The sequence below is a fragment of the Arvicola amphibius genome, chromosome 1 (assembly GCF_903992535.2).
Source record: "Arvicola amphibius chromosome 1, mArvAmp1.2, whole genome shotgun sequence".
Taxonomy (NCBI): domain Eukaryota; kingdom Metazoa; phylum Chordata; class Mammalia; order Rodentia; family Cricetidae; genus Arvicola; species Arvicola amphibius.
In genome coordinates, this window is record NC_052047.1 from 162,210,805 (window position 1) to 162,499,162 (window position 288,358).

Sequence of the window (288,358 nt, forward strand, 5' to 3'; positions counted from 1 at the left end):
AAGAGACCCTGCTGAGGTGACCACTGTGTCTGCAACTTTCTGCAGTTAGAATCCTGTTTGTTTTGAAGTGAAGACACAGACTGAACATTTGACTGTTTTAGTCTCTGGGACACAGAACACATTTCAGTTAAAATATTGCACCTGAAAACTAAGACCTAAGCTTTCCCCTCAGGAAAAGACTCAAAATAAGAAATGATTAAAATCTGTGATTCCCCTGGGGTAAGGCAGGCGCAGAAGCAAGGACTACGTCTCCCAGAAGGCCTCTGTGCGCAGAAGGCCCCTGCGCGCAAGCGCAGATCACAGTTTCACCCCGCCGGACCGGAAAACTACATTTCCTAGGAACACCGCAACATGCAACAGCGCCTGTGCAAACCCCCTTTAAAAGTTAAAGCCCTGCCACCCTCGCTCTCTTTTGCCTCCCTTCTGCCCCTTATAAACAACCTTTCCATGCACGTGGTCGAGTCCCGGGTTCCTCCCTCCGACTCCGCGGTAAACACAAGCCTCAAAGAAACACAACAAACGCCCTCTTCAGTTAAGAAAGGAGGCAACCTAAGGATTTAACGGATGCTCAGAGACTGGAACTGGTATTTGATAACACCAACGTCATTGTACTCTTAGCAATATTGACCTAATATTTGTAACTACATATATGATGTTCAAAAAAGTTGGATTGACCAGTAATGCTGAAAATTACGGTACTGACCTGATGATATTTGTAACTGCAGATAAAACGTTGAAAAGGTTGATGTTAACCAAAAGTGCTAAAAATTATGCTACTGACCTGATGATATTTGTAAGTGCTTAAAATATGTTGAGCATTTGGAACCTGTAGGCTGGTAGAGAGAACCTTTGACCCATATATCATTTCTAGGAGGAAGGACCTGATTTTCAGCGAACCTGGACACCCGGACCAGATTCCTTACATAATTGCTTGGGAGGACCTTGTAACACACCCCCTCACTCCCGCCTTGGTTAAAACCCTTTATCTCTGAAGGGCTGATACACAAGACTATCTTCACCTTATGAGAGGACAAAAGACGAGGGGATCATAAGCCTTTGGCCCCTGTGCTGCAAGGAGGAACAGGATGAACTCCTTTTCTCACCTCACCTTACCGACTGCCTTCCCCAACAGAGCCTGTGGACAGGGATGGGGCCCAGGGAGGCTCAGGGAATCTGAGTAGTCCACCCATCACCAGAGGACGGGCACAACAGGAATTGCCCAGGGTTCCTCTTCCCCTGAGGGCAGTCTGCCCACAGGATGATGAGGGCAATGAACAGATGCAGTATTGGCCATTTTCCACTATTGATCTTTAGAACTGGAAAAACCAAAACACTAGTTCCTCAGACAATCCAAAGGCCCTTATTAACCTTCTAGATTCTGTTATATTTACCCATCAGCCCACCTGGGAAGATTGCAATCAGTTGTTACAGGTAATGTTTACTACGGAAGAAAGAGAATTCTGAGAGAGGCCTGAAAGTTGGTCCCAGGACCTGATGGAAACCCGACTGCCAACCCTGCCCTAATTGACCAAGCCTTCACCCCTGACCCGTCCTAACTGGAATTTCAACTTGGCAGAAGGTAAGGAAAGGCTCTGGGTCTACTGCCAGGTTCAGATGAAAGGTCTCTGTGGCCGCTTGTCGGCCCACCAATTTGGCTAAAATCGGTAGTGTACCACCATCAGCCTTTTTAGAACAGGTTATAGAGGTCTTTAGGTCATATTCCCCTATAGATCCTGAGGCTGAAGAGAATAGATCAGCCGCGGTTATGTCTTATTAATCAGACAGCGCCTGACATCAGGCGCAAGTTACAGAAAATAGATGGGCTTGCAGATACGAGATCCAGGAGCTGTTAACAGTAGCTCAGAAAGTTTGCAACAATCAAGAAACTCCAGAGGATAAACACAGGAGGGCCATTGCTGAAGAGAATGCAAAACAGACTCGAAATATGGCAAGAATTCTCCTAGCATCCACTGCTGGAGATCCAGATGAAAAAAAGCGCCACCTGAGTCTCCTAGCCAGAAGTCAAGGTCAGGACTCCCACACAAGGGAGCACTCCAGGGTGCAGAATGATTAATGTGCTTACTGCAAGGAAATGGGACACTGGGCTAAAACTTGCCCCCCAAAGTATAGACATAAGGATTATGACTCAGGACGCAACTCCCACCATTTTCTGGTTGCAGAATCGGGTGACCACAGTGACTAGGGGAGATGGGGTTCATACCCCCTCCCCGAGCCCTGGGTAACTCTCAGAGTAGAGGGGAAACTTACAGATTTTGTGGTGGATACTGGAGCTCAACATTCGGTACTAACTAAAGCCCAAGGAAACCTCTCTCAAAGAAAATCTTGGGTACAGGGAGCCACAGGTATGAGCCAATATTCAAGGACTACCTGAAGAACAGTAGACTTTGGTATGGGCTAGGTATCCCACTCATTCTTGGTAATACCTAACCACCCCTACCCTTTATTAGGAAGAGCCTCACTAAGGTTGGAGCTCAGATCACATAATAAAGATGCCTAAACTTCTGACAACAGGCAATTTTAGGTAAAGGGAGAGAAGGGAGAGGTCTTTCTCTAATGCAGGCATGATCTTCTGTCCTGTTGCAGAAGCACAGGTTTTTATTTTAAATATTACTAAGAGATAGCGAATTGTGGGGCAATATTATAGAGGCCACATATTTCTGCATTGTATCAGCAGCCAGCCTCTCAAGTCACAGTAGCTACGGAGATGCTAAAAGCCTCTTTGGCCACACTGTCTCCAGAGCTCAGGATATGCTGCTCCTTTCTTTGTAATTATATAGATCATCTGAGAAGAGCTGTCAATTTCAAGCTTGTAACAGAGCTGTGGATGTGAATTTAGTCCTGCTACCCCAGAAACAGAATGCTAATGAACTTTCCCCTCAGTTTACCTTGGGGAATAAAAGGTGTTTGAATAATAAATGTGAGTGATCCTAAAGATTTGAATGGACCCTGAGACTCCCTTCCAATATTACTGTGCAAACTGTGTCTCAATTATTCCCACAACTCCACACCAATCCAGAGAGAGAAATAGTTTAAGTTGGGGCATCAGAAACTGACATCTACTCCATGAAAGCTCAGCATGCACAGAGACTATTGAACTCCTCAGTAACCACTAGGCTAACACCCCTGCTACAAGCTTCTTAGATAATGTGACCAGTGTACCAATATAGGAAAAGACCACAAAACCTCACCATCAATAACAGCGGTGGACAAGAAGTTATTTCAAGATTCTCATTGTATTTTTGTAGAAATATTAGCAATGAGAAAGCAATTGATGAGAAAACTGTCTCTGAAGTTAGCTAATATACTGGGCATTTGTAAAGGAAAAGTCTACTCAGGCATGACTAGTGAAGACTTACAGCTGAGCATCTGAAGTTCAATAGCCACTGAAATACAAAAGATATGTTAAACCGTACATAGTATTTGCAAAAAAAATCAGAAGCAACAATGAAGTGCTTTAAATCACCCCCAAGAAGGTTGGTTTGGGTGGTATGGAGTTGGAATAATAGAAAGGAATTTTTTGAGAGACATATTTACTGAGAGAGTTTGAAGGAAGTCCTGGAAGAATCCACTAATAAAACTTGACTAGTGTTTCCTGCAATAGGTTTCACCTGCGGTTGTCTAGCACCTGTCTCTGCCCTGACATCAGGTTACGGTTAAGGTTAGGGTTAGAATAGGGGAAATGCTGGGCAGAGTCCCTGAAAGTAAAAATACAGAGTCCTGGTGCTATGAGAGGGTCACACTCTAAAGGCTATGAGTAAGCAAGGGCACCCTGACATGGCATGCTATTGCCTTGGCTGTGCTAGAAAATCCTTCACACTGCTATACACTAAAGATGAATATTTATTTTCTCTACATTCTAGAGGTTAGAGGTAAATGGACAATTATTTGTTGTAATGTTTGTAAAACTCTTTTATCAAGTTGTAGACCAAGAATATTAATTTTTAGATCTTGCCTTATCTCCACCGGGTCTTTTTCCCATGTGTATGAATTTTCCTTTTGTTTAATATATTCTTTGAAAGGCATCTACTGCACTATATTAAAATCTACTTACATGACTTTGTTTTAAATGATTATTTTATTTTAATTGGGAATTGAACACGGGGTCTAACACATATTAAGCAAGTCATTTATCTCTCATCATATTTGTACTTTCTTTCCCTCTTTAAATTTGAGTGTTTGGGAAAACAGTTTAATTCATTATCATGCTGGATGTGGAAAATGCATGTAACAGTGCTCATTAGCATAGTTATGCTAGATCCATTCAATCAAAGAAGAGTGACATGTATTATAGTTGTTATAAGACAAAAGTTTTGGCATAAAGAATTATTCATGTTACATAGAGAATTGATGGTATAAAAACCTCAGCACTAGAAGTATCTGAAGAACCAAGAAAAGTATCATCAAGAGAACGCAAAGTGCTCAAGGTAAGGCCACAATAATACAAACCCTCTGAGAACTTTCACAATCACAAACTACTTCTTGCCCTTCCACCCCAGACTAAAGAATGAAAAATATGCTCAAGCAACTGGTAGATGATGAAGGCGTGGGTTATCCAAGAAAGGTGAAAAAAGATAACGTCATTGTTGATTATACCGCTTAATCATTTTTGTATCATAGAAGCTCCCATCAGATCATGACAAATAGTGGCCAGGAAGTAAATTCTGAAACATTTCAAAGTTTTAATCATTATTGTTGGTGTGTCTTTGATATGATTAATAAAATACAAAATCCTGTCCAGTGACTCAGGACCAGACAATATAAAGCAGAAAGTTCTTGTTTAATCTGTAATGAGTTATTTATACAAGGAAGATTTAATTTTCAAATATTCAAACTCCTTCTGGATTTTATCTTATTCCATGCTCAGCCTTCTCTGTGATATGTGAAACGATCTTATGGGGTGCATTGCCACAATATTCATGTGTCTATTGGCTGGCATGTTTATACATGGTTCAAACACATCTTGTAAAAGTATAGGTACTCCTTGGGTTTAAGAAAATACAATTCACTTCAATATATGAATATTTTTCATCCACAGTTAGAAAACATCTTTCAGGTTTTTGACAAACTTCCATTTCTTCAGCTTTCAAAATGGCAGTAATTTTGCTCTTAGTCTTAAAAGGCAGTCAAATTGCAAATCTTCTAAGTTTATGCAAGCTTAACGAAACTTGAAGTGGGAGTTGCAATGACTTCAGGAGCTGCTGACTTCATTCAGTCTCACGTTGCTCTGTGTGATGGCGGCATCTGTTAGAATGCCGCAATATCACTGTCACACGGCGTCTATTATTTAGAAATGATAAGCTCTTTTATTACAAAATCTGAGTTTGTAAACTGTTTTTCTAAAGATTCAAAACCATAAGTTTTAATTCATCAAACTTTGCCTCAATTGCCCTGACTGACAGACAAGTAGCTCTGCTAGGAATCTCATGGAGAAAAGGAGCATGAGTGACAAGAAAAGAACAGCACTTGCAGAAACCAGCACACAGCCTATCCTGTGCTGGGCCTGGGAGATGCTGTAGCAGATCTGTCATGGACACAGAAGCGACATCCAAGTCCGGTGTTTCAATTTCTAATATTTTCACTCAACTCTGTTCCCCCTACAACATCAGCTGTACCAAGATAACACTGTTCCCTCTGGTTCACACCTTTCTCTGATTGGTGCTGTCTCTCTACCATCTCTTCTTTCTTTTCTCTTACCCCATATCCTTTCCTCTTAGTATTACATCTTCTAAAATCCAGAAATGAACCTTGTTTATGATTCCTAGATAGATCTTAACCCTCCTTTCAGTCTACTCTTAGCTAAGATGTCAATATTTTAACTCTTTCTTTTCCTTAGCCTCTCTTATTTCAACTCCTACATGTCTCTGTCTCCTATCCTTTCCGTCTAACAAACTAATACTGCTCACGAGTCTTACCTAGATTGCTTACCTCCTTTTCTTTTCCCTTCCACTCATTCCCACAATATCTAACATTGTCAAGACTGTCATCTATTCACAGTGCCATGAAGATCCCTTTACTCACTTGTAAACTCAGTACTTCACAGGAAGCTGGTTATTGTCACAACCTGGCTCTCTGTTAATCACAGTGGGTAAACAGCTGGATAGTGACTTTTGCTGAAGACAATATTCAGCTCACAGAACTTAGCTATAAACAAAACCTGCTGCCTGGAGCAACATGGTAATAGGGGAAAACATAAGTAGAGCTCTCTCACAACCTAATCTCTTCTAAACACTACAAACTCCTGCACTGAAAGAAGAGAAACCATCCAAATAAAAATAATAATAACAAAAAAAACTGAAACAGTGATCTAACTCTAGATGGGCAGATCCCAATGCAAAATACAGGATTGGTGAGAGCTTAGGGGATTGGGATGGTTGAGATGGAGGAAGGGTGGATATGGGAGCAGGGAAGAAGATAACTAAGGAAGCCATTTTAGGGTTGACAAGAGCCTTAACTCTAGTGGGGTTCCCAGGTGTCCAAGGGAATTTCCCCAGCTAGGTCTGTGGGCAGCAGAGGAGAGGGAGCCTGAACTGGCCTTCTCCCATAGCCACACTGATGAATATCTTGCATATCACCATAGAACCTTCATCTGGTGATGGATGGAGATACAGAGAACCACATTGGAGCACTGGACTGAGCTCCCAAGACCCAGATGAAGAGCAGGAGGGAGAACATGAGCAAGAAAGTCAGGACCACGAGGGGTGCATCCACCCATGGAGATGGTGGGACTGCTCTAATGGGAGCTCACCAAGGCCAGCTGGACTGGGTCTGAACGAGCATGTGATCAAACCAGACTCTCTGAATGTGACTGACAATGAGGGCAGACTGAGAGACCAATGATAATGACACCAGATTGGATTCTACTGCATGTACTGGCTTTTTGGGAGCCTAATCTCTGGATGCATACCTTCCTAGACCTGGATGGAGGGGGGAGGGCCTTGGACATTCCACAGGGCAGGGCACCCTGACTTCTCTTAGGACTGGAGATCGAGGAGGTGGGGGAGTGGGGGGAGTGGAAGGGAAATGGGAGGATGGAGGATATGGAAAATTTTAATAAATAAATAAATAAATAAATAAATAAATAAAATACTAAGATAGTTTCTTTCCCTCAGAAAAATTATCAATCATGCAGTAATGCCCCTAACAACTTAGATGAAATACTAAATAATGAATTCCAAAGTATGATTATAAATATGGTCAAAAAATTCTCTCATAGGTTAGCGCTTTGCCAAGCCATGATCAGAGAAGCTTCTTCCTTTAACAGATGGGATCAAATACAGAGACCCACAGCCAGAAGTAGGCAAAGAGAGATAGACCTTGGAGCACTCAGCCCTAAATGGGATGTCTCCACCAAATCTTCCCCCAAATCTTCTTCATCATCACTGATTAAGGAATCAAGCTGGTACTGCCTTAGAAACCTTCTTCCTACTCTCTTTCTTTTGAAGTAGTAGAAGGTGCTATGTACATGGTGTGAATCATGTGAGCTACAACAACAAACTAAAGGGACTGAATATCAGACTTCCCCCCAAAGACTTGTATCTTTGCACATATATTACTGTGCGTCTCTCTAGACAAGTTGCTTTTTCAGGGAAGGATGAATAACATAGAGATTCACACCGGGCTAAAATGCAGAGAATAAATATTTGTGGAATGCTCAGCAATCAATGGGACTTAAATATTACCAGCCCTCCCCCCAAGGCCCAGGGAACATCATGAAAGAGGGGTAAAAATGTTATAAAGTCCAGAGATCAGGAAAGATTGCTAAAAAAAGTAGTGCCTCCAGGCATGACAGGTCATTGTACTCATTGATTCATGACAGTTGTGGTTAACTACATGAGACCTACATAAGAAAAAGCCAGTCAACATTACAGAATGAATGCAGGAGCACAAATGTCACCTTTGTAAGAGGAGCTATTAGCAGTTGATGCCTGCTGGTGGAAAGGAAGTCAGTTTTCTCCAGAGATAGATTGGCTCCTGATAGATTGACTGTGTCCCCAATGAATGGCTCCACATCCGTGTACATGTGGGCAGCATTAACTGGATTCAGTGAGGCACAATAAATTTAAAAGTACATGGAATTGAGAGGAGGATGTACATGGATGCAGATCTGGGGCGCCATAGGGGAGAGACGTTTTGAATATGATCCTAACACACTGTACATATATATGAAATTTTCAAAGGATAAACATTTATTTTAAAAACAAGTTAAACAAAAATCATGTGAGATTGCCTTTATTAAGCTGCACATTCTAATTCCAACTAGGCATTCTAGAAAACATTTCACAACACTCAGAGGGGATAACCAAAGGAAACAGAACAACTTACTCTGTAGCAATTAGGCATAATTCAAGGGGTCACTGAGGGACAGAACTTAAATCACTACTGGTCCCCCTTACCAAGTAAATATTCTAAACAAGTATCTAACTGGAAAGCACCTGATCATAACAGAGCCACAAGGAGCCTGTACCAAAATCAACCCTTTTCATATGGAGTAGGAATTGGGGTGACATATTAGAAGGCTAGTGATTCTTTCAGATCAAGCTACATGTTTTCTATGTGTGACATTAATACTGATGAATCACTTATATTTAAAAAGTCAGTAGAAGAACGAGTTAAAGGAGAACACCACTGTATTGGTGACTATAGGAGATGTGTCCAATTGCTGAAGGGTTTCTCCTCATCCTGCTGGCTTCTCTATGAGTTCTTCTGAGATATTTTCATTGCGACTGTCTTGAGTTCAGTGTATTCATAAATTCCATGCTCACCCCTACAGAGGAAAGAAAATAGCATAAAAACATAATTGCGCACTGAAAATAATTTGGTACAAGATTTTTTTTTTTGCTTATCTGAGTAGGGACAATGAAAATATTTACTGAATACAGGGTAGTTTATATAGTTTCTAGCTGACCATAAGCTTTATGACCAAACAAATTCTCCAATGGAGAAAAAATTCATAAACATGTCTTTTATTTGAAATAATTATGTGCTCAACTTATTTTCAGAGAAGAAATCCACTGTTTAAATTAGGGTACTTTGCCATATGACTGACTAATTTATAATTCAATGTGATTATATTTTATTGGACTGATGAATAAGGAGAAGAAGTTCACATTGCTTCACTTGAGCCTGCATTCACAATCTGCATTGTCACAGAAGAGGTGAGCAGGTAGAAGATGACCCAGATCCTCCTCCATCTAGGGTTCTGTTCCTCTGAAGCTGTAGTTTTAACAGGAACTTTTTAATCTGGGCCAAAAAACCCCTCATCTTCATAGGTTGGATTTTTGTTTCTTTGTTTCTTTTTGTTTTCTTTAATTTTGTTTTTAGAATATTTGCATTTAATTTTAAGGAGGAAAGAAACTAAATATGGTTTGATGCAGGCTTTTCAGATTTTAGTAGATGTTGGTTTTCTCTGTTATTCAATGTTAACAATACACTTCAAAATTTTCAAGTCAATCTCAAGTGATCAGAAGCTGAGTTGAGTCCATGTGTAGATACCACAGTAACTTATTAGAGTTCTGCCTGAGGACAACTTTGGAAATCATGATTTCTTTCCACCTGATGGATGACTTAATTTATAAGGACCACACTCAGTTGTGATCTCCATTGTTTGGATGAGATCACATTGCATGTATATAGGACTATTCCCAGGATCATGAAACCTATACACACACAGGTTTGCTGGTTTCTGATACTTCTCTACCTACTCTGCTCCAGATTCAGTTTTGTATATAGACAATGTCTTATTCTCCTAAACAATCAATAATGCCGTATATTGGTAGCTTGTGTGGATAATTCAAACTTTTGGAACTAGCTCTTAAAAAACTCAAAATCATGTTTTTCAACATAATTAAATGGCTTGACCTAGCTGTCTAAAGTCCACTAAAATGTAGTGTTTTAATAAGTAGTTCATATCAAAGAGGCAGATAACTTAGTCCATAATTTTGACCAAGTTACTTTCCATTGTATTTAGGGTTACTAGGACACTGGACACTCACAGAATTCTATGTGTATTGTCACACCCAGGCTGACCTGAGCCATCTTCCTCAGAAACACGATATAAATAATTTTAATGCAGACCACAAGAGCATCTACCTCCTTAAATTTCTTCTTAGCTAAGAAAAGCCTACACATTCCTGTCTCTGACTTCTAAGTCTTCTGCATACTAGTCATCCCCTTGGCTCGTCATCAAGTGTTGATTCTGACTAAGCAGATCTGAGTGATCTCTAGTAAGCCTGCACATAGCAGCCTTGCCTCTCATGACAGACCACTCAGTACATAAAACAGTATGAGACTAAGCTATGTCTGCTTCATCCCCGGTGTCAAGAGATGAGCCTTAATGAAGGTTCAGGGAAACCTTTGCTAAGCTGATTTGACAAATACAATCAAAAAAATAAAAATTCATCTGAGTTCACTATTTGGGATTCTTTGGAAACCATGTTTTCAAATTTATTAATTCGGTTTTTATGCCTTTGAAAATAACTCATAACTCTTGAAAGGAGTCATTCTAGGTAATTGTCTCAGTAATTCTCTAGGGACATTTTGCAGCAAATGCTTTATTTAACAGATGTATTATAGTTATTAGGTAGACACAACCAGAAGCAAATCAACTTGTGATAAGGCAACTTCAAGTTATTTAAGAAAGATATTCAAATATCTTGAGTGTTTCAATATTTATTTTCATTCATCTAAGTGTTACCAGTTTACCATGTTTTCCTGCTTTCTGAAAATAGTTTCTATTTGCATATCCCATAGGAAATCCTAAAAACAGGCAACAATTTATTTACCAAGGTGGTGTACTTACCATGCCCTGAATGGGTAGTAGGAGCTAAATTAAGTATAATCCATCTTCTATTGCTTTTTCTGCACTTAGGAAGTACTTCCAACATTTAAAATACTATCTGATGCTAAATATAGGTATAGTTTACCCCCAAAGTAGTGAAAACAGAACAGTTTCCGGGGAGCGGCAATTCTTATCACAAAATATGTATGTATTGTGATATAAAGTTTAGCTTACAGTTCTCTCCCATTTCCAGACATCTTGAATCCACCAAAAGGACACTGGACAGCCATAGCCAAATAGCAGTTCACCCTAAAACAAAGAAGATGTGGCTACTGTAGATAATACTGAACACATCCCATAATTTCTAATCAGGAAATTTAAAAATTCAGAAGTCTCCTTAAGAACTCCTTTGTTTTGGTCAAGTATGATCACTGAAATTAAAAGTGACACTATACTCTAAAATGCAGAAAGCATCTATATATGTTACCTAGAAATAAAAGATACAACTATGAGTATGAATTCGCGTGCATGCATGTGTGCACGTGTGGCGCACATGCACACACTCTTAGTTTGAAACATGGCAGAGGAAAGAACAAATATGCCATAAAAGGAAGTGTCTGAGGCTGGGATTTAATTGTTTTTTAATGGCTTATCTGCATGAAGCTTTGGGGTAATCTTGAAGTTTATACATTTAGCAGCCTAAAAATCAACTGTCTTCAGCAATTATATGTGTCAATCCTTATTTCATTTGTTTTATTCATTGATAAATAGTTTAAACTGAAGTGGTGGCAGGAATTGGGCCCATTTATCAGTCTGGTAATCTGGTAACCAGTTTTTATCAATATTTTGAAGATGTTTCTAACAAACACAGTAGAAAGTGTGTCTATAACTAGAGAGGAGGTCATCGTAGATCAAGGCGATGGGAGAGGGCGATTGGAGCGCAGTTCTGCAGGCTGTGAATAATTATTTTAATACGAGTGCAGAAAGAATAATGTTCTGTATTTTATAGAGCTGCTATTGACCTCTGACAGATGATTGATAAAAATACATGGGACACAGTAAGTCTTTAGCAAATGTTGACTATGAATATATATGAGTTAGTAGCGCTGAATTTGCCAGTACTTTTATCATAGGAACATCTATATTGATCATTGGTTATACTAACTGGATGGGACTTTGATTAATTTCCTTTAAGAGACTTTGGTGGAAATTCCATGATAAGAAAAAAAACAGGCTTTTAATGATGATGGTATATTACAATTTTACAGCAGTTTTAACATGTTTCATTGAGTATAAAAACCTTTGCTCAGAGTAAACCCCAGGGACAGGGTGATTTAGATTTCTGATTTTCAACCACATCCCTCATTTGGTTGTTCAGATATATTTTTCATTCATCTAATTTATGTGCATGAGTGTGTATATATGAATGTGTGTGTGTGTGTGTGTGTGTGTGTGTATACGTGTATGTATGTGTGCGTTTGTTTTTATACATTCATGGGGAAGATACAAGGAGGTCAGAGAAGCGATGAAGGTAAAGTGTTCTTTTTTTCTTCTTTTCACTTCCGCTCCTATCTTTCTAGCCCACCAATTTTGCTAAATTGCCTAGCCAGTGAAGTCCAGGGCACTGTCTCAGAGCACAGTGATAAACTTCCAAGCACAGGCCACCATATCTTGCTTTTCCTTGGAAGCTAGAATGAAACTCGGTTTCTTACTCTTGCACCTCAAGTACATTTCTTGTTGAGCCATCTCTCTAGTCCTATGTTACATGTACTTAAGCTCTCGGTGATACAGGCTTCGCATTTCTTCTCTGAATTTCAGGGGATCAGAAATGTTTCCGTTTGAGGTTTTTTTCAGTTTATGGATTATTCACATTGATTTACTGGTTGAAAACCCATATTTGGAAATACAAAATTTAAAATACCCCAGGATACAAACTGTCTTAATATTATGTTGGAATATTTCACAGCATTTTGAATTTGTCATTTTAGTGTGAAGCTGGCTAAACTCACACTAATACAGACACATGTGGAGAAGGATGTTTTAGAGCGTATAGCGCTCACTCTGCTATTTGTTGTATGCTCTTGATATGTTCCTAAATCTCAGCAAGCTCCCGGTTTTTATCACAGACAAGGTTTGAGATAACAAAGAGTAGATGTTGAGTGAGATAAAATGAGGAGTGGAAGGAATACATTACAATTTCGAGTCAATAATTAGATGATGACTCTTACTTTGATAGGAGGAAAAGGTATTTCAGGTGAATAAGAGGGTCAAGAACTGCCTCCTTGTGTCCCTTAGGATGCTTCTCAGTGTCTAGTTTTCTTTAACTGGACTAAGGGAGAGAACGAAAAAACAGCTTGTGCTGTTTTCAGGATTGAGGGAAGGGAGGCTTGATGAGGAAAAGGTTGCTGAGGAAACAGTTCATTGAAAGGAGATGATGGGCAAAGATTCAGGGTGAGAGGCACAGCCTGAGAATTTATATTAAATTACAAATTTAAATATAAATTACAAAAATCAAAGAACAAACTAAGTCAAAAGCTAGAGAAAGGGCTGGAGAGATGGTTCAGTGTCAACTGTCTTTGCTGCTCTAACAGAGGACTTGAGCTGGGCCCCAGTACCCATATCCTGTGGATTCCACCTAACCGTCTACGACTCCAGTTTCAACAGATCAGATACCCTCTTCTGGTTTCTGCATGCACCAAGCACTCACATGATGCACAGACGTACATGCAAGCAAAATACACATGCACATATATTAATTTAAAAAATAATTAAATAGCACCAAGTCTATGGATGTAGACCTGTGATCCCAGCCTCTCAGAAGCATTTTGCAGAAGGATGAGAATTCCAAGACCAGTGTGGGCCACAGAGTGAGTTCAGGGCTAGATCGAGAAACTGAGCTCTTATCTTGTATTAAAAAGTATAAAACAGACTAGAATAGAGCTCACAAGTAGAGCATATGCTCAGCTAATGTAACACCATCGGTCAACTTCAAATATGGTAAACAATAATAACAGCAATAATGTCTAATGTATATAAGGTACCAATATACATTATCTAATATATTGTTGATTATAATAGAATTTTATTTTCATCTTCCTGTTTATATGGCAGAGTACCAAGTACCCTGGCATTATCTAATAATACATATATTGTATAAATCAAACAGTCAAAAAATGGACAATATTATACATAAGTAACTTGCAAAGTGAAAGACGATAATTTGTTTTTATTTTTATGTATAGGATCTATCTTTCTAGCAGGTCAGATAATTTCTAGGAAAGTTCAAGTCTAGAGGAGGTCAACTCAGCCTGCCCATTTGGCTAATACAGGTAGGGCACAGCTTACTTCAGATGCACTTACCACACTAGCCCGGCCTGCAGAGCAGAAGACACAGTGATGGCCTTATCCAGGTCTTTTGTGAAGACTCCAGCTGCCAGGCCATAGGAAGTATTGTTCGCTCTCTTGATTACATCATCTATAGATTTAAACTTCATTATTTGTTGCACTGGTCCAAATATCTACACAAGAGAGACACAAACACAAACACAGGTTAACACTATACACACTGCATATGCTTTAAATACAGTTCCTATGCCTTCTTAGAAGCCATTCTCCATGAGCTAAGATGTTGCCTCTCTCTTTTATCCTGTGTGCAAGGATAACAACAGATAGTCATTCATGTGAACCGGGAAACATGTTCTGATCGTGTGGGATTTTTGTCTATGGAGCAGACACCAGTCTTTCATGGCAGTGTTTATTTGGTGACATGAGAATATAAGAAGGTTTCATACAAACTGCTGGTTATTCACTATGGAAGAAAAGCATGTCAATGATTGAACACATTTGTCTGGGAAGCATAGCAAAGCTAATACTGTCAATGGGAGGCAGGTGGAGCAGGAAGACAGGGGTTTGTTCAGAGTTGCAGTAACTCAGCTGGCATTGTAAGGGCTCCAGGCTCATATTGTAAAGCAGCCAATGAGATATTCCAGTGAGGACACTATAGGAGCACAATAAGTGTTTCCTTGAATGAAGATTATTTTCTGCTTTATTGTCCTTTGTAGAAATGTTAACCAAAATCCATAAGAGCAATAGGTCTGATCGAGAAGCATTGACCAATAAGTGCAGAAATGCAAATGCAGTTGAGTACTGAATTGATGCAGATGTCCTAAGTGTGTTGCATGGTCCACATACATTTGATTTTTATTTCTTCTTTTTATTTCATTTTCTTGCAAAGCTAAATATTCCCCCTTTCTCTTTATTTGTTCACATTATGGAGGTAAAGAACATAACCTCTCAGATCCTCTGCCATATCAGGGACATGTGTATCGATACATTGAATGTTGAAATTATGAATGAATGCCTTTGGGTCACTGTATCTTCCTATTTTAGTGTAGTACATAACACTTTTATTGTCCAGGGAAGTGCTCTTATCTCTGCATATATTAAAAGCCCTCATACTTGTGAAGTATACTAGCTACCATTTTAATCACAAACTAGTTCCTCTTAATTATATGTTGAATATCTGGGTTCTGTCTTTATTGATGCTACCTAGATTGTGCTCCCCAGAACTCATCCTTACTCATCCTCATAGCCAGTTCACTCTGTCTCTCTTGGTTGACTTTTTTATGTAGATAATATAGATAATTCAGTGGATGCTGTTCTGTGCCTGGAAAATGTAACACAATATGTCCACATTTGTTCCTATTTTTAAAAAGGACAGAGTCATTTTCCATTCCTTTAAGACTGTAAATTAAAAGCTGTTGTGGACTTTGTTCTGGGTTTAATATTAACTTTTTGTAGCCCATTGCACTCCTCACTAATTAGTCTTGATCACAAATTACTTTAAACTTTATCATCAAGCATTTCAGGGGAAAGCTACTCAAGAAGCTGAGATTTTAGGAGAACATACAGATTATGCACAGAAGAACATGACATGCCCAGAAATAGAAACAGGTAGGACCATTACCTCCTCTTTGGCGATACGCATCTCATCGGTAACATTGGAGAACACTGTGGGCTGAACAAAGAAGCCTTTGTTCCCCCAGCGTCCACCACCACACTCCAGTTTGGCTCCTTCTTTCTTGCCACTCTCAATGAGATCAAGTATTTTATCAAGTTGCTCTTTATCAATCTAATTGAAAGAAATCACAAGAAAAAGTGACACTAAAGATAACATATCTCAAATGAAGACTTTCAAGTGCCCAGATATTCATAAGAAATCCAGTGTTTCAGAATAGGTGACAGATACTCATCTAATTCTTTGCTATGCTTTTTTTCTCATGAATTAAGAGGGAAACCTTTATAAATAAAATGTCCATATATAAACTCTAACATGTATTATAAAATAAGTAACACACCTATTATAACTGCTGAAAAACTCAAATACAGTAAGTTGGTAATTATAAAAAAGAAGAAACTCCAAAACTGTAGAAGTTGTTTTTCCTATACAAATATATATGGCTTTTGCCTTCCTCATACATATTTGGTTGTGATACAGTATTAATTCCCAAACTCTGTTTTAAAAGAATTGATGATTAAACCAGCAATGGATGAACTGCTAGGCAAGTACCTTCTCGATGACTCTTCCATAAGCTCTTTCTTGTTACAGATAGAGAAAGATAAGAGAGACAGAGAGAAGCATTGAGATGCCTGGAGTTTCCCCCTAACGCTGGCTGAATTCCCAGCATGCCTATCTGTTCTACTTGCACAGCACTACCTGCCACAAGCAGCTGTGAACTCACAAAGCCCTGTGCTAATAACCTAGAAGATGGGATGGTGTGCTTTCAACTTCTATGAGTTAATGTTTTAAGTCTGTTCTAATGCATTCCCATTGTAAGTTATGAAATATCAAAAAATAGTTTTTGAGTCTATTGATTTCTTTCCTGGTGAAGGAAAACATAGGCCCTCATCAGTATTATATATACAGATACCCATGGCTCCTCTTTTTCTTAGGTCCTCTAAGCACGCACCACTGTGCCGTCAGTATAGCACTTACCTGTCTTCCATTCATCCACTCTCACCGTCTTCTATGTTTTTATTCATATATCTAATGATAAACATATTTCATGCTATGTATACAGACCAATTGATACTTAGAATGAGGAACAGTCATAACAAAAACACTCAAACCATATATTTTTCAGGTCTATGAGAAACACAAATAGAAATCTGAAAAATTACCAATGTGATGAACATCATAACTACTTCTACATAATCTGTGAACAATAACAATGATATTGAACACAATAATTCCTTCACTTGACAGTTACCTTATTTATGTCTTTGAGGTTTCACTACTCCACATTATTTTTGTACTAAAGCTTTTCTATTTGTATACTTGAGCTAAGTAGAAAATAATAAGACATTTTGCAAGCCAATTCTGTCTAGAGAAAGCAGTGACCATGTCCTCTTTGGGTTTTATGACTTTCCCAGGCTCCTTTCTTAGGGTACAACTGGCAGTAACATACTCTAAGTTTTTTTAATTGAATTAAAGTTTTATTAATTAAATAATTCAAGAATGAAGTTTGGTTACAACCCAATGGTAAGGCACTTGGGGAGAGTAAACTCTTTGTTGTGAGGTTTCACTGTTCACTGTTAGCTGCTCAGTAGCATCCGTTCATCTGCTCACTAGTTTGAGTAGATCCCTTTCATTTTAATCTGTCTCCAGATAAGACCAATGACCCCTATTGTGATATCCAGAAGAAGGGGTGAGCTCAGAAGGTCCGAGAGCTTAAACAATCGCCAATGAGCAATAGTTGTGCAAGAGCAAAAGTTTACGTCGGGATGAGAGAGACAAAGACATTCATATTTACAGTTGATGTGATTACAAAGAAGAAACTCAGAGACCCCATAGAATTTTGATAAATAGAAGGAGAAGCTTTTCTGGTCCAGAAACCAGGAACTTCAAAAACATGTACATTATTGTTACATCAAATAAACTGAGGACCCTGAGAGGGCTTAGGAGTGCTTCACTGCTTATAGAATGGCAACTGAATGAAGGATTATGAGGTAAAATTTGCAGATATGTATACATTTCCAGACTAAAAAAATGATATGTAGGAATTAAGAATTTTTTCAATTAAAGAATTCAAGAAATAATATACCATTTTAAAATTTTCCTCCCTTTTTGTGTGTTATATGAGTGTAGTGTGCAGGTGTGTGTGTTTGCATGCATGTATATATAGGTAGGAGCAAATGCATGTACATGTGTGTGCACCTGCATGTTGAAGAAATGTATACAGGTGCATATACATGTATGTACAAGTTTGTGGATGCCAAACTTGTGCCTTCCTCAATGGTTTTCATTTTTTTCTACCGAGGGAAGCTCTCTCACTGAACTCAAAGCTCCAATATAACTGTATAACTGGGCAGCTTTTATATGGGTGTTAGAATCAGAACTCTGGTCTTCTGGGCTGTGTGACAAATTTTTTATGTGTTGATCCATCTCATCAGCCCTTCTTTCTATGCTTAAATCCAGCTATGGCTCCTAGATGTTTCTAGATAGAAAGTAAAAAAATGGCCAAGACAAAACAAATTTATCTTTGATGTTTGAAGTTAGTTTCATTAAATCACCAGATCAAAATAATATCGGCTACCAATGATCATAAAAAAGAAGTTACTCTCACTTAACCAAAATTATACCTAAAGAGATTAGTTTTACATCCAAAACACTTGCCTTTCTAATGTTTACTTACCTGAGGACCTTGATTTATTCCTGCATTCAGAGGATTTCCAAGAACGTACTTCTTAGCCCGCTCAACACTTCTTTTCACAAACTCATCATAAATTGACTCCTCAACAAAAAGCCTGGATGCTGCTACACAAATCTGACCCTGGTGGCAGAACACTCCTTGGTGTGCAAACTCAACAGCACTGTCCACTGCAAAGGCAACATTCACAGGAAAGAAAGAACGTTTTCTAAAGGACACACACACACACATTTTTTCAAATGCAATACGGTGATAGGAAAAATGATGAATCATCTAATGAGACATAGATTCAACACATTACATTGCATGGAAGCCAGGAAACAATAAACCTCTTGATCCTTTATTTACAATGGAAATAATAACAAGGGAACTCTGACAAGATGGTGCATGTTATGACTTCTGAAGAACATACATTTGATTAGAAGATAAAATATCATTGTAAATAATTTTACAACTACTTCCATTTTATAATTCTTTAGTCAATTATATTTCTTTTAGGTGTTAGTTTTTAATTAACTAATATAAGAAAAATTAATTATCTATAACCTTTAGTAATTTCAAACATTACTGAACATTTTTCTCAATAAAAAAAGTCTTTCTGAAAGTGACATTCAAACAACTAAAACTCAATATATCAGAACATTCACACTCTCAGCCTTACTCCAGCAAAAATACTTCTAAATATTTAACTAAAGCCTTAATCACACAACTAAACTTGTAGTTTAGATGCTCCAATGTGCCTAGAGTTTTATATTAGAATATCTTTAATTTAATATTAAATGGAAAGAGAGAGAGAAATGACTTCACAGGTTGAATTTTCTTCAGGCCCTCTCAAGATGATGGTCCAGAGTGAAAGCAGAGGAAAAAGAGGAATTTGCTGGCAACCAGGACAGGATATTTTTGGTTCCAAATGTCTCAAGTATCTTGTGTCCTTGATACAATTACAGGTATGGAATTATCAAAAGCACATCATATATTCTAGATGTAGCCCATTTATATTACCACAGATTGACACTGGGAAGTAGCAATCTGTGTCAACCCAGGACAAAATCTTCTCTGTGTTTATCAGCTGTGTGCTATAGGAACAGTTTGAAAGCTTTGCAGAATCACCACAGACTCTAGTTAATTCCTTTGTACTTTGAATTTTTAACTCCAGGTGAGTTGATATCGTTGGACATCAGGAGGAAGAAGGTGAGATGCTATCAAGAGACTTGTACTCACAGTCAGCATCTGCAAACACAATGCAAGGACTCTTTCCCCCCAGCTCCAGGGTGACCCTCTTCAGATTGCTTTTCCCTGCAGCTTCTTTGATTAATTTGCCAACCTGAAATCAAGCATCGCAGAGGAGGAGACTTAGTTTGTTTTCGTGTGGATAGGATGTTTTAATACTTTTCATTTGTAGGACATTTACACAACCATTTAATTTTATTTGGATGAGATAAAAATATTCATGGGCAGATGTGAGAGCTGACTTCATGTGTCAACAGATAAAAGATTATTTTCATTTTTGTCAGAAAGTCCTCTCTAGATTTGATCAGAAATACCCCCAAGCACCTCATGTATTGATTTTTCATCATTTTAGTGACATTCAGAGAATTCTGTCCAGTCAAAATACTATTCTGTCCATCATCTAAATCTCAACCCTCTTCCTCTTTTTTTTATACCCTCCCAGCCTGGACTGCCTCCAGGTTGGTCCCTTACTTGGGATCAGCTCTTGGCACAGATCCTCTTTGAGCCTTGTTCTAATGAGAAGAAAAAATGATTCTTTTCTCCTGGTCTCACAATGTTCATAAAGATGTTTCTGAGTCAACCTCAAATGATGTCATGTCTATCTGTGTAACTCTCATAAATACCCAGTCACCACCTAATTCCCCACTTGTTGATCACAGCGTCCTCACTCATTATTACCCTCGCTTCCTCCTCGTCCTCCTCCTCCTCGTCATCCTCCTCCTCCTCCTCCTCACCCTCCTCCTCCTCCTCCTCCTCCTCGTCCTCCTCTTTGTCCTCCTCCTCCTCCTCCTATTCTCCCCCCTCTCTCTCTCCCTCTCTCTCTCCCTCTCTCTCTCTCTCTCTCTTTCTCTCTCTCCCTTCCTCTATCTCCCCAACCACTCTTTCCCTTATCCAAAACATGTTGCTTTTCACAAAAAAGAAACTGGCTCTAAGCTCTCTGTTCCTACCACCCTTAGCTAGAACCCCGCCATTCTCATTTGTTCTTTAATTCTAGTGGCTTCTTTAAAGAAAAATATATTTGTTTTGTTTTATTTTATTTTGCCTGTGGATTTTGTCCTGTAAAGTATATTATCTATGATTATTTTTGTTTTGACTTTTGCATCCTGTTTTGATTATTATTTATTCTCCATGATATATATTTAGAACACAATAAGCTAAGATGGTCTATTTTCTCTCTTCGAGGCAACCATTCTATTTTGTTTCTTTTATTGACTGGCTTTCTATTTCACCAGAAAAATAAGGTAATTGTTTAAATCTCGGTGTGTATATCCAGATGGCTAACAAGAAGTAGGCTTGGATTTTAGCCTAAAATTTCACTTTTTTTCCACAGAACAAGTAGCAAAGTGCTACCAATTTCCTAAAGAGATCTTCAATAAGACAAAACAGAACTCTTAAGGTCGTGGTGGAAAAATGTGTTCATGATATAGTTGCATTGCCATGTAGAGAAAATGTAGCCAGTGTCTGACACCTCTACACAATGACTGTGTGTTACTTTGTGGTTGAAGATATATTTTAAATGAATGTAATAAAAGTTTCAGTAGAATGGGTCTCGTTGTTGTTATCACCATGAAAGACACTGTCTCTGCCGCTTACATATTTTCCAGTAGCTTTAAAGAAACAAGCACAATGAGTTTGAGTAAGACCAATGCTGTTTTTGTTCACTCTGGTGTCCTAAAGCATGTTGTTAACATGTCATTATTCAGTATTAATTCACAAGCAGTTGTACATCTTTTTGTGGCTTTCTGTGAAAACACAGAATAAGTGTTTTCAAGACTAACCAGGTAAGTGTGAGAGACTAGCAGCTATGAGGCAAGGACATACATGCCCATGATTACATCTTTGATAAAAAGAACACAGATAGGAAGGCCTTTAGTTCATGATTCCCTCAGACTTAAAGATGTTAGAATCCAGGCATTACAGAATCAATGGGAGTCATGATAGAGGAGATTATGCCCATATTCATGCCAAAGTCTGGGCAAATGTAAAAGACTAATCAGAAGATGAGAGGGCACATTGACACATCTCCTAAATTAATCTGAGAAAGTTAGTGGGAGGAGGAAGGAGAAGCTGAAGATGCTTCACAATCATTTTCCTGAGTGCTCAGCCGGGTGCTAAATACCTTTTTCTACCAGCTCAGACATTTTACTGTGTGGAACTGAATAAACTAGGAATTACAGTCCCTGTGCTTCTCAAATAAAGAATCTCAAATTGGGAAAGGATTCTTCTGTTTTTCTGAAGCCCTCTTATTTGAAGCCAGATGTTCCCTAGTAGCCTAATTTCACTGTTTCCTTTTCAGAAGGTAAATGGGCATTGGGATAGCATTACAGGAGTAGCAAAATGGCACCAAGTTGAGGATTAGTTAAGACAATCACACAACAAAGCTGCTCCCGGGTTGAAGGAACATCAGGCTCTGGCAGAGGCAAACTGGAGAAGTGAGCCTAGGATCTGGGCTCAGATGTGCTCATCGCATCCCTAGTGCAGAGGATGTGGAATTCTAGGCTTCCTTTCGTCTGCCTGTTCTACCTTGCTATGAACCTACTACCTACTGGCATCACCATCGCTAAAGCTATCAGTATGTCTTAAGTATCCTCGCATATTTTTTCCAAAGGAAATCATGACTGTGTGGTTGATTTAACCTATCTCAATCAGAGATTTGCACTATACACTATTTTTCTATTGTCTATGACAAACAAATATACACACATATGAAAGATGAAGAAAATCAAAATTCAAAGTCTTATTTCAATTCTCTGTGCAGTTTAGCTATGTCGCTAACTGCAATTATAAGAACATTGACTTATTCTCAATCCCTACATAAAATGAGCTTTCTCAAAACCTGGAACACGTTCCATGTTCACATAAGTTTCCTTCCCTTGATCCTTTAATAGAACTTTGCAAGTGTCCAGTCGTCTTCTCTATTCTACCAGTTTCTTGTGTTGCCAGTAAGGTCTTGTTGGGAGCCATGCAGCCTAGTCTCAGATCAGCATATGGCTATCTGTCTATCAGGTTGCCTCAGGGCAAAACACGTGTGGGAACAAACTTGTACTTACTTGTCAAGGACCAGGAGTCCATGGGACAGCATAGGAATTTGCAAAATTCCTGCGGCTTGCATGCTTTTTTCCCTCTCGTTATATTGCTGCTTCTCTAGATGGTTTTTAGTTTGACTTTTCCAGTCACGCATGCAATAGCTGTAATTTCCCCCTGGAAATTCCCTTCTTTCTAGAATATTTTCCCCTAAAGCTTGCCTAAGAGGGGGCTGCTTCTCAAACCCCATATCTGATTACCAACTACAACTCCTGATCCTGAGAGCTTTTCTGACCCAATGGATACATAGGAGAAAACAACACTTGGAACATTAGCAATGGCTCAAAGTTCTGGAAAGGAGAGCAGGGCACACATGGTGCACAGAATAGGAAAAGAGCCTCGGGAATACACATAGTGTCACTGTTGAGAGTATCTTCCCTGGACACCAAGCATAGAATCGTTGGTAGGATCTGGCATGCTCTGAGAGTAAAAACTACTATGCAAACTATGTGATGGGCAGATCCATCTTTACCATACACTGGAGCTTATATTGGTGGAAGAAGCATGGTATAATGAGATGGGAAAGGAGTGTTTTATCAATGTCTGCCTTTTACACTGATATTGAGACATGGAACCCGCTTGTAGAAAAGGGAACAGTATGAAAACATAGCTTGCAGGCGTGAGAGAACTGTCTGAGTTTGATTATTGTTGTCCTTAATGCATTGTACCCACGTGTATACTTTTTAACTTTGTAACCACAATTAGCTGCCAGCAGGCATGAGTGCTGCTAGAACCAGATGTGTCTGACTTGATATTTAGCTAAGCCTGCAAAAAGGCTGAACTCTATGTCTAGAAGAAGGGTATTTAGGGAGTACGAGGGTGTATTTGAGGAAGCATAAAGAGGAACATTGGGGACGTCCATAACGATCATAATGTATTTCTTAAATTGTGGTGTATTTCTTAAGGTCAAAAATAGAAGCGGATAATAAAGCTGTTCATGTAACTCCTATGAAAAATGCTGTTTAAGTATAAATAAAGATGTCCTGAGCTATTCGGGCCACTTGAGTGCAGTCCACTTGGTGGTCAGAAGTTTTTGTTTTTGTTGTTGTTGTTGTTTCTGACACCCCTTCCCTGCCTCAGGACCTGAACTCAAGCACCTAGCAAGGTCTATTCAAGTTCACCTTTCCCACCCATGCCAAGACATCATGCAGTATCTTTTTTGTCAATAGATAATAACATTCTAACCTGGCAGGGTGATGCCAGCATGGCTTTGCTAGAAACAGCTCAATATCCATATCTTCTTTTGTTTGTAATAGAAACTCCCTCGACCACCAGAATTCTGTTTCACAATTCTTTTTCCACTGCCCACTCTCCCCTTACTGAGTCTTGTTATGGTTGTGGCTGGTTCTCATTCTTCAACCTTTATCTACCCAGGGCATAGTGAGGCACACAGAAAACCAAGGCTCTCCAGGCAGGAACATGGAAGAATGTGTCACCCTCTTAGGGTGTGCTAGGTCAACAGTGTTCCACATAGGAGCAAGAGGTGAGATTCTACTGTTTATTTTTCTTAATCTAGAAGCAGTAGTTACATTGACTCATACAAATCACTGTGGCCTAACTTGTATTTCCTACCATACACTTAACTAATCATCTGACTGCCTCAAAGGCTATATTTCTCCTAAGAGACAGTAATAGTTACACTACAAATATTTTACTGTAATCTTTCAGATTCATAACAGCATTTTCTTACTTTTCAAAATTTATCCACTTGTGCTTGATAAACATATCTGGAGTCTAGAATAAAGAGCAAATCATCAAAGCAACTTTTCTAAAGAGAGTGTAGACTGCAAGACAGCTAAAGAGAATGTGCTTCTGCTTCTGAACGTGGAGATATTCAGAAAATGGCTCTACCTCTGTTGATCCGGTGAAGGATATTTTGTCGATGTCCATGTGTGAGGAGATGGCTGCCCCTGCAGTTGGTCCATAACCAGGAACAATGTTCACCACGCCAGGAGGAAATCCTGCCTGCAAGTTAAGAAGCAAGCAGTTAATAAACAGGAACTCATAAAAGACCTGAGTGGGAAACTGGTGCTATTTCTTTATGCTCACCATGGGGGTGCTTCTCTCAAGAAAATGTACCGAAGTGTATCTGTCCTTTATTCATTACTGTTTTTATTTTTTTATCCATATGAAAATATCTTTAAAAATGGTAATCCCTTAGGACACTATTTTTTATGGGCAAATCTGTTGCCATTGGTGTTTTAATTGCTTCTCATTGGCTATGATAAAACATTGACCAAAACAGTCTTGGGAAGAAAGGAATTCATCTGGTTTATAGTTTATGTCTATTGTTGAGAGAAGCCAAGGTAGGAACCTGGATCCAGGAACTAAAGCACAGACCATGGAGAAATTATATACATGGCTTTATTTTCTCTCACTGGCTCAGCTATCTCTCTTAAGCAGCTACGCCAACCTGCCTAGGGATAGCACTGTCCACAGTGGGCTGGGTCGCCGGGCGGTGGTGGCGCACGCCTTTAATCCCAGCACTCGGGAGGCAGAGGCAGGCGGATCTCTGAGTTCGAGGCCAGCCTGGTCTACAAGAGCTAGTTCCAGGACAGGCTCTAGAAACTGCAGGGAAACCCTGTCTCAAAAAAACAAAAACAAAAACAAAAAAAAAAAAACCACAGTGGGCTGGGTCTTACTACATCAATCAGTCATCAAGGGAAAACCCCAAAGACAAATCGGAGGAAGACTATTTCTCAGATGAGGTAACCCCTTCCTAGGTTTGTCAAGTTGACAACAAAATTGTGACAACTGATCACTCCAATGTTTGACTGCATCGAATTTTATAAAAAAAAAAAAACCTGAAATAAGATATCAGAGTGTATGTTAAATTACCTACAGGAAGACAGATTTTATAGTTACCACCATCAAAAGTAGAAACATATTGAAACAGTAAGCATATTGGCAGAGAAGCCTCCAACATTTAAAGATATTAAAACTAAAATAACTTCAAAGAAGTTTACAGAAGCAACCAGGCAAGTTATATGTTAGATAATAAAAATAAAGCTCAGTATTTCACCATTTGAAAAAAAGGCTACATTTCCTGATTAACTTACATTTATGAGATTTGAACAATGTAAGTGACCCGTTACAGGGTGACTGGCTACGAGCCTCTGTCATTATTTAGATAGACACACATCTTTGCTGACTGACAAATGCTGCAGCCTGTAGTTCTGCTGCTTTCATCTGCACAACTGGACAGCATCAGCGTGTGATCAGCGAAGCTCATGGTGATGAGAATGAGGTTGTAGGTGAACGGGGGACCCTGAATTCGCCTGCACGTTTAGACTCTGGAGACTTACCTCTTTTACTAAAGATGCCATATGAAGAGCAGTGAGAGGGGTTTGCTCTGCTGGTTTCACGATCACTGTGTTCCCACAGGCAAGGGCAGGGGCTAACTTCCCAGTGAATACGAACAAGGGACCATTCCACTAGAAAGCAAAATTGAACAATGGACTCTTTGTATCACTTGAAACTACATTTGTTATTGATACTTGCCACCTTGATATTAGTTGACTAATATTCTGGAAGTCGTGTATAATTTTAGTATATTTTATCTAAGTTTGCAAAAGAAACTACGAAATGATTAAAGATGCTTATAAAAAACTATGTAGGAGAAGGGAACAGAAAAGAGCAACCAAATGCAATCATGTCCCGTTATTCTGAACTCTTATTTTACAGGAAAAATGCTACTTCATGGCTTCACATATAGTTAAGCATGTTGTAATTTACTTCTGTTTTAAAAGTGTGAAATCCTCTTCTTCTTTCTTCCTGAGAAGCACTAATGGTATTTTATCCAATATAATAATTCAGAAAAATCCACATCCAGGAGATTTTGTGTGTATGTGTGCTTAAGGAGTGATCCCAATGACGGAAACATTTTGAATGTGTTCTCCATACCAGTGAGCTAGGCTCAGTCCAGGACAAACAAAATTGTTAAAGGCAAAGAGGTGTCAAATTCCCATCCCAGTGGTGAGTGTTTGAGTTCAGATCATCCCAGCAAACTTGCTGGCCAGCAGAAGAAATAAGATATGTGACAGCTTCTTATCTATTTAAGGCATTCGCCACCTGGGAGTCCTGAAAACAGTCCATGTTACTTTAGATAGATGTCTTATGGATTAATCAAGAAATTCGGGGTTATGGCATAGCACACATCTCTGTATCATGTGTGAAGTCCAGTGTTAAATCCCCAGAAAAAAAAAAACAGGACAAAAGAGGAAGTTAAAGTTTATACTTTTCTCATAGTCCTAGCTGGTAGAGTGATGTAGACGTGTTTGAGTATTTTTTAAGCCTTTGAAGTACTGAACAGTTCCATGACTACATTGGTGTGTTCAGTCTTACTAAAAGAGAGTGACTGTTCTTCCATAGCCTTTGGGATACTTCATTGTGTTTTAATTTAGCCATTTAAACTATTTCAGCTGTATGTGGACAGAGTCCTGTGTTAGAAATCTGGTTACATCCAGAACAGAATTTTTGAAAGAAGAATTCGGACTACCCAACCTGCTACCTAAAGGTAAATACAGGCCACATACTTTCCCAATTGTTATGGAGATTATTTCTTCAACTGTAATAAAAAAAAAACATTTTTCAGGATTTAAACAATGTTGCTTCAGTTACTACCCACAGTGGGAAATCTCATGGAGGGGACAGAAGTGCTGGGAGCTGTGTCCAATAGAAATGTTCAAACACCGATGAGCTGTGATAAAGCTTTGTCATACAGTTACAAAGCACAGCTCATGAAACCAGAGCAAAGCACAATTTCCTGAAAAAAAAATGCAATAAATTCTTAAGGCTTATTTGTCAATATTGAAACATCCTCAAAGGGTAAACTATTATATTCTGGACAAGACAGCTCATATCCGAGAAGCAGTTATAGGAATGAGTGCTTCAGGCAGTCATGCTTGTTGAATTTACTTCACACATAACCATCACATAAGCTTCACTTGTGTGGGAATGGGCTTCAGATCAAATGGAATTACAGCTTTCTTCCCCTATCAGAGTCATGAAGTAAGACTTACAGGGATAATTTGGCCACACACCCCAATAGGCTCACGTCTTGTATAAGTGAAAATATCTCCATCTGAAAAACAGAGCAAACACACCATCCAATAAAGGCAAATGTGTAATCCACTCAGGGCAGGGTCATGTACAAAGTAACACTATAGTACATTGTATTTGTCCATAGACTCTGCTTCAGTTACTGCCTCCAGGTTTCTTTCCTGTATTTAGTGTGGAAATACAAATGAAAGAGATCATTTGTTCACAAGTTGCTTTTGTTCATAGTGTTTTATCAGAGCAAATATACACTATGATGTGGTCTCATTTGGAGTTTTGCTGTTGTATGTTTTGTCCTGGCTTCCACAGGATCCTACTGCTAGCACACAACCACTTTCCCTGTCCAGATCTACAGGTATTTTGAACAGCTTCCTCTATGTTTCCCAAGATAAGAGTAAGAACTACAAAATAGCCTGGTTCATACATAGTGCCCCTGTTGTCTCATTATCTTCTTATATCTTATAAGAGGTATGAGAAGCCAATATACCTTATACTGTATCTTCCAGTTAGAGTGGAAGTGCACATCAGAGGAAAAATGTGAAGTGGATTATTTGTGTTCCTGAAGGCATTGTAGATAGAGATGTGACACTGCCTCCAGCCATTCCCAAACTGATTCTTTTCTCACATAAAATATTTGCCGGTTGTCTGTTCTGCTTCTTGCATACCTCACTAAGCAATACACCACACTTCCATGCAAAGATTCTTAATCCTGCTGGTAATCAAGGTTTCATCTTGCTTTGATGCTTTTGGAACACATTAGTATAAATTGGGTTGTTGATCAGCACAGCTTACTCATTCTGGACATGCAAAGACTTAGGTAATAGTATTACAGAAGAAGTACAAAGGTCATTATGGGAATGACACTCATTAAATAATTTCTGTGACCATTTTGAAAACTTGGGACCCTAAGACACCTCACTCAAATTAGTAGGCGAGCCTATGAGAATGTTCTTACTTGAATTCTGTCTATACTGTCCACAACCTTTACTCTTAACAGAACATCCAGCCACCAGAAATTTTTTGGGTCAACGTGAAAAGTAAAGTAATTATTTACCTAGTTGATGGGCACATTTGTTAGGGAGAATTTGGAGGTATTCAGTTCTGCAGTAACTGCCTCCACTTCTGCCATTATGCAGGTAGTTTCCCAAATGTACTTACCACTTGGAATTGTTTGGCCATGGATTTTGTCAGCCCAGCCTGCACAGTACTTTAATATTTTTATGCTGACTTCCAAATCCATCGTGTATGCATGAGGAAATACTTTCCCAGCATTCATTGATTCCATTGTCTGAAAAATAGGTAGTAATATCAAAGTCTAAACATTCAACAATAGAAATTACATCAAGAATATGCAGTCAATGATTGTAGTAATTATATACTAGAATTTTAGAAATATAAGGATTCTTAAATCTAATGTTCCTTTGAAAACAACTTAAGAAAGAATTAAATGTCTTCTTTGTGGTCACATAACAAGATCCTGATGCGAGAGGTAGTGACATTCTGATTGCCTGATCCCACTAATCTTTCTGTCCGATTCTAAATACCCCTGGCTAAGTGTGTCTAAGAGCTGGTTATATAAGTACTCAGCTGCGAAAATGATTCTTAGTCTCCACATCCTATCAGAGTTCCAACAAGCTTGCACTTGTCGTCTGACTGTAGCAACAATTCAGGGTCTGAACTATGCACAATGTCAGCGTCGCCATCCTATTCCTGTCATGTATAAACGGTCTGCTCGCACAATTGTCATACCCACACCTGTGTGTTCACACAATTGCAACACCTCCACAGCAGAGAATTTAACAACAAACCCCTTGTTTGGGAAATATTGTCATAAGTATTTCATTAATCCCTCCTCTCACAGCTCAATGACCACCATGGAAGAGAAGGCAGAGAAAGTATAAGAGCCAGAGAAGATGGAGGATATCAGGAGGACGAGGCCCTATAAACAGCTAAAATCTCTAAACGGGGTGCACATGATCTCAGAGATTGAAGTATCAAGCATGGGGCCTGCATAGATCTGTATCACATCCTCTGCAGATATATTAAAGCTTTTAGCTTCTCATTTTATGGGATCCCCTGACTGTGAGAAGAAGTGTGTCTCTGATTCTTTATGCCTGTTCTTGGGGCTCCTTTCCTTCTGTCTGTCTGCTGTGTTCAACTTCAATGTGATGGGTTTTACTTTACCTAACTATCCTTTATTTTGTCATGTTTGGTTGTTATCTCCTAGAAGCCTGTTCTTTTCTAATGAGAGACTGCAAGCAGTTGATCTACATGGTGGGGGACAAGAAACTGGGAGCAACAGAGGGAGGGGAAATAAAATCAGGATATATTGTATGAGGAAAGAATCTATGTTTATAAAAGGAAAAAAAAAGATTATGATGTTCCACATTTTCTTATCTTAGCGGTATCTTCTTCTAACCCTTTTATGCAGACTTTAAAGGATGCTTTGATATCATAGAATCTACTGGGTGTCACCTGGCAAGATGCACAGGTTTGATATTGTCCACTATCTTAAATTTGTCACATTATTCCTATTCTTCCATCCCTATGGCTCTCAAGCTGACAGAGGAAGTTAAGACATTTCACTCACAATTAAGACAAATGAAAAGAACTAAACTTTGGGAAATGCCAATTACTTTCAATAGAATATTTCATCTACTACAGAGCTTTGAAATCTACTTTGGCATGTTTTGAACAATGCAGAATCCTAAAAGAATACGTGATTTTTAATAATTGATGAATTGCTAATATTTTAATAAAATTAAAGCTTGAATTTTGGTGTTACCTAAGATTCTAAAACTAATAATATTTAATCTGAATTGTACCCTGTGTAATACTTTGTTTTCAGTTGACTTTACTAAAATTCAAAGCTGGAAGGACTAGAAACTATACCCTCCACCCTTATTCTATACTGACTTACCTAACTATTGACATTAAAAAATATAGGCCCTGAGTGCATAAAAAGATTTAATGAGCATAGCAAAGCTGGGTTCTGGGTTCTGAGAAGCTCTAGAAAAAAAGGCAGGAGCAAGTTTGTCAGTCTGGCTCTAAACCAAACTGACCATCCAGTTGGAACATTGAACGCTCCCAGGAGCTTCCCCACTGTCTCCCTTTGGTGTTGGTTAATACTCACAGTCAGCAGTAGACGGTCTCTTTCCATTAAGTCAGCCAGCTTGTTCAGCAGACGCCCCCTCTCTGAAGCATCCATGGTGCGCCATGTGGAGCCAATCTGAAAAGCCTGTCGCGCAGCCTTCACAGCTTTGTCCACATCTGCCTGGAAGTCACAGAGCATTCAGTACAACTCCCTTGCTTGGATCACAAAAATTGATGGACAGCTTAGATTGCAAAGCATGGCCTCTGATCAAACTATGGTCCGATACCCAGTGTGTGTGTTCCAAGGGCTCCTTGGCTCAGCTGGGCCCCTGCTGTTGTCCAGGCTACTGGGTGCTGGCCCACATACATACTCACCTCTCTGAACAGCTCTTTTCTGTTCTAGACCCATTCTGGCCTTTGATCTTGCAGTTGAGCTTTGCAGCTTCTCTATTCCACCTGACACCTGATCTTTCTATGAGAGAGGCAGTTGTCACTAAGCACAGAACAGATCAGTGCTCACTGGCAAGGCTGCTGGGATAGTCACCAGTTTTCCCATCTGTGCCTTCAGAAGAAGGTAAACCTCACTGATTTCCCTAATCAAAGTCCTCAGCCTGCCTGACAAAGTTTCTACTGAACTCAGATAGAGAGTTCTTTTCCTGATGGAAATAACACAAGTATCAGAGCAAAATGTCCCATAGAAGCTAAATGTTCAAGGCCTCAATGTTAAAGCATTGATAATATGACTTTTTGTTACCTTATATGTACAGAATCATAGTCTTCTTCTTTAGTGTCATTTTATTGTCAAGGAGAAGGCATAATTAGCTGACAGATGTTGTATAATATTAGTTAAAGATGTGTTCCAATTGTTTATGCTGTATAATATTTGTTTAATTATACAAAGATGTGCTGCATTCTTCTATGTTGCATTTGTTTAACTCTGTGAAGCTGTGTTACTTTGCCTGTCTAAAAACACCTGCAGAAGAAAGGATAGGCAGGGCTTGCAGGCAGACAATAAATAGGAGGAGAAATCTCAGGGGAAAGATCAAGGAATGAGAAAAGGAGCAGAGGAGGATGCAAGGGTCCAGCCACCCAGCTACACAGAAAGCCAAGGAGTAAGAAGTTAAGAAAGGCCTATGGGATAAAGATAGAAGCTCAGAGGCAAAACTAGAACTGAGATAATTTAAGTTAAGGAAAACTGGCTAGAAACAAGCTGAGTTAAGGCCAGAAAGAATAAGTCTCTGTATATTTATTTGGGAACTGTGTGGTGGGCCCCCCAAAGAACCAAAGAGCCAAGAGCCATAGAAGTATTAAATTTTTTGGTAATTTTTTTTATTAATTAAAAATTTCCACCTCCCCCCATCCTCCCATTTCCCTCCTACTCCCCTCAATCCCCCTCCCCCTTGCTCTCCAGTCCTAAGAGAAGTCAGGGTGTCCTGCCCTGTGGAAAGTCCAAGGCCCTCCCCACTCCATCCAGGTCTAGGAAGGTATGCATCCAAAGAGATTAGGCTCCCAAAAAGCCAGTACATGCAGTAGAATCCAAATCTGGTGTCACTATCATTGGCTTCTCAGTCCGCCCTCATTGTCAGCCACATTCAGAGAGTCTGATTTGATCACATGCTCGTTCAGTCCCATTCCAGCTGGCCTTGGTGAGCTCCCATTAGATTAGTCCCACTGTCTCCGTGGATGGACGCACCCCTCGCGGTCCTGATTTCCTTGCTCATGTTCTCCCTCCTTCTGCTCTTCATCTGGGCCTTGGGAGTTCAGTCCAGTGCTCCAATGTGGGTCTCTTTCTCTATCTCTGTACATCACCAGATGAAGGTTCTTTATCAATGGTTTCTCAATCACTCCCCCCCATTTCAGCCACATTCAGAGAGAAGGGAAAGACTGGAGAGAGCTTGGGTGAGTGGGAGGGTGGAGATGGGGGAAGAGCAGATATAGAAGCAGGGAAGAATTTATCTACATTAAGGGAGTTATTTTAGGGTTGCCAAGACACTTGGCTCTAGAGGGGATCCCAGGTGTCCACGGGGATGTCCCCAGCTAGGTCCTTGGGCAGCAGAGTAGAGGGTGCCTGAATTGGCCTTGTCCCACTAACGCACTGATGATTATATTGAATATCACCATAGAATCTTTGTCCGGTGATGAATGGAGATAGAGACAAAGTCCCTCATCAGAGCAACATACTGAGCTCCCAATGTCCAATTGAAGAGCAGAAGGAGGGAGAAGATGAGCAAGGAAGTCTGGACTGCGAGGGGTTGGTCTACCCACTGAGACAGTGTGCCTGTTCTAATGGGAGCTCACCAAATCCAGCTGGACCGGGACTGAATGAGCATGCGACCAAACAGGTATTAAAAAATTAAAAACTACAGACAGGCACCTTCAATATATCATTATTATTAAATATTATTAAAACTCCATGCCCCATACTAAATGCTAATGCTAACCCTTAAGAAAAGAGACAAATTTTAAAAATTAATACTTCATTATGCTACAGTAGCCTCAGAACATCAACATTTTGAACCCCACCTCCCTAGTCTAGATTCCCAGGTAACATTAGAAATGCTAACATCAGATCTATAGCCTGTGGGTTTTTTATTGTTTCTTAGTCTCTTGATATTTTTTTTTAAGTTCTAGTATATTACGGATATTTATTCTCTACCAGATTATATGAGGCAATTTCTTATGCCAAGGACAACAGAACTTTACCCAACTGCCTGAGCAGTCACATTTTCATGTCTTTCACTGAACTTGCAGTGGGCTGTGAGCTCAGAACGGAGAGAAACAAAGATTTCTGGTGTGAATTGACCCTGCGGGTGTTGGAAAACTTACCTTGTCCCCTTCTTCCACATGACAGATGATCTCCTCAGTTGCAGGGTTAAAGACAGGAAATTTCTTGCCACTCACTGAGTTATGCCATTCATTGTTGATGAAGATCTGAGGAGATGCAGCAAAGGCAGACAAAAAGCTTCTAAATACATGGTAGGTTGAAGGGTTTCATAAACTAGAGTTGAGGTATTAAGTGTTGCCCAGATATTATAGGGCTTTCCCTGTCTAAGAAATGTTTGCATGTGTGTCATTTAACACCTAAAAAACATAGAGGTTAGACAACTGGGAATTTAGGTGTGTTTTTACTAGGACATAGTATCTAGGAGAGCCACCCCTAGATCCATGAAAGAGGTTGGAAATTTCAGTGTTTGCGCCCTGAACTCGGGTTTTATTAAGAAACTTTTAATGTGCATTTGACTCCATTACTTCCTCTGTATAAAAGAAATCTTAGCCTTGTAATAGGGCCATAGTGAGAAAGCTAACAGAAGCATTGTGGCTTATTCCATGTGCACAAAAATATTATTAGCTAATGACATGTTTTTGAGTTTGGAAGGTATTATCCCTTGTTAACTTAAATTCTCTAAATATTGTGCATTTTTATTTACACATATGTGTTTCCTAGTGTGAGTTTCATATGCATGCAGGTGCAGGAGGACAGAGGGCCTTGACTGCTTTGGAATTGGAAAGTGGTTAAGGTGTGTAAAATAAGAAAGTAGAAATAAGACCTCAAATCCCAGGAAACAAAATCCTTCAGCCCTGAGATCCTTGGTGAACCCTCAGAACTTCTCTCTGGTGAAGTCTCTGTCGGGAAGGACATGACTGTGCAAGACAGACTGACAGAAAATTAGGAGAAAATGACAGGAGAATGACATGGTGGGAAACATCTGGGAAAAGTCAGGCAAAACTATTCTAGAAGTTAAAAACTATTGTGAAAAAAACACACCGGGGCTAAGATAGCTAATGTAGACCATTCCCCATGAGCCAGTTCTTGCCTCAAGTGCTTCTTTACCAATCAAACTCAGGAAACGGGGCTCCTCATCATCCTATATCAATGGTAAGAAGGCAGGGGCAGGTGGAGGTGACAGAGTGTGACCAGTGGCCCTGTACCTTTCAAATGAGCTCCTCATGCTGAAGCTCTGTAGCAGGAATGGAGGCACATGGAGCGTTTCCTCACTACATGTCCTAAGGAATTATGGACAGAAAGTTGATGGGTGCACTTGGATTTATAGAGCTATAAAGACTTCCAATACACATAGCCTGTATTTTCCTTTAAAAAGAAAAATAGTTCTCAAACACTGAACTCCGTTTTCCCTACTCCAGTCAAGGAGGAACTGAACTAGGGGATGAGACCTGGATAGGAGAGGCGATGATGCTGTGATGGTTTGTTTTGTGTGCAGAAAACAAAAACAAAAAACACTCTGAAAGTTAAGATTATGTGACTCTCAAACTATACCTGTTTTTCTTTCTCTTTTTGTTATTAATCTGCTTTCGTGTTCCTTTCCTTATGCATGAAACACTGTTAGAGTAAGGAAAAAAATCTCCTGGTTGAGAATAGATTCTCAGACCTGGGTGGAGACTTCACATTAGAGTTGGACTGGTTCAATCACTTTGGACAGGGGACCACTCCTAGGAAGCTGGGCTCCCCTTAACCCAAAATAAAGAGATAAGGAGAATAATTAGTCTTTTAATGAAATACTGCACTTTTTCTCCCCAGAAAACCCACTCCTAATGCATAAGTTTGGACCAAAGCAATGTAGGATGATAAATCTGATCGTTCTTCTTAATTATTTAGAAAAGAATAAATTTCCCTTTTCCTCTTTCTATATCTTTTCTGAGAATGCTTTTCTTAACAGTTTGATCCTTTTTTTCTAACATTCTGAGCTTCCTTATTCCTTCCCCAAAAACGTCCCTGCCCTCCACGTGGCTCTTTGTTGGCCGTGTGTTCCACTTCAGTGTCTGTCTGAATGATGAGAATGTTCCCCTCCTCCTCCAGTCTTCTACTCTGAGCTGCTGCTGAGGTTGCACATCTGGTTTACCCTGGGGTTTTCCTTCTAAGTTCCAATAATAGTCCTCCAGATTCCATTTGATTCTATTCATAAATTATTCCATCAATGATACTGAGAACCCCAAGAAATGACCCTGAATTTCCCTGACATCAATGCCATATACCTCTTGCAATAATAAAGAAGAAAACTAAAACAGTGAGAAATATAATACAAAAATTGAGACGCTGGTCAGACAAAGCAAATCGACAAATACTTCTCACCTTTGCCTTTCTGGTTTGCAACTAGGAACTTAGTTAACAATCATTATTTCAACCCCTCTAAGAGTGAAAATAAAATATAATTCTCCAGGGGATGCAGTAAAGGAACATGCAGAGGGATAGAGAAAGCTCCCCAATGAGACTTAATTGCATGCATAGCTGGTATCTTCCCAAATATGACAATGCCATAACCAGCACATCAAATAATATAATGCTTGATAAGTAGACTAAACTTAGATAGAAAATCAAAATTCATTCAATGGTGTTGCTTATTATTAAGTAGAGAAGTGTTTAAACATCTAATAAATGTTTTCTTGACTCTTAAATACGTAGTTTCTCCATTCTCCCTAGGATGTCTTTATGTAATGTTTAGAGCAAAGAAGTGTCAGTCTGGAAACGTCCGTCTATGTTAAGGGATTACTGGTCCTGCCTGCATTTGTACATGGTGCTTTAAGGAATAGCTTATTTTTCTAGTACTTTCACCTCATTTTCAATTAGTAAGTGCTAAATGAAACAACCCAGAGAAAAGACAGCTCACTTTAAAACTTGAGCCGGGCGGTGGTGGCGCACGCCTTTAATCCCAGCGCTCGGGAGGCAGAGGCAGGCGGATCTCTGTGAGTTCGAGGCCAGCCTGGTCTACAAGAGCTAGTTCCAGGACAGGCTCTAAAAAAGCTGCAGAGAAACCCTGTCTCGAAAAACAAAACAAAACAAAAAAAAAACTTCCTTGAGATACACTAAAACACACACACACACATAAACATAGTGTTAGGAAAATTCATAAATGACAAATGAAGGAAAGGGGAGGGGCTTTCAAAATACTTTTCCATTTGAAATTATGAAAAAAAAAAACTCTTCTTAGTGATTAAACTGTAACTATATAAACAGTGTGGATAGTTCCCATCTTCTTGGAATTCCTGACTTGTAGATTTTGACAGGTATTTCTTCCAAATGAGAAGAGTGTCAGAGTCTATGGAGTGCACACAATTTGACACTTGTGAGCTGTTGGGAGTGTGGACACATCCTAGTTTGTATACTCTCCTTTGTCAAAACCTAAACTGAAAGCATTTTCTGTCCAAGAAAACCTGGTGACATCATGCCTCAGGGCAGGTCTAGCTGCTCATGGACCATGGCCAAGGTCCACTCCTCTCTACAGACCAGAGCCTAAGCAAAGAGCTCTTAAGCCAGGCAGCTCCCTCACTTCCGGTACTTGGGAAAATGCAAAAGGCTTCGGGGATCGTGTGTGTATGTGTGTGTGTGTGTGTGTGTGTGTGTGTGTGTGTGTGTGTGTGAGAGAGAGACAGAGAGAGGGGGGGAGGGAGAGAGAGATAGAGAGAGAGAGAAGAGAGAGAGAGAGAGAGAGAGAGAGAGAGAGAGAGAGAGAGAGAGAGAGAGAGAGAGAGAGAGAGTTTTCTTAAGTTTGGAATCCTAAGATATGTAACAGAAGTAGGCATGAAACTGTTCAGGAGGCAAAATAACCAGAGTCCGACGAGCCTAATCATCAGCTCTCCCTGGCTGCAGATTTCCAAGCCTGGGTCAGATTCCTGCTGTTGTGTCTCTAAATATTTAGCAGTTAACAATGGCAAGTTTTTTTCCAACAACAGCAAGCCTGCCTGGAGAAATAAACAACTAGTATTTCTATCTCAAAATAAGAAAAATAATTCAAGTCCATTCGGGGGATTTGGCAGCAGCTTCCATTCAAGGTCCAGGGTTACGTCCTCCACCCTAGCACTGTCTACAAATATAAAGCTGTGTTCTCCTGTCCACTGCGCTATTTTGAGAGAGACAGTGAGAGAGACCTTCCCATGTGCCTGGCTCCTTCCAGTAAGTTCCTGTGTTTGTCTCACCGTAAGTGCTCACTGCACAGGCTTAATAGACCTGCTGCTCACTCTGGTTCACTGCCTCTGCCACAAGAACCATTCACACAGAGTGAAAGCCTTTTTCCTTGGATGTGTGTCTTATGAGAAGTTGTCTGAAATGGCTTAGAATTCACCACTGAATCAGGCCACTCGATTTGCAAGCTTTTTGTCTTTGTGTCTGCAAAGAAGCCACAATAGGCCATGCTTTAACCAGGACCCCAGGGAAAGCCCCACCTGCAAGTGTCTTTCTTACCTTGGTATACTGAATTTTCAAGTTGCCCAGCGGGGCAGGGATTTCAGGTTGTGCAGGGGAACACATTGCTGCTTTGGCTCCTGGAACACTGGTGACAGGCTCAGCAATTTGGTTCTGTTAGCGCACTTGCTCCTTTTTATCTACATGCACTAAGGGACATTTGCATATTCAGATATGATTGGATGGGCAGACCCAGTGCAGGGCAGAAAGGTCACTACTCTCTTGTAACATCTAAGGCTGGCAGGGAGCTTCTGCCTTTAAATGTGAATCCTTAAGGAACCTGCACCTCAGCTCTGAAGTTCCATCTGGAGACTGCTCACTATTTACAGATGAATTAGTTTACAAAGCCAAACCTGTGCTTAGAGAGTCCTCGAGACCAGCTGCTCTGGACACTCGAAGCCAGTTATCATTTTCTGGGGTTTTCATGACTTTTTAGGTTACCATGTAACTTTCCCTTCTCTGATAGACTGGGAAAAAGGGAATTTGTGAATTAAAGAGAAAAGGTTCTGTTCTCAATAGGAGCTATGGGTTGAGGTTAATTATAGAATATTATTTTAAGATGCATTACTTTTGTTTATGATGTGAAACATTTTTTTTAATTTATTAGATTTTTTTAAAGTACAATCCAAGTTCCCAGTCCCTCCCTTCCTCCCATTCCCTCCACACACCCACTCACCCCACCCCCATCTAATCCTCAGAGAGGGTAAGGCACATTGCTTTAAGGAAGGTCCAAAGCCCTCCCTACTATATTTAGGCTGAACAGGTATACATCCAAAGAGAATGGTATTCCAAAAAGCCAGGACATGCAGTAGGGAGAAATCCCAGTGGTGCTGGTAGTGGCCCCTCAGTCTGTCCCAGCCATGCAACTCTCAGCCACATTCAGAGGGACTAGTTTGGTCCTATGCTTGTTTCTTCCCACTCCGGCTAGAGTTGGTGAGCTCCGATTAGCTCATGTAGACTGTTCCAGAGGGTGATCATGGTCTTGACCTCTTTGCTCATATTCTCATTCCTTTCACTCTTCATCTGAATTTTGGGAGCTCAATGTAGTGCTCTAACTCTCTATCTCAATTCTAATTCCAATTCCCTGTTACAAACTCTGTTCCAGTTCATTCTTGTTCTAATTACTTTGCATTCTTTTTCTTCTTCATTTCCTACATTTTTATCCTTCTACATTCATTTCTCTTCAATCTTACTTCTTCTCCATTACAATCTCCCATATATATATATATATATATATATATAGATAGATAGATAGATAGATAGATAGATAGATAGAGAGAGAGAGAGAGAGAGATATCTCCATTCATTAACAACTTGTTAGTAATGAAAAAAATACAAGGAAAATTCTCAGGGACATGGGCATTTTGTGAAGATATGTAGCAAAAATTATCAACTAGTTTGTAGCTAGTTATCCCAGCAGCTGTGGGGAGGTTCCTGCCATCTCTTAAAGGGGACTCTACAAAAGTTACAAAGGGAGAAAACTAAACCATTGAAGGAACTAAGGAAGAGACAAAGAATATGTGCATTATTCTACATTTCTTAAATGTGATTGATGATATCTGGACATGGTTAGTCAATTAAAAACCTTTTTTATCACATGAATCCCAGGACCTAATCAAAAACAATTACTCTACTGCATCAAAAGCTGGTACAAACTGTTAATTGCTATTTTGAATCAGAGCACGAAGGTGTCAGTGAAAGACGCTTAAAGGGACAACACAGGTGCTATTGATCTCTTGAAGAACTGTGATATAATAAGGACAGACACCTACAATATCAACCTAATTTGTCATAAATTTTTGAGGGGCTTCGATCTAGCAAGGTCAGATACCTGCTATTCTGCTCTGTGAAAGTTCCCCCTGTGACCACCCCACAAGGACTTCTGATTGACCAAATCATACTGTCAGTGTCTTAATTATAGAGAACAGGCTTCCACGTCTTTGTTTTTCGTCTGTTTGTTTTTTTATTGCAGTATGGGACTAAAGGTTTGACTGTCTTATTTTATTTGCCAGAATTATATACTTTGGGAAAAAAGCCATCCTACTAACAAAACACAGGAAGATTGTGCCCAACATACGAGGCATACATTGCTTAAGAGTCCCAAAGCTGGGTTAGAAGGGGACTATCTTATCTTATCACACAAGAGAATTTACAGTTCGGGGCAGCAAGCTACTTAAAAGGCAGCATTTTTCACAGGCCACACCTGTGTGAATTTATCATCCATCAGATGCGTAAATCTCTGGTGGGTTGGCGTTCTAAATGTCAGCTGATTCACTGTGTAACCTTGTGAAGCTCATGATTTTATGTTGTTTGTTTAACTCTGTAAAGCTATGTTACTTTGCCTGTCTAAAACACCTGATTGGTCTAATAGAGAGCTGAACAGCCAATTGCAAGGCAGGAGAAAGGATAGATGGGGCTGACAGTCAGAGAGAGTAAATAGGAGAAATCTGGGAGATTGAGAAGCAAGAGAGGGAGGAGGAGGGCATCAGGGTCCAGCCATTCAGCTGCACAGTAAGCCACGGAGTAAGAAGTAAAGAAAGGCATATAAAACAGAGAAAAATAAAAGCCCAGAGGCCAAACGTAGATGGGATCATTTAAGTTAAGAAAAACTGACTAGAAATAAACCAAGCTAAGACTGTGCAATCATAAAAAAGAATAAGTTGCCATGTGATTTATTTGGGAGCTGGGTAGCAGTGCCCCAAAAGACAAAAGGGTAAAAAAACAACTAACTACAGAAGACCATGAATCTTCAGGCCAAAGCTGGCAGAATATACTATGTCCCAGGTTAGAATTCTGCTGGGGAGAAAGGTCCTCTCTCTAGACTGTCTTTGGCCACCTTTAAAAATTCAGACAATCACATCTATTTCCAGTCTGAGTAAAATCAGATCCTCAGAATATCTTTGCTTTTTCAGTGCGAACAGAAAATTATGGAGGCCTTTTAGTCAGAAGACAGTCACTCATAGACCCTCAAAGAGCATTACACTATTTGAAAAGGGAAAAAAATCTTTGAAAGTGAAAGGAATATCAGATTTTGGAAGGATTATGTGCTTGTGAATAATTACTCTAAGACAGCAGTTCTCAACCTGTGGGTAGCCACATCTGAGGTGAAGGGTCATATATCAGATATCTTGCATGTCAGATATTTAAATTACAATTCATAAAAGTAGCAAAATTACAGTAATGAAGTTAGCAGTAAAATAATTTTATGACTGGGGGGTGTCCACAACATGAGGAACTGTATTAAAGGTCACAGCATTTAAGAAGGTTGAGAACCACTGAGTTCCACTAAGTTTAGGTGGTGTACAAAGGAAGACTGTAATTTTCACTCCCTAAGAGTTTGAATCCGGAATGTTTTAAGCTTCGAAATTTGAAAATGACCATTTTGACCTTCAGTGTTTTCATTTTGAACACAATGCTACTCTGTGTAGACGCCGTAGCACAAGATATGGAAGGAACTAGATAACATTCTTTGGATGCTCTGGTTATTAAGAATAAACAATAATAACCTCTTTGTAGTAAAGTTGCCATCTCCCATGCATGGGGACGTAGCTAGGGCAGGAACAGGAGCTTGGGAACCTGATTCTCTTTCCATCCTGACCTGAGCTTCTCATTTGCTAAACACAGAAAGGAATACAGCTTATGATCATAGACCACAGGATAGGCTGAAATCTCATTCCAGGCAAAGCATCCCAGTCTGTTATTCCTCCTTTTCATTTCTACCTTGATAACCATAAGATGATCCCCACATAGGCTTGTAGTAAGAAGGCTGCTTGTTTGTTCCTGGCTGCTCAGCCCCGAAATAACCACACAGAAACTGTATTAACTAAATCACTGCTTGGCCTATTAGCGTTTGTATATATTTAGCTCACTCTTATCTCTTAAATTAATCCATTTTAATATTTTATATTTTACCATGAGGCTCCTGGCCTATTGGCAGGGTTCCAGCTGGTGGCTTGCATCTTTCTCCTCTGGAGGTTCCGTGAAGTCTCTCTGACTCCGACTTCTTTCTCTCAGCATTCAGTTTAGTTTTTCCCACCTACCTCTAATCTGCCCTGTGAGGCCCAAGACAGATTCTTTATTCATTAACCAATAAAAGCAACACATACATAGGTCTTCCCACATCATAGGAAAGATCAGCTCAGCATCTCCACATGAGTAGTTATACTCAAGGAAATTATGTTGAACCTTTTATTCATCTGAGCAGAGAATGGCAAGCCTTTCTTATGGAACAAGTAGTAATATTTTCATCTTTCTGGGACATGTCAATTCTGTTGCAACTTAGTTTATGCTCGTAAAAAGAAAGAATAGACAACACATGAATAAATGAGTGATTATGTTTTTATATAGAATTTTATTTATTTTTTAAAAAAGAAAACAATCTTGTTTCATTATACATACCAATCCAAGTTCCCCCACTCCTCCGATTCCCTCCACACACCCTCCCACCCCACCCCCATCCAATCCTCAGAGAGGCTAAGGCACATTGGGGAAGGACCAAGGCTCTCCCTATTATATCTAGGCTGAGCAACATATCCATCCAAAGAAAATAGATTACCAAAAAGCCAATACATGGAGTACGGATAAATCCTAGTGCCACTGCCAGTGGCCCCTCAGTCTGCCCCAGCCATACAACTGTCAACCATATTCAAAGGGCTGGTTTTGTCCTATGCTTGTTCCTTCCCAGTCTGACTGGAGTTGGTGAGCTTCCATTAGCTCAGGTAAACTGTTTCAGTGGGTGTACCCATCATGGTCTTGACTTCTTTGTTCATATTCTCATTCTTCCCACCCTTCAACTAGACATTGGAGCTCAATCCAGTGTCCCGAACAGGTCTCTGCCTCTGTTTCCATCAGTTGCTGGATTAAGTTTCTATGGTGATATTGAAGATATTCATCAGCTTATGCTGGAGAGAATGGTGAGTAAGGGGAACACTCATCCATTGCTGGTGGGAATGCAAACTTGTAAAACCACTTTGGAAATCAGTATGGTGGTTTCTCAGAAAATTGGGAATCAACCTACCTCAGGATCCAGCAATACCATTCTTGGGTATATACCCAAAAGATGCTCATTCAATCATATTACAAAGACATTTGTTCATAGCAGCATTATTTGTAATAGACAAAACCTGAAAACAACATAGATGCCCCTCAACAGAAAAATGGATAAAGAAAATGTGTTGCATATAATGTTGGAGGTTAAAAAATGGTAAAAAAAAAAATGACATCTTGAATTTTGCATGCAAATTGATGGAATTAGAAAACACAATCCTGAGTGAGGTAACCCAGTCCCAAAAAGATAAATATGGTATGTACTCACTCATAAGTGGATACTAGCTATAAACAAAAATATAGTTCAGGATCCTAGAGAAGCTAAGCAATAAGGTGAGTCCTAAGAAAAAACATAAATAGACCCACCTGGAAAGTCAGAATAGACAAGATCACCTGGCAAAATTGGGAGCATGGGGGTGGGGGGAAAAGGCAGAGTAGAAAGGAAATGGGAGGGCAGAAGAGGAGGGGTGAGGAGAACTTGAAAGAATGGGATAGTCGAGATGGAAAAAAGACAGAGATGAGAGCAAGGAAGAGATACTTAATTGAGGGAATCATTATGGGGTTATCAGGAAACCTGGCTTTAGGGAAATTCCCAGGAATCCACAAGGATGACCTCAGCTAAACAGTAGAGCAGAGGTGGACCTAACTTGACTTGCCCTGTAGTCAGAGTGAATATGTTTTTAAGATACTTGTATTTGGTGAAAATAGGAGACAAGTCAGGTCTGGAGAACAGAACAATCTTCTAGCTTCTCAGTCAGGACGTTTTGGATGTCCTTGAGTACCCTGCGCCTCTCATTTGAATTAAGATAGAAACTTCTGCTCCTCTAATCTCTTGCTCCCTTTTCATTTTGGAAACATGTTGTTCCCTTTTACAAATGCCCTTTGAGTTAAATGCACAATTGCACAACAGCTATTACATAACATGCAGACTGGGGCTCTGGACGATGTCCAAACAGCTGCATTTTGCAAGGGTCACAGTTGGTTGTGGATCCAAAACTTGTTTATTTGATGTCGAGAAGGTAAAACCACAGGTGTGTAAACATTCTTGGCATTCCCACTTTACTCTCTGAGTAGGTACATCATTCACTGTCGTTCACTAGATAATTACATAGTAATGTACTCCTTAATCCAAGAATCACAGCTTGAAGTCAAAAAAGACTTTGGAGGCAGCTACCATGACAGTCTATTAATTTTCAACTAGTTCTTACTAACCATTATGTGTGCTTTCCAAAACTTTGGCTTCCTTTGCCAGGATGTTTTTGTTTTTTGTTTTTTGTTTTTTTTTTCTGTTCAGTACTGGGCTATGACAGGTATTTCCAATGTAACTGTTGCCAAGCCCAGGATTTACTTCATACAAAAGTTTTATTTCTAGGGATGATTACAAAAGTCAAAAACTTTTTCTTTCACTTTCCCCTTAAAAAGGAAAAATAAAATTTCAGTAAGATGATGGGAACTGGGTAGGCCCTCCTAATGACTAGACCCCAAGCTTTCATTTGATGAAAGAATGGGTACCTTTTTTATTTTTTTATTTATTTAAATTTTTTGGCATTTTAAAACAAGGTATCTCTGTAGCTTTGGAGCCTGTCCTGGTACTAGCTCTTGTAGACCAGGCTGGCCTCAAACTCAGAGATCAGCCTGCCCTCTGCCTCCTAAGTGCTGGAATTAAAGGCGTGCACCACCACTGCCCTGCGCAAGCTGGTACTTTTGAAACATGGGGTCCTTGGAAATAATATTTAATCACTTTCTTCTCAGTGATAAGGGTAGTGGAAGCCAATTGATGTGGACTTGAGAGTTTATCCTAATTCGTGAAGAAAGGGGGAGTGAGGGAAGATAGGGTCCATTTTGACCCTGTACTCAATATTCAAGTCTCTTGCCCCTGTATTACATATCAAGTGTTCATATGGAGTATCTGGGAGAACTAACCACTTAAATTACTTCTTTTCTTATAGCTTAGGATAAATATGCAAAGGCAACACTATTTTAGAAAATATCCATTCCCTTAGTTTTCTCTTATGGCTAAATTTTTACCTTAGGAAAGAAACTTCTTATCAATAATAGTCTATCATCAGGTATTCAGATGAAGCAGAGAAAAGTATGTTAAAGTAACAAGCACATTTATTTTACCTAAGGACTTCAGTAACAAACTAGCGTGACCCCAATCATTGCATGTTGACAAAGCAATGTCAGTGTGGCATTGCTCAAGGCTGGAACAAGGTCTTCCCACTAAGCAATTGTCCCTGCTATCAGACATTGTAAAGGTCATGCAAACAGGTTCCCATCCCTTCCTTTCATAAAGTGCTATGTCATTGGGATACCTGGTCACGGAAGGACTCACCCTCAGCTTCAATGCTCACAATGCCAGCAAGTGAAAGTCATCAGCTACCTACTTCTTGTCCTAAAGCAAAGATTATTCAAGGAAAGCTGAAAGCTGCTTAGTCTTAAATGTTTTTAACAAGGCAAATGAAAATTTTATGTACACACAGTTACGGCTGTGGGCATAAACTGTCCACATTACATTAAGCAGAGAGTACCCTCTGCAGTTTTGTTACTGAACCATTCACACAAGTATTACTTACTGTTCTCGTGCTGTTCCAGAACCCCTGACAAAAGCACCTAGAGATAAAGGGCTTCTCTTGACTCCAGCTTCCTTCTCTTTCAGGAAGTAGAATGATGAATGCTGCCTTTCTGCCCCTACCTCCTTTATTCCCTCTTCCAAATAGCACCTTCATTGCCTTCCTACAGAGCCTGGACACAGAATTAAAGAAACCAGCATTTTTTTCTATGTTCTGTAAGATCTGGACTAACTTTCCTGATTTTTAGAGTCCAGGTAATTAACATACATAGTTCAGTATTTCATCTTACTCTATCCCCTTATCATTTTTGAAGGAAAAAAAATTCCTAAATTTTCAGGAATTAAAATAATCCAGCTGAATTATATGTGTTTTCTACATTTCAGGGTTGTACATTTCCAATTATTTCTTGGAAATTTGAGAAAATTAAAAACTATTTTTTTTCTTGAAGTTTATTTTTCATTCTAAATGATATTCCCATCGCCAGATTCATCACAGTTACATACCTTTCAAATGAGAATGGGAAGTACATAAGTACTCAGTTAATACTAGAATTAAAAATAAGGACTCTTACTATGTTGAGTGATGCTTGCTGCTTATAGTAAACATGTGGCTCATGTTTTGTTACATAAAGAAGCAATTTAACTAAGGAAAAATTTTAGTAGAAATAAAATATGAAAACAACATAATGAAAATAAAAATATCTTAGCATGGAGAATATTTTGATACAAATAGAAGATGTCCAAACTTCTCTAGCATATTCACAACCAGATCTCTAGCCACAGATTTCATGGCTATGGATTCTAGCTCCCTCAGATATAAAGTATGTTTGAAAATAATTACATTTGGGTTTGGGGAGATAACTTAATCAGAAAATAACTTTTGAACAAGCATGAGATCCCGATTCCCTATCCTGAGCACACAGCAGAAAGACCAGGCACATCCCTGTAAGCATCCCTGCATGGGAGGTAAGAAGGGGACAAAAGGTGACTGCTGAACTGTGTGGTTTATTGCTGTCCATTCACAATCTCGCAGGAGCCGAGACGTTCGCAGTTGTGAGCAGACCCTGTTCACTGGAGAGGCCTGTGCAGTAGAGTGTAGACCCTTTCATGTACTGTACTGCACACCTGATACTGTAAACAAACTGTAATAATAATGTCTCACATGGGAATGAGAGAAGACGCTGGGTCAGCAGCAAGCTGTAGTTTTTAAAAAATGTTTTTAGTTAAATGTTGAGGAGAAAAAAAAAAAAAAAGGCTTTTCCCCCAAAGTATCATGTGTGAACCTACAACACCGTGACCTCTTTCTTTCCTCCTTGATTGTATGAATAACCCTGAGATCACCTCTTAGAACTGGTTTTAACCTTTAGCTGCAGCGGCTGCGCTGCCACGTGTGTATATATATGATGTTGTACATTGCACATACCCTTGGATCGCCACAGTTTGGTCCCCTTCCCAGACACCCCTTTATAGTATGATGAGTTAACAAGTTGGTGACCTGCACAAAGCGAGACACAGCTATTTAATCTCTTGCCAGACATCGCCCCCCTTGGTGCGATGCTGTACAGGTCTCTAAAAAGTCCTTGCTGTCTCGGCAGCCAATCAACTTATAGTTTATTTTTTCTGGGTTTGTGTTTTGTTTTGTTTCCTTTCTAATCGAGGTGTGAAAATGTTCTAGGTTCAGTTGAAGTTCCTGATGAAGAAACACATTGAGATTTTTTCAGTGATAAAATCTGCATATTTGTATTTCAACAATGTAGCTAAAAACTTGATGTAAATTCCTCCTTTTTTCCTTTTTTGGCTTAATGAATATCATTTATTCAGTATGAAATCTTTATACTATATGTTCCACATGTTAAGAATAAATGTACATTAAATCTTGGTTAAAAAAAAAAAAGAAGAGGAACAGTCCCAATATTTGCAAGCAGCCAATATAACCAATTAATGTGCTTCAGATTTAATGTGAGGCTCTGCCTCAATAACAAGTTAGACAGTGATTGAGAAAGAAACTCAACATTGACTTCTGGCATGTGTACACATGAACATACACACACACACACACACACACACACACACACACGAATAGCCCTAACATAACCACATCCATATCAAACATAAATAAACTTATTCCTGCTTTTCTATTTCTTTATCAATGCAGGACAACAATAAGTTTATATAGGAAATGGCAAACCATTGGTGTAAAAAATTCAAGAAGACATTACTAAATGGACAGATAGTCTGGTCTCTAAAACAACCAAAGGTTTTATAGAAATTTCTCAAAAATAAAAACAGTCTAAGTATCATTTATCAAAATTCTGAAGACACTTTCCTTATAAAAATATAAAAGCCAGCCTCAAATTCTTGTGGAACCATGAGTGGTACTTCTTTCACTTGGTATGTATAGGTCTTCACTTGGTATGTATAGGTCTTCACTTGGTATGTATAGGTCCTTCACAAGGTATGTATAGGGAGCTATTGCAGAGCCATGTAGACTCCGTGAATGCTTCTGTCTCTGTGAGTGGAAAGAGTCCTGGGCTTAGCTGATACAGAGAGCTGTGTTCTCCTGGTGTCCTCCATGCCCTCTGACTCTTCACCTTGTTTCCACCTCTCTTTGCAGGATTCCCTGAGTTTGGGAGGAGGGATTTAATAGAGCTTCCCATTTAGACTCTTTCTCAGCATAATGTCTGAGTGTAGGTCTCCGCATCTGTTCCCATCTGCTGCCAGAGGAAGCCTCTCTGATAATGACAGGATAAGGCACAGATCTATGAGTATAGCACAGAAATCATTGGGAATTATTTTATTGTTTTATTTAAATAAGTTATGTTTGGGTTACCCTAAGTCTCTGGGTTATCTAGCCTTTGGTATGTGGCTATACAAACAGTGTTCTTGGATACAATAAACGGTGTTGAGCCAACGGATTCTTTCTTGTGGAGTAGGCTTTAAGAAGTCAAAATCAAACATTCATTGGCTAGTCCCATAAATTCTGTGCCATCATTTCTCTAAGCATATTTTCTAGGCAGACAGATAGTAGGTCAAAAGGTTTTGCGACTATGTTGCTGTTTAACGTTTCTTTTTGTACCCCATAGAGTTTCCTTTTCATCACACCAAAGAGACTAGAATATAGTGATGAAACTTCATGTAGGCACCAAGCTTGACTTCATTCCATTTCAGTGAGTTGTGTGTGGATGTCCGTGCTCATCATGGGTTCTTCTGTCAGTTTCAGAGAGTTAATCTTTTGTCTTAGCATACCCCTAGTTGTTTGGGGATTTCCATGGATCCCTTGGAAGACAGTTCAATTTAATGCAACCCAGTTTCCTCCCCCGGAAGTTTTTACCCAAGCTATAAGAGATGGTCACTTGGGATTCTATATTCTCTCCGTATTAGAAGTCATCAATAAGATCACCTTCACAGATTTCATGACATTTCCACTGCACTATGTATTCACATCAACTTCCAAGTTTCCTCCAAGTCCACACATCTCTCCCCATCCTCTTCTCCTCCATCTCTTCTCTCCACTCTCGACCTGACCCCATCTCGCTAACACCCCTACTAGTCAACAACAAGTTAAATGGAAGTAAACTCAAAGCATTTCCACTAAATTCAGGAAAAAGAAAAGGCTGTCCACTTTCCTCTCTACCCAAAATAGTGCCTGAAGTTTAGCTAGAGTAATAAGATTACTGAAAGTGATAAGGAGACACAAATTGTAAAGAAAGAAGTCAAAGCATCATTATTTGCAAATGATATGACAGTATATACAAGTGATCCTAAAAAGTCCACCAGGCAACTTCCATTGAGTAAACACTTTCAGTTAAGTGGCTAGATACAATATCAACTTAAAAGCAAGCAAACAAACAAAAGTAGTAGCCCTCCTATATACAAATGACAAATGGACTGAGAATGAAATCAGGGAAACAATATTTTTCACGATAGCCACAAATAATAAAAATATCACGCGGTAACTGTCACCAAGCAAGTGGAAGACTTGCATGATTAAAACTTCAAGTTTTTGAAGAAGATAATAGAAGATGAATAAAGTCCTATGCTCATGGATCAGAAGGATTAACATAGTAAAAAATGACCATCCTACTAAAAGCAATCCACAGATTCAAAGCAATCCTCATTAAAATACCAACAGAATGCTTTACATATATTGAAAAAAACAAAAAAAAAAACATAGTATAGCTAAAACAATCCCGGGTAATAAAAGATTTGCTGAAAGTTTCACCATACATGATTTCAAGCTGTACTACAGAACTATAGCAATAAAAACCACACAATCTTGGCATGGAAAACAAATTAAAGAGCCATTCATAAGTCCACACAACTCTGGACACATGATTCTGGTAAGGAAGCCATAAATACTGGAAAAAGGACAACATCTACAAACGGTGCTGCTGAAACTGTATGTGTGCTTGTAGAAGAATGCAAGTAGAAACCCAATACAAATCACCACTGCATCAAACTCAAATCTAAGAGGATCAGAGACCTCATCATAACCAGATACACTGAAGATGATAAAAGTGAAAGTGGGTAATAACTTGAATATTTGGCACAGGAGATGACTTTCTGAAAAAATACTGGTAGTGCAGGTTTTATGATCAATGATTAATAAATGGTGACCCTCATGAAACTGAAAAGCTTCTGTAAGGGAAAGGACATTATCAAAAGGACAAAACAGCAGCCCATAGAATGGGAAAGATTTTTACTAACTCTGGTATCTGATGAATTAATATTCAAAATACATAAGGAACTCAAATATTAGATATCAAAAAACCAAATAATCTAATTTAAAATGGGACATATTTCTAAATAAAGAGTTCTCAATAGGGAATCTCAATGGCTGAAAAACATGTGAAGAAATGTTCAGCATCCTTAGTCACCAGACAAATGCAAATCAAAACCTCCCCCCCCCTTTTTTTTTTTTTTTTGCTTTCTTAAGATAGGATTTTTCTGTGAAACAGCCTGGATGCCCTGTAATTCACTTTGTAGACCAGGATGGCCTCAAACTCACAGACATAGGTCTACCTCTGCCTCCTAAGTGCTGGGAATAAGGGAGTATAACACCACCACTGGGCTACAAATCAAACTCTTTGAGTTTCCATCTTACAACTGTTAGAATGACTATGATCATTAACACAAGTGACAACACATGTTTGGTGAGGATGTGAAGCCAAGTGAAACAGTCCTCCATTGATGGTGGTAGCAAAATTCTTACAATGTTTTATTTATTTATTTATTTTAAGCTTTTTTGGGCTTATGTGAAAATTCTTGCCAAATGTTTGGGAACCATTTAACATCTTAGATATACCTATTGATTAGAAAATTGATGAATGGACTACTTTGTTTAATATTCCCCAGGGATTACATACTAATAAAACAATAGTGCTAGAAAGGTTATTTCAAAATAGATTATTTGAAAACTTACCCTTATGGTAAAGATGTGTAGAGTTTATGTACTGATCAGGAAGCAAAAAAAAAGTCCATCTGATAAATGTTCACACACACACTGTTGAACATTTACCTAGTTACTGACGCTACTCAACACAGAGGGATGTTCAAGCACAGGACCGTCTATAGAGGTCAATGGCTACAATAAGTGACTAGAATACAGATGACTTCCAAAATGTTTGATATCAGCTAATTCTTAAAAACGTGATTTCTTTCTCAGAATGTCCATTATTATATAAAGGTGTTACTGTTAGTGAAGCAGCATTCTGGTACTTCCTGAACATGAAAAAAGCTGGAGTCAAGAGAAGCCCTTTATCTCCAGGTGCTTTTGTCAGGGGTTCTGGCACAGCACGAGAACAGTAAGTAATACTTGTGTGAATGGTTCAGTAACAACTGCAGAGGGTACTCTCTGCTTAATGTAATGTGGACAGTTTATGCCCACAGCCGTAACTGTGTGTACATAAAATTTTCATTGCCTTGTTAAAAAAAACTTTAAGACTAAGCAGCTTTCACTTTCCTTGAATAATCTTTGCTTTAGGACAAGAAGTAGGTAGCTGATGACTTTCACTTGCTGGCGTTGTGAGCATTGAAGCTGAGGGTGAGTCCTTCCGTGACCAGGTATCCCAATGACATAGCACTTTATGAAAGGAAGGGATGGGAACCTGTTTGCATGACCTTTACAATGTCTGATAGCAGGGACAGTTGCTTAGTGGGAAGACCTTGCTCCAGCCTTGAGCAATGCTAGACTGACATTGCTTTGTCAACATGCAATGATTGGGGTTCACGCTAGTTTGTTACTGAAGTCCTTAGGTAAAATAATGTGCTTGTTACTTTAACATACTTTTCTCTGCTTCATCTGAATACCTGATGATAGACTATTATTGATAAGAAGTTTCTTTCCTAAGGTAAAAATTTAGCCATAAGAGAAAACTAAGGGAATGGATATTTTCTAAAATAGTGTTGCCTTTGTATATTTATCTTAAGCTATAAGAAAGGAAGTTATTTAAGGGGTTAGTTCTCCCAGATACTCCATATGAACACTTGATATGTAATACAGGGGCAAGAGACTTGAATATTGAGTACAGGGTCAGAATGGACCCTACCAGTCTTCCCTCACTCCCCCTTTCTTCATAAATTAGGATAAACTCTGTGAAGTCCAGCTTCATTGACTGTCCAATGGCTCCCATTACCCCTTTAAAGATAAAATATAAGCTTCTTGGCATGTGTTAAATATGCTTCATGGTAGGCCTGGCTCAACTTAGGCTCCTTTCTCAACTTTTTCCCCATAAATGAGCTTCAGATTGCTCCCAAGAACAGAAGTCTCTGTCTTGAGTGTGTGAGCTAGAATTTGGTGTCTTCCTATATGAAGGCTGCCCATTTGTCTTCTCATTCCCTCCTTCCATATTTGTTCTCTCTCTCAATCCCTCCCTTCTTTCTGAGATTACAGGAGTGATCCATCATTCTCAAAAAGTGCCTCTTTTCCTCCTAATTTTCTTTCTTCTTTGCATTTTTGGTTAAATCCTTATTGTGTTAATTACTACTTTAGGAATCAGTCTTGATTCTCGGAAATATTTCCAAACCCCTAAATCCACAGTTCATTTGCATCCTTCAAGATCTTACAGAGTTAACTGATGGAAATTCCCCCTTTTGGTGACTATTACCTATCGCGCTTCCCTTGAGTCCTTGCAAAAGAAGGCAAGATTATGCAGGTAAATTATTAAGGCCTGGGGAAATGCAACTCAGTTTCTTTTTTAACCTTTCCTCAGTTTACAGCATCCTAATACTAGGGTCTGAAAGTGTGCTTAGACTACTTACAGAAATACATGCATTGACAGTGGTTGCTAAACTGAGACTTAAGATTAGGAAGTAATAATCTATTAACCACATATATTTAAACTGTAAGGTGTACGGATCCTACAGGGATCCTTGACCTGATGTGGAAAGGTCCATTTTTCCTTGGTGCTGCTCTCACCACTGGCTGAAAATAACTATGTGAATTTGCGAGCATCTTTTTTATTGATACCACCGGGTTTGGAGCACACACATGGAGCCAAGATGGGGACGATCACATGAGCCAAGATGTCAGCACCCATAATATTGCCTAAGATTTCTGATATATCCAAGCCCTCAAGGCATCTCTTGGCAACTCTGGGAATTCCTATGTAATTTGTATTTAATCCTCCTTTCCATTCTCCCAATATCTTCTCTACTTTCATCTTCCTAAATGGTCCTGCGTAGAAGTGGCTCTAATGCTCCAGGTGCTGGCACTTTCTTTGGAAAAAACTCACTGCTGTACAGTAGGATGCCTGATTCCAAAGGCCTGAAAGAGTTGTTTTTTATTAGGGTGGCAATGCTGAGACTTTCAATCAAGGTTTACTCCTCTTTAATACTATGTTTGAGCACACTGTTTGTGTATTCCTGATAATTGTGCTAATGTCTACTTTAACCTTAGAAGATCTAAAGATTTAGACTTAGGCCTTGCCAAACATACTACCTCATAGGTAAACTTATGTTTGATGTCCTTCTGTATGTGTTGCTTTTATTGACTGATGAATAAAGCTGTTTGGGCCAATGGTTTAGCAGAGCAAAGCCAGGTAAGAAATCCAAACAGAGATATATATAGAGAGTAGGTAGAGTCAAGAGGATGCCATGTAGCTGCAGAAGGAGAAAGATGCTGCCACTGGAACTTTCTGGCAATCCATAGCCTTGTGGTAATATTCAGATAAATAGATTAATTTAAGATGTAAGAGTTAGTTAATAGAATCTTGAGCTAATAACCAAAACCCGTGCTGTAATTAATATAATTTCTGTGTTGTTAGTTGGGGTCTGGACAGCCAGAAAAAAGAGCAGTCTCCATTTACTAAATGGCCCCCCAACATGAGGCATGGATCCACCTAAGACATAAAAAAGCTTAAGAAAAAAGTGGGAGCTTCTAGAACCACAAAAACAGGAGCAATGTGCAGTTTCTTGGCAGCCACATTTTTTTTTCAGATAGGCTCTATTTGTTTATTTTGAGCAGACACATGACTTCATTAAGATTAAGTCTTCCTGACCTCAGCATTAGCAAGCAAAAACTGTGCAACTTCTTTAAAAGAACCGCTCCCTGGATCATGCTGGCAGCACAAACTCTGGCTCTTTTCAGAAGTCCTGCCCTTAAATGGGATTTGACGGCAGTCTGCTACTAGTTACTTAATGGTGACATAGAACCCCAGTGTCCCTGGAGCTGGGGTGGTGAACATGGCTGGCAGTAAATGTACCTCCTCTATATTAAAAGACCAAGAGAGGCAGAGTAAGCATCCAGGGCCACTGTGAACAAACTGGTTATTATTTTAAAAGCATTTCTCATCAGAAAATGATTACAGATATGTAATAAAGACAGGTTCAGACAGAAATAAACCTCTGAATGGATCATAGTGTGTTTGAAAAATGTGTATAAACTTTCTCCATGGGGTAAATTCCTCCCCAGAAGAATTAAATGACCTAATACATATTATTTAAAAAAAAAACATACTGCTCTGAATAGAACAGCTTTATTAAATAAAACATAAACTTTAGGAGAAGCATAAAGCATAAATATTATAAAGATTAGATATGAACAAGAGAGATCTCTTGATTACAAGAAGAGATAGTTTAGCAAACAGCATGACCATTCAATCTAAACTAATTTTTAAAACTAACAAATGATTTTTATTTGATCAGATATAACGTGGCATAATGGAACATCCCCCAAATCAGAGTTGGGACCAGGTTTTGTTTTTGTCTTTTCAGGAAAATGAAGACAACCAGCTAAAGAATCTGAAGATGACTGTACAAACGAGACATCTGAAGGATAAGGAATATATGGTTGCTTTTTCTTGTAATGACAAGGAGAATTATCTGCTCCTGGCAGTGCCAATCTACTACAGAGATGTTGGGTATTAAAGAAAGTCCATATGGAGTTTACTTTGTGGCAAAAGTTAGACAGTGGGCAGGAAACCGTGTTTGCTTCAATGGCTGACAGTATGCTGCCCAAATTAGACAAGCAGGACCATAGAGGTTTGAAGGACTGCAGACAAACAGGAGACAGGAAGTGGTAATGTGGGCTGAGAGAGGATCATGCCGTTTTGGACAGAGGAAAAATAGAGGTAGTGCTGGAGGACTCTCATTGGCTAATAAAGAAACTGCCTTGGCTTTTGATAGGGCAGGATTTAGATGGGTGGAGTAGACAGAACAGAATGCTGGGAGAAGGGAAGTTAGTAAATTGCCCCGCCTCTCCTCCCTGAGCCAGAGGCGATGAAGCCAGCCACCAGGTCAGACATGCTGAATCTTTCCCGGTAAGACACCACTCGTGGTATTACATAGATTATTAGATATGGGTTAAAGCAAGAGATGTGAGAGTTAGCCAGTAAGAGGCTGTAGCTAATGGGCCAAGCAGTGTTTAAATGAATACAATTTGTGTGTTGTTATTTCAGGGCATAAGCTAGCCAGGTGGCCGGGAGCAAGGCGGCAGGAACACAGCCCGCTGCTTCTCACTACAGAATGGCGCCCACGTGGATAACTGAATCCACAGAAAGCTTGAGAAAGCTTGGGAAAGATTAAAGTAAAGCATGTTTTCTTGGTAGCAGCAATTTCTCGGGTGTGTTCTGTATGATAGAGGCAAAAAATCGCTCTCATCTAAGAGAGGCTTCCTGACTCAGCTTTAGCTGCAAAACCCTGCAGCTCTTTTAAGAGGTCCTGCTATGAAACGCTTAAACGGTGTTGATGAAAAGCTGAACGCATGCTTTTCGGTTTTCAGCCTTAGCAGGAAAAAAGTTGTGCTGTTTTAAAATGCTGGCTTTCTGGGCCGTCCTACCAGGGCAAACTCTGACTCTTTCAAGCAGGCGGTCCTGACTATGGAGCTTTTGATTGTTGTTTAACACTGTTGCAGCTTGCTTGCTGGCAGGGACCTTGAACCGCCACAGAGTTGTGATAAACATGGCTACAGCTGGTACCTCTGCCATGAGGCTGGAAAGCTAAGGAATGGGCTAGATCTAGCTGTCAAAGTCACGGCTTTAGTCCTACCGATATTGCTTGGTAAATTAAAGACTCGTGATTAGAGAAAGAGAGAGAGATACAGTAAAGATAGATTCAAAGATGAAGAAAACCTCTAAATGGTTTACTATGTGTTAAAAATATATGCAGGCTAAAGGTTAAAGTTCTTAAAAGTAAAAAGAAAAAAAAGAAGTAGTTGGGTGTGGTAGTACACACCTTTAATCCCAACACTTAGGAGGTAGAGGTAGATTGACCTCTGTGACTTGAAGGTGTGGTAGCACACACCTTTAATCCCAGTGCCTGGGAGGCAGAGACAGGAGGATCTCTGAGTTCAAGGACAGTCTGGTCTACAGAGTTATTCCAGGACAAAGATATACAGAGAACCTGTCTCAAAAAGTAAAAGTAAAAATGAAAGAAATAGAGGTTAAAATAAAGCCGCACAAAGATGGAAAATACACAGAGAACCTTGATACTGTATGCTATTATGCTCTCTTTGAATTATTTGAATGCTGAGGAAGGAGAAACAGCTGCTAAAAGATATTTGTTTACAAATGCTGCTGATCTAATCCAACATAGATATTTTGAAAATACCTTGACTTCAGAATTTGAATCTAAGGATATGAAAATTTTAAATATTATGAAAAAACATTGCAAAATATAAAATAAATAAAAAAAGGAAAGGAAACTTTGAACCTTATGTACCGAGCAAATGCCAGGTCTAGCAAACAGTGCTAGTCCTAGATTACTTGATTTAAACAATAAAAAATACAAAAAAATAGTAAAATATAAAAACAAATTAATGTTTTATAGACCCTGGGAAAAGAATTTTCAGCAAAGTACAAAAATTTAAAGCATTCCTTTCTTTAATTTTGTAATTCTTTACCGTGGATAGCTTGGGATGTCAGTTCTGTTTTAAGTAGCAGAACTGATAACTAAGCAAGGAAGCGTAATTTGGATTATAAAATTCTTGCTTTAATAAAAATTCCTTAAACAGTGAAAAAAAAATAAGGATATGATACTTTGGAAAAGAGATTCTTTCGTTTTCACAGAGGATGAAACCCTGTGGATTGCTTCTATCCCAATATGGTATGATAGACCATGCCCTCCTGAAAGGTTGCTGGTTATTTTTTGGTAGTAGTATTTGTGTGTTTCCCTTCTTTGGGTTTTGCTGGGGGGGGGGAGGGTTTATCAGATGTTTGTATTATTGTCGGTGTAGTTAGCTTCCTTGGGTTGAGGTTTTCCTCTTAGTACTTTCTATAAGGCTGAGTTTGTGGATACATATTGTTTAAATCTGTTTTTGTCATTGAATATCTTTGCTGCGGGAGTGCCTTCTGCTCCTTTAGCCAATAGCCGCTGAAATACCAGCCCACTGGGGCATGGTCTATTTTTCTTTAAAAAAAGAGGCAAGCCGCGGCTTGCTCTCTTGGTTCCGGCTCCTGCTCCAGAGACTAGGCTCCTTTCCTGACAGTTGGTGTTTTGTAAGTTTTACCCCCCAAAATAAATACCCCTTTAAGTCCTAACTGGTGTGGGATTGTTTCACACATTATATCTTGTTTTCTCCATCAATGGTGAATAAAAATTTTCCCTATATCTGAAAATACTTTCCAGTAAAGTTTATTTATTGCATTTTAGGTAGAGTTTTCTGTTGATGGATTATATTTATTTTTTCATGTAAATATGTACTTATTTTGCCTTTCTTCTTACAGTATACAGTTGATATACTAGTAAAAGCAATGTGCACACAACTCAGTTTTATATTTTTATTATAATGCAATAGAGCTTTCTGGGTGCGAAATTCTGGGATGGAAGCCATGTTACCACATTATCCCATGCTAGATTCTTCTTTTGCTGTTGCTGTGTTGTCAAAGAACCTAAAGATGGTTCTTTGAGCCTTTCTATTGATACTCCTCGTGTTTTCTTCTCATTGGCTTCATTAGTATTGCTGCTTTTACTTTACCATGATGTCCTTGTAATTCAGTTTTTTTCTGCTTTAAGGTTAAAAAGTTTCTTAAGTCTGAATCTATTCCTCTAATTGCAGTACTGTTTTTTGTCTCTGGTCCTTCTGGGATCCCAGCATGCCTAGCAATATCACATCACTGGATGCTGCCTTTATCTATCCTGTCTTATCTGCTTTTGATTGTTCTTTTTAAGCTTCACTTTGGAAAGTCTCTTGTACCCTAATCAATTCATCAATTCTACCCTCAACTGTGTACTATTTGTTAGGAAGATTGATTCACTGAGTTCTTGACACAGATCACTTTGTTCAAAAACAGCTCCTTGCTAGTTTTTTTTAATTCCCGTGTATCTTCTGAAAAATCCACCTTGATATTTTATTCCTGAATATTTGATGATAATATCTGATACTTCCAACCACATCTGTTTATATTATTTGCCAATTTCTAGAGTTTGTGGATGTTTTCCTCTTCCTCTACTAGAAAAAAAATATGTGCTAGACACTAATTTAAAAATTTATTTGTAGAAATAAGCAGAGAACTAGGACCATGTGATTTTTAGAAACATATGTGTATATGACTCTATAATGCTCCTGATGTCTTCAGTTATTTCATACAGCTACAGGCACTGGTGTTCTAGGGTCAAAGTAGAAAGCATCCATCAGGACTGTTCTATACTTTGCATGCTATAGGCTAAGTGCCAGAAGGTTGTAAGATGTGGGACATGGCCTTACAAATGTGCAGTTTGATTCTCTGTAATTAATCAGAAATGTCCTGAGAACACTATCTCTAATCTTCATACTCCTCTTCAAAAGCTCCATGCATCTATAGAATTCCCAATAATGCTATGTCTCTATCTAATTAGCACATTTCATATACTTAAGAGATTTGTTTCATTATTTTTCTGATTATATATTTTTTAGAAAAAAGAGTTTATTTTGGCTCACAGTTTGATAGTCCATATTGGTGAGAACAGCAGGGTAGCAAATAGCACATCCAGATGGAAGAATATCCAGGTGGCAGTGCATCCAGGTGGTAGAGTATCCAGGTGACAGAACATGCAGTTGATAGACCATCCAGGTGATAGAGCATCTGGGTAGATAAGACAGCAGGCAGGCAGCCGATGAGCCCTGGCAGTTCGGTGACTAAGAAGGGAGACAGTGTCCTATGCTCCAGAATCAACTGAATGATGTTGGCCATGGAAGCAGTGTGTGTTGTCAGATGAGGTCACAGGCACCAGAAGCACTTGTCATGACTCTCACATTTAAAGGAGTGGGTCAAGAAAGGGGAAGCAGGTGAGACATTGGCTGTTGGCGGAGGGGACCAAGCGGAACATTCAGAGATAAAATCTACCTTGAGGGGTAAGAAATGCTTTCCATTAGATAAGGGTGGTGACTGCACAACATTGTGAGTGTAGGAAAGGCTAGTGAGCAGATGACATCACAACATTGTGAGTGTATTCAATTCCTGCAAAGTATAAACACCTAAGAAGCACTTTGCTGATGCCCAGGCTTGTTTGTGTATTCAGTGTTCTGTCAGACTCATTTATGCACCACAAAAGTGTGAATTCTTCATTCCTTGCTGCTTGAATAGAGTACCCCGGTAGAGGAACTGGAATAGACAGCATGGGCCTACTGTCTCTCAATTACTATTTGAATCAGTCCAAAACTGATCCTAATTGAAGTGTTTATTAATGTGTCTCCATATCTGGACAGTCTTTGATCATATGAGTGGAAAATTTATCTTGGTTAGCATGTAGAAAAAGGATACTGAAGGCCACCCCGATAAAGGACAAAACAGAATTTTCATAAAAATGTTTAAAGCAATAAGGATAATTTCATGTCTGGTGTTTGGGTTTTAATTAAATATTTAGAAGAGGAAAGTTAAATAAATTTATGACAATTTAAATATTTGGGATAGGTTAACTTAAATACATATTTTATTTAAGTCTTGTAATACAATAAACATATTTAGGGCAATTATGATTTTCAATATTTATATTAATATTAAATAACAAAAAGCTTGAGAAAAATAATAAGTTTAAGAAATAAAGTGTAAATTAAAGAATGCCTCATGGAACTGAAGATTTTATCCATGCCTATGTATCTGTAAAAAGCCACACACAGACATGATGTCATATTATTCTTTGGGGTGAGTGGGTGAACCTGCAGACTCCTTTGTGTCTTTTTTAACCAATGCTAAAGATAATTATCTACCTGAGACCAGCACTCTAGCTGGTCTGAGACTTCAGCTACATTAAGATTATTATTAGTAGAGCCACGCCATTTCAGTTTTGTGGGTTTTTATTTCTCCCAAGATTCTTATGTAAAAAGAAGAGGGAACATAGCAGACGTGATCACCCAGGACCGTTTTGAATCTCTTGTCTTGGAGTTTTAAACCTGAGTTTAAAACAGCACTTATTTCCTCTAAAATTTCTGCTAATTTTTGTGCCTGTGCCCTAACACCTACTAAACAGTCAGTGAACGTTTTCAAGGAGATCAGAGGAGACAACTTTTTAAATCCTGGAAGCACTGACAAAGCATAAAGAAGCAATGCAAAAGTGGAGGCTGGAACTTTCTGTATTTTGTGGATATTTTTCACATCCGTTCCCATTTCAAATAGTGATGCAAGTAATCTGGCGTGAGATTTGTTTGCTTCAAAACGATGTGTTAATCCTTCTTGGGTTTGTACTCTACCATGGTCAAGAAAACCTTCCTGATGCTGAGGTTTTTCCATGCTTACCCAGCTCCTCTAGTGACTGTTAGTCTGAACTCATTTCCTCTGACGTCCTCACCTGCAGTCACTCCCTATCAGGTGAGCAGCCTGATGGCTTCATTATCAAAATTTGGTCAACTTAACCAGAACAGTGTTGTTGGCTTTCTGATAATTTTTAGATTCTGGTTTTAAGGCACATATGACAGTTACTTAAAAAAAAAAAAAAAAAAAAAAAAAAAAAAAAAAAAAAAAAAAAAAACACCTCTGACATATTCACCAAGTTCATGCAAGTAAAATAATTAGTCATAAGTCAAGACAACTCCATCTCAACACTAGGAGCTGATTCGGGCTCTCTCTGCAAGCTGACATCCCGTTTCCAGAGAAGAAAGGATGACAGCCTTTCATTGTGTCATCTATCACCTTCTTATGCTTCAAGCTGCCTTTGGGTTTCCTGGGTTGCAAAACAAATGGGCAGCCATGTGAATTAACCCCACACACTCTAACCAGCACTGGTGTGCATAAGAAAAATCACTTCGGTTTCTCAGATGCTCTTTTCTTCCCCAGTACCTATTTTTCTGGCTCTTAGGAACCCTGAAATTTAATATCACAACAGTGAAGATCAGAATGCCCCACAAATTTCATAATGTTAAAATATGTACTCTCCAGTGCAACTGTATGGAGAGGTATGGATCTCAAGAAATGACTTGAGCCCCCATTAGTAAGTTTTGTTTTTTACAGCAGTGGGTCACAGAAGTTGCACCTATTTTAAAACTGAGTTCATATCCCTGTGCATTCTCCTGTCCCTGTGTTCCAATACCACCTTACAAATCAGCAAGAAGGATTTGGGTCCTCAGTCTTGGACTTCCGAGCCTCCAGAATTGTGAACTTCTCTCTGTTATTTCTAGTTGCACTCAGGATGAAAAGGCTTATTCTGGCTTAGAGTTTGAGAAGAGTGTTCTATCATGGTGGAGAAGGTATGATTCACACAGAGAAGGAATCCTATGATAAGGAGGAGGCCAGCTTGGTCACAGTGATTGGCAGCAATGAAGTAGAAAAAAAAAAAAAACAGAAGAGGGCCAGGACTATTGAACATTAAGACCTGCCCCTACAGATGTGCTTCTTCTAGCAAGGCTCTACCAAGTGGTGCCAGAATTTTCCCAAACATTGTCATAACCTGGGGACCAAGTATTCAAACACTTGAGACCATGGAGAACATACCACATTCAAACCACAATTAAATTATCTAATCTCTAATATTCTCTTCATAAAATTAATTAAAACAAACATTATTAGGAATATCATCCCACGTTTACATGATCATCATCTTTGTCAGCACAACAAAAGCTGACACATACTAAGGCACAGATCTTTTCCACGTTATTAGTTCCTTGATAATTCTTTTTTTTTTTTTTTTTTTTTTTTTTTTTTTTTTTTTTTTTTTTTTTTTTTTTTTTGGTTTTTCGAGACAGGGTTTCTCTGTGGCTTTGGAGCCTTTCCTGGAACTAGCTCTTGTAGACCAGGCTGGTCTCGAACTCACAGAGATCCGCCTGCCTCTCCTTGATAATTCTGTATGATGTATTTTTACCATATCCACTCCCTTCCCTAATTTCTTAGGTCCACCTCCTGCTTGACACCCTAAGCAACTTGGTGTGTCTTCTCCCTCCCTCCCGCCTTTCCCTTTATTCTTTCTTTTTTTATACTCGTAATGTCCAATTTGTGATGCCCTTACCTTCTTGAGTGTGTAGCCTTCCACTGGAGTACGGTCAACTTAGGAAGGGTCCATTCTTAAAAAAATGTAACTCTTCCTTCACAAGCAGCTATCAGTCGCCTACTTTCCTTAGAGGTTTCTCTGCTGAGTGCTGATATGTATAACAAGACATTAGTTTCATAGCCTGTCTCTTAAGCAGGAGAGTCATAGTAGGTTCTTCCCTTTGGGCCTATGACATACCTAGTCTCATACCGTTGGCCCAACAATGGAGCCAAGTAAAGGTTTCATTGTGTGGACCATGACTTAAATCAAATCACAGTCACTTTGCCATTGGATCGCCTATCAGGGCCTCATCTTTGGAGAGGACTGACCTCCCTCAGTAGATGATGATTGCCTACAGCTCTTCGTCTAAGATGAGGCCCTGTGAGATTTCCCTCATCCATGTTGGCATGTCATCTAGTGTTATCATTGCACAGTACAGCTCTTGTTTAGGCAACAACATTATTGAGATTTCATAAATGCAGCTTCCCTGGTTTATATAGACGAGATGTTCTGAATGCACAAAAAAGCTAACAAGCTAATGGACTGGGCTCTTTGGTAAGCATGAGAGAGTTCCAGCAGAAGAGGAGAGAAGGAAGGCTCTATCAGGAAAGGTGAGAAAGACATCCAAAGTTAAATTACTCTGAATTTCAATATGGAGGCAAGCTGGGAGTCCATGAACAATGAACAAAAAAACCTTTGATTTATATTCACCATGGAAAAATTTAGCTATAAAGAATAGTGTCACATTGTTAAATATCATATATACTCTTATTTATAGATAACAAATTTTACATAGACTCTTAAAATCAAATGTGTCTATATGACAGGAAAACAGTTGAACCTGTCTAGAGGAGCAAAGAGGAAGAACGGGAAGACAGAAGAGGAGGGAGGGAAAGGAGGGTTTGGCTTATGAGTAGATTATATGCAATGCATACTATGTGCCTGTATGGAAATATTCTTCAGTAATTCAGAACCACGCACAATGAATACAAGCCAATAAAAATATTACAAAACAAATTTAAAAGAAACAAGTGTCTCTGAAGGTACTGTAAGAATTATCTCAGCAGAGGTTAATAGACTCACATGTATGAAAACCCAACTGAGAGTCCCGGCACCATTCTCTCATATTCATCATAGATAAAACTTCAAAGTTCATGTTTATGTTGCTCATAAAAATACTAATGAGGATTAGAAGTATGTATCTTACATTGCAGCCTGAGATGGTCAGGATACAGTTAAAGTAATTCTCTAGCTTTCTGTATTTTGGGGGGGGGGGGGCGCCATTTAAGACTTTAAGAAAAGTTTGAGCGCCACCTTGTGGTAACATATTTGAGACTCAGGCTAAAGTCCCAATCCTAGACTGAGAAGAAAGCTTGTAGAGGATAGGAATTATATTAAATCAAAACAACAATGAACAAACAAAAAATGCAAATAAAACATCTTTGACAAATACACAAAAACAGATTGTTTACTGAGAGAATTTCTATTATTAGAAATATTAGAATCTGATTTGTATAGCATCTTCCCAGTAGACTAAATGCTTTCATATGTAATAATTAATATTAAAGTATTATAGTTTTACTTCCTCCCTCCTCTCCTCCCTCCCTTCTTTTCTTCCTTCCTCCCTCCGTCCCTCCCTCCCTCCGTTCCTCCCTCCCTCCCTCCCTCCCCCCTCTCTCTCCCTCTCTCACTCTGAGTGTGTGTTTATGTATGTGCTTGCACACGCGCACACCAGTGTTTCTTCTTGCCTTATCTCTTTTTTGAAGCAGTGTCTCTCGTCAGTCCCTCTCTTGTCAATCTCAGCGGCATAGTCAGGCTACCTGGCCCATGAACTTTGGGGATCCTCCTGTCTCTACAGTTCATCTTGCTATAGGAACACTGGGCTCACAGACACACGCTACAGGGTTAGTTTTACATCGATTCTGATGATCCAAACTCAGGTCCTTATGCCTGTATGGAAAGCACTTTGTTTTCCATCTCCCCAGCCCCCCGTATTTAATATTTAATATGTGATATAATAATAAAGGTTTTCAGATTCTCTTTAAACTCAGATCTGGAAGTTCTTCATGCATAATAGCTACCAGGAACTATCACTTAATGCACTATAAATGGTGTGCAAGGAGGTAAACTGTAGTGGTATATTATTTCTATTTTGATAAATAAATCTTGCCTGGAGATGAGAGGCAAAGCTAAATCCACTAGAGGTCAGGCATTGGTTTCACACACCTTCAATCCCAGGATTTGAGACACAGAGTCAGATGGATCTCTGAATTCAAGGCCACCCTGGGCTATACATGATCAATGCAGAAACAAATTCAGGTGGGTGGTGGTTCACATTTTTAATCCCAGTACTAGGGAGTCACACACCTTTAATCCAAGCACTAGAGGGAAAATTAAATGAGAGAAGATATAGGCTTAGGTTGCTTAGTTTTCTATCACCCAGCCTTGGTAGAGAAAAGCTTCTCTAGTGGCTTGGCTTCTTTGCTTTTCTGGTTTTGGGGTTGAACCTAAATTTCTGTCTTTGGGTTTTTAATATTCGTGCTACACTAGACTGTGTCATTTGGAGAACAATGATACGGAGCACTCTTGCATATGACCTACAGTTTCAATCTGTGATGCAGAATTACAGCAAAGGGGTAGTGGAAGAACATAAAAATCAAACCTGCTGTCTTTATTACTTTATAGCCCACAGCAGAGAACTTCAAGTTTTGTGTAATTCTATTGGCTGTTACTGAGGTCTTAGTCCACGATATAGCTCACAGGAGGAAATGTAACAAGAAAAAAAAAATCTCCTGTGTAGTTGGAAGCATGAAAATTTAAAATAAAAATTTCTCTATTGATACCTGCTCATCCATGTTCATTACTGCTCTATTCATAATAGAAAGAAATTAGAAACAGCCCAGATGTCCATCAAATGATGAATGGATAATAAAAATTTGGTACATTTACACAATAGAATATTATTCAGTCATTAAGAAAAATGGAATTATGAAATTTATAGATAAATGATTGAAGCAAAAAAAAAAAAAGAAGAAGAAGAAATCATACTGAGATGGGTAACTGAGACCTGAGAGAAAAATATTGCATATGGATGTTCGTTTTTAAGTTTTAGACATGTGTGTTTCAATCCAAAAGATACAGGAGATCTCCCAAGGAAGGGAAAATAAATAGAGTAACCGGTTATAAAGAGAGAAAGGGGAAAGTAGACTAAGGAGTAAATGGGGAGACGGGTGGGAAAGAAGGGTGAAAGAGGGAATATGAGGAGAGACAACTGACACTAAAGACCATTTGAAAAGCTTATGGTAGTCAACCACTGTGAAAATGTCCCTAAATATATACATACATAAAAGGAATTTAAATGGAGTCACCATGCAATGGAAACAACAATGCCCCACCTAGAGCAACAAGCAAATCCTCCATTATGGATTGTTGAGTTGTTGGCCAAAGGGTTCCCTAGATGCCCCAAACACCATAGACTCTCAGGAATGCTATTGCTGACCCTGCACAACCTGACAGTAAGGCCCTATTGCTAAAGACACCATTTACTTATGTCATCAAACAGAGAGAAGTTGAGCTGGTGGGTAACTAGGAGTTTCACCCTACTGATTAGTGTTCACAGTGTTGTACTACCAAATGATCATCATTCTCACACAGATATGAATCCTGGGATCTACAACAGAGACCTCTTTGCAAGATACACAGGTGCAATTGTTACATAATGCAAATATTATGGGAGTGATCAGTCTTTTATTGGATTAAAGGCCCACTCCATGAGATTGAACCGATACTTGACATTGATAAATTGGCCAACAACCTGACATGGGAAAATCTACTACTATTGTTTTGCTAAACGAATATAGCTGTTGGAGTAGAATTTGGTCTGCTGACAGTGCCCTATCTGGAATGAATGGGCATTTGTTCGCATCTCCCCAGGGAAAGTTCATACAACCATCTCCATAGTGATTTCCATAATTTACATTCCAACAATATAGAGCAACAATTGTTTCCTGCCCACTCACCTTATCCTCACCTGTATTTGCTTCTACAACATTTATACAGTAGTGTTTACTTCTCTAAAGCAAGCAAAACTAGTCTGTAGTAATTAAAGCCCTTTTAGGGGGAGTACATTTTACTCTCCATGGGGTCTTAAGCAATCAAAATCACTGAAAGCAGTGAACTCCAACCATTCATTTCACAGCAGCTGTGTCTTAAGTGGAATGTGGCCCCCTCAAATGCACTTCTCCAAGTACTCTAAAATATTGAACTTATTGTATCCTACTTATTATCAGTTGTGAATTTTTAAAGTTGTACAGGTATTTGTTTAATCTACTTCTTTCTGTGATGGTTTGTGGCTTATGTCCTCCCTATAGAAAGAGATCTGCTGCTTGATTCTGGGTCCCAAAGACTAATCCAGGGTCAGGCATTCATCGCCCATGCACCTTTCTGACCCTATGAGTAATGTTCTTCACCTCTCCTAGGGACCAGATGATGACATGTGGATATCCACACATGCTCTCTCCATTGAGATTAGAAACAGTAAATTACATGAGTCTATCTCTGCCATTGTTGAGGAAAAGGGTTCAGCAGGAAAGATGCTTGCTTCCATGCCACAGAATACACCATGGAAAGAGACAATGGACTCCTCTGAAGATTGTCAACATCAACATGTGCACTTGAATGTGTGTATAACACACACACACACATACACTAAAGAAATAAGTATATAAATAATGTGGAAAAGTGGGGAGTAATAATTAGGTCTGTTGCACTGTGGAATCGTAGTTGGGAAACTGGGAATCATATCAACCTGGCCATGAATGTGACTCCAAGATACTTACTGGTTTAGTCAAGCCTGGGACAAGCACATTTAGAAAAAAAAATTGTACATGTCAAAAAGTGTTTTGTTTTGTTTTGTTTCAGGAGCATGGGCCTGAGAAACAGTACACGTCAGAACTGAATCTTGATATTGCCTCAGGAATATGATTTCTGCATCCCAGAGAAAGATGGCATGCTTATAATGCCTCAATCAGATTTTGAAACAGAGCAGTAAATGCTAAGGTAGCCATGCAGGACTGTAGCACTTCTCCCATACTCCACACTCTCAGCCAGACAATTAAGTCATCATGACACACTATCTTTTGCTGCAGCCTGCAAGAATCATGCAGTGGTATTTCAAATGATAGAGCAAAAGACTGACCCACCAGAATGAATGTGTTCTGATGGAGATGAACCCAGATTTGCAAGGAGCTGGACCTACCACCTTTTGTACATTGGCTGTTCTTACATTAGATCTCTTGTGAAGCCATAAGCACTTTCCGTTGAAGCAAGATTCAGCAGCGTATGGATTATTGGGCACAATTTTTCCCCAAATACTGGTATAGTGAGTCATCCCCCTCCCTACTCTATGGAACATCCAGTGGGAAGTTTAGTAATGCAGTCAATAACCTTGGTTCCCACAACCATATCTCCACTCTGTTCCCTGAGATACATCAGAAGCCACCTCCCTGAGACTATCTTCCATGTGGCAGGACATGCTGTCAGGAAAGGAGTCTTTCATATAGATCACATTTGGGACCTTCAAAAATAAAGCAGCATCCAAGCTTAGAGAACTGCCTTTGTTTTGTGTGTGTCTATAATCTGAAAACTTTACAGAATAGAAGAAAATAGCAGGAGAGGAATAAAGACACTGATAGAGAAAAGTACATAGCAGAGAGTTCATTTCTACCCTCAGATCCTTCTAAGTCCTGCTCTTGCTGTGAGTCTTCTTCTGAACCCTGAGGGGACACTGGAACTGGCACTCATCAGTCCCCCAATCTTTCTTATTGACAGTTCAGGAAACCTACTGGGCCATGGCCTCTCTAGACAAGGCATTTTTTAAAGGTCATTATTGTTTGTTTTCCTAAAATTAAAAATTAAAAACCACTTTCCTGCATCTTTCATCCTTTGTTGAGATCCAGGACAAATGCTCTGAGTCATAGACATTGGCAGTATGCAAGCTTTCTTCTTATACCTGGAGCCCACAGTCTCTGATTTGCAGGCTAGGTTTCCTATCTGACTTTCCCTGTACTTAGTTCCAGTACCTGGGAAGTACCTGCCATTGGTTGGTGTCATGAGAAAGCCAGGATCATGTCAAGTAGACCACTGCCTGTACTTTCAAACAGCCAGCCGATGGTGGTCACAGGGTATGTATGCTCTCTTCCCAGGAGGCTGTGCCAGCCTCTGCTTCACAAGCACCACAACAACTGCTTCCCATGTGCTCTGCTACCTCAGAATCACCTCCCCAAACAGCTCCTTCAGTTTCATCCGGAAGCCCTATCTCCTATGCACTCTATCCTAGCCCACTGCTACATGAGCTCAGCAGCTTTCCATTGCTCTAGCAAAATACCCAAGACAATCAAGCCACTTAGCCCATGTCTGAAAATAAAAAGAAACAGAGGGATGTTGTAAACACATCTTTAATATTCTCGAACAGAGGAGAGGAGACCTGAGTCCCTCAATGCACTCTGTGTGTTCACCTTTACTCACCTACACATTCCTACAGAAGCCCAGCCTCCCTGAAGTATCAACATGGGCCCTTGGGAGACAATTAAAATCCAGTCTTGTTCTGACTTTCCACACATCCTTGCTGTTAGGGAAGCAACTTCTAAACAAGCAGGATACAAGAAAAAAAGACTGAAAAACCTTGCCAAGACAAGGTAAAACAGTTTTGAAAATTTTCCTGCCTCTGAAAATGGTCTGTCAGTTACTCTAGGCTTTAGCCAAAGTTGGTTGACCCAACATTGCAAATGGGACTTTGGGTGATTGCCCAGGTAGCCAGTTGTCTCTGTCATTTCTTGCACCCTTTAGAAGTTGCTTGATTGCACTTCCTGTTTACTCAAGTAATATTATTTCCCTTTTCAGGTCTTTGATGAGGTTGAAGACTAGATAGTCATAGTTACTTTCCTCTAATGACTTAGCCAAGCCATTTTAAATATAAGACTTAGACTTTTAGGATAGGATAACTATTGAAACACTTAGCATATATTTCTTGTTGATGGTGTTCATGCTGGTTGCAATTCTAATTTTTATGTATGCTTTTGCCTCTTCTTTTCCCTGGACAATACTTGATATTTGTTCTTATTGTATTTGTATTAGGTTTAGAACTCTATTATTTAGACAAAAGAGGGTGGTGCTATGGGAACTCCTTCAGCCAATAGCCTTTACAATACCAGCCTACTTTGGACATTGTCTCATATACTCTAAATGCAGATAAAAAGCATGTAGGGTCTCTTGGCTGCTGGATTCAGTTGCAGTTCCCAGTGCACACAGAGGATTGTGATTACTCTTTCTGTGAGTTTATTCCCAGATAAATAAACCTTCGTTTTATTCCATTCTGGGTTATCATGGAGCTTTTTTGTATGCCAACAAGCAACCAGATTCATCAGAGTACCAGAAGATTTCCAAAGGCCTAAGTCCTAGTTTTTAGAATGGTGAGTTAGATCTCTCACCAGAACTTCTCCTATAAGTTCAGAGCATTGTGTAATGTAACCAAATAGAAATGTGTAGAATTATAAGCCACAAATACAAGTGATGGCTCTCTGTAAATTTCTTAGCAGTCACTTTATCAAAAAAGGTGAAATTAGCTTCACCAGTGTGTTTGAATTAGCCAAATAAACCCAAAAGTGTCTCTTTGTAATGAAACCTAGCTTAAAAGATTACTAAATATATTAAAGTAGATGTGACCTGATCTTCAAGATAGTGTGTTTAGTTTTCATGGCACCTGAACTTCTAGCCATATTGAAAGTAGTTAATGGTAACAAGGTGCTAAGGAAGACCATACTGGATGATTCAAGCTAAATGCAGGTGAATGAAGTCGTGCTATATAACCTTACTGGCATATGGAAAATTCAGATCCAGAGACAATACCTGATCTCCAAATGTCAGACAACTGACCCAGAGCAGAGCCCAGCCTAGACCCTAAGACACTAATGCTCAGTCATCTTGTCTGCATTCTACTAATGCTATTCATCCTAAATATAATGTGACTCTGCCACTAATAAATCCCACGTAAAAATAAAACTACATCTAAAATAAAACATCAAACATATGGGAAATTATTTTTTATTGATTTTTATTGAGCTCTACATTTTTCTCTGCTCCCCTCCCTGCCTCTCCTCTCCCCTTCAACTCTCTCCCAAGGTCCCTATGTTCCCAATTTGCTCAGGAGATCTTGTCTTTTTCTACTTCACATGTAGATTAGATCTATGTATGTCTCTCTTAGGGTACTCATTGTTGTCTTTGTTCTCTGGGATTGTGATTTGTAGGCTGGCTTTCTTTGCTTATGTTTAAAAACCACTTATGAGTGAGTACATATGATAGTTGCTTTTCTGAGTCTGTGTTACCTCACTCAATATGATGTTTTCTAGATCCATTAATTTGGCTGCAAAATTCATGGTATTTTTTTCTGCTGTGTAGTGCTCCATTGTGTAAATGTACCACATTTTCCTTATGCATTCTTTGGTCGAGGGGCATTTAGGTTGCTTCCAGGTTCTGGCTATGACAAACAATGCTGTTATGAACATAGTTGAGCACATGTCCTTGTGGCATGATTGAGCATCCTTTGGATACATACCCAAAAGTGGTATTACTGGGTCTTCAGGAAGGTTGTTTCCTAATTTTCTAAGAAATTGCCACACTGACATCCAAAGGGGCTGTACCAGCTTGCATTCCCACCAACAATGTAGGAATGTTCTTTTTACCTCACAACCTTTCCAGCATAAGTTGTCATCAGTGGTTTTGAATTGGCCATGTGAGAAGTACACTTGAATGCACTGGCACAGGAGAATACTTCCTAAATATAATCCCAGTAGCACAGACACTGAGAAAAACAATTAATAAATGGGACCTCCTGAAACTGAAAAGCTTCTGTAAAGCAAGGCACATGGTCAACAAGACAAAACGACAGCCTACAGAATGGGAAAAGATCTTCACTAACCCCACATCAGACAGAAGTCTGATCTCCAAAATATACAAAGAACTCAAAACAATTGGTCATCAAAAGAACAAATAATCTAATAAAAATGGGGTACAGACCTAAACAGAGAACTCTCAACAGAGGAATCTAAAATGGCTGAAGTACACTTAAAGAAATGCTCAACATCCTTAGTCATCAGAGAAATACAAATCAAAACAACTCTGAGATTCCATCTTACACCTGTAAGAATGGCCAAGATCAAAAACACTGATGACAAATTATGCTGGGAAATTAATTTTAAGAAACACCTAAGAAGGAAAAAAAAAGAGAGAAAAAAAAAGAAACACCTAAGAAGTTAGACTTTTGCAATTGAGCAAATTTGTCCTTAAAATTAATTCTGATTTAAAATTCTTTAAATTAATTCTCTAAAACAATTCTAAATTTTCTTATACTCTAATATATCTCCAATTTTACCACTTTGACCCTGTCCCTCTAGAGAACAGACAAAAGCAAACTGGACTCTTGCTGTTTCATCAAGGATGACAGGCCAGCAAGCTCTTGAGATCCATTCTTCTCTGTCTCCCAGCACACACCAACAACCATGCTGGGCTTTTAACCTTGGTACTGGAGATTCGAACTCAGGTACTCATGATTGCACAGCAGGCACTTTCAACCATAGAACCATTTCCCTAGACCTAAATTTTAACCAATTATTCACTAAATCTCTAAGGTTAAAAAAAAATCTGATTCAGAAAATAGGAGCTTGTGGGTGATGTCACCTCACTGTTACTACATGTAAAGCTTAGTGCTCAGTGATCTGGAACATCATCTATGCAATTCCATCAGAAGCCACACTGGGCATGATTTTGCTAAATTTGTCTTAAAGAAGATGTAATTGACATTTACTTAATAAGGTCAATGAGTCCAGGTCAAAAGACTAATTATAGTATAAAAATCAGTGGCCAATGAGAGACAACAGTCATCAACAAAGTTGCGAGGCAAATCTTAGCAGCGACTTCAGAACAATGCTTCCAGCCACAAAGTTACCTGAGTCTACAGAGAGGACGCAGTCTCATGGAGGAATATTTCCAGTGGTGCATCTATTGCTGCACCTGAAATGGATATGTCTCATAGATTCATCTTGTACTGTGTTCCACTGAGATTGGTTGTTGAGTCTCCAGGTTTCTTTTGCAGGAGACTCATTTTCCTCTGCTGGTGGCTCTATTACTATTTGGTAGCCATTTAAACAGATTGAATTCCATTACCAACAAACTTTGTATGCCTGAGGTCGGTGACTCAAGCACCTTATTTTTCTGCTCTGTTTTTCAATTATCCTCACCATGTTTGGCAAAATGAAACCATGGAAAAATCTGTTTACTCTGATGCAGTTTGAGCTGCCTTAACACGCAAATGATTTCTAAAAGCTTGTACTGAATCTATTTCCATGATCGACTTCTATTATCAAATTTAAGAAATATCCAAGTGGAAAAATAACCCTGACAGCCAGAGGCAAAGAATATAGCTTGTAGAATTTTAGCATTCCTGAACCCTACCCTGTTAACTGTGAGGATTGGTGTGGGCATGCCCAGCTCACTGTGGGTGGTGCCACCTTCAGCTGGTGGTGCTGGGTGCTATAAGAAAGCAGGTAGAGCAAGCCACGAAAAGCAAGCCAGTAAGCCGAACACATCCACAGTCACTGTGTCAGCTCCTGTATCCAAGGTTCCTGCCCTAACTTCCTTTAATGATGAACAGTGTTGCTTAAGTGTAAAGTGAAATAAACCCTTTCCTCCCCAAGTTGGTCTCTTCACATCAATGAAACCTTAACTAAGAGACTGAAATAATTTCCTTAAAATCACACATTGTGTTACCCTTGCTTGCTTTAGTATTTAACATGAACAATCCGATATTGGTGAATATTTGATAATTTTAACATACAATTTAAAAATTGTGCCAGAGAAATAGTTCAGTTGATAGAGGTATTTGCTGCTAAATCTAACAACCTGAACTCCATCCCTGGGTTCCACATGGTGGAAGGGAAGCATCAACTTCTGATAATTGTCCTCTGACCCTCACATGTAAGCTATGGCTTGCACATGCCCAAACATACAAACATGCAAACAAAATAAGAATGTAATGAAAACAAAAGAAACAAGGCATGAATGATGAATGAAGAAAGAAGCAATAGGGAACAAATTGATTAACTGCCCTGAACTGGCCTGTAGCACTGAACAGCACAACATAGAGTTCCCACTCCTGCTCATGGGTGCTTTTCTGCAAACACAGCAGCTCATCCCTTACCCCAAGCCCATAGGGAGCAGTCAGATATGGAAGAGTGAGTCTACACCAAATGTAAACATGGCAGCTAAGTTTGCATGGCATCTAGGTCTGGAACACTTGAATTCAGAGACTAGATCTGTGAGCCATCTAGAAAATTGTAAGAGCAATATGCCACCATGATGCCACACATTGCTGTCTCTACGCCACCACAATGCCACACATTGCTGTCTATATAATACCATGATGCCACACATTGCTGTCTATATAACACCATGATGCTACACATTGCTGTCTATATAACACCATGATGCCACACATTGCTGTCTATATAACACCATGATGCTACACATTGCTGTCTCTATGCCACCATGATGCCACACATTGTTTTCTATATAATACCATGATGCCACACATTGCTGTCTATATAACACCATGATGCTACACATTGCTGTCTCTATGCCACCATGATGCCACACATTGCTGTCTATATGCAAGCAACACCTTCTACCCAATGCCAATGAAAATCATACCCTTGGAACTTCACTTTTGAAGATTAAATTTCCAAAATAACTGCTAATACTATTATGACAAACTAGTGTGTTTTTTCTACTGAAGTAATTAATAGTTTCTAATTTTCTTTTCAGCACATCCTCCTTACTCTCTTAAATGTTATGTTGTCTGTGTGAACACTTTAGTTTATGGAGGAAAATTTTCTCAGAAAATCGACTGTGATAATGAAGTTCTCCAGATATGCTCAGCTGGGGCCATGGGCTACTGTAACACAAGATAGCTATGAATGTGACCAACAAAACATAATAAACTTACTTAAAATGTTTTTGCATTTTTTAGTAACTTGTGTTCTTGACACAAGTTTTGAGTTTTGCAGATGACAAGGACATGTCCTGTTATGCTGTCAAAATCAGACACAGGTGTGGGAGATGATGAGTCAATGGGTAGAGTGCTTGTTGCAACACCAGACGACATCAGCTAGAACCTCGATCTGAGTTCAACTGCTCTGCAGGCACATTCCTGGGTGGGTATAAAGACAATACTCCCAGCACTAAGAGAACAGAGACAGGAGAATCACAGAAACTGGCCAATCAGCAAATTTGTGAACTCCAGGTTAAGTGAGAGACACATATGAATGAGTGTATGTACCTGCACAGACACACACGCACACCCACACACACACACACACACACACATACATGTACCTGCACAGACACACACATACACACACACACACACATGCACGCACACACGCTGACAGATACACACATACTCACACACATACTTACAGAATAAACTTAATATTTTAAAAACAATGAGACAAACCTGGTTCTGATCCAATGCTATTCTTCTCTCTGAATGGTCCCGGCCATTAGAAACTAACTGATAAATCTGGTCAATTTTTCTCAAAGACTCTATGTATAATTACAGCTTCAGAGTTTTACCTAGAATATAACTATTCAAACAGATTTTAAAATGCCATCTTCCCGTTTTCCTTATTGGCAAAATTTCCTGATGGCCTATGGGGACCTCCAGAGCCTGAACAGCCTGTGAATTCAACTAAAAACATTGGACACACTGCGATTCACTTGAAATGACCAGAGAGTAATTTGTTATGCTATAAATTACTTTATGACTTCATTTGAATTTAGATAATTTCTGTTGTTTTACACATGTTGCCAACAGAATGTTGTTCTGGAAGAAAATTACCTGATACCTGCCAACATAGAGAGAGGTCACACTCATGACACCTGAGGTTTTCTTTTGAATGGGAATATTCATTAGAGAAAAGTGGCCTTTGTAAGTTATGGCAATACAAAAACATTGGCAAAGGAAAAATTAGAAAACCTGATTTATTGGGGGAAATGATTTTGAACCAGTTATGTTTAACAATAAAGATATTGTTATACTCAAAACAGAAACATAACTATGACCAAATGCTTTAAATAACAGAGTATGAGAAGAAGTACAGAGAGCACATTGGCAGGCTTGCAAATGTAGAAAATACTTGATTTCCAACAGGGTTTAAGAGTGGGTGGATAGCCGGGCGGTGGTGGCGCACGCCTTTAATCCCAGAACTCGGGAGGCAGAGGCAGGCGGATCTCTGAGTTCAAGGCCAGCCTGGTCTACAAGAGCTAGTTCCAGGACAGGCTCTAGAAACTACAGGGAAACCCTGTCTCGAAAAAACCAAAAAAAAAAAAAAAAAAAAAGAGTGGGTGGATGGCCATGATGATGCCATGTTCTCCTAAGACTCTCAGAAACTTAAGATAGTTTTTGAAAGGGGTTTTTCACATAGCCACAAATAAACCAGCATCATGAGAGAGGTTTAGTGACTGCAAAACAAATGCTATGAAATAGGAAACGTATTTTAAGTAATAAGAAGTAATCTAAGTAAAGCAATAAGCTTAAACTGTCTTGAAATATGAATATCTCGACATAAAAGTCTATACTCAGTGTTTCTGCCCAGAACTGTTCTAAAAGTATGCAAACTTAAAATTTGCTTATAATACTAAAATCTAAACCTACAACTCTGAAATAGTAGGACTGATTAAATTACAATATTACTGAGTAGTTTATAGCCATCGAAATATTCAGAAACTGCCGGGCGGTGGTGGCGCACGCCTTTAATCCCAGCACTCGGGAGGCAGAGGCAGGCGGATCTCTGTGAGTTCGAGGCCAGCCTGGTCTACAAGAGCTAGTTCCAGGACAGGCTCTAAAAAAGCTGCAGAGAAACCCTGTCTCGAAAAACAAAAACAAACAAAAAAAATATTCAGAAATGCTTTCAATGGTATCGGATATGTTAAGAGAAGAAGCAAAATAAAGCTAGATATGCCTTGTGATCTATTACTTTTTAAGTTATGGTTAAGTCTCAAAGTCTTCCAAAAACTTAAATTCAGACACGCATTGAGAACTAAGAATGCCTGCCAAACCCATTCTTAAGCCTCTCATATTTGATTCCTGATGAACTACCATTTTGGTATATGTATCTGGCCATAGATCTATTAGAATAAGAAAACAGCTCAGCTGAACATTTTGTTAATATAAATTCACAGATATAACTTAAATTATAATCCCCTGCGAGCCGAGGAAATCATTCAAGGGGTGGGTTGAAGTGCAGCTTATTTTCTCAAGCATGGTAAATCTCTCCAGATAAGTAAAGTTATTTTGTATATATTTATCAGAGATTTTTTATTCCTCTCAGAAAGAAGAAAATTTGTTGCTGGAGTTTCTGTCCTACCTGATTTCTGTCCTCCCACCAGATCCCACAGCCATTTAGCCCCAAAGAAATCACACAGAGGTCTACATTAACTATAAACTGATTGGCCCATTAGCTCAGACTTCTTACTAGCTAATTCTTATAACTTATATTAGGCCATTATTCTTATCTATGTTAGCCACATGGCTCAGTACCTTTTTCAGTGAGGCGGTCACATCTTCCTTGTTCTGTGTCTGGGCAGGACTGCCGAGGAATGGGCTTCCTTCTTCCCAGAATTCTCCTGTTCTCATTGACCTGCCTCTAATTCCTGTCTGGTTGTCCCACCTATACTTCCTGTCTGGCTACTGGCTAATCAGCATTTATTTAAAATATAATTGACAGAGTACAGACCATAGTCTCACACCAAAACTAGATATTTGCTTCCTTGCCTTTGACATAGGAAGAATACAGAAGTAAACTCTGTTTAAGCACCTGAGTGTAAAGGTATTCAAAACATCTTTGAACTGAGCATTCTCTGCTCCAGACCCTTGTCTATGTAGTCAGCCATTCCGACATGCTTTTGGTAGCTCTCTGAATACAGAAAGATTACAGTTTCTAAAAACTGCTTAACTTAAAACAGGAGAGTGTGTGTAAGTGCTTTTAAAACCCAAAGTTGATTTTTAATATGTGGAAAGACTAAAACTTGGCAAATAAAGTCTGAATGTTTAGAAAATTAAAATAGTTTCCAAAAGTATGCTGGCTTTAGGAGAAGGACAACCTTACAAATACACTGTCTTCTCTTCTTCCTAAAGAAGTAGATCTAAAGCAAGGGTGACATTCACTTCTGAATTTGATGATTCTCTGTATCGCCACACAGTACTCAAACAATTCTTGTAGAAATCAACACTGTTTTTTATTTACTCATCTGCATTACAGTCTAATCATAACAAAAGCCTGGCAGGAGTTCTTCCATTTCATACATTTTAGGAACATTTTTCATGTGCCTAACACAAGTCTTTTCTTTCGTAATTCAACTGCTACAAGTCAAATTGATTCAATTTAATTAACAAGCATTTATGCAGTGCCCAACTGTGCACAGCACTGTATGAGACATATAAAAGAGTGAGAAGATATGATCCCTGCTCCTAAAGAGCTACAGTCTAGACAGAAAAGATCAGTCATGCATGCAAGAAGCAGTAACCACCATGAAAAATCCCAGAAAATCAGTACAGATGCTACACTGAAGATACAGATGTGACATTCTAAGGAACCCCATTAGGAGAGTGTCATGAAATAGGAAAAGATTGGGAATAGATGCTATCTGTACAAGGAAATTTGGGGAAGTGAGTCAAAAACTGGCAAGAGAGCAGATCTGACCTTTCATGGCCGGTAGGAGGTCAAAGAGAAGGAGTCAAGTCAAAGGGCAACAAAAGCCTGAAAGTCGACTGCAGGGAAGGGAGAGTAGCTCAGCTCTGGAAAGGGATGCTGTGAGTTACGGGAGGAGACACTACCGAGGCTACAGCACAAGGCAAGAAGGGCTCTGCGTGCTGCCATTCAGTGAACTCAAACTTTAGATAAACATAATGTTTAAACGACACTATAAACTAAAGCCCTGACCGAAGGCATGATTTCCTAATCTCAACAACAACAACAACAAAAGCAAAGAACAAACGCAAACTACAACAATCAAAATTCAGGAATGACCATTGGAGGTTAAATGGGGAGACTCTGACTGGACACCAGTCATTAATGCTATCTTCTTTTGTTGAACTCATAAAGGGCCAGCTTGTCTAAGAACCACACACCTCTTTATGGTGATAAACTATTGTTAAGTCGGCACTGCAGGGAATATCAAATTATGTGTGATAAATATCTCCTGAAAAACATCTTTCCTTTCATACTGAATCCAGTTGTAAATACAAAGGTGCTGGGCATATCTGAGGGCTGATGGGTAGAAATAAAAAAAAAAGGAGGAAGGATGTCGTATTTTTAAAGTGAGCCAAGTCTCTTTAAATTAGAACCTCCACCTGACGATAGATGAAGAAAATGACAGAGCCCCACATTGGAGCACCGGACTGAGCTCCCAAGGTCCTGATGAGGAGCAGAAGGAGAGAGAACATGAGAAAGAAAGTCAGGACCGTGAGGGAACCTCCAGCTGGCGACAGATGGGGAAGGTGACTGAGCCCCACATTGGAGCACTGGACTGAGCTCCCAAGGTCCCGATGAGGAGCAGAAGGAGCGAGAACATGAGGGAGAAAGTCAGGAACGAGAGGGGTGCGTTCACTCATGGAAACGGTGGGACAGAACTAATGGGAGATCACCAACTCCAGTTGGAATGGGACTGATGCGACCAAACCGTCTCTCTGAGTGTGGCCAACAGCGGGGGCTGACTGAGAAGCAAAGGACAATGGCTCTGGGCTCTGATTGTTCTTCATGGACGGGCTCTGTGGGAGCCTTCTCAGCTTGGTCGATCACCTTCCTGGACCTGGGGGGAGTTGGGAGGACCTTGGTCTTAGCATAGAGTGGGGAACCCTGATGGCTCCTTGGCCTTGAGAGGGAGGGAGGGGAGGTATGGGTGGAGGGGAGGGGAGGGAAGGGGGAGAAGGAGGGGAGAGAAGGGGGAGAAGGAGGGGAGGGAGGGGGGAGGAGGAGGGAAGGAGATGGAAATTTTTAAATATAAAAAAAATAAACCATGAGAAAAAAAAATTAAAAAAAAATTAGTATTATATAAATATGACATTTATATGAGTGAGAAAGACATCAACTTTATCATCTCAACAAATTAATAAAAAGAGTATACATAAAACAGTAAGCCAACCAATGGTCACAGTGAATATTTCATTCAGATAGCTCCAGATTTGGAGGGGAAAATGGTGCTATTATATTCCCACTCCCAGTGGAAGAAACTGAAAAAGAGTCCATATAAGGAAATGCTGACTTTTTTAAAAGTATCCTTTAAAATTGATACGTTTAAAAATATTAATTATAACCAGTAATTTGTATCACTAGATCACACACCCACTTAAACTCAGTTTGAGAACACGTGGGGGAAGTAAGAGAGAAAGTATCATAACCCGCAGAAATACAGAATACGATGAGATTCTTCTTGCTCAAGGAGAGCTGATGAGCCCTTCATAGATGCTCGAGGCTAAGGCCTCGATGACCCAGCAGTGGTAGCATACAGGGCAGTGGTGCCCCAATGCTAGGTCACTGGCTCTTCCTATCGTCATTCACTATATTGATAAAGAGAAGTGAAAAGTACTTCGGAGCCTCCCAGGTTGTTTGATGAAGTTACTGGCCACCACCAGCTGCAGCTGTTTAAAACAAGAGAGAGAAAGAGAGATAAAAAATAGGCAAATGAAAACTCAGCTATCAGTGCACATAATGATTCTAAATGAGGTAGTTTGAAATCTATTATCTTTCCAGTTTGTTCCACTTTAAAACAATATTTGGAATTTTGTAGTCAAAATATCTCTATGCCATTTTACAAAATTCTCACAAATTCTAGGGAAAGAAGAATACAAATGATTCTTATTTGGTCCATAATTACTTTATGCAATAAATATAGAAACCCATTTCATTTCATTTTTTCAGATAAAAGTTTCTTTTGCCATTAGACACTTAGTGCACATTTATCAATAACTATCAACATTATGGAAAACCAGATAACTATCATGCTATACATTATAGCATCATTTTAAGCAATAAAGCTAATAAAGATAATAGTAAACCTTAACTAGAATTTATGTCACAGAAATCAAGACTTTCCACTCACAATTTTTAAAACTAATCTAGTAACATTCATTCCATAGACACACTATATCAGGATGCTTCTAATCCTTCATCTTTCAATAAAAATAGGCAGTGCTCACCAATCCCCTAAGGCAAACTGCATCCCAGTAGGTAAACACTCTCTGAGTAATTGTGTGGATTAAGCAGAATCATTACGGAGAAAAAAATGAACTCACTTCCCTCTTAGCATAGGATAATATTTGCCTAGACTGCAAAGGAGAATGTACTGGGCTGAACATGCAGAACTTTTGGAAGGCAATGTGAATGCCAGCCATGGAGGAGCGATCAGAAGCACCTGAGAGCTGGGGAACAGGAAAACTAATGGGTAAACAAGAAACTTGTCAGTCAGAACAAACAGAAATACTAAACCAGCGGGGAAAAAAGAAGATGAGAAAGAATAGAATTTATACAGAAAAATTCCCCCATAATCCCCAGTGATCAGGAACAGCATCTTCTAGAAATGAAAATGCAAGATAAGGATGGGGTTTCAGGTATCTAAGAGGAAGTCAGAGGATGGATGGGGAGAGTGTGGGAGGATACATTAGAGTAATCCCAGGACTTTAGAAGCTGAAGCTGGCAAATGGCGAGTTCAAGACTGGAGACCAGTCTTGAGATACCTAGGAAGTTTGAGACTAGTCTGAGCTACAAAATGAGATCCTGTTTCAGAAAACCAACAACTAAAACAAAAGACAGTCAGAGCCTCAGATTAATTTCCCTTCTTAGCACCAATGTAAAACTTATCATACGTGCAGAAGATTGATGGACTTCCTTCTTCGTCCTGGAAAATGTAAAACACAAGTGTTCAATATCTAGAAAACTACAAGGAGTTCCACAGTGAAGACAAGAAGCTCACATGAATGATTTATAAGCTTGAAGTTGAGACCCACCCACACCCCCATTTGCTAGGCTGACATTTGGTGCTGATTTTTCTGGGACAGAAAACCTTAAATATACTGACAGGGTTTCGTGGAGTTCTTTGCCCATACCCTATTCATATACTCAGACCATACAAATTTGATTTGTACCTTGTATGTCAGGAGCCACAAACAAACAGAGGGAAGGTTTTAATGGTGACCAATGTCAGAGGAAGACAAAGCAGCTTAGAGAAAAGAGACTATGAAAAGCTCAGAAACTTCAAAAAGAGGAATTAGTATTTTCATGAAGAGAAGATATTACTATTTTTAAAAAGAATGGGATGCCATTTAGAAACTAAAATAATTTGGCAAAAGTCAAGTTATGATGGCTAAAGTAAAAAGACCAAAACAAAATTTCAAAAATTAAAGCTAAGAGAAGCAGTAATTGTTAAAGTAAAAGGACATAGAATAAGAAATAAATAGGAATTTTACAAACTTGTCCAAGATGCCAAATATTAGGAATTCCACAAGTAGAAAATGAATAGAAAGAAATCACTAACAAGTAAATTGAGAAAATTGCATGCAGTTAAAGTGCCTGAATTTCCAGAGTGCTGGGGCCTTCTACAACAGAGACAGAATGTAGAAGAGTGTAATTGGATGCGTAGCAGAAATTTAGATATTGGATTGGTGAAATATAGAAAAATATTTATCTTGAGAAAATTAGTATAGGAAATAATACCATCCTAATCCAAACGAGTAACGTGAGCAGAATGCTTAGAGAGTGGATGTGAAAAGAGCCAAATCCTTATTTGCATTGGAATCAATAATTAATTGACAATAAAAAGAAGAGGCAATGAAACAGCAAAAATGTGTAATTTGGAGATGAGTACCTCAAGAAACAAGTAAGAGAGCTGAAAAAGTTTGTCTTGGTGTAGTTGGGTTGGGAAGCTGAGAGCGGGAGACAACTGTCTAGAGTAGGGGAAAGGGGCTGAGTTCATAATCGTGTGCATCTCCGCAGTGCTCCTCCGTAGCACTGGTTGGGACAAGACTAGTCTGCAACCTGTACAACACCGTCTTCACTCATGTCAGCTTCTCGTGATTCCTCTTACATTTCTGCATGCTGGGAGAAAATAAATAGCTTTAAAACTTTAAGCTTAAAGGAGACAAGAAAGCAATGTCTTGAGCCATGCTCTTTGGGACTATCCAGCATTTTTTCCCTTTTCTGTTGGGCCCTCCTCAGTGCGTTTTATGTACATCAGGAAGCTGAACAGGCCTATCTTCTGCAACAAGTCCTCACTGGCTGCAACCACCTATTAAATTCTTGCTCAGATCCAGTTACTGACTGAGGGGTCAGGGATTATGACCCAAGTGGGCTTGATCTAAAATGACAAAATACCACAGAATTTCAAGGAAAGAAATTCTCTCATCATTCCCAGGAAGCCACTCAAATTCAAGGCTCAGTTCTCTTTGGGAGTTAATATGTGGTCAAGGACGTGGATGTGGATCCAATAGCACCCTGGTAGACCTCAGCTGCAGTGAAAGCAGCCTGCTCTCGACTGAATCACATGGAAGTGGACTCAGTGTTGAGCACATTCTCAGTGTGGATTTTAAGTGAAGATCCAGACATGTGATCCCAACTACTTGAGAGGATGAAGCAGGAGAGTAGCAATTTCAAGGCCACCTGGGCTGTATTGTGAGTTTAAGACCAGCCTGATCAACTATTGTGAGTTTAAGACCAGCCTGATCAACTTAGACCTTATCTCAAAAATCTCGAAAAAGACAAGAACGAAAAAAAGACAGAAACACCAACCAGTTGGTGAGGAAGGAAGCATGGGATTTCAGCTCAATGACAGATCTTGCTCAAAACTTAAAAGGCTTTGGAGTTTCAACCTCCAGTTTCAGCAAAACAAAAAACAAGTGCTCCGCAGATTTACAGGGCCATGTTCGAGTGCTTTAATAAGTGTCTCTTTTCAAAATTAAAAATCGATTTGAGTTGAATATTTTTCAAAATTTCTAACAGGAGATTAATGTTCTACTACTAGAAAGAATTTATTGAGAAGTTTTGAGTTAGGAAAGATTTTTGTTCAAGTTGTTCAGCGTCCTTTTATTATCATTGTGTTGGTGGTGGAGGTCATGGTGTTGGATCAAGACTCATCCTTAGTTTTGACCAATAGTAGTACCCTTTATTTGAACAATGATGCATTGCCTTATTTTCAGGGGATTAGGTCTAACTTCACCACCATAGACACACAAATCCTAGATGTAATGTTGTGGACTAGTGATGGTAAATAAAAACTCTTTATGCCCAGTACGTTTGTAATTTATTTTTCTGAGTTATTTACAGCACGTAGCTGGTTACATCTGTAGATGCAGTTAGAAGTATATTTTAAACATTGAGGGGGTTTAAAAGGCAGTATAGTTAAACTGCTAACATACAACTGCTATCCAAGTTGTTTGGTAGGCCAAGTCCAGAAGGTTGCAAATTCAAGGAAAGCCTTGGCTGCAGAATGAATACAAGGGCAGCCTTGGAAACCCAGTGATAGCCCATACCCAAATAAGCAAATAAAAAGAAACTCGTGGACACAGTTTGGTGTAGGTTGATCCTTGGATTAAGCCTCAGTGTTAAGAAAATAATAAAAATGAAATGTGATAGGATAGAAAAAACTTCTGATGGTGACTATGGCGAGTTCAGAAGGGGATTCTTTGGTAGCTCCCATTTTCCCCATGTATAAAACTAGTCAAAGGAAGCCCCAATGCATGTGCTACTTGCACATGACCAAAGGGAAGTATTTATCATTCTCTGTCAGGTGTTAAGATCACTTTTTCATCTGTGCCCCTAAGTTTACACTGTTGAATTTTTCCATCCTGTTTTCTAACCACCTCCCATGGAAGAGAAACCAACACCTTGGATAGAAACTTAGGACGATCTGAGACGATGGATGGTGGGAACCATGGAAAGAGCTATTGGCGGCAACGATGCACTGGCCATCAAACGCCTCATGTGCAGGAAGGAAGAATGTACTCTTAGGAACACTAAGCATCCAAACGAAGCATCTCACCGACCTGCTCGCGCAGCTGCCATTTTCTTGTTTCTCATTTTGTTCTCCAAAGCTTGCTACACAATAAAAAGGGAGAAGAGAGTGCATTCAGATTTCTTCTAATTGACATTGGTAAAGACGTTATAAAACACACATATATATAATACATATATAATATATAATACGTATATAATTGTATTGTACCATTTTCATCTTCTTTTTTAGATCCAGATTTGCTGCTTTCTGGCCCTTGGCGGTAGCATTGAGATAATAGATGGTCAAACTAAATTAAAATATAAAATAGAATAAAACAAAATTGATGGCATTTCTCAGTTTCCCATTATTCTCCTTAAGACTATATTAACCAATGATAGCATGAAATGGGACACAAAGTACTTTCTACTCAAAGGGTGATATTCTGAATGTAAGAACTGATGTCCAGAGAAGCAAAGTGGTATACTTAGAACCCGTGTTTGGAGATGCCCATTTACTTAGCAGAGAGGATGAAGCGAGAAGATTTCATGTTCACTGGCTAGGCTACATTGGAAGTTCAAGGTCAGGTAAGGAAAGCAAGTGAGACCTTGGGGGTAGAGTAGCAGGTCACTCGTCTAACATGAATAAAGCTATAGGTTCAATCCCCAATATCACTGAAATAAAGCACAGTTAAAATTAGACAATGACTAGGGCAAAATCAGAAAGCTGACCCAAAAGTTTTGGATATGCCACCTAGTATGCTATCAATTGTTCCACAAGGCCCAGTGTTAGCTTCTTGGAAGTGTATTATCATCAGTTTAAATTACAATTACAGTCACCTTCTGAACAATGGCAAAAGCATCAATGAAAAGAGCAGGTCTGCCAAAGTTTAGGGAATGGGCTGAATGTTTGAACTCGCTATTTGGCCTTTAGCCTTTACAACCAAGAATAAAATCCTCAAGGGAATAACTTCATTAACATAGATTCCCTCCCCACTAGAATACAACATTTGCCTTTCTTCCTCCCTCAAAAAGAAACTGTTTCGCTGAGGAATAATTTTGGATTTTAAATGGCATTTACATTTCTGACAAAATAAATATCCTCATTTTCTCTTTGGGCAAAATGAACCAGCAAAGGGGAACTGTAGTAAAAAGGAAAGATAGCTGGTGCTGGCCCCACTACAAATAACTGGAGATTGAACACATTTTCTCTGCCCACCCACATGCCAGAGAATATCCTTTATGAGCCATCTGGTGCTGGCAGCATAATTATTGACATGGTTTAGTGGGTTTATCTCCTCTGTGGTTAGCTAGAGCTTGCCTGAAATTACATATAGGAAAACATCTGGGGCAGCATCTGGCATGAACTTGTGTGTGTGTGTGTGTGTGTGTGTGTGTGTGTGTGTGTGTGTGTAGAATAAGAATTTTCTTAGAAAAGTTTCTGGGTGTAGGTTAATATAAAGTTCTCAGTTCTGGGATTCCTTAAGCCTCTTAACTGGGTGTGTATCACATTTTCACTGACAGCACCTACAGAAAACTAACCCCAACGCTATGTGAATACTGAAAACCATGCAAGTGCATTTAATATAGTCTACTGGGAAATTCAAAACACTTGCAACATTCTCTAATGGAAATAAAAATCCAAGCCAATTGTTGGGGCCTCTTAAAGAAGAATGTGGGACAATGGAGTTTGAGGAAAAACATCAGTAGTAAACTGCAATTTGGATTTAAAGTCTTAAAGCAAAATTCAACCCCTTCAAGGAAATCTTTTTAACCCTGGTGCTGCCACGTTCCCTCTCTGTCAAGAACTGTGAAACTATGGCTCAAACATCAGAGTCGGCAACCCAGAGTGTTTTCTTTACTTCTTATACCAAGGATGTTCTTTGTATCTTTAGATGTTTAACTATATGTCATAACCAATTCTTTCTATCCTCCTAAGTATCGCTAAGAGTATGCCATAAGCCTGTCAGATGTGCCAATTTTTTACCATTGGGTCATAAATGTCCTAGGACAACTACAGATGAGACTCAACACCTGTGTAGTCTACAGTGTCATATTGCTGTGTCTGCTGTTTTCAGACACCCTTGAACCATTCCCAACAAGGAACTTTTAGATCTTCTGGCAGTCCCACTTGGTGCTGGAGAATTGTCTGTATTCTGTCAATCATGTTTTAAATAAACACTGATTGGCCAGGCAGGAAGTATAGGCGGGTAAACCAGACAGGAAGTAGAACAGGAGAATGCTGGGAAGGAGGGATCCCAGTCCTCACCAGTCCTCCCCAGTCCTCCCCAGACCACTGAAGAATCAGGATGTGACATACACCACCAAAAAAGGTACCAAGCCATGTGGCTAACATAGATAAGAATAATGGGTTAATATAAGTGATAAGAGCTAATAAGAAGCCTGAGCTAATGGGCCAATCAGTTTTATAACTTATGGAGATCTCTGTGTGATTTTCTCTGGGACTAAATGGCTGGGGAACTGTGCAGGACAGAAACCCCAATGAGCAGGCCCTCGTGTTACACCCACTGATTCCAAACTTTTGTTGGTGCAAATGAACAGAAGAAACCAAAGCAAGAGGGACAGGTGAGTCTTTGTCCCACTGATTGACCACTTCATTCGGGAGCAGATCATCCATGTGCTAATAACAATGTGATTAGTGTAGCTACTCCTTATGATTATTGTGGGGAAAATGAGTTACTCTGGGGTTTGGCAGATCTTTAGAGACAGGTATTGTAATACTGTTGTCCCTTTGCTTAAAAGCAAATCTCACAATAAATTATGAATGTAGTAGCAAAAGCTGCCCTTTGGGGTCTGTATGCCTGTCTGTCTGTCTGTCTGTCTGTCTGTCTGTCTGTATCAGACAAGATCTCATTTGTACTATTAAAGAAACTGAATCAAAGGCCACAGGATCCTTATTAACATGCTCTCAGAAACCGCACTCTCAAGAAATTGTGGAGAAAGAAAATCAATTCAAGGGCCACCTGGCAAATGATGTTTCTAAGAAGCATAATCTAGAGACCAGTGCTGCTTCCTAATCAGGTTCTGTGACATACACATTTGTTACTGTTGCAGGAGCTCTGCGTTGCTATGGCTCCCACCTGGAAGCTGCTGCCAAAGAAACGATGTGGACACTGAATGTACTGGGGTCTGCCTGGGTCCTACTTTACCATGTTAGTATGAAGCTCACTTAGAAACGAGCATGTCAGTCATGTTTGCTCATTTATAGAAGTGAAGATGGGCCTTGTTCTCATCCCTTTCTGTGACTTTGGCCATGAACACAGCCATGAGGAACAGTCACGATAACTGAGTCAGCATTCAGCTTGTTTATTCCAAGCTCGTTGGAGTTTCAGCTCTAAATTTTGCTCATTTCACCTTTAGATTCAGTCCTCCATATTAACCTTGTGGAGACAGCATCCCTAGAAGTGACTTCGTGCTTGTTGCCACTGACCCAAGGCAGCAGTGATTCCAGACTTTCTCATTAGGAGGGGCTGACAGGTAAAGAGGAGAATATCTCTCTTAGTTCTTCCAGAAGACGAATATTTTATACTGCTCAAGCCCAAAGTGAAAGGAAAACAGGGACAAAAATCCTTCAGCTAAATGTTCTTTTATAAATCACTCTGACTTTTCAGGGATAGCCTGGGGTAACTGGGGAAGGCTCTGCTCCTCTGATTCTGTTACTGCAGACGCATAGTTATTGACAGCCCACTAAGAAAAAAAAGAATGTTTTTTTTTTAATTTTCCTTTGGTCTTTAGCCCTAAAATATGGCCTAGAGGGTTCCCAAGGGGAATATTAACACAGAGGCTCATAATTTCTGTATTCACAGCCATCTGCTTTATGGAACAAGTGGTGGGGGCCATGCTGCGAAGGGGAATTCAACATGCTGATTAGATTTAGCGCTTAGCACTTCTGTTTCCCTTGCTTTAGCTGTTTACTGATAATTATTTTGGTTACTTGGGAACAAATCTTATAATCCTAGGGAGGCAGAGACAGATGCAGATGGCTGTGAATCGCATCCAGCAGGAGCAGAAGATGACTTGCGTGGTTCAGCGCCTACCATCATGCAGTCAGCAAAGAATTTGGAGGAGAAAGGGCTCAAATGGAGACTGAGAAGAAGCACATACGCCATCACCAGAACGACAGCAATGACCAGCCCGGGGTTAGAAAGCTGCCGCAGGATCTTCGCCATCCAGCTTGGGAAATCATGTTCCAGGGTCTCGCCAATGACTTCAAACATCCTGTTTTTCCCACTGGTGGTGGTAGAGGGGGGTTGAATTTAAAACAAAGGTAAAGCATGGTTACAGGGAGATAAGAAACTATTTCTCCAACACTGCAAAGCTTCTCTTGTGGGCTAAGGATCTGATAGTAAGCTGTCCATCTCATACTCTGACCACATCTTGTTAACTAAAGGGTACAATATGGACAGAACAGTCTCATCTTAGTACACACAGAGAAGCGAAGTATTTAGGAAAATTACTCACAGCTTCAGAAGAATTTTTAATAATGTACTTCTACAATTTTGATTGAGTGTTTTTTTTTTTTTTTTTTTTTTTTTTTGTTTGTTTGTATAGCAGTTCAAACCCTCCCAAGACAGCTGCTCTGGGAGGACGCTCTCTCTGAACTCGGTATTCAGTACACTCGGTTTTTAATTGGCTTTGGGAATGAACACAAGAAATAAACTGGAGGGATAAAATCGGCAAATAACCCAACATATCATTCCCCTCCACGGCTTCTTCTCATCGCCCAGCTGACGTCATTTATCAGAGATCTAAGTGGCAGCTGCACTCCTGAAGGAGGAGCCTTGGGCGCACAGATCCCTCATGCTGGACAGCGCCCAGTGAGAACACCCTAAGGGCTTAGGGTCTAGGAAAATCAGCTACTCTGAACTACAACAGTGAGAGCAGAAAGCTTTCGCTTAGCGTGGAATGTCTAGAATCGGTGAACTACTCATGGTGCCAAGTTGCTTCCTTTCAATACATATATTGATCCTACTATAAAATGTTGTAATTCACAGAAAAGTGAAATAGGCATATGTTCAGTTATGTTAGTATAGCATTACATATGCTTACTTTTGGTTTTTAATCTTTTAATATTTAAGCAAAATGGATATGCCCCACAATCCCCAGATCCGATGGAGTCCCCCCCCCCACTTTAGATTGGATAAATACTGTCTTTCAAGAGACATGGTGTAACCCCAAGTAGTTATCAGACTATGGATTAGAGTGTTTTCCTTTACAACAGACAGATAAGAGCTGACACAGAAAATCTAACTGAAAGGGACTAATGGCGACAAAAATGTCAAGCATTGTGCTCACTGTTAAAGCTCCACATGCTTGGATCTAGTGTATGACCGCAGATTGAGACCTCTGAACATGAACAAATGAACACGAACAAGCATGAACAAATGCCAACATGCTTGGTGTTATTGTTTTAGGTCTGTGGGAGAATGAGCAGCATTTAATGGATAAATATGTCTAAAATTTTTATGCCATATAGGTTGATTGCTTTATAGAAAAAATATAAAATTTGTATGTATTTTTACAGTGTAAAAAGAAGGTCAGGGGAGCTTAAGAACTATAAACTGTTCAGAATTATTGATGAAAATGGGAAGAGGCTATCAGATTGGAGGAAACATGATTGAACAATTAGAAATGTTTTCTTCATATTGTTATCAAAGAAATAGTTTTTAAATTACCAACAATTTCAATTAAATCCCCTAAATAATGATTTTAACAATTTTCTAGAAAACTTAGCAGAATGTGTTGGAAAAGTCCAGCAAATTGTTTTGCTGGGTAGGTAAGTGGGCTATATACATCTTAGCTGAAGATACAGCAATAACCTGAGAACAACCAGACAGCATTACTGTCCTCAAATTCAAATCCGAGGTCAAAATTCAAGTTTCATATTAACCTCTTTCAAATGCATTGTTGCTGGTTTGCTGCCCGGCCCAGGCACCAGATGTGGTCTAGGAACCCCGACAGGAGGGTAACACAGCAACACCCAGTCCCTAAGGGTAGCAAACCACAGGAATTGTGATGGTCTCATTCTAGAACAAAGTAGCCTTTCTGACCCTTGGAGTGAGGGGAGAGGAGTTGAGCATTGGCTTGCTCCACAGGAAGGAAGTTGCAGGAAAACTACCAGGAAACAGCAAACCCTTTTCTGATGCCCACTGCCAACATGCGGTGCTTTCAGAGCTCAAAAATAACAATATTGATAGTCATTGCACCTAAATGTGTCAGTCAGAAATTTATGGTAAAAGTCACGTACTATGCCATTTTTGCCATCCCTTGTTTCCTAGTAAAAATCGGTGTAAGTTGTTTTTTTGCTGAGGAACCCAAGACACCAGAAAGCCAGGGGCAAAGCAACTTAAGAAGCTAAAATTGTATAATCGTTTTAAGTTTCTGCCTGGTAATTCAAGTCTGGATCCAGCTGTGTCACCACCCAGCGTGGCATTTAGGTTTCCCTCACTTTGCATAAAAGAGCAAAGGTTCATTCTAGTGTTTTGCTGGGGAGGATGAAGATCAACTTCGTAGTAAAAGGTAAAAACATCGTTATAATGTACCTTAGATACAAACTCACATGGGTAAGGTTCACTAATGGTAGACTTTTCAAGGGTTTGTTATTCGAATTTTGCTTTTGGATTAATATGTCAGCTTCAAGACTGCAATTTCCTATTTAGTCTCCAGATGTCACTGTCTGCATTCTTTATTTCAGCCTACTTACCAACAGATATGTGATCATATGTATGCTTGCACATGTATGCACAAGTGTACAAGCAAACACATAGAGAAACAGAGAGAGATGTACAAGGTTTATCAGTCAGTTTCCCAAGTCTGATGGATACCAGATAATTCTGAACTATTTTAGGAACAATAACTGAGGGAAATATTGGTGTGAAAACATAGTAAATAAAAACTTAGTCTTAGTCAACAAACATTCTGACTTGAGAAATCCCTTGTGCGTGACAACACAAAGGGAAATTGTATTTGACCATTGGAGCATTGGGTCTAGCATTTACAAGACTTCCTGCCTTTACACCCTCTTCACATCAAATGCATGCCTACGAGAAACAACATGTAGAGATAACTGGGGGACTTGTGGGTTCACGAGTAGCTTTGAGGGAATGAAATCCTGTCCTCAGGATCCCAAAGACACTGCTTCTTGATGTGTATTTCAGAAAAACTATAGAAAAGCTAGCTTTAATGAGTCAAAGTGCTGTCTGAATCTTGATTGTTGATTGGAGTGACACGTGGGTAGAAAAGTTGTGAAAGGAGCATGCCAATTCTCAACTTATGAAGTCCCTTTGGATCACAATATATACAACTCTCTTTCAATGTGCATCATTACTTAATAGTGATTCCACCTCTTATTTAATCAATGGGAAATTATTGTTTTTCAAGGTCCATATGAAATCTAACCAAAGCTGATTTCTGTGTGGCTCTAATGATGCTATAGCATCAGGAAAGCATTCCTGTCTTCACTAGCATAGTCAGATGTTGCTCTTGGCTCTCCCAAGTATGGAAACAGCAAGACTTAGCATCTATATTGCATCCTTACAAAACATTTCCCCTTTATGACTCTCAAGAGAGACAGTAGATGGGAATTGTCTGAGATGTTCCATGTCACAGGATGACATGACTACCAAAGAATCTCATGTCATCTACCAATGACAAATGTCGTATTTCTAAAAAGCCTGTACAATGAATGACCAATCCCATTTCAACCCACAATAAATACTATGTTAAGGTCAAATCTGAACCATGAGAGACCTGAAGGGCCCACAATCAAAGGATGGTGGGAGGGAGACGATCATGTAGAGCACGGGCATGGTGGACAGGAAGAGGATGAGCAGCAGCATGCCAAGGTAGAAATTGTTGGATCTGGAAGCTTTAAAGACTCTGGCCTCGGGAACATTGCAGCACATCACAGCCCAGCACTGGAAATACATGGATGTGTGGAGCCTGAGGATGTTGATACCTGGAAGGCTCGGGGCAAAGAAGGAGCCCATCCTAGAAAGGAATGAGAACACTGCTCAATTCCAAATCCAGCGCCAAGTGCACACGACCTGTTCATTTTACATTGCTCCTCTTACCAAAATCAAAAACCATGTTGCTAGACACAACCATAAATACGACATCTATCAATAGTCCCATTTAGAAAAAAAAAATAACTTGCTTAGTTTGATGAGAAAGTTCATTTGCACAGTAATCTGAGTTTCAATATATCAATAAAAACCAAAGAGAGCCGGGCGGTGGTGGCGCACGCCTTTAATCCCAGCACTCGGGAGGCAGAGGCAGGCGGATCTCTGTGAGTTCGAGGCCAGCCTGGTCTACAAGAGCTAGTTCCAGGACAGGCTCTAAAAAAGCTGCAGAGAAACCCTGTCTCGAAAAACCAAAAAAGAAAAAAAGAAAAAAGAAAAAAAAAAAAAAAACCAAAGAGAACACTATACTTACTTCACAAAAAGAGTAGAGCCCTATTTTTTAAACTGTTCCAAGTATAATAAAATCTCTATTTTATAATAAAATCTTTATATTTTTAGAACTTTAGTTTTAATAGTTTGTACTTCCTAAGTGTACATAGTAACTGTTGAACTAACTGTGGTTACTTTTAATTGTCACCCCGACACAAGCTAGTATCAGCTGGGGAAAAGAATATCAGTCAGGGATGATTTAGATCAGGCTGATTTGTGGGTATGTCTGTGGAGAATTATCTTGATTACATTACATTAATTTAGAAAGACCTGCACAATGTGGATGGCACCATTCCCTAGGCAAGAAATCTGAACTAAAATAATATGAGCATGTATATTTATATATTCATTCATTGTTTTCTGCTTTGTATTATAGACAGAATAAGACTAGCTTTTTCAAGTTCCTGCTACCTTGACATCCCTGATATGATCGACTGTCATCCAGAATTGTGAGCTATAATAAGTCATTGGTCCTGAAAATTGCTTTTGTAAGTGTATTTTAATCACAACAGGGAGAAAAACAGAGGAACTAAGGTGGTGAAAATTTTGTATACTTACACATTTTTCAAATAGGAAGAAGAAATTATCTTATTGCACTTGAACCATCCTAAAGTTAATCCTTTCCTTTGCAAAGTGAAATCTTGTGACAATTGCAATTATCTCGCTTGTAGGGTTGCCAAGCAACAACTCTGAATGATGTCATAATGAACTGACTGCAAACTTTGTAAGAGGTTATTTTTTAATGGGAAGATAGATTTTAAAACATCACTGTGTACCTTTGCTACACTGTGTAACTAGCAAGAGAGAAGTTGGCATTGAAAAAAAGAATAAGTTACCAATTGTTCCAGTTCATTAGAATTACAAAACTTAGCACCCAGGCTGATCAGGTCGGCCTTGGTCTAAAACTCAGGGTTGTATGTGTGACTTGTTTGGACCAATAAAAGATGATTACATATAAAATTCCTCAGTGCTTGGAGAAAACTTGACCAGTCTTATGTGGTTTTGTGTTCTCTTCCAACTGCCTTGAGAGTAATGTTCCAGGTAGAGGCTATTCCATCAGCAAACACTTCTAAAGTAAGGATAAGGCATGGTATCAGAGCTCTCCCTCAGCCTATACCAGATATTTTATATCTCTATGTTGTGAAGATGTGAGGGGTTGTGTTTCATTTATGTACGACTTGAGCCCAAGATGAAATTAGCACACAATTCAAAATCTAGATTTTCTTAAATCTACCTACCTCTGTGTGTGCATGTGTGTGTACATGTATACATATGTTATATGTAAGTTATTTATAAAACTAGAAGAATGTCCATCAAAGCCTATAGCCACCCACTCTATGATGCATTTGTGATTGATTGTGGGATAGTTGTGTTATGCATAATTATATTTTTATATTTAATTTTATATTTTATATATGATTTTATTATTGTTTTCATTTGGAAGTTAAGCATAATATAAGGAGATACAATTGTGTATTAAGTTAATAACAAATAGACTTTTGATGACTAATCTTGGTTGCCAACTTAGCTACATTTGAAAGTTCCCCAAGCAGCTTAGCATACCTCCTAAGGATTTTTCTTGGTTGGATTATTTGAGCTGGGAGACCCAGCCTAAATCTTCAACATTTGAAATTAGAAGATCCATCTTACCTCTAAGCCACACCTTCTGGTGACATGAAAAGACATGGAACAACGAAGCTCGTGCTTTCTGTCTGCTTGCCCTCGATCTCACTGGTTCTCGATCTCATCTATACTGAGTTAGAACCTGAGTTCTAACCCTGGTGTTAGAACCTACTTCTTTGGAATTCCAACATTAATTAAAAGCTTGTCATTGTAGCGAACCTTTCTGAGACTCCATCATCATCAGATTGGGACTGCTAAGATTTCCAGTCTCATAGACAGAACTATCAGCTGATCTTCGGTCTTTCTGTCAGGATATAGCTATAGCTGGACTACTCAGACCACAGCCTGAACATTTAGGGGGTACAGGTGACAGGTCTGGACGGACGATGCCTGATGGATCTGAAACACTCCACTTTTCCCATCACTGTTTAGGGTCTACTGCCCCTTCTAGATTCTGATCTTTTAAAAATATTATGTGATTTTCCCATTTCAGCATATTACAGAAACATATGGTATTTAGTTTCAAACTAAGTGTATCAATGAATTACATCACAACAAATGTTTTCACTTTGGCAATAGCTGTGCAAGTGATCTACAGTCTTCAGCAACTCTCAAAGCAACAACTGAAGGTCTTGAGCCACAAACTGATGGGATGGAACATAAAAATCCCTATCCTGTTTTGATTATTTCAATAGAAAATGGCTAACAGGCACTAGCTCCTCTTGTTTATAAACCGGCAGGATCATAGTGTGTACGGACCCTGTGCAGAAAGAATATATTATTCTTACATGTTACCCTCCCCACACCTTCCTACCATACCACATCCCCATCCCCTCATCAACTTCCTGGGAGTTAGGAAAGAATATCCATGCAAAGTCCTGACCTCAGGTAAGAGGAAGAATAAGAGTTATTTTGCCTCTGAAACTCAGGAGTGTGTGTTTCTCTGTTACATTCACAAACACAGATCACTTCCTGATGTTTCATTTATGTTTGGCCTACTTGACTCAAAGACAAAAATTGGTATGTAATTTAAAACCTAGACTTTCTTAAAATTATATACCCTTGTACCTAAAGTTTTAATTGAATTCATCAGAGGCGAGCCTGACCAGAGTGAAGAATGAACACTAAGTGGCAATACAGAGATTTCAAGCATGCAGTTTTCTGTCCATTAACAAACTGTAAAAAAATAAAAAACAATTATATCTTCTCAGTATTGTAGTATGAACAATAGCAGACTCGTGACAAGCAAAATCAACCAGGGTAGTAATTACAATGACATTTTAGACAATAACAGTGATTTCTGCGGTGTTAGCTCGAGAAGAACACAATAGACATTCATGTAAGTTCACACGGGTGGCATCAGCAGTCCAGCAGCATCGGTGGCACTGTATGGAGGCCGCAGGTAGGGGGAATGGGTTTTACAACACTCCAGTAGCTGTGCTGTCTACTTCCGGCCCTGGAAGAAGCTTCTCCTGCGTGGAGGCTGCTCCCTCCCTCTTTTAGATCTGTGAGTGCTTAGGTTAGACCCCCTTGTCATTCTTCCCTATGTAGAAAATAAAACAACTCTCTGGACACAGGATCCATATTTAAAAAACATAGAAAACAGGGGAGGGGACAGGAATTACACCATGGAAATATTTGATTTTTTTTTATTTGTACTGGTTCGCCTATGGAGGCATAAATTAAACAGATCCCATTGATGGAATGATGGAGGCTTGGGAGTGGCCCTATGTTACTGAAGCAAAATTGTTTTTGTGTTTGCAGAGGGCTCCAGGCTCTGTCAGCATACACTGGGTCTAGTGATTCTGATTGGAAGGTGTGCATGATATAGAAGCTAATTTTTAAAAGAAGAAAAGAAACACCAGCTAAAGCTATCCTGGTGCCTGTGACAGGACAGTGGTGTAGTTAGCCTTGCAGTCCCTGTCCCCAGGAAGAAAGAGCAGCTTCCCTGTAACTGTGTGTGGGTTGGGATGCTCAGCAGAGAGCGACAGATTCTAAGACACAGCATCTCCAGATGAATTGCATGCTGCGATTCAATTTTTAAAACTCAAAACTGGCTTTCACTCTATCAACTTATCATAACCTGTCAGAACTGATAGTGAAAATGCCTCCACTTAATAGAAGATATGACAGTCTTTTCACATCAAAATAAAAACTCCCTTGTGCAAATGGCCCTGTTCAACACATTACAAAATGAAGATTTTATTTTTAACTTGAACTTCCTAAAATATGTGTTGTATCTAAATCCATAAGGTGCTGGGTTTGATAATATTTTTTTAAAAAAATAGTTGTCAAGTATGCTTTTAGTACGTTTAAAGATGACAAGAAAATGTTACCAGTTTTTTTCAAAAGCCATGTACAACAACATAGTTCATTCCTTACAGGAGCTAATGTGATTGACTATTGTTGAGTGATGGTTTCCTGTTCGATCCTGGTGTGACAGGATCTAAGAAGAGAATCTTTAAATCAATCCAGCAGAAAGAGCATAGACTCTCAATATTTGTTGAGGGAGAACTGATGAAACAGGCTGATGATTCATTATCTGGAATAATTAAGCTATCCACACCACCCATTTCTACCAAGGAAAATAAAGAGCTGGAATTCCCAGAATGGAGTCTTCTCTATACCCAGCTGCAATTCCTTCTACAACAATGACCTGGGAGACGTTTCCCTATGAGCTTAAATGTCCAACAGCTGACATACCAGATCATGCCTTGGTTGAAGATCAGAGCGAGGACATTGCCACTGATGTCAAATTCTGTGTATGAGGGCTAAAGAAAACACACACACACGTGTGTTAGCATTTCAAATGGAAAACAACTAGCAAGTAGCTACGCATCAATATACCTAAGCCCACTACTTCCCTTTAACAACAGTAACAGAGTAACAACTGGAATACATAAAACTAGAAGGATGTAACACTTTTCAATACACAAAGACTCATTTTAAAAACCAGTCATAGGGTTGGCAAAATGGCTTCATGGGTAAAGGTGCTTGCTGCCAATCATGACAACCTGCATACAATCGTAAGGCCCACGTGATGGAAAGAGAAAAACAACACCAACAAATCTTCGAAGCTGTTCTTTGACCTTCACACGTGTGCCCCCATGGTATGTGTGTGACATCCCCCAGTGAAAGAATGATGGGGCACTGTCATCTACCTGATGACAAAAGTAAAAGCCACCTCTAATCATTAGAAACAGGATGACAGTACATTGTAAAGGCTTTCAAAACCTCGCTTTCTTCGATCTGGTAAGTTCACAGGTAGGAGTTTGTCTTAACAATGTCATCAGAAAGGCTGATAAATTTTAATGAGGAATGATGAAACCATTTATGTGGCCAACATTAGATACACACATATACTTGTACCATGATATATTGTTGCTGATAACTCTAACCAGTTTGGAAGACTATTAAATCAGTGAAAACTGTGTTCTAATGATAAATAAAAATATATAATAGCCTACTACATTAGTATAAATTTTTTTAAGAAATCTCATGTGGAACTGTCAGTAGAGAAAAGACCAGTAAGTCATCAGCAAACGGGAGTGGCACAGAATTTTGTATATTTAAATTTTTTTCAAAAAAATGTGAATTAACTTTACAATAAAGTAAATATAGAAAAAGAAATAAAACAAAATGTAGAAAATACTAAATGAAATGTCTAGCTATCATGTCATAAACAATCCTGTCCAGCTCAGTGCAGCAGCTCCTACTTGCTCTTGCATAGAGACCCCCAATACTATTGCAGTAGGTGCCTGTCCAAGGGTGGCTTATCCAAAGGCTTCCTCATAAGACATTCTAAATCAATGGATTTTATGTTAATTAGCATGATCAATACAATTGACTAACAAATTGAGCATAGGAATTAAGAGGGTCAAGAAGATTGCATGAGAGAAACATGGGAGTGGCAGGTTCCTAAGAACACTGCAGATCCTACTCTCTCCAGCCATAACAACTCCATCCCTCAACACACTCATCCATATACACATACATACACATAAATATGCACACATATCAGCATGCACACATACATACACAAATACATGCACACTCATACACATATACATATATCCACACGTGCACATACATGATACATACACACACATGCGTACATATATAAATGCATACACATGAGCACATACACATAAACATACCATAGCGACAAGAGAGTATCTCAGTTTTTATGCCCGAGAACCAAGGGGCAGTATGGAAATAAAAGGGTGGAAGGAAAGGATAACCAGAATGCATTGTATACATTTCTGAAATGGTCAAAGATCTAACTTAAATCATGTTGGAAGGCACATGTAAAAACATGGAATAGGTCTCTGATTTGAATGCCCAACAAAGCTATCCCTATCATGGCCTCTTCTCAAAACCCTTATGAATTTAAGCCTCATATCACTTTCCCCCAAAAACAAAACTATTTTTCCTTCACAACTTATAAATATGGACAGTCTACCTTGAAACAAATCCAGGGCATAAATAGCAAACATGACAGAATAATAATGCTTAAACAAGATGAAAGGGCAAGATTAGACAAAAGGAAGAAAAGCCCTGTGTGTTCAAAGATGACCTGGATAATTTCAATATAAACTTATTCGAGACAGTGCTAGAGGATACATGTAAATTATTTACTTAGTCTGAAGTTTTACTGGAAGCATAATGTTCACAGGATACAAAGGGTTTAGCCTAAAGCTTGTGTTCTAAAATTAACAACAAAAAGTGTCCTTCACCTCAGAAGTCTATGGGCGTGGAGACTTAACATAGCTCATAGAGCACTTACCTGACACGCACAAAAGCCCAGCTGTACACCCTAGCTCCAGAATAAAATGGGTTCAATGGTGCATGCCTATAATCTGCACATTTGGGAGGTGGAGAAAAGAGGATCAGAAAGTTCAAGATCATTCTTAGCTACGTAGCAAGTAAGAAGCCAGCTTTTTATATGGAAAACCCTGTATAGATAGAAAAGAAAAGGAAGGAAAAAAGAAAGAATGAAGAGGAAGGAGGAGAGAGAGGGATGGAAAGATCGATAGAAGAAAAGATAAATAGAAGGAAGTCAAGAAAGAAAGGGAGGGGAAAAGGGAGTTAGGAAAGGAGGATGGAAATGTGGGGGAGGGGAGAAAGAGAAAAGAGAGCAGGGGAAGAAACAAGAATTCTTCTGATTGGACAATATGCTCTCTAGATCTCTCTGTTCACTGGAGGGCTCTGTCCCATGCTGCCGAAACCTTTTGCCTGGAGTATGATTTTTGTGCAGAGCCTGTGTGATTCCCCAAACATATTGGAAAGCTGTTTACTTAGGTGATCTGCATCATCTGCGGCCTGGAACAGCTTCTTGCTGCCTTTTTAAGAATCAAACCTTCAATTGTGGTCGCTTTTGGCGCCAGGATTTAGCCAAGTATGGGGCATGTAACGAATTCAACCCTTTTTAAGATCCTACTCTTTTATTTTCCCACAATGTCATTTTGAATGAGATATTTGAAACCTAACTTGCTGACTACAGTGGTTGAGAGCACTTGTGACAAAGGCCCTCAGTTCAGTTCCCAGCACCCACATGGGAAACCTCACAAGTACCTGTAACTGCAGTCCTAAGAGCTCCAACACCTTTTCTGGCTTCTGAGAGTACTAATACACATGCATCACACATTCGAACATCTAGATACTCGCACATCACAAAAAACAAAAAGAAAGAAATCTTTATAAGGAAAGCATAAGGGACATACTGGGAATCTGCCTGCCTCCCCAACACAGCAGACACAACTGAAGGAATAAGCTGTCGGTTTTCTAAACTGACAGGAAACAGCGAGGCTGTAAGGGTGTCCTCTGTGCTCTGTAGTCTTCTGTATGGACATTTAACTTGGATTTACATTTGAGCAGTATGCTCTGCCCCAATGTTTCCCGAGTGCTTGAGCAGGGCCAGTCACTCATCTCTTGGGGACCCGGTTTCAGCAGAGATAAATCAATGAAATGAAATAGGCCTGGAGTCAGCACGTTACAGCCCATAAACTGAAGATGATGGCCATCTGCTTTTGTCAGACACTTTTTTATTAGTAAAGCTGTACCTACTCTGTCATGCGCTGTCATTCATGGATTTAGATTAAAGCAAAGCTTGTTGACTGGAGCAGAGAGAGCATCATTTGCAAAGTCTACATGGCCCATCCCTTTTCAGAAAAGTCACCAGTTCCTGACTAGAAATTTTCTAACACCTTTTTGGAACCTAAAATCTGATATTTATTGAAAACTAAGCCCCACTTTTTTAAAAAATTGCTTCTCTGTAAACACTTCAAAATGAAATTTAATATGTCGTATAGTAAACACGTATGTCCCCACTCTAAAAATGGCACATTTATGAGAAGGCAATGTTACATAGATATGTATGATTCAGTGTTCATTCTTTGAGAGGGAAACTTTTTAAAATGATGAGATTGTATTATATTTAAAGTATTAAAACAATACTTTACCAAGCAAAAATTAAATATATTTGTTTCATTGCCTCTGAAATAGGAAAAATAATTCATTAAAGTGAACTAGTGCAGGAGAAAGGGGGAATAAGCATGTTTCCTTGAAACCTGAGATCATGTGATGAGAGCAATGCAAGATGCTCACCCATGGCCACTCACCCGGCATGCACTGCCAGCAACAGAAGGCCTCACTTGTTTTTGCTCAGAGGATAATAGCCCAAGAATGGAAGCCATAAGTATATTTAATTTTGAACTTTACACTGGGCTAGAATCAGGCATCTACCCAGGGTTCAGTGAACAAACACCCTGGGGAAATCCATTGAGCCCCTGAAAAACTGGGTTATCTGGAGCAGAATGCCCCCATACGGCTGTTAGGAAATGCAATCAGGCCTCAGAGTTCATGTATTCTGCCTTTGTAATGACCTGCCTGACCATTTTCACACAATTCCCCATTCCCACAGCTCTACCACTTCATTCAGTGCCTAGTTAGCCTGGGCTGGGACTCCAGAGCGGTGCTGCTCCTGCGTGGTCTCCAGACTGCAGCCACAGGGTCACCAAGGAGCTGGGAAGAAGCGTTAATTCCAGGGCCCTGCCCCACAGCTACCGATAAGAACTGCTAAAGCCTCTAGGCCCTCTTTGGACTCTGATGACTGACTAAATTTGAGAACCACAGATCTAGGATAAGCTTTAGCTTCATCTACCAGGCTGATTCAGTCCTTGAGGCTTTGCTTTTCAGCCTAACTGAGAAGTAGGATCCTGCTAGCTGCAGATTGGCTCTGTCCAGAGACTGGAGTACAGTATCATATGAACCCTGTTCTGTAGGTTCTCCACATTCATTCCTGCTCCATCACAGTATGCCCAAGTCTTCTTACTGTCTCTGTACCATGCTGTCTTCCTGACGGCAGTCTCATAAATCCTCACATCGACCCAGGGAGCATCTTCCATCTTCTTCCCTCTACTCATTCAAGTTTACTCCATTCTACTGAAGGTAATGTCTTGAATCCAGGGAGCATCAGCAATTTAAGAAGCCATATGTTGCATTCATTCTTTGGCAGAGTCTTTAGATACTCCGGGTTACAGTGAATGTCTGATGTAGGGTAAATGTAAATGGCTTTGAAGTAAATTAGACAGGGGTTCTAGTTGTAAGTCTTCTACTAATTGGCTATATGTCATTGATTTAACATACTCTAAGCCTTAGTTTATTACTGAGTGGGAATAACTACTTCACAGCATTCTGGTTTGTTTACATGGAATGAAAAAATAATTTACGAATTTGTAAATTGTTTGTAACACTTCTGATATGTAGCATGTACTAAATAAAAACAGAGTGTTACAAAATGCCAAATGGTTAGGAGTGCACTCAGATGGGATGGTCTGACTATTATACACGTTTATGGATAAACCTTGAGCCTCTTCATCAGATCTCAAGGAAATATCTCATGGTTTTAGTTTGTATTAATGCAACAAAGATTCTCTTAAAAATACAAATATAAAGAAGATGAATAACTTGTTCACACATACTGACATATAATTCTACATCTTCTCAGATACTGTTGACTTTTTGTTGATAAACACTAGGCTTGTCGTCAGTGTAAATTAAACGTTAGTTTAAGTCATTCATTGTAACTAGGGAGCAATGACAAAAATAAAATAAAAGAGAACAAAAGACAGAAAAGGCACATTTTCTCTAACCAAGCAAACCACCTTAGAGAAATATGTTGTAAGGAACAAATGTGTGGACAGCACTATGATGTATATATGATGATATTTGCCTACATTAATATAATTAAATGTCATCATGACAGTTATTTTAACAAAAATATAGTTCAACTGATGAAACTAAACTACTGTAAATCTTTCTAAATCTAGCTGTAGACTATTATAAAATCGTTAAAAATCATATTACATTTGTGGAAATATTGATGAAAGTACAGATCTTCATGATAAAAATAAACTAAATTCATAAAAATAGGAACTGAATGCTTTTCATCATTATGCAATGTAGGGGGGGGCCTAAAATGGACATGAAATTGAAATTTAGACAATCTGGGGTGTTGATGGGGAAGATGAGGGGAGACTAAACAAAGGGTGACTATGATAAAATATGTTATATGCTATGTTTAAATATCATTGCAAATCTGATTTTTTTATACAATTAATCTATGTGAATAAAAATAAATTTACATTATAGAGGGCTAAGGTTTTGGCTTAGTAGTAGAGCACAAGTTAGTATGACCAAGACCTTGGACTCAGTCCCCAACTCACAAATAAATATTGTGCTATAATTTAGCAGTAACATGAAGATGTGCTGGCACAGCCAGTGAGGTGCCCCAAAATAGGCATGTAGATTCCCTGTCTCTCTAGACACACAGGTATATATACATACACAAACACACATGCTAAATCTATAATGGGACATATAAAAACATAATATTTATGCACATATATGCAATATTAAGATTATTTGATTCAGATAATTTAAATGTTCTCACTAATGCTAGGATTATCAGTAGTTTTTATTTTTATATTTATCTTTATTGTATTTTTCAATTTTTCGACAAAAATCTCATGATATTTTTGAAATTCTGAAAAACAAAGAAATAATATTTTTGTGACAGAAACACCCACTTTTTTCAATTTCTGAAGATACTCCTTTCTCTATCCTTTCTCACTCTCCTCTCCTCTCTCTCTTCCTCCCTCTCTTTCCTCTCTCTCTCCTCTTATTTACTGTCTTCTTACACATATACTCCAAAGTCTGAGAACAGTTGATCTGTCCTTTGCTATTTACCTTGTGCCTTTTGTGACTCTTACAGCTCACAAGATGTAGGTAGTGGTGCTCGTAGAATTGAAGAATGACGGTCTTACCTGAAGGTGGGGGTTTTCTGCCTGTTTTCCCAATTGGGAATGTGAGTCTAATATGGCCAGGTTTTCTAACATGTCAACAAATGAAATGTATTATGTAGAAATTCCCAGTTTTAAAAGGATGAGCTCATTAAAAATATCCAAGCACTAGGCAGGCAAACTAAAATCAAGACTTCAGGTCCAAGCTGCATCTTCTCTGTGGACTCCAGCTTCCTCATCTCCTCTATGCCCCTCAGCACCTTGCACAGGTTTGCTCATAGTGACCAGCACCTGAAGGCTTCCAAGGAAGTCAGTCAATATGTAGCATGATATAATTCACAACAAAGATACTTGACCCAACATTAACATTTAATAACTTGTTTTGATTCTGAGCTTTCCTTCAAAGAACCTTCCAAAGCTAGAATGAGAGAGAAGTGTTCCTTTATGACTTAAAAACAGAACTCGTTTCCTGTACTTTGTACTAACCCAAAAGCTCTGTCAGCACTCAATAAATAATAAATTACAGTCATTTAATTACCACTTTTATGCATCCAGGTCATGTTATATTGACTTTGTATTCATAGTCAACTTTTCTACCACTTAAGAAGAAAGTAGCAAGGGATAAAAGGCAAACAAAAAACAAACCATGATCTAAGAAAGAGATGGCAACTTTTATGTCTGCCTCAAAGGAGCTGAATCAGACATGGATAATAGAAATGAATCCAGACAAGATGAATACTTCATAGCAAGGAATAGGAGAACTGTAGAGGGGCATCCGGGATCTGCTGCATTACCTCACAGCTATGAACCAGAGAACATTACCTAACTGCTTTTGCCTCATCCTAGGGGGCACCTTAAGTGAAGGCGACAGAGATGATCTAATAAAAGATACTGTCTCAAAGTCAGGCAGCCAAAAGATGGGGCTCAGCACCTCGAATGTAGGTTCTGTCTAGATACAAGAAAGCCTCAGATAGAAGTGAAACCACCTGTGCAGAAGATTTCTTCTCGAGGTTGGGGGAGAGAAACTTTGCTGGATTAGAACATACGACCAGACCAATGTTGTGGGCCCAGCCTATAAAAAGGAAGAGTTCTTCCAGCTGCCACCACTGCCCTGATGGCATCAGGGTGTGGAGGTACATGTTTATCAACAGTGAACAGAGAGGATTTGCTATGTGACTAGCCTGGTTCAAACAACAGACATTAGTTTTTGCATGCATGCCTCATTGTCAGAGGAGACAGGTAGTAAGCAATTTAAAAGGATATGTCGAGTAACTGTACATCTTGTTCATAAAACAAAAAGGTAAGTTGCCATAGCATTAGATGGGCTGAGTTAGAATGGTGGTCAGAGGAGGAGTCTGAGGGGGTGACCTACTAAAGGGATGCTTAATGACAAGAAGGAAATGGACAACAGCATCCCTTTAAGGAAGAAATAATAAGTGCAAATGAAAAGACCTTTTTGTGTTGGAAAATTTTTAAAGTTTATATTTGTGTAAATTAAAACCCAACAACTATGCTGAAACAGAAAGAAAAGAAGGAAACTTGGTGAGCCTGAGAGCCCTAGAAAGGTATCTGGGGTGCATTCGGGTGCTCACAAAGCCATGGAGGGCTTAAACATAGGGACACTATCATTTCTGCAACTCCTGTTTTTATGGACTAACTGAAACCAATTTTATTTGTACAAAAGGGCAATGGAGACCTGTTGACATGTTAGATCAAGAACCAAGTATATATGCTGTTCCTCTTTCCTGAAGTATGAGGGTGACTTTAACTTGGGCATAAAAGAAAAGCTGGTGATAAAGATAATACCACAGAGGTTCAGAGGAACCTGTGCTATTGTTTCAGAAAACTAGGCTGCCTCTGAGCTCCATTTAAATAAAGCCCTGACAGCAAACTGAGTCTTCCTTGAAATCTCCACAGTCCCCCACTGCTGTCTCTTGTTAGGCTAGTGTTAGTCTGTGAACCACATAAAGCAAACCCCACATTCACTGTACCCTCTCATTACCTCATGCACCACATAGTAACTGATGTGTGAGAATTACCCAGTCCCACAACAAAATTCACAGGGATATAAAGAGTATACAGTTTATAGCAATCTTGTAGTGACACCAACTAGTTTCATGGAAAAGGAACTGACCATGGGACCAAGGTTTCCTTCAACATTTTAACTGAGAGTTCAAGGTCCATAACTTTAAAGATCCAGAGCTGACTTTATTTTGGTATCAGAAACCATGACACTCAAATCTGGGTTTTTCTGAATTATGACTATTATGAAAAATTTATTTTCACTTATAAAGATGTGTCAATGTGATTGGTTTAATATAAAAAGTCAAATGGCAGTAGCTAAGCAGGGAGAATAGGTGGGACTTCCAGGTAGAGAGAGAGAAAGAAAAGGAATCCAGGCCCCAAGATAGACACCAGAAGACATGGAGAAAAAACAAGAGGTGCAAGATGAAAGAGGAGTTATGACATGTAGTAGAACATAGACTAAAATAAATGGTTTAATTTAAGTTATAAGAGCTAGTTAGGAACAAGCCTAAGCTATAGGCTAAAACTTTCATAATTAATAAGTCTCTATGGTGTATGAAGTCCTTCTGTTATATGTGTTGCTTTTATTGGTTAATAAAGAAGCTTCTTTCAGCCAATGGCTTAACAGAATATAGCCATGTCAAAAGAGATAGAGAGATTAGGTAGAGTCAGAGGAAAGCCATGTAGCTGCCACAAGAGACAGATGCCTCCGCAGGAGCTTGCTGAAACTTTGCTGGTAAGCCACAATCTCATGGTGATGCACAGATTAATGGAGATGGGTTATTTAAGATATAAGAGCTGGCTAAAAAATATGCTTAATTTATTGGCCAAACAGTATTGCAAATAATATGGTTTCTGTGTGATTATTTTGGGTCTGAGTAGCAGGGAACAAATGAGTGGCCTCTGACACCAAATTGATTTGTGCCAAGGTGGCCAACTAAATCCACTTAAAACTTAACAGTTTTGGGAAGGACTTCTAGACACACACACACATACACACACACACACATACACACACACACATGCACACACACACACAGAGAGAGAGAGAGAAAGAGAGAGAGAGAGAGAGAGAGAGAGAGAGAGAGAGAGAGATTAATGCAACTTCTTGCTCTACTTGCTGGTGGCAAGCAGAGATGTGGCTTCTTTAGGAGGCTTCCTGATTCAGCTTTAGCAGCAAAAATTGCATGACTACTTTAAAAACAGCAGCTTCCTGGTTTGCCAGCACAAATGGATTTGTCTCTTTCAGGAGGTACAGGTACGGAGCATTTAAATGAGGTTTGTAAGCAGAGTGCTACACTTGCTTAATGGCAACATAAGACCCACTGTGCCTGAAAATGGTTCAATGTGCATGGCTCTCAAAGACTGGGAACATGCCTCAACCATGCTGAGCTGGACAGAGATGATTGTGATTTCAAGGCCAGCCTGGGCTACAGAGTGAGTTCCAGGACAGGCTCCAAAGCTACACAGAGAAACTCTCTCTCAGAAAAAAAAATGGAAAAAAAGTCTCTATCATTATTAGGAGGTTGGCTGGCAAGACAGAGAAAGACTAGTTAACAGATAACTGCACTGATGAATATTTGTTTATTGACATCTCACAAGGTGACTTCACTCATGTAACTCTGAGGCACTCATGCAGTGTGTGTAAATGAATCACAGAGCAGAAATCTGATAAAGGGGAAGTCAACACCATACTTACATATCCGTATTCCAAATCCCAGCACCAGCAGTAGTTGCAAAACCTCACAAAGCATGCTCTGAGGAAGTCACCAATGAGGATCGTGACGTAAGTGGTCAGAACATCAGAAACGGTGAGTCGCACAAACTCCTGGTACAATACAGTCTTTATTAATGAACACATTTTTGTCCTCAGATGACCCTAATATTGATATCAAAACTGTGATGTTTCTAAGTCACTGCCTTGAAGACTAAAGCTAATGATAAAAGAGAAAAAAGATAAGTAGGCACATCAAGTAAATGAAAAATAGCTCCTGTGTATTTTGTTACTCCTAAACTAAGCAGCTCCATCCTTAAATCTTCCTAGCAGCTTCCTGTTTTAGTGAGAAACTTTGTGACACCGAAGTTTAAAAACAAGTGGAAAAATACTCAATATGCATGCATTTTAGATTTGTATCTGGCATTGAATTGTATGTTTTGAAAATGTAATGTGTATATGGTATGTGGCTGTAACTTCAATGAGGTTGCTTTAAAAAGTGTTTATATTAGTTTCTTTCCTTGGTGTTGGCCAAATACATGACTAGAGCTACATAAAAGATGAGAGTTTCCTCTGGCTTACACTTGAAGGAGAAATGGTCCATTATGCGGGAAGCATAGTAGCATGAGTGTGAGGCAGCTGGTCACAGTAATAACACAGTAAGGAAGCAAGGAATGAACATCAGTAGTGTTCAGGCAAACCCCATCCCACACCTCCCCGCAGTGTTCTGCTTTATCCAGCTTGGCTCTATTTCCTAAAGATTCTACCATCTTTCAAAACAGTGCCACCAGCATGCAATCACAGTTTCAAACACAAGACCCTGTGAAGTATATTTCACATTCAAACTACAACAGTGTTATTTTTAAAAATCAAAAAAACCTTGTTTTCAACATCTACAGGATATGTGGAATGAACTTATTTTTAACAGAGCACTCATGTAGGTATATATATATATGTATATATATGTATATGTATATATATATATATGACTTCCATCTGTCTAGATGGTCTCCTTTCTAAAATAACAAGTGCATTGTCTCATAGGGCAAGTAAGCATTTGACAGAGTAATCAGTGAATTTTCCAGTTTCATACTTCAGAGCTGGGCCTCCTAAACTCATGGCATCATAAGCCACCATCACCTTCCTTGCCATGCTTGCATACCATATGAAATATTAATACTAATATTTATAATATAATATTATCTATATATTATATATATCTATAATAACTATGTATATATAGATAGATAGATAGATAGATCGATATAGATATATAGATATATATATGTCTATGGATATATATATATATATATATATTGTGTGTGTGTGTTCTGGAAAAGGCAAGTCACTTCTGTGGTGTGGGTTTGAAATTAAATTAAATGCAAATTATATGCATTGTGAGTTGGACAGGAAGGTTAATATTACCTCATGGAAATATATGACAACAACCATTAATAAAAATGCCAAATAATTATAAATACTCTTCATCATAGTTTATTTTTGATGTTCCTTTTCTGTTTCTCACCAATAAATTATACTCTGAAGATTAATGACATTGAATATATAAAGTCATAATTTCAGAGAGGTACTACTTACTGGTCAAAGATGGGAATGTGACTCAGTTGACAAAGTGCTCACCTAGCATGTACAAAACATTGGGTTCAATCCCCAGCACCATGTTAACAAGCAGTGGTGGAACCAGTGACCCCAGCACTAAAGAGACAGAGGCAGAAAGATCTGAAGATCAAGGCCATCCTCAGCTACACAGTAAATTCACATCTAGGCTAGGGTCCATGAGACCCTGTCTTCAAAAAAATAAGAAAAAGAAATACTACTATTCTATTATAAGTTTTTTGAATTTTGACTTCCATCTGTCTAGATGGTCTCCTTTCTAAAATAACAAGTGCATTGTCTCATAGGGCAAGTAAGCATTTGACAGAGTAATCAGTGAATTTTCCAGTTTCATACTTCAGAGCTGGGCCTCCTAAACTCATGGCATCATAAGCCACCATCACCTTCCTTGCCATGCTTGCATACCATATGAAATATTAATAACTAATATTTATTTTATAATATATTAAAGTAAAATACATACATCAACTACCTTAGGTATAAGTTCACTACAATGTAAATATAATGAAAACAAAAGATTATTGAAGTTTTAAATATGTATTTTAGAATTATTTTAACATTAATTTTCCTGCAAAGTAACCCATGACAAAGGCCTGGAAGCAGTAGAACATTTTGACCTCAAAGTAGAGATAAAAAACAGAAAAAAAAAATGACAGAAAGGAAAGAAAGCATTTGCTCATAGGTGTTTTAAAACCTCTCATCACTGAGGCAAGCAGTTCCACATCCTTATAGGGGGCCCTGCACACAGCTCTCTCTGTTGTTCCTGTACTACTCTTCCATTATTTTCTCTTTTGAGTCTCATTAGCTTTCTTTTGGACCATCAGACTAATGCTTTTCCAGGGTACTTAGCCTTGCACATGGTCTTCCTCAACCAACCTTGCCTAACTCCCCTCCTGTCTCAGTTTGACCAACTGAAAAACCTTGCCAGAGCATGACTAAGGCAAGTGTCCTTTGATCACTGATACAGAGATGTGCTATAAAAGAATGACACTCAGATTCCATGCATTCTATCCTTCTTTCACTGCCAATGTGTATTTGAAATCTTTTTATAATTATGTTGTTAATGGCCTTGCCTCTCTCTGTGTGTAATAAATAGGCTATAATTTTCACAATATGGGTCCATCTTTCAATCCCTTTATATCTCTAGTATCCAACAATTTTGGGTATGTATCAGCCATTAAGTAAATATGAAACAAAAGATTATATGCACTAGTCATTCCTGGTTATTCTGGAATGTTCTCTTCTATGTTCTCATTCGCCTTTTTATTCCCTTGTCAATGCTAAGACCCTGACAACAAGCATGATCTAGAGGTAGGTTGAGGAGGTTATTTTTTTAGTTTCCTCAGGAAGATTTCCTGAGAAGGGAAAACTTCAGAGTGGTGAGACAGTCCCTTATGCCTCCTTAGGGAAGGGTCATCACCCAGGGACTTAAATATTATTCTCCTCTAAGGTATGACATTTTACATCAATTCTACAAGGAGGATCTGAACACACTTGTATAAATTTTAAGTATCAATCATCAGATGGTGATGTGCGATTCCCCACTGTATGCTGTGAATATTATTGGTTAATAAAGAAAATGGCTTGGCCTGATAGGGTATAGTAGAGCTAGGTGAGGAAAACTAAACTAAATGCTGGGAGAAATGAGGCAGAGTCAAGAGAGAAGCCATGGAGCTCTGCCTAAGACAGACACTGGAACTTTATCTGGTAAGCCACAACTACATGGTAATACACAGATTAATAAAAGTGAGTTATATTAAGATGTAAGAGTTAGTCAATAAGAAGCTAGAACTAATGGGCCAAGTAGTGATTTAACTAATACAGTTTCTGTGTGGTTATTTTGGGGCTGAGTAGCCAGGAACAAACAAGCGCCCCCCCATAACAAATTTGTGCCCAATATGGGCAACTAAAATTTACTTAAAACCTGAGTGAGTTTGGGAAGGAATTCTCAGCATAAAACAACAAAAACAAAAGCAAAACAACAGAATTAAGCATGGCTTAATGCTGTGGCTCCTTTAAGAGAGGTTTTCCTGATTCAGAGGTAGCAGAAAAAAGCCACACAATTTTGAAGGTGGCTTCCTGGGTTGTGCTGCTAGTACAAACACTGATGAGGTCTGGCTATGGAGCATTTAAAAGGGATTTGTAAGCAGTACTGCCCCTGATTCAGTCTGAGGATTTGTAGAGGATTGAAGTCTAGTGATTGCTCCTCCGATTCTCTGATCTTTCATCTTTCACCCTAACATCTGACTCCAGGTTTTGATTGTTCAGACTAATTAGGATGGTGCTCACTTGAGCATATCTATTTCTCAGTATTCTCACCTACAAAGTGATGACACTTGGGGGGATCTCACATGAATGGCTTAAAATTTTAAGGAGTTCATGCTTGGCACATTTCATGGGAATCAGTGTTAGCCTTTCTTACTGTGGTCCTCAGCACTTGGCTTCTTATTTGTCTTCAAAACACAGTGTCAGCCATAGAACATGCCTACTTGGTTCACAGCGAAGGTTCTGTTGTCTGTCTTATTACCTTCCACTGTAGATAATAAATTACTATTTGAAAAGCACTTCAGAGTTGAAAGGAAAACAAATTTAGTGGGTTTAGAACCAAGAGAGCCCTGAGTGCCACAGCATCATGGAAAGAACAAAGTAGAAGACATTCAAAGAAAAGAAAGAGAAAACACCTAGAATGTTTCACAGAAGCATGCGCTTTTAGGGTACATTTTCATAATTATATAAATTCAACTGCCTTTACTATTTCTTCATTTTTAATTGACTAAAGGGTAGAAATGTTTCCAGAAACAATGATGGAAATACTGATATAATGAGGGCCAGTGCTTACTAACACTCAAAGTTGATACATACACCAAGTTACTGTCACTCTCCCAGATTCCACTGACCTAGCCAGCCTTCTATATTTCCCTTCTGTTCTACTTTTCTTCTTCCAATGGGGTGTCAAGCACTTAAGGGAAAGTCAGCAGAGCCAGTCATGGAAAGGGTGTGTCTCTTACCGGTATACAGAAGGAAGAAGAGGGAGAATGGCAGTAAGAAACAATAATGAAATGGGAAACTCACTACAGATATGATTCAGAAAACTGCACACAGCATGCTCTGAAATACACAGCATGTTCTGGAGCTCATGGTTTTTGTGTTATTAAGGGTTGACACATGGAGGACTTCCACAGAAGCTTCTACATCAGGAATATAAAGTTCTTTTAGAATAATACTTCTTGTTGAATTAATCTCTCCTTACCTTAGAAATGGCCATCCCATATCTTATTCCTTACAGTTAGTTTTACTGTTCATCAGGTGCCTTTCAAAGGACAGGCTTTAGTACATTCCAGAAGAAAGCCTATCAAGCTGCAAGTTTGCAAACTGCGCATTGTAAGGGTCTCTGTTCTCAAACGCAGGGTTGCAGATGTAGGGGATAGGTTAGGTGTGAAGAAACAGCCCATGAAAACACTCTTCCCAAAGAGCACTGCAACATGCACCCAAAAGTGACTGCCTGCTCCTGACAGAACTAACTGTCATGGGCATTGTAGATTAAAATAATACAACTGCTTTTTCATGGTTCTGGAAATAGGAAGTCTAAAATCAATGTGTAGACATAGGAGATCTGCTTCCCTTGCCTTCTAACTCCAAGAGGCTGTCCACACTCATTCAGCCTTTGCCCCTTCCTCCACCTCTAAGCACATCACTCCAATCTCTGCTTTCTTGGTCACATCTTAATTCTCCAACGTTGTCTCTGTGTCTCTCTTAGAGAGATACCCCTTGTAACCTTATTAGACTCACTCAACATAGCTCAGGGTATTCACTTTGCTAAGCTGCTCCATGTCTAAATCCATAAAGTGCACAACTTGAAGGGCTCTTGATCTGCCTGCCACACCACAGCCCATGGAATATCTCTTTTAAAAGCATACAGATATTAATTTATTCTTCATGTATGTCTCTAGAAGCGTGTGAGGCCTGAAAATTAATCAGTATGCATGAAGAAAGAAACTTATCTAATCATCAAATGCTTAAAAAAGTAAATATAGCAAAATATTTTATTATACTATGTATTCTCTATTCCAGATTCAATCATATAATTCTAGTGTTGTGTAACACACACACACACACAAATATATATATTTCTTCTATAATTGAAATCTTGATTGGCTTAATCTCCTGAATGTCAGACATGGACTGAAGATGTCTTTTGTGGCCACATTTGTTTACATTTCATTACTTCAGTAAGACCTGCGCTAATACATTGATATTCTCATCCTACAGAAAATATAATTTAAAAATTTGTTTACATAGCCAGGCAGTGGGGGTGCACGTCTTTAACCCCAGCACTTGGGAGGCAGAGGCAGTTAGATCTCTGTGAATTTGAGGCAAGGATGGTGTACAAGAGCTAGTTTCAGAATAGGTTCCAAAGCTGCAGAGAAGCCCTATCTCGTAAAACCAAAATCATTTTAAAAATTAAAAAAAAATATCCGTTTAAGTAATTTACAGACTCCATGACTGATACAGCTGAACTGCTATGTTCTAGAAACACTAAAATATAGTTCAATTTGTCTATACTTGATAAACTATGGTTGAATGAACATTGAGAGTGTTTTTTCCAATGTGATAAAATTACAAGCTTCAGAAAACACAAATAGAATCTGTACATAAGTGGGAGACTCTGAAACAGCATCTCTGGTTGTTTTTGTTTGATTTTTATTTCCCTTTATTGGATGTAAGCAATAAAACCTTATTTCTTTTATCTGGTAAATATCACTAGTCTTAGTTAGACTAGAGTCATTTACATAACCATTATAAAAACAAACAACTTAAAATAGCATTTCTTTTAAGGCTTAAGGGAAAATTATTAGATAAAAATTGATATTATGAAACCATTAGAGCCTTTTTATAAAAAAACAAATAACATTAAGCAGAGCTCCACATAAACACTATTGAGTCTGTATCTAAATTAGGGTGTGTTGTTAGCACATAATAGGTGGCATGAATCTCTTCACATGATTGTAAGCTATCCTTTTGTGTACAGCTATAAAAGTCCTATAAAAAGAAAATGTGTCTATCTCAGAGGATAGATGTAAAGTCTCCCTCTGTTAATAAATATGAAATTCAGAGCCAGCAAACACTAAATATTCAATAAACCATCTCTATTTTTATTATTAAACCGTAAACAAAAACACCTTAATTTGGAGGAAATATTCAGCCGGCTTTGCCCCCTAACAACATAAACTTTTCTTCATAACGTTACCTGTCCCACCATTGTTTCCCAGCAGGGTCCCCGAGGTACATCTGCAGGATGAACAAAAAACGGTGGTCCTGTGGTGTTCCCAGAGAGAGAGTCATTATAAGCCTTAATCATGTTGGCTTCCCACAGGGTAATATTGGCCTTCACAAGCTTCTCCTCTTCAATCTAGGAATCAGAAAGGTGGAAAGGAAAATAACACAGCACAGTTTCAAAGGCTAGACTGGGAAATTAGCATGCTGATGACAAGGACAATCCAGACACAAGGCTCACCTTGTTGTTAATCTCATCCATCAAGGCAAGAATAAATACATACAGGTTGCCTAGAAGAAGAGCAAAAATGCGCCCCAGGAGCCACTTCAGAGCAATGAGAGGATGGTAATCTTCCAATTCAGCAAATAAGTCAAACAGTGTGGGACAGAACATCCCCAGGAGGGACATAACCATGTTCATCTACAAGGAGACACAGGGACCGGGGCATTTCAGTTATTACGGCTTCCCTCTGGAAGTTGAGAAAATTTTCAGCTAGGTTACTTTGATACTTTAAAAAGCTAAGAATATGCCACGCCTCTTTTTAGCATTTGGTCTCAATAAAACAACAAAGACAATATTGAACTCATTTTTAAAAGTTATGCATAAATTTGCAATGTGCCCATGATCGTGTTTCCTCGGCATAGTGAGTGCACAATTGATCTCTCTGGCCAGAGAACACACTGATCTATGTGGTTACTGACTGTGATATGCTAATGCATGGCATTTTGAAAATGAGGTAAAGACGAAGAAAAGACTAGAAGTAACTCCTGCAACTTGTTCTCTAAACACATGACTCAAACTGTCGGCACTACACATTTTCTTACTTCCCCTTGAATACTCCATATTTTGAATGATTAGAACTACCAGAATATATTTAGAATATAATAGCTATTTTTAGGATTTTTTTTTTACTAAAAACACCCTATTAGAATTATCAAGAGGATGTACAACTCAGCATGATACAAAATCAGATAAAATATCTCAACTGACACTAAAATTTGGCAGATTCTGTACACCTCCATATAAAGACAGTCTAGCTTTTCTGCCAGTAGATGCATGGGGTCATTTATGAGTCTCCATTTTTATCTTCATTTGTATCTAGAGCTCAGAGTTCCTCTTAAACAGATATTAAATGCGTTCTTACAAAGAGTTATTCTTTTCAGGATACTGAGACAGACTGACCTAGTCCAGGTGGCTTCAAGGTCACTAGCTTTCTGCCCCCCCCCCCCCAGTGATGGGAAGAAGTTAATGATCAGCAACCATTCATCATTTGATATGATTCATTTACACGAGAATAGATCCATTGTGCCATGGGCCAAAGCTGAATGGCTTTTCTTACATTTACTATCCGCATTATGAGAATATTTTGAAAATCCTTTAAAAGAAAAAAGTTCCCCTGGTTAATGACTGCTACTTTACAGGCTCTTTCATGGAACAACTGTGATACTGTGATCTCTAAATGTGTGGTTCAGTTTTGCTGTTATTACTTCTGAAGATTTTACACTGTTTTTATGTAAAGGTATTTTTTTGAAGTATTATCTCAAAACTCTTCCATCTACACTGATTTGCAGAAGTTTTCTTCTAAGCATCTCATAGCATAAATCTGCACGTACTTTGAAAATGCCCAAGTTCAAGCTGATGTAGTGCAGCACACAAAAATACCTCAGGCACCACAGATTCTAGCAATAACTCAGGACTAATGATTTCCTGGTGTAAAATTTGTGTTCTAATCACCGCTCTCTTACACACTGATTACCAGATTCTCTGCAGGTAAATCTGGCCAAGAGCTGGCCTTCCTCACTTGAATAGCTGAGGAACACAGGCTTTGGCGAAAAAGAGATGGAGATGTGTCACTGGGATTCTCATGAAAAGCCTGGAAACACAAAATTAACCAGGCAATCTGATTGCTTCTTATAAGATAGGTATGGGAACTATGAACAAACTAATCAGGAAACTGGCCTTTCGTAACATCTTCTGAAAAAGCAATATTGGGTTATAAAAAGAGTCTTAGAATTGAAATAAAATGTCAAGGTATCAGTTTGGTTTTTTTAACTTTGCCTGTTATACCATCTCCTAAGATCTGCCCTTCCCTTTATAAAATATATTCTCTCTTTTTAAATATTTTATAAAATATTCTCTTTTCTTTTTTCTTTTTTCTTCTCATTCTAACTTTCCATCGTGAAAACCCAACAGCATGGATTTGGAGAGAGGACAGGAAGACAGTGGGGAATGTGCAGTGTGATGGATAAGCAGAAAAGTAGAACGGAGCATCAGGCAGGGAGCAGCCTTGTCTCATGCTCAATTGCAGAAACATAACCCACAAAATAGCAAGTATGAGTTTCCAAGCATGCAGAGACGAACTTCATTTTTTTCCCACCACCCAAGGGTGTCAGGATCTTGCTGTGCAAATTCCTGGGATCGCTTCACAGCCCAAAAGATGAGGTATCCACTTGCACCAAGTGTTAGGAACACGAAGAAGTTAGCAAGAAACCTCAGGAATCTGATGAGGTGGACGTTCTCCTCCACCTGGGCCGCTCTTTCTTCTATGATGGCTTCCTGTAACCAGGCAAAACAGAACGCAAGAGAAACACAGCTGAGGAAAGGATTGTGAATTGAGAAAAACAAGAAACAAAATTTAAACTAAATCTGAAATTCCATAAAGTAGTTGAATAATGACAGAACAGTACAGTAAGTGAATTGGTAGAGGCAGGAGGATGGGTAAGTTTGGGGTTAGCATCTGCTACATAGCAAGCTTGAGGCTGGTCTGGGCTACATGAGACCCTTTTCAATCATAACACCAGGAGAATATTCATTCTACAAAATACCCTCTTTCAGTACTTATTTTTTACAGTGGGAGGTGGGGTGGGTCAGCAAGTAGGGCTTTGCTTTTATGAAACAATTTCATGTAGCCTATGATGGCTTCAAACTCACTTTGTAGCTGATGCTGTACTTAAATTCCTGATCCTTGGGCCTCTCATCTCCCAAACGCTGTGGTTACAGGTCTGTTCAGCCATGCCCTGCTCTCCTAGTATTGTTTTAAAGCTATGTTGTAATGCTTTAGAATCAAGTTATATACTGAGCCTACATTTCTGCAAATAGCTGACAAGCATTGTCAAGGTATTTGAACTGTCTGATTCTGCCAACTCCTATTTGAGTCAAATAGCAGTATCTTATTACTAAATTTGGAGAAGAAAAGTTCTGACGAGAAAATACAGCTGTTACGGGTCACGGGATATTTCCGTCATAATCAGACTTGTGTCCACATCATAGCAGGCAGCAATGAGGAGAGTGTCCTTCTCACAACTGTCAAGAGATTTGACAGTTCTCATGGTATGCTTCCCAGTGATACTCTTAGAATACAAAGAATATAAGCTTTGGGGGTCTGTGCCTTTACCTTAAAGTTCATTGTGATAGAATTAAATTTGTTGTCAGCTGTTTCAGGGTTACCAATCAGATAGTCCCAGCTGCAGAATACCTTCCAGCTGAAATTGAAAGTATTGTCATCGCCACCTCCATCATCACCAATATTTTTGGTCATCCTGTAAAAAGCAGCAGTTTAATACAGCAGCCAGGAAAAAGTAAGAAAGGCAGGCAAGGGGAGGGACAAAATGGCAGTCATGGGTACACTGAAAATATGATGTCTGGAAAACATTTTTAAACAGGGTACTCATGTAAATAGGCAATGGGTATTTTGATTTTTAAATTTTATGCATTTTTCATTTAATTCTCTCATTTTATGGTAACCAAAAACTGATGCATGCTGCTGATGATTTTAATACCTATAAAGACTGACAGAATAAATGCCCTGCAGAGAAAAGGTGGGATTATTTTAAGGCTGATACAAAGCTCTGAACTTTATTCTTCAAAAGAAACCAAGACAAAGACTGGATTGGAAAACGGTGCAATGTGAAATCACAAGGGTGAAGCCAGAAGCACGGGCCACGCCTTTGCTTACAGTCCATTTCCCTTACTGAGAACTATGACAATGAAAGACTCATTTTATTCAGCATGAGTCTCCAGGCATTAGATAGTTCTCTAGACAGCCCATAGAAAAGACAGCACACATTGCTTTTACATGAATAGAAGAAAATAGCACCAGGAGCAGCTTTGCCAATAAGCAGATATACCACGAGTAGCCTTTTGCATACATGCTTGCCATGGGATTGCTTTCCAGTTCTGTCCTTGACATTATAAAAGGTTTTGACGATGTCGTCTTCACTTTGTAAATATTTGCCATTCATCCTGGGAAGTGTTTGTAAGAAGAGAATTTTGCATTTTGAATCTCATAATTCTAGATCCAGGTCATAAAGCAGGGACATGAAATGGAAGGCGGTGACTTTAGACCTTTCGTCCATCACTGTCCTTTTGTTCCAAGAACTCTTGAAAGAAGGCCAACTGCAGTTTTAGAGAGGAGGAGGAGACAGTCATGTGCTATGTTGGATCTGCCGCGAGGTCATGTTCCCATAAGTCGGCCTCATAGAACCTTCCAAGGCATCCTTTAGGGTCTGAATTTCATCATTAGAAACAGTGGATATTATCATATCTGGTGGAAATACTGCTGACAAATAAAATAGCAACATGGAGTCCATGAGGGGCTCTGTTTTTTTTTTCTCTATGTATGTGAGAGAATCTCTCAACAAAAGGGAATGTAACTAGTGGTGGGGAAAGAAGGAGGGAGACACAATTTTGATACTAAAATTCCACGTCAGGAAATATGAAAGACATTTAGGTAGGGTTTGAGGTGGGTCATAGATACATACAAAAGAAATAAAAAGAAAAAAGTTCGGACAATGGCAATTTAACTAGAATATAGAAATGTTTTTACTCATTTGGATATAGTGTGTAAGGTGGCCCCAATCCTAATGTTGTCTGGAATATAAATGGGTCTTGTCATATACTTATGTTTGATCGATTCAGTTTTTTAAGAAAAAAATTAGTACAAGAGTCATATCAAGGCAATTTAACTTCAAAGGGATTTTACAACAAAGCAATCATTTTTTAAAATGGATTTTAAAACTGTACAAGGCCACCCAGAACAAGCTAGAGATGTAATTTTGTCATCATGGGATGAATGAATCCTCCTCAGAGACTAGGGAACAAAGAATGCAGTTAGGGCTGGGCAGAGGTGGCACATGCGTTTAATCCCAACGCTTGAAAAATAGAGGTTGGAGGATCTCTGTGAGTTCGTGGACAGCCTGGTCTACAGAGTGAGTTCCAGGACAGCCAGGACTATTTCACAGAGAAACCCTGTCTCAAAACAAAACAAAACAAAACAAAACAAAACAAAAACAAACAGAAGAATGCAGTGAAGGCAGGAGTGCTGTGACCCTTCGATACATTTTGTGGTGACCCCCACCAAGAAAATTATTTTTATAACTATAATTTGTTACTGTTACAAGTCATAATGTAAATATCTGTGTTTTCCAATGGTTTTGAACAACCCTTGTGAAAGGGTCATTCGACAACCTCCCCCCAAAGAGGTTGCAACTCACATGTTGAGAAATACAAAGTTAGAGAACAGTGTCCAAAATTCTGTTCTGATTGTGTGAGCATGGCCTGATAACCAAGCTACTGAACCTTAAATCCATCATCCCTCCCATGACAGTAACTGGCACATCCTCACTCACTATACAAGACACACTGGAGGAACAACTTGGTCCTACAAAAGCTGAGGAGGAACACAGAGGGAGGGAAGGTGCAGCAGGAAACTTTTCATCGACAAATCTGGGTTCCAAAGGCCCTAAGGGGAGATGGTCTTCAACACTCTTCCTTTCATAGCCCTTCAAATAGTATTAGAGCTGTTTTGCAATAGTTAAGAGGTAAAGGTTTTCACTGGAGATGTGGCTCAATAAAGTGCTTGCCTAGCATGCTTGAGACTGTGTGTTGAATCCTTAGCACCCCATAAACTTGGCATGGTGGAACACATCTCCTATCCCATCACTCTGGAAGAAGTAAATTTGAGGTCAGCCTGGGGTACATGAAACCCATCTCACAAAAAAGAAACCCAAACCAAAAATCAAACAAAAAATGAAGGAACAGTTAATGGTTTTCATGATGCATGGTACATTTTAGATAAATATTAATTAATATTTGAAGTATAAATTATAGTTTGTGTTAGAAATTCTGAAATATAAATATTGCCAACTTTCCAAATTTAAAGAAGTATTTGTATATTTATGTTTATACCAGTTTATGATATGTTAATTTATGATACATGTAGGACAGTATATGGAGGCAAATCTCCACATCATTTACAGCTTACACATGACAAGATAGAGTACTGAAGGATTTCTTTTAGTCTATTCTAAGCATAGCATTATTGCCAGGCTTGTAAATGGTAAATGTGTGCTGTCGGGGAACCTTGCAATAAGAAAGTCTTGGGAAAGCCACCTGGGATAGACTGGCATTAATAAGCTCCTCACTAGACATACATTCAATGAATTATTCAGCTCCTTTGGCAGTTTGATAGATATGAAATACACTGGAAAAGTCCAGATGTTTTAGCTTATGGAATTGCTTTGGATGAGAACAGCTACATTTGGGAAGCAAATCACTTTGAATTTGAGATTATTAACTACAAACACTATGAAGAAAAGGATGGTTTCCCAGCCACTAACATTAAAGCGTTCAACTGTTCAAGCTTGCCTTCAAAGCTTAGGTATTGCATTTAGTGTCTGGATTCCAGAGCTTTGAAAAAGAAGAAGGAAGGCAAAGACTTAAAGTTAAGGCAACCAGTCATCCATTTGCCAGGAATTCCCCTGACTTTCAGACAGTCTTGGCTAACAAAACAAAGACCTACTTGAAATGCGCAAAGTAGTTTCTTTTTATTTTACTTTCTAATTTTTCAACTAGATAATTTAAAATAGAGATTTGCGGCCATTTTCAGATAAGGATGCTGAAGTACAGGCAAGGTGACATGACGCCAGGAACCCAGGGCCTTGCACATGATATGCAAGTTTCTACCCCTGACTGTATTCCCAGCCCTCTGTGTTGCCACCTTCTGACCCTGAGGGGTGCCCCCAAAGGCACCTGTGTTTATGTGAAACCCTTTTGTTTTCAGGGTGGAAGTGTTTAACATCAATGCTCATTCCTCTCTTACACGTTTGCTATTCTCTAGACAAGAAATAACAATATTATAGCCAGCTCTCAAAATGATTCTGACTGATTGGAGAAATCATATTAAAAAACTTACGCTTTGAGGACAACCAGAAAGCTGTATCCAATGCACATAATTCCCACCAGGAAGTAGGAGAGAGGTAGCCGGAAATTCAGCCATCCAATTGTGCGTTTATTATCGTAGTAGCCATAAAAGAGGACAGAGTACTGTGCCAGGCCCTAAAATCCAACAACAAAGCCACTTACTTAGCAGATGTTTTTAAGAGCAACACAAAGGAAAAGAGGGACTTTAAAAAGAATAGCGAATTGACATTGGTTTCCACCGAGGGCACAGTCTGACGTGAGCCCTACTGTTTCGTCCTATAGAGTTAATGTTACAGTTGTCATATTGATTGACAGCTATCTGAAATTCAGTGACTTCTAAATAGACAAAATGTTAAGCAAGTATTGGTTTGCTCCAATGTGCAGCTATTACTGCAAAGGGTCCATTGAGTTAAACATCAAAACAAACTTCATGGTGCCATTTAAAGAATTTACATAATATGCATGTAGAAGATCTCTGGAACGTGCCTCCTTAAAATATTGCAGATGGTCTATTTCCTGTCATTTCAGCCATGATTAGATCTGTTCTCCTTAGCCATAGAACTGTGTCTCGGATACTTGTGAGCAAAACTAAGCAGATGAGATGATATTGGAAGCAATGAGATTCCTTCGGGCAGACTGGCAGCATTTCCTCCTAACAGCCATGTTCACCTGTGCACTACAGCTTACCCAAAAATTACCTGCCTGGGTAAGAGCCACCATTCTTCCAAAGCCACCAAATAGCCCCCCTCTTTGTACCCAGAACACTGATGTTGTCTGCTGCTACTTTCTCTCTCACGGTGTCATTCTCAATCTTGAAGCATTGTTTCAATAACATCATATGATATATCCACTCCCCAGCTCCTGTCTGCCTTCTCATCAGGAATCACCTAAATAAACATCTTACTTTGTTAAATAATTGGACAGTTTGGGGCATCTTCTTGAAATCAGTTGAGTTACTTTCATAACTCTGACAAAAGCCAGTTAACTATCCCTATTATCATTTACATCAACCCAGTGGGAGGACTATAAGACCCATCAAGAAAGAAAGAGGAAAGGGGGGTAGGGCAACAGAGAGAGACAGAGAGAGAGAGAGAGAGAGAGAGAGAGAGAGAGAGAGAGAGAGAGAGATAAAGTCCTAGAAGGAGAACAACATTGCCCCTCAATTAACACATATGAATATTCAGTAGCTGCTACCTTGATGTGTATTTTTTAGGTAAACAAACTCAATTGGCCAAGTACACAGCAAATCTATGACTGAATCTGAACATGAGCCCACTTTGGTACAAATCCCATGCTTTTGAATACTGAGCTATCCATTTCTCCTTGTACTTCCTTTGTCTTCCAAGATGTGGATCATGTGAGTACCATATCTTCCCAAGGGAATAAAGAAGCAAGGCATGCTACCCATCGAACAGGAGATGATGCTTGGTGTTGCCTGGGACTCTCTGAAAAGACCCTGAACAATTTTTTAAAGGTTTCAGAGAACTTCATCCCTACATCTGTGAATATTATAGTCTAACATCTTCTATAATTCATGATCACTACTATGAGAGCTAAGAAGATACCCTGAAAATAGCATAAGAAGCAAACACAGACCATGAAGAGCATCTGGCTAGGTTAGCGCAAGAGTTACTAGAGACAGCTGGCTCATCTAGTGCCGGTCCCATTCAACATATGTTCAAATCTGGCACTTCATAAATAGTAGATAATCCCAAAGTAGGAGAAACTCTTTTCTGATGCTCATGTGTGTGTGTGTGTGGGGGGGGGGGATCTCATTTTCACAAGCTTTCTTCAATTCACCTAATGCTATATGTGCAAGGAAGTGGATAAATGCATGACTAAATTCAATTCTAATTTCAAAAGCTTTATCAAATTTATCTAAGAAATGTAGTGATGGTTAAATATGAGTTGAGAGCCCTCGAAGAGAAATAACCTCCCCTACCATGCAGTGGGCATGCCACATGCCTTTCCCCTTCTACAGCAGCAGACATCTGGAAGAGACCAAAATAGCAGTGACTCCTACCCCAGTCAAGGATGTATTCAGTTGCCATGTTAGTGGGCCCTGATCTCCCTGTGGGAGGATTGTCCTCTCCTCCCCAAATCTATGACAGATAAACTACAGTCAGAGCCAAGCTCCAAATCAACACAGAAGATGCCTTTCCAAATCTGGGGTACAATGCTTCTATGTCTTGTTTAAAGGCTGCAATTGCCATGGTCCACAGCCACCCACACATCACCAGAAAAAGCAAGGCTAGAAGTTTTGATTATCTTGTCACTAGGAATTAACTTGTACGTTTATGTAATATTTACTGATAACTCGGCCTTTGGCAAATATAACACACAGATAGAGGAGAAAACTGGATTCCTGAGCTCCTCAAGAGCTCTGCATGCAAAATACCCATATCAGAAGTATTTGTTACCTAAAATTGTATCTCTGTCTCTTACATATTTCAAATAACACCAAATAAATACTGCCTTTGAAAGACAAAAGTCTATCCCCCTGCCTGGTAAATTAATTTTATTATTTTTAGCAACTCTGGTTAATATGTAGTATCTGTCTGACGACTATTTTATGGGGAAAAAAGCTCATAAAGTTAAAATTGGTTTAAATAAAGGTAGGATTTACGAAGCATGGCACAGAAGCTAGATGAGGTGGTCCTGCAGGAACTGAGGCCACCCACATTTCTACTTTGAATAGCTGTTGATCATTTACATCTTCCAATTAAGGAGGTTGCAAGCGTGAGTGGAAAAGAGGGACAGGACCACTTTCTAAGAAAAGCAAAGGCTGTAGATGCTGATAACACCCAAAAGGAGCCTTAGTTAAAGTCACGGGAGCAGACTGGCCCTGACACACTGCATACTGTGAGTCACCAAGCTACCCCCACATTCCTAAGGAGATCCACTGTCTCCAGCCCAGTGTTTTACTCACATCTACACTTCCTTTCTTCCTCTAGAAATGCAGATCCAGAAACCTAGACCTGGCTTGTGTGTTTGTTTCATTATTAGTATTTTAATTAGTATACAAAGTAAAAGACTTCAAAATGATGTCTTCATTCATTATTTTTGTCCTTCTCTTTCCCAGCACTTCCTTGTGTGGTTTTATGGTCTATACCTCCCCTCTCTCCCTCCCCCTTTCTCTCTTCTCTCTCCCTTCTTCTCTTTCTCCTCTCTCTCTCTCTCTCTCTCTCTCTCTCTCTCTCTCTCTCTCTCTCTCTCTCACACACACACACACAGAGATATTTTTCTTTCTGAGTCAAAACTTTGCTTACAGAATAATTTCAAGCTCCTTTCATTTTCCTCTGAGTATGGTGATGCCATCTTTCTTTACAGGGGAATAAAACCCCATTGGGTATATACCACATCTTCCTCATTCATTCATCTGTGGCTGACAGTAACAATGAATGCTGCCAAGGATGTGAGGAAAGGCCCCCTTATTTGCTGCAATGGAACTATAAGCCCATGTAGCCACTTTGGAAATCAGTACAGGGGTTTCTCTGAAAACTGAAAATAATATTCCCGTATGACATAGTGTTTACCACTCCTGGCACTATTCTATGTCTTACCACAGGTGACTTATTACATGGTTCTTGATATAATGTATGCCTTAGAGAGACAAGGCAGGGTTTAGACTCCACAGACCTTCTCTTCAGCAGGTTCGTGTCAAAGACTCCGTCCCTCAGAGTTGTGACAAAATTCCCGTGTTTTGATGTCTACCTGTGGATCGATGCTTTTGTCTCTGCTCCTGCACAGACCAGAGATACTGACACAGCTTTCATTGGTTTCTGGCTTGCAGATATCAGGTTTTTGTCTTTGATGCATTTTCTACCTCCAACAAAAGAGTATTTTCAGAGCTAGATACTCGAAGCAGGTGTTTATAAAACACCTACTGTCTTAGAATTTCTATTGCGGTGAATAGATACCATGACCCCAGCAACTCTTATAAGGAAAACCTTTTAATTGCAGTGGCTTATAGTTTCAGAGGTTAATTCCATTATCATGCTGATGGGAAGCATGGTGGCATGCAGGCAGACATGGTCCTGGAGGGGCAGCTAAGAGTTCTATATCCAGATCAGCTGGCAGGAGGAAGTGATTGTCACACTACACCTGGCTTGAGCATTTGAGACCTCAAAGTTCACCCCTTAGTGATAGATACACTTTCTCTAACAAGGTCAAACCTACTCCAACAAGGCCATACCTCCTAATAGTGCCACTCCCTATGGGCCAAGCATTCAAACAAATGAGTTTATTAGGGACCATTCCTATTCAAACCACCACATATACCAAGTGCCAGACATTGCACTAATACTTAACAGACATAATCTCATTTAGTTTTTCTACCAGCCTGGCTTATATTACAAGTAACATATTTTACATGTGGTAATCAGATCAGGGTTGTTGTCTGGCATCTCAAAGGCAGTGTGCAGTAAGATTCCAACTTTTCTTTTACTAACTGTACTGTATTATACCTCTTCTGCCTTTTATAAGAAGTACTTGCATTTACCAGCCCCTGCCCCTGCCCTGTCTCTGCCTTTCAAGTGCTTAGATTAAAGGCTTGCACCACCATGCCCAGATACTTTTGTGTCCACAACTATCATTTGGATATGAATCTGAGCCCATAGCCCAGTGTCTATTGATGTAGGTGTGTCTTCTATCTATCTGATGATTTCATTGGATAATTAATAAAGAAACTGCCTGGCCCATCTGATAGACCGGCCCTTAGGTGGGTGGAGTAGACAGAACAGGAAGAAGGAAGTGAGGTAGATGGCTCAGTCAGATTTCACGCCTCTCCTAAGTTAGACAGACTGCCATGCCTCTCCAGAGAGAGATGCCAGACGCGATGAAGCTCCAGCCCAAGATGGACGTACGCTAGAATCTACCTGGTAAGGCACCACTTTGTGGTGCTACACAGATTATTAGATATGTGTTAATCAAGATGTGAGTAAGAGGCTGAAAATAATGGGCCAGGCAGTATTTAAAAGAATACAATTTGTGTGTTGTTATTTCGGGGTATAAGCTAGCTGGTGACCGGGAGCAGGGCGGCAGGAACGCAGCCCGCAGCTCCTCACTACAGTCTATGGCATATCTTATTCCACCATGATGACACACAGGTGTGAATTAGCACATTCCAAACAATTTCTCAAACAGGCTTCTCGCTCCTTTCTCAGAGAGTGGCACCAAGTTACCTCTGCTAGAAACCTGGTCGTTTGCATTGCTATCCCACTTTCACCTGTAGCCCATATCCAGTCAGTAGCTAAATCCTATAGTTTCTGCCTCATTTTTATATTGCACAGGGATACCCTCTCCACCCTGCTGCCTCTGGAAGGCTCCTCAGTTGACTTTAAAAAGCCATCATCTTATGGGTACTGAGAAATGGTTCAGTTGTCAAGCGTCTGCCACAAAAGCATGAAAGCTTTCAACATCCACACAAGAGCTGAGTCTCAGGTTGAAGGAATGATTCGGTGGTTAAGAGTACCTGCTGCTCTTGCAGAAGCCTTTGTTTGGTTCCCCAAACCCACATCTGTCAGTTTACAGCCACCTGCAACTCCAGTTCCCAGAAACCTGATGCCTATTCTGGCTTCCATGGGCATCAGTACACACAAGGGGCATATACAGAGAAGTGGGCAAACATATACAGAAATAAATACGTGTTTCTAATGCCATACAAGTTATACAGAGAGAGAGACTATCATGATCATAAGGGTCTTCACTAGGTAAATCTCTGAATGTGTTTACATCCTGCTTCAAGGCCCTTCTAGCCATCTACTTCCTTTTGGATATAGTCAGTCTCTTAGCATAATGAAATTGTCTTCCTGGGCTATGGCTTCTGCTGACTTCTCAAGAGCCAGGTGTTAGAGAAACATTCACTAAGAATCTTCAGGTACCTTGGGCTCCACCAATTAATGCCCCTCCTCTATTCCTCTTCTCACTCCAGTTTAGGGAGGGGCAATGACATCTCTGCTTGGTAAACTGAAATTTACTGAACTGGTTCAGCCCAAAGGTAACTCCCTCCTGTTGCAAAGAAGCAAACCTCATGGTAAAGATGGTCTAATTCATGGTTTGATATTAGTGAGACCATCTGGTAATGGCTCTGAAATTGGTGACTTATAAGCAATGAATATGGAATTTTTATGTCTATCTGCCTCTCCTTTCCACCATTTCCATCATTTAGAACTCAGAAATAGTTACAGTTTGACAGATTTCTCTCAAAACGCTAGATAACAAAATTTCAGTAAACCTGAATATTGGACCCATACCAAAACAGCACTGTGCTTTACTATGCCCAAAAGGTATATATAATCATTTGAGAATGTAGCATTGCATAACAGCTGATGGTTTGCACAACACATTAGACCATAGCATCCCCGTGGGCAGGGACAGGTTTGTTTTCTCGGCACTCCCAGTTTCTCCCATTCAGCGTGTTTGGCAATGGCTGAGTGAAGAAAGAAATCGCTTCCGGGGATGGTTAGCAGCCCTCAGTCAGATTCAGCACCGGAAGATTGTCATCTAAATCACCCTCTCTAGACACCTGCTCTCGGCTTATTCCTTTCAATAAATCACAGGTATAATTCAACACAGTAACATGACAAGCATAATTTTATGTCCCAATTTCATGAATTAAAACATCAAAAGGTATCCAAGAGACACTAAAGTTGCAAAAAGAAAAAGCTAATTTGTCTGTACCATCTAAAACTCAAATTTTAAAAACTTGAGTGGATCTCAAGTGTTGCAAAGATACAGATGAGTATTATTTCTTTCCACCAGCTGGGAAAATAACTCAAAGACAGAGCACTTGCTTGTGTAAGCACGTGATGTACAAGGCTTTGATCTATAGCTGTACACACACACACACACACACAAACACACACACGTGTACACATGTGCACACACAGAGGTTTTTGTTTGTTTGTTCTGAAAAATTGGAGGCTGAAAAGATCACATGTAGGAGTTCCATTGGTTGGTTGACTTTTGCACTTGTGAATGTAAGTTAGTAGGTTCTGGGGTTATAATCTAATTTACTGGTTTTTAAATACCAGCCAACCCTGCCAGGCGAGTCCAGCTTTTGACACAGTCCCAGTAACTCATCAGAACATACTGATAGATCCCCCCACTCTTCTCCTAGTCACCTGTCCACTCTCAATCCAGTAGGTCCCTTGACCTCTTGAAATGAAGCCTTAAGTCACTATCCACCAATGGCCTGCTTAAATTACTTTCGATTACTCTAAGGAAAAAAATATATATTTTAGACTTGTGAGACTATAACACTGTTCAACCCTTTCACATCTCTCCAGTGCCCTGGGTCCCTGCTTCCCCTCTTTCTGAACTCCACTTTCACTGGCGCTGACTCAGGCCCATAGTGAAGCAACCCATCCCCACCACAAGATCTTTGCACTTGTTGCTGCACGTACTAGCATGCTTGGCCTTTCTCAAGTCAGGACAGCATGTGACTCTCCAGCATGCAAAGGGTTATTGTCTCAAAAATAACTTTTCCTCTCACTGATGTCTCTCCCTTGGCGCTGTCAGGTTCCTCAACACAGGTCTCCTAAAATTCTATGTTTCTTCCATAGCAGCTGCTGTTACTGGTTTTGTTTGGTTTGGTTTTTTAGTGTTGTTTGGCTATTCTGCTAATTTTTCATATTCCTGAAGACATAAGTTTGGTTGGGCTTGGGTCACCTTTGCCTCTCACCTGGCAAAGGCTTATCAAATGTTTGCAGAATGACTCAAAAGATGATTCATTTCTGTTATAACACCCAAAGAAAGAATGTTGTTTTCACGAGGTCAGCACAGCAAGCCCCAACCCCCAATGGCATTGCAGAAATTTTCAGCAGGAAACCTCATCTTTGTCTGGCCAGGTGCGGCTTGAACTGCAGCAATGGAATCTGGAATTTGTTGCCAAAGCAAAGGAAGGCACAATAGGACATGAGATCCCAACTCCACAATCTAGGAAAACAAGAAATCTAAAAGCAGACCAAAGAAGCTCTCTCATTAGTTAAATGGGTTTTAATGAAGTCTTGGAGTAACAGGATGACCAACTAAAGAACCAAGAAAAAGATCTAGGTTGCAAAATAAAGAGTAAGTTGTTTCTTCCTTTAAAGACCCTGGGAGAGCCTATTGAGCAAATGGTGCTGGATATTGAGGAAGTGAGGCAAATATGGCCATCTCTGGAGACCCAAAGCTGTATCAACCTTTTTAGTCTGCCTGAAAGTCAGCCTTCGATACTGCCAGGCCCTGGCCATGTGTCCCTACAATATCCTACCCTGTTCCGTGAAGGCTACACAAATGTCACTAGACCCACAGAGGAGACGCTCCTCACCCTTTCCGGTCAAAGGCTATCAAAGGGAAGACCCGGATTTCTGTGTGGAAATGGAAATGTGCAAGCTTGTCTTTCTCCCCAGGAAGCTGAGCCTGCTGTTAGGGGTCATGTCACCAAGGATGGATTATGTAAGAGGTGGATGCCTGACCCAGCCCTGGACGTAGGCTTAAACAATGACTGTGTCAAAGCGACCATGCTGCCAGGGTTTTATTTCTGTTGAACTTCAAAGGAGGTTAAGTCAGTTCCAGGCCAGCAGACCTCTTGGGAGCAGGTGTGCTGCTCGGCTCCTTCCAGAGACAGTCTCCAGCTTTCATACTTAGGATCCATCATGAGGCTTCCCATTCACACTGAGGCCACATACAATGCACATACAATGCACATACAATGCACATACAATGCGCAGCCAGTCGCTGAACATATGGGGCATATTTGATAGAACCAAATTATGGTAGACCAGTATAGACTCCCCTCAAGCTTCAGACTTCCGAAACAGTCTTTCCTCTTCAGTTTCCTTTGCATGGCTCAGACTTGCCATGATTTGTGGTTGCTTGCCTCCTTTTCCTTCCTTTTCTATAAAAATTTTTCCCCCAAATACCTTCTCATGTAACCTGGCTTTGTTGCCTATTTCTTAAGAAAACTAAAGCCATTTGTATCTAACTTTACTCCCTGAAAATAAAGATGCATTTGAGCTACTGAAATAGAGACTATATTGTCCTATGTAGAAGTCACAAAAATCTCTTCGAGCGTGGTCAACACAGTAAGAGAAGAAGAAGCTGACCTGAGCTGAGTCCAGAGTAAACAGTGTTCCTCTGGAAAGAGCTGTTGACACTGGGTAAACAAGAAACCAAACCCCTATCTCTCAACATTCCTACGACTGCAAACCAAGGTCCTTTGAGGACAAGCTTCAGGGAGGGGATATGAAGGAACCAGGCTTGAGATGAGATGTCAAAATAAAACAAACAACTCGACATGGAAGTCAACCAGATTTTAGTTAGAATTTCAGTGCATCCGTTAATTATCTGTGTTGTCTTTGGCAACTGTAAATATATTAATAGCCTCTATCCTGAAGGCTTGTAATGAAGATAAAATGCAATGTTAAATGTAAAATTTAATGCTCATGGTTTTGTTATCTCGTCTCTCCTGGCCCTTTAAAGGCTTCTAAACTCCCTAACACCCTTATGATCAGTAGAATGTAAGGCAAAGTCAGCTCACTGTTTACGCGTCCACACTGTGCAAGACACCTTCAAGCTAAAAAACCGAGTGCATTCCTTTTTATTCTAACTATGTTCTTTCAAGGCTGTGATTTCAGTGTCCACTGCCAGCTTAAAAACCTTACAAATTTCAACCTTGTTCCACCTTCCTTCTCCTTACTAGGATACTGAAACTATGGTTTTCTCCCTCTTTTCCCACATCATCCCTGTGTCTCCAAGTACTCTGCCAACAGAGGCATCCTCTGTCTTCCCAACTGCTGCAGTCTGCATCTGGACTGCCCACCCCCAAAGCCCATGTGTTAAAGGTTTTCAGGCCAAGACCAGTAGGGGACAGTCTCTAAGGAGAGCTCATTGCGAAGAGTCAGGAAGTAAACTCTTCAAGGGATGGCCTCTTCCCCTGCTTTTGCTTGGAGGCTCGAGATGAGCGGTGTGCTCCACAACCCACTCCCTGCCTTTGTCACCTGCACCAGATAAGCAAAACCACAAGTCTCTCTGACCTTGGGACAGACTCTCCAGAGCAACAAGCAAAGTAAGCCTTTTCTCTATATAAATCAATTATCCCAGCTATTTCCTTGTAGTGATAGAATGATGATTAACATAGACTCCTTTTTCTAATTCAACTAATTCCAATTATAACATTTCTGCCTATTTGGTTTCTAGCATACATATTAGTCTCTCTATTTCTTGCTATTTTCATAAAATAGATTTCCCTCCTGAACAGTATGACCTATCATTAGGCACTCAATAAACAGATCAAAACTACTTTGCTCTGTGAGCGATCATTTTTGATTCTGAGGAACCATAAAACGGGTTACTTTCACATTGCCACATGATACTTGTCTATACTAATGAGAGGCCGTGATGAGCTGAAGGCCGTGCTTTCAAGAGACACCTGAGCTAGAGTGCAGGCTCCGAGATTCCCAACTGGAGCTCATTGTATTAGAAGTTCCTTAGAACTTTCCTACTTCTTCCCCAGTTTTTCTGACCCTTTCTATTTAGTAGATTCTTCTACCACAAGAGGTCATGCTTGCATCTACTTTTAGTGTTCTGTAATTGCAGACTGAAGGGCTTGCTTTCCTTCCTTTGCCTGGAAGAAACTATCTAACCCATGGCCTAAGTGCCCATGCACCGGTCATCTCAGCCCTGAATTCGAACACACTTTTCCTTCCTGGTACTTCTATGGAAGCCAGAATGAAGAGTTTCCTATCTTCCCCTCTGAGGAAGCATGATGGAATTCTGAACTCCCCTTATGATATAGAGAAAATCCCCTCGTAAAGTCACTGTACAGATGAACAAGTCAAAACTCAGGCAAGATGTTAGAAGTCTGCCTTTTCATTTGAGGTGCTGATTGGTAAAGGACGAGTTTACTATTGATGTAGGAAAGGGGATCAAACTGCTTCGGTCCCTTCCCTCTGGGGTGGACACAGCATTGACAAAGCCAGCCAATTTTCTAGAAACAGCCATGAGAATTCTACTGAAAACTAGGACAGGAAAGTTGCTGCTGGCACACAGAACACAAGTAGAAAATTAGATTAGGACTGCTCAGCCAACCTGAGCTCACTTTTCTCCATGTCTAATCTTGGGCATGGAGTGGATGATTTCCACAGTAATTCCATGTATAAAATTCTACATTCCTAATAAAAATTCTAGTTCCTTCAGGGCCTCTGGCAGTACACACAGAGACAACTGCAGGGTTGTGCTAAGACTCCAGCCCTGTCGTTTACTACCAGAGGAACTGAGGGAAAATAGCAAGGTCCTGGAGCCCCTAGTCTCCCCATTTGTAAAGCAGGAGTGATCACGTTCACCTTTCCTAGGATAAAGATTAGTTATAAATAAAATTAGGTTTTGGCTGTTAAGCTACTAGTTTTGATCTACTCTGTGATCTGCCGATCTATAGTTATCATTATCTGCATAGTCATCTATGCAGCTGTTACCACCCCAGTCATTTCTGTTTCTGCTAGGGTGGGTGAATTCTTTCTCCTGACACGAATGGAAAGAACGAATCCTCCTGACATTAGTCAAAGTCTTTCCCTGCCAAAGGTAGAATAAAATCTTTGACTAAAGCAATGCAGAAAATGGTTCCCAAACTTCAAGACCCATAAAACTTAAACATCTCATAAAATAACAATACTAATGTTTCTGTAGAAATAATCATATTTGATGAGCAATTTGCTAATCTTGTTTCCCATGGATCCTTCAGCGACTCCTCATTAGATTCTAACTGCATTTATTTATTTGGTTATTATAATATAAAAGACCTCTCATTACCTTGCCCTAACCACAAATCCAGCCTTGTCTGATACAATAAGCCTTGTGCAGCCATTCTGTTTCCTAACTGCTGTTTGCTTTCTAAGCCAAACAGAAAGACAAATACCACATGTTCTTACTTATGTGCAGCCCTAATCAACCAAACACAAAGAAACAAGAAGTGCAATGGAGTTTCCAGAGCCTAGGAAATGGAGGATCTGGGTACGATAATTAAAGAACACAAAAACCTCACTCAGGCAAAAAGATTATGTATGAGACTTTTATATCTGTTGCAAAACACAACAGACATAACAAATAACCAAGTCCTGGGCACTTAAATCATATTAAGATAGTTAATTTCAAATGTTCTCATCACAAAAATCATTAGATATTTGACATCCACGATAGGTTAATTAGCTTGACTTAATCATTTTATGTTGTATTAAAACATTGTAGCATCACTTTGTATCCCATAAAATATGCAACTATGTTGTCAATATATAATAAGAAAATGTGAATTAAATTTACAAAGAAATACTGTTACAATTTCAATAGAGAACACTAGAATCAAAAGGAATAAGAATGTCAGCTGGTAAAGATAAGGAGGAGTATGTTCCTTAAGCTCTGTTGTGGAAACAATGTTCAGCAGCTACACTGGACACCAGTAATTTCCTAAAACGTTAGGCACATATATATCCAGTAACTCTACTCAGACTTCTCCAAACAAAAGAAGTGAAAGTATAGGTCCACAAGCAGCATTTAAAGCAAATACTCACAGCAGAATTAATTACTCAAAATAACCAAAACATCAGGAAAACGCAATAAATGGACAAACAAAGGAAATTAAAGCCATGGGATGCAGTGTTCTTGGCAATAAATTGCAATGAATGTATAATTTAAGGAAACCTAAAATATAATAAATGAAAGATATCAGATTACAAATATGAAGGGTCACATGGTTGCATTTATTTTTTAAACAATTCTAGAAAAGGCAGAACCATAAAAAAAGAAATAGATGCAATAGTTGTGAGAGATTGGGAGGTGAGGGCTAGGACTAGACTACAGACAGGCTCAAAACAGCTCCGTGGGAGGTGAGGGAAGTGTTTTAATGCTGAATTGTGATTCCTGTTGCATAAACTCACTTCAAATTATTAAATCATACACTTACATTGGTGAGTGAATTTAATGTTATGTAAATTATACCACCATGAAACTCAAAAGTTTAAAGTCTCAAACCTAAAAGTGCCATTCAAAGACTATCTCGAATTAAAACTCAGCTCTCTCAAGTCGAATTAATCACATGTGGTGACTTGAAAGAAAATGGTCCCCACAGGCTCTTACATTTGAATACTTGGTTCCCAGTTGGTGGAACTGTTCAGGAAGGACAAGGAGGTGTGAGCTTGCTGGAGGAGGTTCATCACTAGGAGCAGTTTGTGAGGTTTCAAAGGACTCACATTATTCCCAGTGTATGCTCTGACTCCTACTTGTGGATTAAGATGTACAGTCTCAGCTGCTGTTCCTGCTGCCTATTTTCACGTTTTCATTCCACCATCATAGACCACAGCCCTTGGGAATCAGAAGCCTTAGGCATAGTATCTTACCACAGCTAGAGAGAAGTAACTAAGACACCAGCCCTGACCAGGACTCCCTAGGACCCTCTGATTGTTATTCTTGTTCCCATTGTGCAAACATGGTAGATGGCACATCATATACTAGTCACCTATCTTCCTCCTATTACCATGAGTACAATCAGTCAAGATCCACATCACTCTATTTCTATAAGGTCGATGCATGCTTATATTCAGTGAATAAGTGCTGAATTGAAATGTCCAATTAGGGTGATTAAAGATTCAAAATGACACCTTTATTTCTTATTCTATGCTTTATGCTTCTTTAGTAGCTCACCATGTCCTCCTAGAGACTGGATTTCCATCTGAAAATCTGTGTCCTCTGGTACTGATCACATAAATTCATTTCTGTGGTTTTTATCATATACATCTAAAAAATCTTTGCCTCACTCAGGATTGCTGGTCATGAGAGTCACAATGCTAAATGTCATCTGTTTCATTTGAGAAGAAAGGTCTAGAAATAGTCAAACCATAGAGAAAGTAGGGTTCATGAGAGCCATCCACCAATTTAGTGAGGACCATATTAAGAGCTGGAATATGGAGCAGCCATCTTCCTGCCTTAAGAAGCCCAAAATTTAAAAACCAAACTTTCTGTGAATTCACATGTTAACAATGAAGTGGAAATCAGGTTTTTATATCCTTAGCACGTCAAATATGCAAAATTTGATTCTCAGTCGAAATTTTCTTAAAAAAAAAAGATCTAATTATCAATTTTCTAAACTTTGCCTGAGAACTTTCCTACTGACATGCTTCCAAGCATCTCTGATGTGGTTAGTATTCTGAAAACAATTCATAGAATTGCATCATCACAGACTTGAGTCATACCTCAAAATAATCTTTTAATCGACAGGAATGAGTCTGTGCTACAGTATTGAAAAGTTCTAACTTGCTTTTTGTTGCTGTGCTAAAACAATGACCCAAATCAGCTTGGGGAGAAAGGATTTATCTCATCTGACATATTGTAGTTCATCATCCTGGGAAGCCAAGGCAGAATTCAAGGCAGGAACATGGAGGAAGGAACTTAACAAAGCAGAAATTTATGGAGGAACAATGCCTGTGGACATTCTTGGCCTGCTGCCTTTCTTAAACAACCCAAGCCCACCTACCCAGCAGTAACACTACCCACAGTGGGCTGAGCCCTCCCACATCAATCATAAATTAAGAAAATGCCCCCTCAGACTTCCTCATAGGCTAAGCTGATAGATGTAATTCCTTAGTTTAGGTTCTTTCTTGAAAGAGACTATGGCGGTGAATAAGATTAACTTCAGTACTATAATAGAATATTATTTATTTCAGTACTACAGCAAAGTAGTACTTATTTTACTATTAGAATTTGGTATTTCTCAGGATAGAAATGTTTAACTTGATTTAGCAGTGACAAGTAATATTATGTATGAATCTTGTATAGAATTGTGAAGAGGTTAATATCAAGTAGAAAAATGAACTCCCAAAGAATCCCATGAGATTTTTTTCAAAAGCACATTTGCAAATTCTTCTTCCTTTGTTCTTTTCCAAAGGGAAAATAAGAAATATTTGACTGAAATCTTTGGAGTCTGAACTCATCTTCAACCCCTAGTCAACATTCCCACGTAATCATATAATGTGTGTAAACCTTATTCATACACAAACACACACTTCTACACATTCAGTCTTTTATAAACAGGAGGCAGGGACATATCTCTTAAGATGTCCTACTAGCCCTGTACAAGGCCCCAGTGTTTCAGGACAACAGCAACAGAGAAAAGCTGTTTCCCCTATGGATGGTTGCATCATCACAGAGTTGTATCATATCCCCAAATGATTTTTAAATGGTCACGAGTATAGTGGAAACACTCACATTGAAGTCGTACAACACGCCGAAGTTGGCTGCAGATGCCTCTTCAGCTCTTGGGACTGTTTTCCTAGGTAAGCTGCCATATGGTAAACCCCAGAGGTACTAGTTGAAGCAAAAAAAAAAAAAAGAGCAGTTAACAATTGGACACAAAATCTGAGCTACACATGCGATCACAAATGGTTTCGTTTAAAAACACTTCTGAACGCTTTGCATTTGGGCTCTGCGGGTCTCCATGTGGGGTCTCGTTTTCTGGGAATCCACCAAGTCCAGAATTAAGAACAAAGGAAGTAAAGCCCCTGCGCCCTGAGTTCGCTGGCTGAAGAGCAGAGCAGGCCAACCACAGTCACCAGGAGGCTTGCTGGGGAGCCCGTGCTCATGACCACCATGGTAGTAGCCACACGTAGAAGAGGAGAGGTAGTCTTGGGGGACACCACAGTGTTCCGCAAAAATGGTACGACCCATAGTTTCATAGAAGAGGAGAGTTTCAAAAGAGGAGCTGGAAGGAAGGTTCGATGGAAGGGACCAAAGCCTCAGGAAAACCAACCCTGTAATCAATCAGAGGGTATCTCCTGGGAGCACACACTGACGTCCTGACTACAGCAGCCCCTGTGCCATCTTCATTGGAATCTATGCTATGAGCTAGCAGAGCAGCTGTGTGAGAGAAAACAGCACGGGAGAGCAGGGGATTAGGAATAGGGCAAATTCACAGGAAAGCACCGTAAAGCTTCATCCATCCCCAACAGGTGGCCAAGCAAAAGCTGCTTCAGATGTGAAACAAACTTTCCCTCTCTTTGAGTGAGTTAGTAAGCGCAGGATAAAACCTGGGTTCAGAGGCTGACCAGACAAACGCTAGGATTCCTTTCGTTCAAAGGGAGTGATCTTGCACTACAGTACTTTGGCTTCTTCGACTTCCTGAACTGAACAGAAGAGGAAGAAGTGCTTTCTCCATACAGGGCATCACTCCAAAGTCGAGAGGCACAGAGAACAAACATAATCGAGTTGTTGGGCTTGTAGAGAGACATGTCAGTCTGGGACAAAAGACGACATGCCTCAGAACAATGCTAGGTGGGGCTGCTGGGTAAAGGCAGCTATGAAATATGACCATGTGGTTGGAACATGCTTAGCTCTGGTCTCTGGTGTTTCTGCACAGTTAACACACAGGGAGCTCGTCATCTTTTGTTCTTATTCAGGAGTTAGAAATCATCTTCCAGGAAACAAGATGTCCTTTAGAATCTAACATACATGCACACGCACACACTCACACACACAAACATGCACACACACACACACACACACACACACACACACACACGTATCCGAAGGCAGGATAATTCCCAGCTCACTCCATCAGTGTGCGCACTGTGCTTTACATAATCTTGTAGAGTTCAAAGAATTAACAACAGCACTTCATTCCCTCTGTGCGGAGCTGGGCCAGTATGTGCAGAAAAGACTCCAGGCTCTACCTGCCTCTGAAGCCAAGGAGAGTAGCAGCAGGCAGAGATGGAGTGCAGAGTTTCGGGTTTCCTTAGATAGAGGAGCAAAAATAAAGCATAGCTTCATCTGAGATGGGTGAGATACGCAAATTTGGCTCCACTGCCTGAAACTTTTAACTTGGGTAAGAATCTATTCCCACTGTCTCCTGAGCCAAACAGACTTCGAAGCCCCAGAATTGTCATGGGAATTATAAAACTAGCTGACTAAAATGAAAATCTGGATGATAAAAGAAGCATGGGTCCTAGATGCAGGCCAATTTACCAAAATACTAAATAACTTAGCTATCATTAATAAGTTACATAAAACCTATTATAGGTGTCTGAGGCTACTTCATACACAGGTAGAAAAATCTCTACAATCTCCTTATGATCTTGTGAGGCTCCGTATACAGAATGTGAAAGGACTTTGCTCTGTGGGAAGCCAGCATCTCTCTAGGGCTGTAAGATAATATTATTCTGCTCCCCAGGAGACTTGTTACAAACGTTGGAGAACTCACCGACTTTAAACAGGGTGGATATAATGCCATTCAAACACCCTGTTTTGACTATTGACAATGTTGTATTGAACAAATTGGTTTTAAAATACTGGTAGCAGAACAGGTTCTGTGCAGGGTAAACAAATTTGCACCCAGCTTTGGAAGAATAAGTACCCCAAGACACCTGAGTGGCCAGCAAGCACCCTGGTGGTTTGGCCTCAACTCAGTCCTCCCACATCAGCTCAGGGTTTTGTTTCTCCTTCAGCCTGGGCCCTCTGTTTTCTGATTTTAATCTTAAAACACTCGATGGTCACTGACCCCATCAACTGTGTGCATGAGGCAAATGAAGCTTTATTGTCGGAGAATCCCACTGTTGTTATGCTCCTCCTACAAAGCTAGGCCTCTCAGTTGTGTGAAGAACTTGGAAAGCAAATTTTGAAGAAGTAAATACAGCTCAGTAGGCATCCCACTGACCAATAGTGCTTTACACTGGGCCACAAACCAATGTGATCTTGATTAAACCATGATTTTCCCCACCTAAAGAGCATACTTAGGCATAAACACAGCTTGTTATAAATAACTCTATGAGGATCACATACTCTTAAAGCAAGGATTAGACCTTTGGCTATGGGTACTATTTTGAAGGTAACCCTGTTAATCTTATCAGTTATAAAACAACCATAGCTAGTCTGTCATGTTACTCTTAGAAAGGTGGGGGAGATTTGGTGTAGGACAGAAAGAGAGCACTCACGTAAAAGTATTTTTCAGTATCTCTTACAAGCAGGAAGTCACAGCTTACCTCTGGTAACATGATGAGGCTGAATGTCAGGATGAAGAGAACCATGTTAACACCATACATCCACCGCAGGAACAAGAAGTACGAGGCCACTGATGAGCCAAACTGACCTATTGCAAAGAAAGTTCAAAGGCTGAAAGAAAGTCAAAACAACAAAAACAAAGCAGTGGCTTTATCTTAATGGCCCTCCAAAGTAAATCTAGTCAGAGAGAGATGGTTCCACAATGAAGATCACTCACTACTCTGCTCCACCAGGTGAGGAATTCAGCTCCCAACACCCACATCAAACAATTCACAATTGTCTATTACACCAGCTCCAGGGAATCAGACATCCTCTTCTGGCTAACCAAGGACCTGTGCACATCTGCACACACATCCCCAACACACACACACACACACACACACACACACACAAATTTAAAAACTGGAAATACATTTACTAACTGACATGCATTGGACCATTTCATATGGGCAATTTTTCCACTCTTTTCTCTTGGAAAGAACATTTCAAAGGCATGGCAGCACTCCATAGAGACCAGAATGAATCCCTAGCTTTATAGCAAAAGTAAAGTGCAGCCTACACCTTCAGGGTCCATCTAAGGAAGGGTTCCCTTTAGGTTAGCAGCTACAAGTACCACACAGTGTGTGCATTAGTCCTTGAGTTCAGCAAAAGGACACATGGACACAGTAGCACTAGTTCCATGACTCCTGCTGGGGACAATCACAGTGACTACAGTGCTCTTTTTCTAGGACTCATGATAAGCACACCCGTACTCTCATGGGTGGGTCTAAGACCATCTGGTGCTGTTTCTCATCACTGCTGGCATGCTACAGAGATGGTACAGATGCTGTAAGTCACACCACACATCTTAAGTGCATTCTGGCAGAGCTTTTCCTCAATACAGAGCCCAGTATCACAGGCGGTGTAGCTGCTCTGAGGAGTGAAGTTTCAGAGAGGAGCAGGAAGAGCAAATATACTATATGTATCCAAACATATATGAGGATTACACAGAGGATGTGTGAGTGAGAACTGAAGCCAGACAGGTCCTACAGGGAGAGCATTGACAGGACTTGCTTTAGATCAGTTTTATGCAAAAAGGTGTTAGAGAAGATGATACTGGAGCAGGCATCAGAGGCAGCAATATGCCAAGCTGCAAAATCCTGAGACAGGCAAGAGCTCTGGGCAGTCAAATAAAACTAAAGCCTGCATGTCTGGAATCTAAAGGAGGAGAGAAACGGTAGAAGATGCAGTTGAAGGGAGGCCAAATCATGCTGGGTAGGGTGCCCTAACCCAACAGTAGTATTGTTGTGGGATAACACTCTTGTACACTGTAAAGATTTGTCACTTGAATTAGTTTAATAAAACACTGATTGGCCAGTAGCCAGGCATAGGTGAGGCAACCAGACTAAGAAAATTCTGGGAAGAGGAAAGGCAGAGAGTCCGTCTTCAGCCAAATGCAGAGGAAGCAAGATGAGACTGCCTTACCGAGAAAAGGTACCAAGTCATGTGGCTGAACATAGACAAGAATTATGGGTTAATTTAAGTTTTAAGAGCTAGTTAATAATAATATGTGGTGGTCAAACAGATTATAATTAATATAAGCCTCTGTGTGTTTCTTTGGGACTGAACGTCTGCGGCTCTGGGCAGGACAGACACTTCTATCTACATAGTATTTTGCTTGAAAAGTGAGGGAAGGTAATCGACAGGTGTTCGGTAGTGGGAGTGGAGGAGAGATGGGCATGCCTCTTCAAAATCCCATGTGAGTTTTGGGTCCGGTAATGGGTAAGACTCTGTCTACTCACACCTGCTCAAGGGAAAACCAGAGGTCTGTCTGTTTCTCACCAACTGAGAAGAAGGTAAACGCATAAGCAGAAAACATTTTCTTAAAGCTGATATCAGTAAAATAAGAATTCCAGGCTGGAGAGAGGGCTCACAGTATCTAGATTCTTGTTCCCCCAGGCTGACTGATTACTTTCATTCATCCTCAGAGAATCTGCGCACAGCCACAGCAACCCTGCATCAGTACCGTTGATCATTTTTATTGAGCAAAGTCCCCATAGAGAACCAGTGCTCTTCTTTAGGCCTGTTGCTTTGAAGCTTCCCCATTAGAAAAGGCTTCCAACAGGTAAGGGGAGGCCCCAACAGAGCAATCGCAGCCTCTGCTTGCTAAGGTGAAGCCAATGTTACACAGCGCTCATTCGAATACATAGTCTTTTTGTCAGTTACCAGTTTGTTTGTTCCCACAGCACAGGAGCAGGCTTATGTTGTTTTGGTTTCTTTGTTTTGTGTCTCTACTTTTGTTTTTTGTTTGTTTGGTTTTGGTTTCTTCGGGGCAGGGGCAGTTAGAAACTTGAAAAGTAGTCAGTCTCTACATGGGCGTTTAGGAAGGAATCAATTTTGATATCCAAGAATATGTGTTCGTGTTTATAAGAGAACCTGGACTCAAGGCTCCTTGTAAGGGTTATCTGTGACCTGACCTGCCAAGATACTGTAACCATGTACCCTGGCCTGCCTGCACAGCACTAAAGCAGACCTGAACTCCCCCCAGCCAGGGACATCTGATCACAGACCTGGCTCCCAGTGATTTCATACCAGTGCACAGCTCTTATCTCTGTTCTCTGGTAACAACTACCTGAGGGCTGCTCAGTCAGCCTCACTAACACTGTTTTAGTGAAGCAGCCCTCATTTACTGGAAGAGAACAAGCAACTGCCTGCAGACAGCTGTGTAAGGAGCTCTGTACCAACACATGAGGAACCCCTGATGTAGACACCTGAGCACAGAGCATGGCGTCTCCCTTTCTCCCTCCTCCTTCCCCCTTCTTTTCCCTCTTCCGTCTGTCCTTTCTTCTGTCCTTCCTCCCTCCCTAACCAGCTTTTTTTTTATAATTAAGCTTTTCTTAGTTGGCTACCATCATGGTCCTCACTCAGTTCTCATACACAACCACAGACAGACGAGCTCCTTGATAATAGATTTTCGCATGCTTAAAGACAGAAAGCAAAATGCATAGTTGAGAAATCATCCCTTCCTCCAATACACGTAGCTACATTATGGATGAAACATATTTCTAAGACAAAAGCATCCAAACTAAAATTTGGTTCTTCTAAAGAAGTTTCATAACTCTTATTTAAAGGTGAATTTGTTTGTTTTTGTCTTTTGAGACAGGGTTTCTCTGTGTAGCATTGGAAGGTGATTTTTTTTTTTTTTACAAAATCCTAAGTATAAAGAAAATGAACTTCACCAAAACTGACTTTATCAAAACTAGCATGAGTTTAGAAAAGACTCAGACCCAGTCAGAGGACTGAGGGATCCAGAAGGCCATGTTCCATTCATATTCAACCTACAGTGGGAGAAATGAACTAACAAGACAGAGATACTACAGCTGGTACAGGGGACAACTGGTGACATCTAAGCACCAGGATACCTTTTCCTAGCTCAATACGAAAAGGGGGAAACAATCGTCTCTCTATATATAATTCTAGATGTTGTGTAATATTGGGGGTTGCTGGCATTTGCTAAAGAGAAAACTCTTACTTATGCTGCGTAGCTGAAAGAGTATAAGTGAAAAATAGTCGTGTCCATCAGGATAACGATGACAATGATGACTTGCATCCCTCAGTGGTCAGCCAGCCAGAACTTTACCAACATCCACTTCAGCTGCTACTCATGTTGATGGTGTTAAGTTCTATTAGTTAAGTTCACAAAAATTGAAACAGGGACACCGAGAGAAGCACGGTTGATTAATTAAAGCTGAAATGTAATGAATCGGTTTGGTTCCCTATTTAATCTCAGTGTGCTAGCCTGGTTAGTCAGCCAGTCCCTAGGATTTGGAAATGCGGGTGATTAGTAACAAGCCGTGTTTCTAAGGCAGTCCTCATCTGTAATTCTTTGCCTCCAATCCAGATCTCTCTTAATAATGATGTGATGGCTCCTCAAGTAGAACTATAGTTAAATTATTAATATGTAAAATAATTATGGAATGAACATGTGTATCTGAAAGAATGTCTATAAATAATTTCTGAAGCTAGGGCTATTCAAATTCACAATTTGGTCTGCACCCATAAATAGCTAATTCTTTTTAATATTTTTAACACAACTGATAAATGCTGCTTTCATAGTACATTATAAATGTGTCAAAATTCTTTCATGTGTTTCAAAGTGAAAATTAAGTGCATGCATATTCTTGTCATGAATTTTATTGTGTTTCTTTTAAATTAAAGATTAAGACTTTACTTCTCCCTCTGGTTATTTATTATTAAGGAATGTAATTTGTAGTCTGTCACCACATAGAATTTTTTCTTGAACAGATGAGTAATAAGACACACACACACACACACACACACACACACACCCATACATACACACACAAACACACATGTTTCTAAATGACAAAGGCCAAATAAATGACTGCTTTTATGAGTACAATGTAAATAACATCATTCAACTCTTATATGATGCAAAGTTTTGTAAATGAGTCTAAGAGTAGAAAATTAAGTGACATGTTTACTTTGTGTCTTCTGGAGTTCATGGACCAGCAGGATAACATGACATTTAGACTCTGTGCTTTGGCTTGCCTATTTGAAGTTATTTCTTGTCTGAGAAACAAAGCTACCATGGCATATTTTTGATACTGTAGTCAATCCAAACTCTGTAAACTCAAGGTCATGACCCCAGCATCACACAACTGAAGTGTAGCCATGAATAACTTATCAGCAATAAAAGGCTTATGAGTACACGGTGACCAAAATTTCACTCAAAATCAAACTCGCAGTGATCCCGCAGAGCCTCTGGCAATGCTGGCCTGTATTGCACAGTATGACTTTATAGCAGCCTTGTTTCTGAGCACATGTTCCCTCTTGGCACCATGAATGCCATCATGCCAACAATGCCAATGAGCGTTGCCTGAGATGCCTTCTTTGGATCTGAGAAGCAGTGAGACAGAAAGCTTCTGGTTTTAGAGAAACAAAATCATTTAGTTATATAAAACAAAGACTTTCCACGTCCTACTACCATCACTGCCCAGCATGTAAATTAGTATATATTTATATTGAATTCTGTTGGAATACTCAATGTTAAGAATTTCTATTTCAGTTACTAACTAGAACTGCATAAAAAATTATTGAATGAATTTTGGCTCAGGATTAGGACAGAATTTCTGACAATTTTTTAAATGGCCCTAAATATACTTCTGTCATTATGTACTGCATATTTATACAGAGAAACATTTTCATTGTTGATTATAAGATCAAAATATCAATCCGCTCTGGAAAATGTTGATAATCTCTGTCCTGCAATATCAATTATTCAGGTGAGATTGAATCATGTAAATATATGCACATCCATCTTAGTAATGTAAAGTTTGTTTCTACCTTTTATATGTAAAAGTATATCTGTACAAAGCAATATTTTAAAACAATTTCTTCAGTCAGGTATGGTGATGCACACCTTTAATCCCAGCACTCGGAAGGCAGAGGCAGGCAGATCTCTGAGTTTGAGACTAACCTGTTGGCCTACAGAGCTAGTCCCAAGACAGTCAGGGCTACACAGAAAAACCCTGTCTCAAAAACCCAAAACAGAAATTTTTTAATTTGTGATTTATTTTCAGTAACTTTTGATTTGTATAACTATTTCATATGTACCAGGGACATTAACAAAATGGAATCACAAACAGAAAACATTTAGCAAGCCCTGCTCTAATCTACTATTAGATAAAAGTAAACTTTGATTCTGAGAGAAAGTTATAGTCTCCATTTGAAAGATATTCAGCTTTTTTTAATTCATGGCTTTAATAGTAGTGTCAGCCAGCATCTTAGTGGGTATAGATAATATCTGATTCAGTTTCTTCAGCAATGTCAGTAACAGTGAGCCTGCAGTCATAAGCACTGACTTCCTTAAAAGGCTGTCCTGTAAAACTTTACTGGATTCCCCAGAATATTGACCATCCCTGCATGCTCTGAGGCTAGAATTATCAGATCAGGTCTTTAAATTAGGAAAACTGGAGAGTCACCAGGGGAGTATCTGGCCCGTGCTAATCAAGCCATCCAGCCTTCCCCGTAATCAAGATGGTAATGACATGAAGTTCAGACTCTGACTTGAGTTTTTCCTCGATTCTGCCAATTGCTGGCCAAGCTTTGCAGAAACTCAGTGGAAACTGGTCACTTGGAACTCTATTACAGCCTCATTTTATTGCGTCTCCTCCTCTCAATCACCCACAATATATAACACATGCCGAACTAAGTCAGGAAAGGCAGTTTAACCTGTCTTTGGCAGTATCAATGGTGCTTTAAAAGATACCTGGCACACATTGGACTTTCCCTGAGCATTTTTGAAATCATTAATAAAAGCCAAGATTGCTTTGAAAATAACATTTATATATATATATACATATATATATATATATGGTTATAATACTCAAAGCAATAAAATAATGTGTCTGGAGTTTCTGTATAATTAAACTGCCATTCCTTTCAAGGAAAGGCATTATTGTTGTTTTTCTAATGAAAAATATTTTATAAATTGGGAACATAGTTAATCAACTTTATTCTAAATATGAGAAGATAATTAGATAGGGAGATAGTAACAATTTGTTTTCTATTTAAATTTTGCAAAAATTTTTACTCAAAAGCATAAATGATTTTACATGCCACTACACATCTAAAACTCAGTATGAGTTTACATCGTGTGTTGTTTGGTTGGAAATGAATATGTATAACAACTAGCCAACCTGAAGAATTCGTAGGACGCCATGGATATATCAATAAAGGACCAGAGATGCAAAGGACCATCATCCAGAGTGGACAAATGGCAGAGAACTGGTTCCACGTCCCATTGCTTTTTCTTTTCCATTCACGTCAGCTTCTAAGACCATCGTAGAAATACATTTTTCCCTGGCCTGGCAGAGTAGTTTCTACAAGATGGTTAGTCCACTCAACAGCTCAGGAAATACAGTCCTTCATATTTCATAAATTCTGCCTCAGACCATAATCTGAAAGGAGGTGGTGTGCTTGTGACCGTGATTAGCACACTGGGATATTACAGAACAGACATGTGCAATGAAAATAACTTCCTCAGAGTAAACATCTGAAAAATGAAACCAAATTCCCCAAATGAAATAAATGTCAGTGGATTCTGCTGCACTCCTCCCCCACTGACCTGGCAGAGGTGTGAGTCAGGCATGAAAAGAAAGAAGCATCTAAAATCTTGCTCAACATATAAAGCTACGCAGGCTGAAACCTGGCAGACTTTCTCTTCCAGCTCTGCTACAGCTGTATTCAACACTGCTATGCTATAGGGGAAGGAAATGTACGCCCACAGGCACACGGAAGATCAGGTGAAGGGACATTGGTAGAGTGTCGGGCCCGTGGTGACAATGGGTAAGTCATAGTTAAGATGCTGGCTGATAGGAGGCCGGTCCTTCACAGTTGCTGGTAAGGCTCAGTCCTTGTGAATGAACAGGGCACCACAACAGCTTATACACGAAAAGGGAAATAGTCACACTTAGTTAACTGACCCGCTTCACTGCTTCAAAGTTCCTAAAGGAAGAAGGAACATAGCTGACAGAACTATGAGTAGCTCTTGTCGTGTGTATGACACTCTGAGAGCTGGTGATGTGCATGTGCGTGTGTGCATGCATATGTGTGTGTGTAAATAATTCATACGTATTTCATTGCTATATACAATTTTAATCAATAAAATAATTCCACCCTTTCGATAAAACACAAATTAGCATGGCATGGCTACGGAAATAGGCTGGCACCTACGTGCTCCAGTGTGTTTTAAAAGGAATCACCCTATTGCTGCATGTTTTCTTCCCATCTATACCAATACCAAGCTTCTCAGAACACATCTCACACCGGATCAAGAAGTGCAGTAAAGCCCAGAGGACTTAAATGACTTGCTGAAAGGTACACAGCCAATCTTGGGCAGAATAAGGACTAACCTCACCTCAAGATTTTTCTTTAAGTGTGTTTTCTAATGCTTAAATTACATTAAGCTTTTATCTTGTGTGTGCTCATGTCACAACTCATATATAGGGGTCAAATGACAGCTTACGAAGCCTTTTCCCTACTCCTTATGGGTCCTGAGGACTAGACTCAGGTCATCGGCTCAGTGAAACTTGCCCTCTCAAGCATCTTTCTGGCCTTGATCAGGATCTTAATGCTCCACACGTTGTGTACTTAGGGGCAACATTAGATATTTCAGCTGTGCCACTAAACCCTAAGGATTCTATAATATCTCCTTTTTTTCTCATGTTCATGAAATTCCTTCTATTAATATCTAGTATGATAATGGAACTTTGGAAAATACATCTGTAATTTTATTCAATGCATGTTTGTTGAGTATTAAGTGGGATTTTGATATAATCAAAAAATACCTGCTTTCATATCTATTAAGAAAAATAAGCATAAAGTATAGTGAGAATATAATTAAAAGATTCACTAAGTGGTAGCATTTTGAATAAGGAGAATAGCTGAACAGACATCTGGCAAGAAAGTACACTATGAAGACCGTGTGGAGAGACGTGAAAATCAGGAGTTAATGTATTTTAATTCACTGTCATTAACAACTGTCAGTTAATGAGGGACTAAGAACTGAGAGACAGTCACTTCCAAACATGCCCAGTCATGTCAGGGAAATGGCATCAGCTCTTTTATCTTTCTGTGGAGTCTCTATATAAATTATACAATGTCATATTTAGCCATCAGGACAGCTAGGTCCAGATCTGAACAGGCATTAATGAAAGTCAGATCCTTATGATAACCCTAGGAACCACACCTGCCAAAACTGTGATTTTTTTCCCCAAATATTCATTTTTCTCTATGTATAGTATTTTTACTGATGCACTGCTTTTTATAATATTTTAAATTTTAATTGTTCTATTCTATGCAAACGTGGTTATATTAAACAATCCTTCGCCTGTCTGTACTTACTGAGCATTGCACAGAAAATAAAGGTCCATTATGAACATCAAGGTAGCAAATTTTTTGTGTTTAGTCTTCTTTATGTGATGTGGATGCCCCTCTGTATGCTGTGAATACCGTTGGTTAATATAAGAGCCTAAAGCAGAGCAGGGCAGAAAGAGTTAGGTGGGGGAAACTAAAGTGAATGCTGGGAGAAAGAAGAGCATGTAGAAAGAAGCATGTAGCCCCACCAGAGCCAGATGAAGCTTTACCCAGTAAGCCACTGCCAAGTGGTGATACACAGATTACTAGAAATTGGTTAAATTAAGATATAAGACTTAGTCAATAAGAAGTGAGAGCTAATGGGTTTTAAATAATATAGTTTCTGTGTGATTATTTTGGGTCTGAGCTGCCTGGCAGCTGGGAAACAAACAAGCGGTCTCCTTATGACATTTATAAATGAATGTGATCTATTAAGAGTCCTCTTTAAAATTGTTGCTTTGATTATTGTCTAGGGTTCCCAACAGTATATATTTGTAACATATTATCCACTGCCATCCCAATATGGGGCAGAGTCACTGTGTAAAATACTTCCTTTCCTGTCTAAGAGGCAAGTGCTTCTGCCCAGAATAAAACAGGGAAGTCCAGTCTCCAGTGCTGCCCTTGATAAGTGCTGGTACAACATGCAGAGATCGGGTCCTCACGTCCTATGTTGTCAGTTGTGGGATTCCTGGGAGGCAGTAGCATCTTTAGGAGATGAGGGCCCAGAGTAAGGAAGTTAAGTCACTGAGAACACAGTTCCAAAAAGGATACAGGACCAAGGCCTCACCTTGTCTCTCACTCACAGTCTCCCTGCCTTGAAGTGATCAGCCTGTGGCTACTACACAACCCCAAGATTACATGGCAAGCCACCATGGATGAATCCAGCGCTACACAGCTAGATGACTATGTAAAGAAAGCTGAACTCTTCTGTCCCTTTAAGTTCACTACATCAGGTGTCTCATCTCAGTAGCCAGATAACACAGAGCTTCACAAAGACAGAGTCGAGGTCTGCTTAGTTTGTTGCATTGACGGTTTGGTTGGTTTTCAATTTCCCCAAGAGTCCACAAACTGGGAAAGGTCTGTGAAAAGCTCACGAGATTTTATTCTCAGGGAGTTATCCCACATCTCATTACAGCTGGTGAACACTTACTTTCAATTGCCTTGATTTTGTTCTCCCACGGGACACAAGCAGCTTTGAAGTTTTCAAAGTCACGGAGGAATTTTGCCCATTTCTGAAAACAAAGCCAAACACTAGTAAGATAGTCTCCTGTGTTTCTAGATGTTTCTTCCCCCATTCCCCAGATCACATGAGTGGCTTCAAGGGAGCTCTAGTGCCAACTAGTGCTCTTTAGTACAAAGGAAAAACAACAGGATCCACTTCCTTCCCTATTTCTAGCCATTCCTACATAACTTAACAAAAACATATTATCAGACATGCTTACAATCCCTGGGAGACTGACACACAAGGACAGCAAGTCAAGGACAGCCTGAGCAATAGACACACATAGAACAAAAGCAAACAGAGTATACAAACCAATCAGAAAGATCTGCTTATTCTTTCAGACAACAGCAGAATAGGAATTGCATTATTAGGGTGATTGATATAAATTCTGTGTTTAATATTCAGTGCATGAGGAACCAATGGAATATTTTTCTAGAAAGATCTCTAGTCTCCTTAAGCAGACTGTGTGAACACAGGCCAATTTGATTCACAATTATTACATACACGAGACTCTTCATCTTGATAAAAGAGAATAGTCAACTAAATAGAGAAGGCATCACAGAATATAACGACTTCATTTTCCAAAAGGTCTGCCTTCTGCTTTATAGTGTTGGGTGAGCTATGGTCAAGAGGACTAAAGAGGAATGACAATGAGGCAGATAACCTTCCATACGTGTTCATTATGGCAGGACTTTGTAAGAGATAAGTAGACACAACCGTCCAACACTGAAGTTCAAATGATTTTTCAAAAGTAGAAAGGAGCCAAATGCCGATCAGCAGTGGAATATGTGAATATGTAAATTGTGGCATCTTTATACAATGCATAATGTATTACTTTTAAACATGAACTGTAAACTCCTACCAACAGAATTGTATCTTGTGACTCTTGTGACCCCAATTGTGCAACAAAGAGGGCACAAACAAAGCTGACACACACAGTATGACTGAATGCATATAAAAGATAAAGAGCAAGTAAAGTTAGCTATTTGTGTGCGTTTAAATGAAAACGAAGATCTTCACACTGCCCTTGCAAAGCTCTCTTTCTCCATCGAATACACTTAGCTACAGTATTTACAGCATAAAATCTATGGACCTACTTCACTGTAAAAAATGGAACTTTATAGAGAGGTTCGGTGTTGTGTGTGGCCCACAGCCAGTGCATTTAAAAGTAAGCCTCTTGCCTATCTATGTCCAGTTGAGGTCCCTGGTAGAAAAAAAAGGGGGGTTGGGGAAGGGTTGTTTATAACAGTTTAACTTAGAAACATTTAGGGAGAGAAGCCTTGAAACGAGACCCTGTAACCTTTAGAAAATGAAAATGAAATGGGTGTCCAGTCTTTTACATCTGAAAGTGGTAAAATCAAGTTAGTCCCTTGCCATAAATCAGCATTTGCAACTATTTAACTTTTTAATATATCTTAAAGGATAATCTTAAATCCTGTGAAAATTTTAATATAACACCATATACCATTTGAGTTTTTGCTGTATGTATGTATGTGTAGAGTTAAGAATGGTTTTGGCCCCTCAGAACAGAAACAATGCTCTCTCTCTCTCCTCTCTCTCTCTTCTCTCTCTCTCTCCTCTCTCCTCTCTCTCTCTCTCTCTCTCTCTCTCTCTCTCTCTCTCTCTCTCTCTCTCTCTCTCTCTCTCTCTCTCTCTCTCTCTCCCCCTCCTGCAGGGTCACTGTGATGCTGATCAGACTGAATCATGAAAATGCTTACCTTGGCCATCATCATCTTAAATGCAAACCACTTCTTCCCTTTTCCTTTCCCAAGAGCCCCTTCATTTTCACTCACAAATTTCTTTGCTTCCCTGGGAAAAGAAAGGAAGAGGTTGGCAAAAGCATTGACATACAAGCAGGAGACATTTCATCTGGTTAGGTGGTCTACCTTCTTTCTTCTACACTCTCTATGCCCTCAGCAATTGAACCAATGTTGGATTTTATAACTTAGAGATTATTAATTTTTTAACACAAGTGTTGGGTCCATGCAACATATTTCGCAATGCCCCCAATTCTGTGTTTGCACCCCTCTTCCTGTACATCCCCCTTTGTACACCGAGATGGTGTCACTTCTGCGTTTGTGTCAAGTATGCATTCATGATTTTAGGCACCTTTGTAAAAATCGATCACCCAGAGACATTTAATGCATTTTTAATTTTTAAAAAAAAAAATTTGGTCAGGAAGTGTAAGATATATTTAGTCTCACTTATCACCTGGAGCCATTGAAAAGTGGGGTATTTATGTCAAATGTCAAGATGTAGAATCTTCCTTCCCATTCCCATTATATATAAAATTAAACCTGAAGTTTATGTCGGGTTCTGACAACCAAAATTTTTATCTTGAAATTTTTCCCCTTTAAAAAAAAATAAAAGAAAGGAAGAAAAAGAAAATAACAAATAGTTGAGGACAAACTGATCTGGCATTTAATTTTATGACAGTAGTTATGGCTCAGAGAACAAAAGTCACATTCCAAAACAGATCGGGTTGAGGAAGAGTAGGGAAGGGAAGAATCTGAGTCTCAAATTCAGACAGGGATTTAAATTAAAGTTTAACATGACTCCCAGATAGTAAAACATGTTCAGTACTCACATCAGTGTCTATTAAAAAGTATACTAAATTATCAAAAATGTATAATGGGAACATGTTAAATATATGTGGTTTTTATTGTTGTTAGATACTGAATGCTTGCCCCTTCCCACACCACCCGGTTGTTATAATTCCAGTATGTCAGAACAAGGAGTGGCCACTTCAGGAGCTGAAGCCCTGCGTCAATGAACAATAAGACTGTGTTCTAAGAGAGACACATTTTGTGTTTGTCCAAATGTCATAGAGTGAATATGTAGAAACCCATATGCTGACAACACCAGCAGGCAGAGTCATTCTATGGGACACCATGGTCTCTGAGGACATCAACTGAATTATCACACAGCAAATGCCTAGTTAAGCTCTGAAGGGAGAACCCATAGATGGTAAAAGGGATTGCTATCTAACCATCAGAATTAGCTAACCTCTGGTCAGCATGTGAGGATGGGGGAGGTTAACAAGAACAGAACCAGTTGGATATCTGCAACTGGAATGGTGTTAGCATCCTGACTATGGATACCCAGCCAACAGAACAGTAAGAAATAAATGTTTGCCATTTTTGCTGCCCAATCTAATTTGTTCTATCAACCCTACCTGGCTAACTTTGTCTTTTTGTTGTTGTCTGTTCAATGGAAAGAACTTTAAAATTTGAGGTGGCTCGGGCTTCTCTTCTTTGAGGGACCTGAGTGAGAAGGACAATTCAAGCAGGTTGTGACTCTGCAGCTGTAATGTGATGGTCAGTTGGGTGGCCCCTAAAACTGTGGTTTTGCAGATAAGACCCTTCACACGACTATGAACTTACTTACCATATGGAGTAAGTCTTTTAAGATGAATGAAATTTAGAGAAGGATTTTTGTATGAATGTTCCTTAGTATCCATGTTGAGCATAGAATCTTATAATACATGGTGATCAAAACTACCAAACACAAGCTACCTAATTTGAGATAAGAATAGACCTTCCTTATAAACATGTGGGCAAGTGCCCACCTGCAGTCTGGCACACAAACACAAGCACCATGGCAATATCTCTTTGGTCAACAAACACCCAAAACCTGCTGAATCTGAACAGCAGGCCACCCCACCACCCTATGGTTTTGATCTTGACGATGAAAGGTACTCAATAAAATGATATGAAGCTGGCTGAAAAATTGTATTTAATGATTTCATTTTCCTTGCTCACAAATGTTAAGGACATTTAGTCCCATGTCTTAGATTGTGCCCTTTATAATTATTCTTCTCTGAAATTTAACTGGTGGTGTCCTAGAAATAGAGAAAATTGGGGCTAGCTTTATCAAACACTGATATTTGGCATGCCTTCTGGCTTGGGAAGGTTGTTTGAAAAATAATTTCTAAAGCATTTGAGACTTCTTATAATATTTAATAAAACAGTGTAAAATACTATAAACTGAGCTTTCCTGACTTATTTTCAGGCCCATGCAACAAAGAAAGCATAGTAATTAAGCACCATTTGTTATATAAATTTTAAGACTAGAATGAGGGCAGTAGCTGGCACACACTGTGTAAAATGCTGAAGCAAAGGCTATAAAATATAGATGAGCTTCCTTCAGTCCTAAGCAGCCTCTGTGAGTTGACTCCACAGCCTTGTACATGCTTATGATGGTGTCTGTATCCATGTTTATGAGTTCTGCTTCCAGATATAATTGCACCTCTTCAGGATTGCCACTAACTGGTCAAGGTCTGGCACAATGTGACTGTTCCCACAGGGCTTTTAACAGGTCAGGATTTTTCAATCAACAATATTTCAACAATCCCGTCACTTCTAACCAAGGAGGTAACTGGAACAAGAGGTGATACAGATGCTGGACAGATTGAATCCAATCTACTACAATGTTTATTTCCAAACACTGAAATTTGTTCTAACATGATTGATATACCATGGACTGACTTAAACAAAACACGAATTTTAGCCTTGCTGGCTTATAATTTTATTCATGAAAAACACGGGATGAGTATAAAAATGATATTTATCAATGCCAAGAATCATGGGGAATGGACACAGCACACCTCACTGCCGCACTTGACACTACCAGAAAAGTCATACCCACTCAGGGTCAAGCTGACCCTCCCCTCCCACTTCACAAGCAGCAACCCTTTTAAAAACCACTTCCACAAGTAAGGTCCAAGTCCTTCTCAAAGCATCTTGCCACATGCAATGTAGCATTCATGCATTTCTTAACCATGAACCTGTTTTGAATACTAATGCCACTTTTCTCAAATTTCTTTTCTTTTTCTTTTAATGTGCCACCAGAAATATTTCTGGATAATTGTGTTCTATCTGTGAGTTCCTATAAAACTCGTGTTATTGATTATTCAAATTCACCTACTGCAGTAAGCTTTTTGAGGAACTGATTGATATCTTGTATTACTGTAGAACTATTATTCAATTATTTGACATCAAAAATTTCTAAATCTAAAAAAGCAAATCTATGTAGGAGTTATCATACCATTGTTTTTATTATAATAAATGCATATAGAGAACAAAAAGTTCTGGGTAGTAAAATCATAATTTTTTATTCAAATGTAAGAAAACAACCACTTTATAACCATACCGTACTGCCAGTTATATCTATAAACTGCTTAAGCTTGTTGAAAGGGAACTTTGGAAGCAAAGACACCCTTCCTTGTCTCCTCTAAAACCCCGTGTCCTAGTCCTAGGGCTGGCTTGCTGCCAGCTCTGTAATGGGGAAAACAAAAAAGAAGAACAAAACAAGCAAACAAACAACAAAAAGCAAGAGTGAAGGGCAGTAATAACACTACATCCTCAGGAACAATGAACCGGTTGCCTTTCTAACAGAGATGTTGTTGATCTCTACTACAAACTGTCTTCTGTGGGTAAGAGAAGCCAAGAGTCCCCCCATGGAGCCACAGTCCAATCTGGAACTGTGCCTGATCTCTTCAGCCTCCCTGGTTGATTTCTGCTGGATGTTGACAAAGTTACCTTGGTGTGCAGCCGATCAAGCTACCCTAGTTTTCTGTACTGGGTATTGCTTATCTGTCTGCTACTTCTCTCTGCCACTATTTGTTCATTTACATTGCTTGCTAAATGCTTAAACTCATTCAGAACCAAAAGAATAGCTATCATAGATCATTCTCTGTACTATAAAGAACACCTATCCAGCACTACAGATACTTCACATTTATTATAAACCACATTTTGTTTACACCGTATTTAGAACATTTTCTACATGAATGGACCATTAGAAAGAATGTATTTTTTCATCTAAGCCCTAGAAGTATAAAAAATACCTATTCTACTCTCTATTTGAGCCAAGGTTTTTAATGATGGAGGATTCCCATTGGCTAATAAAGAAACTGCCTGGCCCATTTGATTGGCCAGCCCTTAGGTGGGCGGAGTAGACAGAACAGGAAGAAGGAAGTGAGGTAGATGGCTCAGTCAGATGCTACGCCTCTCCTAAGTTAGACAGACTGCCATGCCTCTGCTGAGGGAGCCAGATGCAATGGAGCAAGCCACCAGGTCAGACATGCTGAATCTTCCCCGGTAAGACACCACTCATGGTGTTACAAAGATTATTAGATATGGGTTAGTCAAGATGTGAGAAAGAGGCTGAAAATAATGGGCCAGGCAGTGTTTAAAAGAATACAATTTGTGTGTTGTTATTTTGGGTAAAGCTAGCCGGTGGCTGGGAGCCAGGCGGTGGGAAGCCGCCCGCAGCTCCACACTACATTTTAATTGTGCAAGTAGTTATGCAAATTTTATGAATTGATGAGCATGAAATCAGTAAAAGCTGAGAGAATGACGGCAATATTACAACCGAATTATAATCATTACAAAATTAATTCCAAATTCATTTAATAATATGAACCCATATTTGTGTGGCATAAAGATTTTTCTTAGTTATTAAAGATACATTTTTGTTTGAATATTAGAAAGTCGTTTTACTGCTTCCTTTATTAGTTACTGATAGTTTTCTTGACCCCAAGTATATTCTTAAGTTTGTCTTTCAGTAACCACCTGTGGTACTTTGAATGGGAAATGTCCCCCGAAGCTCATGCATTTAAGTACTTGGTCCCTAGCTGGTGGTGATGTTTAGTGAGGTTATGGAACCTTTAGAAGGTATAGCCTTAGTGGAGGAAGACTGACATGGAGGGGGGCAGGGTATTTGAGGTTTCATAGCCTGACCCAACTACTTCCTGTTCCCTCTGCTTTCTGTGTGTAGATGAAGATGTGATCACCCAGTTTCCTGCTCCTGCTGTCACACTTTTCCTGTCTGTTACCATGGCTTCCCTGGCATGATGTGCTCTGTCCCTCTGGAACCGTAAGTCAAAATAAAGCCTTTCCTTTTTAGTAGCTTTTACCAGGATATTTTATCACAGCAAATGAAGAGCATCGTCCTACTCAACTCTTAATATGTATATTCTGTCTGGTTTTCAGAGAAAGTCCAGACTGCTGGGCATCACATAATCTAACACAAGTTCCTCTTTCTCCTACTGCCCTGCTCCTTCTCTGTTCTCTAACACACACACACACACACACACACACACAGAGAGAGAGAGAGAGAGAGAGAGAGAGAGAGAGAGAGAGAGAGAGAGAGAGAGAGAGAGAGAGAAAAAGAACAAAAAAGATTCCAGAACACCTTCACTACCTGCTAGCTCCTCATGGCCAAAATAGCTATTGGATATATTTATCAGAAATCCTGGAGGTACTTTAAAAACAGAGCCAAATGCCCGAAAGTGTACTGAGAATAACTGTTTACAAGGAAGAGCTTCTTTGCCTTCCGCTCACATCTGATGCCTGCCTGGTAACAGAAGCCTCTTTGTTACTTAGAGGTCCAGAAGAATGTACATGATCAGAAGATACAGATGAGAAATATAGTGGAACAACGTATCTTAACATTGTGTTTATGGATGACCTTTTGCATGAACTGGTACAACTTTAGGGTAAAAAAGAAAAAAAAAAACCAAGTACCCTCAAATCAGGTCCTCCCTGATAACAGATTTCTTAACCAAAAACAACATTTGCACTGTGCATCTAGATACAAAGTACAAAAAGAAAATGCACAGATACAGAGACAGTGTCCCTCAGAGTAAGGTGCCTGCATAGATACCAGAATACAGAGAAAATAGCCATTAGAAGCCAAAAATTAAGAAAACATCTTTATCCTTTTTCCTATAGTGAATTCACTTTCCTGTCTGTGTGTAGTTTTCTAGATTAAAGAATCTTTACTATATGAATAAAATGAAATTGTACTTCACATATAAGCCTTGACTATCTTCTGGTTGTAAACCACCCAAATGCCTGACTGAAAGATGTGTGCCAACTCCCTGAACTCTTTCAACAAATGCTTTCTACCAAGACTGTAATCTGGTCTCTGGGTCTCAGAGCCCTGGTACAGTGTGTACTGCACTCTGGACTGTAACCCCAGACCTGGAGATGAATTATTGAGTATGGTCTATTTAATGACAATAATACCTGGCCTCATCATTCATTTATCAACCCCTTGTGATGGTAATTAGAATAATAAGGTTTCATGGGCTTTCAAGGATGCTTTCACAGTTACCTGAAAGAGCACACTTTGGCCTAACTTACAAAACAGATAATTTACCTTCAGCAAATGATACAGCCCTGAGTACACAGAGGAGTCAGAACAAGCTATTCTGCCTTTGGCACATTCTCATCCCTGAAACAAGTTGCCGTTAGGTTAGGCTTAAGTTGACTTTTCTTTCCTCTTGCTTACAATTTGATACCTTGGTGAAGCAACCAATTTCTTACTCAGATAACTGAGGGACTTTGAAAACTGCTGCTTAGGCTAAGTATAACCAAAAATGTTGCTCATAAATACTTCCCAGGGAAGGAATCAGAAGAATGGAAGGTCTTTTGATAATAAGTACTGACATTTCAAAACTAATTAGCTAAATTATCTATAAAACTCAGACTTTTCTGAAATATTTATGAGTAATTAAAACAGAATTACAGAAGTGAAAAGTTGCTTTCATGCACCAAGATGGAAAATAAAGACCATAAACTTCCTAGATAACATATATATTACATATAAATACAATTATATATAATTTAAGTTATCCTGATTCTGGAAGTAATGAGTCAAGACGTGTATTATTTTAAAGGGGATTCTATTGACAATAACAAGAATAGTTGAGGTACTCAATAGATTCCTCTACAAAATGGAAATGACAAAGAAGACACTTTGGAGGGTTCTCATAGCTCCCAAGACAATACAAGATGCTTAGCTTAGTTCGTGACAACTAACATATGTGATGGAGGCGGGTCTTCTATCAATCTGTTGATTTCATTGGTTAATTAATAAAGAAAACTGCTTGGCCTAATAGGTTAGAAAATAGGTGGGTGGAGTAGACAGAACAGGAAGAAGGAAGTGAGGTAGATGGCTCAGACAATTGCCCTGCCTCTACAACCAGATGCCATGAAGCCAGCCACCAGGCCAGACACGATGCAGCTCCAGCACTAGATGGACGTACGTTAGAATCTTTCCGGTAAGGCACCACTTTGTGGTGCTACACAGATTATTACATATGGGTTAATCAAGATGTGAGTAAGAGGCAGAAAAATAATGGGCCAGGCAGTATTTAAAAGAATACAATTTGTGTGATATTATTTCGGGTTTTAAGCTAACCGTGCAGGAGCCAGACGGCTGGGAGCAGGGCGGGACGAAAAGCAGGCCTGCCCGCAGCTCCATCACTACACATATGTGCTATAAAATAGTAACTGGTGTAACAGCATTTTACTAGCAGGGCTGACTTTCCCTCCAGTTTCCTAGTACATAATACAACACATTGCACACAAGTGAATTTCAACACTTCTAATTGACTACATTACCATTGGTGGGTGCTGGATGACAACCGAGCTGTGGTTTCTGGATGCCCACACCTTGGCATCACTGTAGGTTCTTTAGCAGTTTCCAGGCCTATGTCTTTGCAACCTCAGATCACTTCAGTTGTGTTCTCTAGAAGTGAGATGTGGGTCAGTGTCTCTCCAGTGTCCCAAACTGGAGATGTGCAACTCAGAGGCAATATCTGGTATTGAATCAAATATCACTGGCTGAGACCACGTTTAAGAGAGTTTCATATGGTAGACTAACTTTTCAGAGATCTGTGCTGATAAGCTTCAGTATATTTCTAACTGTTTTGATGTGCCCTTGGGGAAGAAGTACTCTGTATATTATGAATCTATATGAAGAAATTCATTTTCACATCCCCAGCTCACTATCTCACAATGCTTAAGACTGACCATCTGATAGCACGAAGCAAAACTGGAAAGAACCACAAGAATTCATATACTTTTGTATAATGTCAAGGCTTGTATAGCTGGCTTATTTTAGTACACTTTTAGATAAATCCCATTTCACGTTTAAATACATGTGTTCCAGACTTTCATGGCATGAGATGAAAGAGTTGGGACTGGAGACCAGAACATCAAGGGGCGGGAGGCTGCATTCAATAGCAAAGAAGGGTTTCTGCCATGCAGAGAGCTAGACTTCTGGGTCCAGCTCTCATGTTAGCTTCAATTGCAGTTCCAAACATCCCATGACCTCTTCTGGCTTCAATGGCCACTTGCACACATGTGCCTGGTTTTGGTATTTTGTTTGTTTTATCTCACTCTCAGAAAATTTTTGTGAAAGATTAGCATGTAAAAGAATGCCAGAGAAACATGAGAAATCTATGCGGACATGATAAGAAATGGAGCATGCTCATGGCAGGTTGCCCTTCAGGCAAAGCTCTGAGCCTGCACTACAAAACCCCATGTTATGCAAGTAGGAGAGGTGAGAGACCATCCTTTCCTTGAGGACTTTTTACCTCAGCTCACTAGCCTACTCCTGTTCTCAGGGATTCTCCTCTTTAATAAATTATCCCTATTTCTACTTATAACCCTGCGTCTCTGGTGCAGTATTTGTCCCGAGAGTCAAGAGTCTGGAATTCAGTGCCCTCTGAACTTGGGCCCATGGCCTGTAATTAATCATGGTTTTCTTTTTCTTCCTCTTCTCTCTTTTTGCATGTTGATCAAAAGCCTTAATATGCATTCTCACTCTTTCTGTGAAGTCCCTCACCCTTTCCCCCCTCCTTTGTTCATATATCTGCTTGCTGTTCTCTACTGCTGAACACACCTCTCTCTGACCCTAACCAAGGGGCATGACTCTCTTCCTCTCCTCTGCCTCTCTTCTAACAGCTGCTAAACTTCACATCTCACCTGTATGTACTTTTTCTCTGAAACTCTAATACTACCTTCAAGCATCCTTCTTCGTTCATTTTTAAATCCTTATATAAGGTGACGAAGAGCCCCAAAGACAACCACTATACCCCAGTAGACCAATGATCTTTAACGTTTTTACTAGCAACATCTGAGTGACCTTCCAATGTGCAGGACTATCCTCCTAGTCAGGCTGCCCTCTTCAGGAGTTCTGTTGGATCTCCTTGCAAAGACTTGGCACAGCTGGGCCTGTCGATCTTCCCTCCTAGGATATAGGTAGGATGGAGGTAGGGGGTATAGGCAGGTAGGACAGAGGTAGGGGGTCACCTTACTGGGGCATCCACCCACCACTCATAACCAGTTGCATCTAATTCTGCTCTAATTGAATGTAGCCTTGGGGCTTGAGGGAAGCAGTGAGAGGATATAGATTGGGGATAGGATGGGCCGGGGTTTCAAACACAGGGAAGCCTTTATCCCTGGTGGGTAAGGCTTTCCAGGAGTGCTTTATATGGGGAAGAAGTACTCATGCCCCTGTAAGGAACTCCTTACCCATGCTCTGTGAAGAACCTCAATAAGCTCAATAGTTCCTCAGAGTGAACTGTAGTGAAATTGTGTTCCCTGCTTTTCACTGGAACCTTAGGAAAAAGGAAGATACTGCTTATGTTAGCCCCCTTCCCCCACAAAGGAATTCTAGAAAAACCTGCATTTAAAAAGTTTTAAAAGTAATTTTCCCTAACACTAATAAAACACATAAAATGTGTTCCAAACAAAGCTTAAGATGATCAGATTTTTATTGGATTAAAGTTACTGTAACAGAACTATTTCAGATTTAAGACAGATGTTTTTGTTCTTTAGGTATATAGTTAGTTCTGTGTCAATTTGACACACTTTCGGGTCATCTAGAGAGAAGAGATGTCAGCTGAGGAAATGCCTCCATCAGACTGGTGTGTAGAAGGTCCTAACTCACTGTGGGCCATGCCAACCTTGAACTGGTAGTGCTGGGTTGTATAAAAAAGCAAGCTGTGCAAACCAAAGAGAGCAAGCCAGTAAGCAGCACCCCTCCATAGTTTCTGTTTCAGATCCTGCCTCCAGATGCCTTGAACTCCTGCCCTGACTTCCTTCAGTGATGGACTGTAACCTGGGAGTTGTAAGATGAAATAAACCCTTTCCTGCCCTGGTTGTTTTGATCATGGTGTTTATCACAATAAGAGGAAGCAAACTAAGATGCTGAATCTCTAAAACAGTGCTGATTTTCAGGACTAGCTCAAATGTCAGAAGAAAATGCAAGTTTTATTTGTACCATGAAGGTCAGCCAAGCATCTCCAGGCAATAGGAGATGAAATGAAGCAATAAAAACAGAGGTGGGGTTTGTGTTTAATACTTTAAATATTAGAAGATAATCTTTCTGCTTGTAATTAAGCTTTCCTAGCCCTATTCTGTACCTAATTAAGATTCAATTTATATCTTCTAAAGAATTCTTTTTATTAACGTAGCAGGGAACAGAACAACACACATTTTTCCCCTGAAGCTAAGTGCCTACCCTGGGTTTCAAATATTGTCTGGCATTCCTCTGTAGAAAAACACCAAATAACTATCAAAACTCTTGTCAGCAGGAGGAACTGAAAGATAACAGAATATAGTGCCCTAAAATACGTCACTTATGTGTATGCCATAATATACAAAATATTGTAAAATGTGCAAAAAAATAAAAAAAACAGGACAATTTTGAGCTGAAGCAAATGAGAAGCAACAAATATAAGTTTTCTGTGCCCTTACTTGGCTAAAAGCAGGGAAGATAGCTAAAGGTGCTCCCCCCCATTCCCCATTCCCTACCTTTTATCTGTTCAGAAGGCTCAACTGTGAATTTTACTGTCTGGACCATATCTTCCATTGGGTCATCATGGTAGCTGATTTCCAGTTTGCTACTCTGTAGTCAAAGTCCTTTTTCCTAGCCCTGACTTCTCTAGACGTGTGTCCTATGATTAAGATTCTAAGCACAGACTGGAACCACTCCTTGAGTTACTCATCACTCACTGGTCATCTGTGCAAGCTCAATGCCCACGGCAATAAACTTTGTGTTCCTCATGCTAATGTGCTTTTGGTTAGTTTCACTTACAGAGTCCAAGTCAACCAACCTAACAATAGAAGGAAAAGGAAAAGTGTGGGTTATTTTCTTCTCTCTCTATACTGCAACACAAACCAGATCATTGGCATATAGTATGAAAAACTCTACAGTGCTGATTTTATAAACATCTCACTATATACTTTTGTTGAGTGGTATAAGAAGGTTTTATGTCTATTTGCCCCGCTGCTGTTGAGGCCTTTTTTTTAATGAGTCCCTTGAGGATCAAGAAAGCAATATTATATCCTGAAGGTTTGGGAGTATAGGGCTGTGGAGTACTGGATCAACCCCCTGAACCATCTGGACATTCTTCAGCCAGCTATCATGGATCTGATGTTTGAACAGAAATGAGGTTTGGTGAGACTCTAACCCTAATGCTACAAATGAGTCTTAAAATCTGAAATTCTCAAGATGAAGGCAGAAAACTTAAGACATTGCTGTAACTGCACTCACCAGCCAAGACTTTGCCAAAGGGTAGTGTTTGCATGCCGCTTCACAGGGAGAAAATTATTCCTAGCAGCAGGCATACCACACTGGGGCAGATACTGCTCACCCCGCTGGGTACGAATGAGACCACTACCACAATTTTTTAGCTAAATTTGAAGCAAACTTTATTATATATTATTGGGACAGCCAAGCTTGTTTACAAAAGCAAGCATGTGGCTTATAATCTTACATGAACAACAGCCCCCAGTATTCCAGGAAGTTATGTGTCCTGGGGCAAGTAAGGCTTATAGGTTAGGGTGATTGTTTTTATAGATTTCTTAGGCACAGTAATTTAAATTTAAATTATAACTTTACCAATACAATACTTGCATATGTATACCTACAAAGCAAATTCTAGTCAAGACATTTATTTTATTCGTGTGTGTGTGTGTGTGAGTGTGTATGTGTGTGTGAGTGTGTGAGTGTGTATGTGTATGTGTGAGTGTGTGTGTGTGAATATGTGTGTGTATGAGTCTGTGTGTATTTGTGTGTGTGAGTGTGTGTATGTGTATGTGAGAGTGTGTGTGTGAGTGTGTGTGAGTGTGTGTGTGTGTGTGTGTGTGTGTGTGTGTGTGTGTGTGTGTAGCATTCAGTGCAGTGACAAGGCATTAACACGGGTACTGGGAACTGAACTCAGACCTTCCAGCAGAGCAGCACATGATCTTAACAGCAGAGTCATCTCTCCAGCCCCTTATTTTATGTCTATCATTTTCTCTTCTATTTAGCCATCATTTCTTCAGTGTGTTAAGTGTTTGAAAAACCTTTTTAAAACCTCGAGAATTCTTTCTGTGATTTAAACTACACTAGGAAGAATGAGATACAGGCCTGTAAAATGTTTACAACAATAATTCAGGGGCAAGGACAATGGAGGTTTTAAAAATGTGGGGCATGCAGTAGACATTGCAGATAATAACTGAACTGGAAGTATGAGTCTGATAGAATTCGAGTAGGAAGCAAAAGGCATTCTAGGCATGGGTTTGCGGGATTTCTCTAACAAAGGTCGTATTTCCACCATGAGTGACACACATCTATAATCATAGATTAGTATTCTTATATTAATACCCAACTCTCTACAAGACCATGTATATGGCTCGAAAAAGAATTTGCTTATTCTGATTCAGGCATGTGCTTTCTAATTAAGCATTTTTTCATAAATTCTGAATACTGAGAAACAGAAGCATTCTCGGTATGCTGTCTGTGACAAAGAAGCATTCTGCATGGAAAGATTAGCAAAATAAATACTTCACCACAATGCCGATGTGGTTCTTTGATTATTTTTCAAAACATTTGTAAGAGTTAAGGTTTTCTTTTTCCAACTTGTGCACTGATGTCTGGGACTACTGGTTCTAAAATGTTCTGACAGGACTTTCCATTATCTGTTAGAACTATGTGTTCTGTATTTTGGTGCATGAGTAGGCAAGCAATTTAAAATGATAGTTTCAAAATCATTGTAGTCCAGTCCGTCTTGCAAGTAATCAGGACTGCCTGGTGAATCTGATTGATCTCAATGTGACCAATTCAGAAAGGAAAGCCATCCTCTTTAGGAGAACCAAAGCTTAGATAAGGTCATCCAAAGAGTACACGAATCCTATGTGAGCTGGGCTTTCTGATGAACTGACTATAATTACTGCTTCCCTGTGTTCTTTCATGGCTTCCCCTCTAGACTATCCTGACCCCTATGACCAACTCCTTGCCATGAAATACAATAACATTGTTTGCAAAAGTATAAAAATTAATCAATAGGAGTCATAAATCTTCATGTGACCATCACAGTGACTATATGAATGATTTATATATGTAATATATCAAAGTATATATGTAAACATATGCATATATATAGTGACATTGTCAATACAACTATTTGAAAATAGTGATTCATCTTATTTAATATTTTCTAATTCTTGTAACTAAAGGATGGAAATCTTAAACATTTTATACTGGGAATATACAACTATTGCCATTTCTTAATCTCTTCTCAATTTGTTATGATTTTATAATAATGTTCTCCAAACATGTATTTTAGCATGTATATCTTCATAAAGCATAACAATTGTATCATCCAGTAATAACAAACATTCTTAAAGACCCCCAAAATAGTATGTCACTTGCCATTGCTTCATCTTGCCCTAAAGATACTATAAACTAGATTATAGCTACAATGTATGCCTTACCTGAGGTTAATATAAGATTTTCCAAAAAAAGCAAAAACTCATTTTTCTAATTATTTGCATTTGTGTTTATCAGGACGACATGCGCTTTCTTTCTACTGCTAAGGCATTAGATCAAATATATTCAAAGTCGTTCCTAGATAATCTTAAGTGTTAACTAATGCATCTTGTTTTATCACCTTTCAAATTAACATTATATTTATAGTCTTATAAAAAGTTGCAAAAACTAGCTGTTACTTACAGCTAAACTGCTGAGAAACGTAAGTCCAGCTATCTGAGTTTCATCAGAACTTGTAAAGGAGGAAGCTCTTGAATGCTGAGAAAACGGATTCAGTGGGTTTTATCATGTATGATGCACTGATGTATAAGGCTGTAGGAAATAGGCAATGCAGAGTTGCAATTATGGTGATAGCTGCAGGTATAGCTGGGTGGTAGAACACATGTTCAGCATCCAGAGTCCCTGGATACCATCCACAATAGTAAAACCACATGGCAGTAACCATGCCTTTATTTTACCTGGAAGAAAACTTTAGGACTTTCTTATCTATATCACTTATTATTTATTACCATAAAATAGTGCTACATCAAAGTCCTGCTTCTTTGAAGTTCATTGTTTTGTTTTGTTTCTTGAAGTTCATAGTTTTTTAACTATGGATAAAATAATAAGATTTTTCACCTTTGAATAAGTAAATGTGACAATTATTGAGTAAAGCTTATTATCAACAATTTTGGGGAATATCTTTGAATATTAGCATAGATTAGGGTCATTTTTCCTCAACTCATATCTTTTCATTGTCCACTGGGAAGAATTTTGGCTGGTTCAACTAGCCCACATAAAAGAGATATCAAAGCAGGCACACAGGAATAATCACCTACACCATTTTCCAAAAGAAACAGGAGGAGTAGCCCTGGTACCACCTGAGAATCCTTCCCATCCAAAGCAAGGATAAGTACACCGGTAAGACTCTGTGGGGCAAATGGCGCGGGGAAGATATGGAAGGTGAATCCTGAAGCAGAAAAGAGTTCTTGAGGACAGACAAAAAAAAATCTACTGATCATGCATTTCAAAGCTCATCTCAGCAAAGGACATTTTATAAAAAGTCCCAAGGAGAAAGAAAATCAGATTTTTGTCGTTGTTATTACTCCTTTTAATAAACTCTAAGTGAGATATTTGATAAGAAGTTGCCAGGCACTCACAATTGCACCAATAGTACAAAAAGAAAATTGTTAGTTATTTGCATGTGGATTATCTATCAGAAGGTTAAATCCTAAGACAGGAAGTTACAGGCACATTTTTCTTGTTTAACTGTAGTTTGTGAGGTTCATGCTTGTTACTAATTGGAAAGATACATTCTGATGTGACAGTAATGAGACTGGCATTTGACATGAATGAACTCTAATAATAAGAGATTTCTGATATTAATCTGGATCTAATTTCTCTCTCAATAACATGTTTTTTTGATTTTATAAAGAATGAAAAAAGAAAAAGTTAAGCTAACTGGAGAAATACAAATTATCCACAATGAACAATTTGAGAGAAAAATTCTAGGATACAAAATGAAAGCATTTATAAGGGTATTAAATTAACCTGAAGAGGCTGGCATCACCAAAGAAAACACAAGGAATAAATGATATCAGATGAGCAACCATAAAGAGATGAAACACACACACACATACACTACAACAATAAAATAATGGGACTCAATAAACACTGGTAAATAACAACTTTCAACATATAAAAGATATACTAACAGAATGGATGAGAAAACAGGATCCATCCTTCTGCTGCAAGAAATATATCATCTGTTCAAATAATGGTGAGCCTATTGTCTTGGTTCCACAGATCTAGCAGGAAAAAAGTCTTGAGACTGCTTCAGGGGAAAACGTAATCCTGAAAATACTCTTTCAAAGTAGATTGTTCTGTGTCTTAATTAGAGTTGCCACTGATGCAATGAAATGCCACGACCAAACACAACTTGAGGAAGGAGTTTGTTTGGTCTACACCTCCGCAGCACTGTTCATCACTGAAGGAAGTCAGGACAGGAACTCAAACAGGGCAGGAACCTGGAGGCAGGAGCTGATGCAGAGACCATAGAGGAGTGCTGATTACCAGCTTGCTCTCCATGACTTGATCAGCTTCCTTTCTTTAGAACCCAGGACTCCCACATCAATCACTAATTAAGAAAATGCCCTACAGGTTTGCCTGAAGTTCAGTCTTATGGAGACATTTTCTCAATGGAGGTTCCCTCCTCTCAGATGACTCCAGCTTGTGTCAAGCTGACAGAAAATTAGCCAGCACAGTCTGGGAGAGATAAAAAGGAAAGGGAAAGCTGTCTGACACCTTTGCCATAGCAATGCTGGGGCAGAAGAACCTTCCTGCACATATTCTATGAGGCAGTGAGCACGGGCTCTGGCAGTGTGATTGGAATCTATGTGGGAGATGCTCACACCGCATCAAGGACTGCAGAGGAAGACAAATATGACACTAATATTAGCATCTTCTTCCCACAGGAAAATTAGGGCAGCCCCAATCCCAGGCACCAGTCGTGCATAGAGCCACAGAGCCAGAAAGCTGGAGTCAAGTCTTTCTGCCTTGAAGAAGCATCGCAAGACAGTGGGGGTTGCCCACAGGTGAACAGATACAGTTGCTTCTCTTCTGGGCTGCTGGCTGACTTTGACGTTGTCACTTAAATTGCTGTCTTGGTAATGTGCCCAGCAGATTCACTAACTGGCCTGGTAAGAGAAAGTGAATCTGAATGCCTAGAAGGGACAGCCAAGCAGAAAGACAGAGAGAGACAGAGAGAGAGAGAGAGAGAGAGGGAGAGAGAGAGAGAGAGAGAGAGAGAGAGAGAGAGAGAATATTTTTGGGAACCTGGAGAGATGGCGATACTCACAGAGGGCAGCTCTTGCTTAACACCAGTGTTATTTTCAAGCACAGCTGTGGTGTCCCATTTTCTGTCTATAAGAAGCTGGACATATGCATTTTAATGCAAAATCTCCTGCATTTGAAAGGCAGCCACGAAAGAAAAGTCGTATTATACAGAAAGAAAAAAAAAAGGCTAACATGGCTAATTTTGTTAGCATACATTTTGCTGTGATAAAAACAATATTTTTTAAAAAGGGAAGAAAATAAAATCATAAGGGCCAAACAGAAAATACCTATATCTAGATTCACCTCGTGCATGTCATGATTCTGAGGCTGATTTTGTCCATCTTTTTCTTTTGATTCCCATTTCTCCATGTTTTCAAGAAGGTATTAATGCCTAGAGTCCAGCCCAAGGCCCCATACTCTGAAATCTACATGACAGTATTACAGGAATGTTCCTGGAGACCCTAGAACAATCTGACTCAAATTTTGCCAAACTGTCAAGAGATCCTCTATTTCCTGTTGTTAGAACTTTAAAACCTGGTAATTGATCCATATACTACCTATGTGTCGCCATCCTCCACAGCTCCTGGTTCACCCTATAACTAGGCTTCCTCCTACCTAATAGCCCTGTTAAGTCCCAACTTTCCCTTCTGTTTATCATACCGTTTGTAGGTCATAGGACATGAAGTCTGTTCTCAGGGGTGTTTCCCAGATTTGTGCTGTGTGCTGACACCGTCCCTCATGTTTTCTATGCCATATTATGCTATAAATATAATGTCACATGAAATATAGAGTCAGAAAAACTCTACATCTCCTTTGAGTTTGAATAGCCAATAAATGGAAGACAAGAAATTCAAACTCAAGTTTGAATCCTGTAGCTACTCTATTGTCCTACATGGGAGTTGCAGGTAAAGGTGTGTGTGTGGCTGAGTGGTTGTGGTGTGGGGGAGATTAGGGTAAAAATGGTCTTTCTATAGCTTCAGGCTGCTCCTTGACATTCTTCCTCAATTATATTCTCTGAAAGTTCATGACATTATCTTCTAATAATTAAACTTCTGTATTTAGTTTTGTGTGTGTGTGTGTGTGTGTGTGTATCTCAGGTTTAGGAATTTCATTTGCTGTTTATATCTCAAAATATATTTCAGGAGCCAGAAGGTACTTGTAGGTTGTGAATAAGGGCACTTCTAAACCTATGTCAACAGCATTACCATTTCATTAAATTAAAAATATTTTGATACGCAAACAGGTGCATGGGTCATATGCAGAGATATACACAGATACTATACACAGACAGACACACACACACACCACACACACACACACACACACACACACACATGCACAGAATAGAATGGTGCTTTCCACCAGAGACAATATTGTTTGGAGCTTAGACAACCTTAATACATAAGGTAAAGCCAGACACAAACTCTGTGAAGGACAGCCAGATCCAAAAACAAAAGGTGGTTTTATTTTTTAACTAAGCTCTCAGGAAGTTAAAAACTAAAATAATTTCCTCAAATAACAAGCTGACTCTAGCGGAGTAAGGTCTAGAAGAGAACAGTCCTGAGAGCTCCTTCAGTTCCTTTAATCATTGCCATCAACAATTAGGTGACCCTCTCACGTGACAGCATTACTGGTAAAATGGGCTGGAGAGAAGAGAGTTTGGGAAGCTCACCACCATATATAAAACTGTCTCATGTGAAAACAGCATCTGTGACAGAATCGAAAGATGCAGACATAGGTATCAACACAGCCATGTTCTTTTGAACAGCCTGCCACTCCGAAGGTCACAGCAAGGAAAACAACATTATCTCCTCACCCCCACCCTGGCCCCAGAAAGAGATGCTCACTTGATTTTGCACATGAGACATTTAGAAAGCTATGTGCTGGCTGTCTACGTGAGAATGAAAACAGGTAACTCACACGTGACCAAGGACTAGCTGGTAGCATAAGCCTCAACTGAATCCTATTCACCATTCTAGTGTTGTAGCAGCCTCCCTGTGCTTTCATGAGAGCCATGATGGAAAAGTTCACTAGGATCTGGAAGCTATAGAGAAACAAAAGCAAGCGACCACACAGACCTATAACGTTCAAGCACTGTTTGCACAGAAATAGTAACTAGGCAAGCCCAATTTCAGGAGCAGATGATTCAAGGTTACGACAGAAGTTACACAAGCCTACATGCTAATGTTCAAATCTGTTTTCAGTTTATAGTTATTAATCCTAAAGCCCTCTAGCATATGCACACATGTGACTATAGCATTATCTATAATACGTGGGCAATCAGATTTCTGAGAGCTATGTTTCTGCATGTGAAAGTAGCAACCTACTTGAGAACTTCAATTTTCTTCTCCATTTTCCAAGGTTTGCATTTGACAGTAGCAATCATCTGTCTATTCTCATCCAACTGTGCCTTCAGTCGCTCTAATTCCTCTTCATCAATCTCTTCTTCTTCTTCCCTTTAAAAGAAAATGAAAGGTTAAACTTTGTTTCATTTCCAAACCTAAAAAGGCTCCTGTCAGATACCCAAGCCCCCTTTTCAAACTCAGCTGCCCAAAGTCAATGAGGAATCCCCTAAACTCTAGAATTCACATCTCAACACTGCGCTGACGTCCATCCGGCTTGGGGATTATTATAACCTTCAACAATGCTATTTGCATTCTAATGCTCAAAATGGAACTGTTCTTTTATGTCCTCAGCCTCCAGCTGTCAGAACAAGGGAGCTGTGGAAAGGATGGCTACAGATTCATCAAGATACACACTTCTCTCCTCTGTTCCCCTTGGCAGCTATCCTCTCCAAGTCTATATTTCATTTAAGAACCTTATTTTTCAATAAGGATAATGAATTAAAGGTGAAGACATCTTTGAAGTGTCCTTAGAAATTTTAAATTAGCCCTGTCTCAAGAGAAAAGGGGGAAAATTGAAACGGGAAAAAAAATGAAACTCTGCTTCTCAAAGGAAGCCTAATCTGTTAATTACACCCAAAACTTCATTTGATAAAATTCAACTTGAAATGCTTTTGGTGGAGGCAAATGCTTTGAAGATGCCTTCAAAGGAATTTTGCTTCTCACTAAGCAGATACCACGTTCTCTTTTCTGTGATCCTACTGTTGCAAAACTGGAAGCAAAAGAAAACAAAATCTAACCATGAGTCACATGGTTTTAGTGGAGAAACATAATACTATATTATAGAAATCAAACTGTTGGCAATAGATTGTTTTAATTATTAGGCTAGTGTATCAATTTTAAATGTACCCTTTCATACTTAATATTATAGTACTGAGACTGGAACTCTATAAGTCATATTTTTTGCTTTATAAGCAGACTCAACTTTATATTCAGACTGTAGGAATCACTAACTACCTTCATCTTTGACTTCTTGTCTACTTCCTTTTGCCTTCTTGATTGACACTTTCTCCTTGGCAACACTTTACTCCAGGAGCTGAATGGCCCTTCCTTAGCTGGAGGTGAGTCTATTCTGTCATTTCTCCAATACTAGAAGAATTAGCTTCATCCTCTCCCCCAGTGGAACCCGTACTTCTGTGCATCAGCCCTCCATGGAGCTTCAGGGTTCAGCTCCCTGGATCTCTCCTCTGCACATCACATTTTCATTTTAATCCTTTCCAGGGTTCCAGTTTGTTGGAGAAGGGCCTACTTGTTTGTCCTGGCTGCTGGGCTAGCTTAGCCAGAAATAACCACACAGAAACTGTTTTATTAAATCACTGCTTGGCCCATTAGCTCTAATTTCTATTGGCTAGCTCTTACATATTAATTTAATCCATTTCTATTAATCTGTATATCACCACAAGGTCGTGGCCTACCAGCAAAGTCTCAGCATGTCTGTCTCCAGCAATGAGTCCAAGATGTCTCCTGACACTGCTTTCTTCCTCCCAGAATTCAGTTCTGTCTTCTCTGCCTACCTAGGTTCTGCCCTATTAGGCCAAGGCAGTTTCTTTATTCATTAACCAATACAAGCAACACACAGAGAGGACTTCCACATCACCTCCCCTTTTCTGTTTAAATATAAAAGTTTTAACTTTAACAAAGTAAAATTACATATAACAGGTATCAAGCAAGAATTACAGTTACAATATTTCTATTTACTTTATCTTTTATCATAACTAAGGAAAACTATAACTATGACTAACTCTCTATTCTTCAACTCCATCAAAGACTCCAGAAGGATATAATATTACCTAAGTAAACAGGAAGTGAATTGTAAGTAACTTTCAAAACTCTAGAATTGACAGAGACATTGTGCTGCCTGGACAATCACCAAAGTTCTTCTGTACCATTGGGGCATCCATCTTCAGCCTACAGGCCCATAGTACTCAGCATACTTTTCCATGAAGCAAGAAATTTTAAAGATCATTCAGTCACTTTCTTTTGTATCCTGCAGAATGTCTCGCAGACTCTTTCATGAATCAGGAATGCCAAAGGATCGTCTCATCTTTAGGCAAGTTCAGCAGTCATTTCATTGTGGGTTTTGCATATCCGGTTTTTACAGCATGCCGTGAAGGAGTCCAGGCAAGAGCAGTTTCTTGCCCAAATGGCTAATCAACTCCATAAGGAGCCTCTTTGATGCCCAATTTCCTCTTGAAGTAGATTGGTATTGCCAGGAGCATATGTGTCTCACTGTCATGAAAACTCCTAAGTTCTTAAAGCATTTAAGTGCCATATTCTGAATGTCTCTGAAAGATTTGAAGAATACCTATCTAATGGAAATATATCTGTATACATCTAGAAAATCTAACTAACATGACTACAATCTTGACTATTATAGATGATTATCTATTAACCTATATTTCTTAATTATACATTACATTTTTGTAAATGAACTACATAATCACAATACCTTAATCAAGATCAGAAATATATATACATATAACAAAATTGACCTTAAATTTGTATCAATAAACCAAGAATCATACCAATGCAAATTATTCATATCTATATCATATCTCCAATTAAATGTAAACAAACAATTATAAACAATATTTCAGAATATGGGTATAGTTTTGTCCATACTGCTAAAGGCTAGGCTCACAACCAAAAATGTAAGTTTGGTTCTCTGCACCCACGGCTGTCTCTCCAGCCACCTAGTTCTGCCCTATCAACAGGCCCAAAGCAGTTTCGTTATTAGCCAATGAAAGCAACACAAAGACGGAAGGACCTCCTACACCACCAGTTTATGAATGCTGTCTGACTTCTACAGCTGTTGCTATCATATTTCAGTTTCCAAAGACCTAGTAAACAAGTCATTTATGTATAACCCCTAACAATTCTCATATAAAATTCTCAGGATTCAATTCACTGTTGAAGTCTCTCTCCTCATTAGACCCAGATTGAAAAATTGTAAACTATTCATTATTATTGAAAAACATATTTTATACTTCACTAAGTTTATTGCTAGACACAATAGGAATATGGGGAAAAGCTATTTTTACATGATTAATTATAATGTAAAAGAACACATTTGCAGATTACAGACCAGGCTAGAAAATGATTGTTGTAATCTACTACTTATTTTCTATTGTTTCTAATCATGCCTTCTCAAAAAAAAAATTCAGACTGCCCCTGTAAAATAACACTTTCTAGTGGTAGTATGCCAACCTCGCTTGACAAGTCAACACGCTTAAGAACAGGGAAGCACAGTTGAGGAACTGCCTCTATCAGGTTGGCTTGTAGGCATGTGTGTTAGGAATTTTCTTGTTTCCTAGTTGATACAAAAATGCCTAGCTGACATTTGTCAGATCGGTCTTGGCTGTACAAGAAAGGTAGCTTCACCAGCCATCCAAGGGGAGCAAGTCAGTAAACAGCTTTCCCCCATGGTTCTTATCTTTGTTCCGGCTTATTTCCTTCCCTGACTTCCCTCAGTGACAGATTGTGAAGCAAATGTTTAAACCATGTGGGTCACAACTCTCTTTGGTGGTCACATTACCTTTTCACAGGTGTTGTGAATCAACTATCCTGCATATCATATAGTTACATTATATTTCATGACAGTATCAAATTAGAGTTATAAAGTAGCAACAAAAATAATTGGAGTCACCACAGCATGAGGAATCGTATTAAAGAGACACAGCATTAGGAAGGTGGAGAACCACTGACTTCAACAAACCCTTTCCCTCTACAAGCTGTTTTTGGTCAGTGTTTTCTCACAGCAGCAGGAAGCAAACTAGTACATATATTTTACTTAAAATACCAATTTTGTTTCAAGAAAACTATGTATGGGCATTTACTAACATACAATTTAAATTATCGTTTTTTTAATTATTTGGTATTTATTATACATAACCCTGTGATACTGTGTAACAATGACATAAAATACTTGTGACAATCTGAAGCGATATATAGGTTGTAGTGGTTAGTCTTAGAAAGGTTCGAAATGTTTTGACAAAAAATAATTGAACTTTTATGTAGCTATAGATACAAATACAAATATTAAGACATGTTCCTTTTGAAAATAAAAAAAAAGCTTGCAAAAGTAACTAGATACATGAAACTCTCAAAAATGGAGTCAATTTACAACGAGAAGACTTTAAGATTAGTAAGTTAGTTATCTGATATTTCAAATCTTTAACTGGCCCCCTATTCCCAAATAACCCATGTGTACATTAAGTACAATAATGTACTACATTACTGAGTTCCACTATATAAGAAAGTCTCAGTAGGGATAAAAGAATGAGCCATGAGCAATCAATGTATGAATGGCCTTAAAGCTTATGAATTTACATGGCAAATATAAGCAACCATCTAACAGAGAACTTCCTGGCACCAATCAACTTTTTGTGTAGCTCTGATTTTCTAGGAACTTTCTCTTCTCTCAGTCTCCAAATACTTTGTTCATCTTTTTTCTCCAGCATGTATATTCTATCTTATTTCACAATAGTTTGTATCTGAGTAGCTTCTCTTTTATCGGACTATAAATTTAGGGGTCTGGATAAATATTTATTGAAGAAGTGTGTATGTATCAAAATTTCCTGAATAACATTGAGTTTGCACCTTGAACCTGATAATTGCATTAAAGTGTACTAGAACACAGCGATGCTCTTCAGAATGTTTCCATGACATGGGAAGAGGTCCATTCTTACACAAAGTCACCCAACATTGTATATTTTTAAGACTTTGTTGTTAATTGTTGATAAGTTCCAAGAGGATCTTGCTGTGCTTCAGAGTGTGGCTGGCAGATAAGTTACCTTCAACTACCCAAAGCACCTAAATTATGCTTATCGGCACTACAAGGAACCTGCTTATCTGGGAACCACTCATATATATATATATATATATATATATATATATATATATATATATATAATACACATGACATATGTTCTATCTTCTAAAATTTAGAACTGCTCTGTGCAAGAAAGGCTTTCTATCTTGAGCATACCAACAGTTGTGAGGAAAAAGAAAGGATAACATACTGAATTTTCACTACTACCAACGTTTTGCTTACTTGTTCAAAAGTGGGTCAGGAAAAGCCTGTGATATCACTAGAAATAATCTACAGCATCTACCAAGGCAATATGTCCTTACCGTCACCAAAGATAGCATTACAGTATTAGATTTACTTGGTTTTAAATGTTTGTGAGGGTAAGGGAAACTCCCCGAGGCTTTGCTTGAATATTTAAAGAAGAAAGATTCTGAATTAATTTACTTAAACCAATGTGTCCTCATTTGCCTACTAATTTTCTTCAAAATAAGTTTTAAAAGTATATTTTCCTTTTTAACAAAAGATCTTTCTCTATAAAGAAAAGAAGAGAAATATAAACCTAAAATATTAGTCAGAATGCCAAAACTAAATATACAGAGCACTATGGCTTTGGCAATATAATTTGAAAATTCTAAGGAGATTAAAGTTATCTATGGGGAAGGTTTGGGAGATGAGAAGTAACTATAGAATCCTCAGAACCAAAATGGACATGAGACCAACTGAGATGAGATACTCTTATAGAAGAAGATGCAATTGGTGATCATGGTCCTGTTTCCCAGAGGCTGGGCATTTTATATGAAAGCCCTAAGAGGGCAGGCAAGCAGAAAATTCCAGCTCAATATATCTTCTTAGCTTCTTTTTCCCAGGTATAAATGAGGAGGAAAAGCAAATTCTGTGGAATTTGTGGAACACATGTCTACATTGGTCTTGTTTTCATGATGAAATCCCTCCTAAAAAGAACAAGCTTTGCTAACAAGACATATTCCTGTATATAGCACTAACCATCGTAACATTAAACGGGATTTTATTGAATTACATTTTTAAGTTTTTTAAAAAAACTTCTTGTTAAAAAGAAAATGCAAATAAAAAATACCAGAGTTAAAATCTAAAGCAAATGACACCATGGTATTTAAAGAGAAGGAAAAAGAAATAACAGTGAGAGGGAAACTCAAAACTTAAGCTAAAACATTTCTAAAAGGAAGTACAGTCTGCTAATGCAGAGCTTTACTCCCTACCTGACAATTTTCCATATGGTTTCATTAAGTAATGATTATTTCTGGGGTTAGCGCAATAGACTTATTGAACACTGAAAGGTACCATCTTGGGAGGATGAGGTGAGGACGTTCCTTAATAAGAAGAGTACTGGGTCCACTGCCTGATGGTAGCCCACAAGACCCATAACCTATAGGTATAGAACAGGCTAGCTCTTTGTTTGAATCTTTTTTACAGAGCCTCAGATTTGCAGACTATATGTGTGCAGGCACGCTTTCCCTCAATTCTTGCCACCTGCAAATTTCCAGTAATCCAAAATATAATCTTCTTGGATCTTTTAAAAATAGCATTTAAATACATTACTCTCTACAGTGTCAGAAATAAAAGTTTGAAGCTAAAAGATGCTGAATTTTTTAACATAAATATGAACTGAGTGTGGTGACTCACACCTTTAATCTTAGCACTTCAGAGGCCAGCGTGGTTTACACAGTGAGTTCCAGGGCAACCAATAGTAAGATCCTGTCTTCAAAACAAGAAACAAATTAAATTCGTGTGTGTGTGTGTGTGTGTGTGTGTGTCCCTAACCTTCTATAACAAAAGCCAGCATACTTTCTTTCTGCAAAATTCCCAGCAGCTAACATTTTAGGCTTTGAATACTACATACGATTCTGTCTTATACTCACTTTCTTTATTAATAATGCTATAAAACTGTAAAAGGTTGTGCAGATAGCTCCTGTACTGCATTTAGTTGGATTTTACCAAATACTTCTCCATAAGCTAAAGAGACCAGAGCTCATTCTTCTGGATCTTTCTATACAATTTTCAAATATTTAAAACAACCATAACATTGTAACAACCTGTAACAATTTAAGTCTTTTACGGGGGAATTTCTCATAGCACATTCTCGGTGTGTATTCATTTTCAAAACTATATTTTAGTATTTAAATATATTCAAGTGGAGGAAAATGGCAGAATCACTTTAAGCCTATCTTACTAGAAGTAATTTTAATGACTGATGTAAAATTCAGTGAGTCCCGACATAGAGCAATCCTCTTTCATGTGTTTTTACATAATAATACCACCAGCTACACAGGAGGAATAACTTACGCTCCTCTCCTCAGCCTCCTCCGCCTTTCTTTTTCTCTTGCCTTCCTTGTTTCTTCATCCTCTGGCTCAGGTTCTGGATCATCCTCGTTGATGACATCCCTAGTCCGTTTTCTCTTGGGTCTCAAGCTTTCTCTTCTAGGTAGTTTGTCTTCTTCTTCACCTGACCACGACAGTTGACACATCAGTAAGAAGCATCAGAAAGTGCCTGTTTTCTCTCACTAACAAGTTTATTCTTACTGTTTAATAACTGTGCTACATACCAGTGAGTGCAACTACTATTTCCTATAGTAAGCGAAGGGATCTGTGTCCTGCTGCCCAGCTAGTTTAGCCCCTGAAATAACCACACAGAAATTGTATTAATTAAAACACTGCCTGACCCATTAGCTCTAGTCTCTCATTGGCTAACTCTCACATCTTGATTAACCCATTTCTATTAAATCTGTGTATCACCACATGACCGTGGCTTACTGGCATGAGTCTAACCAGCATCCAGAATCATGGAGTCTGCCTGTCTCTGCTTTTTTCCTCCCAGAATTCTGTTTTGTCTTTCCCGCTTACCTGAGTTCCGCCCTATCAACTAGGCCAAGGCAGTTTTTTTTAAGAACCAATGAAAGCAAAATAAATACAGAAAGGCCTCCTACACCAATTTCCCCACAATGTAATATGAAATAGTATTTTATACACACATACACACATGCTTGTGCGCACAAGCACACACACACACCTAATTTAATTTGCTCTGTGGTTCATCTAGTCAAATAGCAAATATGAGTCTCTCCATTACAATTAATCCTTACAGTTTCAGTCCTGATTTATTAAGATAAATCAATGACTTGGAGTTTAGCACTATATTATGATTTCTAAAACCATTCAAAGCAGCCTCAAGTTTGAAGGCTACCCTGTAACATGTAATGTAACATTATAAAGCACTGTGCTTTTTTACTAGTCATTTCTAGTACAGAAACCAGGACTCACAAGGAAATGTCTACAAACTGAAATAGTTTTAAAGAAATTGATTAAATCCTGAGAGTCTTCCTAGTTCAAATTATCCACCCTCGTTTTAGTATTTAGTATTAATTTTAGGAGTCCACTTAATTTAACCAGACTGGCACAAACTACTGGTTTCAATCAATTGCCTTGCTTTTGTCTCCCAAGCTTCCTGGGACTACAGGACTCATCTTCATTGTTGACTCCAAATAATTCTTTTATTTTTTTGAAACTGTATTTTTTCCAGCCTTTAAAAAATATATAATACCTATATTTACTAGGTTCACTAGTGAATTCCACAGTCTAAGTAAGAGTTAATGCTGTCTGTTGGTTCTGGCGGGTGCTTTTCAGTACTAGTGCAAGTCCTTATGAAACACTTCGAAATTAAAGAGGAGGAGCATTAACTCATTCCATGAGACCCACACTACTGTCATACCCAAGAGACTAGAGAAGAATATTTATAATGAATATATATGAAAATTTTCACAATAAAACACTAGTGAATTCAACATAGTAACAGCTAGTGAGAAGACTGCATACTGTAACCAAGTAGAATTAATCAATAAGTTATAAAGACGGTTCAATGCAAAATTCAAAGAATGTGACATTACTACCTTGAGAGAATGAAGAACAAAGATCACATCAGTGATGTAGAAAGCACTTAACAAAAGATGCTGAGTTCAATTCCCAGCAACCACATGGTGGCTCACAACCATCTATAATGAGATCTGGTGTCCTCCTCTGGCATCCAGGCATACATGCAAGAAGAACACTGTACACATAATAAATCAGTATTCATTTAAAAATAAATAAATAAATAAACATATAATGTTATTTACATAAGAGAACATCAGTGTAGCCCAATAGAAGGAAAAAGAGAGCCCCAAGGTAAACATGAACATGTACAATCAAGTGATATTCAGAAATATGCCAAAGAATACAAAATGAGGTCATGAACAAATGACACTAGAAAGTCCAGATAGCTCTGTGAAAATTAGATCTAAACCCCTAGTCTACACTATAACAAATATCAATTCAAAATGTATTATACTTGAATATTGGATATAAAACTGTAGAATTCCAAAGAATATGTGCTGGAAAGACTTTATAATAACTGATTTTAGTAATGCTTTCTAGTGCATGACATCAAAAGTACAAGCAATAAAACAAAAAGTACTTAGAGGTACAGTTAGGAGCCGAGAGAGGAAGGCGCCCTCAAGGGCAAAGTCCTCCATTAATACTACTGCAGTATCTCCTTTTCCTATGGTTTCAGCTAAACCTATTTTGGAGAAAAGTACTTTAGTACACCAAGAAATATTTCTGCCAGTCATCTTTAGGATGCTTGCTAAACATGGCTGTAAATATTTTTGTCTACATTATAAATTTTTTTATACATATGCCCATGACCTTGAGCTAATCAGGCCCAAGAATATGTTGACTATTTTTTCCGCCCTTAAACAGAGCTTGCTCCAGAATGTATAGCATAAACTGAGCATACTCCAGATGGACCACCTCTGAAGAGCTGTCTTACTTCAAAAGGCTTAAGCTCAGTGTCTGCGAGCCCCAGGCTTCCTTCATGCAAAGACAACTTCTGGAATAACTCCAAAAATTATTCCAGTGCAGACAGAACACCTGTCTCCTTTCCTTTACCTTATCTGATGAGTATCTTTGTACTCATCACAAAAATGAACCACTGTGCTTAGCCATGGGGCCCCATCAAAAGAAAAGCTTTTATGCAACAATGGAAATAGTTCGCTAAAAAAATATTCTGCAGAATAAAATACATATTTGAAAGCCATGTATCTGAAAAGGGACTAATGTCCAAAATACATAAGGAACTCTTAAGATAAAATAATAGTAACTGTCTATGTTTTAAAATAATTAAAGGACTTTATAGATCTCTCTAAAGAAGACATTCAACATGGCCAACAGACGTGAAGGTATGTATTATACTTTTAATCATAAGAGAAATGGACACCAAAATTGCAGTAAGATATCATCAGTTCATTTTTACTACAATAACTCATCAAAAATATAATAAGTGATGGCAATGATATGAAGAAATTAGAGCCCACGTGCAATGCTGGTAGGAAGGTAACATAGAAAAACCACCATAAAAAGCATGGATTTCTTCAATAGGAAATAAAAGTATCCGGTGCTTCAGCAATGGCAGTCACAGGCATTAACCCAAATATCTGAACTGAGATCTTGTAGAAGTCTGATTACCGCATAGCCACTGAATCACTCTTCACAACAGCCAAGATAAAGGAACAGCGGAAACATTCATCATCAGAGACAAGAAATGTGCTATGTTCATGTCATAGGATATTCGAGCTGTAAAAATGTGGGGAACACTGCTGTTTAATACAATGAACACTGAAGATGCTACATCCTGTGACATAAGCCACACGGAAAGACAAAAGGCACATGATTACACTTATATGAGATGCCTACATTTTTCAGGCTCAGAAGTTAACAATAGAATTGTGGTTGCCAGGGGCTAAAAGAGCCAGAAAGGGCCGAATTTTCCAAATAGACAAAATTGCAAATGCCAAAAAATAAGTCGATTCTTTTAAGCAATGAAACCAAGACGGAGAGAAGCTCCAGGCTGTTTTCATTTTGGGGAGGGAGCTCTTAGGGCAACACTGGTGGTCTGCTTGCACTGTATGGATATTAAATTGTCAGCCCAGTGTCCCTAAAAATGAACTGTTCTTTAGATAGTGCTCTTTCATTTTTGGTTTAAAAAATTCAAAACGTTTGCTCATATAATGATATTTCTAACATTCCTGTCCGTGAGTAGCCTGGGTGCCTGGAAAGGAACCTGATTCATGCTCTTGAGCTGAGTCTATCCAAAGTGAGAAGAAGGTAGCAGTTCATACAAACCATCTGGGAACTGAGTAGACAAGATAGACATGTTCTTTTGTTTTAATTGAATCATCTGGTGTTGGGACTAATGAGTCCTGGCCTTCAGCTGCTCTTCCCTGTCTAGAGCCTTCTAATTGAAGTTACTAAAAGCTGTGCTTTACCTAGAGGATCAGAGGATAGTATTTTCACCTGTTGACCATTGACTGCAGGGTATTTAAGCCTCCATGGTGCTATTAAAGAAGGGCTTTTGGTACTGGTGTTTGAAGTTCTGTGTGTCTGTCTGTCTCTGAATGTGTTTCCTCAACCTCCAGCCCCTTGCCCGAAGCTTGCGAACTGGGTTCTAGAGCATAGAGCGCACGCAGGAGGCGGGGGGGGGGGGGGGGGGGTGGCAATCTGGTCAGCCCAAACATCCTTGTATATAATTCAAGTTGGACATGTGCAAACAGGTGCCTGTGTGTGTGTGTGTGTGTGTGTGTGTGTGTGTGTGTGTGTGTACAGAGTGGCCTGAAATTTATTACACAGTACAGTTTAGTCTTTAACACACAGAGATTAACCTGCCTCTGCTTTCAAAGTGCTTCCTCTCGTGTGTCACCAAGCCAAGCATGAAATAAATATTACATTTCAGGGCAAGCCAATCTGTTTTTTCATCAGTAAAGGTTTTCCCAGTGAAAATAGAACAGAAACAGAAAGGAAAATGTTAAACATTACTATTTTCTTCACAGCAAACCATTTGTAAGGGGTGTGTGTGTGTGTGTGTGTGTGTGTGTGAGATGGATGTGTGCATTCGTGTATGCACATGTGTATGTGTACATGGAGGTTGTAAGGATTCTATTCACTGGTCAATGAGACTGGCATGCCCACACACTCCTGTAGTTTTATGCGGTGGTTCCGGAGACAAGATGGCAGGCGCATGTACCATCAGCAGGAAACTCTTCCCCAGGAGCCCACCCTTGCTTACTTGAGCTTTCTTCTGTGTCATCTTCTTTCTCCTCCACTTGGATTTGCACTGTTGAAGAAAGATGTGAACAGCAATTACTTCAATGCCTGTGTAACCGTCAGCCACTGCCTCTACTGCCATGGCTTTTATCATAAGGGTTTTGTGCAGGTGGAGAAAAGAACAAGAGCTGGAGAGATGGCGCAGGATCAAGAGCACTTTCTGCTCTCACAGAAGGTCCAAGATTCGATTCCCAGCACCCACAAGGCAGCTTACAACTATCGGTAATTTCAGTTCCAGGGGACCTGATCCTCTTCTGGTCTCCAAAGACACCAGACACACAAGCGGTACATAAACATACAGGTAAAATCTTCACACACATAAAGAAATGAATATTTTTAAAACTTTTTTTTCCTATTTTTTGAAACTAGTTCTTTTCTGATTATATAGTAAATATAAAAATCCAACTATTATAAAATATATGGCTTTTCAAAACATTTAAAAATCCAATTATTATAAAACACGTGATGTAGGAAGCTGGTACTTGGTGACCCAATTGCACTCCTGCCGAGATCCCCAGATTACTGCTTGTTTCCCATTTGGCGTTTCCGCAGATCCTCTTGGGGCACAAACTGACACACAATGACAAAACTATAAACACACTCAGAATCTCAGCACTGCGGAGAGTGAGCCAGAAAGGCTGAGTTCAAGGTCACTCAGGGCTACATCCGAGGCCCTGACTCAAACCCCCACAAAAGTCCAGGTTTCATCGCCTGCACAGCTAGGACACTTGTGTCTGTGTATCAACCTCCAGTCTCCAATCACAACTGTCACCAAATTTACTACTGTAAAACGGAGAGTAGTTCATTCCAATCGAGTTTTCCAAGTATCCTCCCGCCCCCCAAAAAATCCTGTAAAAAGTTGGGTCTTCCCTATTTCGGTTTCTGCCTTGTATCAGTACAGCCTAAATGTCCCAGCATGTGGTCCTTCATGTCAATGTGGGAACCTATGACTTTAACACTCACGCCTTCTACCTATTCCATACCCAAACTCTCACACATTTTGATGTCAGCCATGGTTCGTTTTTATAAGGGACTATAATGTTCTTCTTTATTGTTTTTATTGAGCTATTTATTTTTCTCTTCTCCGCTCCCTTCCTCCTCCCTCCACTTCTGCCCTCTCCCATGATTCCCACACTCCCAGTTTCCTCAGGAGATCTTATCTTTTCTACTTCCCACGTAGATTAGATCCAGGCAGGTCTCTCTCTTAGGGTCGTCTCTGTTGTCTAAGTTCTCTGGGATTGTGAATTGTAGGCTGATGATTTTCCTTTGCTTTATGTCTAAAGGCCACTTATGAGTGAGTACATATTACATTTGTCTTTGAAAGACAAATAACATTCTTATAAAAAGTTTTAACGGTACAGTAATATGGGAAATGTGTGGGAATTGGTGGAATCTTTCTAGTGTTCTCCCTAATGCTGAAGTTTGAATTCATCGCTGCAGGTATCACTACTTGCCAGAGGCAGAGCTCTGTAAGTTCTTATAGAAAGTCTGAGCTAGGGGCCAGAGGGTGGCTCCGTCACACACTTGCTGGAGAAGTATAAGGACTCAAGTTTGGACCCCAGAACACATGGAAAAGTCAGGCATGAGTTGCAGCCTCCTGATATCCCAACACTGAGGCTGAGATCTTAGGTCCTGGGCAGACCGGCCATCTGGCTAGCTAGACTAACCAGAGTCCCCGAGTTGAGGCTTCCAGGGAGAAACTCTGCCTCCATAAATAAATGTGTGGTGCAACTGAGAAAGACACCCAACGTCAACTCCAGGTCTATACAGGCTTGTACACATGTATGCATTCAACCATGGGAACACACATACACACGCATGCATACAGAGGCATACCACCTATAAACACGCAAGCAAAATTTAACAACAGAAAAAAAAAAGAGTCTAGAAACTTGTCATAATTTAAGGTGGAGTGGCATAAATCTAAAAATGCCATCATGGCAAACAACGTTAGTATGAGTGGGTCAAACAGCTTCTGGCTGTGTTTCTGATTTTCTCTGTCAAAGGTAAGACCTTTAATCACAGCGTTCAAGAGACAGATACAGGCCGATCTCTGTGAGTCTGAAGGCAGCCTGCTCTAGGCCAGCAAACTCCAGGCCAGCTAAGGCTACCTAGTGAGACTCTATCTTTAAAACAAGAGGTTCTTTTTTCCTGACAGACATATCTAAAAGGCAACACATGCCAAAGATGTAAATTTCATTCACAAAGCAGACTATTGTGAAAGCACTTTTTGCTTTTAAATATTATCGCCATAAAAAGTTTAAGATATGCAAAAATGTTATCTATCAACATCAGCCCTGGACTGCAGAACTCAATGTCCTTTTGTTCAGGGTGGACACGTGCCTTCTGTTGCTAGCAGAATTTTTATGTCACTACAAAGACTTTGTAGTAATGAAGGCAAATCTGAGAAGATTACAGTCTGACAGAGGTCATGTTCCTTATGTACAATTAATGCCACCTCCAAGCTTCTTTCGTCAAAGAATTTCCTAGGAAGACATTTTGATTGTGTAAGATTGTTCCTAGAGCAGGGTCTTATAAGAATACAGAATATGGAAACAGCTGAAAACAATAGCACATGTCAACCCACTGCTTCAGTTTAGATTACTATTGCTATGACGAAACATTATGACCAAAAGCAACTTGGAGAGGAAAAGGGTTATTTGGCTTGTGCTTCCACATAGCCCAGTAGTTCCCAACCTGTTGGTTGAGACACCCCAAAGACTATTGGAAAACACAGATGTTTACATTATAATTCATAACAATAGCAAAATTACAGTTATGAAGCAGCAATGAAAATAATCTCATATTTGAAGCACCACAACACAAGATGCTGTATTAAAGGGTGACTGCATTAGAAAGTTGAGAACCACTGATGTAACAGCTCATCATCAAAAGCAGTGAGCTCAGAAACTCACACGGGGCAGGAAACTGCAAGCAGGAGCTGACGCAGAGGCTGTGGAAGTATGCTGCTTACTGGCTTGCTCAGCATGGTTTGTTCAGCCTGTTTTCTTATAGAATAGTGGTTCTCAACCTGTGTGTTGCAACCCCTTTGGGGGTCACATATTACATATCCTGCATATCAGATATTTACATTACAATTTATAACAGTAGCAATAATTACAGTTATGAAGTAGCAACAAAATAATTTTGTGCTATGAGTCACCATAACATGAGGAACTGTATTAAAGGGTCACAGCATTAGTTTAAAACCTAGGACCACCAGTCCAGGGATGACACCATCCACAATGGGCTGGTCCCTCCCTCACCCATCAATCACTAATTAAGAAATGTCTTACAGCCAGATCTTGTGGTGGTATTTTCTCAATTGAGGTTCTCTCCTGTCACATAACTATCTTGTGTCAAGCTGACATAAAATTAGCCAGCACACCAACTTATCCAAAGCAACTATTTTGAAAGCAACTAAAATGAGTAATACATTATGCTGCTTTACAATGATCAGTTTGTTAGAATAGGATTTGATGGCTAAAATAAGACAAGATAGGAAAACTATGAAGTGAAGAAAAATGTAATCCCATATTTAGGAAAGACCACAAACTAAACAAACAGCATTAGAACAAATGGGTTTTCACTATCACCAGGTGGGGTAGGGGTGGGGGGAGCAAAACTGAAGTCAAGGAACATCTTCCCAGGTACAGAAAGAACTATTTTGACTGGCCATCAAATGTGGTGTCAAGTAAGGAACTAAGAAAGTTGTGATTCCCAAGGGATGCCATGAATCTTGCAGATACAGCCATTCTCTTCTCCTGAGTGGGCCAGTCTGTGTGTGATCACCTCCCCTTCTCATGAGGTACGGTCTTTGCTCTAGCCTTCCTTTTTCTGACAGGACCGTTTTTTATAGTCACTGATGTAATCACCAATTTTTCTTCTTAACCCAAACCCTCAACTAAGACATCATCAACATCAAAAACTACAACAAGATTTAAGACTCTATCAAAATTCTTAGCCCAAGCTTTCTTTTAATGGAACTGTGCAGGGACTTTAGAGTATCTGTCATTACTGTTCTGTATTCAGTCCCCCTGAAAATAATACTGAGGAACCAAGCTAAGACACCTAAGGCCAAATCCTGTGTAAAGGGTTACTCTTCTTGTCTCACACAATCTTCAGGAAAGACCTGCCATCTTTTACTTAGCTTTTTTCCAATCCTGTGACTCTCTCATTCATTGGCTCCTTAAAGCCCTTATCGATCTTCTTTTAAAATAGCCCTTCTCTCTGGTAGTAAGGCGAAGACAGTGAGGGGGGGAAGACAGCAAGCTCTGTCAAATGTTGGAGGCAGGGAGGGAAACTACATCAGAGGGTGCCTATTTAAGAGAAGAATATGCAGCAGGAACAGATGAACTCCTAGGCAACCCAGATCCTCATTTCATGCAAATAAAGTCAGTAATTAAAACAACCATAAAAGGAAACAACAGCAAAATGTCATATTTCAGAAGCATTGGAGTTGTTCAAAAAAGCGGATGTTGTCTGGGGCTTTCGTATTTAATCTGCATTTCTGACAGTCATTCTTTGTATTTCAGGGTGATAGTAACCGAGGGGGCAGAAGAATTCAATATTGTTTATTCCTCTGACCAAGGCCAGCTCTTAAAGTGATGTTGTCATACCAGGTTATTTTTTGGAAGCTGAAAATTCTATTTTTTTTCAACTAGTGGTTATATATCTGCAAAGATACACAGAAATGTTCTGGGGTAGGAATATATAAAGTCTTTTAGAAAATGCCCTTCATTTAAGGAGTTTTCTTATTTGATGAGTGGGGGGAATACCTTTGCAACAATTTCCTTTGATATTGGGTTTATACATGAGATGCCTTTAAGACATTCAGGCACGACATTAAATAGGCAGTTGAGTATTTCAGCCTGAAGTTCAGAAGAAAGTGTAGGCTGGAAATATGAACTTGAAATTAGCATGGAAATCTTTAAAGCCTTAAGCCCAGGTAGAACACTAAGAAATTAAAAAGCAAACAGTAATGAGATGCAAGGAAAATAGAGCTGAGGTAGGAGGTAGAAATGGGCAGTTTAGGGACAGGGGCCTCCATTCCTACTTCTGGCTATAAACTGAAAACATTAATGGGCCTGTCCTGGCTGAAAGCCAGGAATGTCAACGTTTGAGCGCTCTCATGCCTGACCTGTCTCCCAAATGATGTTAGGACAAATTCAGAGAAGGACATGTCACAGTAGCAATAAAGGCTCATTGAAAAACATCCGTTCCCCTCTCATCAAGGAAACAAATTTTCAGGCCTGGGTCAAAACCTAAAATTCAAAGTGGACAGATCAATGACTTAGCAAAAGGGGAACCCCTCAGGAAAGTGGGACCACTCCTATAAAGGCAGACTCCGCTTAGGGTGTGCTGAAGAGATAAGAGAAATGAGCAGGCCTTTAATGAGGCAGGGTACTTCAGTACTTTTCTGATCAGAATTCTGTCCCCTAATGCAGTCTCCTACCAGCCACCGTGAGGTTCTGTTGGATCCAAAGATCCTTCTGAGTAAGGTAAAAGGTAAAAATTTTCCTTGTTTTTTTGTTTATTTGGCTGGTTGGATTTTGTTGTTGCTGTTTTCCTTTCTCTTACTTTGGGAGGATATCCAGAACCCATGTTTCTGGGACTTTTTCTTCTCTGTCATGGGGCTGCTTGTCCTCCATGTAGTTTGCCTCCATGAGCCTTTTCCTTCCCTTCATCGTCTGCTTCTGGGTAGCTGCTGAAAAGTAAGCTTGCCTGCCCTGGCGTTTTTCTTTGAAACTGTGACATTGTCTTTGAGCTTCTGTTTGTGTCCATTCTAAATTCCTTTATTTGTGAGACTAAGAAATCAAGAAAGGATCCTGATGTGTCTAGTAGCTGGGGTAACTCATGGGGCTCCCCAGAATTTCTGGTGAAAATAAGATGCTGTGGAAGACAAGCGATGTATATCAAAGAAATATGTCACGGCTGCCAGTTAACCACAATTTGCACTGGAAATTGGCCAGTGGGTTATACAACATGGAAGTCAATGAATCAAACAATATGGTGGCCATAGAATCAGGGAGGTGGTGTGGACCATAGCCTGAGGGGTTTTGTTTTTTTTTTTAAATAGAAATTTTATTTTTTTATTATTTTATTGAGCTATACATTTTTTTCTGCTCCCCTCCATGCCTCTCCCCTTCCCTTGAGCCCTCCCCCAAGGTCCCCATGCTCCCAATTTACTCAGGAGATCTTGTCTTTTTCTACTTCCCATGTAGATTAGATCCATGTATGTCTCTCTTGGGGTCCTCATTGTTGTCTACGTTCTCTGAGATTATGGATTGTAGGCTGGTTTTCTTTGCTTTATGTCTAAAAGTCACTTATGAGTGAGTACATACGTTATTTGTCTTTCTGGGTCCTGGGTTACCTCACTCAAGATGATGTTTTCTAGCTCTATTTATTTGCCTGCAAATTTCAAGGTGTCATTTTTTTTCTTATATGTAGTACTCCATTGTATAAATGTACCACATTTTCCTTATCCATTCTTCAGTCAAGGGGCATTTCCAGGTTCTGGCTATGACAAACAATGCTGCTATGAACATAGTTGAGCATATGACCTTGTGGCACGATTGAGCATCCTTTGGATATATACCCAAAAGTGGTATTACTGGGTCTTGAGGAAGGTTGTTTCCTAATTTTCTGAGAAACTGTCATACTAATATCCAAAGGGGCCGTACCAATTTGCACTCCCACCAGCAATGCAGGAGTGTTCCCTTTATCCCACAACCTCTCCAGCATAAGTTGTCAACAGTGTTTTTGATCTTGGCCATTCTTACAGGTGTAAGATGGAATCTCAGAGCTGTTTTGATTTGCATTTCTCTGATACAAAGCCTGAGTTTTATAGCAATAAAAGATAATTGGCTGTGGCTGGAAGAGATGGCTCAGTGGGTAAAGGCCATCTTTGGTTTGTACTTGGATCCTGCAAAAAGGCAGATGCGGTAGCACACATCTAGAATCCCAGCACTCCTAAAGGGAGGTGATGGGTGGAAACATGAATCACTGAAATTCTCAAGGACCAGCTAGCCTGGACTATGAAGTATAGCAACAGCAATAGACACCTGTCTCAGCAAGCTGAAAGGGGGGGGGGGGAATCTACTCAGAAATTTGTCCTCTGACTTCCAGATATATGCACATGTGCACATACATTAGTGTACACACAAATAACTAAATAGCAATGGGCACTGCAGTATAGAAAGCAGCTGGTTTTTCTACTTAGAATATTCTTCTATGCCACTGGGAAAGCACTTGTCAGGGTGCCATGGTGACCAAAGGAGGGACTCAGATTCCCTTGAGCTGGAGTTGCAGGCATTTTTGAGCCATCCACTGTGGATGAAACATTAATCTAATGAATCATTATCAATAAAAAATCAGGAGTCAAATATTGGGGTAAGAACCTGGAAGACCAGAGAAGTAGGGAGCAGCCACCTCCTATGTCTTCCACTCCCCAACCAAACCTGTCAGCCCCACCTTACTACTTCCTGTCTCCTCTCTTTCTACAGTCCTCCAAACCTCTATGGTCAATTTTGGTCAGCCAGTGGCTAGCTCCACCCTGTCACTCCAAGTAGAACACAATCAAACCATCATACAAGATTGGGGGCCTTGGCAGGAGCAGGAAGTGTTCTTCACTGCTGTGCCACCTCACCAGTCTCCTGTGCATGTTTCTTCTGAAGAGCCTGGGTCTGTGTTGCTTAGGTTCGGAGATGTGAAAGACAGATAAAAAGGGCCAATGGCATTTATATGAGCTAATATTATAACTGAAAAGTTTCTGCTCCCCGATAAACCTCTCTACCAGTGCAATAATCTGAATCAGACCAAATGAAACTGAAGTAGAAAAAGCCCACGTTTAATGGATACCAGCGCTCCCGGGTGGCTGGGGAAGGAAGGCCAGAAAACCATGTGTTTGTTCTCTGGGTTGCTGTTTAAATGCCCTGTGGGAGTGGTCTTGAGCATCTCTGGGGAGGGGTCATAGTTTAACAGGCTTTCTCAGAGGTGAGGACTGGACTGAGGCGGAAAGAACTTGGGATGCAGCTTCCACCCAAACATTCCAGACTCTTTGGATATATGGATGCCAGGGGCTGGGGGTGAAGCCTTAATCCAAACATTCCAGACTCTTTGGGTATATGACTTCCCACCAAACAAAACAATAATTTATCTCTAATCTAAAGTCACATACATAATCATGTATTTTGTAAATTATCTGTGTTAAAAAAACAAAACACCTTCGTCTGTTTATACTACCAAAATTTTGCTTAAAAGAGAACTTGAAAGTCGGGGACAAGCTGGTGTATTGCGCAGTGAAATAAGGAAGACTTATGACCCCTTAACAAAATCCTGAGGTCCCTTCATTTAAGGGGAAAGGTCAGGAAACCAATAGAAGATAGCTATTTTCTAAATCTCTCTAAACTTGTAGAATCCTCGTTAATAGGCTAATTGGGAAATTTAATGCTCTGAATTTTCCAAATCTTCAACCATCCAGTGGTCCCTTAAATCATAAACCATGTTTCCCCACAAGGACAAAATTGGCATGATGCAGAGAATGATACTGAGAACATAGTTGATACTTCTGTGTGTGGATGTGTGTGTGCACACGCATGTGTACATATGCATGTCTTCTCAAAGAACAATTTAAATCCTGTTTCTCTTAAAAATTAAACAAAAACAAATAAATCTAAATTTCAAAGTGTATGAATAAATTTAGTTCTAAAGTAGGATTTCCATACTGTGAGTCTTGTGTACTCAAGTCTGTCACCAAACCATAGTCAGGTATGATCTCTTCTAAGAGCCAAAGTTCATCTGTAAGCCTCACTTGCCCAAGGACAAGACAACTTCCTGGAATGTTGGGAGCTATAGCTCTTGAGAAATAAGAAGCCACATGTTTTCACTCCCCTAAACACGTCTGTTTGAACCAACTACACTGGATGTCCTCGATCACATGTAGGCAGCAGGTACATAGGCAGAAAATATGTCAGAGTATACGCTTGGCCTTGAATGGCGCCAATGGAAAATGCAGTGATTTGTGGGTTTTGCCTTTTGAAGCTTCTGCACAATGTGACTAGCTGCCGCTCCCTGGGAATCCAGGGGTAAATCTGGTCAGAGTCCATCTTCCTGGCCAGTGTTTAATTAAAGCTTGCTTCAAATTTTGGAACTGGTTTTTCTCTTGAGAATTTCAGGATTAACACTCTCCATAGAGAAAAGCCCAACTGTCAGTTCCCATTCATTTATTATAACACTATCTGTGGATATGAAGCAGAGGAATGCCACCATTCAGCTAACAAAATTGAATGGAAATGAAAGACTGAGCAACTTCTTCCTCTACTTCCTTTTACTTTTGCTAAAGTTTTTAGGCAAGAAAAGATGCACATTGCTCTCATTGTGGCATTCTTCCTCCTCTCGGTGATGGGATGGAGAATGATAATCTTGAAAGCCATTGAGTGAAGAGAAGAATTCCTTGATTCTCATATCAATAAGCTGTCTTAATAAACCTGCAAACTATAAGACATTTCAAAATTCTCATGGGTGGATAATGAGAATAAGATCATTATACTTCAATATCATCAAAGCTGGAGAAGTATGTAATTCGACTGAGCTGGTCTGATATTCCACTTACATGTACCAGCGTCTTATCTTCCTTAAGAGAGATTTCAACTTTCACAAGGCACACACATTCAAAAATGCCATAATGGGAGGAAGAGAGAGAGAAACCAGCAAGCGAACGAACAAAATACCTCAAAAATTTCCTACTAAAAATTTACATTAAAAATGCTTTTAAAATGGCTTACATTTTCTAATATTATAATGTCTTAACAATGCTGCATAGCTATTTTAAATTTCTGTATAGCTATTTTAAATTTCTGTAATTTTAAAATTATAAAGAGAATAATAAGCTGACATTTGGGTAAGGAGGGGTACAACTGTCATGGTGGTGGTTATGCTCCAGTGTTCTTCCATCTGTATTATGCCCATTTTTCTGAGAATCTGGGACACCCAGAAGAAGAAAATAATTAGCTACTGATGTCTGCCTTATTAGAAACACAATACAAAATATTGCAGTTGTTAAATTGAACAGACGTCTGCGGGAAAACACATTTTACTATGAGATTAAAGACAAAGGATTATTATTAACACTTAGAAAAACACAAGGAACTAAAGCCACTTGAGATACGAATCCCTTTTCTAGCCTTTAAAATGGAAGTAATTTAAAATTTATGTATGTTTGGATTTATATCTATATCTAAATTGGTGCATATATATTACTGAATAAATGAGTTATTTCTATTTATATATATGCACACACATATCTATGGCAAAGAAAGGACGACATCAAATCCTTGCCATTTTCCCTTTTGCTTTCATTGCACAGTAAATTATAATTAAACTTAGGCTGACTGAAGTGAATAGCTGGTGTGCTTCCAAATTTCCCCATCCCTACCCTGGAAGGGAGGAAGAAATGCTGAGGTGGAGTTCTTCAGATGGTGAATTACATGCTGGTGTAAGTGTGAAAAGCTGCAATTAGATTCTTCACGATACCAACGGTCGACAAAAAAGACTAAAAACCTTTACTTACTCTGTGTGGTTTAGACACTGGCTTTTTTCCTTTTAAACCACACCTACTGAACAAATGAATAGCTATTTCTGAAGACATTTAGATTTCTTTGTGGTAAATAAATAAATATATAAATAAACCAAAAAAATAGTCAGTGGTGAGTGTACTCCGTTCTTTGCTTAGACTGTTTGGAGGGGGCGTTTCGTATTGAACCATGCTGTCATAATACATAATCAGAATGTGTGCTCTAGCATTGCAATTCCCTCCATACAGGGTAGTCCGCATAAATAAGTGGAGTGAAATGAAAATCATCCCCTTGGGAGTTCTTGTGGCTACAGTCTTTTATAGTATTAAGATACCAAAATAACGACCAAATGAAAATACAAATGTGTGCTATAAAACCCATAGCAGCTAAGCTTAGATCTTCATATTATTTAGAACCAAAAGGAAATCTTTCTGCTCTCCAGAGCACACCTGCAGTATCCCAAGTGGTGAAGAAGAATGGCTGTCAGGAATCCTGGATAAACAGAAGGAAACAGAAAATACGGAGAAAATTTGAGAGAGGCCTGAAAGCAGAAGGTTGTGAGCAGAGAGAAGCATGGGGAGGATGTAGGAACACCCCTCCCCCCCATCTCTATCCTTCCTTTCTAGCACTGCTTTTGTTCACATCAGAGATGGTAATTAACACTCATTAGCATACATTAGCAAATGTTAATCAGCATCTTCAAGAGAACAAAATGCAATGAGGGCAGGGAGTGTCAGGATGGAGGTGAAGAGTTCAGGAGGGATGGCAACTGAAGACAGGACTAGGGGAGGGGATGGAGGGAGAAAGGGATGGGGGGGAGGTAATGTCCTTCTTGGAATTTGTACTATTCCCCTTCTCTTTCAGGCAACAGTATTAACACCAAGAAAAAGAAATAATCATGTTAGTTAATTTTCTTCTAAACAACAACAAAAGAAAGGCAAGCATAGAAGACGAAAGCCCAGTGAGTACTAGATTGATTTTTTTTTTCTGATTTTTGTTCTTTAAGGGTAAAATCACTCTTTATAGAAGTTTCTATCCAGTGTGGACAATAGTCAATATTGGCCATAAAAAATAATTCTGAATCCAAGGTTTTTATAAATTTATAAGAGATCCATTTATCCACATCCCTACTTCTTCCTCCCAGATTCAACCGTGCTTAAAAGCACCAGACTTTTATTTGATTTGTAATTGATTCATAATTTAACTAAAGTTTTGCGCTTGAGACGTGGCATATATATTCCCTGTAGCTGGGACAGCTACTGGACATCAGGAGTCCTCTGTAAGTACTCCATAGTGTTAGAATGGAGACTGGACATCAGGAGTCCTCTAGTAAGTACTCCATAGTGTTAGAATGGAGACTGGACATCAGGAGTCCTCTAGTAAGTACTCCATAGTGTTAGAATGGAGACTGAGCATCTCAAAGACTCAGTCAGAAGCACTTTCACCTTCTTTCTCAGGCAACCAGGTTGGCATACAAATAGGAAAAACACTTGTCATAAGCAAAATTTACTAGTTAAAGATGAGCACGGCGTGTAGCCTGGGTAAAACATCATCAATACCCTTTACCTTGATATGCATCAGGTGAGAAACAAACCAGCTTTTAATCCTATCCTTTTGTAACAGTAGATACTCTTGAGCCAAGAAGTTCAAATAATGGGTAACTTTGCCAATCAATGGAGGGTTTTTGTATTCTGATAAATATTCTTTGAACTACTTATTCTTTTCATTTTCCAGATGAGAAAATCAAAGAACTATAAGGTGATAAGATTATAAAATGGTAACCTTAGCTCACAGAGAGAATAAATTATAAGCCTGAGGTTTGAAGTCATCCCAAATCTAAAACCCAGGCTTTATCATCTTCACCACCTGTCAGTATTACACAGAAGTCACCATATCCTCAGTCCAAGAATACTAACACAGGTTCTCTGACCCCATAATATTATCACAGTGTATGATACCATTACATAGAACATGAACACAAATCTACTTTTGCCTATCAGATCATGTTCATTTGGTCAATACACATAATACACATTTTCTGGTCACTGATACTTCTTTATATCCAATGAGACAAATATTGTCATCTCTGTATTTTATACATGGTAAAAAAAAAGAAGTAAAATAAAATGGAAACCAGAACTTTGATATTCATAGGAAATATATATGATTTAAAAAAAAAACCATTGTGACAGGGCAAAACAAGGCAGATGCTCCATCTTGTATTCTTGCTGAGGCAATTTCAAATTTAACTAAAATTTGATCTTGATAGAGAATCCCATGGAAAATTACTCAGATCTATTCAAAGAGCCCAAGCCCAGGATGCTACAGATAACTTATCTCAGCTTCTATTAAATTGCTTGATTGTGCAAACCTCACCTTCTGCTTATCTTAGCTCCTGTTAAACTGCTTGCTTTCACAAAAGCCCTCCTGTAGCTGTCAAGCAAGAGGACCTTACGAAGCCCCAAGACCACACTTAGGTCCTGAATCTTGAGTGTAGTCCTTGCTAGTTGGAATAAAGACTTTCTATTGGCTAAAATTATATCTGAGTGGTTATCTGTGGTGGGCTCCCCATAACACTTTGGAGGCTCCAGTAGGATTCCTAAAGACTGGACCCCAACATTTAGGAATCTTGGGACCCCCAGAAGCAGGGAAGAGCTGCTGTAGATGACTCTTAGTGAATACACAACCTGATATGTTCCAGGGCCCCAGAAAAATCCTTTCTAACTCACAGCTGTCAAGTTTCACAGAGGCACTGCCAACTGCCACTTAAAAGAACTGAACGCTTCAAAAGTCATCTGGTTTGAACACCTATGGACGTTAAGTTTAGTGTATAGGAAACACCATGTGGTTTGAACCCAAGAATGGAGGGCAGACATGACCATAGATCCTGTGCTTAGTGTCCATGTGGGCTGTCACCAGACTCCGCTAGTCAATTCAGGTATAGGAAAGTGTGGTGGACACCCTTAGTTGTCTTTACTATGTGTCTTTCTGTATAGCTGTATCTTTCTGTATGTGTCTCTGTGTGTCTCTTTGTATGTTACTATCTGTGTGAGTACCAAGGCCCTGCATCCTTGATTGTTGAGAGCCAAAACTTGGACATTGGAAGAATTCTATTTCCATAGGTAAAGCCAAGTTGACCCCCCCACACACATATCTAGTCTTATAGAACTGAAGAAGGATGCCCCCCACCACACGCACATACACACACACACACACACACACACACACACACACACACACACTTTGTATCAGGGAATACTTTGCATGGGATTAAGAGAAACTTGAATTTTCTATGCCAATCAATCAGCAGTAATTAGGGAAAACCTAATTACTCAATGAAAGGGAAGAAAGGAGGCATAGATCAGATAATTGGTTTCTGTTTACTTGGTCTCTATGGATGAGCACCATACTGTCAACATTAGCCAGACTATTGATTCTTATTCTCACTGGGCTAATGGTGGATTCCTGCATCCTCAACTGCATGGCCAACTACATCAAACATAGAATAAACTCATGTAAGCTACCTCTCCTTAGGACCAACTATGTCCTCATAAATAGGATGGGTTAACAATTTGACTCATGCACATAGAATCAGTGGGGAATGTGGCAGGGTAAGACAGTGAAAGATAAATGTATGTTCTTTCCCAAACTGCATATTGAAGTGTAAGCTCCCAGTATTCTGGAACTAGAGGTAAGGTCCAGAGAAAATAGAACACTGAAATATTATAGACTTCAGAGGAAGGAATAAGTAAAGAATTAGGTATATGCAAACTAGCAGTTATGGGCAGGTAAAAATGTTACAAATAAATATACTAAAATATAGCTTTCCCAACTTGTATACATATTACTAACAATAGATACTGAGGTTAACCTTATAAAAATAAGGAAAGAAGTTGTCTATGGGAGATATATTTCTGGAATCATTTTTGTCATGAATGTTAAATATTTGACTTGGAGATTAGATTTGGAGTTATAATTTTCTAATTTTCTGAAACATGAAAGTCAGTATGATTCAATCATGTATCTCACCGGAGTTGTTTCTGGACATGGTCATAATTTGGCATGGCAGATTAGGTAAAGAAGGTTCTGTTCCCATTGTGTGGTGAACATCATCTAATCCATTGGAGACATGAATAAAGCAACATAGGTATTGACCACAACATAGTACCAAGCTTGGAGCAAATTTCATCTAAAATTCTAGAAGATACATCTATTTTATATTATCTTCATAATTTGGATTCTACAAATAGGAACACTGTCATCATACTTGATCTTAGATATTAGAGGCTACTAACTAGGAAAAATATACCACACTAAATCCTTTCTCTTGATACTCAGAGCTCCTCCGACACGCATGCCTGCTAACGGCCATAACCAATGCTGAAAGCAGAGGCAGCCAAACTCAAACTTATGTCACCTAGCCTGGAGTCAGCATCCTTGTCCAATTTCTTTTTTTTTTCTTTTTAGCCGTTAAAGGAAGGATTGTGGTACAGACATTGATCAATAAACAGGAGGTAACCATTAGGTCTTTCAGTACAACAACAAAATCAGTTCAATACAAAGACCCAGTAGTCAATGGAGTCTGGAAGAAGAGATTTTTGTGTTCTTCCTCACACAATTCAGAATTCCTTTTCTTGGCAGTATTCTGTACCCACAGGACAAATTATCGTGACTGTGTGTCAACAGAAAAAAAAGAGATGTGAGGTAGGGAGCACTTAGTAGGGCCTTGACTGGCTGCCAAGCCCATGAAAGTCTGGACCTTCTCCGTCCTAATACATTTTGCATTATGATTATAAGAGACATTTTCTTGTTTTCCGTTTATGGCAATCAATTTCACTTTGATTAAATGCCAGAAGACTGAGACTGTGACGGTAACCATCACACCATGCAGAGAAAGACAGTGGTCTAAGACTGCATTAATTAATTAGAAAATTCATTCATTCATTCATTAATTCATTAATTCTCTAATGATAGAAAAAAGCAGAAAGGTGATGATGGATGTGGAAGAAGCAGAGTCCCTTCTAGTGAAACAGAGTGCAGGTCATAGGTGCTTCTGATCCCTTGTCCTTCCTTTGTTTTACATGAGATGATACCACTTTGGTTCTTGGGACAAACCACACCCTTATCCTGGCAGCTGGAAGCCAAGGAATGCCACAAAGCCACAGGTCACACTTCACAACAAACCTCACATAAGAGATTTATTGGGAGAGGAAAAAACCAGGAGGGTGGCTTCCTTTGCTTCAGTGAAAAACAGTAGCAAACTGAACAGGATGCAGGGCTTATATAGAGCTTCTTGGGAAGGGGGTGGAGCTTTCTGGGGTGGAGACTGAAGGGATTTCATGCCCATGGGTTGGGCTTTTTACTCTGTAGGATGGGGACAGGATGCAGCAGTTAGGGTAGTTAGAGTAGTCTGCAGGTGGAACCTAGCCATAAGGGGTTGGGGGGGGGTGGCCACTTTTGTGGCTCTCGGGGCTTACAGTAAGAGCAGACTATTAACCAGATTACTCCTTCAATCTTGTTTATTTTTCAGATGCTTGAGTTAGACCTGGAATCAGTATGTTAGTATCATTGCCCCTCAAATTCCTAATGCACTTAAATGCTCCCAAGAAACTGGGTCACAGCTCAAAGACATCCCCCATAGACATTCATTTCTGGTTTTTAAAAGGAATTTAAAACTGAAGATTCAAACTGTCCTTTTATTCTGTCTTGTGAGTTATGATATGTTATAGTGAATATGTGTGCTTAGATTGTGTAAGTGTATGAGAAACGATTTTTAAAGAAGTAGTATAGTGTTTAGAATCCTGAGTTTCTTTTCACAACTTTTACGTTATTTTTGAGAATCTTTCTACAGACTGTTAGTTCTAAGCAACAAATTTTGTTTGGTAAAGCTAATTGCTCACCATTGAGCAAAATTATTGTCAGTGTCCTCAGGGCTAGACATGAGATTATCTTATTTTTTATTTATCAGTTCAGCCCGGCAACATTTGATGTAAAATTTAATGGATTTGATGGACAAAGGCCATCAGCACTCTCTTCATTCAGAGACAATGAAGCCTGCCACTGTCTGCAGACCTCTTTTGTCTCACAAATCCTGGCATATTTCTAGCAAGAAGAAACTGTGGCAGCTCTTTCCCAACTTTAACGTGCAACACTGTCACAGAGAGAGCCTCTGAAACAGAAGCCAGCATCTTACCTTGGAGAGTATATTTGGTAGTTCTTGCATAAACCCATAGCTGCCTTATTTTAAATGCTTCTGGGGCACACTGGAGCTGAGAATATTTGTGAACCACTGCTTTGAGACAACCAGATGGATGGGTTAGGAGAACTTACTACCACCTTGTTTGAGGAAGCAGAGCTCTCCTGTCCTGGAAGTGAGCTGTCTTTGTCGTCATGTGTCTTCATCTATGTCTTCTGACCTTCTTTGTTCTTTTCAAACTTTATTTGCCTCTTGAAGGTCCTTTGTATTTTAAATTTTGATTTGGGGTTTTGAATTAATATAAACATCTTAAAAAGCACCATAGGGTAGTAAATGAAACTGACTCAAATTGCAGATATCTTAATATTGATCTTTTCTGGGGCTGGAGTGATGGCTTGGCGGATAAGGACACTGTGTGCTCTTCCAAAGGTCCTGAGTTCAATTCCCAGCCATCACATGGTGGCTCACAACCATCTGTGATAAGATCTGGTGCCCTCTTGAGGAAGAGACCTGGTCAGTCATCTTCATCAACTTAGATCATGACACCTAATATGGACAAGTTCAACAGAACTGCCACATATGGGCTGCCCATGCATGCTTCAGCATTGCCAGGGCATAAATTTCAAATTTCAAATTCATTCACAAATTGGGTGTATTTATTTAATTTCACCATCTTTAATTTTTAAGCCATATTTTGTAGCCCTCAATGTTCAAGTTTTGCACTACTTTCTTTTCAAATTTGTGCCTAATTACTTTGCAATTCTTGTTTGTAATATTGCAAATGCTATTTTTTAAAGTTCTATTTCTGACAGTTATTTGTAGACATTAATATTTAACTTTGCATACAGGTGGGCTCAGAGGGAGAAAAGGGAAGGTGGAAATTATGTGATTATATTATAATCTCAAAAAATAAAAGAAATATTTTTAATTTAAAAAATAAGAAAAGACCCTGCCCCTCAACAGGATATAAAAATCCACTCCTGAAATCTGTCTTGGGCATATGTTTACCTGTACACACACACACAAATAAGCAAATAAAAATGAACACATTTGTCTGATTTTGATATTAAAGTAATGCCATCTCAGAGAATGCTGGGAAATATTCTTAGCTCTTCCACTTCCTAGAAAAGTTTTTACATAATCAGAACTTCTTCTCCCTCAATTATTTGATTGAATATTCTAATGATGTAACTAGGCCTTAAGAGATTTTCATGGAATCTTTTAATCATAAATTTAACTTCTCTAAGAGGTACAAAATGTCTTGAGTGATGCTGTTGTGTCGTGCAAGCAATTTGTTCAGACAGAATAGCAAAGAGAAAGCGAGCTAGGCAGCAGCATTTGCTTCTCCCTACTTAACTGCACATGTAATGTGACCAGCTTCCTTATGCCCCCGCCGCAACTAGTCTGCTGCGATAGGCTATCCCCTAAAACTGTGAGTCAAAATATTGCTCCCTTTTAAAAATAAACAAGCAAAACAGAAGGAAAGGGATAAGAAAGAAGAGAAAAGAATTTTGAATTCTTATTTGACTCATTAGTCATTCAGAAGTGCAATATTTAGTTTCAAAATAGAAATTTTTAAAGGATATTTTTATATTGATTTCAAATTTAATTCTTTGAATAAAGATACTTTGTATTGTTTGAATCTTTTTAAATGTATGAGGTTTATTTTATGGCCTGAAATATCATTTATCTTTCTAAATGTTCTGTGTGCACTTTAAGAAAATGTGTATTTGCTTCTCTTAAGGGGGCTAACATATCAATTACATCAAGCTGCCAATAGTACTCTAAAGGTCTTATATGTGTTTTCTGATAATTTAGTTTTCTATCAATTACAGAGATATGCTGTAATAAAAATATAATGGTGCATTTGCATATATGTACACATAGATATAATAATTATGGTTTTGAGGAATTATTTCACTATGTAGCCCTGGCTGGTCTGGAACTCATTAGACCAGGCTGACCTCAAACTCACAGATATCCACTTCTCTCCCAAGTGCTGGGAATAAAGGCATATCACCTTTAATCCCTGGCTCATTTGTCTACTTTTATCTGCAGTTACATAAATATTTTTGTTTGTTTATATATCTTAAGCTCTAATATTTGGTAAATATTTTTTAAAATTTTTCCATTGATAAATTTCTGTCATTACAAAATGGAATTTTTCATTCATGGCAATACTATTTATTTGATAATATAGTTAATTTAATACTAATTTGACTATTCTAGGTTTTTTATTAGTTTAATATATCTCTTACACCTTATATCTTCAACCTCTTTTGTTCTTTGAAAGTCTTACAGTCAAATTTTATCTCTTCATCAAACTTGATCATTTATAACTTTTAACTAGAGTTTGATTTTCCTTTTACATTTTCTGTGAATACCTGTCTGGCATCATCTGAATTTATCTCTAATCCCATTAGCATGTGCTTAATATTAGATAGTGTCTAACATATATATATATATATATATATATATATATATATATGTGCGTGTGTGTGTGTGTATGTATGTGTGTGTGTGTTATTTTTATTTTCTTCTATGAGAAATTAAGCAAGAAAAGTAAGATTTTGAAAAGAAAAAAATAGAAACACTATAATTGAAGTGTTCAGTAAACCAAATAAAAACTGCAGATAAGCATCATGTTGGAAAAAAGAGAGTATCGGGGATGGAAGACAAGGTTAAGGAAATACTATATTCAGATATTTTGTGTGTGTGTGTGTGTGTGTGTGTGTGTGGGGAGAGAGAGAGAGAGAGAGAGAGAGAGAGAGAGAGAGAGAGAGAGAGGGAAGGAGGGAGGGATGCACATACAGATGACTGCATTAGGAACTTTGGTTCTTTAGTGACCCTCCAGAACAATGACTTTTATTAACAAATACAATATCCAATATATTTCTTACTCTGAGATATATGCCCCTGGATATGACCCTTCCCTGCAACTGGCTTTAGGGTCCTCTCTCAGCAGCCAAGAGTTTTACCCTTCATCTTTTGACTAATAAAGCTCTCTTTGCTTGCTTATTCCTCATAGTCCACACATCCAACCCATTCTTCAAAACATGAAAGAAGAACATCACAGCATAAAGAAAATTCTGCCACCATCTCAATAACCTAGACACTTTAATACTTAGTTCATCCACACTAAGAATAAATTTAAAAAATTCAGACTCAATCTTTAGCATAGGTATCTATATACAATCTGCTGCATTGGTTTTTTTTCCCATATAGAAAGAACAAAGGTCTTTTATCCCCATATAGGGCACTGACAACAAACCAAAATAGGCATTTCACCAATGGAATTTGCTTAAGATGCATGGGTGAGAAGTTATTAACAGACACCCAGGTGACCTCAAGACAGCTGCATCACTCCAAAGAGTCACCTCATCGTGGATGGCAACTATAGACTGAAATCTGAATTATGGGTTCACACCTTCAGTTTACCTTCAACTTTTCCCATAAATAAGTATCTTCTAAATCACTTGTAACTGGGGTTTGCTTTGGAATACCTAATCCCTGGAATATCATGTGAGGGTATTGTGACCCTCCCATTCCTCCTGTTACGGAGGGTTATTGGCTCAGTGAAGATTATCATAAACAGAACTCTCTATCTATTGTTTTGATTATTTTGTTGCCATGACTATAGATCTAGTGTATCCTATACTCCAAGACAGTGTTGGGACACTTGAGTCATAACCAAAGAAAGAAAGCCACAATACAAGTGTTTCATCTGATCATCTCAGAAGCCCATGCAACTTTCTTCAAAGTGGATGACATTTAAAGTCATAAAGTAAGTCATAACAAATACAAAAGAATCAAAATATTTTCTTTCATTTTTTCAGATCATAGTGTAATATAACTAGAAATCAATAGCAAGAGAAACCACAGAAAAAGAGCAACCATAAAAATGTCCATATGTGACACAGTCCCATGTACAATGAATATACACAAGCAAAATATTTTTAATTAACTAAAAAAAATCAGAGAAATCTTGAATGATTAACTTGATATACTTTAAGGTCTTGGTAAACAACAAAAGTAATGCCAACTCAAAAGCAATACATGGAAAATATAGCAAAGATGAGGGCAAAAGTTAATGGAAACTAAAAGAATAAAACAAAGAATCAAACAAAGAACTGGTTTTCTGAAGCCATTAGGAAGATTGACAAACTCTGTGCCAAAGGAGATAGAAGAACCCAGTTAATATAATTCAAAGTTAAAAAAAAAAAACAGGGATAGTAACAACAGTTGCCAACAACATCTATAGGGTCATTAGGAAGTAGTTTACAAACATATTTCTAAAATACTGGACAATCTAAGAAAAAAAACTTAATTCCCAGACAGAGAACTTGTTAAAACAAACTAAGAGGACATAGACAATTTAAGTAGATCAACACCAAGCAAAAATTCAAAGCAGTACTATAGTCTCCCTACTTAAAAAGCCCAGAACTGGAAAGATTCAGCATCAGCTCCTACCAGACCTTTAAAAATGAGCTAGTGCCATTATTCCTCCATCTATTGCATAAAATAAAAAGGAAAGGAACACTATCAAATTTACTCTGAGTTCAGCAACTGAGGCCCTATTCCAAAGGTTTATATAGACAGAGCTTTCTCCATGGAGGCACAAACATTCTGCCTTGTAAAATAGCTCAGAACTAGGCTTCCTGGAATATTCCAGAAATTAAGCAAGAAAGTGCCAGAGGTTTTAGTCAATTAATTCTCCTTCCTACTAATTTCCAAATTATTCTGTTAGACCAATTTATTCTTAGATCAGATTCTGTCACCCTCACCACCACCACAACTTAGAAAAGGCAATACTAGTAGCACTGTCCTTAACAAAGCATCTTTGACCAGGTAAAGAGAAGGATCGTTATTGGATGAACAGAAGCCTAAATTCAGCATTCTTAGGGAACCCAATAAGGGGAATTTCTGTGTCTCAGGAAAGCAGATTTCTAAGAGTGGGGTTTATTTTAATAGGAACCTACCTTAATTCTCCCCCCAAAGGTCAACTATTATAGGCAAGGGCATCAAGTTCCAGGCCAATCCAAACAGCCTATATCGTCTCAAAGACCTGCATCCTGCTGACTGTCATATGAATTGTTTGCTTTTCTCCCATTTTGTTTCTCCCCATCCCCTGAGAGAGAGAGAGAGAGAGAGAGAGAGAGAGAGAGAGAGAGAGAGAGAGAGAGCCAGTAAACATTTCCTTCTACTCATGGAGTGGCTCAGGTCAATGGTTTTACTAAGCTTTCTCTTAAAACCTTCATTTTACAGAGAAGAAAATGGAAGTATAGAAACAATTATATAATCAATGCCTTAATTCAAGTAATAAAATTTAGCTTCAAGAATGGCCATGAGCTTCAGGTTATCAACTAATATTTTGTTCTTAGAATCAGAATGTAGTTTTACATTTCAAGAAGTGGTACCTCTTAATCTCTGAGCATCTGATTCCACTTCATTAAGTCCTTAGACTCCTATCTCCTAAGAGTTTTGAATAAGTGAATGCTTCAGTGCCTAGCAGAGAGAAAGACACTTGAATCTACATTAATCTCACAGAAACAGAGAAGTATAAAATAAATACTTTCATTTCAGAATGTCTAGCCAAGAAAAAAAAAACAACCATACATAAAACAGTTGTTAGGAAGAGAAATGCAATTCTGTGCCTTGACAGTTAATGTCCAGGACAGGAACTAAGAGGAAAACAGGCAACCATTCACCGGAAATGGGCAGAGATAGCTGTAGAAAAGAGGGAAACAGAAACTGAGGGTCTAGATGTAAGACCTTAGAAGTTACCAGTACAACTCCCAACAACAAGCAAGTCAGCAGATGAACCTGAAAATAACCCTTCTCAGATCTGTCCAGAGAACTGACAGAGAGAAAGCACTGTTCCATTATGGTAAGAAGAAGTGGAATATTTGCATGAGCACTGTGACCTAAGCATTTCACCAATACATTTTAAAATTGCAAAGCTTAAGAGCATGTGGTCTCCTCTGAGAAAATCCAGTCATGACTGTGTTACTTTCTCAGTTTTAAGCAGACTAAAAAGGTCATTAAATATGATAGACTGGACTTATCTGTTTCACCATGTTCCAATACCCAACAGTGTGGTAGAGAAGAAATCAAGGTATAAACTCTTGAGGAATAAATACCAACAGATAAGGCTTATTTGGCTTTTTTAAAATGAGAAAACAAAGCAAGGGCTTATCCGGGTATGACAGTTTGAATAAGAGTGGCCCCCACGCGGTTAGATTTGAATGTTTGGTCACCAAGAAGTGGCACTGTTAGGAGACACGGCCATGATGGAATAGCTATGGCTTTGTTGGAGGACTTGTGTCACTGGAGTAGGTTTCGGGGTTTCAGAAGCTTAAGTCAGGCCCAGTGACTCTTTCTGCTGCTTGTGGATCTGGATGTAGAACTCTCAGCTCTTTTTCTAGCACCATGTCTGCCTGCATGCTGCTTTGCTTCCCACCATGCTGATAATGGACTAAACCTCTGCAACTGTAAGCAAGCCCCAGTAAAATGTTTTCTTTTAGAAGAGTTGCTTTGCTTTGGTGTCTCTTTACAGCAAAAGAACACTAAGACACCAGGCAAATGACCCTAGTAAGCCACGGGGAGGGGGCTGTGTTACATAGTAGAATTTGAAGCCAGATCTCAGAGCTCCCAGAACACAGCAGAATCTCAAGGAAGAAGCAAAGTCTCAAGGAAGAGGAAGCAGCAGGAATGTTGGGAGGACAGGTAAACTGGCCTAGATTAGGCAGCTTCTAGGAAATGCTTAGACCAGGCCCTTGTCTCATTTCTATCTTTCTTGCTAACGTAGCAATTGCAAATCTTCTTCCCTCTTGTGTCTGTGCCGCTTCACTGCAACATTGTGGAGTCCATCAGTTTCCTCATTTCCATAATCCAGGTCTCCTCTCCTTACAGGCAGTGCAACCAAAAGATCATCAAAAAGCCATTATGACACTCCTACAAAACAAATGTCATTTGCTCACGATTGGAAAGTTTCCTCCCAGAACATAAATGCTCTAGCACACACCGATACAAATTCGGTAGGCAATAAAAAAACGGGTGCATGTATATGAAACAGACTGCTGTACCACTGTAGTCTTTAAAGTGAGGCAGCATCACTCTGCCAGAGTATGAGCCATGGTGCCTCATTAAAGCTCACTACTCTTAGGAGCTCACTGTGATTCATCTGTGTTCTCCTCCCATTCTTTCTCAAACCAGTGGAACAAAGATATGAAGGCCCTGGTCATGACATCCCCCCTCACCCGTGAGATATCTCTGCGTTACTTGTTATTCCCCCATGAGTCCCTGTATCTGAAAGACCTACTTCCCCAAATCCTATCGTTGATATCAGGTAAGTTACTGATGGAAACAGAACCGGAGGCCAGCCTATGTTTCTAACACCCCTTCACGCAGAAGCTAAGGACAAGAAGTAGGGACTAGAGTAGCCATGCCTCTTCACAGGACCGAATGAAGCAGATTTCATGAGGCTGCTTTGACATCATAAATTACAAAATCTGGGGCCACTCCATTTATTATTGATCCACATGATCATTAACTAAATAGTTACCAAGTCTTACCTGTTTCTGTGACAATAGGAATATATCATATAAATTGTAAACCATACCCCTGAATTCTTAGATTTTCTGGTATAATTTGTGAGCTTATAGCTTATCTTGAAATCTCAAGAGGTTTCCTGATGACAACCATTTCATGGCTAAGATTACCATTTCAGAGTTTTTAAATGTATTTGTTTATGCAAGAAAACACTTTTTTATTTCTGAGATTATAATAAAATTGTATCACTTATCCTTTCTTTTACCTCCGAATCCTCCCATATCCTCCTCCTTGTTGTCTTTCAAATTAAAAACATACACACATTTTAAATATGAATTTTATTGAGTGAACATGTTTTTATATAATTTAAATAAAAATAAAACCTTTGAGTACTATTAAATATTAAAATATAAAAGCTGAGGTGTAGGTCACTGGTAGAGTTCTCACCTAGCATGTGTGAGTCTTTGGCCTCAACTCCACAAATAAAAAAGGAAAAGAAGTAGAGAAGAGGGAACAAAAGAAGGAAAGGGAAACAGCATGGACACCAAAGCAGAACAAATAGGCCAAACGATGCAATTGGAACACATAAAGATAACAGGGTCCAACAGAGAGATAATGAGGAAAGATGCACCGATAATGGAAACCCAAAAAGGAAGCAACGTTCATGCTTATTCAATGTTACTTCATAGAACAAGATGTAGTTTTGGAAAAGACAAGCATTGTAGTGCTTTCCTTTCTGCTGATGAAGCCTAGATACTCCATTAATCTGGAGGAAACATTAGAACCTGTTACGCAGACAGTCTATCAGTCTGGAAGAAGCATCTAAGCGTGTTGCTCCATCTTGACTGTACATGGACTATGCAAGCTGCACAGGCATGGTAAGCAGGACTCTCCCACATAGAACAGGTGTTGCATCCATGCTGGCCAGCAGATGTAAGCCATCAGTAAACATAGCAACCAGACCACTGAACTCCACAAACTCAACCCATCCTGACTTACAATCTTGTTTATAATCTAAACAATGAGATTTAATTTCATAAACATGTAAAATACATTATAGAAAGAACCTCACACACTTAGAAATAAAAATCATCTAGCCAAAATGTCTTAGCATCTGTTCTGTTAAAGGAAGTTCAACAGTCACACAAGGGAAATGAGAGCTCTACTCCAAAGGAGTGGCATATAAACAATAGGTACTTAATGCCACAGGAAGCATAGAAAGGAAGAAATCATGTGTTACTGAGGTCATCCAGGAAAGCCTCACAGAGAGGGTGGTCCTGAATTGAGCCCAGAAGGACTCAGTCAAAATGGAGAGGGACTACAGCAATTACATCAATGAAATAAGCCTTACAGATTGGAACATGTGTAGGCTTGCAGGGAAGGAAAAGCAAATCACACAAACCAAGTCTGAACTAAAGAAAGACCAAGTTCAAACTATGACATTCAGGTTTGGAGAGCCCTAAGAGTAACTAATTGCAGTGCAAAGCATCCAGTCCCACAATGATGAGAACACCACCACGAACTGATTCTAGAAGGATTAGTCCGATAAACATGAACCGTGGCTGTAAATACCGTAGGCAACCAGAAATTTCTATATCCTGTGTTGTGGAATATTATTTTAATTATGTAAAAATGTGTTATGTTTGTTTATGCTGTGGAATATTTAACAATGTAAAGATGTGTTACATTTGTTTATGCCGCAGAATATTACTTTAACAGTGTAAAGGTGTGTTATATTTGTTTCTGCTACATTTGTTTAATTATGTAATGATGTGTTACATTTGTTTCACCTTGCCTACCTAAAGCACCTGATTGGTCTAATAAAGAGCTGACTGGCCAATAGGTAGGCAGAGAAAGGACAGGCAGGACTGGTGGGGAAAGAAAATAGACAGGAGGGGAAATATAAGTTTAAGAGAGAAGAAAGAAGAGAAAATAAGGAAGAGAGGAACATGCCCAGAGCCAGAAGCCAGAGAGTCGCCAGTAAGCCAGACAAAAGAAGCAGTGAAAGTAAGATACACAGAAGGAAAGAAAAGTAAAAAGTCCTGAGGCAAAATGTAGATGAAGGGAAACAGGTTAAGTTACATGAGCTAGCAAGAAACAAGCCTAACCTAAAGGCAAACATTTACAACTAAAAAGTCTCTATATCATTGGAGTTAGAGACTGCTCGTTTGTTTTCCCAGCTGCCCAGACCCGAATAATAACACAGAAACTACATTAACTACAACACTGTTTGGCCAATATAGGCATATTTCTAGCTAACTCTTACATCTTAAATTAACCCATTTCTATTATGCTGTGTATCGCCATGAGGCTGTGGCCTACCAGTAAGGCTCTGGCTGGTGGCTGTTGTCTTCCTCCAACAAATACATGGCATCTCTCTGATTCTGCCTACTCTCTCTCTAAATATATCTGTTCAGATTTCTTATCTGGCTATATTCTGCCCTGCCATAGGCCCAAAACAGTTTCTTTACTTACCAACGGTATTCACAGCATACAGAGGGGAATCCCACATCATGTCAAGATTTGGGAGCTGGTTGGTAGCCCAAAAGAAAGCCTGGTACAGTTCTGGGGTACAGATGTTGTGCCAATATTTTCCATACAGATACTTGGATGAAAGCAGTCTAACATGAAAGATGAAGGACAAAGAACTTATGGGCACTGGGTCCTGAACCACAGTGGTATAATAAGACGGGGAAGCCACAAGAGGCACAGATCTTGGCTGCTTCATAATTTTGACCAGGGCTTCCAAACATTCCACCATGGCCCAAGAAATACTTTTCCAAGAACACTGTCTATTCACACAGCTAGGAAAACATTAAGATGTAGAATAAATTTATTCCTCCAAGGATTCAGTGGGAGGTTAGTATTGTCAACACATCTCTCTATTCAGAATCTAATGTGTACATTCAGACACTTAGAAACACTTTTAAAAATTGTGTCTTTGGAGAGTAGCAGAAGGAGAGAAGAATTTTCCCCTCCTCTTGGCTAAAAAACAAAAGAGAATTTGGGATAGTGGGTGGTTATTGTGTTAGTCCTTCCTTCCCAAAATCTAGATGTCTGAGAACTGGACAACTGATTTGAATACAATACAAGCTAAGGAGAAGGGAATACATATGAAGTAGAAAATTCTATTTCATGAAAATCACCATATGTGAAGCCCCGGGCTAGTCACAAGTATACTTGCACACAATACTGGCTGTGAAGTTAAAAAACAAAACAGCCAAGACAGCTGGCAAGGATGCTCAGCTGTTTATTACTTAGAAAAAGGCCATGATGTTCTCGCAAATTAGGGACATGCTTTCAACCCAGCCTTTAATAAACTGAAAAGAGCAGTGGCATCAAAGGTATAGGAAGGTCTGTTCAATAGACACAGCGTAGGGACCACCCACCACTTCAAGAAGAAAGGAAAGATGTGTGGGCTAAACTAACAGACCACAGCTCTGGGAAGAGAAAAGGACTCAGGGCATCACACAGTCATTCTCAAGGTTAGAATGCAATGCCAGACAATGCTCACCAATCAGTAATTAAGGTCAAATGGAAATCTTAGCTAAGATTAGAACTAAGGCTGAATAGAGGCAGGCCAGTGGATAAGCTACCCATAAGACATTACTTGATCAGATGGTCTAACTACTCCTCATAAAAAGAAGAAACTGTTTAATCAAAGTCTAGGGTGGCCCCCACAACTGCTCATATGGTTCATTTTGGTACATACAGATACTTTATTTAAATGTAAGGAAACCATCCCCAGTTCTTCTCCAGCTGGAAATGTGTATCTCTCAGATATTTCCCATAGCTCTCTGACCACTTTCAGTGGGAAGCACCACTTCATGTTGATAATTCAGACGCATTTTCAGGTATTAAAGTATCCAGGCCAGGCCCTCGTCCTATAAGGTCCGCTCTCCCCACCATCCAGCAGCTCTTGCTATGAATCCTTCACAGCTGTCTTCTGCTGCCCATAGGGAGCCCTCACATTGTGGTTTCTTCTAAGGTGCTTTTGACAACCCTCTGTAAGTACGCTCCCAAAGCTAACCCTCGAGGCTGCCCCCTTCACTCAAACAGGCAGATCTCAACCCAGCTGTACCATCTGCATGCCCTCGGCTCAGGAGGAAAATATCAATTCTTACTTTGAAATTGATAGGACAGTATGTTAATCCTGCGGCGAGAATAAGACCACTACCACAAATTGAGCCATATTTGAAGCAAGCTTGATTGTTACTGGAGTGCACGCAAGAACTGGCCAGCGACTGCCTCCTAAGTTGAGTTAAAGAGAGCAGTCTCAAATCCAAATCTTGGGGCCCTTTTAAGGAGTAAAACCATGAGTAATTGCAAAGCAGGTTTACAGAAGAGAGACAATGGGGCAATATGGAAACACAGAAAAAAATCTCCAAAAGGCACCATGTGGTCCCCATGTGATTAGGGAGGGTCAGGGAGGGTCAGGAAGATCATGGGCGGGGAAGGTCAGGATCCAGGAAATGGAGAGCAACTCAGCTCTTACAGCAAATAGAAACTGATTTTTAACAATATAGCACAATGGCCCCTGCCTTCAAAATGGAATCAGGCGGTTTCCTCAAGTAAGCTGTCTATAATAATCCTGTTTTATCAGGACATTTTCTCAGCTGTAAGTGTTCTAGAGTGAACAAATTTAGCAGAGGATTGTCTAAGACAAAGAATGAAAAGTTAGGCAGACAGAACGGAGCGTTAGGGAAGAACCTAGGGTTCACAGAATTCTTGCTTTATATCAGATCTCACACTATAATGTAGGCATCAGCACCATTTTGCAGATGAGGAAGAGGGACTGACAGTGTGAAATATTTAACATTAGTGAACAGTCTTCATTTTATCAGGTCAGCTTCTTACATCTATGGGATTCTTCTTCCCTACCCTAATGTTCTCTGTGACGTGAACCTTGACATGACATGCATATACTTAGTCACATGACTGACAAACTGAACGCCATGGACACACTTAGCATCTGGCCTTCCTATCATGTCTACTACGAAAGAGAAGAAATCTTATGTAGCCAGGACAAATGAAGCAAACTGGAAAACATCAGAGCTTTCCCTGGCTTTGCTCTGGGTTTTCTGGCTCTAACTAATACTAGGGGCTCAGTTTCATTTTTGTCTGTACGTTTCATGAGTCACTTCCTGCTGTCTTCTTGAAGCCTATGCTAGATTTCTTAGAATATTTTCTTCATAACCAACTTGTGCTTCACTAACACAGCAACTCAAGGTATAAAGCTTGTGCAGACTCAGCTTTGATACTTATGATTTTAGTATTGATTCTACTACCCAAGCGAGCGCAGGCCTGGGATGACTGAACAAGACGCGAGCAATGAGAACTGTGACCACCTATTAGAATCCGAACAGATCCACTTGCCAGCAGCTGTCTCAGCTCTGCATCTGAGAGACATAGACAAACTGAAGAATGTCCAGTACATTGCCGAGGCGCTTCATCAGAGAAGCAGGAAAAAAAAAAAAAAAAAAGAGGGTTGGAAAAGGGAAAACGGTAACAGGCTACTTCATCACCTAGGCAATCAGTCCACGCTGCCTCTCCTCTTCCAAACCACTGTTCCCACCATGATGGTACGCCGCTTTCAACTTACCCTACATATTTGCCTCATTCACAACAAGTTATGAGTTTCTTAAACTTAGTGAGAAGCTGTTTTTTTGTGATAGGTGATATTCACTAGATATTGGACACTGTCTTACATGAATTCAAATGAAATATATACACTTGCTCAAACAAAAGCAGATGATGGCATAACTTAGCCATGACACCCTAACTCTTTGCCTTGATGAAAACTGACATGTGGCTATATCACAGCCAGAAGAGCAGGTGAATTATCACATACTAAAATGAAATATTTCAAATAATGTTAAGAATTCCTTTCCAAATAGAATCGCTGTTGAATTTGAATTACAGTAAGGGGAAAAAGTTTAAGGAATTCAATTTCTTCATGAGGCTATTTTTTCACTGCCTAGAGTAACTGAAGTGTGGCTAGGCTTACATTAATGCTTTATCACTTAAAATGAATTATAAACCGCATGACCCTCTTTCAAGTCTCTCCAAGACCTACGAAGATGTCAGTCATGAGCAGAATATCTCATCATTTCCTCCTGTCATATGAGTGGGAGCTAATATTTACAGATAGAGAGGACGTCAGATATTAGAAATCAATATCCTTGGTAAGATGTAGGCTGTAAGAACGCTATTCTTTATACTCTAAAACATGTTTTAAAAATATTCGTACTTGCCTATTTATATAATTTAAAAATAATAACTAAAAAGAATCTTCACATAATTAGGCAAAGTCACTAAAAAGAGTTTTAGAGTTTCACTTTCAGTACAACCGAAGTAACTGGAATTCTCTACTTTCTTTATCAACTAAGAAGCCAGACTAAATATATCTCTTTCCATAGCTTGTTCAATAGGCAGTCCCAAATTGTGACCTCTGGAAGAACAAAGGTGAATGAGATGAGCTCCACACTGCTCTTTTTCCTGAGGAGAAATTAATTCTCTAATACTTTCATACTTTGACTGAGCAGTATAGTGTGTAGACATATACATATACAAGTGGGCCATACTTGCATGAAATCCAGAGAAGGATGCCCTGGACAGATTGAACCAAACAGTTCCCAGAACTTACAAAGCTTGGAAACACGTTATGTTGTTCATTTGAGAGAGAAAAGAACTCATTCCATTGTTCAGAGTCCCAGACCAAATTAGCAGAGTTATGAGCTCACCAGAACAAAACTCAAACGCAAGTCTCAGGAGCATTCCAGTAATTCCAAGGATCTGGGTAATTTTTGTCTCAGAAGAGGGAATCTGAGAACATGAGAAGATTCTGACTAATCATATTAAATTTGACAGCAACTATATATTAAAACTCTAAAGCACTCAATGAATAAATCCAATAGCAATGACACAGAAAGCCAGGAATACCATCAGTTCTCTTCAGTAGCTCAAAATGATCTTTCCAGCACTGAGGGAGAGGGAGCAGCCCTCAGCCAGAGCTCTGCAACCCCCGAGCTACCAAAAACTAGTCAAGGTGAAGACTTTCAACCATTGAGGGGTTGGGAAAATGATTGCCAATGGACCGCACTATCCAAAACATCAGTGGAATGTTTTCCAACAGAAAGAAAATAACACCGTGAACTGGTGAGATGACTCAGCTGACAAAGGCACTTGCTGACCCAAAGAGTAAACATGGTTGCAGCACCAGTAATAAAAACCCAGACACAAATATTGCAGTTCAACCTGATGATCAGAGAAGCAAAGTAGCCAGGCTACTAGAGAGCTCTTACCGCTAAGAAATCTTCAGACTGAAAGAGGGAGTTCCTGCCTCATCCAGCTTTATATTCCTCTCTAGTGCTGGGATTAAAGGCAAGCATCACCACTGCCAGGCCATGTGGCTAACTAGTGTGGCTCTTGGGACTAAAGGGGTGTACCACCACTGCCTGGTCTATATGGCTGACTAGTGTGACTGCTTTGCATTCTGTTATTCAAGCAAACTTTATTTATTAAAACACAAATGAACTGCTGGGCGGTGGTGGCGCACGCCTTTAATCCCAGCACTCGGGAGGCAGAGGCAGGCGGATCTCTGTGAGTTCGAGGCCAGCCTGGTCTACAAGAGCTAGTTCCAGGACAGGCTCTAAAAAAGCTGCAGAGAAACCCTGTCTCGAAAAACCAAAAAAAAAAAAAAAAAAAAAAAAAAAGAAAAGAAAAGAAAAAAGGAAAAAACACAAATGAACTATCACTACATATGATGGCTTGAATTTGATGCTGGAAACCCACATAAAGGTGGAAGGAGAAATGAGTACACCTCTTACCTCCATATATGTACTGTGACTTGTGTGTGGCATACACACACACACACACACACACACACACACACAAATACACAAATAATAATAAAAACCCTTAAAAAGAAATAAAATAATACAAGGTGGATATTTGAATCTAAAATTGAAGAAGAAACACTGGAAAGACTAAAGAATTAGATAAATAGGAAAACTCTCATTTTTCAAAATATTTTAAAACACAATTGGAAGTTTAGGGTTGGAGCTACAGCTCAGGGGTAGAGTACTTGCTGAGGGTTTTATCCCCAGCACCAGATAAAATAAGCAATAAATATTTATGCAGCTATAGATATATATATATAGATATGTGTAATTGATATTTAAAGCAAAGATAATGACAGATTTTACAATTTATGATATTTAGAAGGGTACATAAAAATAATAAGATGCAAGAGATGAAGTATATAGTATAGTAAGTTTTTTATATATAAAATGGTCTGCTATTATTTGGAGACAGACTGTAACAAACAGATTTTTTGTAAACCTATTAGAACAAAAAATGACAGTTATAGATGAAATACCAACAATAGAGATGGAATGCAATAAAAGTGTACTTAATCTAAATTTAGATAAAAAATGAAGGGCAAAGAACAGATGAGAGTAATAGAAAAAAAGAATAAAAGCATATTAAACATATTAGGCATTAGTAAAACTCAAATTAAAGCCACAGTGAGGTTTCACCACACATATAGGGGACAAAGGACACAGCCACCTTGAAAAGCAATTTGATCAGGACTTGAGAAGTCATTCAAACAATCCCACAAAGCCAGCCGTTCTGGTCTGCAGGGTCACCTAGAGTTGTATTCAAACACTGAGAGCTTCATTCATCCCCAAATTAAAAACAACTCCACTACTCATCAACAGGTGAATACAGACACCAAGTGTGAAATACAAGGTGGGGTGTGCTTGGCAATTCAAAGCAACTAAGGACTAAGACATCTGACAATACAGCGGGGATGGGGGGTCCTCAGGCATCACAGTACAGACAACAGCTGGGCCCTGGTTCAGTACACTTATTGCAGCTGTGCTTTCACAGAATACATGTGGATCCAAAGCTGTTTGACTTTGTCTTTTAAACACATGCACTAAGTAGGTATAAACCACAAGTCAATAGGGGTGATTGAAATAGTCTTTTAAAGATGTCAGATGCAAGACCAGAGTTTTACTATTTCCCTTTATGTAAAATTGTAGAAAATACAAACTATTCAATAGTGGCAAAAGTCAGCTAATAATTCCTTGGGTCCTGGGGTAGAGTATACAGGGACATTGTGGCTGTTTTTGAAGATTTCTGCCAACAAATGACATAAAATATTTTGGGAACAGTGGAAATCTTAATTATGGTTGTGATTCTAATGAATAAGTATTTATCAAGAGTTTCAATTTGTACTTTGTAAGTGTGTACAGTGTGTTAGGCATAAAGTTTCTCCGTGAGGAAGGAGGAGAGAAATATGAAGATGCAACAAGATTTTGTCAGGTAGTAGGACACTGTCCTTTAACTTCCAAGCTCAGGAAATGCTCTGAGTTCAGAAGAACCTTAAAAATCCAGGCCACATTAGAAGCAAACACATCGTGTTACAAATTTCCAAAGATCTTTGCTTGTAACATGGCGTTTCTGACTGACTTTGTTCCAATAATCTTTGAGTACCACCCTCGGCACTTTAATCTATGAATCTTTGTGACTGTGTCACATCGCATTCTTCCTGGAGCATTGTCTCAGTTATTTTTCTATTGCTGGGAAGAGAAACTATGATCAAGGCAACTTACAGAAGAAAGAGTTTATTGGGGTTTATTGTTCCAGGGAGTGAATGCATGATCATTATGACAGGGGGCACAACAGGAGGCAGGCTGGCATGACATTGGAGCAGTAGCTGAGAGCTTATATCTGATCCATAAGCAAGCAGGAGAGAGAGAGAGAGAGAGAGAGAGAGAGAGAGAGAGAGAGAGAGAGAGAGAGAGAGAACTGAAAATGCTATGACCTCAAAGCCCACACCTACTGGCATATCTCTTCAACAAGGACACACCATCTAATCCTTCCCGAACAGTTCTACCAACTTGGGACCAAGTATTCAAACATATTAGCTATGGGGACCATTCTCATCAAACCACCAAAAGCACATAACAAGAACAAATGAATTATTTGTCAAATGAACTAAAAAAATAGTCAAATTATTTAATGGAGTGGCTTTCTATAAGAATTTATAAAACCATAATATGTATATACATACATCAACATCTCTTATAGAAAATGTGTTCTATTTGCCTTTAAATACTAAAGGACATCATTGGAGTACCAGAAATTCAGAATTTTGACTAATTTGTTCAAGCAAAAAAGAGGCCTACCTTTTCATGGTTAAGAAACCATTCTTATGCCAAACAACAGCATAGTAACATAGTGGTGCCTGAAACCGTTATTAACATATCACTTTGGAATTTACAAAGGGTTTGCATAAGCATGATCTCGTGGTCTCATTTTGGAACACCCTTTAACCACTAACAGTTTCTAATCTTCAGGATTCGGTGACATATTAGTGGAAAGTTTCTAAACATCTTTGCTCATTAGCATTCTGTTAATCTGTTTGAAATGGTAAGAAAGAGTGGCCACATTTTAAATTCTCTCTCTCCTCTCCTCTCTCTCTCCTCTCTCTCTCTCTCTCTCTCTCTCTCTCTCTCTCTCTCTCTCACACACACACACACACACACACACACACACACACACACACACCCTTATGGTTCTGTGTTGCAGATTTCTCTGATGCATCCTGAAGGTTTTCACTGATTTCCTGTCTTCCCTCAGTCCCCAGCCTCTGAGTTTTCATCTCTAAACGATCTCTCAACTCTCTTGTCCATCCTTTCTGTTCCTCCATTCTGCCACCTACTGGCTCTCCCTACCTACCAGTCAGTGCTGCAGCTGTCCAAGGCCCTACTTTTTTGTTTGTTTCTCATCTTCGCTTGCCATTTTATATGCTCCTCTGAGACAGCCACATGAAGGCTGGAGTGTGACCCAGGGGCAGAGTGCCTGCCTGACATGCACAAGGTTGTAGGCTCAATCCCCAATACTTTTTTAAAAAGTTTAAAGTAAGCTACATGATTGCACTAACTTCATGATCCCTAAGAGTACTGAAATAACTCTTTGTAACCCCATCATGAATGCTCACCTCTCCACTGGTCCTTAAGGAAAACCTTGCAGATAACACCAGGTCACATTCCCACTAAACCTTCCCTTTCTGCTGTGTTCTGGTTGTTTACTGGAATTTAACTCTGCTCAGCTAACTTGGAAGTTGAAGGGCATTTGTGGCACCTTCCCTCTCTCGTCTTCCCATATTAAACCTCACAAAGAATTAGGGTTATGATGCATCAGATGTTTCTGGAGTTCTACTTTTCTGTGTTATAAACCTCAAGTACAGCTTCCAACTTCCCCAAATGTGCCTTCTCGAAATTCCAATCAAATCCCTGTCCAACTAATCACTTGCTGTTGAAGTGCCGAGCATGTAATGACATGGACCTCCAGAGTTTAAGGGCCTCTGCTATCCCATTGGATGGAATACCGGATGACAGAGTACAGGGTGTGGCAGGTTAGAATGATGCCCCCAGTGAAAAAGGCTAAGGTTACCTTTGTGTTGTTACTTTTCCCAATTGGGCCGAAGCCTGAGAGGGACCCAGAGAGACAGATGTGCCTCTCTTCATCTCTCCATCGCCCAAAGGCACAGGTGCATTTCCTCACACCGAGCCATGCACGTGGATCTAATACACTAAGGTCCTTCACAGTTTGTTCCAAGTGGCAGAAAGGTAATAATATGTCATTGTTTGTCATTGTTTCACTTCTAGCCACCATGGTGAGTGACTACTGGTCATTGTATAGAGCCTGGCATGGTACACGGACTCAATTACAGACACACTCATCAGGATGCTCTGATAGTCCATCAACCAAAAGAGGGAAGGCTATCATCCTTTCCTTGAAACGCCTAACTGAAGTCTATGGAATTACTCTCATTTGCTTATTAAATTAATTTGCATCTGCTTCACTTATTCATTCCATTTTTATTGACAAAGAATAATTACATATGTTATATATTCATGGGATCCAAAGTGATGCTTACATTATGCCTATTTTATTAAGTGTAAACCAAACATAATTATCATATAAAACATCTGGAAGACAGCCAAGTGTTTATGCCGATCTTTCTGTAGTGGGGTTCTGCCTTTTCACTGGACTGTTCTAAAGCATTTTTCTGTAAATTTTATACATTTTGTACAACAGCATATTACATCCTTAATCAAAGTTATTAAACTTTAAAATATATTATTGTGTAGAAAAATTAGTAGATGAAATACAATAAAAAGCATTAACCATAAGCAAGAACAGCCCACTCTACCACAGTGGGAGAAACTCAGTGGTAAAACACTTGCCTGGCAAATGTAGGGCTCTCGGTTTAGATACCCAGCACCACATTTGAGTAAAGAAATTATTAATTCTGATACTACTTGTTAAGAAGATGACCCAGAGAGCCCAAGAATCTCCATTATGAGGATTTGAAAGTATTATTGGAGAGCTAATAAAAAACAAAACCAACCCAAAAGTCCTCCAACACCATAACAAATGAAATAGCATCAGAAGCCTGAGGACCTCAGGTTAGAAAATTTTACCTGAGATGTGAATCTTATCTTTATTACTAGGAAATCAACTCCATGCTGCTAAAAGTTAATACCTGACTCTGTGACATTTTTCTAAAGATTTCTGGGAAAGATTTGGCAAACTCTCTCCCCTCTCTCCTGCCACTCTGTTCTCTCTCTCTCCTCCTCTCTCTCTCTCTCTCTCTCTCTCTCTCTCTCTCTCTCTCTCTCTCTCTCTCTCTCTCTCTCTCTCTCTCTCTCTCTCTCTTCTTTTGTGAAAGAAATAATTTCAATACTGATGTGCCTATGATTCTCCAAATGTTGGAAGTCAATAAAATGGCTGAACATATTAAGTAGGCTACTGCTCAGATCCCCAAGATAGCAGCCAGAGGTTGGATAGTGTTCATAGATTATCTCTCCAAGAGGTCTCAGCCTTCACTCGTAATTCTAAGATTTAATGAATTAATTAATAACAAGACTAAAAGCATGTCCAGGTTTTTGCCATTTGAATATTCTATCAGTTTGTCTTTAGGGGAGCTTAAATATTGCCAGAAACAGATCAAAATAAAAGCTCATCAACACTTCAAAATACAGACAGACCTCATGGCCAGTGGCGGCTTCTCATCTCCATTCATAACCCCCCAATATGTGATTTCATGTCTCTTAGCTTTCTCTGTCTTAGTCTGTTTTCTGTTTTTAGCTACATTTAATTAAGGGCGTTAGTGTGTAAATCTAAGCAGCGTAGGTACTTTGCAAAAAGCCCTCGTGATGATCTGACCATAGATAGGTCTCTGAGGCAGAAATCCTGCGAGCTGCCTCACCAGAATCTCATTGCACATTGCTTCCTCTCTGTCTTTCTGAACATAAATACACTTTTGCCAATGGAGAAATTGGACAACCATACAGGAAAAGACATTGAAGATCTATTAAAAATCTTCCCAAGTTCTCAAGAAACAAAGGAATTCAACCACAGAAAAACAAAATTGAAAAGCCCCACATGAGGGGCTAAAAATGCTGAAACAAAATTTGGAAGAAAACATCTCCTTCTAAGCAATATACAGACTTTCACAGACAATTATTTTGAAATACCTTTTTTGGGTGGCATCCTGGAGGTGTCCTGTCAGAATGTCTCCGTCGGGGGCTTGCTGGGCAGACGAGGATTGCAAGTTGAAGGGCAAAACTTTCAGGTTTGATCTAGAACCTCCACGCACTGCCTACGGCCTGCCACTGAGTCTCCCTGGTGCCATTTCACAGTCTGAAATGTAAGAAGGCACTAATTTCCTCACTATTAAAATTTCATGGCTGTTTAGTTTCCCATTTAAGGATGACTCAGGTCAAAAGTGTCTATTTGAGAGCTTCACACTCAAAATGAAATTAGTGTGATCCTCTATGTCATATTCAGGCTAAATCTGTCTTCTTTCCATATTGTCCAGACTTCCTGTCTACCTTATAAAGCCCAGGGCTTTATCCTAATTACATGTAGTGAGGGCCGTGTTAGTCCACTCTCAGAGAGGTGAGAAATACTAGCCGCCAGGTATACTTGGTAAATTAAATGAGTAAGTAACGAAGCTGCGCCCACACCTGGACTCCAGGTCAAAGGTGCAAAGCTAAGAGCATTCAGCTTCACAATTGTCTTCAGTGTGGGGACATGGCATGACACATTGTACCCCTTTTTTTCAACTTTTGTGAAACTCTATTCCCCCGACCATGAGGAAATTGTCTCAGAGCAGCGAGGGGCAGGGGGTGTATAACTTTTTTCTCTCTCTAATTTGAAATTCTCATGAGAAAGAAGCCAACTACATTTTAGAATGATAAGGTTTTCTGCCATTGAAAAGAATGAAAGGGACAAAAAGTGTTGAAATGTAGTGTTGCAAAAGAAGCTGGGTTTTGAGTCCCAGGACTCCAACGTTCTCTGGTTACTTTGGTGATAGCAGGCCTGGTGTGCTGACCTTGGCAAGAGGAAGCGATGTTTTGAAATGGATCCTGTTGGCACATGTACACCAGAGAAGCCTTTGGCTTTGCAAATTGATTTCTGCTCACATGTGATGCTTCTGGAAATCAATAGGCAAATGTGCAGACTTTAACAAGTTCCAAATGACAGCTTAAAATCAACTTCTGCTTTTAAAAGAGCTTCTAGATTGTTCCTTTGCTGGGCACTGAACTGGGATTGTTAGACAGCTAACAGACATTCGGAGTGGTTCTATAAAGAGATGAGGTTCTATTGCAGACTATCCGATCTATAATCTAGACTGAGAGTAATGTAGAACTTGACCTGATTCATATTAATAAAAGCATAAACACAAAATAACTCTAAAAACTAGTCTAACAAAAAGTAATGAATGTATAAATTAACAAAAGGTGCTCTACAAGCTTTGCTCCTACAAAATTATAATACTAAAAAAAAAAGTTGTACCGATAATGGAAAAAATCCTGAAGATAATTAAGCTACATTAAGGTAAAAATCTGTTAGTCAACATGTTTCAAAGTAAACAAAAGTGGGAGCTGTCATGTACAGCCACTGCAGGCCACAAGTATTAGCAAAACAAAGTATCTCAACATGAGCAGGATGAACCTTGCAACAGGAGAAAACAGAATAAGGTTATTGAAATACATGCTTCCTAGATATAATGTGACCTGAAGCCCCAAAAGGAGCAAAATCAGAGGTGACTTTAGAGAGACTCTCAGCCAGCACACACAAGAAAGGAGCCCAAACTCAATCTTAGGTAGTAGAGATCATGATGACCACAACAGTGACTTTTAGCTTTTCTCTGAGTGGTAAAATAGAAGTTTAGTAATGCCAAAAATGGCAAAGAATGGTATCTTAAATATTCTGCATGAGGAACATGCCTGAGCTCAGTGTCTCTGGAAACAAATTCATCAACATCCTATCAAGCTGGACATTTGCTCTGCCATGAAGACTGTCCACAGAAAGTTCTCCCACATACTTAAGAGAAGGCATTATTTCCTAAGGATAGTAAAAACACAGAGACAAAAACATATATCCATAAACTAACAATTTAAGAACATTAAACAGAGCAGAATGGAACCTAATAGTAAAAATGAACAAACTGATAAGTCAATTCAAAAACTTTGTTTATAAATACTAATTGCATAGAAGAGAAAATACTACTTAGGAAAAGAAGACAATAGTTGCAGACACACTCCTTGACTTCAAGACTTCACCAGACATCTGTAGTAAACATAGTGGAGTACACACTGGCCTTAAGATACGCAGCAAACAAAATATGGAGACACTGGAGTCCAGAAATACACCCGCATGTATACCGCCAAGTGTCCCGCAGTCAAAGACAATATTGTAGAGCAATGCTAGTCTTTTCAAGCAAGTGGCTAGAAGAATCCAACATTTTAGTTAATAAAAAGCTCAACTTTGTGGCAGGAACTGTTGTAGAAACCATGGAGGATTGCTGCTTATGGCTTGTTCCTCATGGTTTCTCAGCCTGTTTTCTTACAGCCTGCTAGAACCACTAGCCTGTGAGTGGCACCACCCACAATGGGCTGTGTCTTCCCACATCAATCACTAAGATAATGCCCTACAACCTAATCTTCTGGCGGCATTTTCTCAATTAGGATTTCTTCCTCTCGGATGATAGTAGCTTGTGCGAAGTTGACATTTAACTATCCAGATCATATGTTCAAGGCAGTGATTAGTGGAGTCAGATGCTGTTGATGAGTCCAGGAAACTTTCATCCAGTGTCCTACGGACCAACACTAAAACAGTGAGTCCTCATAAAGGCTTCTCCTGAGTGACGTTTTAATATTTGTGATCTCCACTATGGGTGAAGTGCTGACCTGGAAATGTGACAGACAAAATGGTCTTTCACCTCAATGCCGCTGATACCAGCACCAGGAAGACAGACAGAGTGTGATTTTCATCAGCTCCTGGGACTGTCCATTCTTTGAGCCCTCAGTTCAGCAAACAGCTAGAGGTAGCAGAATAGCTCCAGAGTACAGAAGCAGAACCTGTGTAGAAGGCCACAACTGCAGAAGCTAGTTGTGAAATCTGAGGGCAAAAGAGCGACAAGGGCCAAGGATTGAAATGTTACAAGCCACAGCTTCTGGAAAACACCAAGGATTAAAGATGAGGATCCTGCCCCCAAAGCTAAGACGCTGAAACACCAGGTACCAGGTGCCGGCTCCCCAGCAACGAAACAGTAAATCCTCTAGACTGAGCATCTGGGCTGTAGGCAGATTTGGAAAGTTTGGATCAAGGGGCCCCTAGTTTTTAGGGCCTAGAGCAATAAGTCCTTGTCTGTGAAAACCCAGAACTTCCTGTGAGCTTAATACCTAGATTTAAGTCTTTAGTTTTTAAACTTTGAAATCATAGCTTTTGGTTCGTTGATCCTAGAGCCTCTGAGGTTACAAGCCTCAGGTACTGAAGGGTCGAGGGCTACCAAAACTAGAAAACTGATTCCATGCTTATATGCTTTTTCTTTTCATCCAAATAGAGAAAACTTTGTGGTTTATTTATAAAAGTTAATTTCAACTGTACCACAGACCAAATATAAGACATACCTCTATAAATTTCCTAGGAAAACACACAGAAAACTGAGAGACACAGGGCTTTCTTGAAATGTGAAATATTCAAACAATAAAAGAAACACTAAAATGAACTTTAAAACTCAGAACCTGTGCTTTTCCAAAAACCCTGTAAAGGAAATGAAAAGATAATCACAGATGGGGGAAGTGTTTGTGAATTAAATAGCTGACAAGGAACCTGGACAATCCCTGAAGCTATGAGAACACACAACTCAATAGAAAACGTGTAGGAGATTTAAACAGGTCTTTGACCAACAGATGGAAAAACGAAGGCAAATAAGTTCAAGACAACGGTCCACTCTCTCAGGGACTGAGTTATCTCCTCCTGTCTCAGGGGAAGCAGCCTCTGTGAAGGTTAGTTACATTACTCAGTTTTTTGCCTCCAAATGAGTCAGATGGATCCTACCTGCTCTTATGCCCCACAGCTTCATGAGCAAGGCTATGACAGGTTCTTTCATTTCATATATAAAATTCTTCCCCAATTCTGTCAGTTCAAATGCCAAGTATTCTCTAGTTACCAAAGTTTCTAACACTGGGCCCTTGTTACAGGTCCCATCTGTATGTTGGATCACAGATACCACCCCACCCCCATTATTTTCTATTAAAGGTCAAATCCCATGAATATCTTTTCCTACTTGTACCAAATTCTTATTCTCTAATTCTTCCCATGAGTTCTAAGTTCTTGAGTCTCGAGAAGGACTTTCAGAACAGGTCTAGTATAGGGTCTTTTCCCTTTTGCTTGCCAAGACATAAGACATGGCAAGCCAACACACCTAACCTATCCTCTTATTTATCTAATTTATTTGCTAAATCAGAGAGAAGATATTCTATGTTGGCCATAACTCCCTTTCTCATTGTACACTAATGAGTTCTTTTGCACAAACAAGTTCCTGCTTGGCAACCATCTCTTCCTCAGACACATTTTTTACTGCACACAGTGGTGACCAGGCAACTTTCACCACTGTTTGCTGACAATATCAGTCTTGCTGTTACTCTCAAAGACTGAAACATTTTTTCCTAAACCTTGAATTATTTTAAGGGCCTCTCAACACTCACAAGGTGGACCCAGCTCATGAGACAGGCATGCCACATAGATGAAGATTAACAAAATAGGGATCCCCTTCCTCCCTTCCCCCGTCCCATACACAGATCCTACATGACGTGGGAGTCCCCTCTGTGTGCTGTGATTACCACTAATGAATAAAGAAACTATTTGGACCTATAGAAAGGCAGAACTTAGGTAGGCAGGGAAAAATAAGCTGAATGCTGGAAGGAAGAAAGGTGGAGTCAGCTGGGCCGTGGTAGCATATGCCTTTAATCCCAGCACTCGGGAGGCAGAGGCAGGCGGATCTCTGAGTTCGAGGCCAGCCTGGTCTACAAGAGCTAGTTCCAGGACAGGCTCTAGAAACTACAGGGAAACCCTGTCTCGAAAAACCAAAAAAAAAAAAAAAAAAAAAAAGGTGGAGTCAGAGAGAAGCCATGGAGATGCTGGAGACAGATCTGCTGAAACTTTGCTGGTAGGTCACAACTCATAGTGATGCACAGATTACTAGAAATGGGTTAAATTAAGATGTAAGAGTTAGCCAATAAGAAGGTAGAGCTAAAGGGCCAAGCAGTGTTTTAATTAATACAGTTTCTGTGTGGTTATTTTGGTTCTGGGCGGCCAGGACAAACAAGCGGCTCCTTGCAACAACCACAATCCCCAATGGCTCAACCTTAGCTATATGCTTCACTACTCATAGCAATAACCATGTAGTTGTTGTCTTTGCAAAATGGTATACTACCACACCACACACACAGAGTTAAGGACAGCTCTAAAAGAATTCTCTCTATGGATATTCTACCCTTAGGCTGCTCAGCCTCAGTAGTATGTCATGATGCCCATAGCCAGGACCACACACTCATTCTTTCCCAATCTGTTTATTTCTTTCAAGTCCTTGTTTTGGTACCAAATATTGTGTGACAGACTTTTCCTGGGGAGATACAACACAAGCATGTCTATTCAGCCATGAAAAGGAACCTAGGACAGACCCTCATAATGATTACACTAATGTTTAACCTGATGATCCCATGAGGTTTTCGTGGGGTTTCTGATAGGAAGATGGGTCATGGGTTACTTACAAGAAGTAGGGATGATTCAGAAGGATCAGCTGCATCACTGGAAAGCCCATCCCAGCATAGGTGATAGCCCACAAAAGCTATAACCCCGAGGCTTCCTACACAGCTTGGAGGTAGCTCCGCAGTCCCATTAACCTTTTTTCAGCAGCTCTGCCAGTCAGGATCTTCCCTCAGAACCTGTTTATTCCCATTTCTTCTGCTTAGGAACCCTCATAATCTTCCAAGTTTCCTTCCTCGCAGACATGTAACCTTGTGTTTAGCAGAAAAGTCCTGGCCACTGTACATTTCACTTTATGTTTAAAAGCAAGGAGCTTCTTTTCCCTGAGCCTCCTCCACTTGTAAAGAATGTACCTTCACCATCACACAAGGCTAAAACTAATTAAAGTGCTCTAGGAAGGAATAATAAAATGAAACAAACAACCATAAATACCATAACCAACAAACCATGAAACTCACTGTGTCATGGTTCCAACGATTGGGAAGGTCCGGTACATCAAAACCAGTGCTGGAGTCCAGCTCCTCTCCAACCAACAATAGCTTCTCCCAGCCCCAGCCCCAGCCCTGCCAGGTATGCTCAGGGGTCTATCATTCCTCACAATGGTTCTTTGTGATGTCACAGCAAGGAAGAAACCAATCCAGCTGGGCACAAACTAAAGCAGTTTCTCTCACCTTCTTTCCCCCAAAACTTCACTGGTTCCTTTTCCCATGATTGTGATCAAATACTTATCAAGAAGCAACAAGAAAAGCAGTGGTTACTTTGACTCAGGACTTAGGAGGACTGGGAAGACACTGCTGTGAGTGGAGCTGGTGGCCCTGGGAATGTATCTGAAGCAATTGGTGACATGATCGGTAGGGTCCTGTTTTCTTAGTCACCCCCATTCTTCCTGCTATGATTCCACGTCCCGAGAGTTTTCTTTAGCCCCCAAAAGGCACCACCTGCTAGTGAACAAACCCTGAAGCACATGAGATGTTATGAGAACTTTTACATTCAAAACACAAGAACATTTTAACTTATAAGATTAGCAGAAACGTCCCAAGCTTGTTTGCACATGTCTTTTGTCCCAGCACTTGAGAAGCTGAGGCAGGGAGAGCTCTCTTGAATCCCAGGATAGCCTGCTCTATATAGTGAGTGCCAGGCCAGCCAACGTTGCATGGTGTCTCAAAAACAAAAACAAAACAAACAAAAGCAGTAACAGCAATGAGGACAGATTAAGTTTTGTGCTTCCCTGGGGTCTGGGCATGAGTACTGAGAAGAGAGTGAACATACAGACTGATTCAATGGTCTCTTGACTTACACCTGAAGATTTTGTACAGACTTTGCCTCCTGTAGACCACATCATCATTCTTCAGTCATGCTACTGAATTCCTTTTTCTCAAACTTATATTTATGGGCATCAAAAAGAGGGTAGCTCCACCTTGTCCCTCAAGACACCCAAAATCATATCCAATCAGTGACATGTCTAATAAGGTGAGGAGAGGAAATACCATGCTATAAGGCAATTTTTAGTACACGAAAAGACTGGGGATAAGTAACAGAACAGGAAAATATGATCCAAGTGACTGCCATAAAGATATTCATTATTTTATGTAGGTAATATATAGTAACAACATTTTAAAATTAATCAAACAAACCAAAGCAAAATGTTGACAGAGACTTCTGTCCTGCCCTGTCCCTCAGCCATTCAGTCACATTTATAGACAGAAGTTTATGTCCAGCCTGGTCCCACAGCCATTCAGTCCCAAAAAGACACACAGAAGCTTATATTAATTATAAACTATTTGGCCTATTCACTCAGACTTATTAACTAGCTCTTATGACCTAAATTAACCCATAATTCGTGTCTATGTTTGGCCACATGGCATGGTACCTTTTCCCTTTTATCAGTGAGGCATTTTCCTCTTGCTTCCCCTACAGCAAAAAATGTCAAAAAAAAGTACTTGAGAAAAAGCTCAGAGAAAAATGGGTGATCATTAAACATTAAATCAGAATACCAACCAGACCCAATGAATCAGGAAACAAACTCACCACATTGATGTCAAAGCAAATCACCGGTATTCAATTTCAAAAAATGCAAATCTATCAGAACCAAAGTAAGTCCAGTCCCTGTGCAGCCAACTGACAGTTTCTCTGCTGTATAAGTCAAGACCCAGCCATAATCATGCTTTATGTAGGTGAGCATCTGCCATCCCCCAACAGCTCCTTGTGAGGTCACTGTATAGCTGGTCACACACATTGCATAATTTTTTTCACATGCTGTCTCCGAGGAATGTTTTAGTTCTTCTCTCATGGCTGTGACCAAATCCATGGCAAGAAGCAGCTTAACAGAGGGAGAGCTTATTTTGGCTCAGGATTTCAGAGGATGGGGGAAGGCGTTGTCATGGCAGGAACAGTGACCGAGAGATGGGTCTGAAACACAGATTACACAGCTTTGGCAAAATCCATTCCTTCCACTGACCCAACTCCATTGCCAATAGGTTCTGCCTCCCAAGAGTTTCCTTACTTCCCAAAACAGCACTGCCAGCTGAAGACTAAGCTTTCAAGCACATGACAAGTCATGTGACCTTTCACGCTCAAACCATGGGGGGATTATCACGATAATTACAGTAGTAACATAGAAGACAGACTCAGAAAGCACCGCTCTTCCCTGGGTTCTTAGAAGTGCTAGTGACAAGATAGTGAACTCAACTGGAGCCACGTCCTTTTCACTCTGATCCTAATTCTGTGGAAACTTTGCCTTCAACAAAAATCATCTCTAATACTCAAGGTATTCAGTTCCTTTCCTGCCATTTATGGGCATCAAAAGGAAGGAATCCTCTCCATGACACTGATGGTGTAACAGAATGTGCTTCTACTCAAGATACCCCAGTGTATTTTCTCTAATAAGGACATGTCAGAGGGACATGCTGGCTGGAGGTGAACTGTTAGGTACATGGAAGGACAGGATGGAAGTAAGAGCAACTATATAGATATGTTCAAAGGGCCTGCCACAATGAAACTCCTTATTTTTCACAGTTGTTATTTACTAAAAGAAGTTTTAAAATAAGCAAGTAAAAAAAGTCAAATAAAAATGGATATTTAACAGAAGAAAAGTGAACTAATCATACAAAACTGAAATGAAAGCACAAATTAAGCTAAAAACCAAAATTAACAAATCAAAATATGACCCAAACTGGAAAAAAAAAACAAAACAATCAGGAAACAAACTCACCATGATTTTTGTTAAAACAGATTACTGATGTCCATTTCCAAAAGATGAATAATACAGGAGCCTTCAGAGCCAAAGTTTAAGCCAACTGCTTTGTAACAGCCAGCAACTTCTCTGCTGTAGAAGACACCCAGCCAGTGTCTTAGAAGCCCTAGTGTTTCTCATTCCTCACAATGGTTCTTTGTGACATCACAGAAAGGAAGGAACCAGTCTAACTGTGCACAAGCCAAAGTGGTTCCTCTCACTTTCTGTCACCAAGAACTGTATTTCTCCCATGGCTGTGACCAAATCCTTGACAAGATGTAGCTTAAGGGAGACAGTGTGTGTTTTGGCTGAAGATCTCAAAGGGCAGGTAAGGACATGGTTGTGCCCACTGATGGCACAGGCAGCAGGAGAGTAAGGTCCCTGGTTATACTGCATTGGCAATCCCCCAGGGCTCCCATGGATCCAATACCTCCAACTCAACTCCATACCCAAGACTTCCTCAACTTCCCCTAGTAGTGCTGCCAAAGAAACAAAAAAAACAATTGTAAAAGTGAGTACTCTTGGCAGGTGAGGGCAGGAGAATGGGCAGGAAAATAGGCAGGAGGACAAGCAAGGTTATCTTCAGCTATATAAAATAAAATAAATAATAGATAAAAAGTGAGCACTATTTTTATTTTCCATGTGACTTACATCACTAAGGTATCAGGAAATGCCACTCACTAGTTTTGAACCACAGTACACATATAAATTTGAGATTAGCAACTGAGGGGCTGGGCTGGAGCTGTGTCTTCCATGTTCTTGAAAGTCACCTTGTCTTAGTTAGGGTTGCTGCTGCTGTGATGAAACACCATGACCAAAGAAATCTGGGGAGGAAAAGGCTTATGAGTTTACACTTTCACATCAGTTCCTTGTCAAAATAGAAACTCAACCAGGTCATGGGTTGGGAGCAGGAGCTGATACAGAGGCCATGGGGGGGTACTGCTTACTGACTTGATCCTTGTAGCTTTCTTATAGATTTCAAGACCATCAGCCCAGAGATGGCACCACCCACAATACATCGGGCCTTCCCCATTAATCCCTAATTAAGAAAGTGCCTTATAGGCTTGCCTATATCTGGAGCTTATGGAGGCATTTTCTCAACTGAGGCTCAGTCCTCTCTGATGACTCTAGCTTGTGTCAAGTTGACATAAAACGAGCTAGCACACATACTATCATGCTATCTGTCATTTTGGCATGTTAAATGAAATCCCCACAGGGACCAGAAAGAATCAGATATACAACATATATCAAGAAAACTGGATGGAAAGTTTACAAAAAATAAAGAAGGACTTTTTCTATCAAGAAAAGGCTCAAATAACACCAAGAAACAAAACAAAACTAAATTTCTTCACACCGTGACACTTAAATCTAACCTGAATCTTTACTCAAAATGAATAATTGTGGTTTGGGGCATATAGATCAGATATTAACACACATCTGAGGAGAGTGTGGGGATAACATGGAGGTGTCTGGAGCAAATCTGAGTGAGAGAACATGCTCAGTTGGGCAGATGTGCCCACAGAGTGAGTAGAACATCAGGAAAAGCCACATAGAGACTTATGCGTCCATATTTGGAGGCATGGGATCCCTATGTGGTAGGTCCATGTGCACTGGCCTAAGGGAGGATTCTACTTCTCTCAACCCAGTTTTAGAAGCTCCCCATCAAAACTGATCATCTCCAGTTCTTTCCTGAAGGAAAAGTTTCAGTTTGGAGGGAATGCTGGAATTTAGAGGAAAGCACCATCCCCTCCTTTGGCTCTTGGATTCTCTAAATCTTAGAGCGAGTAATACAGATGTTCATCAATGGCTAATAATTATATGACAATAAGCCCTTTATAGTCAGCAAGGCAACCATTTCCTTTGAGCGCATGGTCTCTACCTACTGGTTTTGCTGTGTATGGAACATTACTTGCCCAATCTCTAGTGAGAGATATGAACTGAATCCCTTTAGAACTAGGTCAATACCTTTGTTAGCATGGTTTGTTCTACAGCTGTGAATAAACTTGTCTATAATTGCTGGCTGGAAAGAAAAATAAGACTTTATACTGTATAAGATCTATTCAGTCATTCAGGGACCCTGCAATGTAAGAGATAGGGAACAACATTGCACACTCATTAAAGAGAAACAAATCTACCAAGAAGATATACACAAAGGACAAATATACTGAGAAAGAATTTAGGGGAACAATATCTTTCACAACTGCCTCAAAAATACCTTTAAATGAATCTTACTAAGCAAGTGAGAGACTTGTATGCTAAAACTTTAAGATACTGAAGAAAGAAACTGAAGTAGACATCAGAAAATGGAACGAGTTTCCATGTTCATAGATTGGTAGGATTAATATTATGGAAATGGCCATCCTACCAGAAAGCAATACAAAGATTTGTGCAATCTCCATAAAAATCTCAACATAATTTTTACAGACGTTGAAAAGTAAGCTTGAACATCACAAAGCAACACACAGAACACAACAGCTAAAACAATCTCAAACAATAAAAGAACTTTGGAGGTATCACTATTCCTGGCTGTACAAACTATACTATAGAACTATAGTAATAAAAATGGTATGGTATTGACACAAAAACAGATGTGTTGATTAATGGAATAGAAATGTATATTTTTCATCTTTTTATGGTCTGTTATGATTTTTATTGTATTTTTTCATTTAAGAACCTCAGTTTAATATTCTTAATTTATTTTTTTAATCTATGACTCTATCTTTTATCCTCTGTCTTAAGCCCATGTACATTTATCAAACTTACTGTGACCTGTTTGGAGGCCTTTTTTGTTTTTTTAGAGGCTTTTTTTGTTGGTTGCCATTATGTAAAGAGAGACTATGCTTTCATTTCCCAGTTGCCCAGGCCCGAACAATCACACAGAAATTATAATAATTATAACAGTTTTACCAATGGCTTAAACATATTCTTAGCTCTTACATCTTAAATTAGCCCATTTATATCAATCTGTATATCAACACGAGGCTGTGGCTTACTGGTAATGTTCTGGCATCTTTCTCCTGCGACTGCATGGTATCTCCTTAACTCTGCCTACTCTCTCGCTCTCTGTCTGTTTGGATTACTCACCTGTCTTTACTCTGCTAAGTCATTGACCAACACAGCTTTATTCATCAACCCATAAAAGCAACACATATACAGAAGGACATCCTACATCATCTCTTTCCCACTATATTATTTTGGCTTCTTTGTCAAACATTGGTCCAAGTGGACACCCAATTTTTTACAAAGAGGCAAAATCTACTAGGCTCCTTAGAAGCAGGGAAACAACAAATGTTGCTGGCAAAGCTAGATAGCTGCATGTAGAAGAATGAAACTAGATCCATATCTTTTAACCTCCACAATGCAAACTCTAGACTGATCAAGGATCTTAACATAAGATCTGATCTACTGAATCTAATAAAAAAAAAAAGAAAGCAAGGAATATACTCGAACAAATAAATGCAGGATATAACTTTCTGAACAGGATCCAAATAGCACAAGCATTAACCACAGTTGAAAAATGGGCCCCATGAAACTGAAAAGCTGCTGCATCAAAAAGGACACTGTTATTTGAGTGAAGAAGCAGCCTGTAAAATGGGGAAAAATTAACTATATCTAACAGGGTTAGTATTTATAGTATACAAGGAACTACAACAAAAACAACGAAACTAAAGCATCAAGAGAACTAATAACTCAATTAAAAATGGAACATGGAAATAAGGGAGTTCTCAAAAGATGAAACACAAAAAGCTAAGAAACACCTTTAAAAATGTTTGATATCCTTCACCATCAGGGAAATGCAAATCAAATCTACTTTGGGATTTCATCTTACCCCAGGCAGAATGGCCAAGATCCAACAAAACAAAGGACAGCAGATGTTTCCCAGGATTTAGGAAATCTCTGCTGGGAGGACTGGAAACTAATGCAGCCACCATGGAAATCAGCATGGATGTTCCTTAAGGAGTTGAAAACAGATCTGACCATGATCCACCTATACTACCCTTAAAGTCAAAGGAATCTATATTTTATTACAAAATTACTTATTCTTCTATATTCATTGTTCTTTTCTTCACAATAGCCAGGAAATAGAAACAGTCTAGATGTTCATCAATAAATGATGAAATCAAAATATGGTACATTTCCACAATGGAATATTATTCAGTTGTGAAGAAAATGAAATTGAGAAATTTGCAGGTAAATTAATGGATATAATTGGAAGTAACCATCCTAGGTGAGTTCATTAAGACCCAGAAAGACAATTTTCTTTATATTTTCTTTCTTTTATATATGTTAGCATTTAAGCTTTAGGTATGTATATTTTATTTATAATGCCCATAGAGATGAGATAACTCATAAGGGACCATGGGGGAGGAAGGAATCTTCCAAAGAAGGATAATGTAGTGTTATAGGCAGATAAAAGAGGAGGATAAAACAATAACAAGCAAATGGGGTGGGAGGTAGGATGGCAAGGTAGAGGGGCAAATATTGGGTCAGAGAACTAACACTAAAGGCCTTTTGCAGGGCCATATGGAAGCCTACTACTGTAGAATTTCCTAAAATGTGGGTAAGCATGTGTGTGTGTGTGTGTGTGTGTGTGTGTGTGTGTGTAAAAGGAGTTTAAATGGAGTTACCCTATAATGAAAGAACAATAATTTTATTAGATACCATATGCTACTAACTAAAACTCCAAGAAGGGGTTACCTCTTTTTGAGTTGTTGTTGAGCAATGCAGTCCTATAGATATTCCCCCTCCAAACTTTATAGAATATCCCAATGCCATCAGTTACCTTTCAGAACTTGATGGTAAGACTCAATAGCTGAGACCCCACACATTTGAGTCATAGAACATAGAAAAATGTAATTGATACTCAACTGGAAGCTTCATTCCCATGTCCAATAATAGTCAGTCAAAAGAAGCCAAACTCAATGATATGCTTTTTTTTTTAATGCAGAGGTGTGGAAAGATAGAACAGAAAATTAAGTTGATAGGGAAGTGGGAAGTAATCTGGAAGATGTTTGGGGAAGGATACAAATATGTTTAAAGTAGATTGTATAAAGTTCTCAAAGAATAAATAAAAACATTGGCTTTAAAAATTGACTCAATATCTCACTAAGTCAATTTTAACAATTAAACTATAAAGATTTTTTAAAAAAAAACCATAGAAAATTATCTTGAGGCTCAGGGTCTGTATATATAGTTCTTAGACTTGATATGAAAAGCATAAAAATAGATCATGCTAAAGACATTACCATACATTATGAAATATTTTAATGTTCTATGAATTTTGTTAAAAACTTTTTAAAAAGTTTTAAATTAGTAGCATCAGATACATATTTTACTAATGCTATATACTGATCCTGAGAAGTTGATAATAAAATAGATTCTTTGATCATTTCAAATTATTTTGATATAGTTTGAAATTGATTTTAAATATTGGAGGTGGAGAATAGACAGTGCCTAAAAGAAGAAAAGGGATGAAAAAGACCCTATGACAATTTGAAAAGCTAGATAATGGAAAATTAAATTGCATTTGAAGGCAACTTGAGTTTGACATGTCATGTTATGCTACAATAAATAATTCATTCTTGCTTTATTAAGAAGAGAATAATTTTGGTATTAAATTACATTTATTCCTCTATACATTAGGTAGGAATGCTTATTGTAGTAACAAGTATTAAAAAATTAAATATATTTTGAATGTACATTTCATATGAGCAACTCTATCAATACACATGAAAACCAGATATAAAATGTGTAAACTGTTGCAGAGATTACATATAAAAAATATTATGTATAAGCAATATATTTTATATATGAATTTTCTGCATAAAAATCCATAGGAAAGTCCAACACTATGTGCATGTGCATGTACTTGTGTGTGTGTGTGTATGTATGTGTGCATGTGTCTTTAAAGAGAGCTACAGGGTTATGCACACCAGGTCCCATGGTGTAATGGTTAATGTGCTAGACTCTTGTAAGGAGAGCCACTTGTTTGTTCCTGACTGCTCAGAACCAAAATAAGCACACAGAAACTGTATTAGTTAAATCATTTAAGCATATTGCTAGATAGCTCTTACATCTAGAATTAACCTATCTCCATTATTTTATATTTTACCACGAGGCTCAGGGCCTACCAGCAAGGTTTCAGCATGTCTGTCTCTGGCTGCAGCTTCACGACCTCTCTGGCTCCACCTCCTTTTTTTCAGCATTTAGTTTAATTTTCCCCACTTAGCTCGACTCTACCCTATCACAGGCCTGAGACAGTTTCTTTATTAACTAGTGGTATTCAGTCAATGTGGGAATCCGACATCAGACTCTGAATCCAGTGATCTGAGTTCATATCTTGGTGAAACCTGTTCCTTGAGGAAGAGACAGTCGTCCTCATCAACTCATGAAACCCAATGTAAAAGGCTGCCCAAGCTTCAGCACTGCCCAGGTCGCGTTTCGCTTCACCTCACAGGGTTATGCAAACCTATCTTTTCCTAATTAAAAAGGCGATAAAGTTTGTTTTCCTTTTTTCTACTTCTTAAAAAGTTGCTATAAAAATTCTTTGGGTTAGGCATACAATGGCAAACTTATCTTATTAATGATATAACTCATATTTAAAATTATGAAGTCAAGTCTCTGAAATGTCTCATTAGTATTCTCTAAAATGTCTTCCCATGCATTATGAAAATTCACATCACAAAGTTCCCAAAGAGAAACCTCATGAAATGGAATGAGCTGCATTAAGAATAATCAGCAGTTAGCTTCTGGTAATAAAATTCACAACACAGCTAAATTATTTCACATATTTCCTTGCTATAAAAATAAATGCATACTCTCAATAAATGTTACCAAGGCATGGAAAAACCTAAAGCTGAAAGTAAATGCAGACCTGACTAATTTATAAATTGCTTCTATTTTCTGAGCTCTTCAATATTTTTTGAGCTCTTCAATTTGCTTTCAGCAGCAAATAAATAACAATTTATCAAAACTAAAAATTATTGTGCATTAAAGTGAAATAAAATTCTAATTTGTTGGCATGAAGAGCTCCGGCAGCATTATTTTCCATATATTAGTCCTTGACTGCTTAAGAAAAACTGCATTTGTAGTCCTTAATCTGACAGGTCGCCATGCAATTGTTGCTAGCCCTCATTGGAAGCATGACTGGAAAGACTTTCTGGCCAGTCACTCTGGCCTCATTGGCTCTTCCATTCAGCTATGACCACAGACTACCGGGTGAGCGCGTCAGCAGGGCAGGCATGGTCTGCTCTGCACTCATAGCATATCCCTGCAGCTTCTCTTGTCAGATAGGCTAAAAGGCTGCCTTAGTTAGGGCTGCTGTTGCTGTGATAAAACACCATGACCAAAAGCAAGATGGGAAGGAAGGAGTAAATTTTGCTTACCCTTATATACCATCGTTTATCGCTGAAGGAAGCAGGATAGGAACTCAAGCAGGGCAGAAACCTGAAGGAGCTCATGCAGAGGTCATGGAGGGGTGCTGCTTACTGGCTTGTTCAGCATGATTTCTTACAGGATCCAGTACCGCCAGTCCAAGAATAGGATCACCTAAATAGGGCTTGGCCCTCCGCAATCAATCACTAAAGAATGCCCTATAGCCAGATCTTATGAAGGCATTTTCTCAACAGAGGTTCTCTCCTTTTTGAAGACTCTAGTTTGAATCAAGTTGACATAAAACTAGCCACCACAGGCACAGTGAGGGTAAGAGAGCCTTTAGGGTGCTGCTGACACGAGAATGCCTCAAAGGAGCTTGGACAAGAGTGCCAGTAGGGGACAGTGGGAGAGTTCAAGATACTGGGAATAGAACAGGCAAGGCTACCTGACAAATCAGTGTTATAGGTGGAAGAAAAAAAAAGATTCAAAAGATAAAGGAAGGCCCCAAGTTTATTCCATGGAGATGAAAATCATGTATTATAGTATCTTAGAAGTGAGACCTACAGGTCATTAATGTGTGAGAAAATGGATAAGATTCTTATACAAAGAGGTACATTAGAGAGGGCTTGGATTGTACAAAAGGTAGTAGGCAGAGAGAGAAGGTATTTTTGCTTGAAATGAGAAGTTTTCAAGAAATCATCCTGCAAGTTGCATTTGAGCTGAGATCGGAATGAAGTTTCTAGAAGTTTCATCACCCACAGTACTTGACACTCAACAAGCAAATGCCTGAAATTGAAGTGGGAAGCCTGCAAGTCCAACTGATTCAGCTACATGCAAGTAAGTAAATCAAATAAAGAAACTCCGGGCAAACCTGCTCAAGACCAGTGACCATAATCAAACCTATACCATAAAAAGAAAACACTTGCTTCTGTTCATGCCTGTTCTCCCTTCAATAAGAGCGTGCTGTAGCAAATTTCTGAAATGTTTTTCTTTTCTTTTACTTTAGACCCTCTTTTTTTTCTTACTTCTATTCTCTGTCAGTCAAAAGACCTACCCAAACAGCAGGAGAATAACACAGACCTAAGGACTCTAAGCACCAAAGGCAGTCTTGCTTTCCTCTGTATTTCTTCTCATTATTGATTGAAACAAATATAACAGAAATTCTGAAGGAGGACATGGGTCACTAGAATGACTAAGTTCATCTTGTCCCTCTCTAGTTTTACTTGCCTTCTTAACTTTTTTTTTGTCATTTCAAATTCTGTGAACAGCAGACTGGTTGATGATAAATGTCTTTGTCAGGTGAGAGTCAAAACTACCCCCAAGCAAGAGACTACACCCAAATGGAGACAGTTATCCACTATAGTGAAGCGACACCCTGGAGCAGAGTTAATCATCTGAGGACCACACTGTTCACCTCAAGCAATGACAGTGATATTCAGAAGCAGGAGTCAGGGAGCCATCCACAGCCACCTGTACCTTGATCATACTGCTTAATTACTTACCCATTGCTGGATCCAAGGCTTTTGTCCTGAACTTGGTTACTGGACCAGTCTTCTGTAAGGCGAAGTTTCTCAGTTCCTGTATAACTGACTCTTGGGACTGAGCAGTTCTTTCAGTGGTAGCTGCCCATGAAGCTTTACAGTGTTTAGCTGCTTCCTTGACTTCTGCTTGCTATGTGTCAATTGTGCTAGGGACCCAGTTATAACAACCAAAATTAACTCCAAACATCTGAATGCCCCCTGAAGTAGAAAATCATCCCTGGTCATACAGTCAAAGTCATACAAGCTGTTCTCTTTACCAATAAGACAATTGAAAGGCACAGCCGAAGAACTGAGAAAGACATAGTACACCAGGCCCACACTAGACTGTGTTATTCTATCCCATGAGCTCAACACCAGTTACTGTAGGAAATGAGTCTTCTGAGATAACCCAACTTCCTTAGTCACCCACCCTTAGAATGGTCCAAAACCTAAAGACTTAAGGAAGCCTCTAATAGAAATGTGTGGACTTTTCTTCATAATGCGTTTATGAAGATTAAGGTAGGTCAGCCCTGAACTAGTAGGGGCCATGCCTGCTGAATGTAATTTACTGACCATTGGGTTATTTCATCAACTCTCTCCTAAAGAATCATGAAAAGACAGGAAGAAATAATTATTTCAAGAAGCATGGGTATCAGTTGACCAAGAAAATGGAGGAGCCAGACACCTGAGGAAGACCAAAAAGAAAGCCCCATACAGCAGTTGGCATCTGGAGGCTAATGTTCTTGAGCCAACCTGTGTAAGTATTTAATTCTCTTTTTCTCTTATCTGGACTAGTTCACACAGCAGCAGCATTCTTTATTGAGGGAGACACAAGTACCTCCTCCATTCTGGATGGTTAGCGAATAAAGGGCCTGCTGGTTTTATAGGACCACCAAAACTAGGGAGGTGAGCTGGTTTCCAAGTAGTTGAAGGGCCGATGTTGATTCCCGGGTGGTGTCTGCTGTCTCGATATATATCTGCTGGAGTAGAAATAGACAATGGACAGAAGGTCAAGTTAAGGGGCTAAGAGGCATCTTTATCTCTGGTTTGTATTTGAACTTTCAGGCACATCCTGTTGCCTGCGAGGTCAGGAAGATAAACACGCAACCAGATGGGGAAGAGAAGTGGGGATCATCTTCAGGGGTAGTCAGTAGGCTGGGGGAGTTGAAGCTTTAGCAGTCCCATTGACTGATGGGTAGATGTATTAGGCAAAATGTGCAGTGCTCATCTGAGCTGTAACAAATGGATCCAAGTAGCAACTTCCCGCAGCTTACATGATTTACTTCTTAAGTTGACAAAAAGACATAAACGTGTTTTCTATATTGGGAGGACCATGGTCTGCTTTAATTTGTATTGAGGTCTTCATTGTGGAGGATGCAGTTGATAACTGGATGCAGTTGATAACTGTCTTCAAATAGCATAAGCAGACTCAAGTTTTTGGGGGGCTTAGCAAAATTCAAGCCTGAAAAGTTATCAACATACATGTGAAACTTAATCTCTAGTAAGACAGAAATTTCCTAACAGGAATGAGTAGAAAGGCAAGAGGAGCTCGCAGGCCTGAGGAGTGGTTCTGGGACAGAAGCATGATGTTCTGTGTTTCATCTTCTTCACACCACCACCTTAAAATAATGGAGAGCTACAGACCAGAAAGCGCCGTCTCCAGCTTAAGAAGCAAGTTTATATTTAGAAAAACAAATAAAGGAAAGATTGTTGAGCCTGTGACTATGCTCGTTTTAATCATTGTTAAAGTTTTAATAGGCAACATTTTAACAGTTACCAAAAGTAGATTAATAACTTACAGCAACTCTCTTGACTAAGAGGTTTAACATTAATGTGTTAAAGTTTGAACATTGAAATTGTAACATCATATTATCACCTTCAAGTCTCATTTTTCACAGAGCTTAGCCACTTCTTCAGACTCTCACAATTTGTACAAACCTACTTCTCTTTTCTATTCTGGAAACACCTGCTATCTTAATCTGTGCCACTTGTGAAAACCCTATCTTTTCTATCCGTTTGTAACTATCCAGTCATTTACCATGAGACATAGGTGTTTGATTACTGAGAGTAATCCTTGAAAAAACACAAGTCTTTTTAAAATCACCATTAAAGCATGAAAGAATAGTAAAAAATATTTTCTTAAAGTTAGCAGCAGTGTGGTAGTTTTGAGTTTGTTTTTTATTGAGACCTGTCTGTGAGTTTAACTACTTTAGTGGGAAGGTCCTTAGTTCTTGAAACTAATTTTGACTGAAAGGTAATTAAGCCTCCATTTTGAATCTTTTTTTTTTTAAGTTTAAAAGATGCAGGTAATTTAGACTTTGATTTTTTTTTTTTTGTTTTTTTGTTTTTGTTTTTCGAGACAGGGTTTCTCTGTAGCTTTGGAGCCTGTCCTGGAACTAGCTCTTGTAGACCAGGCTAGACTTTGATTTTTAAGCTCTCAGATCTGTATCATCAGCAAGTAGCATGTCTGTCCTTTGCACCTACAGTTATTGTAAACCCAGAATTTTCCAGGCATCCTCTGGGGAAGGGTTGTAGCAGCAGATGGCTCGGTGTCAATTAACAATGACAGAGAACTCCCAGCTATCTGGCCAGTTAACCTAGGCTTCTCCATGTTAATCTTGATGATGTTCTCAGGGACCAAGATTCCAGAGAAGCCTCACTCTTTGACCACAAGGCTCAGAAGATCCAAGAGATTTTCCTGGGAGGAAGAAACTTGGGGAACTGACCTACTTTGGTGATGCAAAGAGGTGCAGTCAATTCTCCAGTTCCTGTCCACAGTTTGGCCTGGGTTACAGTGGCAGGTGAAGTATAGGGTAGTTTTTCATCAATGACCCAAGTCAGTACCCCATCTTTTTGGGCAGTGACCTCAGGGCTGATGCCAGAGCTGATATTTCTGCCTACTGTGGAAAACCCTTTCCATCCTTTCCTGTTTCTTCTACCATTAAATGCCTTATTCATCAGATCTCTCTGAGGGATGTGAGAGCCATTGTCTAGTCTATTAAATTCTCTTAATATATCTGATTTTGAATATTACTTTATTATTTATATTATTTTGAATATTATTTTACATTCAACAAACTAAGTTTTCTTTAAACTTGTTTTCAGTCTTCAATTTATATTTGACAATATATAGGAGATTATATAATAGATATGGATTGGTCTTCCCCTCCAAGCTTATCCCTGCAAATATATTTACAGCATGACTACAAACATGGTTTTGGGGACATTAAAGAATATGACCATTTATAAGGCAACTGACTATTAACTTGTATGTTTTAGTAATCTAGCAGTTTAAAACGAGGTAGAGCCTAACCTGAGCTGAGCCCAGACGGCCATTTAGGGCAATATCAGTGGCACTGACATGGGGGGGGGTGCCCATTTTGGACCTAACGAAAAAGAGCATTTCTTGTTCAGACAAGTCCTTCTCAATTTTACTTGAGTTTATGTTTATAAGTCAGCCTTTATCAGAGTTATCTTTAGGGCTGGGAGAGGCAGAAAGCAAGCTATGTCATTAGAGAGTCAGCAATTTCAGGAGGTAAGAAGGATGGAGGTGACAATTGCCCAAAGACAATCATGCCCTGTGATGAATCTACCAGAAAACCCTAAGGGAGTAAGTTGAGAGAGCTTGTGTGCTAGCAAACTCTGGAAGTTCTGCGAGGGGAGTTCAAGCCACGAGGCCAGGGCTCCTTGTCCCTTCTTAGACGTCCCCTATCTCTCTCTTCTTAGACATAAGTCCACCTATCTCTCGCTTCCATCTCTCTCTAGGCTATAAATTTCTTTTACAATAAGCCAGTAACTTAATACATAAGCTGATTTTCTGACTTCTGAGAGTCATTTTAGCAGTTATCATATCTGAGAAGGGAGAGGTCATGGGAGCCTCTGATTTATAGCCATGCAAGTGACAATCCTGACTCTCCCTTTTCATCTAAAAGGGACAGTTTTAAGGAACTGAGATGTTAATACATGAAATCTGTGATTATTCAGGGATATTGTCAGAACTGAACTGAATTTCACCTGAGCTGTCTGACAGACAGAATTGAATAAGTTTAGGGAACCCCTCCCATTTTTAATCACCAAAAGGTATAGTAATGATGGAGGAAATAGTTTCTGTCCTGCAGTTGTAGTGGGGAAATTTAGGTGTTTTGTTTTTATATTGTATACCAGTCAAAAGGTGTCAATATTATTGATTTAATCCTGGATCATGAAGAAAATAAAAAGTATCACTATGTTCAGAGTGTGAAGAAGGAAAATGAAGTCAGAAACTAAGCATCTAGCCCCAGAATTGAATATAAACGGGGTCCAACTGGCTTTGGTATCTACTATGGCCCTCTTTTGGTTATTCCTGGGTAGGAAAAAGCATGAGGGCCCTCAAACACTGGCTGAGAGCAAGGTCACGTCATTGTAAATGTCCCAGGAACATCAATCTGTGTTTGACCTTTGTAGCAAAAGAGTAACCCCACATGGCAATATGGGTCATGGGTACAGTCAGCCTCAAATGGGAAAGGATTCATTGGCTAGCAAAAACTAGATTTTAACTTGTCTTTAACACCAGACATTTGCATACATGTACCAAATGTTCATGCTGTACTCCATAAATATATACAGATACTATGTGGCCATTAAAAAGAATAATATGAAGAAGTTAAAAACAAAGAGGAAGAAAGGTAGGACCAGACTTGTTCTTTAAGCATCAAGAGACATATACCGGATCTACAATCTCATTGTACTGGATCTATTATCTTGTTATACTGGATCTATCATCTTGTTTTACTGGATCTATCATCTCTTATTGGATCTGTCAACTCATACTGGATCTGTCATCTCATTACTGGATCTACTCTTATTGAACAAAGTGTAGAAAACTATTTACCCATAAATACTAATCTCTGATTCTTAACATTCTCCTTTTGACTCATCTCTCGGTGATAAAGTGCAGATGAAAGCCCATTTTATTTATCACAATTATATTACCTGTTTCAGGAAACTAAATATGGATAGAGGGCTTCAACTTTGAAAATTCACCATTCCGTTGTCTTATGAAGGCAGGAGGCTTTTCTAATCTGACAGATGTGTATCCTAATCTGTCACCTACAAAACCATTTGTATATTTCTAAGTTCTTCAGCAACTCAGTGTACATAAGAAAATTTAGTTTATTTTAATTTTGCCCCCTTCTGTAGAAAATTCTTTTCCTCTTCCTAAGAGCTGGTATTTAAAACATAAATTATATGTTACACATGTAATTTTTTGCTTTATTTTCGGGTAGGTCTATGTGCCACTTGCATGTCCAGTACTCCAGTGCCCACAGATGTGTCCGATCCTCCAGAACTAAAGTTACAGAGAGCTGTGGGACTCAAATGCAGGTTTCTGGAGAACAGCCATTGCTCTTAATCATTGAGCCATCTTTCCTGTCCCTGCCTGATACATTCTTAAGACTTTCACATAAGTCTCCGTGTTCTTTGTGCTAATGTTATTGTCTGTGAGCTGTTCCAATCTGTACAACATACCCCTTTTTTTTTTTTTTTGGTTTTTCGAGACAGGGTTTCTCTGCAGCTTTAGAGCCTGTCCTGGAGCTAGCTCTTGTAGACCAGGCTGGTCTCGAACTCACAGAGATCCGCCTGCCTCTGCCTCCCGAGTGCTGGGATTAAAGGCATGCGCCACCACCGCCCGGCCAACATACCCTTCTTAAACCCAGACTCTTTTTATTTCATTGAATTCTCAAGTTTTGTGCTTTTTTTTTTTCAATGACCTTTCTTGCTTCCTCCTGAGAACTACGGTATTTTTTTATTTTTTATTTTTATTGTTTATGTCAGATTCTCAGTGTATATACTTGACTATCCAGGAACTCTAGAGTTCTAGGATTAAAGGTGTGGACCACCATGTTTGGTCACTTACAGTGTTTTAATTGAGCTTTTAATTCCCATCTGTCCCTCGTGTCCGTTGCCTTCCCATCCATTCCAAGTTCCTGCAGTGTGGAATCTCCCGTTCTCCATCAGTAAGGATGTCTTCTAGTTTCCATGTCTTTCTGGTTTACTACATGTCCTTCCTCTGCCCACTTCCATCTTCCTCGGGCAGCTTTGAATCTTGCCTTTCTTCTCTGAGCACCTTCGTGCTCCTGTTTTCAGTCTTCTTGCTACTGTTATTTTTATGGGTTCCGTTGATGCTTTTTTGTGATTGTCTCTGAACAATGAGACACTGATCCAGATGTGCTGTTTTCAAGAAGACAAATAGATGGAGGACTGGCACAAAATACCATCCTTACTCTTCTAATAACGTCTCTGTAAAGAAACAGCCCCTTCAAGGAATGATAAAACAACCATTAAAGTCATATTTGATGTGAGACTATTTATGGGTATTATAACTTGGGAATTCTAATTCACAACACAAAATGTCACCATACATAACAGTTTCTGTGGTACTTGTAGATTATAATTACTCTAGTAATTTATTCAGTGTTGACCATAAATTACCAAGTTTTCTATCAGTCCAGAAAGCCAAAGACAAGTGGCTGGGTAAAGCAGTGGAGAGAGTTTATCCAGTTCAGCAGAAGTATAAAAAGGAAAACTTTGCTAATATTGAGAATTGCAGAAAGAAATTGTTCCCCAGCTCCAGATTGTGTAAGAGTGTAGCAAACATAAAAAACATACAACAAAATTGAACATCATAGCACGTGTTTTGTGTTCACTAGCAACATATACAACCATTTTAGTTTTGTTTTTAAAAAATTATAAAGTCATAGGCTAGAGAGATGGCTCTCTGGTTAAGAGCACTTACTGCTCCTGCAGAGAAGAAGATTTCCATTCCTAACACATGAAGCAGCTCTCAACCACCTGTAACTCCAGCCCCAGGGGGTCCACTATTCTCTACTGGCCTCTATAAGCACAGGCAAGCATTTATGCACACATACACATGTGCACATGCACACACACAAATATGTGAGCACACATGAAATAAATTTTATTTGTAAATATATATTTATATATAAATAAATATAAATTTTATTTGTAAAATTTAAAGTGTTATTTAAAAATATAAAATAATAAAGAAAAGTTATCCACACTTATACCATCTAAAACCAGATACCATTTCTACAAATTCTGTGAATTCCTCTTCAGCTTCTTTTTTCAGTGTGTCATTTTAATTAACATTTTATTACTTCTGTTCATTTGAAAAGGAATGCATTTAGGTAATGGTGTGTGCATGTAGTTCAGGAGACAACCTGCAGATGTTGGTTCTCTCCTTTTACCATGTGAGATCCAGGAATCAAATACAGGTCATCAGACTTGGCAGCAAGTACTTTAAATGCTGAGCCATGTCACTAGCCCTGAATTCACTATTTTAAAGTATAATTTTTAATTTATTGTTAGAGGTGTGGGAGTGTGTGTGTGTGTGTGTGTGTGTGTGTGTGTGTGTATGTGTGTGTGTATGTGTGTGTGTTGAGCATGCTCACATACACATAAATGTATCAGTGTCATTATTTATCCATAATTATACCAAATTCGCCAATTTTTTTGAAACAAGGTTTCACTATGTAGCCCCTGCTGGCTTAGAACTTTCTATGTAGACCAGGCTGGCCTCAAACTCAAAGAGATCTTCCTGTCTTCGATCCCAAGTGCTAGAATTAAAGATTCACCACCATGATCAGATGTTAAATGTATTTTAAAGGTTATTTGTAAACAGAATTTTTAATGATGCTTTAAGTTGCATCAAAGTAATATATCATAGCTATTTAGTTTAATTTTGATGATTCCCTATTTAAAAACTGAAATAAATATTTATTAATGCTTTCTTATTATAGAATTTCAATACTCATTCTATTGACTCAAAGAGCATAAACATTTAAAACATCTTATTATGTATTGTGCACAGCCACACAAAAGTATTTAACCAGTGTATAGACTGTTTAACAAAATACTGTCCTCATCATCTTGTTCTTACTAATACTGGATATCTTCATTAGTTTTATTCTTTAGCTATAATGATAATTGTTTTCTATCTTGAGTATCAGAGAAACCTTTATATGCCATAAATATCTGAGTTAATTGCATCTCTTCTTAGGGAAAATATTATGACTATTATACTATGTATTCAAAAGATCTAAAACCTCATTTGAGAAGAAAAATACTTGACTTATCAACAAAACTTTGCAAATCAAGTCTACAGAGATTCCAAAGCTAAGATCCTGATCTCACCATTCTCAAAGACTTGTATTCTTATACTCTGCTGCACAGAGTTCAACTGAACAATCTATGACTTTCCATCTCAACCTCTTGATTTTGATCATGCTGTGTCCTTGTCTGCAATGTCCTTAGCCTGGCTTTAAACACACCAAACACACACACACACACACACACACATACACACACACCACACACACACACACATCAGGCAGGTGGAGAACCTAAGCACTGTATAACTTTTATAAGAGCATGGGATATTTTGCATCACAAGCAATATTTATTTTTGTCAGTGCTCAGTTCTTTTAAATAAAGCTCATTCTTTTAAATGAAGAGTCAGACCTGCTAGAAAGGTGCTTTCTAATTGGACTGTGACTCAGCCCCCTGATGTGGGAAAGTCTTCTGTTTGTGTTGATTTCATTCATTAATAAAATGGCCCATTTAATAGGCCAGCCCTTAGGTGGGTGGAGTAGACAGAACAGGAAGAAGGAAGTGAGGTAGACGTCTCAGACAATTGCCCTACCTGTGCTCTCTGGGACAATTGCCATGCCTGTCCTCTCTGGGCCAGATGCAATGAAGCTCTGGCCCAAGATGGACGTACGCTAGAATCTTCCTGGTAAGGCACCACTTTGTGGTGCTACACAGATTATTAGATATGGGTTAATCAAGATGTGAGTAAGAGGCTGAAACTAATGGACCAGGCAGTGTTTAAATGGATATAGTTTGTGTGTTGTTATTTCAGGCCCATATCAATAAACTCAACCTAACCAGTTGTATATTCCTTTCACCAATAACCCACACCCTTAAAAATCTATTCCCACAAATATTCCCCCAGATTTCTGCTTCAATGAATTAGAAAATTTATTAAATAAACTTTTTGTAGTCTATCACACCTCCTTATAGGCTACATTTTCTTCTACGCCTAGTGCTGTGGGATAATGTTCTTGTACCCTATAAAGATTTGTCACTCATATTGGTTTAATAAAACAATGATTGACCAATAGCCAGGCAGGAAGTATAGGTGTGGCAACCAGACTAAGAGAATTCTGGGAAGATGAAAGGCAGTTGCATTCACCGTCCAGACACAGAGGAAGTAAGACAAAAAATGATGCACCGAGAAAAGGTACCAAGTCATATGGCTAAACATAGATAAGAATTATGGGTTAGTTTAAGTTGTAAGAGCTAGTTTATAATTAGCCTGAGCTAATAGACCAAACAGTTTATAATTAATATAAGCCTCTGTGTGTTTTTTTGGGACTGAATGGTTTGTGGGATTAAGTGTGACAGAAACTTCTGTCTATACTCTAGGAGTCTCTTAGACTTAAGTCTGATTATAGATCTATAGGTAACTATTGGTGGGCCCTGAAGAACATAGGTATGGTCTTTCCTGGCATCTCTTTCCCCCTCCCCCACAAAATCACTGCTGGTTTATCAGACAAAGAAGAATTAATTCCTCAGTCCAAAGCTTTAAAAGCAATATTTCAAGGAACAGATATGGGAATACATCTTCCACTGAGGGTGGAAAGACTATTTCCTCAGGTGAGATAAGCCCTTGGAATTTGAAGATTCAAAGTTCTCAGCTTCAATAACATTCTCCTGCACATCTCTAAACCCATGTTACAGGATTCCATTCCTTACCAATTAATATCCTTACTTTAAAGACTGCCACACTCTGAGGTGGGACTTGAGTTTTTGCTCTAATTCAGTAAACTTTATAATGGGGGCTTCAGTTTGATTTCCTGAGTTCTGTGGTTTCCAGAAAGAAGATTCTCTTCCAGGGCATACTTAAAAACTTTTAGACTGTGTATGGACATATGGAGTTGGTTAATTTTATCCCTGGGTTTATTGTTTTCCTTCATTGTATTCTGAGATGTTAGAAGTTCACTAATTCCATCATGGAGCTCATTCTCTTCCTTTGTCAGTTTATCCAGACACACTATGAGCAACCAACCAGCATCATCATCGTTTTCCTTATTTTCCCACAAATTGTCAAAAGTTTTATTTACAGAGGCATTGCCTCTCTTAGTGGGTAAATCAGGATAAACAAATGTATTTGATTTTTAAGTTTGTAAAATAGGTCACACCATGAATTTCAGTACTTCTCCAAGCTTCAGTAATTGGAGAGACTTAAGTAACTGTAGGTGTTGGCAAATTGGAAAGCCTATTCCAGATACTTAAAATATTCATCCTCATGCTTCTGTTGCATTGTTACCAGACTGGTTCTGCACCCTTATGCACTGTTGCATGGTTGCATGACTGATTCTGAATCAGTCCTGATACCAAAATCTGTGTTATTCAGGGTTCTCTAGAGAAACAGAACTTATAGAAGGAATATATATATATATATATATATATATATATATATATATACACACATATGTGTGTGAGCTTCCATAATTGAATTTATAAGTAGATCCCACTGTAGATTCTAATAAAACACATTAATAAAACACAATAATAAAACACATTGGAAGCATGCACATGTGTATATGTGTGTGTGTGATTTATCAGAATGACTTGTAGACTGTAATCCAGCTACTCTAACCATGGCTGTCTACCAATGGAAGATCCAATAATATAGTAAGTGTTCAGTTCACAGACCTAAATATCTCAGCTGACCTTCAATGTATGCCAGAATCCCAGAGAAATAGGTTTTAATGACAGTGCAGGAGTGGTTTCCTTCTTCCATGTCCTTTATATAGACTGCCAGCAGAAGCTGTGACCCAGATAAATGGTGTATCATTACACCTTAAAATATCTGGATTAAAAGTGGATCTTTCTATTTTAAATAATTTAATTAAGAAAAAATCCCTCACAGATGTTCCCAGCTGTTTGGACTTTAGTTAAATCCAGATGTAGTCTAGTTAACAACCGAGACTAGTCATCACATCTTCCTAGAAGAAGTGAGGACTATCCCTGGTGATGTCATCAGTTGGAGAGAATGCTTGTTGGAACAAGAAGGCAATAAGTTCTCCAGGCCAAGGTTCAAGTTTCTTGCTGGGATGCTGCTAACAGCATATGTCCTTGGAACAACTGTCTGTTATCCCATCTCAACATCCTTGAAATTTCTTTAGACTAGAAAAGGATTATAAACTATGCTAAGTAGGGTCTCACTTAATAGAAATGAGATAAGAAATAAGTACAAAAATGGATGAAGTAAACAGAAAACATTGTTCTACATATTTATATTTTGAAAGAATATTTCCACAAAAATAAGTAATAACAAATGCAAAAAAATAAAATGTCAATGGTACGACATGGGCTCTGGTTTCCCAAACAAGATTGCTCCTTCTAAGTAAGAAGAAATAATTAGATTTGATCACAGTTTTAACGATTTAAAATTAAAAATTCAAGCTCATTTTAAAATGAGTTTTATACTTTGCAAAGGTAAAAGAAACAAAATGCTCTATAAAATAACACAGGGTCTAATCATCTGCTACCTTTTGTGTTTGCACCATCAATACTGCTGAAGGTATTTGAGGCCCCCAAATCACTATAAATAAAACTAGTGTTGTCCCTGATGGCAGAGAGAAGAAAGAGCTTTGCACTTGTCTTGCTTTCTACTTCTACAGAGGCATTTCCTCAGGCATACCAAGGAGGCATATGCAATTTGGGGATCTGGAAATCAGATTCAGGTTTATGACATGTCAGCACAGAGATGTGTCCACACACATGCCTACATGCACACATACGAGAAGCCCTCAGAAATTTGGCTGTGTCTGTTTGTCACACCATGCCTCTGTGATTTGTATGTCCCTTCTGAGAACCTGCCATGGGTACCAAGAGGCATTTTGCACCCATCTGCCCACCATATGAGCCTGGAAGTGAGTCACAAAAACTATACAAATGAAGATGACACAACTATTTTTACATGAGCCATTTGCCAAGTTTCCTCTCTTCAGCCCCCAAACCCCACTGCAGGTTGTTTTTGGCCCCATATTCTACAGTTTTCCATTAAGATGACAGCTCAGACTAACTCCCTCAGGATGTCACAGTCCCAGGGCACATTCCATGCAATCATAGATGACTAAATGCAGTGTGTGAAGATCTCCAGGATAGCACTAGGCACTCAAACACCCTGTAAGTCACTTCTGTGACAAGCTCCGTTAGCATCTCTACTCACTTTCTACAAGTGTTTCCTTCCCCCACTGGGTCAGAGTTGTGGCTCAAAGCAAGTCTCATCAAATCCTGAGGAATGTGTAGAAAACTTCCATATTAGCCCTTGTTGATAACATAAAAATAGGAAGAAATGCACAAATAGTTTTGCCTCACGGCATGTACTTTTTATATCTTTACATACATGCAAAAGAGTATTTTCACAAACAACATACTCTGGTGGTTATAGCTCAAGGTAACTATGGGATCTAGAAAAGAGGCCCAGAAATATGACCACAGTTTAAAATGTGTGTTACATATTGTCTTCTAAACATACCAATCAAGTTTTTGTCTGTGTAGTCTCATTTATAATTGGCATTTTAAACATATACTTTAAGTTCTTTAAAATATGAACACTTCATTTTAAAGCTTTGGTCCCATCCATTCCCGTCCTTGCATAGAGGTGGTTTCCTCTATGCATCTCTAGCAAGGAAAGCACAGACAATAATGAGGGAATAGATGAGACCCTAAAGAGGAGAAGGAAAGAGATTTAATGAAGGAGGACAATGTCTTTACAGCGGATCTACTTATGGGTTCGAAGGAGAGGAATTTCTATCCACCATCCCTAGTAACTCATTCACGGTCACCAAGGAGACCTTGACTCCCATTTTGTAATCAGAATCACCTGCTAGGAGAGCACACTGGACTGGGCGTCCTGACTAGCAGGCCAATGAATCAGCAGGGTATAACTAAAATGATTAGCCAGACTTCTCTGGCAAAAGTAAGCTATTTCTGCAGCGTTTATAACTTTTAAACTGAGACTATTTTTCTGAAATAATTACAAGGCACCAGTGAACACTGAACACTGGGTACTATTCTAAATGATGGCCTATTTTAATTGCCAGAAAAATAAACATGAGAGATTGGAAGTGCTCATAATGACAGACCAAAACACTCAATGATACAGTAATACATTTATGACTGGAAAATCCAGCAATAGTATGTCTCAGGAGATGGCCTACACAAACTGTTGTGAAATTTTAGGGTTCATGGCATGATGTGATTGGTTCAGGTGTTATTAAATGGTAGAAAATAAATTATGTAGGCACAAATCGTTGCTGTGGGATAATGCTCTTGTAATCTGTAAAGATTTGTCATTTGTACTGGTTTAATAAAATGCTGATTGGCCAGTAGCCAGGCAGGAAGTATAGGCAGGACAACCAGATTGGAGAATTCTGGGAAGAAGAAAGGCAGAGATGTAGTCATCAGCCAGATGCAATATAAGAGGAAGCAATATAAGAATGCTTTACTGAGAAAATGTATCAAGCCACATGGTTAAACATAGATAAGAATTATGGGTTAATTTAAGTAGTAAGAGCTAGTTAGTAAAAATCCTGAGCAAAGAGGACAAACATTTTGTAATTAATACAAGCCTCTGTGTGTTTATTTGGAACTGAACAGTTACAGGACAAGGCAGGACATAAAGCTTTGTCAACAGATGGTCAGAAGAACAGTACCATGATGTATGGTAAAACTGCATGGAGTCTAATGCTTTTCTTTCTCATTTCTCTTCTCTGATTGTCACACTTCAACTGACTTCTGCCCACAACATTGCCTATGCCCCTCAACAATGAAAATGCAATTGCTGCTAAATTCAAAGGACTTTTCCAGCTTCTCTTACTGGATCTCCTTCCAAAGCTTGAATTTTCAATATCGGCCCCCTTTCTGGAATGTTCTCATTGCCGACTTCCTGAGCATCACCTTTTATACATCATCTAAGCCTTACCATTTGCTTGTATCTTTGTAAATGAGTCCTTTTTTGCCTAGTCCTCTCTGCCTCTTTACTAAGGTGCTATTCAAGTTCCATTGTTATTCTTTCTCTCAAGTCACTTCAGGCACCTACTTCTTGTTAAAAATCTTCCTGATCTAAGGGCCCAGGCCAGATGTTCATGCTGAGCTCTAGACAGCTGTATAAGTTATCCCTGTGTAAAAAGCCACTTGAGAAGAGTCACTTAAATTCATGATAATTACTTCTTTTAATTACAAATGTGGATGTTAACTTGGCTTAGCTAAGCAATTCCCCTTCACAAAGCTGTAGTCAAATTGGCTGTAGCTGTGATTTTATCAAAGTCTTCTTTCTTCAAAGATTTGTCAGCTGGTTTGAGACTAATTTAATTGTTGGGGGCTTGAACTCTACATCCTTCTTTTCCATATTTATTGGGTCACTCCATATGGTATCTCAGAATAGCAAGATTTCTTACATAAAATATGGAAGTTATGAAAAAGGCAAAAGCAATCCCTCATGTACAGAAGCAATCTAATTTTGCAGCCAAGCCATATTCCTGTACTGGACATAAACAATTTTATAGAATGTCAACCTCAGACAATGACACTCTGAGACCACTTCATGATTTTATAAAAATGCAGACAAAATATGGTCATTCCAATACCCCACTGTCTTAGTCACAGCTCTGTTGTTGTGAGGAGACACCATGACCAAGGAAACTCGTATAAAAGAAAGAATTTGACTGTGAACTTGCTTAGAGTTTCAGAGATTAATCATTATCATCATGGCAGGTAGTATGTTGGTATACAGACAGGCATGGTGTTGGAGAAGTATCTGAGAGTTCTTGATCGAGAGAGAGAGACTGGGCCTGGCGTGGAATTTGGTACCTCAAAGCCCATTCTCAGTGACACACTTCCTCCAACAAGACCACAACACATCCTAATCCTCCTAAACCTCTCAAAAAATGCCACTGCTGGGGACTAAGCATTTAAATATAATTAGACTATAGGGGTCATTTTTATTCAAACCACCACATCCACAAAATGCCTAGTTGTGTTTTTTTTTCATCTTTGAACAGCACCAAATCTAGACAAAAACTTTTCCTCAGATCTTCCCCAAATCATCCTACCAGAGCCCAAATGCTATAATAGTAGGACCTTTTTAATTCCTTCTTCATAAGGAAGCAAAGCTTTTCCAATAGTGTATGTATTGGTGCTCCAATGAGCATTAAAGAAGACTTGTTTTGCTGCTAACCTTGTGGGTTTAGTCAATGGTCACTGACAGCTTCCATACCAATGTCTCCAGAGGAACAAACACGGTCTTTCCTCAACTAATGTGGAGCACCATATAGCATCACTTCTGCTACATTCTCTTCCTTGAGGTTGTCACACAGGTCATCCAAATTCAAGGGGAGGAGGAGAAAATGTCACTGTACAGCAAAGAAAATGTACCAGTTTGCTCACAGTTATGAGGGCCACTAGTCTTATCAGTTATCCCATGTTTCAGAAATGCCTGGAAGCATAGAATAGCCTAATAAAATGTCCACTAAGACATGTAAGCTTCAAAACAAGCCTTGGGGATCCAAGTCCTCTGGGGGAGGAATCTTGGGACATAGTCATAGTGATGTTTCATAAACAAAAATCAAATAATTGATACATGGCTCTGTTGAACAGCTATAATGCACAGATCAGAGATTGAGAGGCAGGTACCTAACAAGTCTTTCTTAGATGGTCCAGTTCCTCACCACACATCTGCTCACTGTCCCGGACAACTCAGGTTTTACAGCATTAACACCGGACATTCTGCTGGCTGGCACAGAGATGCTTATAGAGTCCAGCTCTCATGATTCTAAGCAGAACAAAGAAATAAAGATTTACAGCTCAAAACAATTCAATTTTTTAACTGCCTCCTTGCATGTTTTTAATGTTATAACTAAAATTATGATCAATATTTATGTAATTGCTCATGGATACCACATCCTCCACAGAAGAGATCTCAACAGATGAAATTGCCAAGTCAAAAGACTTAAGCATTTTTAAATGTTTGGACTTGTAACAAAAATCTCCCCCCAACAACACTGTGCCAATTTATACCCACCCAAAAAGAGTACAATTGTACATAGCATAAGAAGAAGAGGGACTTCTGGAGGACTGATACACTACAAAACTTCTTAGACATAAGTGATCTCAGCTGATTGCCCAGCTCAGCCAACTCTTGTTCTCACTTTATTTGCCATTCAGTCTTCTTGCAAAGTGATTTTTTCAGTTTGCTTGTTTGCTTATTAAAATGGCTATGCAGGTGGAGAAAAGGATTGTTTCTAACTGTGGGGAAATTATGCAGCGTAGCATGAGGCTATTTACAAGAAGCATTTCAGTGCTTGACAAAAATATAACTTGGGAAACTACCTGCTACAGCCATGTTTAGGGGATTGAGGACTGGGAAATACTCACCATGTCCCTTCATTATGTCAAGGTTCTGTTCCTAAGTACTAATTTACAGGGTGGTTGTGCAGACCTATAATAATATGTGTAAGGCACACACAGAGAGTCGATAAATACTACCTCTATGTCCCAAGAGCATTGCTAGGAAACAGCTAGGAATCTAATATATGTGTTTTTCATGTTGCTCTAGTTGTTTTCATTATGGATGTAAAAAACACTCCTTATATCCTAGCTAAAGTTGCCTTTACAGTAAAGTGTTATTTTCTGATGACTATTAGCCTCAGATTCAATAGTACTTCTTCCCCACTTCCTAATAAGTATTACTTGCTTTATTTTACTGTTTTTATTGCAAGAAAACCTCAATGCAATGAGCAGACTGGAAGGGAATCAACTACTGAATGATTTTGTGTTTCTTTTTGTTCTTAATGCACTTAATTTGCATTGCCACTTGAGTGCCTATCATTTGTGTGTAAGCTATTTGTATTATGTTTCTACTTTGAGAATCCATGGAGTAAGAGCCTATAGCATTACATGTAGCTGTATGGACCATTATGACTAGAGCTAGTGTTTGATTTTCTTGTAGAAGCTTCTTAAATATCAAGAGCTTTTATGACACAAATGCTTCCAAAGGCTAGGAAACCATCAGCAATAATCAAAAGTAATTGAGACACTTGAAAGACATGGAAGTGAAACTGGGCATGGCAGCTCACATCTGAAATCCCAGAATCCCCAAGTCTGAGGTACGAGGACTGCTATGAGTTAGAGAATAACATAGGCTACATAGTGAGTCCCAAGTGAAGTAGAGTTAAGCTTCACTTCAAAATAAAAACAACAAGAAAAATGACTGGAGATAGTATAACGTATTCAAAGGTTAAATATAAACAAGAGGAAAATTATCTAGGCTATATTATATCTAACATCAGCAGACAGATAGCCTATGGCTTCTGTGTAAACTTCTGAAATCAATTGAAACCTAAATAGTACTAAGACAAAACCAGATTAACAAGACTGAATGAAGACTGGGCTCTGAGTTGTATTGTAGAGTGTGATTCTATTTTTTTTTTCTCCTTTCCTGTCCTTCTTCCGTGACTTGGTTGATGCCAGCACTCCCCGTTCTTCATATCCTCCTTCCCAAGGCAGTGCATTTGTTGATGCTTTCAATGCAGTAACGTTTACCGTTGTAACCATTTCAAGGCCAACAAATCATTGCCAGAGGCACAGTCACAGTGCTATGCAACTATCTCTACTCTGTAATTCCAGAACCTTTCACCCCTCCTAAAGGAGGCTCTGCCTAGTAAGCCCTCATTCTGCATGCTCTCCCAGCATCTGGCAACTATATCGACTTTGTGTGAGGGCTTGTTTTCCTTCACAGCATCAGATCAGCCTTTTCCAAACACAACCAGCACACCTGAAATCAGATAAAACAAGAAGGCAGAGCAGAGGGCAGGCCGAGCTCTCCAGTCGCACTCTCTGGCTTTAAAGACACAAGGGGAAAACACCGGTGTGATCATTCTTTTCATTTCCTTCCACTGAAAACAGCCCTCATCTCGCCCGTAATCAAGATGCAGAACATTTCTTAGCCCCTCAGGCTTTAACTGCATGGATTTTACTCCATCTCATTTCTTACCTTTTTAAAATACGCATTTTCTAAACTACCTCTTTTTTAACACAAGAAATTCTGTGATCTAAGCCTGTGATATTTCCTTATTGAAGTGCCTTTCCCGTTCTCTATTAGGCTGAGTGTATTCTGGTAAGTTGGCAAATACTTTTGCTTTATGCAAGGAGTCACCTGAAAATGATCTCCCACATTCACTGTGCCCTCTTTGCCCAATCACCTTTCATTGGCTGCATTAGATTTGATTGAGGTCGGTCTCCTAGGCAACCAAATAAGACATTTTGAAGCGTCTGCTGCCAAGGCCCATTTCTCTAAAATGATGACTTTCCCTGGTTCCTAATGTCGTTTCATAGCTACGATACTGATATAGGGGGAAATGCCTCTCAAGATGATATGCAATCACCATAGTCTACATTAAAAAAATCCTCAGATCCTAGGAGGTCGGTCTGTAGTCTCTTGTTAGTCTGTCATGACAAATTCACCTGTGCCGTATGTACCATTTCTCGCTAGGTTTAGGAGGAAGCACAAAGCCTTATATACAGATCCACATTAACTTTAAACTCATACAAATCTAATCTTTTATGTGTCAATATGTTTTCTATTCTTGGCTTTCCTTTTTTGTTTAATAAAATTAGAATTGAGCAAATAGCCTTACTTTTTTGGTGACTCTAGAAAAAGACAAAGTTGAAGCCCCGGCAATGGTGGTGCACGCCTTTAATCCCAGCACTTGGGAGGCAGAGGCAGGTGGATCTCTGTGTGATCAAAGCCAGCCTGATCTACAAGAATGAGTTCCAGAATAGGTTCCAAAGCTATAGAGAAACGCTATCTTGTAAAAACCAAAAAAAAAGAGAAAGACAAAGTTGAACCAGATCAATAGTTTCCTACCTAAACTATTAATTTAATCTTTAAACACAGGCTAAATAATTGCATATAATATGAAAAATATTATATGTTTCTATTCATGGGCCACCATTTAAAAATATTTTTATATTAATAAACATTTGATAATAATGTCTGCTATACTCAAATACAAAATTATAGAGAGAGAGATTGCAGAAAATAAAGACAAGATACATGACCTTGCCATGCAGTTATAATGCCTATTCATAATTTATAGTATATTTAATTTGTTTACTTTCTATGAATGCTTTTAAACTTCTAATTACTTTGTGTGATATTTTATGACTTTTAAATTTAACAATGTGTTGTAAACATTTTTATAAATCATAATGATCTTTCCTCCAAAGTTTAAGTAGTGCCTGTACATATGGATGAATATTGCTAATTTTGAATATTTAGATGAGTGTTTCCCAACCTGTGGGTAATGACCTCTTTGGCGGGGGTTGCATATTAGATATCCTGCTTATCAGATATTTACATTATGATTCATAGCAGTAGCAAAATTAAAGTCATGAAGTAGCAAAGAAATAATTTTAATGTTGGGGTCGAGACAACATGAGGCAATGTACTAAAAGGTCACAGTGTTAGAAAGCTTGAGAGCCACTAATTTAGATTGTGTGCTGGTCAGTTTTTTATTGCAATAAAATAGCTGAGATAATTTCTAAATTAAAAAAAAATGCTATTTTGGTTCATGACTTCAGAGCTTTAAGCACGCAGTTGCTTGAAACCATTACTTGGTCTTGAAGTAGCAGTTTGCTATAATGGAAGTGCTTTATGGCAAAGGACTGTTCACTTCATGGTGTCTAGAAATCAAACACAGGGCTGGGGTTTCATATCCCACCAGAGCACCCCTCCAGAGCATCCCTTCAGTGACCTAACTTCCTGCCATGAATCTCTATCTCTTCATGATTTCACCAAATCCCAATAACACCATGAGTTGGGGATGAGCTTTTAGTACATGGGCCTTTGGGGAACATTTCAGATCCAAGATACTGCAGACCAGTTTCACACTCTGTTGTTTTAACACTGCCATGGGTATCTAGGGTACGATTAAACTTGTATCATTATAAACTAAGAAATTTCATTCTAATTAGTGTTCAAATTATTCTGTCTCTGGACAGTAGGAACCTCTTTATGGTGGCTCCTGATAAGAGTGTTATAATCCTTCAGAGAGTCCCTTGCTTTCCAGTGAGATGAATATTCTAGATTCTGTGTGTGTTCTGCTTTGTTTCTTAAAAACTCACTTCTCCACAGAGCCCTAATTCCTTCTATGGAAACTGAATACGGGTCCTGCTTATTGCTTTTAGCATGGACTTGGCAAATGCTCTTTCCAGGAGTCTGAGCTATAAAATAACTTTAATATTGCAAATGTGAAAGTTTTTTTTTTAATATCTCAGTTTTGATTTAGGAATATTTACTAACTTTTAAAATTTAATATTTTTATCTTCTTAGCCTAAAATCTTGGTTCCTAATGACATTGATAAAATTCTATTTATATGTTATCCCAGTAGCTATGTGTGGTGATTTGAATAAGAATGGTACATTTAGGTCCATATATTCAAATGATTAGTCACCAGGGAGTGGTACTATTTGAAAGAATTAGAGAATTAGAAGGTATAGCTTTGTTGGAGGAAGTGTGTCACTGGGGGTGGGCTTTGAGATTCCAAAAGCCTATGCCAAGCCCAATATCCCTCTTTCATCCTACAGATCAGAATGAAGTTCTCAGATATTGCTCCAGCACCATGTACCATGATGATAAAAGACTCATTTCAGAAGTTGCAAGCAAGCCCCCAATTAGATGTTTTCCTTTATTGGAGTTGCCTTGGTCATGGTGTGTCTTCACAGCAATAGAACATTGACGAAGACAAAAGTACCAGGGAGTGAGGTGTTGCTGTGGCAGGCCTGTCCATGGTTATACTTGGAGGGACATGGAAGACTATGAGACTTCGGACTAGAAAAGCAGGTGAAAGCTTAATGGGCCATTCTGATAGGTGCATGGAAGACAGAGTGCTGAGTGTAATATAAGTTATAACAGCCCAGCTCAAGAGGTTTCAACACTTGGGAACAACCTTGACACGGCCAATCTCTCCCATGTTGTATGAATTGCATTTCTTCTTGCTGTATTATGAACTGCATTGCTCCTGCTATTGGTTTTAAGACATAAGGCTACCCTTCTTTTGAATGTGGAATGTTCATACGGTGGGGGCATGGATCCCAGTGTGGAGATCTTCCTACATGTATATAAAGGAGCATGCTTCCATGATGAGCAGAATCTAACACAAAAGATCTAGCAGGCTAGAGGATACACCACAATTCTTAAAGTAGCATTATGGGGTGGGATCATAAGTCAGCTGTGCATTAGTTTTGTGACCTTTTCTGTGGGTTGTAAGTCATAACAAACAAAGCTCAGCTACTTTCCCAGAAAGAGCTTTCCCATGTAAGAAAGGAAAAAAAAAAAAAAAAACAAGAAAAAGACATGTTACTGCTATCTTCATCACTGTTCTTGAGTTTGCGGGAAAAGTGGGGTTGAAAGAATGAGTCAGAGATATTGTCTTATTCTTTTAGCTTGGTAGCATGTAAAGGAGGCGGATACAAATTACATCTATATTAAATAAACCATTCTGCATTTGGAAACTTGGATCTCATGGAAAGAATTGGGGAGAAAGAGAGAAGAATTGGTAGAAGATGCCTTCAGGCCCATCTTTAAACAAGGGGGGAAGAATCTGCAATTCAGAATGAAGTTGGGGGCTTTAATAACATCCCAATCCAGAAAACAATAATGATTAGGGGGTGCTTTGCCTCTGAACTGCTTGAATTGGAAAAGACATTTCAAATAATGAAACAAAAATATCGCACGGTATTGTTTCTGAGGATGTGGGACATGAAAGTTGATAGGATCAGTAGGAGTGTTGTAGAAATGGGCAGAAACTGAGAAATATAAAAGCTCATCTCTCCTTGAGACAATAGGCTACACAATCAGAGGCAATACAGCATAAATCAGTTTCTTGTGGCATGGCTCATCTGAGCCATTAGGAATACTTGGTTGTCACTGCCTGAAGTTCCAGTAAATATTAGGAGTTAGAAAACATTAAAGGAAGAACATACATTACTGAGGAAACTGGGCATGCAATTCATCATGCCCAGATAAGATTGTGTTTACAGAACAGTTGAAAAAGAACTTAATTCAGCAGGGTCTTTGGGAATGGGATGGAGTTTGAGTGGCTTCCCTGAGTGTCACGGTGGGACATAATCTATCTGAGATAGGGGAGGCCTTGGCAAATAAGAATGATTTATACTGTTATGCAAATTGGGTTTGTACAATACTTAAGCAATCGAGAAGATGTGAGAAAAAATAAAAGCAGACAAAAGAGGCTATTCAGGACATTTGAAAGAAAATATGACACGATTTATGTGGAGCCAAAGTTCCTGGAGAAAAAAAAAATTGGCAGAAATCCAAATTCACTGTTTGTGAGCCTATAGGAGGCTGAAACCCAAACAGCAGAGAAATGAAGGAAGGAGTAACTATAACAGCAAAGGTGAAAATGATAAATTCATCCCAGGAACAGGTAATTATTCTCTGAGAGTATAGTGTATACATTTCTCATCTGGCTATAGAGATTTTTCATCCATTTCTGTGTCCTTTCAGCAGCCAGATGTGGCCAATGGAAAGATAGTGGCCACCCACAGTGTCAACCCAAAGCCTGCAGCACTCAGGGAACCAGAGTGGTGGGGAGACAGCTGAAAGAACAGCCTGTAGGTACTAAGTCTAGTATAAGCCAGCCTGACTGAGACCCTGGGGTGTGAGATGTGCTATAGCACTACACCGAGGACTTCAGGATAGAGAGGCAGAACAGCTCATGGGGAATGACTGTAGGCACAGAAAGCTAAATACCCCAACTGCCTATAGTTTGAGACATCTGCAATCCCAATACCTGGAAAGCAGGGGCAAGAGGATCATTGCTTCAAAGGTTTTATTTTTTATTTTGTTTTGTTTTTTGCTGCTTAACAAGTTCAAATCCCCCTAAGAACAAATGAATCCCTATGACAACCCAACCACCACCACGAAAGGAAAATAATACGATAATGCCTCCCATACATGCACTGCTATACACAACATTGCTCTTTTGAGGAAAACAACTGTTGCAAGTGATGTGATCTTTGCTGTATTAAACCTTAATAATATCCTTATTTAGGATATTATCTTTATCTGATGAATACAAACTAGCATTTGCTTAGAATGGGGAGCAATAGGCTTTCAGAAATTCTGCCCAAGCTTTGTGAAAAGATATAATGCTGACCTTAGAGATTTAGAGAAACATTTGTAAGATTTGTAGGCACACCTAAGCAGTTTGGATGGTAAATAAAAAAAAATGGGAAATGCAAAATCCAGTCAAAGCATAAATAATACCTAATAAGGTAAAAAAAAATCATCCAATAGTTTATGCCTGAAAATGCTAAGAGTGTGATTAGAGTTTTAACACAGGTACTTTATGAGGTGGAAAAAGGCATACTTGAAAATCAAGGATTTTTAAAAAGAAAATCCTGGTACCAAAAGAAAGATACCTCCACATGGGTTTTTGACAAGGGTTTCTCCTGAATCCCTAAAAAAATGCGGCTACTGTTGATTGTATGCCAGAAGAAGACAGTAAGAGAAGAGTCAATTGCTGAATATACTTACATTTAATCTATTAGACTTGAAGAAATCAAGCTGTGACTGGTCCGGAAGCCCCATCACTGCTGGCTAATTTCCATAGCGATGAAAGACACCATATGGGCTAGTATGTGCACCAGGGGATTGTCACCAATAGTCCAGTTACACTATGGGTCCTGTAGTGAGGAGCTGCGGGCAGGCCTGCATGATATAGTGCCTACATGACAGGCAAAATGTGTAATAGTTGTTTAGATCTAATAGTGGCACAACTCTTACGGGTACGACCGGCTACATTCCAATTAGATTTCAGGCCTATTCCACAGAGGGGGACCTATAAAAAGAAACTCTGTGACTGGAGAGACTGCAGGCTCTATTGGGGAAACTATTTCTATTGTTAAATGGAGATGATTTGTCTATCAAATTGCCCTCTAAATGTTTATGTTTAGGCCCATAGATTATTACTACAAAAGCTGCAAAGACCCATAAGCTAAACTACTGATAATAAATGAGTATTACTGTAGTACAATAGCTCAATGTTTGGCCCTACATGGGAGAAAATATCAATACAACTGTGTCACCCATTCCAAGTCTCAGAGCATATTGTAGAAAGGAGAGCAGAAAGAACATTAGAACAGAGGGAGGGGTAGATCAGTGTAGAAGGTTGTCCTGCAGGCATGAGATGGGCAGTGTCACTTTGAAATTACCCACACAAGACCTGCACAAGACTGGGTCCACCAACTTTTCCTTATGGAACCGAAGGAGCACTCACTGGCCAGAGCATGAGGTCTTTTTTTTTTCCTTGATGATATAAAACTCTCAATTCTTCGTTAGCAGAGTTGCCACATATAAACTATCCATGTTCCTAAAAGAGCCACTCATTCATGCTTTTGTAACCTCAGTTGAATTAATTGGCTCACCAAGATAGACTTGAGAAAGAGCATCACACAGTTTATCATTGGTACTCTCTCTAAAGTGAGTAAATGCTTATCCACATAGCCCCAGAAAAAAAAAATTACACAATATTAGGTCTTGATCTCATGACCCTCCTGCCTCAACCTTCTACATACTGGAATTATATTGTGTATCACCACATATGGCTCCAGTTGTCATTCTTCCCTCTTTCATTCTCTCCCCATTTCTGAGACATTTATTAATTAACTCTATCCACACTAGCCTACTTCCCTCCACAACCATACTCTTTCAAACTCTTTCTTTTTTTCAAGTTCAGCTGCTCAGCCTCGCTCCCTCTGCACCCTTTCTACACACATACACATTCATCCTATGCATTTGCCCCATTGAGCAGGGTCCAGTTCTTCGGTTTCCTTGGTTTTCCAGTTAGGAAGGTGGGGCAGCCTCAGCAAACTAGCCAGATCACAACGTTACAAAAAGAGAAATGGACTCATCACCAACTATCCAAAATGTGCTTAGGAGGCAAAATCAAGTTAAGATAGGTTGATAAGATTCATGACTTGAAGAATAAAAAAGAAATTACTGGGAGAAACAGCACGAGTCTTAATAAATTCAGCTTATGTCACTTTTATGAGAGTTATCATAAAACAATTTAAAATTAGAAAAAGAAAAAGCACAGTCCTTAAAAGTACTTAATTGTGAAATTTATTTAGTGATTCCTTTCTCCAAGCCACAATAATAAAGAAACTGATACCCTCTGTAGCAGATTCCAGATCAGCCTTTCTAACCTCGGTCATTGCTGAGCGTCTGGAGAAATAACTCATCATTGGAGACTGTTCTGTGCATTATAGGCTCTTTAGCAGCTACCTCTCCTCTACCCACTGCATGCATTAGACCCCCTTTTTCAGTGTGACAAACAGGCTTCCAGACAACATTCTGTAGGATGCAAAATGGCTTAGAGATGCCAGAACAAACTTCTTACCCTACCTCAAGGGTCAGTAAACTATCACCCCTGGACTTTGAAAGAAAAGCCCACTGCATACTTCTGTAAACGAAGTTTTATTGGAACATAGCCACCCTCATTTACTTATTGCTTATGGCTGCTTTTTCACTAACAAAGCAAAGTTGGATAAGGGTAACAGCAATTGCCTGATCCACAAACCCAAAATGTCTACCATCTGGCTGTTATCAAAATCTTTGCCAACCTCTATCCAAGTTTACTAGTTTCAAATATTTTCTCAGTGATGATAACTTTTTATACTGGTTTTACATAAAACTGCCAGACAGAGCATGCAACTTGGATAATTTGAGGAAGTAAAGTACATGTTACATAAATAAGACGGTGATTTCAAAGACAAGGCAGTATGTAGTAAAACAACAGTCAAAACACTGGATGTTATTGGTTTTTCAAGGCCTGAAGGAGATAAGTATATGTATTAAGGAGCTAGAGAAAGGATGCCTGGTCACACAGCATCCTGCCCCAATCCATGTTAGTGCTCCTTAGTGGACAAACTCAAGCAGAAGCAAGAGAGCAAAAAGAACCCAGTGAAGCTGGGTACACAGATTAGGATCCTGAGGCAAAGAACTCTGCAGAAGAGAAAGTTTGATTTAAAGTCAAACAGAAATTCTGCCACTGGGAGCCTTCATGTACAGCACTAATAATGAAAAGGCTCCTGTAATGTGACGTGGGAGGTCCTTCTGTGTATGTGTTGCTTTTATTGGTTGATGAATAAAGCTGTTTTGGCCAATGGCTTATCAAAGTAAAGCCAGGTGGGAAATACAAACAAAGATAGATAGATAGATAGATAGATAGATAGATAGATGATAGATAGATAGATAGATAGATAGATGATAGATAGATAGATAGATAGATAGATAGATAGATAGATATTTGATAGATAGATAGGCAGAGTCAGAGAGACATCATGTAGCTGCCGAAAAAGAAAGATGCCAGCCAGAACCTTACAGAAACTGACACAGCCTCGAGGCAATACACAGATTAATAGAAATGGGTTAATTTAAGATGCAAAAGCTAGTTAGGAATATGACTAAGCTGTTGACCAAACAGTATTATAATTAATATAGTTTCTGTGTGATTATTCAGGTCTGAGAAGTCAGGACATGAATGAGCAATCTTCTGTTATAGCAAGGTTTAATGGAAAGGATTTTGGGTCAGCATAAGTTGGCCTTTACTCTGACCCACTGACCTAAGACTCCAGGGAACACAGTTTCAAAGTCCTGCTAAATCCTCCTTTAATTTTCTAACTTTATCTCCTTTATGTGACAAATCTTATGTTCAGATAAGATCAGATACTTTAGTTCTGTCTTCCTAGTAAGCTCCAATCTTAAACCCATTTCCACAATCCAAGCATTCAATCCAAAGTCATCAAACAGATGCCTCCACCCCTTGTTAGGTTTGTTTTTGTGTCCATGTCTTCAAGCCACTAAGCACTGGCAGAAAAAGAGTCTGAGGATGCATCACAACTGTCAGATACTTGCCTAACATCCTAGACTGGATTATGAGCACACACAGAGAGAAAGAGAAAGGTAGAGAGGAAGAGGAGATATTTAAAATAGCCTAACTGCTGAATACAGTCAAAAATCATAACAGCATACAACAGAGACTCAACTTCCAGCCCCCAGCTGGCGTGCTCTGTACATCCTACTTAAGAAGTATGATGGCCATTCCTCAAACCTGATCAGCCTTCACCTTTCTGTAGCATGGCTTCCATCTTGGCTCATTGCTGGCTCCCACAGTGCTGTGTGCTCTCTGACGGTTTGTGTACTTCTTTGACTACTCCCCTTCATATCTTTAATGACATTTTCCTTATTTTACCTTTTCATGACTCTTTGCATTAAAAGAAAAACCTTTCTCCAAAGGACACAAAAATAAATTGACTCCAACCATGCAACTATAGTGATTCACAATAGTATTCCCTGAAGTAAATCCATAGGTTTATAAATATAGCTTTTAACATATAGAAACAATTTATGACTTCCTAAAGACTTTTTACATAACCCAGCTTTCTATATGTCCCTAAATACTTAGTCCCAAAATCCCAAAGGTAGGATAGAATCGATACTTTAGAATAGAAAGAATCTTAAAGATTATCTATTTCAATGGCCATCGCTCTGTGGAGAACATTAGAGTCTTCATATCACTTGCCTCTAGATAAAGTTTCCAAGAAAACATCCCAGCCCCTTCTCTACTAGTGTTTTCCTTGGTCTTATTAATATTATCATACTTTGTTCGCTGGGAGAAGAATGCTATGCTGGAAATTGAACCCAGGACCTTATTTATGCTAAGGGTAAAGACATTTTTTTCTTTAGCTTTATAGTGCATCATTTAATAGAACATTGAATAAGTTTCAGTGAGGTATAAACTATTGGGAGTGTTATTGCTTCAAGTCATAAGAGCTACGTGACTAATGAGATAAGCAACATAAACAGCCATTGTCTATTTTCATAAGAACTTGTGATGTGTTGGCAGCATTGTTTCTTCAGCTATTGCTTCTCTCCTTTTCTTTCCAGTTGTGACAAGTCTACAGTCACCCTACCTCCTTCTCTTTGCTGGTTGTGACAAATCTATACAGTCACAGTCAGGGCACAATGTGGCCACAGCTATTCCAAATATATCATCCTTTCAAGAAAAGGGAGGGGAGGAGAGGGTTGAGGAGAAAAGGTTTTCTTATCTGGTCTCTCATTTTTAAGTGAGAAGGCTATATTTTAGAAGCTCCAAGTAGATGCTTTCATTTATATCATTAGCCAAAATTGAATCATGTGTCTATCCAGAGATCCATCCCTGAGCAAAGAGGGTGGTATGTTAGTCACCATTCACAGTGATGTAATAAGTACTTTGACAAAAGCAACTAAAAGAAGGAAGGGTTCATTTGGGCTAGCAGTCTGAGGTGACAGTCCTTCATAGTGGGAAGTCATAGCACTTGGTCACATTGCATCCACCATGGGCAGGGCACTGATAATAATGAATGCTTACACTCAGCTTGCTTCCTGCTTTTCACATAGGCTAAAATCACAGCCCAGGGAATGGTGCTAACCACAGTGGCTGAGCCCTCCAACCTCAACTAACCCAATCAAGATCATTCTCCAGGCAAGCCCAGAGGTCCATCTCCCAGAGGTTTCTAGAGCTGACAGTTGAGAGTAGCCAGCACAGATGGCCACGATGGGGTGCCCAGACTTTTGCTCAAATATTATTTCGAGTGTGTCTATGAGGGTGTTTGGAAGAGTTTAACATTTGAGTCAGTAGACAAAGTAAGCAGATTGTTCTCACTAATGTGGGTGGCCTCATGCAATCTGTTGAAAACCTGAACAGAACAAAAAGGCTTGAGGAAGGGAGAATGCCTTCTGCCTGATAGTGTTTGAGGTGAGGCTTTGGATTTCCCCTGTCTTCAGCCTTGAACTTCAGTATAGGCATTGCCTTTTAAACAAGAACCATGCCATTGGCCAACCTGGTCTTCAAACCTATTGACTACAGATCTGGGAGCTTGCTCAACTCAACAGTCACATGAACCAGATTCTCATGCTTGGTTACATGACAAATGCATGTATTCTCTTTATTGGTTCTCTCTCTCTCAAGAACATTAACTCATATAGTTTTCTCTTTAATTCTATGCTAGCATTTTCGAAACCAAGTTTAACATTCCCAACAGATGTAGCACTGAGAGCTTCCAAGTGAAAAGCAAAGTAGAAATTTTGTTTTCCTTTATTCAATCATTGACTTATCAATAAGAATATTTGCAGAATATTCTACGATGTGCTAGGTTTGCAAAATTAGTTCCTAGCTTCAAATAGTTCACTGAGTAGAAACGTCAGCAGACATGTAGCAAAGACTAAGTTAGAATTTAACAATTATATAGCAAGGTGGTGTACCAGAGCAGACAAAGATGGGGTAGTGGCCGCTCTTAGGAGTTTCCTGAGGGATAAGACTTGACAAACAGAGTCATTAGGTAGGTGAAATGGATTTTTTTTCCTTGGGAAAAAAAAGTATTTCAGGCATCTAAGAAAATATGTACAAAGCGAGTAGCTAAAGAGCTGCACAGGGAAAGGAGTCAGATGCTCCAGAAGAGCAAGCTCATCGCCAGTCTTAGAAGAATAGATAAAATGAAATTACTGCCATGTAGGAGTGCCCATTGTTTTCTCTCCTTGCTGATTAAAAACTGGGGTCCATCTATCTTAGTCTGTCTTCACCCCCATTGCTTTCCAAGAAGCTCTGATTAGCACCCCAACTTATGAGATATGCTTTTAGTGAGAGTGGGGAGATAATAACAGACAAGAAAGATTATTCGTTATTTCAGGGTTTTGCTGTTGATGGTGGTTTTATTTTTACTTGAGGTTAACACTGCTGGAGAAAGGAGATGCATTTGTAAAATCATTTCAATAATGGTTATGTCCTTCTTGGGAATAGTTGCCTTTCATTTCTCTTTTCTTTCTATTTTTCAGTACCGGTAGTCAAAACCAGAGCCCCTTGCATACAAAGCAAGTGTTTGCCATTAAGTTACACGTGTAACTTATATCTGAGTTGTTTCAACTTTCATTTAAAACACAGTAAACCATGTGGATCACCACTTACTAAGCATTCAAGTCGCCTTCCTGAGCAGGATCTTGGTTCTTTTCCTCCAGTCATGGCAGGAAATTTATTAATCAAAGGGCCACACCATTTTGCAAAGCTCCTTCATTTGGGTTGAAATTTGACAACTCTAAAGTACCACAGTTTTGTTTTCAGAACTAAAGTAGGTTGTTTTTCTAGATCCTTGCCTTTCTTAGCCTCACAGGTGATTCGGAACTATTCTGACCGCAAGAAGTACAGTACCATTGATCCCATAACACCCCTCTCCTTTCCTCTGAAACCTAAGAAACAGCCTCTGCTCTGTCGTGTGTGCCCGAACTCTCCTCAGAGCACCCCCACTACCCCGTGCTGCCGTTTGTCTGTCTGTGGCATTAGTAACTCTCCTAACAAATGTCTTACCACCAAAGGACTCACTTTATTCTTCCCCTTGAACCCAAAACTTGAAACAAAAACAAAAAAAAAACAAAAAAAAAAAAAACAAAAAAAAACAAACAAAAAAAAAAAAAAAAAAAAAAAAACGACGTGACCGGATAGAACTTGACTGAAGTTGAACTAAAAGTCCACGTGACAGGGTTCAGGCGCCAGTGTGACCAAGGCTAAGCAGGGACTCCAAACCCTGGGCATGGTAACTGATTGACAGAACCATGACTGGGCTCACGCCCTTGAAACCCAAGACGTTCAGAAATGAAACCTTTCTGTTGTTTCCTCTCTTAAGGGGCCATGTCTTTTTCCTCTGTGCTTCCTGAGGAGCCATGGCAAGTACTGTTTAAATCCTGTATCAAACCAACCCAGAAGGCTCCATCTCAGTTTGCTGTCTCAGTTTGCTTCTCACCATTGTTCTAGATTAATCTTCCTCAGGCATCTCCTTTGCTGCCTGAAAACTCTGTTACCACAGAAATTCAAGCCATGTAGCCTGATGTCAAAATTACCTTATTACCTGGCACCAAGCCCAGCCCCATAATTACTGCTCTGACTCTCCCTCACACATCACGGTCAGCCAAACCCTTTCGTGGAGAGAAAAAGAGGCCTTTCTCTTACTCTAGGGAGTAATGCTTATGATACAATGATGCAGTTATTAACATGCTTTGGTGATAGCTTTGCTTTTGATTTTTGAGACAGGCTTACTAGATGACATGGGCTTGGCGTGGAACTTGTTGTATCACCAGGTTGTCCCAAAGTCGCAGCAATCCTCCTGCCTCAGCCTTTTGAGTATTACAGAAATGCCCCTAACACCTCTATCTTAAGACATATATTGTAGCACAAATGCTTCCACTTTTTGCAACAAAAGAGCTTAACAGCTCTGATCAAATCAACACCAGCTTGCAATGCTCCCGGCTCATACCATCTTGTATGGCATATTCTGCTCTCTCTCCACAAGGACAATGTATTTCAGTCACCAGAGCCCTTTGTGAGTATCTATAGTGGATCCGGCATATACTGAAATCTAGTCAGCAATAATAAGCCGAAACCACCACTATGCTTTCGTTTGCTGTTTGTGCTGGGCCCCGTGCTAAGCATTTTCTATGTATTAACTCATGTTTCACAGCAACCATATGAAGCAGATGTCGTTTGTTTCGACCATTTTGCATGAGAATGCCAGGGAGTAGAGACTGAATAAATTGCTAAAGTTGTCAGAATATCTAAATGTTACAATGCATATTCAAACCCAGAGTTGACTGTGATTCTGAATCCCAGTGCATTTTATTTAGAGGAATTGGCCCTTAGGCACTAAAACTTGCAGCACGTATTCATTTGTTTGACAAAATATTTCAGATTCTTCTGCAGGAAATGTAAGTCAATTCCAGAAAACGTCATTCCTCCCCTGTTAACTATTACAGTAGCTAAAAATATTTCAGTCATATTTTACTGATTAATCAAAGTATGTTGAGTTGTATAAATATGTAAATTTTTAGCCTGAAATTTTAATTTTAATCCAACTCTCACAGCCAGCCTTAAAGCTGACCACCAATGATACTATTTCCTGGGTCTCATTCCCTTCTACACTCCTCCCCCACAGTGTTTCTGGATTGCTCTGTGTGACCAGTGAGATATAACAGCACAGGCTACTTCAGAGCTGTATAACAAAGCCTGTGATTTTTATCTTGAGTTCTTTCTGCCTCCTTCTTTCTCCATAGTCGCCAACCTCCGATCACCTTATCTAAGAGAAACAGGGGCTCTGTTCTGAGGCAATCTGGAAAGCATGCAGAAAAGCTACAAGACAAGAACTAAAGTCTGAAACCATCATCCAAAAGACAGAGGCCTGCCAATCATGTGTGAGTTAAGAAGATGGCCTTCCCTAACCCAGATGAAGTCATCCCCAACCTTATCCGGGACCCTTAAAAGCTGAATACTGTCCCCAATGGCATATGTTAAAGTCTTAGCCACCTACTTTACGATGAGGTTCTCCAAAAAGGTAAATAAGGTTAAATCTGGCCCTAGGGTTAAGGCCCTGATTCATGTAACTACATTTTAAGATAAGACCTTAAAAGAATTAAGGTAAACTGAGGCCTTTGGGGGAGAACTTCAGTTTAAGCTGGCTTATACCCTTATGAGAAGGGGAGATCAGAACTCAAAAGAAGGAAGCACCAGGGCGCACGAGCCCAGCAAGAAGTCATCATCTCTGAAGATGAGAAGAAGAGAGGCCTCAGAGGGAGGCCATCATGAGCTCTTGGCTCTCAGAACTCTGAGAGGGAAGATGTCTATTGGGTAAATTACTGGGTCTGTAGTATTATTTTTGGTCGCTACAGTAAATCAGATCTAGGACCTTGATATAGAACCATTCAGTTAGCATAGCCCTGACTCCCTGACCCACAGAAACCATGAGCTACAACTAACTGTTGTTTGGAGCTGCTAATGAGGTCCTTTGCTATGTAGTGATTCACCACTCAGCTCCTTGGGTTCTTTGTCCCACGGTGGCAAGCCACTCTGCTCTTGGCACATGTTAAAGATACTTTGATGTAGGTGTGTCTTCTATCTATCTGATGATTTCATTGGATAATTAATAAAGAAACTGCCTGGCCCATCTGATAGACCGGCCCTTAGGTGGGTGGAGTAGACAGAACAGGAAGAAGGAAGTGAGGTAGATGGCTCAGTCAGATGCCACGCCTCTCCTAAGTTAGTCAGACTGCCATGCCTCTCCTCAGAGAGAGGCCAGATGCGATGAAGCCAGCCACCAGGTCAGATGTGCTGAATCTTTCCCGGTAAGACACCATTCGTGGTGTTACAAAGATTATTAGATATGGGTTAGTCAAGATGTGAGTAAGAGGCTGGAAATAATGGGCCAGGCAGTATTTAAAAGAATACAATTTGTGTGTTGTTATTTCGGGGCATAAGCTAGCAGGTGGCCGGGAGCCGGGCAGGATGAAAAGCAGGCCTGCCCGCAGCCCCTCACTACAATACTTGTGTTCCTGTTGTCCCAGTTGCCCAGAAAGTATTCACTTAGGAAGTTCATTTGTAATGTTTTCCATCCACATTTTTGCATTTTAAAGGAAGAAAATATCATGCAAACACAAGAGATCTGTAAAATAATCTAGAATTTCACAAATATCTCCCTTTAACATATATTGCCTATTTTCTACACCGCTGATGCAGAGATTGTCATTGCAATTGCAGCTATTGGACCCAGCATGTGTCACTCCTTGTTCTATTTCCTTCATTAAACAAAAAATGTTAGACGCACAGAAGGATGAAGATGGCCCAGCTCACTGCTATACATTGTACTTCGCTTAGCTCTTTAAACCGTTTCTGAGTTCTGATGGTGATGAAAACTGACATATTTTGCATATTTATCCATTCATTCAGTTAGTGTTATATGATGGCTTACTACGAGTCAGGCACTGCTATAAAGAGCAACCATGTGCCAGTAAGCAAAACAAAGAAATACCTCTTTGCGGACCTTGTAGAAAGAACTAGCTAGCGACAAGCATGAAGGCTGGGTAAAGTTTATGACCTACAGGCAAACTGCCCACATGGGCCACAGAACATTACTGCTTGTGACTGACGATCCTGGGCATTGTAAATGTGAACATACTGTGCTGGGAAGACAATGTTTCATAAAGAACGGCATATGCAGAGGCTAGAGAAATGGCCCAGCAGTTAAGAGCACGCTTTGTTCCTCTGGAAAACCTGAGTTCAGTTCCCAGTACCCACACGGTGGCTCACAACTTTCTGTAACTCCAATTCCAGGGAACCCGACACTTTCTTCTGGCTTCCATGGGCACTGCACACATGCGGTACACAGACATATATGTAGGCAAAATACCCAAAAACATAAAATAAAAGATAATTATTTAAAAGCAGGATCACACAGTTGCAATTAATGTTAAGCCTGAGGAATTCTGTTTCAGGCATGTGGAGGACACAGCCTTCCTTCAGTTCTGCTAAGTTTTAGGCTTCTTTCACAGTTACGGGTTATTTTGATGTGGAGTTCCATTCTGCATTTCCGTTCAAAATTATTATGAAAGCTTATTGGCAAAAATCACATATATTTCAAATATAATAATAAAAAACAATGAAGTTAAAAGTGCATTACTTACCTGGGTAGTGATGCTTTATGCCTTTAATTCCAGCACTCAGGAGGCAGAGGCAGGCAGATCTTTGTGAGTTCAAGGCCAGCCTGGTCTACAAGAGCTAGTTCCAGGACAACCATGGCTGTTAACACAGAGAAACTCTGTCTCGGAAAAAAAGTGCATTATTATCAGTGTTTTCTCTTTGAGAATGAGATTTAGCCACAGGAAACTTCAGCATCAAGTAATGATAGCTCTTTCTCCTATTACATAAAGAGGCACTTATATAACCTTAAAACCAGATGGAACATGACCATGGTTTGAGGGTACTTTTTTAAAAGGATATTTTTATTAGTATATGTTAATTGCGCAAACTAATGGTCTCAATTAAGGCATTCCACAGTTGTATATAATGAACTTTAATCATATTCACTATCTTGTTTTATATTTAGCTCTTGACCATAAGAATCTTTTTTGCCTAATGTATTCATGAAATATCTCTCTCTCTCTCTCTCTCTCTCTCTCTCTCTCTGTGTGTGTGTGTGTGTGTGTGTGTGTGTGTGTGTGTGTGTGTGTGTATACAAGAGAGGGAAGGGGAGGTACTTTGTTGAACTTTACATTTCATTAATTACACATACATAGCTATGCCTATAGGGATGTGAACAGACAGAGAGCCAGAAAATTCTGCAGGAAAAAAGCATTGGAGTGTGATCAGCCATGAAGCAGCAAGTGGGCCTTCAGAGACTCCAGGAAGGAGTTAATAAACCAGTGAAGTATGTGGTCCTTTTCCATGCTCAGAGGCCACAGCTCTTGAAACAAAGTAATTTCCTTGACCAGTTTCTCCTGAGTCAGGATCACAGTCTTGTTTTCTGAGATGCTTTAACTATTTATCAGAGCCATCTGGACTATTGGAAAAGCACCTTCCACAGAGCTCTCAAAACCACCTCCATACCCTGTACTGTAAATGGCATTGGGAAAAAAATAACAATAAGATGGCCCACAGTGGGTGGCAATCTGTCCTTTCTCCCACCGCCTCCCTAAACTAGAAGCCATAAACTAAAGAGCGGATGCACTTTAGTTTTATGATGCGTCAGCAGGTTTGGCAATTTCTATATAGTCAGAAATATTCATTGGAGATGTAGTAAACAGTCCCTAAAGAGGACTGTTTCACAAAGCACAGCATTAGTCTCAGAGCAAGGTGAAATAATCATTAAACATGCCACCAGGTCCAAAGTCCACATCTGGACTTTGTGCACGTCTGGGAAATAGAAATTAGCCACAGGAAAACCATGACAACACATTTGCATTAGAATCCTAAGTTCAATCAGTGTCTGTAATTTGTTGACTTAAAGAATGCTGCCTTATTTCCTCAAAACTCAGTTTCTTCATTTGAATAATACCGGTATCCTAGGATTGACATTACAATCGAATAAACTATTCTGAATAAGGCATTCAGAACAGAAAGTACAAAGTACCCAACAAAAGTCAGCTCTTGGGATGTTGGAGCACAGGTATTCCGTGTGTGATCTCAGGAGTCTGAGCAGGACCTGGGAATGTCTCTGAAGCCCCATTCCTCATATACATGCCCCCAAGCCTGATCCTAACCGAGAAGAATGAGATGTGGTACCAGAAGATGCTGGTGCATGCTCAAGTTGATTGACAAGCATACTTTCAGAATATGAATGACAATAACTATGAATGCCATCGTATCCATTATTAAGGACCTTTGCTTCATGACTATTTAAACACACAAAAGGTACAGGGGATGTAGAGCCCCCCCTTTATCTTCCACTTATAATTGTTGTTTATTAAGTGCGTGTGTGCATGATGTATGTGTGTACATATGCTACCTTACACTTGTGAAAGTCAGAGTACATCTGTGGAGTTGGTTCTCTCCTTCTACATTTATGAAGACTACAAGGACCAAAGTCAGGTCTCCAGGCTTGCATGCCAAACATCTTTATCTGCTGTAATAAAGATCAATATCCGCTGTAATTTTTATGTGGGCTTTTTGGCTGAGACTAAATACAAGATCTAATTAAAAAGTGAAATATCACATGTTTTATTAACTTTAGAGGTACAAGAGAAATCTCTACTCATGAGAGTAATCCCAACATCTAAAGCCTGATACTTTTATCCTATTTTAACAAAGCAGTATAAAACATGGAAGGATTGGCAGGACCAAGGAACACATAGGCTTGAATGAAGTCTAAACAATTGTATGTATCCATGCTACTATGTGTACTATGGTCCTTTAGCACCTATACTACATGTACTATGGTATCACGCCTATAGTGTTTGCCTGCTCTAAGGGATGGGACTCAAGCTGGGAAAGGGGCTGGAGATTTAAACACATACACACACAGACAGCGACACAGGGACAGGGGACATCCTTGAACCAAGAATGCTCCTTTATTGTGTTCCAGGGCAGCTTATATAGGGATCCTTAGCAGATAGCCATGCCCCAGCCAAACCCACCAGAAACCACTCCCCTGCCATCAGGAACTCCTGAGGATCTGGTGCTCAGAGCAGCTGCAAACACAGGAAAACAAGTTGTTTTGCTCAGAGCAGCTACAAGCATAACAAGTTGTTTACAAGAAATTCAGGGTCTGCAGGTCCACAGGCCCTAACAAACTATTATTACCAAGAGACATATGAAGCAGGTGGAAGGCAGTGGGAGGTCAGCATCACCTTAGAGTTTATTTACTTGGGATCAAGGTAGCTCTGCTCCAGTCACAGGCTTTAGTAATGAGCCTTGGTAAGTAAGGGAAGAATAGCTCTCTCTCTCTCTCTCTCTCTCTCTCCTCTCTCTCTCTCTCTCTCTCTCTCTCTCTCTCTCTCAAACATCTTCATAGTCTACTACAAGGAGGGAAAGTCTGGCCTAATGGCCCTTTCTCAGCTACCATCCCTCAAGTGATGCTAAATTCAAGTGACTACTGTACCAAAGGGCTGTACCAGACTTTGAGACAGCCTGTCCTTACCTTCTTCAGAATACTAAACTTTAAGAATCAATATCTAGACAAAGAACTTCAGCAGTCATGTGAGAACAGCAGGGTTGGGGGGGGGAGCAATTTTCTTGTATACTGGTTTTGACTTTGGAATTGACTCTGCAACACTAAGGGCTAGAGATCTAGCTGGGATCTAGCCAGTGATCAAGCACTTGCCTAACATGTGAAGCCTTGGGTCCTAGGGCTCAGTATCATAAGAGCTGAGTCCTAACTGTTACACAAACATGGTCAAAAAGGTCGATTACTAAATACTTCATAATAGATTATAAACATTATAGAGCCAAAGACAATGGGGAGCAGAAAAGGCTAACTGAGAAGAGGAAGATCTACAGTACATCTTACGTGCAAACACTTGAACACAGTTCATTATCCACCATCTTGATTCTGTAAACAATATTGCCTGGCTATCCCACCGGAAGTGTGCTGAACAGAGACAAAGTTAGACATATCTACAGGTGCTCTTTGTTGATGGGTGTGGCCGTGACAGCATGCATACTTACAGATAAAAGTGTCCTTTAGAGCAAGGTGAACCACAGCGCTGTTGGTGTGACTTCATCCTCTACACTGGCCACTGAGGCTTTCTAAATGTAATCATGTCACTTTCCCACGGAAAACACCTAATTGAATCCCGGAACCCACAGTGATCACTGACATACAGCCTTTCTCCAGTCTAAGAAGGACCAAAATCTAGGAATTTGGAGAGTGAAACCTGAGCTTTGGGAATCGTAGCTCCACAGAGACACACCGTCTCTGTGAGTCAGAGGTCTCTAAAGGTTGCAATCATCTACGAGCCACTAAAACTATCACTTTATTCCTAGTGTCCGAATCACCTGCTTGACATTGGTCTGAATCTTTCAAATTTAATCTTAAGCTTGAAGTCTGGACTTTGTAGCTGAAAGACAAGATGGAGTAACAAGGCCAAAGACAGCGTGCTATGAAGCTCAAAGCAGGTGTCCCTGTTTTTGTTGGCCTGGGAAAACTTCAGATCTCCAGCCTCAAACATCACAACTGTAGGCCGATCCATGGTGTACCAGTCTGCACCCGACTCCCCTAACAGCCCAGCTTCCATTTAACAAGCCCTCTGATTGGCAAATTAGAATGTTTTCCCTTCTCAGGGAGGCTCTGTTTTGTATCCCTGACATTGTATTCTTGCTAAAGGATTTAGCTGGAAGTATTCACCCTGAGATAGCTGGGACAACCAGCTGGCTCTCTAGCCCATTCTCTCCCTGAAGCCCTCTCAGTGCATGATGATTAAAACACCTTGAATCAATCAGACATTGTTAGCAGATCCAGTTGGTTTGGTTGGTCCTGATCATCACTGTCAACAGTAGGGCCTCTCAGTCTAAAAGTTACATTTCCAGTTTTAATGTGAATTGAGCAACTGAAGGGTACAATGGAATGGCCTGTCTCCTGCTAGAACCCAGTTCTTTGAGGTCTGCCTTGAGAAACCTACAAGCAGTTCACCCATGCTAATAATTTTGAGATGTCCCGGGCCCCTCTTTCCCAACAGGAATATCCTTTTGGAAAGACTTGTTTAAGGATCAATTCTGAAAACATTAGTAAAGTGTTTGGCACATGCCATGCACATTATACATGGCTGGTAAACAGAACTTAATATTATAATTAGATTTCTTAAGCTGTATTAGTTTCATACTGTGCTATAACAAGTATCATACAATGATTTAAAACAACAGAGGTAAGTTTATCTGAAGGTGTTAGATGTGAGATTTTTCCAAGCATTGGAAGGACTCTCTCTGATATCTCCAGGGAAGAACCTTTCCTTGTCTTTGCTCATCTCTGGTGGTGGCTGGACAGCTTTGGCACCCCATGGCATCATGTCTTCTCCCCACATATAATTTCTTCTCATTTTTCATGTTTCTTTCTCTGTCTCTACACCCAAGTTCTACTGTTGTAAGGACCCTAGTTATGTTGGATTCTAGCCAAATGACTTCATTTTAACTTTACTGCTTCTTTAAAATTGTGCTCCCAAATATGGTCATGTTCTTAGGAACACGTAGCCAGGACTTCCACAGGTCTTTTGAGGGGGACACAACCCAGCCACACAGTGAGCAGCAAGTCATTTGGCTTGCAGTCGAGAATGGGGCTGTGTTTTTCCAACCCTCACAGCTATGCTCACACCCCTTTTCTTTATGAGGAGCAGAATTGCATCATGTCTTGGTCTCCTGTCTCAGTCCCCTTTGGTGATTGGAACTCTTTAGATAAAATATAACTTCAGGCACTTACCAGTCCCACAGTCTATGGTGTGCTGGTAAACCCAGCCCCTGAGGGGAAGAATAAACAATTAAAAGGCCCTGGCTTGCAGCATTTGCTGATTCCCCCTGTGTAGTAAATGCTGTATTGTGTAATCCCATATAGCTGACTCAAGCTACTGAAGGAACAGGAACCATTCTCAGTATTGCCGTGGAAGATGTGTTCCTCCTCCTCCCCTTCTCTTCAACCCTCTAGTGTGTTCTACCCCCAAATCTTCAAGGACAGGGTGATACTGAAGAACTGGAGAACTGGCAGCTGTGGACAGCAACCCTGACGTGGCATTTGTGGCAGCTTGCTACAGCTTGCCTTCCTCCAGCGCAGCAGGCTTTGGTCGGCAGGGCCAGCAGGTATTCAGGTGTGACACTTACGTTGCTGCTTGAGCTGAGTCCCAAAGAGACCTTCCCCTTCGCAGTGTCTGACGTGGCCCTGATCTTCACCTTGGGCTTCTTTTGCCCTTTCTGCGCCCTATCCGTAGAAAAATCAACCTGCTGGCATTTTGTAATTGAGGTCTCCTCACCCACTGGCCAGCCCTTGGGTGAGAAATCTGCCAGAAGAGTTTTGTCCCCTTCTCTTTTTCTCGTTATCTCATAGAAAATGTCAGCCAAATGGCTTCGCTAATAATGTCTTGGGAAATGCAGCATCTTCCACTTACGACTCAGACAGACATTTGCCTCTTCCAACAGTCAGCAGCTTCAAGACAGGAGACTGTTGTTAGCAGGTAACCAAGGGTGGTGAGGGATCTGGCAGTTTGGAGCCCACAACAGTACTGGACAGAGCTGGTCCTAAGCCCATGACCACATGAGAAAAAGCACAGGAAGGAATTGTTTTCACGAGATGAAATCTCCCTTCCAGTAGGCTCTAATATGACTTACTGATAGAGATCGTGAAAGGAGTTGAACCAGCATGCATGAAACCCGACTTCCGTTACCTCAGAACTGGCAGCAACAATAACAACAGCAACAAAAGGCAAAAAAAAAAAAAAGAAGATTGCCCATTCATTTGGTCTCTTTCTGGAAGAAGTCAGGGATTAAGACTCTTGTGGCCTAAAGTCAGGTCTTTTAATCTAGAAAGGGTATGATTTTATTAACAAGGCTTCCCCAGTGGGCAGGCTAAACTATTGGGCAACCTCTGGGGACAAAAAGAATAACAAGCAACATTGTCATATGGAAAAGAATCTGCTTTTCACAGGGCCCTGCAACTCTAGTAGTGGAGAAATTCTGAGTTTAATAAGAACGGGCACTGTTTAACTTGCCTTCCAAGGCCCAGAACAGCGTAATGCACGTCTCAAGGAGAATAAATCCACAGGCCTCTCTCCTTCACAGAGCATGTGGCCAGGACTACACGACACTGAACAGAAAGAGAGCAACAGTTGACCTTTGGGAGATGTGACGCTACCCTGAGCAAGGGCAGAGAACAGGGTTTGTTGCTGTTTCTGTGAGATCGCTGAACTCAGGGGGAGAATTCAGGCTGTTTTCATCCTTCTCGTTTCCTGTCTCCCACCCAGCCATGTCCCTTTTGGCTTTTTCAATGGAGATGCTTACTCTGTTAAGACATAAATCCACACCTGTGTTCTCAAACGGACATTCTAAGCTGTTGACATATAAATGCTCAGTTAGCATTTCTTTTTTTTTTTGCACAATTCTAAGGAGCGGGGATGAATATGGTGTTTGTTTCACCATGGGAGGACAGAAGGGAGACTGCATGGGAGGTGGAAGGCTAGGGTAGTTCCCCCAGTTAGGAGCTAACAGCCTGCCCTGAACAAACACTAGCTCCCAAGTAGGTAAAGAAACCTCAGCGTAGACAGAAAGCAGAGGTTCTGCACTGACATCTGAATTTTATTATTAATACTGTTAGTGTTATTATTTGTCACTGGGGAACCAAACAGAAACACATAACACAGCTTCCACGGACATCAAAAGCAGGATGCTCCCCTCACATCTGGACAAGGGACTCGGGGAGGGAGCATTGCTATTTACATAGGCCCCTGAGAATAAAAGCACCAAGTTTATTTATTTTCAGAAGCTTGGAAGGTACTGTTGAGTTCTGGAGCCAACTTGAGGGAAGCCAGGACCACCTTACACCAACTGCTACAAACAGCTACCACCATTTCCAGCCTTGATCCAAGAGAGGGTGGGCAGCAGGTGCCTGGAGGTGGCCAATCCTTTTCCAGAAACTTCCATCTGTCACAGAACAGGGTGACTGCACACAGATAGTGAACCAAAGCCAATGTATACTAATACGAGAAACATACTCTCTGTGTCCTGCTGACCTGATTGGCCATGATACTCTTCCTACCCGGGATCAACAGCACAGTGAGAGGAAAATCGTCTTTGACTGGAGCTTTAGATGTCTGTCCATGGAAGATACATTTCTATAAAGGGGAGACATCACAAAGTTCAGGGGGGGTGGGCAGGCTGTGCTACTCTGAGTTCCGCATCCCCCTCCTCCGGGAAGCCCACAGATGTTTCCCCAGCTCCCTGGTCTTAGCAGCGGGGTATTAAGCCACCATCTTCTGTGTCTGAAATTCAAACCCACACGCTGACCAGCATTTCTGGTGGCCAGGGTACATTTTGCATTCCCACAAGACGAAGGAACATGGGATTTCATGGAGCATATTCCAAGGACACTTCTACTTAAGCATCTCACACACGTTTTCAGAAAACGTGTGCTTTCCTCAATAAAATAAAATGAAATAGTTTCTTTCGTTATTTGTTTTGTTTTGTTTTTCCACAGCAGACTAAAAACCTCTTACATTCCACAAAGGATCATCATGGACACACGGCTCTTAACTACTTCAAAATGTGCAGGGCAAAGCTACACTGAACACACCTTACACTCCAGAAAGAACAGCGTGTCCATCCGTAGGAGACGCGCATGGGTGGAGGCTGACGCTCCGTGCTCTGCCTGCTTTCTCCTACCAACTTCCTGTGGACGTGTCCTTTACTCCTCCTGTTCATGAGGTATTTCCCACTTCTCTCTTCTGAGCACAGAGTGGGTGGGAAGGGGAAAGATCTCGTGCCTGCCTGTTAAAAAAAAAAACTGTGAACAACACCCCCACAAAAAGACGGATAACAAGAAAAGACTGTGACAAACTGACTTGATATAGTCTCAGGTGACACACAGGAACCTTAGGATTAATGGTGCACTGACCCAGGACAGACTGGCCATTTGTATCTTTGGGTGTCACGTTGAAGTATGACTGGATGGAAAGAAAATTAAAAAACGGCAACAGAGCGAGTGGGGAAAGCCAGAGTGGCCAGTCTCTACGGATTCTTCTTGGTCCCTCTAAACCAGGCATGTGTCCCCTCCCGGGTGTGGGGAGGACCACATGGGAAATGGCATTCTGTGATCTATTATCTCACAACTGCAGTCAGAGAATTTGCTTCCGGCCAGCGGGCTCCAAGATGGTATGGAGCAATATTCTTAGCTTCGTGCCTTACTTTGGAGAAACAAAGTTCCAAGATCCATGGTCTACTCCGGAGAGGAGGGTTTCCGATTCCTGCAGGTGGTCTTGCAGAGGGAGGAGGAACGGGAGTGAGAGACAGGATGATGGGGAGACCCGTGAGACAGACAGGTTGCTTCAGGAGCCCTCTTGAGCCTTGTTTACTTTGGAGTCAGGATTTTTAAACCCTGTTGTGAGGCTGGATACTTCCTTGTGTGAGGCAATCTCATAAAGCAGAAATCAATGGCCCCTTCCAGCCTGGAGCATTCGTTTGTTCTTAGAAACCTTGCAAAGTCATTGTTCTCGCTGCCCTGCGTACTGGCTCTGTCTCGAGTGTGCCCAGTCCGACTGTCTGAGATGGAGGGCCACAGGCACTGGGAGAGGGAAGAGGAGGGAACTAGGATCTGATCCTCCCCTCCTTACATTGTAGGAAAGCTCTTAAGTATTCTAAAATACCCAAACCTTCCAAGGGAAAACCAGTCATAAAAATTAGACAGACGGTAAATTGAGGATGGGGGGGGGGGGGGCAGATGCCGCAAACAGAAATAGCCACAGAACCGCATAAAACCAGTCATAGAAACTGTGGAGCGTGGTCATAGCTTACATTTTCTATCAAAGTTAAAAAAAACAAAAACAACAACAAAAACAAACAAACCAAACAAAACCCAGCCATTTTCTACCCCATTTTGACTGTGAAGAGTAAAGGCCATGCCAGATCATATTGATTATTTCTTGCCAAAGGCTCTTGACAAGCAGCAAACCTGGAGGGAGCTACCGGACTGTCCTTTCCATAGCAGCAAGCCAACAGAATGTCACTGAGGAAGTTGCTTCCACTGCACCAGCCCCTGACAGCCCAGGAAAACACCAACACAACAGGACAGCTGTGCTAGCAAACTCATGAAGTCAACCGGCACCCACCCTCTCTTTCACCAGGCATTTGCTGTGTGCATCACAGTCCCACCCCCCACCCCGCCTTAAACTTCCCGCCCCAATTCATTGACTTGTCTAAAAGACAATAAAAGTCTCTTTGTCTCTTTCTTCAGATCTTCCCTATCAACACCCTGCCTCCATCCTCAACATGGACGACTGCTATACTCTCAAAAGCTGTGTTGTGCCTGCCTACGACGGTCATGTCAAAATCAGTAAAGTTTCCAGCCGAAAGAGGCAGAAGATGGCTCGTCCCTCAGCCCCCCGCAACACAAATCCAAAACAGAGAAAAAGAGAGCACACGCTCTCATGATCCTTCCTCTTTCCTGTAGCCTCTGCCAGGCAGTTACACCACCTTGGCAGAGCCAGAGCTGGGCAGCATGAAGGCGGGGAGCAATGGAGGAAGGGACTGGATTCCTTAACATGGAGGGGTAGGAAGTCATGCAGCTCGAGATTAACAACTTACTCCCTGGCCAGTCAGCTCCAAACACAAAGCAGTGTCTGAGAACCCCAGCCGTACACCTGCTCTTGTTTTTCTGTAAGGCTAGCGATGGGTGGAGATCCCAGCTTCCTTATGGAGGACATCTGTCCTTTTCGTAATCCCTGCTTAATTACAGTAACTTGACTGCTTCTCTGTTCAAGCACTGAGCATTCTTTTCAATGAATGTCATCACCCACTCTCCCCCCAAAAATCTATCTTTTCTACAAATAAAGAATTGTGCTTGTATTTTAAATGAACAGTAACAACAGCAACAAATAAACAGACAACAACAACAATAACCAGACCTGCCAGAGCATTGTTTAAAGATCTTGAGTTTAGTGTGCATGAGTTTTTTAAAAATCACTTCTGTCCACCAGATGGCGCTGTTGCTAGCACAGGTAGAAACTCTGGAACAGCTGTGATGGCTAAATAAATACTAAGGGGTGTTTCTCCCGTTTCCTGAGATCTCACCACTGTTTTAACAACTACCGTCTTCCTACTTAACCCACTGGGCACCCGACAACTATCTCTGTGGAGTTCCATCATCTATATTCTTTAACGTATCCCACGCAAGGTCAAAGCTGCCAAATACATCGAAGTGTAATGCTTTGAGATAAGCCCTAGATACCTAGTGGAGTAAGTTAGTTACTACAGAACCACAGATGTAGCAGAAAATGTCACTCTAGACAACAGTCATGCCAATGCTGAGCCATCGCTCTGACCTGTGCTTTTGGAGAAGACAAAGACATCTGCTTGCTCAGGTCTGAGGGTGTTATAACTAAAAGGAAAGTATGTTAAAGACAACCAGAGAGGAAGCAGCCTCAAGGTTTCTTAGGGGGGCATGAAGGACTGAAAAGAGGGACACGGCTTTGAAAAGGACAGGAAGAGTCAGAGAAGGGACTGGGCGATCCCATTGTTATGTCCCTGGCTTTAGTGATCCTCAGACGTACATGTGATCATCTCCCCTATACTTCCAGCACTGAATTCATGATCTGTCTGTTCTGACCCGTGAGCTGTCTACTAAAAGTCAGTGCATGGTTCGATCTGTGTGTTCACTTGCAAAATTCAGAAAACTCTAAGAGGCCTTGAGTCATCTTTCACCCCCACTCTAGATGGTCTACCAACATATTCCCTAGGGCAGTAAATTTCCAAGTATGGTCCTCACCCTATCACATAGGAAACAGAGATGCAGATTGTTGGATCCCACCAAGACCGACTGAGTTGGGTGTCCAGAAACCCTTATTTTAAATAACTCTCCCCTCCCAGGGATCCAAAGTCTGTTCCAGCTTAGAAACTGAGACCCTTGTTCTACCGTTTCACGTCTGAGCTACTTCATGGCCTTGCAAGCATTCCTCCCCACAAGAAGCATCCACTGGTGTGCATCTCAGCTATAGCATGCTGGTTTGGATCCATCTTCAAACAATTAAGTAATCAGGACTACTGAGTACAAGACTCTGGGCATTCTTTACCAGCTTCCTTGGAAGGCGAAGGCTGACTTGTACTGCTTGCTCAGTGTTAGTCCTGTACACAAAACAGGGGGACTGGTTCTTTTCAATGCAAACCTGCTCTTCTAATTCCCCCTTTTCAAGCCAGCTAGGCAATGTCCACGTTTCTTTAGGCCTAGAGGCAAAGCAATGAACCACTCCCATCCCTGAAAACCACACGCCTCCCCAGGTCTCCCTTCATAAAGGACTTCCCTTCTGTATGCCTTAGAGGGTTCCTCAGCTGCTTCTTCCCTGGGTCTCTGGTCCCGATCACTGTTTTACCTAGTAGCCATCACTCTCCTGGGGCAGATTTCAGACCCATCTTCTTTCCCCCACCTTCCCTTTCCCAGTAAAGATGGGTTGGGGATAATCCCGGTTCCTCCTTGCCTAAGAAATCCTGGTTTACTACTACCCTGCACAATTAACAATACCCATTTTCACTTCAAATGATATCTTGTTCTCGACAACAAATTATATAACCCTTTCACCTACTTGATGTTATCCCACCTGGCCAACTCCCTTCTTTGTGACTTGTGATCCTTTGCAAATTGACCTTCCTTTGTGACCCTGTTTCTGGTTCATTTTCCTTACTGGGGCAAACTGCACACAGGGGGGAGCTCAGCAGACAACTGTTGACTGGCCCACCTTTGTCTTTTTTTAAAGAGGAGCAATAATTACTATGCCCATTTTATAAAGGGAAACCATCTACAGAGGTGCAAGTGTCTCACCGCAATAACCCTGATCATAGATGGTAGGGCTGGGATCTGAAATCCCAGGTAGGGCATTTCCCAGGCTCAGTTCCGCCAAGCAGGGAGAAGGCTCCTTCCCATCTTGATTCAAAGGGACTCTGCAGCAGCCCTGTCCAAGTACAGCTGAACTCAGTTGGAAAGCTACAGACATTTCTTTCCCATTGAACTGGCAATCTGCTCCGAGGAAATGAAGCCTGTGGTGCTCTGACTCCAAAAGGGCAAATGTGTGGGAGAAGCCAGAGATCAAACAGGCAAATACACTTGTGATAGAATTTTTCATGAGCAGAATTTAAATGTTACCATTTGAACCCCAGCTTCTCTCCCTTGGATGGGAAAGAGAGAACAAAGGGTGAGGGGAAAGGCAGCTGTTGGTGAATAATCTGGAGGCAGATGAGTGGCTCACGCCTGGTGACAAAGAGGAGGGACAGCCTGGGGGCTGGTGCTGGGTCACAGGAGAAGGCCCTGCAGCAGAAGCTGAGAGGTCCCCTTTCCCTTAGTCCACACTTGCAGGAAGACTGGGGATTCCCAGAGCCCAGAGCCCAGCATCTCTTCAGCTTGAGCCGCTGGCCTTCCTCTTAACTGACAGTTACGAATTGTACTCGGAAGGTCTTTTTCCCTCTGTTTCTGTTGACCCATCTGCTAAGCGAGCAAGTGGACCCGACAAGACCTTTAAAAACATTCTCACCTCCAAAACACCGACCCTCTCACCCACAGAATGTGATTAGTATTTGATACAGGGAGCCCCCGCCTTGGCATTCCTGATTTCATTAATAAAATGGATTTAGGAACAGACTGAAATGGAACCTTGAGGACAATTTAATTATCGTTTCTAAGAAAAATCCCAGGGCAGGAAGGCTATAAATCTCAGAAGCTGCCTAGAGGGAGAAAAATGAAGGAGGGAATAAAACAGAAACAAGAACTGTGCCATTTGAGTTACAGGTGTGTGGAGTCCCATTGCGTGGCTGGGAGGGGACTTCAGAAAATGAGGAAGGAAGCCCAGAGTGCAAGATATACTTGGGTTCTGGTCAGCATCCAAAAGGAAGAGACAGGAAAAAAGCAAAGGAAAAAAAAAAAGATGACTTGCCCCTTTCCGAGCTGGACTGAGAGAGGTGGACAGACCGAAGCACACAGCATGGCAGCTGCCATTGCAGGTGTTCCCTAGGGATCAGGGACTCTGGGAAGGAGATGTACAGAAGTTTACTAAGTGGGAAAGTATCTTACAACCTTAACTTGGCTTAAGAACCTGCCTCTCTGGAGGTGGTCCCTTTGCCATGTCCTTGACCCCAGGCACCTGAAAGTTGGGCCGCCACCCTAGCCAGGGTGTCTGTCCTCTAGAGTAGATGGACTTTTCCTATCCTGGGCCCTTGTTGCCGCTCTACAGGGGAAATGTATGGAGGGCGGGAGCACACACACACACACACACACAGTGAGCAATTCCTCTCTCACAGGCAGGACAGGCAGAGCTCACTCGTACTAATACCCAGACCCTGTGGCATCTGATTCTTGATAAAGTCTTTCATGTCCTGTCCAGCCTGCTTTGAAGTCTAAATTGAACCATAAAGTTCAAAGTGAAATGAATTCAGAGCTGGATGAATCATTCCATTGTTTTTCCTTCTTTCTCCCTCCCGCTCTCTCTGTCTCACTGGGCCCTTTCTTCCTTTGTTTTTACCACAGGTTGAACCGATGCTACACCACTAAATTACACCCTAGGTTCTGTCCTTATGTTTTCTTTTGAGCCAGGACCCCACTAAGTTACCAAGACTGACCTTCAACTTACTCTTTAGACCAGGCTAGCCATGAACTTAAAATCTTCCTGGGGCCAGTGAGATGCTTCAGTAAACCTGCTGATCTGAGTTTGATCCCAGGAACTCACAGTGGAAGGAAAGAGCAGCCTCCAAAACTTACTTCCTTATCCCCACATGCATGTGATGGTACAGGTGTGAACGTACACACGAGAGCATGCGCGCGCACACACACACGCACGCACACACACACATGCACACACAACATTTAAATGGACAAGCCAATTAAAATGATCTACCTGCCTCAGCATTCTGAGTAGCTGGCATTTGAGGCCTACACCACCAGATGGAGGCTTTCGGGTCTGGCTTCTTCTATTAATTTTATCCTATTGATTTTAAATGGCAGTAAACTGGGTTGTTATTATAAAACACATGTTTCACAGAAAAAGTTATCAATGGTGTTTTTAATGATTTTAATGGGTTAATTTGTTCCTATTAAAATTATTCAGTTTTAATTTTAGATAATTAAATCAGGTTGCAGTTCACATTCACAAAACAATGTATTCGGCATGCGCCTATGGAATCAGAACACTTCATAATATTTAAGTAAGCACTAGAAATGAGAAGTAGAACCTGCTAGAACGCTGAGTCGAATTTGACGCTGATGGCTGCAAGTCTTGGCCACGAGTTCATGCTGTTCACCAGGAGCATCTGTAACATCTCCATAAAGAGCCTGAGGTAAACATGGTGTGTGGTGCCTGTACACACCCGGGCTTGAATTTTAAGAAATTGGCTGCATTTACTTTCTGCCTGGGAAGAGCCACCGCTCTGGGAGGAAGCCAAAGAACCACACCCACAGGCTACCAGGAGGTGGTCAAGCTGACAGCCGAGCTCCAAGTCCACAGCCAGCATTCATGGCCAAACATGGGTGAGGGATCCTGGTTGCTGCCTCTGAGTCGCTGGAGGTGAGCTGCCCCAGCTCGTGCTGCATGGTGGAGAGATGAGTTCCCAGCCAGCCCTAGTCAAATCCTCCTCCTCCATGACCA

General features: G+C 39.6%; 2 protein-coding genes across 4 annotated transcripts; both read right to left on the reverse strand.

Moving 5' to 3' along the window:
* Window positions 1-8,234: 8,234 nt before the first annotated feature.
* LOC119808373 (aldehyde dehydrogenase, cytosolic 1-like) lies at window positions 8,235-38,304 on the reverse strand. The gene is made up of 13 exons (XM_038320854.1): window positions 38,168-38,304; window positions 33,799-33,903; window positions 31,013-31,153; window positions 29,038-29,167; window positions 27,843-27,904; window positions 26,127-26,255; window positions 24,673-24,786; window positions 19,729-19,831; window positions 18,493-18,677; window positions 15,765-15,929; window positions 14,159-14,316; window positions 11,033-11,107; window positions 8,235-8,785 (listed from the first exon to the last, which is right to left on the reverse strand). Exons 1-13 carry the CDS (start codon window positions 38,231-38,233, stop codon window positions 8,713-8,715), a joined length of 1,506 nt encoding a protein of 501 aa, XP_038176782.1. The 5' UTR covers window positions 38,234-38,304; the 3' UTR covers window positions 8,235-8,712.
* A 41,413-nt stretch (window positions 38,305-79,717) lies between these two features.
* Window positions 79,718-221,307, reverse strand: Tmc1 (transmembrane channel like 1). 3 transcript variants are annotated; one of them, XM_038340559.1, is made up of 20 exons: window positions 220,838-221,307; window positions 182,920-182,967; window positions 178,110-178,269; window positions 170,906-171,034; window positions 151,868-151,958; window positions 150,078-150,159; window positions 139,990-140,096; window positions 137,225-137,323; window positions 121,983-122,125; window positions 118,185-118,329; window positions 117,152-117,346; window positions 115,031-115,210; window positions 114,764-114,925; window positions 107,869-107,997; window positions 97,546-97,613; window positions 92,519-92,758; window positions 88,874-88,999; window positions 84,981-85,059; window positions 84,802-84,853; window positions 79,718-80,406 (listed from the first exon to the last, which is right to left on the reverse strand). In XM_038340559.1, exons 1-20 carry the CDS (start codon window positions 220,851-220,853, stop codon window positions 80,384-80,386), a joined length of 2,274 nt encoding a protein of 757 aa, XP_038196487.1. In that variant the 5' UTR covers window positions 220,854-221,307; the 3' UTR covers window positions 79,718-80,383. The 3 variants fall into 3 exon arrangements, with proteins under 3 accessions (XP_038196487.1, XP_038196492.1, XP_038196504.1); XM_038340564.1 differs by lacking the exon at window positions 88,874-88,999; XM_038340576.1 differs by lacking the exons at window positions 182,920-182,967; window positions 220,838-221,307 and adding an exon at window positions 178,370-178,392.
* Between the last annotated feature and the right edge of the window lie 67,051 nt (window positions 221,308-288,358).

Coding starts and splice junctions, on each gene's coding strand:
- LOC119808373 (XM_038320854.1), bottom strand. CDS start 38,233: ATGTGTTCCCCTGCACAACCTGAAATCCCTGCCCCGCTGGGCAACTTG. Junction 11,108..14,158: donor CTGCAGGCCGGGCTAGTGTG/GTAAGTGCATCT, acceptor TCTTTGTTTTAG/GGTGAACTGCTATTTGGCTA. Junction 8,786..11,032: donor TCTGGAAATGGGAGAGAACT/GTAAGCTAAACT, acceptor TTTCCTCTGTAG/GGGTGAGCATGGAATTTATG.
- Tmc1 (XM_038340559.1), bottom strand. Junction 122,126..137,224: donor GCGTGTTGTACGACTTCAAT/GTGAGTGTTTCC, acceptor GTTGGATTTTAG/GGCCTGGCACAGTACTCTGT. Junction 107,998..114,763: donor GGGAAACAATGGTGGGACAG/GTAACGTTATGA, acceptor GTATTGTACCAG/GAGTTTGTGCGACTCACCGT.